Genomic DNA, 288,358 nt, shown 5'->3' on the forward strand with positions numbered 1-288,358 from the left:
ACTTCATTTCCATCTGCACTTTGCAAAATAAACAAAAAAAATCAAGCAAGCACAAGCATTAATGCACAGAAATAGTTCACCAATAAAGTGATATCTCATTGGAAAACGTGCATTGATTTTCATCAGGTTTCTCTGCATGTCATGTTCTGTTTTAGATCCAGCAATCTTATGTGTGATCTTCACTTCTGTCCTCAACCTTCTCTGGAGGAGAACCCTCACCTGGAGTTACAGCTGCTTCCCAAAGACGACTCCTCCATTTGGAGTGCCCTGCTGTTTGCATCCATCTGACCTCTGGGTGGGCTAGAGCATTGTAAGTACTGTGTGTACTCAACTGTGCCAGTTCACCAATAGAACAGTTGTTGTTTTTTCATTTTCTCTACAACATGATGATTGCCTAGGTGCTGAATTTGTACAGAGGGAGAGCTGGTACCTCTCCAGAATATATGCATTCATGTCTTTATGCATCTCTGCCATTTCCCCCCAGGGAGCTCAGAGCAACGTGTACAGTATCTCCCTTCTGTTTTGTCCTCACATCAACCTTGTGAGGTTAGTTTAGGCTGGGAGAGAAAGCAACTGGCTTATAGTCACTTGGTGAGCTTTAGTGGAGACTTGAATGTGCATCTCTGTGAGCTTTGTCTGATGCTTAAGCCCAGCCTTAGTCAACACGGTGCCCTCAGATGTTTTGGAGTATTAAGTCCCATCATCCCTGACCAGAGCCATGAGAGTGGCTGAGATGGTCTCCCCAGTGGTCTCCCTTTTAATTTATCCCTAAAATACTTTCCTTCTTACAGAAGGAGCCTGCCTCTCTTACCTTTTCTGGCTTAAGTCAGCAGCACTTGAAGAGCAAAAATAGCATGCCATTTTGAAACACTGATAACTTTAGCCACTGTACATGTAACAGCTTGCTAGCCTGTGCTGAATTTTGAATAAATATATATTTGATTTTGGGAGCCAGGTGTGGTGTGCCGTGCAGGAGGCCAATGCGGTGTAGAGCTCAGACACAGGCTAGGGCCAAATGAGTTCAAGTCCTCTACTGGCGATGAAGTCCTTTAGGTCCAGCCTGCCTCATAGGGTTGTTGTGAAGATAAATTTGGGAGGGGGAGAACCACAAACGCCACCCTGGTGCTCCCTAAAATAAGGGAGTATATGAAAATTAGTATTTTAGCCAGAGCTGCTCCTTATAGATGACTTTGCATTCTTTTCTGGACCCAGAGCATAGCAAAGACTGTTCCTAAAAGATTGTGGAATGTTTGTGCAAAATGCATAAGTTGACATATTCGGACTACCTATTTAGAATATTTTGTTTTGTGAACTTGAAGCTTTGCTTATGTTCAAAAGGACGGCTCAAATATCCTAAGGAAGTTTGACAAGCCTGCCATCTTGTGGATTGTAGCCATAACTGTTTTCCTCACTGCAAGACACAAGCCATATACTTGGCAGAATTGATCACCAGGTTGTTTTAAACTCTTGCTCTATTCTGCATTTTCCACCTTTGTCATACCTTTTGGTGCAAATGCTACCTGACTGCTACGACTATGGGAAAGGATGAGAGCTCAGTGTTGGGGCACTAGCTTCAGAAGCTGCATAGTGGCAGCTGGCATAGGCATATCTGGGCTAAATCAGTTTAACCTGGTGTAACACGGCTTCCCATTCCCTAATTCCAGTTACTGGTGGTTTCTTGCTTCCTGCAAAATAAAGTTCTGTAAGGTCTTTAAAAACAGAATATTGGGATAGTAACACAGGATAGTCATAATTATGATCGTTTGAGAACTAGGCTGAATGCCTCCTTTTTATTGGACCATTAGTCTCCCTGGAGAAGTGTGGGAGGAGGGGAATGCTGAGCAGCTTTCAGGGGTGTGGGGCTTCTGACATTATTGTTATTCTTTTGTTTATATCCCACCCTTCTGGCTGGGTTTCCCCATCCATTCTTCCAGCACATATAAAAACACCACAAAACATCAAACATTAAAATATAGGAAGTCAAACATTAAAAAAGACCTTTTAAATATGAAGTGCTTAAAGTCCCCCCCTTCCATCTCTTATTTCACCCCCATTTTACTTAGGAAGCTGGAATGCTGCCTGACTGCTCTGCACAGCTGAGTTAAAACTTGAAGCGACACCAAGACTTCCTGCCCCAGTTAAAGAAAAATCCACTTCATAGTTAAAAGGTAACTCCACCCTCCAGAGGAATAAGTCTTAGAATTTTCACCCTGTCCTCAAAGTGGAATAAATGTGGAGGTGGGGGTGGGGGGGCTGGCCTGCCCCCTACAAAATGCTGTAAGAAGCTGGACCCAGTTCTTCAGACAAGAATTAGATGATTTCCACCAGGAATGTGGAACCTCTCTCTCTCTCTCTCTCTCTCTCTCTCTCTCTCTCTCTCTCTCTCACACACACACACACACACACACACAGAAGTTGTTGGTCATTTGGTCTCCAGTTCATCAGTCCCAGACAGCATAAACCAATAGTCAGGGATGCTGGAAGCTGTTGCTGGCATCCATCTGTCTCGAGAGAGACCCGCTTTTGGTCTTGTCTGCTCAATCTGCTAGAGCCTGTCCTCACATGCAGGGAGAGCCCCCTACCTGACTGAGGGTTTAAGACCCATTGGCTACCCTCACCTGGTTTAGCCAGCCAGTCTAAGCTGTACTTGGGATGTGGCTGTTGTCACATCCCAACAGCTCCATGGAGCCACAGGTGAGCACTGAGTGCAGTGTGGGGACCAAAGGTGGACAAACTACCCCAGAAGGAGCACAATGTGTCCCCCACCAGAGGTACTACCCCTCCCCTAACATCCCAACGACAACCTTGGGGAAGGGGAAGATTCCCCACCCATTTGTTTGGTACTAGGTATGTGCTGTAGTTACAGTGTATTCACTTAAAGTGGTTAGTAGAAGAGGAAAATCACACTCCCGTCTCCCCTGATTCTAACCCAGAACTTAATTAATGCCAAAGACCCATGGAATTCTGTTGGAAGTGAGTGAGCCAGCTGTTACCCCAAATATGCTCTGTTCCCAGTTGCATATACACCAGCCTTCCCCATGTCCACTAGACATTTTAGACCGCAACTCCCACTAGCCACAGCCAGCATGACTATGCAGGTTGAGGCTGATGTGAGTTGCAGTTCAAAACATCTGGAGGGCACCAGGTTGGGAAAGGCTGATAGACATTGTGAATTGCTTTCTAAAGTGCATTCTGAGCACATCTTCTATACTTTCAGTGGAGGCAGGAAACACTTCAGTTATCTGCTACTTCTTCTTCAATCAGTCGGTAATTTACTTGTGCTGTTCCCATCAGAGTTGCTCCCCTGTAATAGTCCTATAGAGACCAAATAGGGTCTGTAGCAGACAACTGGAAGAGAACTCCCATGACACGTTTTTGATCTTGCAGTCAAATGCTGCTTACTTTCTTGTTCTTTGCAAGATAATCGACAATTTGTCCTTTTGCAAAGAAAGGGGCCTGTGGTTTTCCAGGATGCTCCCACAGGTATGTACTTGCTCCTTCTAGTTTTTAGCCCATAGTTTGAAAGCAGCCATGCTTGACCCTTAATCGTGAAATGCTAATACCTACAATTCTAAGAGAACAGAATCAGAGCCAGCCCCACTCACTCTGAACTCTCTGTTCCTTAGCTACACAGTTTCCTAGCTCAGTCCACCTAATGCATTGCACACTGTGAACATCTCCAGACAACCTGTTTGATGAGCATTCATCTAATTTGCATGCACAAAGCTACATGGAGATTAGATCACATTGGGTCTTTACTCAGCATTTGTACTGATTTGTTTACAGGGCAGTTATATGACGATGACAAGTCATCCTGCATTCATACTGATTTGCTTGTGAGATGTTTCACATGTCTTCCCATTAGCCATTAGTTTATCCCACTTTTCTTTTCAAAAATTATTTTGACAAAGTAATAATAAATAAATAAGAATAAAAATGTGCACCCACCACCGAGACCATTCCATTATAACTATCCAACCTCCCAAAATTTCAACACCTCTTGCGATGGTTTGACCCCTTTCTGTTTTAACAGTACAAATTCTACAAACATCTTCCATATCTCCTCAAAATCATTTCTCCTGCATATTCCCCATCTTACCCTAATGGCACATGTTAATTTGTCATTAATAGCTATATCCCACACGTCTTTATACCATTCTTCCATTTTATATTCTGCTTGCCCCTTCCACTTCCTAGCTATAATAATGTGTGCAGCTGTCAATAAATTTGTGAGCAAGTCCTTCATAGCCTGCGAACTTTCCACCTCATCGTAAATTGATAATCATGCTACCTCTGGACTTCTGGTCAGCTTTAACCCAGTGTATCCCACACTTTTCAATGAATTACCTAGTCAATATCCAACCTGAAAGAAGCCTGTGGTGTGTTTTTCTTCATTGGTTTTGTTCTGCTAGGGTGATTGAGTTACCTTAATCCACTTTACATGCGCAAACCTTAAGTTCAGGTATGCAATTTCACAAAATAGTGACAGTCAAGATATGCCCTAGATCGATATACAATATACGATATACAATATCTTTATTGTCATTGTCCCTTGCGGAACAATGAAACTGAAAACTACATAAAACTACATAAAAACTACATAAAACTACCACAAAACTACATAAAACTACATCCACAGACCCCAATACAAAGGCGAGCAATTCCAACTTGTATTTTATGGGATACCTCTGTGTGTTTGGCACATGTAACTGATAAATCACTAGTTTTGCCTCTTGTGAAGATTCTGTAGATGCCCTTTTTGGATTCCTTGCACACTTGTTTTTCTTTCAGCCTCTATTATTTATTCTGATAATAAATGCAAGGGCAGGGGCCAAAGCTAGTATCAGGCACCTTCCAAGGCCTTTACGTGTCTTATCTCTGCAACACTAACCTAAAGCAGAGGATGAGAAGTGAGCAATGGAGACAGTGGCACTGAGGTGGCCCCATGCAGGTCACAAGGACCGCCCATAATCTAAAGTCAACCCTTCATTAAGACTGCAGTGTGTGCTTCAGCTTGCAGCTATTCTGTAGGAAGTACAGATTATTTGTTGTGAGATTAGCCATTGTATAAAACATTACTAAATTACTAAGCCATTGTATGAAACATTACTAAATCCATACTTCATGCTTCAGAAATTTTTGCAGGACAACTGGTGGGGAGAGTAAATTAAAGTAGTGGACAGCTGACAGAATATAGAATTGAGGAATGTCTTAGATAGCATTCCTTGTTATGAGAATAGGGCAGGGGTCAGCAACCTTTTTCAGCTGTGGGCTGGTCTACTGTCCCTCAGACCATGTGGTGGGCCGGACTGTATTTTGAAAAAAAATAATTAACGAATTCCTATGCCCCACAAATAACCCAGAGATGCATTTTAAATAAAAGCACACATTCTACTCATGTAAAAACATGCTGATTTCTGGACCGTTTGTGGGCTGGAATTAGGAAGCGATTGGGCTGCATCCGGCCCCCAGGCCTTAGGTTGCCTACCCCTGGAATAGGGTATCTGTTTATGTATCCATTCACACACACACACACACACACACACACACACACACACACACGAATTGTGTTAGATATGCAATACCAGCAATTAGCTGCTTAGGAAGGGAAACAGCTGGATATAATTCCGCTTTCCTCTTTCTTAACCACCAAGCCACTAACCGGCACTGTCCCAAATATCTAACTGGGGTTACCTGCTAGGAGGTTTGGATCAGAGCCTATGGGAATACTTAATAAGCTCCAGTTTCTCATTTGCAAACTATTCTCTTTCTCTCTCCTCTCCCCCCCCCCCCCCCCGGAAGCCACAATTGAGAAACAAAAGTACTAGGAACAATATTGCTTTGTGTTTGGGATTTGAGTGCATGCTCATAGGAAGAACAAACCAGTGGCACTTGTGACTCTGGTGCACGAATGAATGTTCACAGCAGCTTGTGTACCTGGTTGTAGAGAAAGTAAAGTTTCTGATCAGAAAGTATCTGTGTGTCAGGGACCGTGCTGAGGGTGGCTGCACTGAGGAGGAATGGTGGGAGCCTCCCCCTCCCCCTGTGCCTGATCAGGATCCTGAATCTTCCCTGGAGCAGGGAAGTAGCATTGATTTGGAACAGTGGTTTGCAGAGGGATATAGTTCAGAAGGCAGAAGCTGGGAAGTACTGGGAGGGGAATAGCTAGGAGAAGAACTGGGAGAAAGAGAGTTAACAGACTCCCTTTCGCTGGTAAGTGTCCATCCGCTCAGTCCAAGGTCAAGGAGAACAGATAAGGTGGCAGCACAGAAAGCAAAGTGGTTGCGAAATCAGGTTGCAAGACGTGGAAGTGCTGGGGGAGACTAGGGAGGGAGTGGGTGGAAACCTTAATTGGGAGCACCTTCATTCCAAGGAATGGATTCTTTGTTCTCGCTGTGATCATTAAAATTTCTAACGAGACTCCTTTCGCTTTCTTCTGCTGATCTATGGCCAAAGGGCGGGGGGAGTAAGCTGAGTCCCTGAAGCCTGACACTATGTGTGCCAGTAAGAGCAGCTGGTAAGAGGTGTGAAGGTTACCCTGCATGCATGGCCTTGCAGCAAAAGGAGGAATGCACATGCCCCTTTGTAAATTGGGGAGGTGAAAATAAGGTGTGTTAATAGCTGAAAATTGTAAAGTACAAACACCCTGTCATATTGTTCAGCTTGGGGATCAGTTCCTATCTTTGACTTCATGGTATGAGAAAGCTGGTATGCTTTAGGTCTTATTCCAGTTATCTCTCCAACCCCAGAACGCAAATACAAAGAAGTGTCATCGGACAACTTTTCTCCAGTAAACTTGGGAGCTGACCTGGGCTTGGGAATTCAGTTCTCAGCATCATTATATTCTGTGTATATTTGAAAATTATTCCAAATCCTTTTCTTGGCACTCCTGAAACACTCCTAGGTTTTTTGTTTAATAGATGTTTTCAATACAATTTTCACACTAACACTCCACCCATCCTCTGTACTACACGAGCTTCATTAAAACCTGCTGGAGACGTGCTTTCATTTACACCTGGACTTCATTAATCTTTTCATTTAGTTTGCTTTGATGGCTTCTAGGTTGTTTTATCGGTCCACGTCTCTCACCTCCCCCCCATCACAGCTGAGGCCCTTTCTTCCTAATGGGACACTTTTGAATCTAAGCCCTGCTTTGATTCACATTGAACCTAGCTATAAATACCTGCTTTAGGGTTTTCCTAGTCAAAGTTTAGGAGTGACTTGTGATTCACTTTGTTCAGCAGTAGGTCTCTGTTTAACTAATTGGATTGCATCAAAAGCAACAAAAGCTGGTGGACCCTCTCCCCCCCCCTTTATGATGGGGAGAAGTTTGGTTCTTTACTTTCAGAACTCCCTCTTAGAGTGGTGTTAAGTTGAAGCTCACACGGTGTTCTTTATCATGTCATCTTCCGCTTCTGTCTTCTTTTAGGAGACACAAGAAAGAAATGAAAGGAAATGGTCCTTGAAATACACAATCATTAGTGACTTTTTAAAATGCCTTTGATGTCAGCATGTTCAGGGATATTTGAGAGACAGAATGGGAACGGAAATATTCCTCCAGAGACAGTAGGAAACCACTTTGGGAGAAGTGTTTAAAAGTCAACTCTGACTGGGGGAAGAGAAAGATCTTAATTTGGTATCGGATTGCATTACAGATTATGCTGCCCCTTACCGGAACCACAGGTTCGGATCCTATCTCAGCATAATAATCTGATCCACACTATGTTCTGCTTTAAACGGTGGTCAAAGGTTCATTCTGGTATTCAGCAGGCATGATGCCCAAAATGTTTGTGTTGCCTGCAGTCCCACAGGTCTCCTTAATGTGGGACTGTTTTTGTCAAGCTAAGTGACCTCCTGACTGAAGTCAAAGGATATTTCCATATGGCTTTGCCTCTCTGCATCTTATTTTTTAGCTGTACTGTAACCATTGTCTGGCACATAATGTGGGTTTGCCTCTGGAAAGCTAGACTGTGTGGCTTCGTTGTTGCGTTGTGGTGCCAATGTCAACTACACACAGTGCCCTTTTTGGTGTGTGGAAATCCCACTACATATTTGCATTCACCAGAAATGGCAGAATATAGCTTGCATAGGGAGGAACCTTGGTTACCTGAAGTCACCCTAAGGATGTATTTCAAGTGCATTATTTGCACTCAACGACCTTTTGGGCTTGATGCTTTTTAAAAGCTGTCATATGAACACCATTCTAATAACATTATAGCCAATTAAAGCAGAGGTTGCCCGCCTCCGAAGTGGATTAAAGCTGTCAGAGCGATCAATAAAAGCGAAGCAAATATCCAGCTGAGGGGGGAAAGGGCCATCTGTTCTTATCACTTTAGGAATGGAAGAAAAGTGGTGCGGCAGGGAGGGATACCAAAGAGGGGAGGGGAGCACACAATATGCCATGTGTCTTCCTGTCAAGAGTATTAACATTCTCTCCATACATGCTAAACTATGCCAATCATTTGTGAATTTTGTTATTCCAGAGCATGCAGAAATTTCTGGAGGCAGTTTGGAGCAAGAGGTTGGTGAACTTGAAGCCTTTGGCCCAGAACAGGAAAAAAGAAAGGTATGATAAAAGTGATTCCATATTTTATCTAAAGCCAGTCACCATCTTTTCTCTGGGAGGTGGAGGAAACGGACTTTTCTGCTTGTTTTTAAAAGACATTGTAAGGTTTTCTGCTAATGACAAGCTTGAGATATCCCTCCCTCCTGCTTCTATGCCACACATTCACACTGATCCCACAAAGGTGATGTCACCACAGAAGTAAGCTTCTATGCATATAGCAGACATCTCTATATTGTACTGAAATTCTCATCTGGGCCCCATTCAGCTGAGCATTCTTATTCCAGCTTCCATGATCCAAAAGGTCTTACTGGATTTGTTTTATTTTCTTGGTCTTAACAGGCACAGTGGTGTGCAGCACTCAGGTACCTCACACCTTTCAGTACTGAAAAGGTGATGTTTGTTGTTACTCCGTGACCAGATAACACTTCAGTTATGACGAAGACACACCAGTTTTCTGTTAATATTTATTGTCTGCATTACCGCAGTTATGAACAAATCTCCCATATGAAAATGTAAGGACTTTTTACATTTTCACATGTGATCTGCATTAACTGAATAATGTTTGGTGACAATATACACAAATTTGCAGTAGTACATAAACATTTTGTGCATTAAAAAAAGAAAGAAATATACATAATTTAAAAAATAAAAATGCATTACACCATTTACAAATTAACAAAAAGCAAATTTTCCCCAGACAGTCGCCTCCATACTCTAAAAAAAAAAAAATCTTTTCAAGTAAATTAAGTTAGGCAAAATAATTTTTTTAAACTTTGGGTGAGCACAATTTACAAAAGGTAAAAAGACAGATCTGTTTCCTTCCAGTGATTTTTTTTTTACAGTGATGATTACAGAATTGCTGAAATTGTTTTGTGTATGTAGTGCTGAATTTGAAAAAAAAGATGCTTAAAATTTCTGTGATAGGATGAGGATTTTAAGATCCAGAGACCGTAACAAATATAATCAGGCTTGTTCAGAACCAGCAAACATTGAAGAAGAATTGTTCTAGTTCTCAAAGCAGACGTAACAATCTTTTAAAACCCACCATTTTAAAACAGAAATTACAAACCTCCACAATAAGAAGAAAATGTCTAGTCAGCTATTTTTTGGAATGGATCAAAGAGAATTGGTCACTGAAAACATTATTTTCACAAACTAACAATCTACCGAAGTGGCTGCTTTAGGCACTGGATTTGTAGAAACACATCTTAAAAGCAACTTATTTTTATACAGATACTTCTTATATTCCTGTTTCAGTGCTACCGTTCTGATCTCTAGATTTAACAAAATCCAGACTGCAATTGTGGCCTTCCTACAGCCTTCCTCTCAATAATCTTTTAAAATAATTCTTTCTTTTTACAATTAAAGAACATCCTTTGTGCATCTTTTTTCCCTTTTTTTTTACACCCTGTACTGTAAATTGAAGATGCACATGTCTTGTGAAGCAATCCCTACCTGGGAGCATGTCCCACCAAACACCGTGGGACTTACTTCCAAGTAAGCATGCATAGGATTGCACAGATAATGTAGTAAAATTTCAACTAACCATTCATTCAATTTGCTAGTCAGTTTCTCAACGTTTAATATCAGTAAATTGGCTGTGTTTTATATCCACTTATTTTGAACCTTTCTCAAGGCTGCTTAGAATAACCCTTGTGTTCCTGTTATTTTACTGCTAATAACAGATTCACAAGTTATGATAAATCCTCATTTCAAAAAACAAACAAACGAAAAGCAGCATGAGATCAGACCCTCTGATGTTGTGTGTGTCAACACCAGAGACTTCATGGTGGAAGCTTACTCCCAACAAGTTCATAAATCTAATTGTGAACCAATGCTAAAAATAAATGCATATATTTCCTGTCTAGGTAGCCATATTTGCATGAAACAGCTGAGAGTATTGACTTTTATCAACGGGCAATATAGCCGGGTGCATTAGGAATGGTTTAGCTTATTGATACAAACCTGAGAAATTAGAACTAAAATCATTAATGTGTAATGGATGCCTGATAAAGTTGATTAATTTGTATTGCTCATTAACCTGCAACTAGACAGACATAGATGATGTCTTTAAATATTGACCTTACATTTTGCAAAGGTTGAGGATTTCTAGCGGCTAAAGGGGCTTCATATTGTAAGTTAATACACCAAAAACCCATTGGAATGGAAAAAGTTACTAGAGATTAAGCAGCTGTAATTGCCAGAAATATGATAAAGGAGTTGTACAGTTTTGAATATTCACGGAGTGGTGTAGGTTGGCTGTGTCTCATTCAAAGGAATTCTTGATCAGTTCTATCCATTGAAATCAATAGGCAAGGAAGCTCTGAGAGTGAAATAGAACCCCCACACTTCAACTAGGCAGTTGGACAATAATGTTTAAGAATTTAAAAAATATTTCTTGAGTCAGGATGGGGTGGGGTGGAATCAGTCAAGACTACACCAGGTTATTTCAAATGGAAAGAGTGCTTATTGATTCTTCAGCAGTGCATTAGCAGGAGAAAAATAAACAGATATTTTGCATCTTTCAGCTTGAAAATATTGGATTATTGTTTAGATAAGTATTTTCCCCAAGATTAGTGGGCAACCACTTTCTTTCTTTCTTTTTTTACAAAGTTAGCAATATAAAAATCTAGTTGTAAACAACCTTCAAAGTAATTAGAAATCAACTTGAAAATCTATTATCTGTAGAAGTTGGACAGAATCAGAAAGTAGACACTTAATGTTACTGCCATGGTATTGACTACAAAACAGCTGCTGTTACAAGAAATGGTATAAACAGTACTTGCATTAGCTGGTTTGATCCAGTCACAGTCCAGAAACTGATCTCTACTCTCAACAGGACTCAAGAACTTACTGATAAACGTCTGTGCGATGCGATTTGCCGCATCCTTTCCTTCATCCTTTTCTGAAAAGAGGCAGTTTCTATGGCAATACTAGGTAATAAGTGCATATCATGCTGCACTAATATAGTGCAAAAAATTGCCTTCCATGTAGCAAAAAAGTTGCAGGCAACAGTTTGAAAGTAAGAGAAAGTAAAAACTTATTACACACAGATATTAATTTCCAGACAACCTCTATAAAACATTGAACCTGAAAATGCTTCTCTCCTTGATAAGTGTGTCTAATATGGCGCTTTAGTACCTGGAACTGGTTGTATAGGACAGAGTCTTTTGCAAGCCTGCATCCTGGGAAAGAGGTTAAGAAAACCTACCCTCCCCTGCCAAAATGCCAGAACTTGCTCATTGGGTTGTTATTGTCAGTTAAAGTTAACATGTTGCTAAGCTCTAAAATGCCCCTTTAGCCAGTATATCATTTGACAAGTTAATACATATGGTGCAACGGAGTATATAAATTGTATATCAAGCATTATAGACATCTTGGTATGATCTCCTCATGCTTACTGACTACATTAGCTTAATGCAGAAGATAGTTCTGGCATCAAGACACTCAGATGTCAATATTAGGTCATATACAATGGGCTGGAGACACAAGCGGTTTTGCAGTTCATAAGTTTCAAAGAAGGCCACATTAAGATTCCCAGCTGCTGTGCTAACAAGATAAATTTGCCACCATAATTTGCTGTACTGACTGATGGTCTAGAACAAAGCATGTTTCTTGGAATATCCATGGCCATTGTGAAGTCTTTTTTTTTGTCTTGTGGTGTAGCATCTGCTCAGTAACGTACACACGTATGTGTTGTCTTTGAACACTACAGTTTCAAGAGACTAAAGTCAATGGGAAGTCATTATTTTACATATCTGCATCTCCATCGTAAGCCAGCGTTAAAGGTTTGAGACGGTTGTTCTGTCTTCTTTGAGGCTTCTTTGGCTTTTTGCTGCAACATGGGAGGGGAGGAAAAACCAACTTTAAAAATTCAGATCACAAAGTGGTCAAAACAACATTACTTATCTGGGCCCATGTGAGTTAAGATTTAACTATTAACAGCGAAAAATAGATAACCGTATTTTTCGCTCCATAAAACGCACCTAACCATAAGGCGCACCTAGTTTTTAGAGGGGGAATGCAAGAAAAAAAATTATTTAAAGGGAGTGCTGAGCAGAGCCTGTACATATCTCAGGCTCTGCTCAGCGCTCCCTTTCATGAGCCATGTGGAGCGTGTGTGCGGTGCTTGCAGGCTTTTCCCTGAGGAGGGAGAAGGGCAGCCCATCACTGATGGGCTGCCCTTCTCCTTCATTGGGAAAAAGCCCCCAAGAGCCGCATACACACCCCGTGTGGCTCTTTAAAGGGAGCGCGGCTCTTGGGGGCTTTTGTGGGAGGTGGGGGAAGTGAGAGAGCCACACTCTGTCCCTTCCCCCACCTCCTGCAAAAGCCAGGGATAAGAAGCCACTGCAGGGCAGCGGGATGAAGGCTCCCCACTGCCCTGCGGAGGCTTCGCATGGCTAAGCTAGAAGCCAGGACAGCCAGTGGGATCGCAGCACAGCAATCCCGCTGGCAGTCCAGGCTTCTTGCTTGGCCGCACGCAGCCTCTCCCGGGCAAGGGGAGCCTTCATCCCCTGCCCGGGAGAGGTTGTGCACGGCTAAGGCTCCCCCAAGAGCTGCGCTTCCTTTAAAGAGCGCGTGGAGTGAGTGTGCAGCTCTTGGGGGCTTTTCCCCGAGGATGGAGAAGGACAGCCCCACACGGCTCTTTAAAGGGAGCGCTGAGCAGAGCCTCCTGCCTGCATTCGCTCCATAAGACGCACACTTCCCCTTACTTTTTAGGAGGGGGAAAGTGTCTTATAGAGCGAAAAATACAGTACTTGGCTGTTGCATTTGCTAATTGTCTGATTCAAGTCAAACTTCTGATGAAAGCTAACATCCAACTCATATTTGTATCCAGTAATTTTGAATTGTCTTTTCTTGATTTGAGCAAAGATTTGATAGGAAAACCCAGCAACAAAAAGTTGTAGATTGTAGCTTCACTGTAATGTTGGGCCCAACACAAACTTAAATAGCTTTATAACCCACCTCCATTAATACAACAGGTTCAGTACAAATACAGATGGTGCTGTCATATCTTCTTAAGTGAATTTAAAAACAAGAACCATAGGCATTGTTACTGAAATCCAAGTACCTTTTCCCCTTTTCTTTTTGCTGAAAAAAATCCAGCAACAACAATGAAATGTAGAACAAACATAAAAATAGCCAAAAAAGCTGGTTGACATTGTGGCAAATGGAATAATACAGCAATAAAAGCTAGTTTTGCAATGATCACTTAATAGACATTACTAAGGTGGATGCAATAAACTGATTTGGGGCAAAACTGTAGGAATATACATGGATGGATCACATGCTCACTACTTTTATAGTCTAAAATAGCCTTCCTCAACCTGACGCCTTCCAAATGTTGTTAGGGCTCCAGTTCCCAGCCTGGTCAAAGGTTAGGCATGAATGGGGTTGCAGTCCACAATGTTGGAAGGTTATCAGCTTGGGGAACACTAGTCCCAAAAATAATAAATGGCTAAAGAACTCACCAGGCTAGATATACCATAGAAATAATAAAGATGAGCAAAACAAATGCACCAGCAGCTACACCATAAACCCAGGTCTTCAGCTTCCCATCTAAAAAGAATGAATGTTAGTCATCAGTCTGCAAGTTAGTACTCAACAAAAGAAGTTTTAAAGCTTGTTTTAATAAAAAGGCTTTCACACAGGTACAGTTAGTGATATCGTTCCATATTGCATCTTGGATGCTGCATGAAATTGCTTATCTGACATAGCACCTTTCCTTGCAACATCAGTGTGCAATGTGTCAATACAAAAAGGGCCAGAGAGTGAAGAGCAAAACCTGCCCTGTTCATTCTGTGAACTCAAGTGGTAATCAAGGACTGATAAGATTCAGAACAAATACAGTATGTGCCGAGAGCCCAGAGAGGTGATATTACAGAACTCCCCCCCCCCAACTAGATTCCCATTATCACTATTGATCAAGCTACACAACACCTTCCCAGTCAGTGAATGTGTTTAGGAGCTGGCAGTCAGAGGGGCAACTTCTACTTCAACCCTGTGCCTGCTTATTCAATTTGAGTTTCATTCTGAAATCTAACACTTTTAGTTAAAGAACTATCAGTACAAGTGTATGAGTACACAAAGAACTAAAAAAGAATAACCAAAGGTGATGCTGTGGTCTAAAGCACTGAGCCTAGGGCTTGCCGACTGGAAGGTTGGCAGTTCGAATCCCCGCGATGGGGTGAGCTCCCATTGCTCGGTTCCTGCTCCTGCCAACCTAGCAGTTCGAAAGCACATCAAAGTGCAAGTAGATAAATAGGTACCGCTCCAGTGGGAAGGTAAACGGTGTTTCTGTGCGCTGCTCTGGTTTCACCAGAAGCAGCTTAGTCATGCTGGCCACATGACCCAGAAAAACTGTCTGCGGACAAACGTCGGCTCCCTCAGCCACTAAAACGAGATGAGTGCCGCAACCCCAGAGTCGTTCGCGACTGGACTTAACTGTCAGGGATCCTTTACCTTTTTATGCCACTTCTTATTCATGCTGTTAACAGAGGGGATAAGGTGTTGGCTCTTCCTGCATTAAAATTGTGCAGAGGCCAGAAAAACCCACCGTGTTCTACAATAGCACTTAGCAGCACTAACTATGCATGCGAGACTTCACCTGGTCCAAAAGGCTGCAGGAACCAAGTCCTTCCTCGTCCTGATTGGGGATTGGATGGCTGCGTGGGGTTTACAGCTCGACTGGTTTTTACATCTCCCTTTCTGTCGTCCACTGTGGGGATGACTACCACCGGGATGAGAGTGCACTGCTCAAGCGTGCCGTCAGAAGACATTACTTCTGTGTACCCTTCTTCACACGCACACGTTCTGGTCTGCAGAGGAACAAGCGTTTTACATACAGTTGCAAATCCATGCATCGCTGAGCGCTACATGATGTGTCATGGAGCAATTTAAAAAGGGCCACTTTCTACCACGGAAAAGCTGTGGTGGTGGGAAGATTTGCCAGAGGCAGTGGGGAGAGGTTTAGCTATGTCCACCCAGCTTCCAAATATTGACCAACTAGCTCAAACATTATTTTTTATCTCCAAGAAGTATTGGGGTTCCCTTTTGAGATTTTGCTTGCAGCTAAGCATCTTAAGAACGCTGCAGTCCCCACAGTTCAATATCATGCACCAACATGTGATTGGAGCCACATGCTGGATGGGTGGCTTGTTATGACACAGTAGCACATACCTCACTACAGTAAGAATAGGGCTGGCTGCACGGTGGCTTACATGACCTGTCAACATCTGGCTGGCGCATCACTAAGCAGCCTCCTGCAGAACAAAACAAATCACATTTTGACACAACTGTGCCTCTGAACCGAGGAAGCTAATTGCTGCAGCTAAGAAAAGTGACATCCCATAATGGAAGAGGATGCTCTCCCACTCCTTCGCAGTTTCTCCGAGGAAGGACACCACAACGGATGGATTTACTGGCATCGCTCTATGTCTCATTAATATGTCGGTGTGCCAGATGCCATTTTCTTCTTTACGGCTCACACAGGTAATTGGCTGTGTATGTGAAAATGTGCAAGGGATAACGGATGTTGAACTTTGAGAGGTAATTGTGTTCTTGGCAGGATGGCTTTAATGCTGCTAACAGTACTATTGTCAAGCATGATACATGGGAGAAAACATATTCACTACATGATGAACGTCCTTTGTCTTGATCTTCCAAACACCGAGCAAATTTGCAGCCCCCCCAAGAAAGAAGGGGGTAGGTTACCATGCAACGTTTTGGAGAAACACCGTCTCCACTGTATAATTTGGCTTTGTTATACTAATTGCATAGACCCATGGGTGTAGCAAAGGGGTGCAGGGGGCAGCTTTTCCCCCTAAGTCCTCAAAAAGTATTGAAAAGCATTAAAAATAATTAACTGAGGCTCTGCACCTCCCTCCCCCCGGCAGAAGCCTCCTCCCTGGCCCCCCCATCGCAATGCCCTTGGGGGGGGGATTTTTACCTGTGATCTCCCAAAAAAGCTCAACAACTTTAACTCCTAAAAAAAGCTCAGACCCCATCATCATGTTTTGTTTTGTTTTACTTTCCATGCTTCTCTGAAATGTTCTTGTTTAGTGGAAGAGAGAATTATTATCTCTTAAGGCAGGCATAGGCAAACTCAGCCCTCCAGATGTTTTGAGACTACAATTCTCATCATCCCTGACCACTAGTCCTGTTAGCTAGGGATCATGGGAGTTGTAGCTGGAGGGCGGAGTTTGCCTATGCCTGTTTTAGGGCGAGACCTTTATACTTTATAGTGCTATGCAATCCTAAAGTAGGGGGGTGGGAGATCTGTTGTTGCTGTTGGACTCCAACTCAGGCCAGTCCCAGGCAGCAGGGCCGAGGATGAGAGATGGATGGAATTGTAGTCCAGCAGCATTTGGGGGCTCACCTGTTCCCCATCCCCTTCCTTAAAGGCTGTTGCATGCATGGCAAGACAACATGCTCAAGACTAGAGTGAAACAAGTAACTGAAAACAAATATTTTGGTTCTCAAGAGATGATCTTTCTTGGTGCTCTGCTCTTAATTCTCAGTAGCTAGAAGGTTATGAATGTGGCACAGTTATTGTTTTAAACCAAAGAAGCACACACAGGCTTTCATCATTGTTTTGAGCCAGGATCCTTGTTGCCATCGTTCAGTAGTACCCAGTTTGTCCTCAAACAACTTCAGTAAAATGTAGCTGCCCACTCAATATAAGTTTGCTGCTGCATCTTGAAACAACCAAGTCCATGTACTGGTGAGAAACAATGATGAAGTCCCGACAATAACAGATGCAATTAGATGCAGTTAGGTAGCTGTATGTTAACCAAGGGATTAACAGAGAACCAAATCAGTCTTGCTAGCTGGCGAGTGAAATGGAATAAAGTCTGAATGTCCTGGCAATAAGATGCACATGCCTGTAAATGCCCTTATTGCAAAATGTCAGCCATCTGGGGGGCTACAGGAGGAAAGAGCAGCTTCATCACCCGTTTCATTTTGAATTAACGTATCTGTAAAAATAATACTTGGATATAAGAAGGCCACTCGGAACCATTATGCTGCGATAGAAGTAGGACATGTGAGAAACACTGCTCTATAAGCAAATACAAATGTCAATGCAGTTGAACCGAGTGAGCTTCAAGATAGCACGTAGACATTCTGACACTGCTACAGAGAAGCATTACAGCATCAATGCAATGTTTTTAGGCCTAGCCCTCTTACTTTCAGAAGACTGTACTTACTGTCTGTTAAAAAAAAACAACCCACTGTAGAATGGCTATCCATGAGGTAATCCTAGCCTTGGAATGAGGAAATAAAGCTTATGTGAATAGTGCTGTAATCCCCACCCCCACTGCTTTCAATAGGAAATCCTACTGTTTACTGTTGAATCGGGGGAAACATCACTTGGGTTTTCTGCAGATCGTTCCAATTCAGCAGTGATCAGCAGGTTTTCCAGGGGAAAGCAGAGGGGCAAAAAAGAAACCTATTTAACCCGTGACTAGAAATCACAGGATAAACAAAAGTGTGGATGGGCCCTGAGTCTGGATATACACAGGCACACCCCTTATCCTAGATATATTTCTCCTCATTTTCTAAAAACCAGAGCCTTATGCAGATGTTAGAATCATTGGTGTTGAGGCAAGTAGTCTTTCTAGTGGTGGCCCCTTGAAAAATGAGACTTCTCCTGTCATAACAAGTGTGCTCTTTTGGCAGCCTCTTTTGTTGGGGGGGAGCTGCAAAAACATGTTATGTTCAGGTAGATCTCTGAGATGCAGCTGGTAAGTTGCTATTTCAAATGCTATTTCTTAGTTTGTGCCGATTGTTATGATTATATGCTTTTATATAAAAAAAGTTTTACATAGTAATTATAGGGTTATATCCAATGGCAACTTTCTCTTAGCAGAAAGCACTTCCACTCTCACAGGGTGGGATACCTGGTTTTTGCCAGTTTCCACTGCTCACTTACTTCCCTGAAAAGTTGCTCCTAAGAGTTGCTATGTTACATGGAGAGCTGCCGTAGGTGTGTGTGGTGGTGGGGAACGAGCAAAACTCACATTGTGTGAGTAGAAGTGCTTTTCTCCAAGGCAAACCTGACAGTGGGTACAATCCATCATTTTTATTGTTGGAAACTGCTTTGAGGATAGCAGCTGAGAAGCCGGTTCTAAACCTTTGAAGACACAACCCAGGCAAAATGTAATCCCACCGACTTGAATGGGAAGCAGTTTTAGATGTGCTAATCTCTTCGAAATCAACAAGACATAGAAGTGCTTTAGGCTTGGCTGAATTTTGACCTAACAAATATATAGAAGTGGTAGAAATCTGTTCCATGGATGTGCTCTACCGCTCCCAATCCATATTATATCTAAAGCTATGGTTTGGCTTACACCGTAACTAGCTATTCTCAGGAACCCAATGCAAAGCTAATAATCACAAGCTTTCATGAGTGCTCATTAACATTTCGTAAGAAACTTCAATGAGCTCTGAAGTACATATATCAGTGGAACTTTAATACCTGTAGTCTGATCGTAACAATCCTTTAACGACTCTTAAGTAACCTCTTGCAGCCTATCATGTCAATAATCCCTGGATTAATGTTGTGTAAGAATTCGCTAATTTCATAAGCAATCATAAACACTAATCACATGGTGTCTACCACTGACATTATTACTCCTCACAGAAGCAACCCAAAGCAACTTACAACACAATATAAACACTAAAAACCAATTACAACAAATCAACGCCCCTAAAGCCCCAACATAAATACAAATAAAAGTCAGGTGTTGCAGAACCCGCCCCATTAAAAGAGGCCTCAAGTACTTTAGACCCTTCAAATTAAGGGTCAAAATTCCAGGTTAAAAGGAAGGTTTTTGCCTGGTGTCAAGCAAGCCCTGCTGGGGGTCCCAACACAGCACCCCAATCTAGATCATAGCAAAGAGATGTTTCTACTTTTTCTGAAAAACGTTGAGTGTGTTCAAGATTGTGAAAGGGGAAGAACGCTTACCTGTAACATTCAATCCATCTGACCTTTGGCACCATACTGTTCGAGAAGATCCCTTCCATGGGCTGGCCATCCATTTGTATTCATAACACTGACCATCTGAATTGGAAACAGTAGCACTGTCAGAAATCCTCCATTTGGCTTGAGAGAAACATAGGGAACTGCTTTTTACAGAGTTGGACCATTGGTTCATCTAGCTCAGCATTATCCTCACCAGCAATGAGGAATCCTTGGCCTAGTTCAGCCTGACAGCACCTACAATTGGGCCAGGAGGCCATTTCTAGAGAATTCCACCAATCATGTGACATGATTTGACATAACCTGTCAGGCAAGCATAGGTAGAACACTGGAGAAGTCTGCCCCCCCCCAATAGCCTTTGCTAGCAAACCCCACCTTTTCCCCCCTTCTCAGTCAAGTGAAGGGGAAAGGAGAAAAACAGGCACGTTTTGCAAGCAAAGGCATCTCAGGGCACTTGGCGAAAGGAGGGTGTGAAGGCCGCTTCAAAGAGTGCTTTGCAAGTCTCCCCATGTTTCTTGTTCAAACTTCCAACTTTGGGTTTAAAGGAAGACTTGCAAAGCCATGGGGAGGGTTTTGACTGGTGGACAGCCTGTCAAATTTGGCTGGTGAGGCTGATCCTGATAAAAAGTTCCCCACCCCTGCTCTAAACCTAAGGAATCTCCCAAATCTGCTCCCTATGATTGTTAGCCTGAGCTGGAGATGTTCTGCATGCAGTGCATGCTCTACAGCTGAACATTGTTCCCTACCTCTCCATCTCAGGGCAGCAGAGTCAAAATCTCTATCCTGTGTTCTTGTTTCTGTAGAAGCACATTGGTTCCCTGTTCTGTTTTTTTCCCTGCTCAATGGTGAGTTAACAGAGAACATATACAGTCACACCTTGGGTTGAAGTCGCTTCAGGTTAAGCCTTTTTGGGTTGCGCTCCGCAGTGACCCGGAAGTAACGGAGCTCGTTACTTCCAGGTTTCGCTGCTTGCACATGTGCAGACGCTCAAAATGACATCACACGCATGTGCGGAAGCGGTGAATCGTGAGCCGCACACGAGCAAACGCGTGGATGCAGGTTGCGTTCACTTCAGGATGTGAACAGTGTTATGTACTGAAGTTCTCACCCTGGGCCAGCAGGGGGATACTGTAGATAGTTTTTACTCAGGTCCACATATGCAAATAAGGGATCGAAAGTGACGTTTAGTGATTGGATAGTTACAGAAAGTTGTTACAGTTACATTGTACTGGAGCTCTTTATAAGCAGGCTGACTGAACCCTTCAGTTCAGTTCTGCTCTGGCCTGTGAATAAACAAGAGCTGTTTGAAGAATTGCTGTGTCGTCTGATATGTTCACCCACAACTTAACAAACAGGGCTCCGGAACAGATCCCGTCCGCATCCAGAGGTACCACTGTACTTTAAAACTGGCACTCACTTGCCTATAGATTTTAACACTCACCGTTACACTGTCTTGTTTCCAAAACTTGCTCTGGGCAAAGGTGTTGATTATCTAGGTCCTGAATGATCACTGCTCGAGATCGAACTTGTATTCCCCCAAAGCCAAGATCTTCGCCATTTACACAGGTCAACTGACAGAGGCTCCATTCTGCCCACTCCTTTAAGTAACAGTCACCTGCCCAATAATGCAAAAAGTATTAATGAAGAAGTTAATTAACAAGAGGGATTTGCAACATTATGCCACAAGCTTAAGTCTTAAAGATTTGTATAGGATTATTTGGTTGCAAATAATGGATCTCCTGCCCCAGCATAGTTTTTAATAAACCTCACCCAAGCCCCAAAGTGATGGCACAAAAAGACTTGGTTGTTTGAACTGATAATCTGCTCATTTGTGTATCTGGTATTTCGGTATTCATGATCTGAAAGCGGCAAAGAATATATATCACACCCAAAGCTTTCTTACGGCTTTAGAGCCACAGAAAACACAGCATGTTAAGTGAATGTGGGTTTTCTGGAAAGTCAGCTTTGCCAATTGTGCCCTGTGTATGGAGGCCATAAAGTGAAAAAGGCATCTAGGCTTGCAAATGAGTTTGGAGCTTTAATTATTTTAGCAAAAGGACTATTAAAAATTCATGTTGCCTTACATTATGTTGACAACAAATAAAATCAACTTCATGTTTAACAGGATGCCTTAATGAAGGGGGATTTTATTTGCTAACATTAAGGACTCGCGTAAAGAAATGAATTATTGAATAAACGATGTATGTATAATAGGAGGGCATGTAGTGTTCTTTGGAAACATTAACTAGAGTGCATCATTAACCCATCCCCAGAGGGTAGTTAATCTTTTCTTGGGTGAATTGTGGGGCCATTCAAGCAAAGGTCACTTCCTCTACAAAATTATGAGTGAACAGCAACAATGCCCCTCCCTCTATATTTTTAAAGATTATCTGTTAAAGAGCAAAAAATTTGAGTTTGAAACATTGTAGCACTTGTTCTAATTTGCTGTTAGGATCCAGTACTGAGTTGACATTAGAGAGCAAGTTTTGTTAAAAACTTTATCTGAACCTACAGCCCTGCCCATAATCATTCTTTCAAATATTGTTATAAAAGCCCCAAGAAAGCATTTGATTCATAAGAGTGATCTTAGATTGGCTAATAGTGCCCATATGGGAGCATCACCCCCATTCTAATGGGATTCATTTGCCCTTAGTGATGTCAGCACATAGCAAAATCTTAGTTTATTTTTATATGTATACAAACATGTATACAAACATTGTATGCCTCTTTCCAGCCCTAACAAGAGTGCCAAAGGCAGTTTACATCATCATTATTATTTTTTTGTCATCATTAAGGACAATAATGAACACAAAACCAGTTTAAACATTGTGGTGTCATGTGTGACCCCAGATTGGCCTAAATCGCTTGGGGAGGAATGAAACAGAGGGACAAATAGCAGCAGCCAAAGGGCGAAACAGCAGTTGTGAACAGTAATGAACAGCCATCAATGTGTAAGATTAAGGGCTTTGGGATGGGGGAATTACCTTCACCCAAATCAGCACCTGGTGGAAACTGAAGGACAACTAGAGAACAATTGGCTCAGAGCTATTAGTACAGGCTGTAATTGCTTCTGAACATTTACTTTTAAAAGGTGGGTGGGAAATCACATTAAATTGGAATAATTACAGGCTAAATCCATCTCAGGTGTTCAAGGCCCTGTGCTAGCATCAGGACCAAAAGTAAAGCTTGCTCCTTCTCTCCTTTGGCTCCGAAGCCATCACAGAGTATTTTGCCAAGTTGAAAGTAGGAGGAACTACGGGAAGGGAGTTCACCCTTGAGCCTAACCCACAGCACCAGGTGGCTGAGAGCTCACATCAGCCTGCTGCTCTCTAACACTGTTTGCTGACACTTGGAGCATGAGTACTGCATCCATGTGCAGCCTTTGAGCCCTGCTGACTTTGGGGCTTGGGGTAAGCCAAGGGTTCTTCTTAAATGCAGGTTTTTCCTGCATACCTTTGGGTTCCCTCTCTTATAAGGATCCAATCCTGCCTACTCCCTCTTGTCTGGGTTTCCAGTGCAACCACACAAGGGACTACATAATTTACCAGTAAGTAAATAATTAGTGTTACAACAATAGATCACATTCTTATAAAACTCTTGAGTGGGCAGATAACTCCTCTGACTTGCTGTAGCATACAGCAATGCAATGTGGGAAAGAACATAACCTTCTAGGGTTCAACAGAGACTCATCATTCATGCAAACACAGCTGGTCACCTGGGCAAGGTAGGGTACAGGTTTCCTCAAGCACCATTTTCTTATTGCCATCAACAACCGGCTCAATTTCCCCACAAAATTCTTCATCCACTATTTTCCCAGCATCATCACTGGATCCATCATAGACCACACAGGAAATGTTTCTGACTCTTGTCCCTTCTCCACATTGAGCATTCTGGAAGAAGAGAACCATAAAAAGGATTAAGTTGCAGGTGGAGAAAGCCAATGCTCCTACTTCCTCTCAAGGGTGAAGAGAATTCCACAAATGTTCAATGGGACTTCTCAGCTGGCAGGCAGCCCAAGTTTATCAATCCCATTTAGCTTGCTTCATACGATTTGTGGTAGCCAAGGCTAGTGCTTCTGCCCTATCTTGTTTAGTTTCTGATCTCTTAGCATTCTGGCATCTCCTTAAGCTTAGCACAAAAGAGATCTGAGAGAATTCAAGCTGCGCGTATTTTCTAATTTTATGGATGACAACAGGCATAATTTCTTAGTGAACAGGCAAACAAAAGTCTTACCATAATGTACTTACTGAATGTAAAATAACAGAAAGTCATTTTACTCAATCAATGTTCAGTGGGTTTGTTAAGTTTACTTTTGAGTGTGGAATTTCCCTCTGGAATCATGTAGGCTTTCTGATTAAGCAAAACCCTAGATCTTTTAGATCTGTTGCCTTGAACCATGCTACCACAAATATTCAGAAAGAGGTTGCACCATGCCAGAATGTGCTTGTGACTGTAGCTTTTTGTAAACTGCTTTGTGTGTTTTTCTTACACTCTAGTAGTATATACATTTGAAGAAATAAATAGAATAAAAATAAGTTTGTGCTCCTGCATTAAACTTTCCTTACACAAAGAAAACCAGCATGTCAGAGGTAAGAATCAGGTAGAATCTTTCCTCCTGACACAACAGCTGTGTAATGATGGGCAGATAGTAACTTATTCAAACATGGATTCTGAAATGTTATAGTCCTCATGAGACGTTCCTCGCTAAACACTGGAAACTGAGTCAGTCACAAGAGTGAGACAGGATGGTTTCCATTTCACTTAAAAAATCTGAGGTAGTGCTCAGCTCACCTTTTGATACCTCATTAGAATGAAGTTTAGAGATACTTAATAAACAATATAATAAGCCATTTATTTGTGTGTGTATCTGAGGATGAGATGGAGGGAAAGGCTTCAAACTTTTGTTTTACCTCAACTTTGCATTCAGCCCACTTACTATACTGCCACCGATAACAGGGCTTTACTGGACATGGTTTGAACTGCTCCATTAGCGAAGGACAAGGTCTCCCGTCACCTTGGAAAGGTTGAATAATAGTTCTCCTACGTATCATCCTTCCTTCAAAACACAGAGAGAGGAAGAGAAGCAAGAATGTAACAATGACATTAGTCTCACGCATCAAGGAGTCTCAGCCTCTGGCTGTCATTATTCATTAATCCAGACCTGGGTCTGAAAGCAATAAGGAACAGGTTGTGAATATGTGTATAGTTTCAGCTCCCACCATGACTGACCATTGGCCTTGCCGGCTGGGGCTGATGGGAAATGGAGGTCAACAACACGTGGAAGAACCCTTGACATCAACAGAGACTAAGGAATGAGTGAAAGGAGATCTTGTGCCAAATCAATCTCCTGAGCAAATGAGAGAAATGCCAGTTCTTAGCTGGAGGCCAATATAGGTTCTTCATGTTGTTAGGCCATATTGGGCCATCCAAAGGGGCAATTTGAGCCATGGTCTAAGATTTTGAGGGGTGGGGAGGCGCCTGTCAGTATTTTGCTTACTATGCAACTCTGTGCTACGCTATGTATAGCGATGGTCATGAATAACAATAATAATCAGAAAAAAGAAGAAAATTATGAAGAAATTGGGTCCAGAGATTTGTCCACAGCATAGGCCAAAGTTGGCTTTGCCTTCCTATCCTCACCCCAACAACCCTAGAAGCCACCCATAAAATGCTCCTTATAAGTTGGGGTAGTCTGTGACACAAGGGGCTAAGCAGGAAGGAGGAAGGCACAGAAAAATGCATAGAATCATTTTCTATGTATGGGGTTGTCATGGCCCACTTCAGTCGGCAGGGTCTTCCAAGCCTTGGAGGTGCCTTTTCTAGGAGCTTGCAGGAGTGCCAGGGAGAAGATGGGACAGGAAATCAGCTGCTGCATGAGGGTGGATCTCATGATGATAATTAATATGCATATTAAATAGGAAGTAAATGTCATTGATTTCAGAAAAATTGTAAAAACTTATTTAGCATTGGGTTGTGAATTGCATGCACTGAATTGTCTAGCAGAAAAACTTGTTCTGGTACTATTATAATTATAGGAATTGCACCTCGTCCCAGTTCTTTCAGAACTGGATTTGGGGAAGTGGTGCCATGTCCAAAGAAAATAGCAAATAAGTTAAGGTTACCAGATTTTTTTCAATGAATCCGGGGACACTTTTCAACTTCAATGGATTTTGTATGGGGACTGATTTGTAAATTCTGGGACTGTCCCCAGGAAACGGGGATGTCTGGTAACCTTAAAATAAGTCCACTTGCTATGAGTTAAATCAAGTCCCATTTCATGATTGGATCTGATCCCTCTAGGGATTTTATTATGTACGCTCTTTTGTTAAGTTGTTTGTAGCTCTTATTCTAATAAAGTAAATAAATTTGGAGTAAGTATTAAGGGCTTAAACACTCTGTGCCTGAGGATGACAAACTTTGTTTACAGCCACAGACACACAGAATGTTTTAAGGGGGAATCAAAATATTGGTGTCTTGTATGCAGTGGCATCTTCCTTCCAAAGTCAAAAGTTCCAAACCTAGGAGCATTTAATAAAGGTGATTCATTCACATTATCTTTCTTTGGTTTAAATATTTGTTTAGTTTATAAATTCTTTGATACTCCCCACCCCCACAAATAAACATAGACATCTACTAGTCTCACCAGAGAAAAATACTTAGAAAGCAGAGGGAGGTTTGTTTATCCTCTTTGTCTTCCCAGACATTATTACGAACCGAGAATTTTCAAAGAAAACAGGATATTTCAACAAGACTTAAAAGAAAATTAAAGCAGTGTGGATTTAGCAGCCATTAATCTTCAGGCCAGCTAAGGCAGAGACGCTACCCAGGCGTGCTGGAGGACCCAGGCCCTATTTCCAAGGACTTGCGTTCCTTCATCCCTTTTGTGATCCTCTGGGTTGATTCTGTTCCTTTCTTCCTAAGGTATTACATTTCATTACGGAGACAGATGTCACTACAGCACTAGCACAAGGACGAGTGTGAGAGAGACAATGTGTGTGTGACTTGTAGTAGCACTAAAAGGTTCATTGACCAGTGATGGCAATAAAGCCTTATTTCAGCATCTTGTTTCATCTGAACCAAAATGCACTGTGGTATTTGTCACTACAAGTAGACACCATACTAGGACTTCCATTAACGCCGTACTTTCTAGGTACAGGTCTGCACCTTAAAGCTCCATGTCTGAACAGGGTTTTTGGGGGGTGGGTTTTGTTGTTGTTGTTTTTGTCATGGTGTTGTCCCCGGAAAAACCTGCATTTTACCTCTGAAATGGAGCAGAACGGCAGTCCATGGAAAACCTGACTGCCATTTGCTCCAATTCAGCAGTAAAACATGGGTTTCCCCAGGGAAAGCGTTGGGACAAACAAACAAACAAGCAAACCGCTCGGGCACAAAGCCCAGACCTTTGCCTAGAAACGCAACACAAAAGGAAGCCTGGATGAGCCCTTAGTTAAAAGGCATAATAGTGTTATAAAAAGAGAACGATTAGAATCATTATATTAAAATAATAATAATACCTGTTGCCTCTTGTGCAGCTGTAAGACTACTTGGGTTACATTCCGTCCCCAGAGGAATGGAATTTTATACAAGCTTCCCTTGAGAGTCCACTGAGTGGCAGCAGAGCTATATTAGAAGATAGCTACAATCCTCTGTCTCCTGCTGAGATGCTGAATAAGTCAAATGCCTCTAGCCATGAATGCAGTTAGTGCATGCCGTGTTGTGGTGTGATGCCCTTCTCAACACGGTAGCACAAAAGAAATGACTATCTTGTGCATGTGGTGAGGGATGAAAATGTCATATAAGTGGGGAAATTTTGGAACAAGAAGGTGACAGATTGAAACTGCAGAGTTTTGAAAAACTAAAAGACAAAGTGCGAGATTGGCTTCACTATTATCAAATAAGAGAGGCCTATAATTTGGACAGAAAAATTGGCTTCCAGGTGGAGAAATCAAAATTGGAAACAGAACTGTTAGAACCAAAAACTAAGATTTTGTCAAAGATGTATAACTTGCTGTTGAAATGGAACACGCAGGATGAAACGGTCAAATCAGCAATGATTAAATGGGCGCAGGATTTAGGTCATAACATTATGTTTGCTGACTGGGAGCAGTTGTGGACCACCGGTATGAAGTTTACGGCATGTATTGCCTTAAAGGAGAATATTATGAAAATGATTTACAGGTGGTACATGACCCCAGTCAAGCTTGCAAAAATTTATCACCTGCCTGATAACAAGTGTTGGAAATGTAAAGAAGCAGAGGGAACATTCTTTCACCTTTGGTGGACATGCCCAAGGGTCAAGGCTTACTGGGAAATGATATATAATGAACTCAAGAAGGTATTTAAAAGTACCTTTCCTAAGAAACCAGAGGCCTTTCTTTTGGGCATAGTTGGCCAATGGGTGCCAAAGAAAGAGAGAACATTTTTTATGTATGCAACAACAGCAGCAAGAATACTCCTTGCCAAGTACTGGAAGACACAAGATTTACCCACCGTGGAGGAATGGCAGACGCAAGTGATTGACTACATGGAGATGGCAGAAATGACTGGCAGAATCCGTGACCAGGGAGAAGATTTGATCGAACAGGACTGGAAAAAGTTTAAGGACTATTTACAGAAATATTGTAAAATCTTGGAGTGTTAATATGTTGTGGGAAGTGAAGGAAACAGGGTTTGTGTGACTTGGTTAAAGGGGAATTAAAAGAAGAATGTTAAAAAGGACAAGGGGTTATGAACAGAACATTATTATGTCATAGTATACAAGATGAGATATGGACTAAAATAATGGAAAATCGGGACATAATAATTAGAAGAATGTAAAATTAAGTATGGTTCAATAAGGTTTTGAATTTGCTGAATTGGATTAGAATAAGGAGGAACACAAAAAAGGGGGATGTGAGGAGGTCAAGACAGAGGGGTATGGAACTATATAAATTTAAGAAAAAGGGTTTTTCATTTTTCTTGTTTTTCCTTTTATCTTTTTTATTTTTTCTGTTATATATTTTTGTTTTTCTGTCGTATTTGTTTCTTTTATGTGAACTTTATGTATGGAAAGGATACACTTTGAAATGATGAATTTTTTGTGTTGTAAAACTTTAATAAATATTTATTAAAAAAAGAAAATGTCATATAAGTGATCCCAAATATATACTCGATGAACAACGGATAGCTTAGTGGGTAGAGCACGAGACACTTAATCTCAGCCATAGGTCGAGCCCCACGTTGGGCAAAAGATTCCTGCGTTGCAGGGAGCTGGACTGGATGACCCTCGTGGTCCCAACTCTACAATGCTATGATTCTGTGATTTAGACTATCATACCTTCACTTGGAAAGCAAAGATATGAACAAGCCTCATTCCCCTACATGGAGTGACTTCACACGAGTTGAGCGACAAGCCAGGAAAATACAGTCAACTATAGTTTCCTGTTATGCCTAGATTTGAAGACTATGGTTAATGGCTTCCAGGCAAGCCAGAACATTAAGCCAAATTTAAACCATGGCTTAACATCCTGGCTTGCAAGGAAGCCATTAACCATCATTTCCCAGTTTGGAGATAATACAGTGGTACCTTGGTTTACAACCATAATCAGTTCCGGAGGTCCAGTTGTAAACCAAAACAGGTTGTAACCCAAGGTGCGCTTTCGCTATTGGGGCCTCCCCCCAAAAATGGGTAGTAATCCAAAAAAAGGGACACACACTTCTGGGTTTGATGTGGTTGTAATCCAAAACAGTTGTAATCCAAAGCGGTTGCAAACCAAGGTACCACTGTAGTTTACTGCAGATTCCTGCTTGTTTCCCCTGCTTTCGTGAAGCGAGAAACAGAACAAAAGTATGCCGCGCAAGAGGCATGTTCAAATTAGGATGGACACGATATGATTGTCCACATGTGGCCAATGTCTACCACGGTGTGGTTGCCACTGGCTGTATGCTTTCATCGTTGCAGAGTTTCAACCATTTCGAACTAGTTTCAGATCCTGGTTAAATGTAACCATGGTTACTGTTAACCATGATTAAGGATGGTGCCAACCAACAGCTTAAATGGGGGGGGAGGAATTTGCTCTAGGGATGAAAATAGCTACATGGAAAGAGTACAGGCAGGCTTTTGGTTTGTTAAACCAGGTTCTACAGGAAACTCTGTAACATTTGAATCACCTACTAAGGTTTCTTGCCTTACACATATTTGTAATTGTTCAACACAATTTAATTCTAAGCACAAACAGAACTTTGTGTTTATGTCAATACATTCCATGATTTTCTGGAATCTACAACCTGAAAAGAGATGCATTTATAACAATATATTGATGCTAACCGAATTTATAGGAAAGCAGCCCAACACCTTTGGGTGCTTCTCAGGGGCTAAAATTGTTTTATGTTTACTCTGATCTGCCAGTCACAAATATGGTCCCCTGCAATAGTTTCATGCAGAGTTTTGCCATCTCTCATTTCCATTATCTAAGTCAGAAATGGATTTTGACAATCCTGATCCTCTTAGCACAAGCGTGGCATAAGGGAAGCTTGCAGGCAGGCAAAGCAAACCTCCCTAACCCTACAAATCTCTTTATCCAAGCAATTTCCCCTTCTGTTTCTCAGTGGCTGGTATGAGCTGGAGGCTCATGTTTTAAGACGTTTAAGCATCAAAGAGACTCTCCCAAACTTACCGGCTAGGCCACAAGCCTGAGAGCACTCAGACCACAGAGACCAGTCCGACAGCTGGCAGTTCACAGGGCATTCTACCACACAAGATGTATTCATGTGCCAGGTCTTTTCCAAGCCAAGCTAAGAAAAAAGGAAAAAAGAATGATTCTACTATCAGTAAGTCATCATGCAAGATAGTCATGCCACTGGATAACAGCTGAATTGAAGGTGACCACTCCTTTGAATAGAAGTTTATAATTATGAAGACAAAAGAGAGAAATCAACTATATAAATGTATTAGTCAGTAAATGCTTGTTCAGAATTGCAGCAATTCATATAAGAACCTAAACATGTTCCAAATCATTGAATGAGATATAGACAGACAAGTGGGTGGTCAGGGGGTCTTTTCCACTGGGCCCCTGATCTCCTGCCCTTTCCCTCCTTTTTTGACTAGTACATGATGGCTTCCCCTCTCCTGGGCCTACATTTTCAACTATACATAGAAGAAACTAGTACACACAGCTTTTATGCAAATTTGTGTCACTGAGCTGCGTCCAAAAGTCTCTTAAGGACCTAGAAACGTCACTGCAAACGACACCTTAAACATAATTTTGTTACTGTCTCAATATCCAGAATTGAGGATCAGTGAAGGAACGTCATTTTAAGTGGTATATTGTCTGAAATTTAGCACTGCTGTTAGAAGCTATCAGCTACATTGTGCAGCTATAATGTAGGCATTTAACATCTATCTACCCATCAGTATAAGACGTGCGCCTGCACATTCTGAGCTGAACAGTTGCAGCATCATTAACAACCACAAATGAGGCTGGAGACCTCTCTGCTGTTCTGCAAATGGCATCACTTGTTATTTCGCTTCTGAAATCTCTAAATAGGAAAGCTACAACAGTAGCTTCAAACTCTATACACACAGACAGCTCTACACACTGCAATTGCCCTAAGGAATATTTGTGCTATGCTAGTGTTTCCACAGCCAACCTGTATTGTGTGGACATCACGTGTAAATGTGCAGAAAGGCTTTTCCATCACCAACATACATGATTCTGGGAAATCTGACTGAGCCAGATTTTCAGATGAATGTGCTAATGCTAAACAAATTCCCAAACCTTACTCAGCTTAAACCCTGAACTTGCAGAAAGCCAGCATTCATTCCTAGCACTTGGCTATTAAGCAGAAGGTCTGAGGTGGCTGTAGACATAGCCCCCTAAACAGCAATAGAACAAAGTATAAGGAAGACAGAGAATAAACTGATGCGCATTCCCAAGTCTAAAATCAAGGCCCAGTTCTTACAGCCAGCAGTTGTTTCTTCCTCAATTGTGGGCGAGAGCTCACATGACTGAATGTTACTCCTTCCTCCCAAAGCCCACATGTTGAAAACCAGATGCTAGGTTGCAGGCTGTCTTCACGTGCAATGCTAAAATATGGGTTAGTGCTATGAGCTCTGTGAGCTTCAGGACTGCACACTCCCCTCCTCCTCTCTCTTCCGGAGTGGCCATGAGGGGATCAGAAGTTCCCACTTCTGTTTCTGATCAGCCTCGGTTTAGTGTTATATTCACACCCTAATCTTAACTATGATTTACTAAAGAAAGTCATCTTCATAAACCATGGTTTAATGCAAACACTTTAGTAAACCAGTTCAAACTAACCATAGGTTTGGATGCAACAATATGCTGTGGTTAGTAAAACAACAACAACCAGAAAACCAAAACAGAAGCAAAGATTTCTGAATTCCTAGGGTGAACTAGAGGAGGAGGGCAAAACACGTAAGTCCAACTCTCACAGAAGCTCACTAGACACAGATGCCTGAAATCCTCAATTTTATGTACACAGATTTGTTTGTTTGTATGGAGGACAACAATGTGTATTAGGTGATTTTGGTATATTAATTAACACCTGCAAACCATTGTCTCCATTTAAGCCCAAATGTATAGAAGCGAACTTCTTTTTAAGCTCCTATGCAGCAGGTTCATGCTAGTCTCCAGTATGGCAATCTCCTAGTCAACAGAAGAATGCCCTGGTAGACTGAATTTCTGAATGTTTTCAGTGTTAGTGCAATCATTCACAGGACGCAAAGGTTTCTACCTAAGGGAGGTTGCCAAAAAAAAGTCACTTCATAGTGTGAAAGATGATAGTCTACCCTAAGATCTGTGTAAATGTCTGGGATTTAACAAGATATCTCTGCCTAAGCTCAGCAGGAATTGCATCTCAGGTGGGTTACTTTTTTAAAAAGCGAAGCTTACCTGCTGATAGCCTGTTTGTAAGACAGGCACAGAATGGCAGAGAGAAGCTTAGTTTAAACTCTTCTGATGTAGGTAAATGAGCAACAATAAGCTTCTGGGTATTTGAACAGCATGGAGTCTGTCCTGAATTTAAATAATTTGAATTTCAAAAACCTCAAGGAACCGGCAAGGAAAGTTTCGTGATGTGTTAATTTTGGAACCCAGCAGAGATCTACTAGTGTTCTGGCTGTTCTTTGAGATTTTGTGATAAGCAACAATACACACCGAAAATATGCTGGGGGAGCGGTGGGAATTAATTAAGCCTGGCAGCAATAAGGATGTTGGAGTAGCTTACTTAGCAGATTGGTGGAGACTTTCTGAGATAATAAAGGATGCATTAAGACAATGACAGTTTATACACAAGAGTGTATATTACAGTGAACATGGGTACCTAGGCAGGATCTAGGGGGGTTTCTTATCCTTAAAAAATCTACAGAGGGTAGTAGTCAGGTTTTAGTCAGAGTAGACCTATTAACACCTGTAGTATTAACCTGTAAATTAATGTACCTAATTGTTCTCTTTAGATTTTATCAAGCTGATATATCAACTACATTTTAACTTGAGGTTTGTTCTGCTACAGGGATAGGGCACCTCTGGCCCACAGTCCAACCTTAGCCCACCAGGGGGCTCCAGTTTTGTCTGTGAGGCTACCTCCTCCTGTCAATCAAGCTGGTGCCACTGGATATCAGCTGATGAGTCAGGAGGTGGGGTTCAGTTCTTCTAGGCATTGGTGCGCTGGCTGGGGTCCTCGAGTAGCAGGCCATGGTGGAGATGGTGGGGCTCTCAGGCCTACTGCCAGTGGTAAGGTGGATGTTGTGGAAAGTCACACTCTGCCCAACCACCACCTGTAACTTATTCATTTATTATAGCCTTATATCCTGCTCTAAGGAAATCAGCCCTGAGTGCTCACTAGAAGGACAGATCGTGAAGCTGAGGCTCCAATACTTTGGCCACCTCATGAGAAGAGAAGACTCCCTGGAAAAGACCCTGATGTTAGGAAAGATGGAGGGCACAAGGAGAAGGGGGCGACAGAGGACGAGATGGTTGGATAGTGTTCTCGAAGCTACCAGCATGAATTTGACTAAACTGTGGGAGGCAGTGGAAGACAGAAGTGCCTGGCGTGCTCTGGTCCATGGGGTCACGAAGAGTCGGACACGACTAAACAACAACAACAACAATCCTGCTCTTACCTGAGGCCTTAAGGCAGCCAACACCAGTTATAAATGAAACAGATCGGTCTATGTCCCTTGCTTACATACAGTATAGGCAGGACAGAAAAATGGATCCAGCAAAGAAGGAATGTGGAGGCAGAGAAAGCAGGACGTTAAAATATTGGATCATATATGACAGTTTGAAGGGGGAGGCAGTTTAGAAGGGGAGATTCATCCCCACATGAACAGGTGTAAAGACTCTTCTGACGTCCTGCTGAATTAAATCCGCCATTGCTTATTGTTTCAGGAAAGGTATTCATGCTTCTCTAATGTCCATGTCAAGAGACACACTTCATATCATGTCTCATTAAGTAAGCAATATAAAATAATACAAGAGAGCCAGGTTTTGTCGTGAGACATATGTACAGGCACACACAAACACACAGCTCTCATTAACGTCAATAGGAAATACTGGCAAACATCCAAAGGAACTTTCCCCACTGCACCTAATACTTTAAAATGCAAATAGACCCAAACACGTTTGCAATGTGCATAAGAGTAAAGTGGTTTATGTGCAAGTATATCTTCCATAAAGAAGGAAGCATTTACTTTCCCCAAACTAGTATTCAAGAGATTTACAATATATCAGCACTGAATGAGTTGAGATAGTGAGTGCAAATCTCACTTTGTCCTTAACAAACTTTAGAGCTTTTGCTGTCCTATTTATAGTGACTGAAAGTCAGCCTAGTGCTATTTTGATAGACTTGGAGATGTATTATAATGTTGCTGCTGCGCTGCCACTGCCTGTTCATAAAACTACAGATTCTCAAGTCTTAAGGAAAAAAGACACCATCTGCCAAACGCTGCTTCACACAGGACCTAAATGGAGCTACCGTATTTTTCGCTCTATAAGACGCATCTGACCATAAGACACACCTAGTTTTTAGAGGAGGAAAACAAGGAACAAGAAAGCAACACAAAGCCTCTTGAGCGAAGAGGCAGGAGCACTCCGGCTGCGCTCAAGAGACTTTGCGTAACTAAGAGGGTCACACCGATTCCTCTTGCTCTTCTGGCTTCAGCAATAGCTGCGCAGCCTGTATTCGCTCCATAAGACGCACACACATTTCCCCTTACTTTTTAGGAGGGGGAAAGTGCGTCTTATAGAGCCAAAAATAAGGTAATTCACACTCTTTACTTGTGAGTAAGCACATTGTTCCTTTCTGGGGCCTGTCTTGACTTATTCCTGTGTCTTAGTGATCATAATGTCCATCCGTTCTGATTTGTTGTTCACCCACCTATATTGCTGTTTAGTTGTGCCTAACTGCAGGAACATTCTGGGATTACTAGATTTTCTTGTTATCTACTGACAAGCTAGTGGGATGCAAAACCAACCATGATTCAAAACTACAGTGTCATCTGTACAGAGAAGGCATTGAATAGCTGGCATGTGAAACTGTTACATTGAGGAGAGATGGAGAACTTGTGAAGCCTTGCAGATGTAGTTAGGTGCCAGCTCCCATCAGCCCCAGCCACCATGGACAATGATCAGGAATAATGGCAGCTGGAATCTAGCAACATCTGGGAGGTCACAAGTTCCCCACCCAAGTTTAACCATTTCCTAGCTGAGGGTTAATTTTTCAAGCAGCCTTATTTACAAGCCATGCTCGTTTGTTAATGCCGCAGGCTTCCCCAATATTATTGAAGAGGTTCCTTGACTTACAAACCTGACTCTGAAAAGCTGGCACTAACCCTAGATACAAGAAGAAACGAAGAAAAAGAAAGAACACCCTAAACGAAAATGATGTTGGCAGATGTCCAAAGCACTACAAAGGAACCACTTCAAATTAAAATGATGATTACCATCCTGATTAAGATTTATGATACTTATTCACCTTGATTGCTTATTGTTCCCAAACCATTACTTTCAGGAGCTAAAAAAAAAAGCAGCATACCTTTGTGGTCACACACTTATGCAAACAGGAAATTAAGCGACAAAACCACTGATTATGGCACAGGCTCATTTCAGGGGTACTTAACAGTCCTCAAATAACACTGAGAAGCATCTGCCAGAGTATAGATCCATGCAGCTCTGTGCCAATTGACTCCATGTCTGAATGAATGCACTTAGAGATGATGGGGATTATTTGCAGGACCAGAAAAAGGAAGAGGAAAAGAAAGACCCACCCACCTTTTCACAGTACTTCAGGTCAACCGACTTGCCATCGCTGCGAACACAATCAAGCATCCTTGTTTTGATCCCATTACCACAGACGGCTTTCTCACTTAGCTGGCAGGTGCTCCAGTCTAGAGGTAACAAGGGGATGGGGTGGGTTGAATAGAGGAGGAAGCCATTGAGAAAGAAAATGCATTTCTCACTACACCAGAGTGAACTAGGATACAGTAAAATGCAGTAGTGGCCTGTGCAGAAGAACAAAGAGGCAGAACCAGCCTCGCAACACTGGCATCGCTGCACAGCCTGTTACTGCTAAAATGTCACCTCCCACTAATGTTTCATTCAATTCCATTTTCCAAATTCCAATAACCAACAGCAGGTTATTGTACAGCCTACTAGGAAACTGCAGCCAACAACAGCCCAGTGGAATCCAGTGCATGCTTACTGGATGTCCCATTGAGTTCAGTGAGGCTTATTCCCAAGTAGGCGTGCAAAAGATTGCAGAGGAAAATTGCAATCCTCTAGATGTGGCGTTTACTGGTCTTGTGAGCATGCATAGGATTTCAGTGCAAATGATGTTTCTGGATCGAAAAAATCAGCAATTCAAAGAAAACAAAAAAGCTTGCATCATATACTAATAGCAAACACAGTTAGTGCCTGAAAACTGGAACTTGCGCCAACAAAATGGCACCATCCATGCACAACGGGAAGTAGTCGCAGAATGCTAGCTGAGTATTGGAGCAGGTGGGGGAGACAATGGAATGGAATGTAGCTGCTGGCTGGCTGGAACCCTGAAGAGGAACACTCCACACTGCAACATCTTGTTGCAGTTCCTACTTGTTATCTTAACTAAGACCAGTACCTGTCACATTGTAATCATAGTGGTAGCAGTTTTTGTTCAGGCTGCAGGGTTCTGTCTCCACAGCAGCAGGGCAGGGCTTTCCTCCTTGAGGTTGCCTCACGACTTCCGCTGTTCGTTCCCTCACACTGCTTCCATTACACGGCTGAGAAAGGAGAGGACACATCCTTTTACTTTGATACACGCAATATGCTGGTGGAACTTTATTTTATATGTTTGGTTTTTTTGAAAATAGGCCATCCTTCTGTTTCCCAAGCACCACTCCAGGTGGCTTACGGCGATTTCGAATCAGAATACAAATAAAAAACATATAGGCAGGGTGAAAACAATTAACAATCCTTGAAATGAACAACATGGAAAATACACAACATTAAAAATCCACTCAAAAGCAACCACGGATATAAAAAGAAGTGACCTCCAGAGAGCAAGCTTTGCAGGGTGAAACTTACGGGATAAAAACATATTTACCAGCTGACAAAAGACAGCCAGAGAGGCACTGAGTCAGGCTGAGCAAGAAAATTCCGAAATGCTTAAATGCTAGCTTTCTTTTCTCTCTCTCTCTTCAGTAGCATATGCCTTACCAAGGAACACCGAGACCATTGGCCCCACTCAGACATGACACAATCCTCCGGGCATGGCAATGTGCACTTTCTAGCACCAATGGGCATCTCTTCTTGGTCACACAGGTAGTCTTCAACTGTGTCTGAAGGACCATCCATGGTGTTCTGCATGCATCTGGAAAAACAAAGCCCATGCCTAAATATACATGTAGATTATTATTTTTTAATAGGCTGCCATTGTTATGCACAGTCGCATTGGTTTATATGTACACATTATAGAGCAAAGCCAGTAGACACAGGACTTTGCAGATTAAGGGAAACATGCAGGGGTCCTGCTCCAAGGAAAACACAGTCTAGAGCAGTGGTAGCCAACATAGTGCCCTCCAGATGGTTTGGGACTATAGCTCCAATAATCCCTGGCTACAGGCCTTGCTGGCTGGTGCTGATGGGAAATGTCACCCAGGAACCTCTGGAGGACATCAGATTGGCTAAGGGTAAAGTAAAGGTAAAGGGACCCCTGACCATTAGGTCCAGTCATGACCGACTCTGGGGTTGTGGCGCTCATCTCGCTTTATTGGCTGAGGGAGCAGCGTACAACTTCCGGGTCATGTGGCCAGCATGACTAAGCCGCTTCTGGCGAACCAGAGCAGCACACGGAAATGCCGCTTACCTTCCTACTGGAGCGGTACGTATTTATCTACTTGCACTTTGATGTGCTTTCAAACTGCTAGGTTGGCAGGAGCAGGGACCAAGCAACGGGAGCTCACCCCATCATGGGGATTCGAGGCTCTGTGGTTTAACCCACAGCGCTACCCATGTCCCGTGGCTAAGGGTAGGACTGGGTAAATGTGCACAAATGCAGCTGCCCATATTTAGGTTACTTGCTGGCAGGGATAAGCTATGGAGTGACCCTGGATCCTGCAGCATCGATGCAAAGGTAGCCTTGATTCTCTTCATCCACAGGTCTTCCTTCTTTAAAGCAATTTGAACCTTATTTGAACCAGCTTATCTGAGGGTTAAGATTGCTTTGCTATACTTCACTAGTTCCTTTATATGCTCACCAGTTATTAGCACTTCATATAGCCTATGGCTAAATAAACCCTGACACCAACAGCAGATTAGGTGGTTAAGGCCCTGTTTCAGATTTCACCCTGCATAGCCTGTTACTTATGTTTTCCTGCCACTGTGAATACTAGTAGCAGTGCTCCCCCCTCTAGGAGGTCCTCAAGGGTATCCAGTACCGGCACCTTTGTGTTTGTTTGTTTTTGTTTGTTTGTTTGTTTTGTTACTTACTGTAACAACTTTATGGTGAGTACCAGCACCTATTTTTTTGGGGGGGGGAGCACTGACCAGTAGTAATTATATTAATTATATCTAGGAGTTATTTCTACATCAAGGATCATCATCCAGTTTTCTTAAGTTCAGCTTGGTGAAATAAGCCAAAATTTCTGGGGTGGGGAAGGAGAAGTAATTGTAATGCAATGTGCAAATACACATCTGAATTATGAGTAAGTTTGAGTCTCACACCAGAAGGGGCAGTATATTGAACTGCCTTCAAATCCTGGCTGTACTCACATGCCAATATTGTCAACTCTTTCAACTGCTGTTTATCCCATCATTTCAAACTGTCAAGATTCAAATCAGAGCATCTTTACAATGAAGTGGTCATACTGTGAACACAGAGCTTGGAGACCCTCTGCCTGCACAAAATGACGTGATGAAATTTAGCATTTAACATTCAGGAAGCGAAGGTGTTTCTGGATTTTAATTCTAAAGGGCTGAGATTTCAATATTTGGAATGAGTAATAGACTTCCCCCTGCCCCACATTCGCCTTTGATGGTACAGACAAGATCTATTATCTTTCTAGGTTACTATACTCCCTGCTTTAACATGGTAGAGCAGGGCTACAGGGAGAACAAATTACCAGCAGAAAAAGGAGTATCTATCATAGTTACTATTGCCAATTTCTTCTAGCGGAAATTTGAAAGCTAGAAAGATGGCATTCCCCAAATAAATCTTTCGTAGCTTCAAAGTGAGCCTCTGTTTTGAACATAACCTTGTGAAACTTGACAGCAGAATAATATACCTGTGGCAGATGAAAATGAACATTTGGCACTTCACAGCAAATGTTCCCAACAATAAAGCGCTCATTAGGGCGCTTGTCATTGAGTCTCTTGTCATACCAGATCATAATTGGACACCTATCATACTGAGCCACCATGATTCCAAAGGCACGCTGCAAAGCTCTGAAATTGTGCATGAAACAGAAACAAAAACACAGCAACGCCCCCCCTCCCCAAACCACCTACGCTAAGCCAAGTGGAAGTAAACTCCACTGGAAACAGTGGTAACTTTTTGTGCCAAGAAAGAATGGGTAAAGGCAGAAGGAAAGCCAAGTAAGAGATATGCTTTCCTTCTGCACACTTCTTTTTATACTGTCTTTCATTAAATAAATTCCCAGGGTAGTTTACGTTAGGGTTGCCATACATGTGGAATTTTCCGGACATAGCCAGTATTCAGCTCCCTTAAACAGCTTCAAGGCAAAAATCGCTGAAATGTCTGGAACAATCCGGACATATAGCAACCTATATTGGTGGTGTAGTTTTTGGCATTTTGGTCATTAAAAATGGATCAAAAGCTTACTTTTTGAAATACTGTACCGTAGTACATAAAAAGAAAAACCATGATTCAAACAATCATAAAAATATGAGAACTAAAGAGCAGCAGCAATTTTTTAACACTCAGGTTTAAAAATTAGGACTAATTAAATTAAATTTGTATAAACTGGGTTTCAATTTGTCAGCAACATCGCTAGTGTCGTTCACTTGAGTGGTTGTACCTTGGCTTGCCAAGTTTCCAAAAAAACAAAACTTTCCCATGATTATACAATGGCATCTGAAAATCTAAAATAAATATTTTTGTTTTGAATAAAGGGAAAAAAGTAAGACTAACATTTTTATGACTTTTCTATACTGTACAGTGCAATTAAATATTAGGAAGTGTCAGAGGCTGGAACCCCAGAGAACAAAGGGGTTGTGTCAGTGGCATCTACAATGTCAATCTACAGAGAGATGGACATAGAATAGGGAAGGGGACACAGTTATTAGTATGGCACATACCAGAAAGGGTGTGTGGTGCAGGGGTGAAAATCATCATGAACTATTTGACACATACACAAAAATTGGGTGGAGCAAAAGGGCTTCAGGCTGTCAGCAAGCAACAGTCCATGGCTATCTATGGAGTTCTGACTTGTACAGTGGTACCTCGGGTTACATACGCTTCAGGTTACAGACTCCGCTAACCCAGAAATAGTACCTCGGGTTAAGAACTTTGCCTCAGGATGAGAACAGAAATCGTGCTCCGGCAGCACGGTGGCAGCAGGAGGCCCCATTAGCTAAAGTGGTGCTTCAGGTTAAGAACAGTTTCAGGTTAAGAACAGACCTCCGGAACGAATTAAGTACTTAACCTGAGGTACCACTGTATATTCAAAATCCTTTTATGACTTTCAGCACACTAAAGCCATGTGCACTGGAAATTAAATTAGGAATCACAATTTCAAAATCATTCCTGGGATGGATGGATTGTTCCAAGATTTGGTAGTAGAGACTTTTTCTGCTAGAAACTACTATTCCAAACAAAATTTGTCTTTAAGGATGAACGCTCCCCTGCTCCTCACTTGGAATTGACAGTTTTGCTCACCTTACTTTCCTGGTTTGCACACCTTCTCCACAATTCTCCTTTAAGTCCACGTTTGTCACTTTGCACACGCTCCAGGGCTCAGTGACCCCGATGTACTGGCTGCAGTCGCTGTGGCACGGGACTACCTCATATACCTGGAATGCACACACAAAACATGAACTTGCTTTATGTGCAAGTGTGCAACTTAACAACTGGAATCAGAAATATCTTAAGCTTTATTTATCGGAAAACAGTCCTTTCAATTAAAGTGTGGGGGGGGAATCATTTGCTGTGGAAGTTAGCAGGCATGCATTTGCAGTCAGCACTGACAAGCAAGAGTATATAAAATTAGCCTTTCAGCAAGGCCTGTCTTCATTCACTCTGCCCCCCTTGAGACACACAATTGTGAGGCTTTCGTCTCTCTTTTCGAGTAGCTGCTGCACAAGGTCAGGTGGGAGGAATTTCAGGGCAATTGCTCTTCAACTCCTCTTCCTGAAATTGCCTTCCTACCCTATTATCACATCAGTCTTTGATCCTCAGCAGCACCTGTCTCACTTTTTGTGCACCTTATCTGCCAAACATCTAGAGGAGCCTATCTTGCCGTGCACCCCCATGCAATTCTACTCGGGAGCCCCTTTGAGTAAAATGGGCCTTGCTCCCAGGTGTTTCTACAGGACAAAAATCACAGATTTTTTGCAAGGCCTTGCTATACTTCTAGCTCCTGTACTTCCTCTTGGTTGTTGTCAGCTCACAGTCCTGCCTGTTAGATGTTTACTTGTTCCTCTGTCCTGCATTTTGCCTCCCAGCCTCATTTGTGTTGGCCTCAGAGACTGACATCCCAAGGACTTACCTTGGGTCAATCCTTCTTAAACGAGATCTTAGTTCTTGACTGAGCCTGGCAGCTGTTGACACTGTTTCCAGACTCCAGAGACTCTGGCCCACCCCATTGCCAAATGTAGCTATGGGTGTCTGAAGAACCTAATATGCCTTAGGAGTGATAACCTTTTAGGCTTGCGTAGCATTTTGGCCCCTTATCTGAATATGTGTGAAATATGAGACACTCGATATTCCATTAGCATATGCTTCTCTATGCTTTATCATGTCAGAAAACACACGCCTGACCTAAAGTGACTGTGCTTGGCGTGGCAAGAAAGAAGGGGAGAGAATGAGATGGAAGCAGTGTGCTGGGACTGAAGAGGTCTACCAAGACAAGACTTCCACCTCCACTGGACTTCTTCATAGGATTCCTCACCATCATCACCCACCCCTTGGTTGGCCTTATGCCATGTCAGCACAGCCAACATCTGCAGGCTCCTTGCATGTTTTTAAACCCTAATTTCCCAGGGTTCTAGAACACACAAGAAGCCTATGTAGGCAGAACAGGTTTCCTACCAGAGACAGAGTCACTCTTCAACTCTTGGTTGGCTACAGAGGGTTGAGCATCTTGTCCCTGCTTCCTCTTCTCTCACACTATCCCCTGGGTTCTTTATCAGTCATTTCCGCCTATGTATCAGCCCTTGGAATGGCTGTTTGTAATACAGCTATAACCTGCTTTTCATTCAGCTTTCTGTGTCCATCGCCATTTTCTCCCCTCTTCCACTGTTGATGAAGCCAGTTGCAGTTGTATACATGAACACATGACAGGTAGCATATGTACAGTCTTAAGGAAAAGTTACACCCAGAGGAGGCAAACAAGGCACATATATGGGGATTTTATCCGGAAGCATGCTTGAAGGCAGTGCATCAGTTTCACAGACTCTTACCTGAGCCTGGGGCAGGTGTTGGCCATGAACGCAAGGGAACAAGCAAAGGTAAATAAAAACAATAGTTAGGAAGAAAAATGGATAATCGGAAATAGTAATGCTGCTTCAAAGCATGAAGCTCATCAACCTAAAAAGCGGCAACCCTTGCAAAACGCAAGGGTGAGCCCGTACTTAAAGCAGATCCATGGAAATCAATGAGACTTAAGTTAACCCCACCGTTTTCAACAGGTCTACTCTAAGCAGGTTTCTGCCTCTATTCTCTCACATTGCTGGAAAGCATTTCTTTGAAGCTGCTGCCTAGAGATGAGCTTCTGCAGAATGGCTGGGCTCTGACTGCAGTGGCGGACCTTGGGATCTTAAATTTCAATGTGGCGTCCCATGCAACACCCAAATTTGGCACCCTACCTTTTGCCTTCCAGTCAACACCCCCTGCAGCTCTACACCTAGTGTGACCAAACTGGTTGTAACCCCCCTAAATCCACCCCGTCTGTAGCACGTTATTAAATTATTATTCTCTGTCCATTGATGGCACTGATCATTTACAATCTGGTAAATACATGGCCTCCAGGACACATTGCTGAAAGGCCTTCTTTTGGTCTCAGCCACCTGGGGAATCCCACTGGAAGTGGAGGTTTCTTTCCACCAGCCCGCCAGGGAGCCCCTGATGACAGGCTTCCCTCTCTGCTAGCGGTCCAACCCTTTCGCCACATCCTAAGGCTTCTCAGTCACCCTCCCAGGAATGATAAGACTCTACCTTTAGTTGGTGTACTATTCATCCACTGTATGTTATCTGTGATGAATAAGCAATGCTTCTTTGAAACATTATTGGTGCCTCTTCAACATCTTATAGTCTATGGAGTTTATTTTATGTACTTCTTACTGGGGGGGGCGGGGTTATTTTTACTGGTGTCCACTGTATCGGCTATACAGGCCTCTGATTAAGAGCCTTGTGTGGCTAGATACACATTTGAGACGGAGACTTCTTTGGTCATTAAACAATTCTCCTGAAGCTGCGGAATTTCTTTGTTTTTGTTTCATTTACAGTACCTAAGAGAAAAACTAAGAAGTCATTCTTTTGCTGTTGTAATTTAGGAACCTACAGTTTTTACTTGATTTCAGTTACCTAAGTTACAGCGCAATTCTAACCATGTCTACTCAGAAGAAGAATATCTTATTGAATTCAATGGGGCTTCCTCCCAGGTAAATGGGGTTAGGATTGCAGTCTTAGTCCATTCTCTACCCCTTCATTGCCTGAGATGCCTAACAAACATTTAAGAAGAGGAAAAATCCAGCAACAATATAACAGAATGCCCAATGAATAAATTAATTTAAACTCTTCTCTGGGCCTACTCCATCTACTGAACCTTACCTTTATGTTTCAGTATTTTATGTTATAATGCTTTCCATGTGCTGCTTTCATTGCAAACACAGACTTGTATTTAGCTTCTTGATTTCCTTTAAGCTGGAGATAAGGTGCAGATTAATTACACAGCCTCAAGCAGCTGTCTGGCCACTGACACAGGCTGCATGTGTGGGATTTCCACACTTACAGATTTAGAGCGAAGTGTATTTAATATTAAAAGATGCATCCTCTAAGGCTAAGCTTTCGGCTCTTTAGAACATCCCATTCGGAATTGTGCTGTCCAGACTGTATGCAATTGCATTGCTTTTTACTGCTGCTGTGGCATCAATTGCATCCAGACCAGCAGTTCCTCACCCCCTGCCAGGGATCTACTGCAGAAAACTACACAAGGACACGATGCATTCAGGGCTCACTGCATCAGAACACTGCAGTTTGTGATCAGTTGTGAGCACCCCTTTCTGCACACACGTTTTTTCCTCTTCATGCAAAACCTCCTGTCTCATTAGAAGGACCAACATTTGTGTCATTGGTCCAGAGCTGCTTTGTATTTCAGCATTTGCCTGATAGCCACAAGCTATCACAGGTGTTTGCATGTAGGCAAGTATAGGTAAAGGTAAAAGTTAAAGGACCCCGGATGGTTAAGTGCAGTCAAAGGCAACTATGGGATGCAGCGCTCATCTCCACTTTCAGGCCAAGGGAGCCGGCATTTGTCTGCAGGCAGCTTTCTGGGTCCATGTGTTCCACATGACTAAACCGCTTCTGGTGCAACGGAACATGATGACAGAAGCCTGAGCGCATGGAAATGCCGTTTACCTTCCCACCGCAGCGGTCTTTCTTTAGGTTGGAGGGGACGGGGGGAAGCAACCCGTAACCGTTTCCCAATCCATGAACACCATCACGGGAAAAGCCTATTAAATTTCAGTAAACGGTACCAATAGATGTGTTTGTGTGTGCAACAGTGCAAATTCAGTTCAAAAATTAAAAAGGGCAAGACTTCAATTTTAGAAGGAGGAAGCACATAAAGAGAAACACTTGAAGATTAGCACTAGACATGGGCAGATCTGGGTGAAGCCTTCTAACAAAAAGCCAAGGACGTTATGACACTAGCCACCATTAGAGGGCAGCATCATTGTAGAAATAAACTTCTCACTATCTTTAGACCACAGATATCTAACCATTTACTATTTTTGTTATCTAGAGAAAGAAAGCATGTTTCTAAGTACTGTGAATTAGTCTGAAAGCAGAAGATTTGGTATCAGCCCCTCCTATTAAAATGTTTTCACCCCACTATGAATACCTCACCCGCACAACCTAGCCTTCATGCCTACTTTTGTTTGGTGTTAAATTGGATTACAAACTTGGTTTATTAGCTTTAGTTTAACACTTATTATGTTCTAAACTAGAACTAATTACATCCTCTTAAGTGGAAAATCAAATCAGCAGGCCATTTCCTTCTGTGCCTGCAAAATGTCAACACAATGGCATCCAGTAAATGCACATCTTATTTAGATGAAAACTGCCAACATCCCCACCCCCGACTTTTGCATCTTCTTCCCAGCTCCCCACTACAGGGGAATTTATGGAAATGAAAACTTGGGCTGTTTCATTTGCTGGGGGGAAATGCAGATTAAATCAAAACTCAAGGTGGACATTAATCAAGTCTGAGAAGATGCACAAAATCCTTCTCCTCCCCCCCCCTTCTGTTCAGTTTGTCGTGAAACCAAGAGCAGAGGTCATGCACATCTAGAGCTTATTAAACATCCATTGATGGTTCAGCATCAGCATTAAGATTCTCCTGCATATGACTATGATCTCCTTCACGCTTACACACAAAGCCCTCCCCATCGCTCCCCTCTTGGTCTGGTCAAACATATAAAAGAACATTCCCCTAGAATATCAATGAACCATTATGAATTAGGGCTGTCGCCAATTAAAGAAACGTAGGTTGGTAGTTGAGTTTTATTCCATTAAATAATTAAATCTGCATATTATTAAAACAATAATGTTGCTGGGAGTGGGAGAGGGGTGCTTTGTTTTTTACATGGCCCATATGTCGCAGGACAAAAACCCATCTTAAAATTCTTTTATTGTGAGAGTGAAAAAGTGATGCCTCTTTTAAGACGGTGCCGGCTATCTTCAGCTTTTATAACTATTTACACACACACACAGAGAGTGAGCTTTATTGTCACCCATAGACCCAAATACACAGTACAACAATAGAATATATTAACAGTTATTAGGGTGTAAGTTTGGCCATTCTATCCAACAGGAAAGCTTTTAGACTGTACATACTGATTTATGGTATTTTAAATATCATTATATGTCAGGGTGTCAGTTTTGTGGGTGCAAGGCACCCATAATTCTTGGATTTAGTAAGAGTTAGAATTAATCAAGTTTCGATTAAACTGTACCAAAGGCTGCTAGATGCAGCTTATGCTAATGAGTCAGGCCAGCCTGACAGGACTAGCTGAGTGTAAGGCACAGAGGAGACCAAGATGGGTGATGCCCATCAGGGAACCTATCAAGAGAGAGAAAAGACTGCCAGACAAAGAGGGGAGACCCTCCTCCAGCTGTGTGTTGGTGGGCAGAGACCAAAAGGGTTAGGATGACGTAAGCCAACAGGGGGGAAGTGTCAGTTCTGCAAGTGGTTTGGGAAGCAGAGAAGCAGGGGCAGAACATGATGTGGGCTGGCTGTGACAGGCTGGAACGTAAGAGACACAGAGCATGGCTTCTTGTGAAGGAAGCCAGGCCCTCTTGGGATGTGGATGCTCTGAAATTTCTTCATCTAGGTCCAGGTGGGATATACACTGCTATTTTTTAAGTTGTATTTTAATCAATTGTTTTTATACCTGATGTTAGCCGCCCTGAGCCCGGTCTTGGCTGGGGAGGGCGGGGGTATAAATAAAATTATTTTATTATTATTATTACTCTAGAAAAAGAGGTGCCACAACTCGCCATGAACACCTCTATTGTTGTCTTATAATGGCAATGGCACCCACCTGAGAGGTGCTGGAACTGAGTTCTGGCTGTAAAAAAAGGCCTGGTTGTATATACGTGTAAATAAACCATATATAATAAAGACACCACAGTCTCCGCTGTGCCTTATTCCCAGAAGGACACACAAGCCCTGGGCGAGTGCCAGGGTCCTTGAAGTCTCTCGCATCGCTCAGTGGAGATGGAGGTTGCGTGTAACAATATTAATTTGAGTGCTTTTGATTGTTTAGGGTCTCTTTTTAGTCCATTAAAAACACTGTTAATCAATTAATCTAAAACTGAATGATTAAAGGCTGCTGTCCTAGTATTAACCAACAAGGATCCCACATGCTAAGAAGGCAAGAAAAGAGTGAGCAGGCATTGAACTGACTCCAAATACGTAAAAAGAATCAAAGTGAGGGAAGACAACTTAGCCTAAGTGAATTTAAAAAACCATTGGAGGATGCTTTATGTATTTTGATAGCCTTCTCTTCAGTGATGTATTCAGGAGAGAGAACAACTCAGTTTTGAAATGTAAAAGAATGATGGATGGCAATGTGCTGAGAATTACCTGATTGACATGATCCAACTTGGGGCAAGGCCTTCCGCCATTGTAGGGCTTCTCCCGGAGCCATTTGGACCTGACTTTCACCCCACTGCCACAGGATTTACTGCAGCGAGACCAGTTGGACCACTCGCTGAGCTTGCAGTCCGAGGGGCAGGGGATGATGCAAGCTTCCTCGATGTACCCTGAGTGGAGACAAAACAACAGCACAACGCCAGGACGTAAGAGCCTTGCTGGAGCAGACCAAAAGCCAAATGAGGCCATCATTCTGCTTCCCACAGTGGCTAGCCAGATTCTTCCAAGAAGCCTCAGTCCAGTATACCTGAAGGAGCGTCTCCAACTCCATCGTTCTGCCCGGACACTGAGGTCCAGCGACGAGGGCCTTCTGGCGGTTCCCTCGCTGCGAGAAGCCAAGTTACAGGGAACCAGACAGAGAGCCTTCTCAGTAGTGGCACCCGCCCTGTGGAACACCCTCCCACCAGATGTCAAAAAGAAAAATAACTACCAAACTTTTAGAAGACATGTGAAGGCAGCCCTGTTTAGGAAAGCTTTTAATGTTTAATAGGTTATTGTATTTTAGTGTTCTGTTGGAAGCCGCCCAGAGTGGCTGGGGAAACCCAGCAAGATGGGCGGGGTATAAATGAAATATTATATTATTATTATTATTATTATTATTATTACTATTACTACTACTACTACTACTGTGAGCCTGCGATAGAGGCAATTACCTTCTCTTGCAGCTGCCTCCCAGCAGCTGGTAACCGGGGGCACATCACTGACGAACACAGAGGTTCAGTTTCGCTGGCTAATAGACACTGATTTGTCTAATCCCCATTAAAGCCCTCTGACCTAGTGGCCATCACTACATAAATGAAAAGAGGTACCGTGTTTTGTCCTCCCTGAATCGACTGCCCATAATTTCATTGGGTGACCCCCCAAGAGACAGGCATGTATATGAAGCCCTCCCTCCCATCAACCTAAAGTGTGTGCTTTCGGGATTCAAACTCTGACTTGGCAGGAGTCTGCAAGCGCAGAAATTTCTTCGTCATTAGGACGATATTAAAATTCAACTAAGAAGCAGATACACGCACCCAGAGACAGCGCTGGGGTAATATCTGAGCGCCTGCTGCGGTGTCTTATTAGGATTCATGCTCATCTGGTATCTGCCGTTCTCTGACTTTTTGACAGCTGGAACGTAACTGATGCTGCCCTGTCTCTCATTACATCACTGTCACACTCCACAGAGGTATATTGAATGAAAGGTGTCTCGTGAGTCAGTTTGTCAGCGCACCCCTTCCACAGCTGAAGCAAGGAATATTTTGCGGTGGCTGCAACATATGTTTGCATACCAGCCAGACCAAAGGCGCCTGATCCTCTTGAAACCAGTGAACTTAACATTTTATCTATCGGGTCTAAGAGGGGAGGAGAGAGTGTGATCTGCCACATCAATGATCTGCAGATTAACAGCCATCTGCCCTCACTTGTAAATGCTCCGAAGGAAACACAGATGCTTTCTCCAAGTGTTGATGGGTTTAAAGGTGATAGTAGTTCGATTAGGCTAAACAAGGGTCTATTGCCACAAGCCTTAGAACTCTCTCCTCACCTCCCATCCCACCCCCGCCGCCAGAAGACTTTGATGCAAAAGTACACTTTGCACTACGCGCGGTGTATAAAATATGCGACATCACTCCCGCTAATTGCGAACACAGGTGGTGGTGGCCGACAGAAATGGAGGTGAAGTGGTGCTACCGAGGAACCAGAGGGAGTGATCAGCATGCAAATGGGAAGCCTGAGGTTTCAAAAATACAAAAGGGGGGTGCATACACCCCTCTCCACAACAGCCCTATGAGGACTGAGAGTGCTCAGCAATCAGGGAATGCTAAGTATCAGCTTGAAAATAAAAAGGGGGAAATTGGGCGTAGGGTGGGAAAGATAGAGCACCTTGAACATCCTTGAACATCCTGGATTGTCTTAGGAAAGACTGGTTGGCTGAAACATCCCTTTCAATGAGAGATGATAGGCTGCAATATTTTACAGGTGCAACTTGTACTTTAAAGTGCTGGTGCTTATGGTCAAAGGCCTGTACAACTTCAGCCTGTCAATATGCTAAGACTTTCTTTGGCACCCCCCCCCCCTTCCAGGCGTCACAAACTAATGTGACGTAAGAATCCATTTAAGCTCCCAGTCTTCAACAGGCTCCCCACCCCACCTCAAATTAAGACAGGTCATTAGGAAATAGCTTGGCAGCTCACCCATTTTAGTTCTAGAGTATAAAACAACGGGACTGCAATAAAAAGAAATGCAACTGGCAAAAAACACACGCATGAGTATCTATTCTTAAACACAAGGAAAGGGTTTCAAAACTCATATGTGAGCATCTGGCTACAGAACTGAATTTCACTGTTTTTAAGAGACAATATATTCATTTATTTAGGGATTTCTCCCTGCTCTGGAAGCAGACGTTACATGCAAACCATTGACCTTGAAAACAAAGCGCTCAAGGTGGCTATAACACACATGCAATCATGTCTGGTTACTCCTTTTTTACCATTCAGTTATTTTTGTACTGTTATATCCACTTGCTTCTGTAGCAATACAATCCTATGCTCTGTTAATATTGGCATGGCTGGAGAGCTGTAGGATCCTGAACAAACTACACTGCTGTTAGCTGGCCACCAGTATAGCAAAATCCCATTATCATTCCCCCCATTTCTGTTTCTGAGGTTGGGTATGAGGGCTGATGCTTATGGAAGAAAAACCACAAAGGAGTGCAACAAACCCATAAGGGGGAAACATACTGCAAAAAAGGCCAAATTAGCACTAAGCTCAGGGGCTACAGAATGGGGACTTACTATTGGGGAATGGAATGGAATGAAATGGAGTGTCCTGGGAGAGGGCATGGCTAATTGACTGGAATACTAATATAGGAGCACTCCACACTGCAGCATTTTATAGCAGACCCCATTTGTTTCTTGTATTATTGTAGAGGTATGGCTACATGCAGGTATCCATTGTGTTAAACTGAAGAGCAGAGCAGGCCCATGGCCCTTGCAGAAAAATAATGGGGAGGGATAGAAACAACCCCTTGCATCAACCCCCTCCCCTTGCACACACACACACCAAATCTGGAATGTCCTTGGCAGTAAAGGATCGGTGCTCTCAAAGTAGGACTGGAAGTTTGAGGAGAAGAAGAAGAAGAAGAGTTTGGATTTGATATCCTGCTTTATCACTACCCAAAGGAGTCTCAAAGCAGCTAACATTCTCTTTTCCCTTCCTTCCCCACAACAAACACTCTGTGAGGTGAGTGAGGCTGAGAGACTGCAAAGAAGTATGACTAGCCCAAGGTCACCCAGCAGCTGCATGTGGAGAAGCGGAGATGCAAACCTGGTTCACCAGATTACGCTCATCCTGGGACCTTAAGATGGGGAAATAGCCCCCTGAACCCAGTTCTCCTCCTCCCCTGGCTACCTCTAGCCAATTCTCCAAGGATCTTTTGGGCAGCAAGCAGAGCTGCTCCTTCACCGCTGAAAGGATTGCGTGCTGAGGAAACTTGCCTCAGAGGAAATGCTTTCGCAGTTGGTGCACTTCACTCAGGGATTCATCACCCCGGGGATTATTTCAGCAACAAGAGGGACATGATTCTTCTCTCTCTCCTCTTCAGAATTTCTGACAGGTAACTGCTCATCTCCCTCATACAGAAACCTTCCAAGTTGCAGCCCCAAACAGCTGGAGGCCACCAGGTTGGGGGAGGCTGGTATATTTTTCAAGGGTTCAGTGCATTCTATTATCCTCACAACATCCTTGTAAGACGAGCCACTTCACTTAGTCATTTATTAAATGCATGGAAGAAGGTGTGGGTGTGTCACATTTGGTACCAAGCTTCTTGTGACTACCACTTGAATATTACTATAGGAAAGAATATGTGGATATACGATACATGCCAATGTGATAATGTTTGAACAGGCCCTGAGTTAACCAGACACTCCCCACATGGCTTAAATCTGATTGCTAACGTCTATGCCCTGTGTTCCCCTGCATGGATCACTGCCTTGTCGTGGCAAAGGGGCTTGAATAACTCCAAGAAGCTATGAGCTATGCTGTGCAGGGCCACCCAAGACGGACAGGTCATAGCCGAAAGTTTAGACTAAATGTGATCCACCTGGAGAAGGAACTGGCAATCCCCTCCAGTATTTTGCCAAGAAAACTCCAGGGACATAAAAAGGAGAAGCTTTGAGAAGAAAGTGAGAGTTTCCAAGGCATGCTCTGGTTCCTGGGGTCACGGAGCGTCGAATACGACTAAGATGACTAAACAACAACAACAAAATGCCCTGTGTTGATGGCTGATGCCAGGGTAGGGAATGCCTACCCATAATACGGTTGTACACCACCTCAATCTCTGAGCGATGCAAGATTCCAGGGGTTGCAAGGAGCTCACCCAGGGTTGAGCATCCTCAGAATGAGGGACAGCAGAGACTGTGCTGCCTTTATGAGATATGACTTATTTACACATATGCACATCCTGAGCCTACGGTGGAGGGGCTCACAGCATTAACAGCCCAAAAGGTCTTCCTTTTGCCATAGCCATACAACCTTGGATTCAAGCATGGCTCTAATTCTCCAGCAGCCTAATTCTAGCCCAGTTCTCACACCCAACTCTGACCACTGTCTTCTCACTACCACCCAATTTGCCCTCTGGCACAGAGCAGCTTCATTTCTTATACTAAGGACCCACACTTAGGGGCCGTTAACTCGCCAATAAACTTGCCTGGCTCTTTCAACAATGGAAACCCCCAAACTTGCAACAACACAAACATCCCTGTATCACTAGTGCCATGTGGGAGACAGAGATTGCAGCAGCAGACATGCTGTAATGGTAATAAACGAATCTCCTAATGCAAAATGAAATTTGAGAAGCAGTTAGGGAGGCAGTATAGGAAAACAAGATACATGCTTAGCCAGTGCTTTCAGAAGCATTTAGAACAGGCAAATATCCAATGCAAGAGAGTAAGTGAGCAAGGACTACAGCAAGCTGGTATCATATGAGCTGCATTTTAAAGATTTTTTTTTTAAAAAAAGAAGCACATGCTATTACATTCGTAATTTAAATGATTTAAAATCGCAGTCTAATGCATCCAATATTTAGTACTTGTGGTCTTTTATTCCAAACTATCTAACTGCAGTATGCCCATTACTATATTAACAGATTGCTTATGTAAGCTCAACTGAACAAGCTTCAGGGGTGCATTGCAACAAGTCTATGGGCATCCTGCCCATGGAAAAGTTAGATGGGAGTGAAGATAAAAGCCACATACTCTCTGGAAGCTGATTTTTTGGCATATGTCGGAGGCTTCCTGGGACTCATCTGCGTCGGCTGATTACGGCACCATTCAAAACTACTTTGATGCACGAGGGATTGGCACACACAATACACAGCCAAGAGTGGGGAACCTGCAGTCCACCAGATGCTATAAAACCTTAACTCCCATCCCATCAACATGGTCCGTGGTCAGGGTTATGAGAGCTGGAATACAACACCGTCTGGAAGGCTGCAGTTTCTCCACTCCATCTCCACAAAATGGCCTCAAATAGAAGAGCTGCAGGTCACTGCAAACATAACAAAGAGTCTTAGGTAAGAGTAACAGAAACATAGAATTGTAGATTTGGAAGGGACCTCAAGAGTCATCTACTCCAACCCCCTGCAACTCAGGAATCTCAACTAAAGCATCTGTGACAGATGACCATCCAACCTCTGCTTTAAAACCTCTTAAAGACCAAGAGACTTATTGAGGCATAAGCTTTTGTGGACTAGAGTCTGCTAGAGATGCTGGATTATTTCAGTTCACCGGTATGTATATTTGCAAAGACAAGCAGGTTGTGTAGTGTAGTGGTTAAGAGCGGTAGTCACGTAATCTGGGTAACCGGGTTCGCGTCTCCGCTCCTCCACATGCAGCTGCTGGGTGACCTTGGGTCGGTCACACTTCTCTGAAGTCTCTCAGCCCCACTCACCTCACAGAGTGTTTGTTGTGGGGGAGGAAGGGAAAGGAGATTGTTAGCCGCTTTGAGACTCCTGAAGGGGAGTGAAAGGCGGGATATCAAATCCAAACTCTTCTTCTTCTTCTTCTTCTTCTTATAGCTCACTTTGGTTAGGAACAGAAAGATCCAGCTGTCTCCTTTGCCCACCAACTGGACTGCTTCATTTTCACTTTTCTGGTTAGGTAATGACTGTCATTGGGTTTCTCTTTTCCATCAGCTTCTGTTTAGCTTGTTTATTGCTAAATCAACATATTTGCTGCTTTAGTCATACTATATTACTATTCTGTTATCAGGTTAGTGCACAAAGTTGTCTATCTTGGTAGACACGAGAAAAGCAAATATTGTCTACACAGCACTACGAGATAGTAAAAGCAACCCAGTATTTTTCCACACCAGCAGAAACACCACTCTTCCCATTGTGAGCAAACTCAGAAGAGAAGTCAGATGCTGCGTTTCTCTATGACCAATACTGAAGTCAGCCATGTATCTCTTTAAAAAGTAGGACTGGAATCCTAAACACACCTACCCGTGAGTAAGTACTACCGAACCAACTTCTAAGTAAACATGCACAGGACTATGTTAGACTGCCAATTTTCAAAAGAGGAAAACATGCACCCACCAAAATAATTAAAGTAATATTTTTGTGATTGTTAGTTAATCCTAGTCAAGGTATTTATTATGGTTATGTTGCAGTTCTAATGGAGCAACATGGCTTTGGGCAATTAAATATATGAATTGCAGGGGACTATATAATTTGCATTAAACATTAGCTTTTTATAGCACATTAAATATTACACCAAGCAGATTCATACATTTAAACTAAATAAATAAAAACCTGATACTGATAGCAAACATATGTTCTTTGCAGTCCTTGGGATTTATCTATAGCTGTGTACTTTCTCCCTATACAGGAAGTACTTTTTCCTATACTATTAGGAAGCAACAGGATAGCTCCTAAGTACTTATTTTGCATGCCTTCTTGCCTTCGTAGCAGAAATACCAGACTATCCCTTACCAATGTAGCACTTCCTGTTACACCTACATGGATTTTTAGATACGAGTCCTCTTATAATTCCAGACAATAGCAAACGCTCAGAAAGACTACTATGCCCATCCCAAAGCTGAGAATCATAAACTATGCTTTGTTAAATGTATTTACAATGTCATGTGATATGACTCATGATGAAACTGGACATCTGCAAAATTGGTTAAGTCTTAATTGTAATGGAAAAATACTTAATTCCAGCCTTTTGACCTGATGTTCCCAACAGTTGGCCAAGACATTTATCATCTTTCACATGCGTAGACCAAATGTTCTTCCACATTTCTGTTTTAATAAGACAGACAAAGAAAAATGGATGTAACCACTCATACAGAAGAAAACAAGAGGGACACAGAAGAGCAAATGGCAAAGAGAAATCAGAGGAATGGCAAGTATGTGTATGGGAGGAACAGATGCAGGATGATATGAGAAGAGATAAACATGCAGGCTGTGTCTAAATGTAAGACTAAACCATTATTGATTGAGCCTAACTTCTCTGAGTTTTCATGGGCTCCATTTCCTCTTTCTTCCTCTGACTGGTACAGTTGTAAGGAAGTGATCACAACCTTCAGCTTCCATTTTATATTAGCCTCAGTTCAGCATGTCATCCAACCACGGTTAATTTAAACAAGCCAAGTACAAAAACCAAGGTGTGAAGTCACCTTGTTTCTATTACCAGTAGCTAAGCTTAATTGCTGTTTGTTCAGGTGTGGATGAAATACGAGGCCTGTGGTTAATAAAAACAAAAGCAAAACAGAAGCAAAAACCTTTTCCTGGGAGAAAGGACAGGGGAGTGGGACTGGATTATTATTATTATTATTATTATTATTATTATTATTATTATTACTACTACTACTACTACCCCACCTTCCTGGGTTGGTAAACTCTAAACCATGGTTTCGTGTTACATCTGAACCAGCCCACAGAGTGACCCTATCATGAAAAAGTGATTATTAAATGAGGTACAGATGAGACGTTATGGGAAAAGGACTGACTATGAACACCTTGTTCAGCTACTGGAAGTTGATTCATGAGATCCTCTTGAACAGAGTTGGAAGGATCTTTCGGTTTCTCATTTTTCCAGTCTTTGGTTCTTCACATTTCTGCAGCAATTTGCAAATGTTTTGGGTTTTTTTAAAAATTCTCATGTAAATTTATCAGCATTTTAATGTGAATTTCTCCTAATAAACATATTTTGGTACAGTTCCGAATAATGCATATGTTCCAGGAAGCAATTTCCTCCAATATAGTGCATTTTTTGTATGTTATTTTTACTAACATTATTTTTTATGCACAATGTCCCCTAGTATATTATTATTATTATTATTATTATTATTAAGCATGGCTTGGTTGGATAACTGCATCACAAACTTTCGATAAGTGCAAATTTCAAAGGATGGCTGTTTCTTGTTCTGGAAAGTATGGATTTGATATATTTATCTATAATATGAACTGAACCAAATTCCTCCCTCATCCCTACTCATGAATCACCCACTTTATATAGGGTACCTAACTTCAACAACTTATCCTTGAAAACGGCACCATGCTAGTTAGCACCATTAAAGGATAAGTGAGTCAGGGAGCCACCGAGTAGATGTGAAGGGACAGCTGTTCGGATGGCAGCCCTATTAAAATATAAAGTGGGATGTGTGGTCTTTTGACATGAAAAGAAGAAGGGGGGGGGAATGCTGGAAGTGAGCCAAGCTGAGAAAATAAGTACTTAAAAAGAAATGTAATGTAATGAGGTAATGCAGGGGAGGAGGCCAAGTTGTTTTGATTCTTTGACCTATGGGTTTTTTCATGTAAAGCACGGCTGCCTTGAAGTTATTGGACTACAACTCCCATTGTTCCTGAACACTGGGTATGCTGGCTGAGGCTAGTGGGAATTAATTGCAGCCCAGCAACATTTGCAGGGTCACAGGTATATCTCCCCTGATGTAAATGATAAATTGATGTGCACCTGCTTTATATGTGAGAAGAGGGTAGGGATGAAGTATATTGCCTGCCTGTCAAGTCTTAATGTGGCCCTGAAAGCATTACACCGCAACAACAGAGTTTAGGAATTATACCTGAAAGTCTGGCAAATATAGCACCCCAAATGAATCTGCCACACAACTTAGTCTGCGATCATAAAGGTTTTTTAATATATATTTTTATTCTCTTCCACGGGTTGGATTAAAAGCCATAAAATATGGGTTGACTATCTCACCATCCCCAGTTTCTTGGGCAGTCTTCTATACAGATTAGTTACAAAGATGGATAACAATGATCCAAGCAGTATAAATGGGAAAACCTTCAAATAATAAAAGTAAAAAACGGAGGGAGAGCAGACATGAGCTTTTCTCCAGTAAAACAAAAACCCTCGTAATTCATAAATAACCCAACGTTTATCATGTCGGACACATTTTCAAAAGATACAGCTACCTCACAGAAAGTGGGTGAATCAACATTTGCAGCTACACATTTGTAGAAATATAAACTTGGAATTGTGCACCCATGTATTATATAGATACTGATATTCCAATATATTTTTACTTTGTGCAAGTACAGAACTGATCTTCTAGGTTTAGTGAAGGACACCACTTCTTGAATCTCCCTTGACTTTCAAAGGTATTTACAGTCTATCTGACAGTATTTGTATTCATGGCTATGTCACAAGAGCCCATGGAGTGATGAATTGAACAACGGCATGTCTTTTATCTTGTTTTCAGGATTAGCCTCCAAGGCTTCAGTGGCACACAGCAATTGATCTTCTGCATCAGCAGTTTGGTCCCTTCTTTACTGAAGAGAGGCTTCCCTAGTTTTTCATGCTAATGGACACCTCACAGGTCATGACTCACTGCGAGATTAGAAACGATGACACTAGTTAAAATGGCAAGAGAGTCTTCCTTGCGCATCAACGTGCTATGATGCAGCAACCAGACACAGACGAAAAAACACAGCACCTTTTGACTAAACTGTTATTGAATTCTCTCATCAACATTTATGATTATCATGCCATCATGACACATTCTAGCCTTTGCAAGAAGGCACTATATCATTTATTCTAATATCTTGATCCTAATCATGCAAGTCTCACCATTTAAGTGGAAAGTACACCAAAGCAAATGATTTCAGGTGAGTGACAGAACTATTTGCCCTCATCCTCCAATTTGCCATTAGGAAACATCTGGTTTCCCCTACACTGGTTTTCCATACACGAACATGATGTTGTTTTAGTTTCTCTCAGACATTATGTTATTTTGCTACAGTTTTATTATTAAACCTTGTTTACATTTACACGAGCCACTTAATTTTCCTCAAAGAACAAGAAACTCTGCTGAAGAATGGTGGAATATCCTAAACTTGGGTGAGGGAAGGGATATTCCCCATTTGCCAGGAGGATTGATTTTGTTCATCATCATCCCCACCACCACAACATTCACCAAGCCCCTTCCCCTCACAGCTTGCCCCAAATCATCATCTTCTCCTTTTCCCTGGCAGGCAGGCTGGAAAGGAGGTCAGATCTGCACAGGGTGAGTTTTCCAAGACTCCTTGCTCTCCCCCTGTCACCACTGCTGCAGAGAGCAAGAGAAGAAAGGCGCTATTTCATTCCTTCTCCCACAGCAACCATCAGCAGTAACCAGCGGGAATGTGGGAAGGCTTAGAAAGTGTGCCCTGTACTGACCCACCCACTCGCCTCCAGTTACATCCTGATCACCCCCAAGGACACTCGCCTGCTGGGGCAGCTCCCCAGCAACAGTTCTGTTTTGTTGTGCTTTCTTTCTCCTTGGCCTCCAACGTTGCAGAGGCCAAAGAGGCAGCATGTCAGGTGCACAGCAGCCACCGACTAGGACAGATGATGGGGAGTTGATGCTGGCAGTCAACAAAAGAAGTTCAAAGACTCTCTCAAGGCAAATCTTTAAAAAAAATGTAGTATAAACACCAACAGCTGGGAAACACTGGCCTGTGAGTGCTCCAATTGGAGAACAGCCTTTACCAAAGGTGCAATGAGCTTTGAAGACACTTGAACTCAGGACAAAAGGGAGAAACATGCTAAGAGGAAGGCATGTTCAGCAAACCCTCACCGTGATCAACTACCACCCGGAAATCTATGTCCCCACTGTGGAAGGATGTGTGGATTCAGAAATGGCCTCCACACAGTCACAGACTCACATTTAAAAACCATGTTTATGGAAGACAATCTTACTCGGCTATGAGTAATTGCAGAAGAAGAAGAAGAAGAAGAAGAAGAAGAAGAAGAAGAAGAAGAAGAAGAAGCCGCCACCGCCCTGCCATGGCTGCTCCTCTCTGGATTGTCTGGGCCGCAGGCTGCCACCCACCACCACTCACACTGCTTCCTCGCTCACCTCCTCGCCCGCCTGCAGTTCTGTGGTTATGCTGCCATTTGCATGACCGACAACAATCACAGACAATGATATATTAGAGAGATTGTTCCATCAAGCTCATTAGAGGCAATTTCTCAACAGCACTGTACAACATGGAGATGTGGAATTCAGTAGTACTGGAGGGAATGAGAATATATTCTAGTTCACTCTGACCTTGATTTGTTTGTTCATAGTGCACTTTTCTGAATACACGAAATGGCTAAAATAAATTTATAACCTCTGACACGTCAGTGGAAATAATATTGTATTTCATAAGGTACATTGCAAGACAAAGTGGAACTTTAAAAGTCTTTCTTCTGCATTTCTATTTCATTTTACTTTCCTTTCACATAGCTGCAGGGTAGAATTCGTAAAAAAAGACTTTTTAAAATGATGAAAGAGTACACATAAACAATAAAGCAATGTTTGCAACCACATGGACTCTTTTATAGCATCTGAGAGTTTACTATCAGACGCATAAGCAATTAAATAAGAAATTCAGCACTTCACATGGATACTCCCAACAGCTGTTCTAGAAACATTCACCGATGCACAGATATTCCCCTCTAATCCCCTGCCTAAGCCTTGCAACCACACAGAGCTTTGTAGAGTCAGCACAAATCAATGTATCTCATTTAATTAATGCTAAAGGGGGAAATAATCTCCCACTAATAAGGCAGCAGACAAGCCATCCTGGACTGGTTGACTGTGCCTGAGGTCTTAAAAAATAAACCGACATGAATTAAGAAGTGCATTATGACCTATATAAAAACGTTAAATCGCTCTGCTGCATCAGAGTGCTGACCAAGAGAAGAGTTACAAGAGAAGATGGTCATAATCCTCAATGGTCTGATTACCGTATTTTTTGCTCTATAAGACTCACTTTTTCCCTCCTAAAAAGTAAGGGGAAATGTATGTGCGTCTTATGGAGCGAATGCAAGCTGCACAGCTATCCCAGAAGCCAGAACAGCAAGAGGGATTGCTGTTTTCACTGCGCAGCGATCCCTCTTGCTATTCTGGCTTCTGAGATTCAGAATATTTTTTTTTCTTGTTTTCCTCCTCCAAAAACTAGGTGCGTCTTGTGGTCTGGTGCATCTTATAGAGCAAAAAATACGGTATATAGTAGCATTCTGAAATTACAATGGCAAAAGCTGTCTGCCATCAGTAGCATCCAGCAAACAGCAATCGCTGTGGTAATTTTCTCTGAACAGGGTTCACGTGTCATGCTGGTGCAATGGGCTGCAGAAGTTAGAACTCAGATTTATTTGAGTACCACTGGTACTGGGAATACAATTTGCTGTCCAAATTGCTACAGCCAGCACTGATAACCTGATTGTCCATTATCCATACATCAGTGTTGCTCAAACATTTCATAGAACCATATAACTGTAGAGATGAAAAGGACCCCAAGGATCATCTAGTCCGGCCCCCTACAATGCAGGAATCACACCAAGGAGTCTTCACCAGTGGTGCTTCCTCTCCACTAGACTCGGCCAACAGAGGTGAGTTTATGCTCCAATCAAACTCCTGCAGCTGCCACTGACATGCGGTGTGTGTGTGTGTGTGTGTGTGTGTGTGTTTAGCATTAAAATCTTAGTCTTATAGGATTAAATATGGGCACTAAGTTGATGTTGGTTCGTTCTATGATCAAGCAAAGCTTAAGGAAAGACTATATCTGTTAAGGCATGCATGTCCCCACATTTTAAAAGGTTTTTTTTAAAAAAATGGTTGGGATGGTCAAAATATATATTATATATTATTTGTATTATAAATGGCTTTTTATACAGTTATTTGAATTATGGTTTGTTGTCCTTTCTGTGCCCCAGAAAGTTTCCATGAAAACGCACCAGCGATTGAATAGTGCTTTAAAGTTCCCTACATTTTCCAGCACCATTCTGAGTTTTACCACCATTTTTGTTTCTGTGATCTTATACATTTTGCAAGGTACAATTCTGACACCTTTGTGTAGCGCTGTTTGGGCATAACTGATCCATGTCATTCACACACACACACACACACACACACACACACACACAGATATATATATATTCAGACGTCTTATAAAAACTTTTGTTCAGGCTTTCCTTTACCCAGTTCTGGACAGTTCTAAGCATATGAATCCCCAGAACATATTCTGTATGTTTTTATATTGTGTGTATGTATCTTCTGTATGTTGTTTTATCGGTTTCAAGTTGCGGTTTTGTATTAATGGATACTGTTTCTATATCATACATACGGTACACTGCTTAAGAGGTTTTTAAAATATTAAAATTGGCTGGAGGGACTAAAAAGAGGGATAGTTTTGGATCAGAGTGGTTTGATTTTGTAGCGCATGGGAATAAGAAAACTAATGATGTAATGCTGCCATCTCATAAGCTACTTTGCGGAACTCGTAGTTGTTTACACAGAAGGAACCATAAGAATAATCATTATTCTTTATACTGTAATTTGTAGGGAGTAATTTGTGTGTGATTTTTGCTGTGGGTATTATTCTCTGAAACTGAAGCTAGGTTATGTTTTAAAATATAAAATCAATACAGAAAATAAAGAAATGCTTGTAAATAACATTAAACAAGTTATGAACATGCTAGGATAGCTTAATTACCATGTACTATATACTGAAGACATTTAACATTTTCTGTGGTGTTTTCCATTCACAAATTTCGAAGATTTTATTGAGATGCACTGGCATTATGTTGGTTATACTGGTTGGACACCTTTGAGAAATGGAGGTGAAGTGAGTTACACAGTATCATCTGGGGAAAACATCAGTTCAAAACAATTTAAATATTTTCTGAATTCCAATAGCGCCTCCCCAAAAAAGTCAAATTATTAATGTTCTTTTAAAAAAATCCATGCCCACATTTGATTTAGATTAAAACTGAAATGCCAAATTGGGCAATGAAGTGACTTTGTTTTGACATTGCTACAAAAGAAATGGATCAAGAGAATGGTGATATACAGGAGACATATTGTCTCCAATCTCAACTTTTAAAAAAAATATAAATCTAACCACCACCACCCCCTCAAAAACCCAACACACCAGGCTTTGATAAGCAATCACAGATGGACAAATATATAATTTTTGCTGAAGACATATAAACAAAGATTTGTGAGAGGTTTGTGTGTTGTCTCTCTTGAGATGCCCAAGATGATTGACAGATTTCTTTTATTTGGTCTCTTTCTTTGTGCATTGAAAAAAGAGAGCGATTTTTAAAAAGCATCATTTTTGAAGCACATTGGAGATTACTTACCCCATGGGGCAAGTGGTGTTCAACCTGTTCTAAACAGGTTGCATCACCCCAGAGGTTCAAGTTTGTAGTCTGGAGGTGTCCATTGATTCACAAGTACCCTCTGTAGCTGAACAGCTTTTCACCAGCTAAGAATAGTACACTACCTACTTGCCTACCTGGAACGAGACAGCCTTGCTTCAGTAATCCATGCCCTAGTTACCTCCTGCTTAGACTACTGCAGCTCACTGTGTGGGGAGCTGCTTTTGAAAATGGTTTGGAAACTTAAATTAGTTAAGAATAAAGCTCTAGGGTTCTAACTGTGTTATATACATCACGCCAGTACTTTACAATCTCCACTGGCTTCCAGTCCAATTCAAGGTACAGTGGTACCTCGGGTTAAGTACTTAATTCGTTCTGGAGGTCTGTACTTAACCTGAAACTGTTCTTAACCTGAAGCACCACTTTAGCTAATGGGGGCCACCTGCTGCCGCCGGAGCACAATTTCTGTTCTCATCCTGAAGCAAAGTTCTTAACCTGAAGCAGTATTTCTGGGTTAGCGGAGTCTGTAACCTGAAGCGTATGTAACCTGAAGCATAGGTAACCTGAGGTACCACTGTACTGCTTTCCTTTACTTTCCTTCATAGCTTGGGACCAAGGTACTTGAAGAATCACCTCTCTCCACGTGTACTTATACCTGGATCTTGAGATCTTCTTTGGAGGCCCTTCTTAAAGTGCTCCCACCAAATGTGGGGGTATGGTGACTAGGTACAGAATACAGGGCTTTTTCAGTGATGGGGTCATTGCTGTGGGATGTCCTCCCCAGAGAAACCTGTCCGATAACCATCTTGGCGTCATTTTGACACCAGGAGAAAATATTTTATCGCTCCCGTCTTTCTAAACCATTTTTGCTCTCTCTTACTGTAAGTATCCTATATTCCTGGACTTCCGGGTTAGCGCCATCGGCTAATGGCAGATTCCCTCCGAGCTCCGGAGGGAATCAGCTCCGCAGGATTGGGTCTTGACCGCTGCGGCGACGCGGGGACCCTCAAAAATCACAGGTGGTGAAGCCTGTGAACCTGGTGACTCGGCGGGCACCATTTGCGCCCCCCCCCGACCTGTGAAGGCTTCAGAACGGGGGACGGGGTGAGCAGCGCGGTGCTGAGAGTCGACTGCTTCTCCTGCGGAGTGAAGCCGCATTGCCATGGTCGGAGAGCGCTGACGTCTTCTTGTGAGCAACTGGACTTTAAAGCAACAACCCATGAGTAGTACGGAAATTGGAAAGAAAAATTTTTCTTTTGAATTAGGCACGATCGGGGAAGGCGCAAACAGGAAGTCCGTCTCCCCGTCTTGTAAATAATCTAAAGCAAGGACCTGCTAACTAAGGTCGAGAGAACCCTTTCTTTTTTACTTGGTAAAAGACATTAATTTCACGATTTGGCAATATAAGAAATCTTACTGGAGGATAAAGAGCTAATTTTGGGAGCTGAAGTGCCACCCCCCCGGACCCGGGAGTGCTCCGCGAGAGAGCCTGCTGATGAGGTATTGAAGAGTTTGACAGCTGTCAAATTTAGCTGTCAAGACGGGAAAAGAGAACTTTGTTTTTGTTGCTTCTGCTGGCTATATTTGTTACAATTTGGTTACAATTTGTTGAAAACAAGGAAGAACTGTTACAAACTAACTTGATTTTTGGATTTGAACTGGAAAGAATACTAAGTTACCAAAATCCCTCTAGAGGGGGATTTGGGACATTACAAGAATGGCTGGAGGAGGGAAAATTCAGGCTGGGTTGGACAGAGTTTTTGTTCTCTTGGGAAAGCTACAAGGCCAAATTGATGTTTTGGCTACAAATGTTGCAACTCTGAACTTAACAGTAAATAACATCACTGAATTTGATAAGGATTTGACTCAGGAAGCCCATGCAGCTGGACAAAAAGAGAAACTTGAGAGTTTTGAGAGTGTGGAGAAGGAGATATAGGTTGTTCCTGAGGAAAAGGAAGGAGGAGCTGTAATTTTGCAGATGACAAAGGAGAGCCAGAGGCCTGACATGATGGCTACAAAGGAAAATAAGAAATTGATGTTGAAAATCTGGTCTGAATTGGAGATTAAAGAATGGAGAGATCTCCTTATGTGGAGATCTGAAGACCCAAGGATTACAAATTTGCTTAAGGTGGAAGTTGGAGCTTTGGGGACATTTGGACTTGAAAGGAGTAAGAAACATGATTCGGGCTCCACTTTTAAGTATGGAGGTCTGGCTGGAAGAAACATGGATCCCGTTGGGCCAGAGCTTCTCCGAGATCTGGTGTTTAATATTAAGGACTATCAAAAAAACCGGCAGAGAGGAATTGAGAGAGAATTAAGAGCCTCGGACGTGAGATCTCCAGGCTGATAGTAGACTAAGACTGATGGACATTTGTTGGGGATTGAAACCGGGACAGGGGGGGTGGAGTTTGGGAATCCAAAGGGTGCATAATTACAATCTGTTTTGTTTTTACTTTACTTTGTTATTTGTAAGAAAATTGGGGAATTCGTGGAAGGGAATTTGGGTCGACGTTAGAAAAATGATTTAAGAATGAGTATTGATGTATAAGTATTGATGTTTAAGTTTGGATAAGGCAAAATTGGTTTTTTAAAATGAACTGAATAGAAAAAGGTTAAAATTAGGGATAAGAACTTGCTGAATTAACATTTTGAATTGGAATATAAGAAGGGGAGGTGTGGGGAAGTCAGGGAAATATGTTATAGAAAAATAAGGATTGTGAACGTTATGTGTTTTTAAACCTTTTTGTTTTTTGTTTTTTGTTTTTTGTTTCTTTTTTAATGTATTAAAGTTGAAAATTTCAATAAATATCTTTTTAAAAAAAATAAGTATCCTATATTCCTAATTTTACTACTGTTTGTTATTGATGCTGGATTTTAAACTGTTCTATTTCTTGATTAAAGCTGCCCTTAGAATTATGTTACAGGGCGGCTTAGGAATACTGTTACGCAAGTAAGTGAGCCAACATGATGGAAAGCCGTGCATGACCTAACAAAATAATTAGTCATAAAAAGGACGCTGTCTAATTTGTCCAGGGAATGACAGGCCAAAATATTGCCACGTAAACTACCAATCCAGCATAGATATGCAACCGAAAATACAAAGACAAGTTATTGATTCCTTTCAGTTGCGAGAATGGGAGCATCTTCAGTGCTGTTGAGGCTGCTTTGTATGGCACAGCCCAAAGAGATGTAATAAAGAGCCCTGGTCAATCAGGAGCTCCCTCTAGGGCAAGGGTGGGGAACTTTTTTTCAGCCTGAGACACATTCCCTTCTGAGCAACTTTCTTCTGGCCACATCCCAGTGGTGGATGAGACCAGAGGCAAAAGCTGGCAGAGCAATGAATGTTATTTTTACCTATATACAATAGGGTAGTTTCTGCATGTGAGCGCACACGCGCGCACCCCCCCACACACCTCCATCCAAAGAAAAGGCACTATCAGAGTTCAAGGACACATTCTAGTCAAGCAGAAGGACACTTGGATTATGAAGCAAAACTAGTGAGGGGTGTGGCCTTGGGAGGGTCTCCTGGGCCTTAGGTTCCCCGCTCCTGTTTCAGGAAATACCCAGGTCCAGCACGTGCTTTGAAACACAGAAGTACAATGTATATGTTCAAGACAGGCATACACTAAAAACTAAACACATGAAGCAGCTCACTAAGTCTTACTGGAAAAGTGATGTTAGAACAAATGTCAACCCAATGGAAAGTCAATGGAAATTCAACCATCTTTGTCTATTAATGCTGCTATCCCTAATCCTGCTGCTACGTATCCTGACGGTATACAGGATTAACTCTGCTGCACTCTTGATTTATATTTATTATTGTTATAGGTCACATCAGACCCAAGGTCAGTGGTGTCTATGTAAGACCATGTCTCACCCAGTCATCTGTGTCTCAGGAGTTTCTAAACTTTGGAAGTGGCACCAAAAGAAAAGAAAATAGATTAATTTCTTTACTGGATAGTGTTGTGTTCTTGTGGCAAACAGTTTGTATTCCAGCCAACGTAACAAGATTTCCCTTCTGACACTGCAAGATAGCAATTCCATCAGCTCCATTGCCTGCACTCCAGCTACTCTGTGCTGTTGAATAGATGGTTCCTGATTTCCCAGTGTTTTTATAATTGCTCTTACAAATAATAATCCTTCAGTGCTACAGTGATTGGCACTAGGCCCCTCTTGCTTCTGTCGGACTGAAGGTCTTTCATTATTTTGCATTACCTATAGTCTAAGGTTTCTAGACTCACAGCTTTTTTTGTGTGCAATTGGAAGCCTTTATATCCAGCTCCCAATTTTCCAAGGTCTTATAGCTCTCATAAACAGATCGTTTTTTAAACAAAACACCTCACTCCAATCTGTGAAAATTGTTTGGAGGCTCACAGACAATGATTTGCTATGTATAACAGCAAAGAATAGCAAGCACAGTTAATTTGTTATGCAGAGAAGCCACAACTCTCTTAAAATGTGACTCAACACACCTCAGCAGTGTAGAAGAGCTAAATGTAAGCTTCTTTGTTTTGGTACAAATTAACATGATGTGGGGTTGACTGAGGTCATGCGCCTTGACTCTGTCCCGCAATCTGCTTGTGCTTAAATATATCACTTCCATGGAGACTATGAAAATGCATCTGCTATGCAAAACTTGTATAACCATGATCTGGGACTCTAGAAAACAGAAGGTGGTCCCAGGCTTTAACAGAGTTGTGGGGACGCTGCCACATCTGCTCCACCACACATAGCAGCTAGGTGGGAAGGTGGGGACAGCATGCAACCACAGATGGGCCAGCTCAAGAGCCAATGGACCCTGGGCTGGCTCAGCCCTACTCCATCCCCATAAAGCCTGCCCACACCTTTGCTCTACCCACTGAACTATCTCTCAGCCTCTTAAAAGGGAAGCTAGCGGGGTGATGCTGATGCCACTCTGCAGGTGGATGCTAGGAGAAGGCCAACAGAGACCAGCAGAACTGGCTTGAGGGACACCTTCATGCAATTCAACCCACCTCTCCCTGACCAACACGAAGGGGGGTTGGATTGCTCTGTTAGTCATGCTTAGAGAATCACTGCAGTTCAACTTCCTATCTTTAATCCCCCTAGATTAAAGTGGATCTATAACATGACTAAGTAAATGTAAAGGTATATAAAAAAGGAAAGATTTTACTTTTCATAAAACCATTGCTTATTTATCCAGCATTGCATTTATTGGTCAACTAAAAGAAGTTTAAAATAGTAAGATAAATGCACTATCTTTTTTTTAAAAAGACAAGATAAAGCCAGGCCTCAACATCTTAAAAAGGGCAACTGCTGCTACCTGCTGAATTTGAGGACAGGTGGCAGCTAGCCCGTATAGACATAAATGATAAAATGAATATGAATATGAATGCCCAGTTTTCTATGATTCACACCCGATTCGTGAACCATACCAATATACAAATGCAATAGGAATGCATTTCCAGAGGAGCAGCGTTGTTAGTCTTTTGCAGCAAAAACAATGAAACATAATGTAAATTGAAAATACAGTGAATTTGAAAGAAACCCATGGTGTTCCATGCTCTACAGCAACTGTTTTCACCACAAGGGATGAACAAGAGCTGGAGGTTTTTTTCAAGTCATCTCTGGATCTATTTTTTAACAGAAGGAAACACACACACACACACCCCTGGAAAAGCAACATATAAAGGTAAGGAATTTTCCTGGCTTGCAGAGAAAGGTTCCTTAACTATCTCAGTGATTTCCCCCCTCCAAATTCTGCTTATATGCTGTATCTCTGTGATATTCAAAGACTAACAGCAGCTTTAACCAACCAGAAAAAGGAGAGATTTTTAAATACCATGACTGTTGCATCGTGATGTTTCGACGAGTCTGCTGTTTTGATCATAGCAAGCCATGGCTTGGTAACGGTAGCCCTGCCCACACTCTTTGATGTCTCCTTGTACTTTCATTCCCAGCAGTACTTCTACTTTGCCCTCGGGTAAGATGCAGTCTGACCAGTTCCCCACAGGCTGGGCATTATACTTGTCACATGGACAGATCTGGGTCTCAATCAGTGGATGCAGCTGGGGATTTTTGCATTTCTCCTTCTTCTTGCTTTTTCCTGGAAGGGAGTAGAAAGAACTTCAGAAATTGCTTTCTTGGGATATCCTTTATCTGAATGTTTATTATGGTGCTTGTTATCTACAACATTGTGAAGTCTCTTATAAGTCAATGGGGTTCCCATATTGTGAATTGTCTTCGCAATTTGTGTTCCCTGTTTTGTTAGAACTGATTTCCACCACTGAAAATAATCTTAGCGCTCATCCAAACTTCCACTTGACCCACCACCTTGCCCTGGAAAAACCTGCTGTTTACCACTGAATCGAAGCAAATGTCAACTGAGTTTTCTCTGGATTGCTGGTTGCTCCGATTTAGCACTAAAGCACGGAGTGAAGGCAAAGCTTCTCAAGCCCATACCCAGAAAGTACGACACAAGAGGAAAACCACTCAGACCCGTGCATTCGAGACATCGGAGAAGCAGAAGTGGGGATGAGCCCGTAGTGGAAACTCTATTTAAAATACATCACTATGTGAAAGCTTTATTACTTAAATCCAAATCTGAAACCCGTATCTACCTTCTTGCCATTTCAATGGGCCTCAGTAGATGCTGCCATGTTTTCCTTTGCTCAGAAATAATACAATTTTTATGAGATGTGATAAGATGCGTCTCGGAAAGACAGTGGGGTCATTAAAATGTTTACCAGCATAGACAGAACAGAGACAGTCGATATAGCACCAGTAATTCTCTGTTCTGATTAAACTAGGCGCTCTTCCTATTGCTCATTAAATAATAACCAGGCCCTAAAGTGGAAGAGATCCAAATCAGATAATGTGCAGCTTTCATTGGACCAACGTTATTTTGGGTAGAAATAAGCAAGTTTTCGAGTTACACAGAATTCCTTGTCTTTCATTTCCTACATTTCTTTAGCCCTGCAAATTGGATTATAGGATCTAGATCATGCGTATCAATCCTGTGTCTAATGATGTTGCCACCATCTTCATGACACTCACATGGAGTGTCATGACACCCACTTGGGGGTGTCTGTCTAGCAAAAGATGAGTCTACTTACTGACTCAAAACCAAGACTTTCAGTTTTTTTATTTATTCAGCAATTCTGCACCCAGGATGCTAAAATCTCATTGACTTCAATTGAATTGAAGCAGTCAAAGTGTCTACAGGACTGCACCCCAGCTATTTAACCTTTTTTCTGACAGTCCTTCTCCTGTCAAGAGTATATACAATTTCTTACCTAGTAAATGTGGAGTGGCTGCAGCATTCTGAAGTTGAACCAAAACCATTATTATGAAAAATAGCCTGCAATCCATTGACACACATCTCTAAACTCCTGTCGCTAGTGCTAAGAAGACTGCTAGCATTATTTCAAACTGTATTTTACAACTTCATGGCAGATGGCACATAACTTCTTTTTGGGGTAGGTGGAAAATAAAGCATTATCAATAATGAATGGTAATGAAAGACCTCAATTCCTCCTAGAAAATTTTGGATTTTTTTCCTCCCAGGGATAATAGTGTTGGAAGGGACTCCAAAGGTCATCTAGTACAAGGTCCTGCAATGCAGGAATATCAACTAAAGCATCCATGACTGATTACTTTTACATAACAATAACTTGCATAATGATGTTATGTACAAAAAGAAGCAGAAGTCCATGGATGTCTATTGTCAAATGTACATATTCTTTTCATGATTTCTTGGGAAGGATATGCATGTGGGTGGGTGTTTTCCTTGATTGTCTGAAATCACAGTATAGATTTGGAATATATATCCACTTCTACTAGAATATGTGGAGGGACGCGGGTGGTGCTGTGGGTAAAAGCCTCAGTGCCTAGGACTTGCCGATCGAAAGGTCGGCAGTTCGAATCCCCGCGGCGGGGTGCGCTCCCGTCGCTCGGTCCCAGCGCCTACCAACCTAGCAGTTCAAAAGCACCCTCGGGTGCAAGTAAATAAATAGGGACCGCTTACTAGCGGGAAGGTAAACGGCGTTCCGTGTGCTGTGCTGGCTCGCCAGATGCAGCTTGTCATGCTGGCCACGTGATCTGGAAGTGTCTGCAGACAGCGCTGGCTCCCGGCCTCTAGAGTGAGATGAGTGCAAAACCCTAGAGTCTGTCAAGACTGGCCCATAGGGGCAGGGGTACCTTTACCTTTTACCTTTACTAGAATATGTATGTCTAACTTTACAGATGATTCTGTATGGATCAGTTAATGCACTACCTTGGGCAATACAAATGAATTCAATATTCATAAAAGGAAGGCTTTTCTGGTCAAGTGGTTTCCAGTGACACCTTACCCACCTAGTGTCAACAGTTTCTGCATTTCAGTCATTTTAGGGATTCTACCTGTTCCCTAAGTAAATTTCTCACTTCAGCACTAGTCCTACTACTACCAACAAAGTTTCTCTTGGTATTTTCCAACCCTTACCAATAAGAGAGCGCTTTCTTGTCCTAAATGCTCCACAATCCCCATTGCAAGAAGAGAACTTTGACCAGCTTGTGAACTGACAGTCATCTTGGCAAGGGATTTGGCAGGGTTGTGTTAAGGGTGGCAAAGAGCCCGCATGCTTAAGGCATTCGCTGATGTCAGCCTGTCCGCCATCTTGCTTACGACAAGTAATAGCTGGAAGGAGAGAAGCAGAAAGAATTATAATGAGTTGCTAGGCCTTTTGTAAGTAAGACAATGGAGCACCTAACCACCAGAGTCACCCACATTTGATTTAGCTCAACTGGCATTAGGTTCAAGAACAGTAACATTCTGCTTGGGATCTCTGGTACCACGGGATTGTTTTCAAATTTCAGAAAATGCAAAATGCTACACGTCTCTCATATAATTCAGATCAGCAAGTGACATTAAAAATGCAGCACAGAGATACAATACAAGCCATTCTACGAAGGAAGGAATAAATGCCATCTATTATTCTGCCCCATTTTGCTCTATAATTTAACTGCCCTATATTACTAACTTTCCCAAATAATGGGTATACTGAGATATGAATGGGGCTTTTTATAATTTTAAATATACTATAATTATATTCACAGTTGATACACACTTTGAAGAGAAATGTATTTCCTCCATAGGAAAGCAGGAAGGTATGTCTACCTGAAAATGCTTTGCAGCTTGAACATTATATTAAACCTCCATATAAAAACACAAAAGATCTTCTCTCTAGCAATAATGGCATAAGGAGCTTGTAATGGAGAAAACCAATGAATATATTTTAAACACAATTTAACAATATAATGTATCTAGGTTTAGGTTTTTAAACCCAGTATAAGTTGCTGGGGACATATGAGTAACAAGCAATAATTTAATAATAAAATAATAATAATAATAATAATAATAATAATAATAATAATAATGACAAAGTGTGTTCTCCCTCATGGAGAGCACAGGTTGCGGGTGGGGCTGACAAGACACCTCACTGTCACTAGGCAAATGGTTTGGCCATCCTTTAAGCAGGGGCGGGCTGTTACTGGGGAAATCTAGATGTTGCCATTTGTTGATTGACAGCCCTATTTGTTAAATACAATGCTCGCAGCGAGGAACTTCCTCTTTTCGCTGCTTACTTCGGATCACCCGCCCTCCCTTCCCTAATTTTAGGCTGTTTGCTTGACCTTGCTATGCCTGTCATGGGGTCGTCTGCTTTGGGGCAGGGGCCTGGTAGGAATTTTGTCTATTTGGCTGATTAGTGTGTGCCACTTGGTTTTTGCCTACTGCGTAGCAAATCGTCACAACTTGTAAGGTTTGCGGTTAGGCATTGGTCTTGGAATTGGTTGGTGGAGGGGTATGGATTCGGCTGTGCCTGCCCCTCCAAAATGCTGCTGCTGGTGGAGGGGTATGGATTCGGCTGTGCCTGCCCCTCCAAAATGCTGCTGCTGCTGCTTCAAGGGTTTTCCATTAAAGGAACCCAGGGGCTCCCCCATGCTTTTGTCCAAAACCCCCTGGCAAGGGGCTAGGGCCACGCAAGCCCCTGGGAGCATTCTGGGGAGAGGTGAGGCATGGTTCCCAGTCCCGTCTCTCTCCCCAGGTGACTTACCCTTGCTGACTTCGCGGGGGGTGCGAATGTCAGAGCTGTCCCCATGCGGGGTCAGTTAGTGCTACCAATGCCTAAGCAACCACTCACATTGCTGTAATTTGAATAAAGTTGTGGCCAAAATTATGCCAAAAACCTTAAACAAAAATTAAGTGTCAATTGTGTTTTTCTTTGGGGGGGTGTCTTGGGGACCTCGACACGCAACAACAATAGGCATACCAGTAGATTAGGGAGTGGTAACACGTGACCCTCCAGATGTTGCTGTACTACAACTCCCATCAGCCCCACCTAACATGGGCAACAGTTGGGTAGGATGGGAGTTGAAGTCCAACAACGTCTGGAGAACCATGGGTTCACCACTCCTGCCACAGTGCTGCAAATTAGGCTCCATTTTCTCTGAGATTTGCAGTCCTATACACACTTACCTGGAAGTCCCATTGAACTAACTGAGACTTACTTCTGAATAAAGATGCATAGGCTGTACCATTTATGCAGATTACACTGCATTACTGTTTCTGACCAGCAAGTTCTATTTTGCTTATAAGGCATGCGTGGTTGTGTGTGGTTGTGTGTGTGTGTGTGTGTGTGTGTGTGTGTGTGTGTGTGTGTGTGTAATACTATACCGATGTACCTATTGACTTCAATGGGACTTATTCCCAGTTAAGTGTAATGCAGTTATAATGAAATACCTCAAAAAGAATACTTGAATGCAGCCCTAAAATACACAGTGAACTTCTACACCTTGACTTTGCTCAACAGCTATGAAGCCTGATGTTATGTATTTTTTTAATTTTTTTTTAAATGATATTTATTAAGAATTTTGAAATTACAAAAAAGTAAAGAGAAAAAGAAGGGGAAAAAATAAAAACAATAGAAAGACAAACAGCAGTCAAACAATACAAATCAATAAAGGTGTAAATCAAAAAACAAAAACAAAACACATAACACATCAAAATCACAAAACAAGAATAAACCACAAAAATTGAAAAACAGATCCAATATTCCCAAATCCTTAACTGTCATGACCTTATTTCATCGACCTCCTCACACCTCCCTTTTTTGTAATCTAGTTGTTAATTATAACAGCAAATCCTTTCCATTTTTCATAATATCCTGTCATTAAATTACCTTGATTTTTACTCAGAAGTATGCCTCACAGAATTGAATAGGATTTACCATATTTTTCGCCCTATAGGACGCACCGGCCCATAGGACGCACCTAATTTTTTTTTGGGGGGGGGGATAAAGAAAAAAAATTATTTCCCCCCCCCAGCCGCAGGGGAAGCCCGAGCTTTTAAAAACGCACCTACCATAGTTTTTAGAGGAGAAAAGGATATCTTCCCGAAGCGCGGGGCGCTCTGCTTCAGAGCGCCCAGCGCTTCGGGCGGCAGGCTGCTATCCGCAGCCTAGGGAGCCCTGCGGGAACTCCCGCGGGCTCCCCAGGCTTGCTGATAGCTTCCTGAAGCCTGGAGAGCGAGAGGGGTCGGTGCGCACCAGCCCCTCTCGCTCTCCAAGCTTCAGCGAAAGCCTGCATGCGCCCCATAGGACGCACACAGATTTCCCCTTCATTTTTGGAGGGGAAAAAGTGCGTCCTATAGGGCGAAAAATACGGTAATCCCAAGCACGCATAGGATTGAATCAAAGGAAGAAGAAAAAATTAACTTTTTACGAGCTGTGTGTTCCTGAGTTTTCAACTGCAAGTTGCATGATGAATGCTCCATTATCAGACAACTGCTGCCTCCCTAGCAAATATTATGATTCCAACTCTTTGAAAATCTATCCTTTATTTGTAGCCCAGGATTCCAAAGGCAGGACCTATCTATGACCCTCACAGTTCCCAGAACTGTAAACACTATTTCACTGTCTCCAAACTCAGTTAATTGGCCAGAGATTAATTTTTCCTGTGTGGTTTAATAGACTCCCCATATCTGAAGAGACGAAATGTGAATTCTAAATGGTAAAATGGCAGTTATAAACTTTCTGACATACTAGCATAACCAAGGAAACAATATAATAAATGTGAACCCACAAATGTGCAAGGCTTTTTAGTGGCGCACAGAGGACTCTTTATGAACAAATATAAATGGAGGGTCATGTATAGTCTTTGCTCTTTCTACATTTATAACTGAAATATACAGTTTTGCCTCCAAGGCACAATCTATAACGGTATAGTATGGAAGGGGACCATGAGGAATTCGAAGGGCGACAACAAAATCTGTGTTGCAACCACCACATGATCCTTAGCTACAAATAGGTTCAGCCACCCAAAAAGCAGTTACAACCCCTAGTCAAGAAAGTCTTGAAACAATTGTTGTAGAGATAAAATAAGCAGATTGATTAAATTCATTTATTTAGGATTTATATTGTGGTCTGCATCAACCACAAGATTCAGCGATTCATAAAACAGCTTGCCTCATTGTAAAACACTTTGCGGTCTGCCGAACTCAACTCAGGTCCAGCTCAAATCAACTTCGTTTCTCCTCCCCGCGTGCACTAACCCAGAAATGACTATGGTTTTTCTCCTTTTGACAGAAGTGGATCAGATCTATAAACATGGTCTTACTGACCAATGGGTCCTGGCAGTGCTATTTTTCTAGAAAAAGAGGTGCCAAAATTCATCTTTGTTCTCTTAGAATGGCGATGGTGTCTACCTGAGAGGTACCAGAACTGAGTTCCATCAAGTTCTGGCAGAAAAAAAGCTCTTGGTCGAGGAGAGTTGTTGTTTTTCATGTGGGCACCTTTATAATTTGATTTACTAGTTTTTTTTTTTTTAAGGAAACATGTATTTCTTATTTATTTATTGATTGAATAACTGAATGAACTTTACAGGCAAGGTCATCCCTTCTGAGGACGTGAGTTCAGCCAAATATCATAAGGCAGCTGCAGTGCTCTTCCCCTGCAAACTCAGCTATTTTGAGTTGTGTAAAAAAAAAAAAACCACGAAAAACAACAACAAGGAACCACTTTATTTCCCTTAGCGTTCTGTGGGTAATTGGTCTGAAACTTGCAGATATGAGACAAGTATCCCTGGGTAAGTTCCATGCCAAATTGCAGTTAAATACATCCAGGGGAAACTGAGCTTGAACATGTTTAAAGTTTTTATATATATATAGGGATTCACTTTTCCCTGTGTGACCATTTGCAAGCTTGAATTGTCAGTCACAACAGAGCCTTCTCTCTCCTCTCCCTATCCTGACATTTTTCTGAAGTTTAGACAGACACCTCAGTCCTACAAAGCTGCTCCTTGCCCCAACACGCTGGGATTGGAGACTGCTGGAAAAACTATTCCCTTCCATTGCAAGCTACAGTCACAAAGGAGCTCCCTCTCCTGATTCTGGCATCTTTCTTAAATTAGAGATTGGCCTTTAGTTTCTGCTAAGCTGTTCCTTCTTCCTCATACCCCCACTCTGGCAAAGTTTAAAGACATAGTTTTGCTTTTCATGGACATGTGTTTACAGCTTTTTTTAATGTCTGTATTTCTGAAGTGCAAAAGCAGAGACATCACCTTGCCAACAAAGGTCCATATAGTTAAAGCTATGGTTTTCCCAGTAGTGATGTATGGAAGTGAGACCTGGACCATAAAGAAGGCTGATCGCTAAAGAATTGATGCTTTGAATTATGGTGCTGGAGGAGACTCTTGAGAGTCCCATGGACTGCAAGAAGATCAAACCTATCCATTCTTAAGGAAATCAGCCCTGAGTGCTCACTGGAAGGACAGATCCTGAAGCTGAGGCCCCAATACTTTGGCCACCTCATGAGAAGAGAAGACTCCCTGGAAAAGACCCTGATGTTGGGAAAGATGGAGGGCACAAGGAGAAGGGAACGACAGAGAATGAGATGGTTGGATAGTGTTCTCGAAGCTACCAGCACGAGTTTGATCAAACTGCGGGAAGCAGTGGAAGACAGGAGTGCCTGGTGTGCTCTGGTCCATGGGGTCACGAAGAGTTGGACATGACTCAACGACTAAACAACACCGAAGCACTACACGAGTTCTGCTTTGGCCCCTAACTGCCTTGTATAAATCCTTCACCTTGTTGAAGTCCCAAATCCCTCCAAGGCACCTTGTCTTGTCTTGCTGTTTAGGATTCATTCAATTCCAGTGCACACCTCAATAAATACTCTGATTTTTAAATTAAAAATGAATCAAGTTGCTTACTACTACTACTACTACTACTACTACTACTACTACTACAACAACAAAACAGTGTTTCCCAAACTTGGGTCTCCAACAGTTTTTGGACTACAACTCCCATCATCCCTAACTGGCAAAACCAGAGGTCAGGGATAGTGGGAATTATAGTCCAAAAACAGCTGGAGACCAGAGTTTGGGAAACACTGCAATAAAATCAGACATATACAATTCCATAGTCAATTAAAATACGTTTTTAAGCATAAAAAACACAACAAATGAGAGCAGTAAGACAGCAGAATAAACAGCAGAACTAATCTCAGTAAAACTGCAGACTGCATCTTAAAAGTCAGGCTAAAAGAAAAGTCTTTATATGTTGGTGAAAAATAGAGGGTAAGAGAGTCTGATGATGTTTAATGAGGAGGGAATTGCAAAACTGTGGTGCCACTGCTGAAAAGGCTATTCTCCTGTTCCTGCCTGCCTAGCACCACATTTCATTTCAGGGAATAATAGTAGTAGTAGTAGTAGTAGTAGTAGTAGTAGTAGTAATAATATCACCAGCTCACCCTGGATTAACTGAGAGCTGGTTCTTAGGTTCTCTTTCCCTGTTCATGTCTTTAACATGCATGTAGGAAAATGGGAAGGTGGGAGGAGGAAACTATCCATCTTTGTGATTTCAGAACAGTCAAATGTGTATGTGACACACAGAGCACAGGGGACCAGCTTTGAAAATCTCAGATCTTTTTCATATGCCATCTATAGCATCATGACTTACATGGCACCAGGCAGTTGGTATCTGGCCCATTTTCTACTCTGACAGCCAGCAGCTACCCAGAGTCTCGGGTAGAGATCTTTCCTACAGTGGCAGACTTTGTGCTTTCAAATCTCAGCGGCGCCCTGTGCAATGCCAAAACTCAGCACCCTCTGCCCTAGCTTTCTGTGGCTCGTCATAGCTGCAGTGCCCCCTCTTGGCACCCAGTTGTGCTCCCCTAAATCCACCTCTGTTTCTCATCATCCTGTTGTTACCTGATTCTTTTAACTGGAGATGCCATAGATTGAACCTGGAACCATCTGCATGCGGACCATCTGTTCTGCTACTGACGCACGTTCTCACACAACAAGTTTCACTGCCATCTGATTGTTTGGCAGGCAGAGAAGTGCATGAAATGCACCTTCTGAACAAGGCCACCATACAACCAGCCTGCCTGCTATACCTTGTGTCAGAAAATGTGCCAAGCATATCGTCCCATGGGAATCTGGCATAAAATGATCACAGAAACATGTATGCCCCTTAAGAAACCACCTTAGTGAAAAGAAAAGGCTTTGGATAAGATAGATGCATTTTAATGGGCTACAGAGCACAAATTATTAGAAGAGAAAAGGTGGTCTGGTTACGCAGCAGACCACATTCTCCCCTGAAATTCTATATTCACTGCACATCCTAATACAATTTAAGTTGCATGCTCCTTCAGCCAAGTCCACATGCTTTATTTACATGGTGAAAATGGCACCTGGGACCAGAAATCAGTCTCTTATCATGCTGTGGCAGACTAATAATTAATCACACCCACTCCCATCAAATTGATTACAGACATTAGCAGTGAGAACACCAAATGTGATTATTCTGAATTAAACACAAATAATTGTAAAATGTTTCCATAAAGAACAAGGATGCAGTTGCCAGCAAAATTTAATTTAACATGGGTTCACTTAACATACGTTTCCCTATTGAACATTTAGGGTCTCCCAGAAGAGTGGTATGAAATAAACTGTGCTTCAAATTTTGTAGACAAAAGACCTTGATATAATTAGGGCTGATAGCATAGCTTGAACTACACCACAAGGGGCCATAAGCTGATAAATTATTATTGTGGGGATAATTAAATACAAAGTCTGCTTTGTGTATGCAAATGAGGGCCATTTTGGTACTTTAAAAAAAATACTTTAAGTGCACAGGTCAAACACTGCCAAATCATACTGTGTCTCAAATAAAGATCTTTCCAGCTTACCATGAAATATTATATGCCTTTAACTCTTTGTGATGGGCCATGCTGTCTGATTTCAGCCATATATAAATAATTTCATTCATTACCTCTATCAATCTCTCTTATGTTCAACGGCAATACTTTATGAGTCCATTGTTCCTTTCACTGCACACATCTACTCTTGCAAAAACATGCCAGGCAAAAGTGGACAAAGCACTATGCAAAGTTTACATTTGTACAATAAGTACGTTCTACCCACGCTGACACATCCTTCTCTATCCTCCTTCCAAGCAGCCAAGAGACATTATCAGTGCTGTACCAACACAATTTGTTCATGTTTATCACCAGCAAACTAGAAATGCCGCAAGGGAGAGATCAAGAATGGGCCTTCACAACTCATGCACTCCCAAACTTTCAACTCTGGGTACAAGAGAGAGATGGGGACTTCACCCTTTCCTCAACAACCATTCCCCAACACTACTCCACCAACTGCATTGTCTCCAAGCCAGGCATAGACAAACTCGGCCCTCCAGATGTTTTGGGACTACAAATCCCATCATTCTGGACCACTGGTCCTGTTAGCTAGGGATGATGGGAGTTGTAGTCCCAAAACATCTGTAGGGGCCGAGTTTGCCTATGCTAGCTCCAAGCTTTATTCTGGACCCATGTTTCTGTTGCAAACACAGATCTAGCCTGGATTGGGCTGCAAGGAGAGAAAGCTGGTATGGTGGAGTTATGAAGGAAAGCCATCACACAAAACTGTATTCCTCCCCCAAAGTTGCCATTGCAAATCATGGTCCCCTGGGCTCAATTTTCATTGCAAAAGCAAGGGCCTGGCTTTAAAAACACAGGGCTGAGACAGAACATGTAGCTTTGCCCCTAAGGCTTCACACTTCCTTCGAACTGACAGTTTTCCCAACCAAATAATAGCTTCTCTTCTCTGTATGTAATACTCTCCCAAGAGCAAACAGGAAATACGGTGCAGAGACAGCTGCATAGGTTTTCAGAAATATATGTTAAAATTCTAAATGTTCAGGACGAGAGTGAGGCAGATTAGCACTAGCTTTTCACTGCTCCGAGAGAGTAAAAATATTTTAATTCAAGTGAAATGACCTTTTGCGCTCAAGCCTCTGTGTTGGGTCATTATGTAAGAAATGAAACAGGAGAGGCTCTGGCACAATTGTCATTCCTCCACCCTAGAGAGGTTCTTGACCAAAATAGCAAGGCTTTTGTAGGTCAGGCATGAAATGTTGTAGAGTCGCTGTGTCAAGGGAGAACTAAGCATGCTCTACACAGCATTGTACTTCATTTCCACTGTGATTTTTCCGACCGTCTCTTACAAGAAAACCAAACATCAGTCTATTTATTTCTTCTTCTTGAGATGATGTGTGGCTTTAGAGACGTAAGATTTAAAAGTTAGCTAAGCCTTTTGAAAAAGGTCAGAATCCGGGTAAGAGCTCTCGCTCACGCAATTTCATTTTTAGTCCAAATTTTCATGATGCGTTTCTTAACAGTGCTTCTTGAGCATCCATTATCAAGGCTTTTTTCTTTCTTTTTTTAGAAATTTCCCTCGCCTGATTGCAGATGCACAGTGCTTTCCCACAATATGGTGATCGTCTTTAAATAACAATCTTTGGCATGGGGTAAAATTTGTTTTATTTTGCTGTTTCTATCCTCAGCTATATAAATAGGAGAAGGGGGGGGGAGGAAACAGTTGATTAAAAAATAAAATAAAGACATGCTCTTGCTGACAAAAACCCAAAGAAAATTGGCCCCAGTCTAAAGTTGTGACATGTTCATTTTACACAGACGTGATTTGCAATAAAAGCTCAATTACACAGGACAGCTAGAATCAAAGCTGTCTTGGAGGAGGATTCCTTCTGCTAAATTTCTGATTCATGATGGCACTTTTGCAGCCACACAAGCTCAGTGTGTGTTAAAAAAGCTGAAAAAATGCTAATATATCAGGCATGGGTTTGTTCTAATAATGTCTGTGAGCTGACAAGTGCAGCCTCTTCCATATGTGTTTTACCCATTGCTGCTCTTCTGCATCTTTATTTCATTTCCAGTTTGTCCATGATAAACAGCGCCATAGCCAAATATACACGGCTGAGGTATGCTCATCCCATGGCACCATCAGCACTATAGTAGCTATGGTGCTAACCCAGCAAAGTGGGGCAAATGCCAAGGTTGACTGCTTGCCAGTGGCAGCAGCACAGGTCTGCATTCATACAATTCAAAACATTGCATTGTTTATTTTTCTTTCTTTGGAAAACCCAGAGCAAAGTGGTAAAAATATATACACATTTGTAAAACCGACATATATTGGACAGGGCACAGTATTCAAAATGTCCACTTTTTCTTTTCTTTTTTTAAGGTGTGTACACATAACCCTGATGATCTCTCTCAGATAATATGGATGAATCCCAGCTTCTTAGAAGAGCAAGGATGAAAAGAACTGCGGAATAAGAATCTGTGCATATCACATTTACACAATAGACAATACTTCACTTGCAGTGAAATTATGAGAATGGTGAATTTTATTTCAATTTATATCCTGCTCTTCCTCCTAAAGGAGTTCAGGCAGAGGACACAACAATGTCAAATGTTCTAAAAACTTTATCTCAGGTCAGTGATTTTAGATGTTAATTATTTGAGTAACTCCAATACCTTTCACACAATATCATGTTAATAACTCCAGTTCCAACAGTTCTGTGAAGACAAGACACCCTGGGGTACCTTTCCTGGTTTTCAACAACTTCATGCTAATGCCTGATTTGTTACTGCTGTTGATTTTACAAAGTCTAAAACTCTTAGCACTTGCAGCGGACAGGGGTGTCAGGAATCCACATGAGGTTGTGATAGAGCACAGTGATAATCTATTGTGATAATTAACTGTGTTAATGATTGATAGCATAAATTACAGTGACAATTATCTAACCTCTTGCTTGTAGACCAGGCCCACATGTCTCCTGAGCACCGGGGCTGCCTTGACGAACATTCCATGGTGCGAGTTGACACCTGCGCCATTTATGCGTCTTCCATCTATAGCAGAAAAATACCGTGTGAATGCAAGCCATTTGTCAGAGCTTTAGATGAGCAAATGTGCAAATAGCACAATATTAAGACCAATCTGTTCTCCTCCTTGCCACCTTCTGTCCCCTCAATTTTCTTCGCTCTAAAATTGCTGTTCCCTTAACTAAAAGTTGAGGGTAATCTACATATTTTTAGCTGCCGCTTGTACTCATATCTGAAGAAATATACTTCAAAGACCATTTTCTTGCAGGTGACACCTACAACAATATTTGCATTACCAATGTTTATAATTCTGCTTTATGTCCTAGCCTAGACAGTATTAAAGTGATGCAAACAAGGTTAAAAAGCATTCCTAGCCTCACATGTGGCTAAATAATCTTCCATATATATTTTTAAAAAATAATCCCTGCACAAAACAATGTGGGCAACTTCCATGCCCCCTGCCAATGTCACTGTGTCACAACACCATCAACCCCAGCAAGCGTGGCCAGTGGCTAGGGATTATGGGATTTGTAGTTCAGCCTACCATATAAGCTGCTTGGTTCTAGACCAAATTTTCTACTCTCTCATATAAGCTTAACAAAGCATATACTGATCAATTTTGGCTCCCAGCTGCATCTACCTGTGGGCATATGTTATGTTTAGGAAAGGGGCATAGCTCAGTAGTAGAGCATTTGCCTTTCTTACCAAAGGTGCTAGGTTCAATTCCTGGCACCTCCAGTTAAAGCTGGTAGCCAGTCCTACCTGAATCAGTATAAGACAACTTCCTACATTCCCATATCATGGATGCATGTAGAAATGTAACAAGTAAATCAAATCTGGGACACTAGTTCTCAGTGAGGTAATAAAGTTTACAAAGCAAACTTACATCTGGGTTGTGCCTCTTGAGACTGTGGTCGGAGACAATCACAGCCTTCTATGTGACATATCATTTTGTTCAGGGACCTTTTTTTAATCCAGAAGATTACTTTTTATAAGGAAGTAGGAGTATGACTTCCCACTTGCAGTCTGAAACGTTAAGCTCGGGTTTATCACCTCCCTCAGATTTTGGAAGAAACGAGCAACATTTTCGTCACTGATCATGCATTATCAGTGCTATTTAAGCCACAAATTCACGGAAACCTTTAGTAATTCTGTTGGCAGGATGAGTGCTGCATAACTCACTTTGGAATTTCAGTTGAGTTATGCAGAACTGCATCAAATAAAATATGTGCATCTAAGCTATTTTGACGCTCTAAATTTGCTTTAGTGAAAAAGCCTTTCTACTGTGCTTCTCTATGGAGGTCATTTTAATTATAGAGTTTTGCTTTTCTAAAAGTTTTTCCACATATTGCCTTGGAAAATGCAGGTCCAGCACAATATGAATTCACTGTCACTCTGAATAACAAAATGGAAGGGAAGCCACAGTTAAATAACCAAAATGAAGGCTTACAGAATTATTTAGGTACCTGTTTTACTCAATAATTTATTGCCTTCTGTATATTTATTCAAATACCTATGGGTACCTGACTCATAAATATACATTTCACACGAAAGGGCTACTCATAACTATATGCCTGGTGCTACTCAACAGCTTTAACAAAAAAAGACAGGTCATCATTCCAAGTTCCTGTATTTAAAACATGTCTGAAATTATCCAGAGTATCCACCATTTCCAACATATTTTCACATCAAATTTAGGAAATAATACATAGGGCTTTTCACAGTGCAGTATCTATACAGAGAGAACCACTGTATATAGATATTGCACCGTGAAAAATCCTTTGTATTATTTTCCATATTGGATATTCGCCGTCTTGTTCCATCAGTCATTCCAATAGACTTGAATTGTTTGGAGTGAAATGATTATGGGCATGGCTGCTATAATTTGGTTGCTTCAGTAACAAGCACTGATGGTCTAGCTAGATAGAAGTAGCTCAGCCTGCTCTGCAAAAAAATAAATGTGACTTGCTTTTTATATACTTGTTCTTGAACCAAAACAAGAGTCAAGTAATTCTCTTTCGTATAGTTTGCGCTGCTAACCAAATGGGAAATAAACTACTGTTCATGTTTGGTGTATCTGCACAAAACAAAATGAAGAACTTTACTGCTGAAGTTACTGCTAGAGTAAACTGCCATAAACTTAGAATAAACCTAGGAAACAATAATGGCAAGAGAAAATAAATTATCCCCAACATTTGGAGTGTATTTTTGGCTGCCTCAAGTCCTGCAATTACATTCTCAAAGAACCATCAAATAGATATTATACAATCTCCTAATTGATTTTAAGTGTATGTCTCTGATAGAGGATCAAGGTAACCCCTTGCTTTAATAACCTTTATTTATATTGCACTGTCAAGTAAAATCACAGGAAGGACATTTCAACAGGGACAGGTGGATAGAGGAATTGGATCAGAGTGAAGACCTCTCCACCCTGGTCTGCCACCCAGGCTCTACCCCTCAGCTTGCCCCTGATAGGCTAATTTCAAACTTTAAGGTGGTGGCCGGCTGGGGAGGCATTCCAAAGGCCAGCCACCATGGCAATGTCATTTCGCCCCCTTGATGTTTGAGGGGCTGCCATGCTGGGCCACAACATCACCTACCTCCAGACCAAATAAGTGGCCACTTTCTGAACAGGAGCTTCCATGTGCTGTGAGAGATGGGGAATGAATTGAGAGAAGAGCTGTAGGGAGGAGGATTACCACAAGAGGCTGCCATATAATGAGTGTAAGTTAACTGTTTTGAACCTTCGTGGAATGCCTTGTGAAATGGAGATGATTCTGTTTTGCACACTACTATTTTTTTATTTCTGTATTCATTTCTATTCTCTTGCCTGTTCAGCTTTAAGACTGGGTTAGTGCATTTGCACTGTTTTATATAGTGTCATATGGACTGATTTTTTAAAATGGTGTATTGACATATTTACTCCAACTAAGTCATATTAAAAGCACACCCACTGAAATTAATGTATCTGAATTCATCATATCCACTATTCTCAATGGGTCGACTCTAAGATGTTGGTTACAACCCATTATGATTATTTGCACTTGTTCTTATTATGGCTTGCACCCAATGCTAATCCTACTCAGAGCAGACCAACTGAAATAAATGGACATCACAAACGTGGCTCCATTAATTTCAGTGGATCTGCTTTGAGGAATACTTAGCTGCACAAAGCCCTAAATTTTCTGAATGGCTATTGCTGTCCATTCAATTTGTTGTGATCTACTTCAGACACAATGTTGTAAGAAAGTAGCATACAAATAAACTGATGGTGATAACTTGTTGTTAACTGCCTCCAAGTGACCTATGACACATTTACATCACAATATAAACACATTTACACAAGAAACTCGTAACAAAAAGTACACAATGCAATGATGATGGCAAATCCCATTTGGAGCTCAAAGCTGCAAGGAAATGGGCACTTGCTCAGCAAATTTGAATGGGACATGCTTCCACTTTCAGTATGGAACTCCCTCATAAAAGATAATGTGGTGTGAGGTAACATATTGCCTTCAGCTGTGTACTGGACCTGCATCGCCTATATATGTCATGAAGACGGATGGCTTGTGTGCATACGCCCAGCACAACAGAAAGACCAGAATTAGATGAACCATTCTTCATAAACAACTTCTCCTTATATTCTATCTGGGTGTCACTACCGCTGTGGGAAAGCCACAGGAAATAGCTACTACTATTTCAATGACAGTGGAAATCACTAATAACACCACCACCTGATTTGGCCATGGATTTTATTTCCAGCTCCCAAAGTGAAAACGTTCCTCTGGCTCCAAGATTGGCCATCACAATATTTACCCCACATTAAAAAGATGTCTGACCTATCATCCTTATTCTATGAGTGATAATATCAGACACAATGGGATGAATTCACCAACGCTTTGCAAATGAGGTAATCGTGGCATTTGAAAGCAGTCGGAGCATGTTACTGTCTGAACAAGCCATTTTTGTATTGCTAAATTAAGATGACAAATTGCCTGTGAAACTCAGGCAATATCCCATTATGGGGAGAAGGAATTAATGTCAGAGCTCAGAAAGCTCCTTTGTGGCTTGGCTGCTTTCTGCTAATGTTTTGCTACAAAGATAGCAACAGCCACCTCCACCTGTCAGTGACTCTGCCCACAAGAGACCTAGATGGCGTAGTGTTGTTATGGTTCCACACATTCTCCCAAAGAACCCGAATAGCATTGATAATGCTAATAATGCTTGCTAAATATTACTTACACAACACACATAGGAATCTTTACAATGCCTCTGTAAAAATAGGCCAATTTTTTTTTGCTGAAACATAATATACAAAAACTAGAAGTAGGAAGCACTGGAGTACAAAACATTTGAGGTAGATTCCTCATAGAAGAAGACAAATTCCCTCCCTTCCTGAATACATACAAATCTCACAAAAACAAGTTATTTTTTGGCAGAAACTCTACACTGATAAAAGTTAAGAGACTCTTCCGTTAAGAGCATCACCTGAAAAACAAGCAGACAGGAGGAGCTTCACAATCTTTTTCTTCATACAAAGTATCTGGGCAGTCTCGGCCACCATTCGCAGGGAGTTGCAAGATCACTCGATGCCGAGATTGCTTTGTCACTTTCATATCCCCTGCAAATGAACATACACTGCACTTTACTCTCCTCACACCACGCACACAAGTTGAACCATCATGTTGAGATCACAGTAAATAGCTGCATAAATACACTGTATAGAATAGATTAGGTAAAGGTACCCCTGACCATTAGGTCCAGTCGCGGACGACTCTGGGGTTGCGGCACTCATCTCGCTCTATAGGCTGAGGGAGCCAACGTTTGTCCGCAGACAGTTTCTGGGTCACGTGGCCAGCATGACTAAGCTGCTTCTGGCGAACCAGAGCAGCGCACGGAAACACCATTTGCCTTCCCACCAGAGCGGTACCTATTTATCTACTTGCACTTTGATGTGCTTTTGAACTGCTAGGTGGGCAGGAGCTGGGACCAAACAACAGGAGCTCACCCAGTCACCCTAGGCCCTAGGCTCTGTGGTTTAGACCACAGCGCCATCTGCGTAAATACACTGTATAGAATAGATTAGCACCTGGTTAAAACCTTCAAGCTTTCTGCCGTGTACATGAAGAGGAATATAGCGTCTTGAAACATATTTGTACATACATGAAAGTTTGGCGAATTAAGGCAATCCCAATATAGTGGTGGCATCAATGTATTTTCCTCAGAGCTCAAAAATTCTATATGCATCTTTCAAAAAATTCAGACATGCAAGCTTTTTCTAAGGGTTTGTAATATAAAAGCAACACAAACTGAAGTATCAGCCAACTACTGAATCAATAGTACAGTCCTATATAACAGCCAAAAATACATGGATGCCATAAGACTTTTCTTCTTCATCTCAATGTAGATGGACTTCCCCTTTTCTTCTACTTGATTGTATCTCAGTAAGCTCTTGATCTCACACCCAGTTCATTTGGTGTGTGTGTTATAGCTGTATTATTTCATTTGTTTGTTGTGTATATATATTCTCTTTATTACATAATTGAAAATCTAATTTTAAAAAAACTAATTACTGAATCAATACAATTCTGGCCTTGACAAACCATATAAGTAAGGAATTGAAAAACCCAAATTTGGAACTGGCATATGAATTAGGTACAATTACCGTATCTATTATCTGCTCAGAGTAGGAATTGGTTTATTGGATTTTAATATTGTATGATTATATGGTTCTAAATGACACTGGGACCTTGCAATGAAGGGCAGGTAAGAAAACTCTTAAATAAATAAATACGTTACATTTAGAACAGCAAAATTCATTGCAGCAGCATTGAAAACTTACTGATTCAAATTAAGGCTGCAATTGTCGCATGTTAGGTAGATTTATTTTCCCTCTCCGCTGCTATGTGATTGCAATCTTGAACAAATTGGACTGATTCATTATGTTTACTGGCATGCTATTTCCCCCTCCAGTTTACAAATTTTAGTATGTAGGGGTTTTTTAAAAAGAAAAAAGAAAGAAGGAAGGAAAGAGCCACACTGCTACTAGAGAACAACAGATGTGCCACACTGTATATTATATTGTATTTGTCCTGTTGAAAAGAGTGTGCTCAGTTTCTCTCCCTCCCATCATATTAAACCTCCCAGGCTCCACATGGTCTTTATTCCCTCAAAAGGTTACAAGTTTAATCTGTCTAATCCTTTATTAGTTGGGGAATACTCTAATCAGCAACTAGAACAACGGCAAAAGTGACTTTGTATTTGTCTCTGGCCCCCCAACCCCAACACAGAGCATTAGCTGTGAACTATAAAGAGTATCTTTTCAGGGCAACAATCCCATGCCTTTTGAAAGTAGGTGGCAATGAGTGAGCACCCTACGCCACAGGAGGATTAGCACACATGAACGAGGTATTAAATTATTGACTGCAGCTATGATCGTGCATATTAAGATGAATGCTTCCCGCTAAGCTCAAAAAGAGAAAAAGGGATAAGGCAGAAATATCTGGGCAACGTTAAGTCAGTAGGAGGGAAAAAATGTTCTGTAACTATAATTACAATGCAAGATGTGGAATTGCTACAGAATGCAGTGAGCATTAAACATCTGGCAGCATGTGCTAAAATAAGATACTTATAATTTGAATGTAGTTGTTGGTTCAAACCAAAACCTTAAAAGAAACCACTAGCACCAATCTCTTTTCTTATTCCCATCTTCCAAGAAAATAGGCAAAAGGAAAGCATAAAAGTAAGGAAAGCTTTGCTCAAGCATTTTTTTTAAAATGATTTATAGGGAGGGCAGAAGCCACCTGCACCTCTGGACCATGTCCCTAAAGTGCAATTCATCAAATACTGCTATATCACAAACTCTCCGTTCATTTAAATGTGGCCCTCCTAGAAGCTCAACTAATACCAAGACAAATCACAAATGCATGGTGAGCTCATAGGAAAGATATATAGACCCATTGTTTTAAACTTTTAGACCTACTAATGCAAGAGGCCCCTGTCTGTTGGATTTCTAATCAAAAGATCAAAAAAGTCTAAAGGGACCAACAAAGATATTGCCCAGAACACAGAGAATTAAAGAAAGGCAGAGAAGGGCAGTAAGAAAACAAATTGTGAAAGCATTGTTGCAATGATGGCTTTGCACCACACCTATGCACATCAAAACAGGATGGTTTTGATGGCCAGGTTTATGCCAGAAGGTGAGCAATATGTATGTTTTACATTAATTTTTCCATGTTGTTACTAAGTGCTGTTTTGTACTTCAAGCCCTCAGGCTGGGCAGGCTACAAACAAAGATGCTCTTCAACGTTTATATTGAGCTTCTGGGAGAGGTCATTGGAGGATTTGGGGTACAATATTATCAATATGCAGATGACACTCAATTCTATTTCTGTGTCATCAAAACAGGCTGTGCAAGTGCTAGACTGCTGTGATATTGACCAATAAAGTCATGCTGAATCCCAGCAAAATCCAGGAATCTAGGAATTGGCTGTGGATCCAGGAATTGGGGCTGCACTTAGCGGAAGGAGCAGGTACATCGTCTGGAGGGTAATCCACCTTTTTTACTGGAGCTCCAAGTGTCATCAGTGATGTGAAGCACCTATGAGTAGCTATGCCTGCTTTGCCAAAACAACCATTCATAGACTATGATAACCTACACTAATGCTACACTAATCCATGTTCTGGTACCTCCTGGCTAAATTACTGTAATGTGCTGTATATAGGACTACATCTGAAGGTAGTTCAGAAGCTTTATAAGTTAGCACTGGCTATTGCAGAATATAGCAGCAAGTATATTGACTGGCTTAGCTTTTTGGAGGCATGTTACATAGGTTGTCTAGAACCTGAACAGGTTGCTTATATGCTACTAAATCCAATTCAAAGCATTCATGCTAGCTTATAAAGCTCTAAACACCCAAATATATGAAGCAGCATTCCTCTCTGTACCAGTCCACTCATATATTGAGATCTACAGGGGAGCCCCTTCTTTTGGTGCCTGCATAAAGGGAAGTTCAGTGACATGAGACAGGGCCTTTCCTGTAGTGGCATTTCACTTGCACCTTGCTCCATCCCTGTATATCTTGTAGTGTGGTTTGAGGATGCACCTCCTTTCCCAACATTTTGTGGGGTTCTGAGATTAGGTAGCTAGCTCTAAAATTAGAAGCATGCACTTGCTGTATTGCTCAGACGTGATTGTACAAAGTAACCCACTCTGAGATCATATAAGGTAAAGGAAAGCAAAAGGAATGAATAAGATATTATTGAATAAAAAAAAGAAACCTAACTAAGCATAGCAACCGTTGCACAGAGCAACATACAACAGCTTGATCCAGGCGATCCTTAAATATGTGTGATCTCCTGCTCATTTATGGACTCAATTTGTGCAGAGACTTCTCTGAAGGCTTCATTGTCTGGGAAGTTATGAAGGCATGAATGTCGAATTAAGGGACAGGGGTATCCCACGCCTGCCAATGATATTTTGGGGCACAGTATTGCTCTATACGTTGCTCTCTCTCCTTCTGCCCACAGTTATACAGAAGTCATTAGGGTTCTCCTGCTATGTATGCTATCAGCACTATTTCTTTCCTCACAGTAAGCAAGAGCAGGGGTTTTTCCCAGCTGGAACTTGCTGGAACTCAGTTCTAGCATCTATCAGGTGGGTGCCATTGCCATTATGAGAGAACAAGGATTCATGGTGATTTTTCTTTTTCTAGAAAAATAGCACTGGGCAAGAGGGCTATTCCTCCCATATCATGTGATAAAGGAACTGTAAAGAGTCCAATGCAGCAAATAGGAGAAAGGTAGTCTTGGTAGAGGCCCCACCACAAGGTGGAGGCCTTAATTTGCCTTGGGCCCAAATCTATATTTAAATATTTGTAATCCAAATCTGATGAGCACCACACAGTAACCATGGTGGATCGAGCTTATTTTAAATAAACATTGGTGACTGAGTGGACACAATCCAGAGGGGATTGAAATTGTTTTGCGTCTCACTGAAATCTTCCAAAGTGGAAACTTTGTTACAGTATGGTGCAGGGACAAAAGCCATTTTTGAATATACACCCAAGTTTTTAAACAAGAGTTACATTCTGTGGATCACACCTAAAGCCAAAATTGTGTATAGTCAAAACACATTGGATTCAAGGGCGATTGGGTTTGCCAAAGTCCTTCTTCCCCAGACACCTGCCCCCTTCCCACCCTCTTTTTGGTTTTTACAATTACCTTCTTGACATGATGAAGGGCATGGTGTCCAATCGCTGTAAGGTGTCACAATGCAGTCTTTCCTACAGGGTAGCAAGCAAGGTCTAACGGTCTCAGGACGAAGGCTTTCAGGACACCTAAAAAGGATAGAATGAAAAGTAAGTGGTAGGCCACATTAAATGCAGGCATTAAAAACTATTATACTGGCATGAACATGTTGTCAGGGAGATATATGTGAACTTGGGGGGGCAGGGACCCAATCAAGAAGGAGTTCAGGAGAACCAGTATTGGGGGAATGGCCCATTTACACTGTCCATTTCCCCCACTTTGACCTTCCCTTACAGATTACTTTCTTTGCATCCCAATAGTACAGGGTGTCTCTCCATTGAAAGCCCAAGAAGGGCTGAATGATGACAAGAGAGCTATTCCACCTGATTTTCAGTTATCACAGGGAGGTACCAAAGGAATTCTGTTCCCTATGTATTTTTTAGCAATACTAAAGTTGTGTAATTTGTCATATCACCAAACCTATCACATAACTGAGTGTGGGTGATTCCTTGTTCTGTGATGACTTGGATGAAATTATATGTGTGCGTGCATGTACACACACACACACATGAACTAGCTATGTCATGGTAGAAATTTTTTATCTGAAATCAGAACTCTTCTTCTTCTTTTGTGCATGAATAGGAAGAGGAATCCACATCTAATCAGCTCCTGGGGAACACATGACACCCTAACCATCCATGAGGTGAGCTGCAATTTCACCATGTGTCACTGATTATCAAAAACTTTGAACAAAATTTACATCATATGGTGGATCTATTGTCTTGTCGCTACCACAGCTGGTCATCTGACCATGCTTTAATGACCCATATTATTTATTTAATATATTTATTAGCCACTTTTTTCCAGAAAGGTGAACTCAAAGCAAAAACAAAAACATTAAAAGCAAGTGTAAAAACATCCTAAAATGCTCACCAATAACATATAAATAAAAATGCTTGGTCATTCAATGTCGATGCCTGATTTCATCTAGTTTATACATTTGCATTTAGTTGCTATCTTGCCTTTAAAGCAAGCTACTGAGATTATAGCTCTATAGCTATATCCGTCCATTCTCTCCTCTCCTCTATTTATGGCTTTCCACCTTATTCAAGGTCAAATTGAACTGAAGTAATTTAAGCTGAAGTCTGTTACTTTGAAAGTTACGCCAATAATATTGATCTTGTCATATCACAATAATCCTTCCTATTAAAAAGAGTTTAAAACATGGTTCTCATTTACACTTTCACGTACATCTCCTCCTATTTAAAAACTTATTAAGTAGATTAACATGGTGGTTCAAGGGATCAAGCAACATATTTCTTTTTGCTTCACAAGATTGTACTCCTTATATACAGTCATTAACTTATTATTTGCATTACTCAAACAGCAAAATGTAAACATTATGATCTGTTATGCAAATTTGGAAACAAAGAACAATTCTGAGAGACGTTGTGATTGCATGAGCTGGAACTCAATTGTTACGTTCATTTTTATTATAAATTCAGACAAAACACATTTTAGTAGGCTATGTTATAATGGAGCTACACAGAGAAAAAGTGAAAAGGGCAAATAATTAGGAGGTTTGGCCAATCAAGGTTTTGAGTACCAGAATTTCTATTATATTTACTTTTTGGGTCCAACTTGTCCCACGTTGACCCTCAAACAGATGACTTTCCTTGTTTGCATCCCAACAGCACAGGTGGCCTCTCCATTCCAGCCTGCAGAAGAATTGAATGCCGACACAGAGACATCCTCTACACACTGGCCCCAAGGTCCTGTTTGCCAGTGATACACTGTGCAGGGATGTTCATTGCAGCTCCGTGTTTCCTGCAGCAAACTGCTGTTTGGGCACTGAAGTCCTCCTGGAAAAAGCAAGCGCACAGTGGCAGGGGAGGAAAATCATTGCGACGATAATTTTGGAAAAACAAGCTCAATAAACAAACTTGGTTTTCACTTCTTTGTTCTCAGGGTATGAAATTTAAATGAAGGCAATGTGTTGATATACACGGATGAGGATCACAAATTCCCATCATCTCAGGCCACAGTCTAGGCTGGCTGAGGCTGATGGAAGTATCTGGAGGGCAACAGGTTCCTTTCCCTGTACTATGTCATAGTTCTCGCTGTGTTAAGCCTACAATTCTTTGGACTGTGATACTTCAGACTGCAGGTTAGGGGCTCTCACATGTCTAAATGCTCCTCTATGTAGAAAATAAATCAGCCCTTGCACACAAAGAAAACTAAGGATGAAAGGTTCCAGCCTAGCCTTCTCCCTGAAATCTAGTTTTCTATGGGCAGGTGTTAGTTTTTAATAGAGAACATTCAATCATGTGGGCCCTCACCTACAGTCTGAATGACACAGCCCAAATAAAGGTTTACCCCTTCAAAATTAGTCTAGGCCTAAGACCCAGGTTTGGATGTAACGTATCTTGGCTTATTAATAGGAAATATGCATCATTGTGCTCTCATATTCCACTCCTTCTCTACTGCCCTTCTCACTCAGTGCACAATTGAAAATGCCAAGAGCAACGAGGAATGATTAAAAGAGCTGGACATGTTTAGCATGAAGAACAGAAGGTTAGGGTAAGGCATGGGCAGGATGGTCTTCAGACATCTGAAGGGCTGTCATAAAGAAGACTGAGAAGATGACAGGACCAAAACTAGACTGAAATTGCAGGGAAGGAGTTTTCAGGTTGACCTTAGGAGCAGCTTTCTAATGGCAAGAGCTGTTCAACAGTGGAACAGACTACCTCAGCAGGTGGTAGGTCATTCTTTGCAAAGACTGGGTGGCAATCTATTGGTGATCTATTAGGATGAACTTTGGCTATTTACAAGCAGTAAGTATATTTTGCAACTCAGCAAGTTGGGAAGATGAGAACATATTTACTATTCAGCACTGAACCACCACCCCCTTAAAGAATTTTATGTCAGCTGGCCAGAGGGCATGCTGGGTTCTTATCCAAAAGCTGCTTAATACTAACTGTTATTATATCTAGTGTATAATGTCAAAAGAAATAAAACAAAAATCCAATGCACTTTAGTGGTTGAGACCAGCAGTTCCAAAACACACACACACACACACACACACACACACACACACACACAGTGTGCACATGCAACTTTTTAAAAATTAAGAACCCAGAGAGAAACTAGCTGGAAGAGTCTTTGAGAAGCGGTTGAGGAGGCTTCTCGCCATTGGGGGCTCTGGATGTCTGCCCCCGAATCTAGCCCTAATAGGCCTGGAGGCAAATGAGTAGAACCGTGGGGACTTATTATGCAAGACTACAAGAAACCATGGGTTAAAACTGCACATACAATTGTCTACTTGGGCTAGACATAGTGGCTGTAGAGGCAATTGGTATTAAAACTTACACTGTGTGTGTATGTATTATAGCGTCAGCCTTCCAAAAAAGAGAAAAGGCCAAGAATGACAACATTCAGGAACCAGTGAGAAGGCCAACATTATTCAACCGAGTGCTTCAAAGGAGGTCCTACCATGCCATTGCCAAACTAGAATTGATCAGTAAGTTAGTTTAGTACTAAACAAATAAAAACAAAGAACGAGGCTTTGCCTTCAGTTAGCACAACAAAGTTAGAAGGCTGTGTTATCTCCAAAATCCACTGCCGTGAGTGGTCACTGGGCTTGTGTTGTATACATTTGATACAGAAACATCACAGGCATCTTGCAGTTTATAGCCTTTTGGCCACATTTCTTTATTCCCGCCCCCCCTCTGTACCTATCTTTCTCTCTGTGTATATAAATTCAGATATATCTGAACACTAATATACTCCATGCATCTGGCAAAGAAGTTGCTGGGCCATAAAAACCTATGTCAAAGAATAAAATAAAAATCTGTTTGTTTCTAAGGTGCCACAAAACTCACCGGGTGTTGTTATTAACTAAATTACCGTATTTTTCGCCCTATAGGACGCACTTTTTCCCCTCCAAAAATGAAGGGGAAATGTGTGTGCGTCCTATGGGGCGAATGCAGGCTTTCGCTGAAGCCTGGAGAGCGAGAGGCGTCGGTGCGCACTGATCCCTCTCGCTCTCCAGGCTTCAGGAAACTATCTGCAAGCCTTGGGAGCCCGCGGAAGTGCCCACCAGGCTCGCAAGGCTTGCCGTGGCAGCCTGCAGCCCGAAGCACGGGGCGCGCTGCGGAGCACGCCCCGTGCTTCGGGCAGATGTTTGCAAGCCTTGCGCGCCCGGCGGAAGGTCCCGCGGACTCGCAAGGCTTGCGGGCGGCAGCCTGTTCTGGGGGCTGGGGTCGGGGGAAGCTCAAGCTTCCCCCGCCCCAGCCCTGCGGCTGGTGGGGGGGAAATAATTTTTTTTTAAATTTCCCCCCCCCAAAAAAAACTAGGTGCGTCCTGCGGGCCGGTGCGCCTTGTAGGACGAAAAATACGGTATTGCTTTTCTCCCCAGATGTGGATCTCTGTGTCTATGTCCATTACTGCTCCCCTTTCCAAGTGCTACATTCAGCTAAATGTTTATTGGCAAACAGTCATGGTTCAGCCACACATGAGAACAGGTATATGTTAGAAGGCTTCCAGGACACGATTCTTCAAGGTAATAGATATTTTTGGTTGATTCTGAGGTCTGCTTACACTTTCTGAGTCCATGGATGCTAGGGTTGCCGTACATCCGGATTTTTTTGGACATAGCCGGCGTTTAGCCCCCTTAGGCAGCTTCCAGGCTGAAATATTTGGGAAAATCTGGACATATGACAGCCCATGTCACAATTTTCATTAAAAATAGCTCAAAAACTCAATTTTCTTGTTGGGATTTTGCAAAAACAAACAAACAAATACCTCAACAACTTTGGGCAAAACCAAAAAGCTCTGGATTTTCACTTTTTGAAATATGGCAACCCTAATGGATGTGGAAGTCATCAATGTAGTCCCTTACCCAGGAGCACTGTTATAAATCTCAGAACTGCTGCTACTTTATACAGCAATGAAGTTGTAAAAACACAGCATGTCTTTGATCTCAACAGGACATGGTTACAAGTAAATGTGTTTAGAACTGCATTCTATGTCACAAGTGACTGTAACAAGCAAGTAGAAAGGACTAGAGATATAACCAGGAGAACTTACATTCAACAGTCTTAGAGGATAGCACAATCTTTCTCTTACATATATGGGATGCTAACCAGTGACTTTTGTATTCAACTAATTAAAATTAATCGGTCTTAACACCCATTAGCAGCTGAAGGAGCACACCCATACAACCACACTGAATGTTAATTGGAACTATGTTGCTAATCTGCTATCAAAGCATTAATTGATTCATTAGAGTAGTTAATCGGCCAAATGCTTTCAGGCCTAAAATTACTTTGGTGATAAGACTTCAGAAAAAGCTTCCTTCAAAAAATATATAATCCAGGCAGGAATAGACAAGACTGTAAGGAGGTTCATGAACCAGCCATTTAGATTTCAGGCAAACAAGACTAAAATGGGAGCTTTGAATCAAATGCATACACACTATAGAGAGTGCTGAAGAACTCAATGCCTCTTTGATTTCTGGTCTGAAATACAGCTCATTCCCAACAGTAAACCTAAGCAGTGTCAGGAACTAAGAACCAAACCTAGAGTGGGAGATATAGGAACTTGCTTTAGACTGGAAAAGCAGTATGTGGAAAGGTGGAGGGGAGGGTTAAATTGCCATGAACTGGCAGAATGACGGGCAAGGAAGAAGAGGATCCCTGCGAGGGGTACAGCTGGGTCTGGGACACACCAGGGCAAGCAGGGGGCAGGGAAGGGAGTACTCACGGGGCAACAGAGGATGGCAAGAGGATGGGGGTCAGCGCACAGGAAGCAGAGCAGCAGAACCCATCACCAGAGGGCCCCCTGTCTTCATGAACATGGAAGGCTCCGAAGTGTAGGAAGCAGCAGGAAGGGTACTCTAGGAGGCTGAGTCAGGCAAGGGCCCACAGCTCAGCTCCCTAGATGGCCAGGTGGGGCTCGCTAGCTCTGGGAAGAGGTGTGTTATTCCTCAGCTGGAGGAGGCTTGGAACAGGTGAGGGTCATTTGCCTCATCAAGTCCAGGCTAAGCATTTGTAACAGATGACCACACACCAGGATATCTGCAAGTAGATATGGCCATGTATAAATGTGAAATTTGTTCAGTTCAGCATTTGTAGCATTATGCTGCTCACTGTCTTTCTAGATTTTCAGGCTACGTTTTTCATGATCTCTGGAATAAATTAGCTTGATGTCTGAGAGCAGATCAGCATATCTTTTTTTTATCAATTATTTAGTTGTTGTTTTTCCAAACAAGCAGAGAATGAGATGCAAGTACTTGACTGTATCAGGAAAAGTTTCCACACTGAGAATTTCTTCCAAGTTACAGATAAGCCTTTGCTTTGGGAATGATGACAATTTCCCTCCTCAGTTATCGGATTTACATAAACATATCCCCACTACTATTCTACATAGCCAAGCTACTTAAGCATCTACAACTGAAATGCTTCCAGCCCAAAGGGCTTTTCTGCTGACAATCGAGATTAGGCATGTGTTGGCAGTGCCCAAACCAGCGTCTGCATCCTGGCATAGTTCTCCCAAATCCAAAAATCTATTCCCCATTCTACCTTCCAAGAGCTGCACTAATTTAAATTTGGCTTCCACTATCTCCCAGAGAATCACTGCTGAAATTCAGCAGTATATTTGGATACATGAAGGGTTCCAAAGTGGGATACCAAAAGGATGCTTTTCATGCCCAGTGCTTTAACATAAAGGCATTTAAAGGCCTAAGTTTCCATTTTTAAATAGCCTCTGCATGTCCCTCATGCCCTTAACTTCATGAAAATTTAAGCACCAAGCATGGAACATTTCAGGAGCTGATTTGTGTCTCATAAATCATGGAGCCAAAGAACCCATGCCTGGAAAAGTCAAAGTCTGTTCAACAAGCTTTTGAAAAATTGATTTATAGCACGCCATATGCCAAGGACTTGGTAGGTGGAGAAGGTAACTGAAGTGTTGAATTATAGAGGTGGATTTGTGCCCCTCAATGGTCCCCTAGTAGAACAGGTCAGATAAGTGGCCCAAGCACAGCAGAAGAAGGAAAAGTGGAACTTAATATTGTGAGATATACTTTAAAGTACATATATAGGACTAGTATGCATGTTACGTCAATCCATAGTTAAACTAAACTATGGTTTAAATGTGAACATGCAGTAGTATCCTGCTACACATTGCTAAAACTGTAGGTACTTTGTTCCTCCTGTGCTCCTGCTCCTGCCATGCTGCCGGGAGCTAAGCCATGGTCCAGCTTTCCATAATGTCTGAACCCAGGCTTGCTTTTCTCCAAATAAACCAGAAATGGTAGTCAAGGTTTGCCCTTGGCTTGCCACTATCCCATAAAATATAAGTGATTGTGATCGTATGTACAACAAAATGGCTGCCCCCATGATGTACTAATGTGTTTTTACCTGACAATGCAGAGATGTTGCGCTTTGAAGCTTCTCCAAGCAGTGTAAGTGTTTAAGCCCCCAAAAAGGGGGGGGGAGGGAGAGAGCAAGCCCTGGATGGTCAAACCAGCCCTCAGAAAGGTTTGTAGAGCTGTGAACTAAACCACAGATCTAGGTTTTGTTTTGAGGACTGGTTTGACTGGATCAATGAAGTGGGGCTCACAGCAAATCCTAGACTGAATCAAAATTATTTGGCATCCCTAACGTTTACAGCTTTTAAGCTTCTTTAAAATTTGCTCTCCACCAAAGGGTTCATGTTGACCTCTCATCATTATCTTCTTTGCTAACTGAGTTGTGGACATAGAGAGAAAAAACCTGTTATGGGAATCCAAATCTGGTAATGCTCTCCAGGAGGTTGCTTCCCGCTGAAACATTGTATGTCCTGCTGGAATTGCTTAAACAATGCTGTGCGTTGCTGAAGGTGAGGAGACAGCCATTCTCTGTCAGGCAGTACATGGCAAAATTGCATAATGGATTTACTGGCATGGTGGTGACAAGAGATTTGATTGAAGTGAAACCTAAATATTATAATCTAAACTGATACAGTTTCAGTTCGGAATTTAATCTGAGAAGTGAAAGTGACATGTCAGCTACTTTGAAAGTGATATTACAGTTCTGGAGGATCTTTTATTCATAAATGTTATGCAGTCCCTACAGTCCAAGTAAATCCGTTTAATCACACATGCAACTATTTTTTTTTAATAAAACTTACTCTTCGTACATGTGTCATGCTTTTTACATGTTGTTCCCAGAAGGTTCCCATGCAGAATATTTGTTCATTATTTATGCACTGCATTTGTATCCTGTCCATCCAGCAAAGTTCTCTGGATAGTTTACATAAAGACACAAATCATATAAAAGACTGCTTAGCTTCAAGAGCCCCCAGATCATTCATTGGGACAAATCACACATGCACCTTTCACAGCCAAGAACTCAAGCATTTCCCATATGTACTCAAAAGTCTTTTGAAGTCTTTTCCGCTCTTACTCCTCTAAAAGGGGCCTGTATGCCAGAAGTAACACATCTTTCAATGATCATCACAATATAAAGCACAACAGTATAAATGTAGCCACCACGAAGGATGTAAGAAGTAAGCAAACTCAAAAGCCTAACTTTCAGCATGCTTTCTACCTTTCTCCATCAAAGTTTATTTTTTTGGCTTTGTTTTCTTTTTGCTTAACTTCTCTTTACTTGGGACCAGGCTTTGTGTTCACTTCCAGACACTGAGACTACACTCTAACAAAAAACGTTCAGTTTAACATATCGTATTAAGGACTTTCTATGTTCCCGTGCTCCAAAATGCTGAGAAATTATAGCTATTAATCACCATGCACTTGACAGGAGTGTTATTTTGGCAATATGAATATAGTATAGCTATACTAATATTATGAACCTATCCTGTCGTTCATTCCGGCTTTACCACTCCCTTGGACCTGGATGGCTATAATAAAACTCTTGTTTGTGTATGTGGCCCATGAAAAATTAAGTATATACAATGGAACTTCTGTTTTCCAAGTGGCACCGGCAAGGGGCACTCCACAAAATCAGGATGCAATTAACTAGGGATGCCCTCCACAAAGACTCCAGCAAAAAAGAAAGGGAACTGCACAAACCTTCACATGGCTATGTCTTGGCAATGTCCAGAAGCTATTTTCAAGGTTGTGGTGTCAGCAAAGTCCATTTAGAAGCAGGCCTTTCATGGCAAGATATTGATGTTGAATGGCTTGGAGGTACTGTTCTGATTTATATTAGAACTAGAATTTGCTTTCTTACAGTTGACTCAGCAATAGAGTAGCTGCTTGTGTATCTATTATATCAATTACAAGCAGAACCCACAAACGGCTTATGCATGTCGTTTAGCTCTGTGCAGAACACCTTAATTCATGGATGTCATTTGCATGCCAACCACCCAAACAACATAAAAGACTCTAATCTTATTTGTTTACAACACTCTGAGACCTTGCACATGTGCATATGTAGCATCAGAGTCCCTAGTCCAATTTAATTTGAAAATGGGAGCTTAAAGGAAATTTTAAAGGAAATCTATCTAAAACAAAACAAAACCCCACCTTATCTCAAAATGCACTAAAACAAATACTAACAATGTAAAACATAGTTAGAAAACGCAGAGCAGTATTTTTAAAATACCAACAGTAGTGCAGAATCGTATTAAAGACAATGTGTTAAAGCTGCACTTTCCTTCTAATCGTCCCCTGTTATTTCTGCAAATGTTTAAAAGGTAACATTAAGAATTCATAATAATATGCCAAGGCGGCTGAAAGGAGTGACCTTACCTTCACCTGCATATGCCAAAATGGAGCGAGCACGCATCTGTTTTCCTTCTGTGGTTTTGCCAGAGCAGGTGTGTGAGCAGGAGGACCATCCAGACCACGTGCTGAGTACACAATCCTTTGGGCATGGAACTTCGCAGACGATGGGGACTGGATAGATAGCATCTCTGCACAGCTGTCTATCAACCTCTTCTCCTGGGAAAGAAAAGGCCAGTAGCAGTCTATCATTGCTAATTTAACTTAAATTGAGCAGTCTTAGTCCAGATGGGCCTACAAATAAATTAGATTTCGTTGTTTTGTAAAAACAAAGTAATCTGATTAGTTATCAAAGTGATTGTGTCTCCGTGGCTTGATGCTATTAAGAATATGCTAAAATCTTAAAATGCCCTCATTAATTTGAGGTTGAGCTGAAGTGGTGATGAGAGAAAAGTCCATATTTGCACTGTGAAAGGATGAGACTCGGTGTTAGCAAAGAAACTGAATTAAAACAACAACAACAACAACAGAAGAAGAAGAAAAATACACCCTTCTTTAAAACAGAGTACCACATTTCAGGTTAGGAATTATTTTACTGTGAATAGTAACTATTGGGGTGGGCAACTGTCAATTTCAGTTTCTCTCAATTTCTCATTTTTCCAAACTTAAATCCAGCTCTCCACATTTCTAGGTCAAGTTTGTGATTTTTCTTATAGTCCTTATGAAAATTCACCAGCATTTTGTTGCAAATTTCTCCTAACACGCATATTATATTCAATTTTGCCCAAAATGCACATGTTTGCAAAGCAATATTCCTTAATATAATACATTTTTGTATGCTTTTTAAAATAATATATGCATTTTAGGCACATTGTACCTTAGTATATGCATTTTTGTACACCTTACTTGGCTGCAGAACTGCTTTGAAAAATTCAAAAAATCATGAATTTCAAAGGATGTATTTGTTTCACATCTTGTTTCAGAAAGTAAGAAATAGGTAAGTTCATTGGGGGGACAACTAAAATTAGTTTGCTCTGCCTCTCATTGACTCAGGCTCCACCTACTGTTTGTCTTCCTGCCTTCTGCCCCACCATTCCCAATAGTACCAGCCGCCACTAGAAATGAATCCAATTTCTCCCTCATCCTTAGTATCTATACAATTGAGACAGCAGTAACAGCAACTCCTTACAGTGCAATCCTATGCCCGGTACTTATTTCTGAGTGTGTATGCATAGGATTGTAATATAAATTATGATAAATTACATGAAAGTCACTGGGGCAACTCACAAGGCACTTAATTTGACAACTCCACATCTACCTCTAGCATCGCAAACATTACAGTTGGCAACATAAAGCATCATTTTCCTTTGCTTTAAGCCATTTAGACTTTCTTTTGTTTTACTGGCAGCCTTACTTTAGAGTGTACAGAAGGCTGAAACTACAAATTAAGCAAACTATGGACCAGTTAGCTAATCTGGCAAATCTGGTTATAAATTTCCCTAGTCCCACAAAGCAGGTATGGGGAAGCTCTTAACACTTTGGCTGTGACCCCATGGCTTTTATAAACTGTAGGTTTGGCCAAAGTTCTGCTGAAATCAATCGACCATGCTTTCAGGCAATTTGTCTAGGTGTGCGATATAAATATTCAGGGATCAGCAGGACAGTTTTCTGTGTACAATGCCCAAGATAAGCACATCTTGCAAGATGGGGATTAGGAACAGCGTTCTTTCCATTCTTCCTTAAATATTCAAAAAGTCTGTCAAAGAGCACTGGAAATATTTGAGGACAAGGAGCTATTCAGGTGTCTGTTAAGAAAAACTTGAAGAAGACGAGTAACTAGTTTTAGTTGGAGCCAGAAGAGGTTTCTAAATGCATCTGATTGAAGATACTGGCAAAAACCTCTTAAGAGAAACATGGGGTCCCAGGAGAATCACTGGCAAAGTGCTATTCCCACAAGTCTTTTAAGAGTCGACCTTTGGCTAGGACAGCAAAAGGCTTTCGGGGAGAACATTTGAAAACTCTTACATCAAAAAAAGATAAAATATTTGGTCCCACTTCATCATGAAGACCTAGAATCTCTGCACAAGCTGTCCTTATTTTCTGAGCAGCAGAATATCAGGTTATATAGGTGAAAAAATTCAAGGGCATTATGTATGGCTTATCCTTTGAGACTTCTCTGGAGTACGTGTAGTGTCAACAAAAACTGAAAGAGAGAGTTCATTATGTTGCGATCAGTTCATCAGGTCAATCACTCCACCGTAACAGCTAGTCTCAGCGATATAATTGAACATCATGATGTTCAGTAAAATATAAGGCCACGGGACAACAAAACACTAGATTTTTTTTGAAAAAAATACAATATTCAGCTATCACATTTAAGACAGCTGTCAATATTGATAAATAATTGCTTATTTATTTGTCAGAGGAATGTTCTGGGGCCCATAGAAGCTGATGAACAAATCTTGTTAACTGTCATATTTACTTTCTTCCAAACCTCTGGCCTTACTGTTATTACATCAAAAAATATAACCCCCCCCCCAAAAAAAACCCCACTTCTGAACAGACAAGTTGGAATATGGCAGGTATTTTCCTTTGGATGTGAGGAATATTAGTAGCTGGTATAGAAATAAAAAGTGAGAGATGTTTTAGGCACAGGGAATTCATGTCTATGCTTGCAAATTCCCCCATATCTTTCCGCAAAGGGCAAGAGTTTGACTGGTGTACTAAAAATATGATGGCACATAATCGAAGTCTCTTTTTAAAAAAATAAAAATAAATCAAAATTGCCTAAAGGCATAAAAATATAGTCACTAAATGCATATTGGAGTGATGTATTAAAACCCAGACTACTCAGATGCACGTCTTATTTGACTGGAGGCAACAATATGGAATGAGGCAATGCTTTATAACAGTTACTTCATCTCTTTGGGGGTTTATGCTGTTTAGATCAAATTGTTTCTAAGATTTCACTAATGATTTTATGAACAGCTTAACCTTTGTGGGCCCCACAATTTATCTCACAGCGTAGCATGCTACCAGGAACCAATCAGCCTTTTGCTGGGAAAGTAATTCCAATCACATCAACTGGCAGAAATTCCAACAGAAACTAGCTACTGTCGATAGAATCATATTTTATTTTTATCATAATATGGTAACACATAATGGGATGCAATGACTGTGTGTGTGTGTGTGTGAGAGAGAGAGAGAGAAAGAGAGAGAGAGAGAGAGAGAGAGAGAGAGAGAGAGAGAGAGAGAGAGAGATTATGTTTCTGTGTTTCTTTTGGATCCATGTTTTTCAGCCATAACACTGAACTGAACCCTTACATTCTTCCTTCTTTTGTCTCTAACAAGCCCTGCTATGTGCTCCCCAAGCAAGGGATTTGCCATTTATCCTTAACTTGGACATCAGGTAGCACAGGATAACCATGAAGGTGATGGGAAGAATTCACTGCCCAGGGATCAGACCAGTGGAAGGAAGCTTCAAAAATTATAAAAGAACAGCTGCTAATGGTATATCGTGTTGACTGCATTGCTGCCTCCGAGCACAGCTGGCTTAAATGGATTGGCAGCAGACCTGACTGGAGCGAGGCATTTCCAGGTCAATGTAATCCTAACCCCACTTTTCTGGGAGTAAGCCCTACTGTATTCAACCAAATTTACTTCTGAGCAGAATTGATTAGGATTGTGCAGTAAATTTCACTGTGTTCAAAAGGGCTTACACCCTAATAAGCGTGTTTAATGTTGCAGCTGAAATAATCTCAGAACCAGAAAATCATGACAAGGCAAAAGAAAAAGAAGCAACTGACGAGGTCACTAGGAAATACCTCTGTCCTTCTAAAAGAGGCAAATGCACTATCCATTTGAAGATCATCAGTTCCACTGCATAAAAGCCAATCAAGAAAACATTTTCCTTAAAAATATATGAAGGACAACAGCCCAACCCGTGACAAAGTTTGGGTTGCTGGTCAAAGAACTGACAATAATATTTGCCGAAGAAAATAACCGACCGGCTTCATTATAACATACTGAATCAAATTACTATAGAGCCTAAAACATCAATATATCATTTTTATGTAACACAAAATAAATAGAAATCCATTTAATCGAGGCAATAGTGAAGAGTGGAAAAATCAATCACATATAAGAATATATATATATATATATATATATATATATATATATATAATCACAGTACAGCTGCATTTAATACAACTGTCCTTTGAAATTGTAAAGGTAGAAATGGGTGAAGGGGCATAAGCTGTTGTCTTGAGCTCAGCATTTGGTGGTAGGTTTAGCAGCTACCTGTATACCAAAGCCCTGCTGTTTTATCAACATTCTGACACAGCTTAGAATTAGCTTTTGTAGAATAATACCATTCTACATTTATATTCAATGGGTACTTCCCCTCTGGCTTACAACATTTTTGCTGTTAAATAAACAAAAAGAAAGTAAGAAAGAAAATAAATGTTATAATGCTGTTCAGTGGGGCTTATTCCCAGATAAATGGGGTGAGGACTGCAGCCACAGTTAGACACACTATAGTCTCATAGAAACAATGGGACTTGAGATAGCCATGACTAGCTTGTCTCATAGATTTCAGTGGGACTACTGAATGACTAACATAGTCTGGAACCAGCCCACTATCTTTAAAAACCCATTATGTTTTCTACTTATGTTGATATAAAGGAGCTGAGCTACAACATAAAATCTCCGAACTGTAGATATGGCTGACACATGCAATTTGCAGGGTAAAAAAAGCACAGGTGGGAAAACTAAACTAGTTCATCACTGTCCTTTGCTTTCCAAGAAAACCGCAATGCTACTTCTGTTTACAGATGCCTTCAAGCCATGCTCTAGGGCCAATAAGTGATTGATGGAGTGTAGCAAACTCTGAGTACACTGACTCCCAGAAGGCCCCTTGGGTTGAGGGTTGTAGCTGCCAAGGTTTACACAGCTTCATGTAAAACATTATGTCAATTTCTATGAAATTACTGAAATATTTACATCTCATTTGTGTGAAGCAGTAATGACCATCTTTTTAATACAAAGCAGACCAATTCACTGCTGTTGAAAGCTGATAGCCTATGATATAGGTAACTCTTTTAATGGGTCAATAGCAAAGTGCTTAGATGGAAAGCGCTTCAATCTGAGCAGGTTGAAAGCAAAGAGTAAGGTTACCGTACCTACCGTCATAGAGCTTCAGTATGCTGATGACAACGTAGCGTGTACATGCTTAGAGGATGACCTCCAAACCATCCTAAATATCTTCGCAGAAGCTTACGAAAAGCTTGGCCTGCCGCTCAACATCCAAAAAACCAAAGTGCTGCACCAACAAGTACAAAATAACCCCTCTGCAGTGCCACAAATCCATCTCAGTGGTGTAACGTTGGAAAATGTCAATCACTTCTGCTACCTAGGCAGTTATCTTTCCACAAGGGTCAACACTGATGCCGAAATCCAGCATCGCCTGAGCTCTGCGAGTGCGCCTTTCTCCCGATTGAAGTGTAGAGTGTTTGAGGACCGGGACATTTGCAGGGATACCAAAATGCTTGTTTACAAAGCTATTGTACTACCAACCTTACTGTATACTTGTGAAACATGGACACTTACAAACGCCACCCCCAACTTCTCAAAAGATTCCATCAACAGTGTCTCCGAAAACTCTTACACATCACTTGGGAAGACAGGCAAACTATCAGTGTACTGGATGAAGCAAAGATCACCAGTGTTGAAGTAATGATTCCTCAACATCAACTTCGTTGGACTGGTCATGTTGTGCAGATGCCTGATTATCATCTTCCAAAGCAACTACTCTATTCCGAACTTAAAAATGGAAAGCGTAATGCTGGTGGTCAACAAAAGAGGTTTAAAGACTGTCTCAAGGCAAATCTTTAAAAATGTATTATAAACACCAACAACTGGGAAACACTGGCCTGTGAGCGCTCCAGTTGGAGAACAGCCTTTACCAAAGGTGTCATGGACTTTGAAGACACTCAAACACGCAAGGGAGAAATGTGCTAAGATGAAGGCACACTTGGCAACCACACCGTGATCAACTCCCACCCGGAAACCAATGTCCCCACTGTGGAAGGACGTGTGGGTCCAGAATTGGCCTCCACAGTCATTTACGGGCTCACTGTTAAAACCGTGTTTATGGAAGACAATCTTACTCGGCTACGAGTGATCACCAAAGAAGCAGCAGCAGTTTAGCTGTACCATCAAGACCAATGAATGATTTCTAGAAAGACTGACTTTTGTTGGGAATACCAAGAACTTTATAAATTTTGTAAAACACTTGGAAATGTTTTGTTGCAACTATAGGCAGAAATGATACTTTTTCATCGGAATGATGAGTATCTCAACTACAGAAGCATTTTGGAAATTGAGTATAATAGCATAACCATTCTGTTGTTGAATATTTTATAAGGTATTCTAAAAGTGGAAAGATAGCAGAGTTTAGGCAGTTCAGAATGGATGAACTAAAGCAAGCCAAAATATTTCAAAGTTCTGGAGAGTATGCTTTATAAAACCTCTTCAAACTATCATGTTTCCTTGACTATAAGTTGGGTTGTCACATTTGAACATGTTTGCATGTACGATACTTGAAATAGTTACCAAAAAATGTAATACACGAAGCAACTATTATTTGTTTTTAACAGATATATGGAATCATAACTTAATGGTGGTACTTTTTGCAATCAAGCCATGACAAGCTTACATGGCTCTGTTAGTTGTACTTGTATGCACTTAATGAGTTACTGATTTCCTATTCATATTCTCTAAGTCAATTACTTGTTAAGCAGCATCTGCATTTAATTAAGAGTCTTAATTAGTTGATACTTAATATTCTTAAGTCATTTCCTTTTAAGAAGCCTAAGTAAAAATAGCTCTGATTTCAATTAAGGCAAATGTTCAAGGGCTTCTTCTTACATCTGCTGGTGGGGTTGGGATATTTTTTCCCCTCCTAGTTGTTTAAATATAATAAATGTCTCTATGCTAAAATCAGTCACATGTGACATTTTGTTTGGACCTCCTCACACTGACTGATTTCAGAAAAGAAAACATTTTCAGGACACTGATGCATTAATTTTCCACAAACACTGCTGTTTTCAATAACATTAATTAAAAACAATGATTGTATTTATGTTCACTGCAGAGCATTAATTTTGAATATTTAACAGGGATTGTGATTCTCTTTGAATGACAAATTGTCTACATGCCGCAAGAAAAAAATAAAACAGTGTAACCAGGTTTTGTTTAAACTTCACTTCTTGTCACAATTACAGAACTGCAGACTTCATGACATCCTACCTGAGGAAGAGAGCAAACATTATGTGTTTGTTGCATGTATAATGGTACCTCGCAATGCGCACCATGAAGTATGAAGGGGCTGTGAGTGTCCCTAAAGGCCAGAAAGCTAAAATTAGCTAAGGATTTCTGATGCATGTCTGCCACATGTTGACAGACTTAACCAACATAGCAAATGCCACCAATCAGGCAATTTTAGGCTCAAAATATATTTGCAGAATCAGGATAATTCTGTATACAGAACCAAGCACGACTGTGATGATATGAGGAAATATCCCCTACTGCTTGAAATATTGTGCCCAGGATAATAGACTATAAGGAGGGAAAGATAATTATAAGCCGTAATATATTCCATCCCTAAGAGATCTATAAGCTTGAAGAAGCACTGTTCACAAGCAAGCGGAATAATTGCTTTCTACTCCTATGTCTCACTGCCACACACATGAATCATGGCCAGGAAGAAAAAATTGGAAGGAAAAGTATCCCCCCTCCACAACAATTGCTTAATAAGTGCTTGTTGAAATTCCACACAGTTCCTCCCACCGACATAGGTGGGGACTTAAAGGCTGTTCAGGAGTAGCATATTACCTTTACTGTAAGTATTCTTTTGTATACTGCTTCCTGCACTTCGTGAACGAACGGAAATGTGGGAAATCCATGTACAAGTCTGTCCACAGAGTGCTGGCGAGAGAGGATTAAATCGTCCATTACCACTGGGTAGAACAGGTGATAGGGAGGAAGCTCTGTTCTTACTGAAGGGTGACTACACTTGAATGGTGGTGAACAACGTCCAAGGTGGGTCAATGGCATTATTAGCTATTACTAGTCACTGGTGCCTTCACTATGCAGACTGGTCCAGTCTTAACTGGCCTCAGTACCTTGGTTGCCAATGATCCCCTTCAACAATGCCAGGGTTTGCTTCCTTTACCTAGGCTGCAACAAAAGCCATGCCCCCTCCCCATTCATTTTCAATTCAATTCATATAGTCATAAGGGTTTGAGTTCTGTTTCCTACTTGGATACATGGCTGGTATCCAAGAGAACTAAATAAACCTGCTCATTCATTGTCCAGCAGGTCTTGTTTGTTGTTTTGTTAAACAGATTTTAGTCATGTTAAATACATTTTTCATTCTATATGGTGTATTGATTCCAGAAATATTAATAATACTGTATATATTATGCATTGTTTTTGTGAATTTGATACAGCTTTGGTTTTCATTTACTTTTAAAAATGAGCAAAATTACACACACATGTGCGCACACACACACAAAACAGATCCATGTGGTTATGCTGTGACATACAGTATCATTCTAAGATAATGGGTATGCATTTGGGATGCAATATTAATATCTTCTCAAATCCACTCTCAGGTATCTTAATGGGAAATCATATGTGTCTCCATTTATATTACAACCATCAATCAGGCTTATGCTCATGTAGACACTGTCTAAATTTAACAAACAGGGATAAAAAATAAAGAGGCAATGGAATAGTATTTCCCAGTCTAAAAAATAAGTATTTTTAGTTGTAAAATACTGCACCATCTGCCAGCTATATACAGAAGATATATTAAGCAAGTGTGTGAAACAAACACTTTCCATAACCGCGTTACCTCAGAAAATATATTTTAAAATCTAATATCCTCAGGCATTCAAGCTGTGATAACTTGTTTTTTCCTCCCCTGATAATATGATCTCTTTCAACTTTGAATTTTCTGCTGGAGAAGTTCGAGGAAAGGGAACAATGGAGTAGAACTACTAACTTCTTCTTTGTGAAATGCTGCAATCAGAATCTAAATGGCCTAGAGCACTATATAACATGGCCAGGACATTTTCTTTGAGACCCCATTAGGTCTCAAAGCCTCTGGAAGAGGATGATGCAGGCCTGCACTTCCATGATTAGAGAGCAACATCAGTTAACAGGAAGGGTTGTAACCAGCCTTGCGCAAGAGGAAGGCAAGCTTGAGCAACTGGTCTTTGGAACAGGGTGAGAAGCGTTAACTTCCCTGCCTGATCAAAGATACATAAAAAATAAAAATGAGGACTAAACAGTGCTTAATACCATGCCAAACCAATTGTCAATTAAGCCCAACACCATTAACATGGTTATTAGATTTATTTTATTCATTTTTTTAAAAAAAATTAGCATCCTAAAATCACCGTATGTTATTTAGTAACATCTTTTCAGCAGCCAAAATCTAGCATTGTAAGAAGCAGAAACTGTTGGAGAGAAAGAAACTGCTGATTTGGCTGTTACCGGCATTGTTTAAGTTCTTAATTCACACAAATAGCATGGTGCCATGGTCAATGTTTTCTGACACAGGTGGTGTGCACTGAAACAGCACAGCACTTTGCGTCCAATATCAGTGGGCTTCTCCTGTGCAATTTGACAGCTACTTGAAACATTTTCAGGGTTCATTTGTTAATTCAGTCATACTGGGAATGATAAGGACCAGTGAACACCAGCGTATTGATCATAGTCAAGCATAGCAAGCTGCTCCCATGGCTTGAGTCAATCAAGTGTCATTTTGGTAAAAATGAAAAGTGGGAGGGGGGAACTAAGTTTGAAGACAGGCAGGGGAGTAAAATCAATCTGAGTCATGGAACCAAAACAGATCAATCTATCCGACTGATAGGCCAAATTTAAATAAAGCAGAGCAAGGGGAATATAAAATGCTGAAGGGGCAAATTTAGAATATTTTATTAACTGAGGATTTCTAGTGTGTTTCTAACTACTGTGTGTGATACTATATTGCATGGATAAAGAACCCAGGGCTCTCCAGATGTATTGGGCTACAAGTGCCACCATCTCTGCCCACTGACCATGCTGGCTGGGGCTGATGGGAGTTGGGGTCCAACAACAGCTGGTTCCCTATCTCTGCTACATTGGTTCATTTCTACCAATAAATACAATGTGGATGCAATCCAGCTCAGGCAGGAAAACCATCCAGCAAGCCATGAGCATGAATAATAGATCAAAATAATTCCATCATGTCCTGTCTCTATGCTGCCTTCTTTAATTGCATCAACTTTTAGGTTTTGGGACCTAAACTCTGTTTCACCATGAAACAAACTACTTATTAATGTTAAATAAAGAAACAAAAAAATAATAATCTAGGAGTTTCAACAAAGTTAGTCATTGTAATGAAACAAAATGGTTAGGGGGGCTATGTTTCATGAACAGCTCAGCTGAATACAGTTTGTACACATTATTGATCAGCTTTCCTATAACTCCTGTCTTGTTTGCATTAATTTATAAAATAGATAATCTCTTCCTGGTGCTTTGATTCTTTCTACAGTTAAGATGTTGAACTATGTCTTAGATTCTGCAGTCCTCGGATCGTGAGCTGCCCAACAGTTGGATGTTCATTATACTGAAATCACATATATCAGGTCTTTAAACTTGCTGCTGAGGAAGCTGATGTTCTCTTGAGGATTTAGATATTCCATAGCAGGTAAAAGAATTATTTCACACTAATAAGAACTCAACAAAAATTGTGGTCTAGATTAAAGAAAGGTCAATAAGCGAGCAAGAGCTGAGTGAAGGAAATGAACATGACAGGCTTACAGAGGAAATAATAGGCTAATAAGATGGATTTTTAAAATATCATTCATCCATCAGCACAGTATTTCCAAGGCTTAATACCATTTAAGAAAATCATTTACGTTAGCAAAAGGGCCATCAAAGAAGACAGGTCATGGGTATAGTCAAATCGCTTTTGACAGTCTTGCACTGCCTTCCTCCCACATCGTTGCTTTCCCATCCTTGGTTTCTGTCTGTCTTGTTTAAAATAGTGGTGGGTAAACTCCCACAGGGTTGATTATAAACCAGTTTGATATTCACAAGCTTTCTCCGTAAACATTCAAAAACAGGTCATCTGTTGTACAGTAGTTCTGTCCCAGCTTGTAATGTTGTAATGATGCACACTTGATGCATGTGCACCTTATCATATAGTCCACAGGAATCCGTTTCATCTGCAGCTATAGCAGAGTCACTTGGAAAACTAACTGCCCCATGGAGAAACAAGCAAACCATACAGAGGAACAAGGGAAGGGGATTTGGATCTGGAGAGGGGACAACAATCACAATTAGGGAAATGTATGCATACCTCTCCACATACTTAAACAGATATGTAATTTAAGTATTTTGTATTATTTTCTATGCTTATAAAAATATTTTAAGTAAGAGAATTGATCCCAGTAGAGGTGATGATAGCCAAATGAATGGCTGCTTGGTTATTCAATGCGGAGCAATCAGTGAGAGTTCTACAGAGAACCGGATCAAAACTTTCTGTGTACTTGTCTCTAAAGCAATTAGCTTTGGACACTTGGTCTGCTGAACACATGTGCAAAATCTCATTTAACCCTAGGTAGAGGTAGAGGTTTAAAAGCCATATAGAGAACACAAATGGGGAAAGGGGAGCAGGATCTCAGCAGCAAGGAACATGAAGTCCATTCTAGAGCAATATTGTCTACACTCATTTCACAGTAGCTTTCCAGGAATCTTTCCCATCCTACCTAGAGATTGCAGGGATTGTACCTGTGGCCTTCTACATACAAAGTCATGTGTTCCTACCACTGAGCTACTTTCCTTCCTCTATTCCCCCTAGCAGGCTGCATGAAGTGAAGGTTGAAGGGACAGAAGATGGATAAGAAGGTCCTCATTCACTGTAACATCTGCAAAGGCGCCACATAAAGGGTGGGGAACCTGTGGCCCTCCAGATACTGGAGTCCCACTCAACCTTGGCCATGATGGCTGGGGCTGATATGAGTTGGAATCCAACAACATCTGGAGGGCCACAAGTTGCCCGTCCCTGCTGCGAATGATACAACAAGTACACATGAATTGATAAAAGCAAGTTTTTTTGAGCAGGCAGCTCAGCATATGTGCCTACAGTTTGTGTGTTTAGGGGATCTGTGAAGGATGTTCATGGAATGTGCAAAGGCTGAGGGAGGAAATTTCTGTCTCTCACCTATATACACTGATTTCACATAGCTCAACATCTGCATAAAGCTAGTCTGACTCAGAGAATAACTTCTAGGGAGAATGGAGCTCGATTTATAATACTGCCAAACATTGTCAGCTGGAAAAGTGCCATCTCAATAATAATAATAATAATAATAATAATAATAATAATAATAATAATAATAATAATAATGTGGTGGGAGAAGTTGCGCTATGAATCCTGCAGCAATATAAACTGCCACTGTTGTACTATATGATGGTCCTGGTATCCCCATCTTGTGAGGTGGGGAATTAAGATAAGCAACTATTCTTTTCCTAGGTTACTACATTTATGTATTCCTCAGCAATGTTAATACAGAATCTTTCACTGCATTATTTCAGTCAGAGAAATGCTTATGGCAGGTGGGGAGAGGTTGCAGTTTCTGTACTGTTTCTGAGCAGAGTGGATACAGAAGCACTACACTTATCACAGCAGTCGAGATGGCCCCTTGCACTGCCACTAAGCCATCTCAAAATGAAATACCTAAAACATTTCAGGGCAAAAAGGAACCCCTACAATAATGCTGCTTAATCTCTGTATGCACATTTTACATTTGTTGTACCTTTGCCGTTCACAAAGGTTAATCTGCAGCATGGAAAAGTCTTTACCCATCACCTGAGACCTTTAGCCAACTAATCCATGCGATAGGAATTATGATCGGCGTTGATCTAATTTTGCAGCAGGGGGAATTGCTTTTTCTTCTTCTTTTTAACTGCAGCTGCTCTAAATTTAAAGGCTGAGCAGTCAAGTTAAAAAAGAAATCCCCAGCACTTCCTTGTCAGCAAAGAGGAGAGAAGTTCTGCTTTTTTTAAATAATAGCAACAATAATAAAATGCACAGGAGTATATTATATTCTAGACAATGACAACTTAGGGTACTAACTGTCAGGTCTCCCCCTCCAGCTTGAATTAAAATTCTGATTACTGCCATGCACTGTGGAAAGGCAATGACAATCACAAGCCTCTGGCAGAAACGCTGGAGGATAAATCTATTATCCCGGTATTGTCTGAATGGCTGTAATGGCTCCTCTCTTTACAACAAATTGAATAGACATGCTCATCCCTAATTATACACAACACCCCCACAGACACTGCTATTTGAGCCTAATTGTAAAATAAGAGACCTCAGGTTTAAACATAATATCCCAGCTAATTATATTTCAAACACATTAAATGATGCAGAGAGCAGGAAAAAGGAGATACTGATCTGCTTTATGGGCTTAGTTGATAGTAAAGCAATGAAGTTACCGTACAGCAGCACCCCATTCCCCCAAGATGTAAAACACACTGGTTTCTTGCAGTGTGTAGTAAAGAACCCTGGGGCAGGAAAGGAGGCTAAGAAATGCACGGACACTTCAAGTACTTATGAGTCTTTGATAATGTGTTGTTTCAGGTTTAGGTTTTAAACTCTGGCTGTTTAAATCGGAGTTAAGTTGTATGTGTAACTAGCTGTGGGAAGGGAGAGCTAAAGAGGAGCCACCTGAGACGAAGGAGTCTTAAGCCAAGATCCTTTCCTTCACACAAACTGAGAACTTATGCATCTTGTTGTACCTGCCTCCCTCTTCTCTTTCACAGCTGCTAGGTGCTGTGCAGCGCTGCACGGGACAATTATGCGAAGTATTTAATGAACGTCCAAGCAGACAGTCTGCACATAGCCTTCGCACTGGCTGTCATCTGAAACCACTAGAGATGTTTGTTAGAGAAGGGAAGTTACAAACCGTGCAAGGGCTTGGAGGCACAACTCCCTAACCTCCGCCATTGCTATACAGGAGCATACAGAGGCCATTGCTCAAAGCAACACAGACAGTGGCTCTCCAGGGTTTCAAAGAGGAGACTTCCTATTTGTACTTTGTCAATGAATGGTGCCATTTTCACTAAGAACATTCCCTTTAACTAAAGGCTGCTTCACTTGTGAGGCACTGCCCCCTACAGGAAGCACGTTCTCAGGTATGCAAGGATTTCCATCTATACAGTCAAGGCACTCCTAAAATTACCAGATAAAGCAAGCAAAACTTAGGAATGCATGAAGCTATCTCTCATGCCGCGTCAGACCCTTGGTCCTTCTGGAGAGCCAGAGTGGTGTAGTGGTTAAGAGCGGTAGACTCGTAATCTGGGGAACCGGGTTCGCTTCCCCGCTCCTCCACATGCAGCTGCTGGGTGACCTTGGGCCAGTCACACTTCTCTGAAGTCTCTCAGCCCCACTCACTTCACAGAGTGTTTGTTGTGGGGGAGGAAGGGAAAGGAGAATGTTAGCTGCTTTGAGACTCTTTAAAGGGAGTGAAAGGCGGGATATCAACTCCAAACTACTACTACTACTACTACTACTACTACTCTTCTTCTTCTTCTTCTTCTTCTTCTTCTTCTTCTTCTTCTTCTTCTTCTTCTAGCTCAGTTCTGTGCACATGGACTAGCAGTCACTCTGTAGCGTTTCAGAGGGGAGACATTCCTCATCCTACCTGGAGGCACCAGGGATTGAACCTGGGACCTTCTGCATACAGAGCAAGTGCTCTAACATTTGGCTACTGCCCTACTTTTCCTAAAAATGCCTCATGTCAGAAGCTGGCTGGGAGAGAACGAGGAGCCTACAGTCCTGAATGCTGTTGCCCTATCTGGTGACCTATCAGAACTATGGGGAGACCCTAATGCTGAACTCCTTCTTTTGGTCATCCTACAGTTTGTCAGAGAAGCAGGAAGGAGGTGCCAACCATGACACATCAACACAGCAGAATAAGCAATCGTGGCAGGTGGTTCTGCAATGTCTTTTCCATTCTCTCAGCTCCAGCTTCACCAAACTTCTCAAATGCCTGGGTTTGGTTTTTTTGCATTGAACCATGCACAGAAATGCAGGATTTCCTAAAGATGATACTGAAGACACTGTATGCAGCAGGATGAGAAGGAGAAAGGCAGTTAACTCACTTTCATGCGGAAAGGCAATGCCCTAATAGCCTCCTCGTCAGCTGCATCATCCTTCCCTTGGAAATCTCAAGGGCTAACAATGTCCTCTTTTATAATGAAAGCTCAGGACTGGGTAATTTGATTTGAGCTTTGCCATTAAGCAACCCCGAGAAATCACAAGACAAGCTATGACTTAAAGGGTTGGCGTGCCTGTGAGTGTTGTTTGAGACACACAGCATTTGACAGCTATAGCCATCACCTCGTTGTGTAGTAATGTGGCTGAACAATTAGGAAGATATCTCCATTCCTGCCCAATGTGGATGTTCATCAGAGAGCAGACTTATCGCCTACTCTTCACTAGTATTTGTGCAGACATTTTCCTATAAATGATGTACTACAACAAGCCTGGCGCTGCCAGAAAACCAAATGGTGTCTAACAAAAGTACTTCCCCAGGCATGTACAAAGACCATTGGGGGGGGCCCTAATCCAACCTGCCAGTTGGTTTATTCTGGCCCTTGTGGCAGTTCAATCCTTAAAAAAAACTCAACAACTTTGGGGTAAAAATCAACAACTTCAAACCTAAAAAAGGTCAACAACTTTGGTTGGCCCTTTGGTTGGCCCCCATGGCCCTTCATTTCATCAAATCTGGCCCTCTTTGGAAATAGTTTGGACACCACTGCATGACTAGTGCAAGGCTTTCACTTTGCGCAACAAAACCTCCCCTCCTTCTCCTCTCCCTGCTTGCCTCCCTGATCCCCCTGCCCTATCTGCTCCAGAGGGTTGGGGGAGCCCCCAGAAAAGATCTAGGGGGGTGTGTAGGGGAGAGAAGATGGTGACTTCCATTGCACAGCCCAAAGTCCTTGTGCTACAACATTGTTGAACACTGCCCAAAGAGTATATGCTGTATAGCAAGCTGCATGTTTATTATGTGTAGTCCCACACTGTGGAAGTGTTTTCTTGCTGTATTTGATGTTATTGCAGGTGCAAAGGTATGCCGCACTCTGATGTGCATGGCCATATGAGGAAGGGGCAAAAGTTAAAGATCAAAAACTTAAAAGGATTAGGTAGAAAGGCATGGGAAAGCCTTGCCTCTGCCAGAGACCCTGGAGAGCCCCAACTAGTCGCCTTGCATGCCTTTTTCCACCTGGCCGGGAGGGAGGGGCCCTGACTGACTCCAGCTACAATAGCTGAGGCTGCTGAACAGACTCTTGGCTAGGATGTTTGGGGACTGTTATTGGAGTGGGCAGTTACTGCTGGTGGGAGTGGGGGTTTGTATCTTTATTTTAGATCTTGTGATTTGTGTGAAAATTGTTCGGTTTGTTTTTGTATTTTTAAATATATTATTTATTGTTTATGAATACTTTCATTATGTTGTAGTTATGTATTTTTCCCCCACTTTGCAAGCTGCCTTGAGCATGGTTTGAACTGTGGAAATGCAGTATACAAATAAAACTCACCTTGGAGAATAAGGGTTGTTAGGCAAAGGACATATGATGCGCTCAGCTAGCTACATGAAAATAAAGCTTACACTCTAATTCTTGCTTTTCCCAGTTGAGCCCCAACTCAATTATAAAGCAAAATCTGGAGTCACAGTGCAAGACTAGATACAGCTCTGTGTGCACAAGTAATCAACTCCAATTCCCTCTGCCCAATTTAATTACAAAATAACATTTGGTGTAACGGCTAAACGCATACCAGGTGACCTCTCGCTTCAATCTGTCTGAAGCATTTACAAGACTCTGGCTCTGCCGCACAACTTGCACTGTCATTTTTAAAAACATTTTATTGACAGTTTGGAGCACGCTATAGTATTACTAACAAAACTACTCCCTACCTTTACACCTGGTTGATGCATATGCGAAAATAGCTGTGTAAATCTAAGTATATACAGTGCTTTTTTTTTCTAGAAAAAGAGGTGCAGGAACTCCTACTTTTTTTTTGGTGGACAACCCTAAGTTGTTGAGTTGTTTTCTGGCTGAAAAAAAGCCCTGAGTATATATGCTCCACCCATCCACTTTTTCTATTCCTTCAAATTAACTTTTTAATAGAAGAGATTCATGCATATTGCCATATAGCAATTATTATGTTATACATGCATGTTGCCATAGATAGCAATTATTGTGAAAAATCAATATGATGTAATTATTTCCCTTTCAAACCATGATACAATAGCATTTCCTTTGCCCATGGAAATGTTCCGCAACATGACCTGTCAAACCAACTTCAAAGGGCTGAACCACATGTTACAGCCAACCCAAGCCTATTCCTATGATAAAAGGAAGGAGGGTAGTGCAACCCAGCATCATCAATTTCAATGGCAGCCCCATGTAGATTTTTTAAAAAAATATGTACTCATGCCCTTACACTTTGTTTCTTAAGATATTATTAACCTGCCAAAGGAACAATAGCTCACAGATTAGTATTAATCTGCATTTGGACAGAGAGGGAAACATTACTTTCCAGTTCAATTCTATTCAACTAAAAAAAAAAAATGAAATGAAAATTTGAGTCAATCTACCAAGCAAATTCTTATCGTTTCCTTTTTTACCGATTCTATTTCCACCTCCATCTTCTAAAGAAATACTGAAAACACTGACACTTCACACTAGTGAAAATTAGCCTGTCAAAATGCATGATAAAAATGGCAACTCAGATAGTGAATGAGCATGGGAGTTCACATCACATTCCTGTCAACAATTACATCCACCCCTCATTCACACTGCCGTTCCATCAGCATAAATTTGGCACATGTAAAGGGATGTTGGCAACCCACCAACTGTTTGTGATTTGAACTAATCCGAGCCCAATCTTTACTTTCTGATAGTACAAGATCTGCATCCATTGCTGAAACATGTATAGTAAATTTTGCTTTGAATCTATAGCCACTTTTTAATCAGAACACTACAACCAAAATGCAGAATTCCACGCGTGCAGCTGGTTGTTTTTATCTCCCATTTTCTTCAAACAATTTCCTCTTCTTCCATTCAACACTATCTGCATTTTTTAAAAAAACAGCAGACAGTTCAAAACACAGCATTTGTCTATTCCAGGGATAGCTAACATGGTGACCTCTAGCTTTTGTTGTAGAACAACTTCTGGACAGTGCCACAGTGATGGGCCAGCGCTTGCAATTTGGAGGGAGAACAGTTGGCTTCTAGAGCCAAAATAAAAATAAAATTTCCATTGCTGTACACGCAGGATCCTAGTGCCCATCACAGGAACTCAAGAGGACTGGGGTTTTTCTTCCCCCTCCCTTCTTTTTCCCCCTGTGAAACACCAACTCCCCAGAATAAATGAATGAGAAACCCCAGAAAACGGGCGGATCAGCCTACCATCACTGTTGATGCAGACCACCTGTGGCACCTGAGTACCAGGCCCACACTCCTTCTCATTGTCTGGAATGCAGTCTTCCAGTCGTACTATCCTCCAATCAAAGCAAGAAGGTTCTTCACATGGGATGGCTTCAAGCAGATGAGGACAGTTGCCAGTGCCTCCTGTAGGTTCATTTGTAATGCGACGTTTCCTTAGTTTAAAACCTTGAGTATGAGAAATAAGGAGCAATTATCACAGCGATTTCAATGCCCGAGGTATAATCATCGTTTCCAATTCACGTTTTAAACTGTATGGTTTTTGCCAAGTGCTTCCTGAAGACAGCTGTGACATGTTTGTTCAATACAAGACTTTATGTAATTAACATCTCTGAAATAACAAAATATCCAAACCTTGAAAGTCTTGGAACTCTTGCCAATGAACTGCCGACTTCTGCATTGTGTGTTCAAGTGTGTGTGTTTGTGTGTGTATGTGTATTTGTGTGTGTGATAAATCTGAAAAACACATTTCAAGTGCAGCCGCTGGGTAAGTTGAATAATGTTGGCGATACCCCTTGACATTTGCCTGTTCTGTTTATATAGATACTTTTCATATACTTGAGGATGTGAAGAGAATCCATGTGTGAGGCTAGTCACCTGTGTGCTTGACCTTTGCCCTCCCTGTCTCATGAAAGCAGTCATAGGATGTTTGATTTTTAAAAATGTATGGGCGGGGAAAAGGCTCTTCCCACCTCATGCTTTTTTGCCATCTTTTTACATACTGGCATCGGAAATGTGATTTAGTATTTGACAGCATCAACCATAAAACAAATATATTCAGATTGCCTTTGTTTTCTAAACTTTAATCTTCTACCTCTGAGGAGAAAAGCTGCTCAAGTAAGTCTCTGATGACCCAAAAATCCAGAAAAGTACAATACTGACTGAAGAGCAGGCATGGCATAAAACCTTGATCTTCAGCGCTCAGTTCAAGGTGTAGCCAGGCTTCAGCTCTTAGTTCTTGGAATATATTTAGCTTTTTGTGAGGCAGCTCTGAGGCAAATGTGGGGCATTAAAAAAAGAATAACTGAATCTGAAGGAAAAGAAACAGAATGGAACAAAAGTGTAGGAGAAACAGAAACAGGAAATATAGGTAAGAGAAAGAGATGGATCACAATTATAAGTGTATGAGGGGTTTTTAAAAAGCTGACAAATAAACATATTTATCAATCAAAGAGAATGACGTACATTACAATCCCATATATGTCTACTCAAAAGTAAGCCCTACTGAGTCCAATAGAGCTTACTCCTGGGTAGGTGATAAAGGACTGCAGCCTAAAAAATATAAGATGAGAAAGAGGAAAGGGGAGGGTTTGTACTGATTAAGTAGCAAATAGGAACAAGCAAATAAAAAGGGGGGAAGTTTGTAATTCCTGCAGAACGTTTCTGAAAAGGTTTAAGTAAACTGCAGAGGTCAGTTTGCTTCCAAATCCAAGGGCCAGAGGAGCCCACTAAAACAGAGGAAGGCAAAGACAGAAAGAGAATAAGTAAAAGTAAAATGAATTATGTCTCTCTTCAACTATTTGCCTCAAGGTGGCAGAAAAAATAGATTTTAAAGTTACAGTACAACGGCTGTGTTCAAAATGAAGCTGAAATGTGAAGGCAGGGAAGGGTAAGATTGTATGTGGGTGTGTGATCAGTTATGCCTGGAAAGGGACTTTTCACTGTTGACTAGTCAGGAGATTAAAATATTTCTGGATCTGGCCTCCATTACTGTGATAAATTTTGGAATGGGCCATGCTAATAAGATCTACGCCAAGTTTTCAGGGGTCCTCATTGTGGCTCCTGCATCTTCCCCATTCCTAACAGAGGTAACTAGCCTAGAGCTTCTTTATTGCATACTCCAGCCCCTGCAACCTGTGCAAATCTGATTTCAGCAGACAGGTTGGTGGGGGTAGATCTCCCTGGAAACAACAGCATGAAAGGAAAGGAAAGGATGCAACAATAATGTGGGGTGCAGGTGCAGACTAAGAAGCAGAAATTGCAAAACTGGTAGGTCAGAGGAAGGGACAACAGCATGAAGGTGGTACAATTGGGGCCAGCATGTTAAACAGATGCTTGCCCCATTCACTTATAAAATAGGTAGGGTCTACTCTTTGGAGAAAAAGGAGAGCACAGGGAAGAATGAAGACCTTCTCTCTACTCTATGGTTTCCAGCAATCTCCATCACAGTTTGCTTCCAGTATCTCAGCCTTGGGGCTGCAGGACACTTAAAAGCTAGATGGGATGGGGAGGTAAGACAGGGGAGAGGCTGATTTTGTTCCACTCTTCATTAACTTTTTTGGTAGAAAGGAGGAGTGCGGAACCTGTAGCCCTTTGAATGTTGTTGGGCTCCAACTCCCATCAGCCCCAGGCAGAATGGCCCAATGGTCAGGGATGATGGGAGCTGTGGTCTGGCAACATCTTGAGGGTGGCAGATTACTTGCCTCTGGTGTAGAGTTTCCCACCCGTGCTTTGTAGGTGAACTTGACTAAGGTGTTTAAGATGCGTGTGACTGTTCTGCAAGGCTAGTTTGGCTCTTTGACATGTCTCAGGTGCAGCTCCAGTTAAAATGCTGCTGTAAATTCCTGGAGCAAACCATTGCAATGTGCCTGCAAATCGCTGAGAGGAATGGTTTTATTATGTACACATAAACGTTTTGAAGAGCAAAATATTTCTTTGGAAGCTGAATGCTTGGCTATTTTGTGAGCACAAATCATTCCAGATGGATGGTGTCAAGAATGCCATAACTAAGTCCATGGGGATTTCTGTTTGTGAGTGAAGGTGACTTTCTCTGCAGAAATATTTCCTTCTCTGAAATATTGGCAAGTCCACCCTGTTTTCTGACTTGCCTCTACTGATCTCCAAAGCACTGCAGCTGCTTCTTAACATTATTTCTATACCCTCTCACCAAAGATCACGGGGCAGTTTACCACATAAAAATACAAAATGAAAACACAAAGTACATAAAAAACCCAAACCAATAACCCTCCACCCTGCTCCCACAAGCACATTTAAAAAGTCATAAATTGTTTAATCAGCCAAAGGCCTGGATACAGAGAAATGTTTTCATATATATAATGAAGGCACCAGGCGAGACCGCCTGGGGAGAGCATTCCACAAACAGGGAGCCACCACAAAAAGGCCTGTCATCATGTTATCACCCACTGGACCTCTCATGGAGGAGGCACATGAAGAAGGGCCTCAGATGATGATCACAGGGTCTAGGGCCATTCATATGGGGAGAGGCGGTCCTTGAGGTATTGCAGTCCTGAGCCATTTATGGGGGCGCAGTGGCAGTGGCGTAGCGTGCGGGGTGCAGGGGGGCCGGCCGCACCGGGTGCAACATCTGGGGGGGGGGCGCACTCGCACTCACAGCTCTCTGCCCCTACCTCGCTCCACGGGTTAGGGGGCACAAATTACTTGCCTTGCCCCGGGTGCTGACAACCCACGCTACGCCACTGCGCAGTGGGGCAGTGGTCTGTGGGGACCTGTACCAGCCAGGAGAAAGGGGGATCTTCAGAGGCACAGGAAGCTTCAGAGCTGGAGGGAGAGGCAGGCCAGTGCAGTTAAGGGCCGGGTGCTTCCCCACTCTCCCCTGCACCACTGTCTCCCAGAACCAGCAGAGAACTGAAGTGGGAAGAGCAGAAGCAGCTTCCAAGCAGGCGTAGTCTCTAGTTATATGTGTGCAGCCCAGAGGAGGAATGTACATAAACTGCTGGAGGGAGAGTAGTCCCCAGTTGTTGCAATTTCTCGTTATGGCACGGACCTGGAAATTGCTGCCTAGACGCTAGATTGGTTTGGGTCAGTGTCCAGAGCTGTAAAAGCGACTGTGTTACCTGTGATAATAAAGAGTTAAATCTCGGACATATACATTCCTTTGGTTGGGAGACGTCCTCAACACATACCCCTTCTTCAGTGAAGTCCTTATTATCAACAATGACTACAATAAAAGAAGAATTCAGATAGACAGTACTGCTTTAAGGTTCTGAAACTAAGGCAGTAATGGCTGTTTGAATTCCTATTTAATATTTGTCAGCAAACATGGAAGTCTCTTTCTGATCAAATTTTGGTGGCACTGGCCACCTGTCTATATACAAGGCTTATGTCAAAATCAACCTAGAGCTCAAACATTATTCTAGTTTAGCTCAGTATGCAATAAAAGCAACTAATACCCATTTATTTAAAAAATGCACATACCCTTTTTGGCTTGTTGGTCATCACAGCTTTCAAAGGTACATGGCCCCCAAGCAGACCAGGCTGATACCTCACACTCTATGGGGCATGGAATATGGCACAATTGTGTTGTGCTAGGTGTCGGCCCTGTGCACAGTTTGTAGTCCACTGGCTTAGATGCTATAGGGAAGAAAAAGACAGCACAATGGGGTTCTTTGTTTTTATTTCACACATGAATGAAGCTTTGCTGCAAGTCAACACTGCTACCCATCAGAGAGTGCTTTCTCATCTCTTTAATTTGGCCTTCCTCAAGCTGGTGCCCTCTAGTTTTTGAAATGGGGGACGGGGGCGGTTAGAGCCCAGGAAGCTGTACTAGAAGCTATACTAGAGCTAGTTCATATCCAAGACATGATGTTTGGAAATCTCTGAAAATACTGCATAATTTCCAAGCATTCTGTTCTTCCATTCCATGAAACGAAAACACAGCTGCGCCATAAGCAATGACACCACTTTCAAAAGGCTATTTCAGACCACCTAAGGGATGCATGTGTGAAGTCCACACTGTTAAAGAAAAGGAAGTTTGAATAGGTATACATATGCTGTGTAGTTTCTCAAACCCCTCTTTCCTGCAAGAGGGGGAAATGACAGCAGTGTGCTTTCCATATGCTATATCCAGACAGAATTATTAATCGAGTGGCCTATGAGGATCCCTTACCCGGGTACATGCATGCAATGGCACAGGAAATAGAAGCAAAGTGTATCTCCTTAGGAAGCTTTCTATGACTCTTGAGATAGCAGGGAGCACATTACACAAACTAGTTAGAGACACTTAAGAAATAAGAATTGACTAGCTGGATTCTCCAATAATAGCCAGCCATAACCACCGGGGGCTCATAAACAGCACATAAGCTGTGAGATAACTCAATCACAAGTATATTGCCTCTGAACACCAAGGCTCCATTTTTAGCTTTAAAAAAAGAGAAGAAAAGCTGGTCCGTGCTGTTTCCAGCCCAGTTTTGTGAATGGTACATGCTATAGTGATATCTCCAGCCCAAACCATTGAGGATCATCTTGCACAATTTCACTGTATCAGATTTACAGAAGAGGATTGCATATATGGAGGAAGGTGTTTTTTTTATCTACCAACAAAGCTACTTCACTCTAGGAAATCCTTTACTCTAGTAACTGAGGCTGCGATGAAATTGCACAATTTATTGCTCCACAAAGTGGCTCACAACCAAATAAAACCATTTAAAATATTAATTTAGAACACTAAAACCTAATCCCAGCACAGAAATTAACAACACAGCCATGAAATAGGAATTGCAGTAGACTTAAACATCACCTCCATTCTATACTCCTGGCATAGAAAACATTTGACGGCCTTTAAAAAAAATATGGTCTTTGTGGCCAACTGAGAAGAGGCCTGCCTAGAATCCAAAGGGATCAAATTTCACTGCATGGCCACTGCCAAGAAGGTCCTTGTGATAACAACCAAAGGCTCTCCAAACCAGGAGCAGTCAGTTTGGTGCCCTACAGAGGTGGTTGGGTTACAAATCCCACTATTACTGACTATATTGGCCATGCTAACTAAGGTCCAACAACATCTGTAAGGCACCCCAGCTTTGCACATGCAGGTGAAAGCAACCCCTTACTTTCTGAATTAAGGTTTGTAAGCAATAGAACATGTAAGTCACAGTGTTTTGTACAGCACAGGAAGTAAAGGAGCCGCTAAATGCATTAAAAGGAATATGAGAAATAAATTTCTAGTTTATCTGTATTGTTCCATGCATGCCGAAGTGTAATCAGTTATGCTCTTTTATCATTCTTTTTAATATCTTCAACGTTTTAATGTAAAAGCCCACAGCTTCAGAAACAGAGAAACTGGTTTGTTTGTTTTTAATAGAGCGGTGTGTCCTCTATACAGCCAACACACTTTTCTCAAACTGAAGAGCGAGTCCTTAGACGTGTTTCATTGAAACGTCAGACTGAAGGCCTCAATTACATACCTGTTATTTCAAAAGTGATTGATAGAAGTGGTGCAGCACTAGCCCTCGATGTGCTCTGTGACTGACTTTCTGAAATAGCAGGGACAAAGACCGCCATGAATACAAGAGAACGGAGGGTTTTTAATACAGCCTAAGACAGAACGAGCTGCTTAGAATTACACAGCTTACACTGCAAGTATGGAGCATCTAACAGATATAGTGGTTGAGTTTCCTTTGTTTGTTTGCCATTCCCTAGTTCAAACTGTGCTGATCGGCACAGACTGGCAGAGAAGTGGGAGGTAGGTGTGTGTGTGTGTTTGTTTGTTTGTGTGTGTGTGTCCCTATGTGTATATGCAGGCCTGCCTGCCTGTATGTGTGTGAGAGAGAGCAGGTGTGGGACGGTCACATCACCTTTGAATAATACATAGAAATCTCAATATAGTTTACCCCTGTGATGTCCTCCTGCCTCCTACAGCTTTATAAACATAAGCTCAACTTTCTCTCTTTACTAGCTGAACCTCTAGGGAAGGTTACTGAGACAGAGCAGTTCAATAGTCTCCAGTTCTCCTAACACATTCTAACAAGAATAGCTTTGATGTCAGCCTATACTAAGAAAAGATGTTATGGACTATTGAACTCCTGATCCCCTTTGGAAATTTGTTGCTGGCTTTATTAACGTCTTTCTTTGTGCAAGACTTACTGTCACCATCTAAATGGTACAAACATTTTGATTCTTCCTCACTGACTGGTTGATTGCCCTGTCCTCTCAGATGGTCTGCATTATAAAAATTATGCACTTCCATCATTATTGGGTTGAAATATGTGCCACATGCAGAGCAAGAATGGTTTGATCCAAGTATCTGGATCAAAATCAGCACTTGGCTATCTAGCCTTCTCAAGTAACACCTCCGTGTGCACAGACCGTGTTCTGGGTCTCTAAAACATCATTCTTATTTGAAACAAGCTAAGGACACCTCTGTGGCTGTATTTCTTTGAAAATCAATGTGTACAGCCTAATGCCAGAATATGTTGTGGGTGTTTCAGGTCGTTCGAAACTGTGGGCTAGGATGCATTTTATTCAAGTTTATTTGGGTTTTATGAATTGTTTTATACCATTAAAGAAGGAGTGGGAACTATATTGTTAAATTCTACCATACAATTGCTTCACTTATTTAGACCATGTCACTTCCTTAAAGATACAATCCACTGGTTAAGTTCTCAAGAGTTTTGTGAACTTGTAAAATTCCCATTTCAATGTCGGTATACACAGAGAAGGGAAAGTCTCTTTGTTTTTTTCAAGTTGTTAGAGAGAGATTAACCTGATAGAATGCTGATTCCATGACAGGGTGGTCTACGGAGCCTTTTTCTTTTGCAATCTCCATACCCATGGAACATTTCTTAGATTTCATAAATATACTGTAACCTTAAGGCTGCCTTTATCAACCTGATGTATTCCAGATGTTTTGGACAAGGATTCTCATCAGTACCAGCCAGCACATCAATGTGGGCTGGGGCTCTAGTCCAAAACTCTATGTGGAGCTACCTTGAAGATGGTCCAGAGGCTGCAGAATGCAGCTGCTAGGTTGGGAAGCGGGCAGCTCTGATGGGACCATGTGACACCAGTCCTGAAAGCTCTGTACTGGCTGCCAGTGACCTACTAGGCCCAATTCAAGGTGTTAGTACTAGCACATGAAATCTTGGAGGTGAGGCTGTGGTGGTGCTGCCACTGGGGGCCACCCAATTAGTGCTGACCTGCGGCAGGACCTTTTCAGTGGTGATTCCCCAGTTGTAGAAGGCCCTCCCCTAGTGTGGTGTGCCTGTCTGTAACATGATTAATTTTCAGGAGGAATATGAAAACATTCCTATTTACCAAGCATTTGGCTGAAGAACGCTGTTCCTGGCAACCTTAAGATCATTGGACGGGATAATGTTTTTAACTGCTTTTAGAAAGTGCTGACCTGTAACTGCTTTCGGATACTTTTAACTGTAATTGATTTTAGAATGTTTTAACTGTTTTAGAAAGTTTTTTGCTGTGTTTCTGATGAAGGGGCGGCATATAAATTCATTCATTCGATAAATAAAACATCTGGAGAGGACAAGATTGGCATGGGCAGCCTTAAGTTGTGGGAGGCATGCAAAAAAGAGGGAGATTATAGCAAAACACTGTTAAATGCAACCTTGCCCACTATAAATGAGAAGAGGGGTTGTGAGACTCAAGAGATTTTTCAGGTAATATAAGAAGGGAATGTAAAGATAAACTTTTCATTTAAATGAGAAATTGAGCTACTGAAGAACTACAAATGGATTCTGAAATAGAAATAGTTTTCTTCCTGATGACAGTTATCACTTGGCTGCTCTCATATATTTCACAATGCTAGCATTGTCCTGGTCTCCCAATGCATATGGCTGCGGTAAACATCAGATACCACTGACCCTAAACAGTGTCTGGGTCACCAACCTGGAGCTGCATTGCATGACAGAATTAACTGTTTTTGCTGGCAAGATCCTTTATGCATGGTGAAGGAACTTGAGGGTAATCAAGTAAGTAGAGTGGGTGGAATTCAGTGATAAAGCACATACGTTGTATGTGTCCTATGCCAGCCCCAGTTCTCTGTTTAAAGGGTCTCAGGTAACAGGTGTATGAAGCACTGAGTTACAAGATATGCATCTTTGCTCACTGGATACTTGAAGCAGGTGGGTATTTGGTGCTGAACTAGCAATTCCTAACATTCAGTTGAGAAACAATGGCCAATTAAAGATAATAATAATAATAAAACTTCACATTTGTATACACTTCCAATTGATTCATGCACATTATGTGGTTTTCATCCTGACAATAACCCAGTAAAGTAAGTTACTGCCACCTGTGTTGCAGGTGAGGGGACATAAGGCTGAGAATGGGTTGCCTAAGGCCACCTAATGCATTAACAGCAACGATGAGAATCAAACCGGAGAGACTCCCTGATTTGTGGCCCAGTCTTGTAGTCATTATGCTCCACATTTCCACGAATGCCATAACTCAGAAAGCATTTATACCTTATAACTGTGATTTTAAGAGAACTGAAAACGGTAACGTTGGAAGGTTTAACATTTATGCTAATTCATTCGTTATTGTTTCAAACATACCTTCTTTTTCCTTAAGGGTATTTAAATAGGAGAGGAGATTTTCATTAGCTTGCACACAATATACCTCCCGAACCTGAATCCCACCTCCACACAGAGCTGTTTGATTTCCTCGACGTTTATCCTGTTGGCTTAGTAAAGGGTCAATGCGACATTCTGTCCATTCTGTGGTTCTCCATCCATACCTGAATCAAATAAATTGCCAATTGATAAAACTAGCAACTGAAACGCACGATAAAGCAATCAGAGTTAACGTCATAAGCAAAGTGTCTTAACATTCTGGCTTTCGTTATCAGCAGGGAAGCAATCCAAAGGTTTATTTTTTTAATTAGCTAAAATGGTTCAGATACAGACTACATTCGTTGAATTTAGGTCCCTTTAAAATCAGCAGTACAAGCTTGCCATGGCTTAGGTCCCACTGGTTTCAATGGGAATGATGTTCATCTAAGTAAGGCTACAATCCTATACCGCTTACCTAGAGATCAAGGGGCATTAAGCCTATAGCGCTATTAGTCTATATACAATCCAGCATTCCAGGTTAGAGAGGAGTGCTTTATTTACACTAAATGACAGATAATTATTGAAAGAATGAATAGATTTATTTATGTATTACAAGCGACGGGCAGATTGCTGCCTGAATGGAGGCAAAACGGAGTGCCTGGGTAAGCTGCCGCAACAATCTGAAGCTAAAACAATGCAATGAAAACACAAGGAAATCCAAGATAAACACGTATACATTGAAAATGTTGCATGCAGGGAAGGGAATTAGAAACTTTCAGTTTCCCTTTGATAAGAAACAGAAAAGTTTATCATGCATAGCTATAGCTTTTGCTCCCTATTCACTTCTGCTTCTCATATATATATATATATATATATATATATATATATATTCATTCCTTCATTGTCAAGATGATGGCGGTTTCTCTGGAATGCTCAGGCCTCCCTGCTGAGCAATGATGAATGATCAGAAGCTGTGAGCTTTCCAATCAGCCCAGTGCACAGAGAAAAAAGATCTGATACAGAGTTAAAAATCTCAATCAGCCTTATGAAGCGAAAGAAATGTCACAAGACGCTCCACTCAACCAGCGCTTTAAGCAGATATCAAGGGAACCATTTCTACAGGCCACGGGAGATGGAGAATGATATTTCTTTTCTTCCGAGAAGAATGACAATGCCCCACAATCAAAGACAGGAAAGCAAAATAACACAACATCAAAAATAGCTTTGCTAAGGCCGCAATCCTGTACTATACACACTAACCAGGGAGTTTAAAGGGGCTTACTTCTGAGTAGGTATACATACTATTGCACTCCGCGACTCCTTCCCAGAAAATGAAAGAGAAGATTAAACGTGGGAGGAGGGGAGGGAACCCAGACAGTTCCCTATGTTCATGTGCTAATATTAATCTCAATTAGAAGCTGCACATTAAAGAAATCGTTTGAATCTAAACTGCTTACTGCCACGTCTTCTGGGCTCTAAGCAGGACTAATTTATTTACTGCTACTTTTAGATCTTTCCCCTACTGACCAGTTGCTGAAGACATCAGGATGCTCAAGGAATATTTATCAGCCTTGCACACAGAACGGGTCTTTTATCCCTCTGTGTGTAGAATACTTCAGAGACTGAGAATTTGCTGCAAAAAATATTCTGTGGAAAATACTGCTCTTGTCCAGCAATTACGTTGATTTACTCCCAAAATGAAACTCTGGTGCCAGCTTGCTGAGACGGATACCAGTTGGCAATACATTGAAGATAAGGCAACTAATGCCCCTCTCCTATATAAAAACTGGAATTTCTTTCTAAATTATGGGCATACTCATTTCCTGGAGCCAGTGGATATCCCTATATATATCTAATACACAATAAAGTATGTGTGTGTGCGTGCATAAAAACATGGCTGTTGATTATCACTTGTGAGCCCGCTCTTGCCATTGGCTGAACTGCAGTGATGTTCCACTTGTGAAATTCTGTGTTACACACCATTGGAAACATGATCTTGAGTACTTTTGGTTCACTGGCTTCATCCATTACACAGGGTAGTATATTTTTTAGATATCTCCATAACAATATCATGGTGTTTGTGCTTAAGTTTTAATTAACTGCAGCTTTCAAAACTCTTCCTGCCCCACTACAGTAAACACGTTATGAACCAGAATTACATTTGAAAGCAAACTCTTGCAAGGACTATTCAAAAATTTTGAAAGAAAGAACTAGAGCCCACAAGAAGGGTGATCACAATATTGCGAAATTTCCAAGAATGACAAAGAACGCTTTTAAGGTGGCAGGCCCAAGGCAACCTCTTTTTTGTCTATTTACCAGGACCCCAAATGGTTTTATTGTACATAATTCAAGATGCATTTGGAGGTGGCCAAAAAAAGCTCTTCTCCAAGTGCTGCTATCACCACAACCGCTGGCAACAGCAATTCCTTGAAAAACCAGAATCTCCTTCCCAGGGTTAAAAAAATATATATAACTGGTCATTTTACCTGTTCCTTGTAAAATGTTGGAATCCTTGTAAATTCTTGTAAATACCCCACATGTGAATGTGGTAGCTCTATTTTGGATAACTGTGAATATTTGCTTCCTTTCACCCTAAAGGAATGAGCTTGACTGACCAACTAAGGTACGGGGCCTTCTAATCTGTACTGAACACTTAAGCACACCCCAGTAGAAAACCAGAAACTGTTTCCATATTAGTTGAAGCAAGCTTGATACATGTTAGTCTGGTGGCATAGAAGCTTCAGTAGTATTGTTCCTTCCCGCACCAATGGGTAATGGGAGAAGGCAAGGGCTATGTGACTGGAGCTCACACTGGAGCTCTGACCCATGCCATGGTAACCTTATAGAAAGAATGGGCTCCTTCCATTACTATTTATTTATCTGAAATATAACCCTGGGCTTCACACATCACCCCACTAATGCAAAATAGAGGGCCTCTGCAGCAGCTCCCAGGCTGCAAGAATAACGGGAGTCCCAGGCATACCCATTGCTGAAGGTCTAGAGACATGTCAATACTTACGTGATACACGGAGCCACCCCATCTCCTTGAGACGTGCACTGTTCCATTTCTTCTAGCTCTGGACACTCGTTTTCACTGCCAATAGGAAACTGCTTAATGGTCCGTGTTCTTGTACGATTTCCTTTGGGGGATGTTAAATCAAAGCATGTTTTGGAACATGGACTCCATTCAGACCATTCTGACACCTGGCATTCCTTAGTGATCACACAGGACTGGAAGGTAATTGGTAGCGTCTCTTGTTGGCAAAAGCTGTAAAAGAGCATTAAGGTACTCAGAAAAATGTATGCATTTATTAATTTTTATGACTGCATGATACACACTGCACAATAAAATGTGCCTTCTTATACTCATATCTTCTGGGAAGTGATTTCTACTTCATGAAACAGACATTTCTGCACCTTGTTCTAGAAATTTAGATGGCCAAGAATTAGAGGAGAGGCTTCTTTAATCTGTTTGTAATAAGATAACTAACTTGTTAATACTTTAGATTATTTATGCTGGATCCAATAAGAAAGATTGTATTAAGAGCCATATTAAATTATAGTAATGAGCAAGTCAGAATGTAGTTATTTCTAAAATTATAATTGCCAAGCTGATAATTAAAAGTGTGTGTATGTATAGTAACGTGCCTTTAACTATGTATCTGTGGCAATTCATTTCCAATTAAGAAACGTCATCTTAGTACACTGCCTAATTGATGTCAACAAATGGTTTACAATTCTATTAGCCTTTTATATGGGGCAGAGCTGATTAATATTCTCATTTGAAATCCAGTTAATTTTTACATCCATGGCATAAAATACTTGCAAGCAGTTTCATCCCTCATAGTTGACCTACTGCCAATATTCAGAGACATTAGGTCCCATCCCTTGTAGAAGTGGATGGGTAGGCAAAACTTCTCCACCTTCTAGAAGAGGCACATTTCATGTTCAGCATGGGAGGAAGAAGGCCCCTGGTCAACAACTGTCTGCAGCTGGGTGGAATCACAAGGGCAGGGCAGATCAGAAGCCATGTCACTTCCTGTATGCAGTCTGAAAGGAAGCCGAATTCAGGAAAGAGCCAACATTTAATTAATTAATTCATTAATTAGTTTTTGCTTATCCACTAGCCACTATGGAGGACATTTCTACTTTCCTTTCCTCAGGAAACTGGGTAGCTGCCAGTTGATGGAAAGGAATTGTACTAAATCTCTTGGCTGCCAAATGCAGCAGCCTAAGTCCTTTTTTTTCTTCTTCTTCTTTTGCTTTCCTCTTAGCAAAAGTGTTCTTTCTTTATCTGCACATGGACCAGCTGATTAGATGATGGCTGTTGTCCTTTTCTTAACCCAATTATTGACTCCTGGGCACTTGGCAGAAATGACAGTGCAGAGGGGAAGCTAAGCAGAGAAAGGGCCTCCGATACCACTTCCCAAACTAGAGGGTGCTTAATGGGCTTGTGGGTCGGGGGAGCGGGGAGGAAGTGCCACCAAACGTAAGACCTGGGAAAGCTTCCCTTTGACAACACAGGGAAAGGGTATTGTGATAGGGCACAGAGGACAGTATCCAACGGGAATTGCTTCTAGCCCCACCCCGGGTTGTTAGTTATTAGGTAGTGCAAGCAGTTCATGCTGTCCTTTGCCTTTAAATTGCTTTTCCACTCACTATTGCGCAACATATGGGCTAGGTCTCCTGTGTCATCCTTTCTCTCTCTCTCTTTCTTATTGGCTCTCCATTGCGGATGGTATTACACTTCAGTGTGATATGCTTAACTGACATTAAGGCCTATCACTAGAACTGCACAAAATGCTAACTGTCAATCACTAGTCAAATGAGATTAATTTTTTAAGGGGGAGAAAGCACCCGTTATTGTTCCCTGCAGAAAAAAGTGGTGGTAATAGATACGCACAAATAGAGGCAACGATTTCTGACATATGAATAGTGCCAAATGAGCCTGCGTTCATCACACAAATGTATTCCACAGTTCAGATAACCAACAGCTGCTATGACAGCTTCCTCATGCAGCAAGGACTGCAGAAATCACTGTGAATACACATACAGCCTCACCCTTATAGCTATATGTGAAGTCAATCGATAATTCAGAGGCAAACGAAAAATTATTGTGGCGTCTTAGACCACATCCACCCCATACATTTAAAGCACTATGATACCACTTTAAATGGACATGGCTTCCCTCAAAAGAATTCTGTGAGCAGTAGTCAAGGGTTCTGAGAATTGTTAGGAGACCCCTAGTCATCTCCCAGAATTACAATTCCCAGAGCTACCTGGGAAGGAGGACTGACTGAACCACTCTGGAAATTGTAGCTCTGGGAAGGGAATAGGGGTCTCCCAACAACTCTTAGCACGATTAACAAACTATCATACCCAGAATTCCTTTGGGTATCATAGTACAGTGGTACCTCGGTTTAAGAACAGCCCTGTTTACAAACTATTTGGTTTATGAACTCTGCAAAACCAGAAGTAGTGTCCCGGTTTGCGTACTTTACCTCGGTCTAAGAACAGAAGCCGAATGGTGGAAGGGCACCGGCGGTGGGAGGCCTCATTAGGGAAGGCACCCCTCGGTTTAAGAATGGCCTCGGTTTAAGCATGGACTTCCGGAACAGATTAAGTTTGTAAACTGAGGTACCACTGTACTTTAAATGTATGTTTTAAATGTGGTCTTTGAGGTTCAGCCTTCCACAACCTGGTGACCTCCAGATTTTTTAGGGTACAATTTTCATCACTGCTGACCATTGGCCATGCTTGATGGGGGCTGACGGGAAATGTAGTCCAATAACATCTGGAGGGCACTAAGTTGAGGAACACTGATCTGGATTATGGGTCATTTGTCAGCTTTCATTGCCAGCAGATGCATCAGCCAGCCTGGGACAAGTGTGTGTGTGTGTGTGTGTGTGTGTGTGTGTGTGTGTGTACACATATACATACAGAGAGAGAGATGAACTGATGAACAAGGGGTTAACAAAGTGAAAATGGAAAATGATGTGACACCTGAATCCAAGCACAGATGAAGCTGAAATGCTGTTGATTTTGAAGGAAGAAAGAGATGAAAGAAATTGCAGAGTTCCTGGGATTAATTTCCTAAAGAATAGTTAAGCGGAATCCAGGAAGAATGCATTACAATCACTAGGGAACCCATTCCTATTTTATTACAAGCAGTGCTTTTTTTTATGGGGGTACGCAGGGGTACGCATACCCCTAAACATTTTGTGAATCTAAGTTTGGTCTCATTGACGGGCAGTATTTCAATATGAGTAGGGAAATGAGAGTACCCCTAAACATTTTTTTTAGGAAAAAAGGACTGATTACAAGCAACAGTATATACTGATGAAGAACACATATTGTCACATTTGTCAAAACTGCTGTTATTTAATGGGGGGGGGGCAAACTTATTTACTACTATTTATTTACATAACAGCATTTCACACTGCTTATATGTTGATAAATATGTGTAAGAATAATGAATTGACACTCAAAAACTTTTCTTAGAGCTGCAGTCCTTGACTAGGAAGTAAGCCCAATGGAAAAGTATGAGACTTATCCTGCGTAAACATTCACAGGGCTACATTTTACCCTTTTGTTTTTGAAGGTACTCAGACATGTAGCAATTAGAGCAAGGAGGTGAAAAATGCTTTATATGTATTGCCATGTTGACTGGCTGCAAAACTGGGGAGCATCTTGGTGGTAAGGAGGGAGAATGAACAGGTGCAAACTGTTTGCCCCACATATGTCATTTTTTACAATCTCCACTGCTGCCTAGACCATATCCTCAGTATTTCCTGCCTAAAAAATTCCAGAATGAGGGCAGCTACTGTAAAAAGGCAGAGGATGTAGTTTCATGGGAACTTTTGCCATGCTATTCTCAAAGTTTGGGTATGGTAAATGTCATTTCACCTTTTTAAAAATCCAGATTCTGCACTATTCTAGCAATGAACTGAAGAACCAGAATGACCTATAGATCAGTGCTTGCTGGGGGAAGGGAGACATTATGCGCAGGAATGCATAGCACAAGGCATAGCTGTACTTCATGCGGCGCTCACTTTAGAAAGTGTAAGCTTCCTAAATTGGCTCTAGATTCCCTACCAAGAAGTAAAATGCAAACATTAACTTCCAGCCTGCTTTTAGTGGTGGATGCAGCTTTTCACTTAACGTGAATACCATGGGGTGAATTGAGACAACGATAATTGCCTAGGGAGAAATTGGAGCTGATGGCAAGTGTCAAGTATCACCATCAGGTAAAAGGCTGCAAGAATTGTAGCATGCTGTAGACAGATAACCCAAGTCTGACTCTCAAAAACCAAAGTGAAACTTACAGTGCTGAGTTAGCGCAAAAGGTTCCCATTAACCAAACCATGTGCTTCAATAATATATTAATGGAAATAATGTATGAATAATACATTATTCCCATTAACCAAACCATGTGCTTCAAACCAATAAAGATACTAACATATATAATGGGAAAACTTGTACGGCAAGTCCAAACCATTTCATCCTGAGTTGTGATGGATTACCATATATGCAAAGGTGTCTGCATGGTGGTGAACACAGATACATATGCAAAAGGGTTAAAATGCTAATTTGAAAAGAAAAGTCTGTCCTAACAGAATTTTCCATTACTTGGTCTGTTTTCGGATGGCTAAATAGAAACTATACTGAGTGTTGTTCTGGAAATCCAACGTAAGGTCAAAGGAAGGGTAAGGGGTTTGCATCAACAAGTAGCAGAAACTGGATAGAGGATGACCTAAAAAACAGACTAAGAAAAGGTTTATCAAAATATGTCTTCAGGGCAACTGTCATTGAATTGTGGTCTCTTCTGTTCTGTGCTCTCCTGAAACCTATTAGGCTTCAGCTGCTTGTTTCAAAATACTGGTTTTTAGCCACGGTCAGACTGCTCTCTACAGCAAATACTCCTGTGTCAGGGCTGATATTTAGAAGGAAAATATCATTTGCCACATCCACATGCAATGCCTCTCCTTCCCTCTTCTGCTGAGCACCAAGAGAAGCCAGGGAATATGTGGAAGGAGACCACTAAGCCAGTTTCTCTAAGCCAGTGTTTATCCAGTTTCCTGGGGGCTGTTACAGCTGTATGGAGCTCTTTCTGGGTGGAATGGTGCTCCAAGGTGCTCCCATATAAGTGGTAACAAAAGGCCCAGGCTTTTTTTAAAAAACAAACAAAACAAAAAAAACCTTCACCCTGTAGAGTACAGTGGTACCTCAGGTTACATACGCTTCAGGTTACAGACTCCGCTAACCCAGAAATAGTGCTTCAGGTTAAGAACTTTGCTTCAGGATGAGAACAGAAATCGTGCTCCGGCGGCGCAGCAGCAGCAGGAGACCCCTATTAGCTAAAGTGGTGCTTCAGGTTAAGAACAGTTTCAAGTTAAGTACGGACCTCCGGAACGAATTAAGTACTTAACCTGAGGTACCACTGTACTCCCCTGGCTTAACTTCCCCTCACTCTCAACTGTATTGCCTTTTTATGCTGGAGCTTCTTGTCATTTTACCCTTTTTTGGCATTTCCCCCCATTACTTTTTATTCCCAGCACACTAGAACTGTTAACATTTATTTTCCCCTACTTGATTTCCCTTTTGATTACATACTGACTCCTCCATTGTTCTGGAATGAATAACGTAACTAAATTCAGCAGGGAGAATGCTGCCAACATAATCTCTGGGTACATGACAGAAATGAAACAATTGAATGCTGAGTTGTTATTTCCAGCTTTAAAATGAGAGGGGGTGGGGAACCCACCTCCTACATACAATGAGCACAATAATTCCAGGTTAAATAAGTAACAGCAGCTTTCACACTAGTAATGCAAGACTGTTTGGCTGTAGACCATTAACTCTACATGATGAGGGGGTTCCACATTCCTGAGGGCTTGGGGGTTTCATATTCTGCAGCTGTCTAGGGAACTACTCTACGCTGTTTATTCCTTTATTGTGGGCAGCATTTCTCTGCTTTAATTCTCCTCCTTTTAGTGTCCTATATAACCTGAGCATTCATAAACATGATTTTCATTTTCCATCGGAAATTATTTTGTTTCAAAAGAAAAAGGAAATAAAACGAATTACTTTTTTTCCCACTGAGTGCAGTCCACACTGCATATGTTTGGTCATTCAAGAGTATCTGTATGCTTTAAAGAAAAAGAAAAAGAAAAAAATAACACAAAGTTCCATCTCTTTTGGCAGTAACCTGGTAATTTTAGTACAGGGTCCAGCACAGGGTCCAGCACTACCAAGCAGGGGTCATGAAGCACAGCTGTATTCCCCAGCCTGTGCTCCTTTCACAGCTCATAACTGGAATCCTGTACTGAAAGGTGTCCCATCTTAGAAGAAGCAAGATGGGGCCGGACAACACGGCTAGTTGTGGCGTAGTGCCGAAAACCATGAGTGGAAGCCCACAAATTCCAAATTTCAGCTCTTCTCTCTGCCATAAACCTATTAGGCAAATATGAAATATGGAGATACTATTGGCCACCTTATGGGGTGGTTGTAAGATTTACACAGATAAAAAGTCCATAAAATGCTATGAACCTTCTAAGGCATTATATAAATGCTACGTATTAAGAAATACAAGGGAGGCTCATGAAATTGTGGAGAGGGTGGTTAGGAGTTTTGCCCCCATGTAGGCCTCCAGGATGTCTCTATACACATCTGGTGTGCAGGCTGAAACACTATCTGCCCGCAGACTGTCTCACCAGAGTGGTGCATGCTCTAGTTATCTCCCGCTTGGATTACTGCAATGAGCTCTATGTGGGGCTACTTTTGAAGGTGACCCGGAAACTACAACTAATCCAGAATGCGGCAGCCAGACTGGTGTCTGAGAGTGGCTGCCAAGACCATATTACACCAGTCCTGAAAGACCTACATTGGCTCCCAGTACGTTTCTGAGCACAATTCAAAGTGTTGGTGCTAACTTTAAAGCCCTAAATGGCCTTGGCCCAGTATACCTGAAGGAGCATCTCCACCCCCATCGTTCAGCCCGGACACTGAGGTCCAGGTCCGAGGGCCTTCTGGCAGTTCCCTCCCTGCGAGAAGTGAGGTTACAGGGAACCAGGCAGAGGGCCTTCTTTGTAGGACTGCCCGCCCTGTGAAACGCCCTCCCATCAGATGTCAAGGAAACAAACAACTAATTTTTAGAAGACAGCTGAAGGCAGCCTTGTTTAGTGAAGTTTTTAATGTTTGAAGTTTTATTCTGATTTTAGTGTTCTGTTGGGAGCCACCCAGAGTGGCTGGGGTATTATTATTATTTGTTACAACTGCCAGATTCAGGAGACTTCATTTTCTTTCAATCCGTTTCTCAAAACTGGGATAAGAAAATCCACACCTGTGGCCAATTTTTGCCTTCACTCTCTGTTTAAATGGATCGCTGCAAGGTCTGTAATGAAAACAGACCGTGCCTTCAGATACTCGCCTTGTAATATTGATCAGGCTGAAATATCCCTCAAACCAATCTGGAAAAAAGACTGGGCACCTTAATTACCACAGGCAAGGGATGAAATACGTTCCAGTGCCACTTTCCGGGTATCAGCAAATGGATATATCGCAGCAGGTCAAAGGGAATGGTTTTACAAATACAGACATAACTGCTTCTGAGACTGGGCATTGCCATTCTTTGTTTTGCATTCCGACATTTGTATATGAAAGCTGCTTTACACTGAGCCCCTATCTCTGGTCCACCTAGCTGAATACCGGCAACAACTCTCCAGCTTCTCTTTCCCAGTTCACCACCATCCCTGGAGAGAGAGGGCAGCTAACTATCTATGCTACAGGATGTCCCTTTGTGCTCCAGCTAACACCTAGGACCGGCCCTGCCTCCCTCTGCACTGCTCCAGAGTGTGACTTAGGCTGCAACATCCACACCATCTATTTAAAACGCTACGATACCATTTTAAACAGCCATGACTTTGCATAAATCAAACCCCTGCGTCCAGTCACACTTCCCTGCGTCGCTCTGCTGGAAGTTGACCTGGCAGGAGAGCAGAGCTGCAGCGGTCCCGTCCGTGTGAGATGAGGGATAAATCAAGTCCAGAGACAGTTCAGTTCTTATCTCTAAAAGCGTTTATTTACAAGGCAATAAATCCGTCCGAAACTTCCGACATTCTCATCCGTGCTCCAAGAGCACACTCGCAGCTTCTGTTCCAAGCTGCTGCTCGGCGAGAAGAGAAAGTGAGTCTGGAAACAGAGAGACGCGCTGCGTCACTGCTCTGCGACAGCAGACTCCTCCTTTTTCTCCCCCTCCTTTTCTTCCCAGACGCAGGACACCTCGGAGATCTGACCCTGTCAGTTCCAAACTCCACAATGACTTCCACCAAAGAACTCTTGGGAGCTGCAGTTTGTCAAGGGTGCTGTAAGTCATTAAGATACTCCTATTCTCAGGGAGCCGAGGGCTGTTAGAGGAAAGCATTTTGAGGCTTGTTTGCTTGTTTGTTTTGCAATAAAGCAGCATATAATTTTTACGAAATAATAAATAAAATATTCCCATGCCAGAGCTACATTACCCATATTTCTCTGAAACAAGAGATTGGTTGTTAAACTACTCTGAAAACTGTAGTTCTGGGAGGGGAATAGGAGTCTCCTAACAACTCTCAGCACCTTAAGAAACTACAGCTCCCAGAACTCTCTGGGGGAAGCCATGACTGTTTAAAGTGGTTTCATGGTGCTTTAAATGTATGGTGCAAATGTGGCCTAAGTCACATTCTTCAGCAGTGCAAAGGGAGGCAGGGAACAACCATTGATGAAAAGTATTTGATTTACCAATCAACTATAAACTGTCCCGTAACCAATGAGAAAACTGGCACATTTACTTATGTACTATTTAAAAATACCCTTAAGAGAACTATGTTTGAGACACAAGCACATTATTGCCATCAGTCATTCAGTGGGAGTAGAATCATAGAACTGTAGAGTTGGATGGGACCCCAAGGGCAATCTCGCTTAACCCTGTGAAATGCAGGAATCTCAGTATCTGACATATAAGGCCGAAACAAGAACAATTATGGGGAAAAGCTGGCCCTTTTAAATCTGCTGGATTTGCACTGGCGTTCATAGAACCATATGAATGCTGCTTCAAAAGAAAACTTTGTCAGATGTGTCTATGAACGAACTAATTCTTTGTTCCTATGCATTAGTTTGCAGAGTCTTCTTGTGACCCGTTATCTTTCAGGTAATGTGGGTTGGTATGCCCTGAAAGCTACAGCTTCACTAGATTTTAAGAAACGGTCTCAGTGGTAGAACATCTCCTTTGCATGCAGAAGGTCCCTGGTTCAATTGCCACCATCTCCAGTAGGATTAGGAATGCCCCGTTTGAGAGAGCTGTTGCCACTCAACGTCAACAGTACGGAGGTAGATGGACCAATGGTGTGACTTGGAAGCATAAGGCAGCATCCTATGTTCCTACACTACTGTTCTGTGTCTCTGGCCACACTCTTACACACAATCTAGGTAAACATAACTCATGATGCAACTTCATTCCTCCTGTGCCATGTCCTATGTCCACTGCAGACGGCCAGTGATATGAGGCTGGGGGAAAGCACTACACAGAACAATTGTGCCACATCACACATAGTGTTTATCTAAAGAGGAGGGAAAGAAACAAAGAGCAACAGCAACCCTCTGTCTCTCAAAACATCTGGTTGAGTCCTCTGTGGCTGGGTGATTCTGGTTCAGAGCAGTGACAGCATAAAGACATGGATGTTCCTTGAGCCCTGCAAACCTTGTATCAAGGGAGGCTTGTGAAATAAAGCCCATTTGTACTTCCTCCGTGACAAGTGTCACAACATTTGCAAGGAGATGAGCATGAGTAATTTATTTTGACCGTTTCATAATGTATATTGTTGCCAAGCCTCTCTTGGAACATTAGAGCATAGTGGATTGTTGTAAGGGAACAGCAAAACCTCTGTTATGCATTTCCAGTTCGAGAACTGACTGAATGGCCACTTTAAAAATGTTTTCCAATGGTGCTCAATGCAAGTTAAATCAGTACAAAAGAATACCAAGTAGAGCAAAATTTAAAAAAGGGCAAGGATGCAATCTTTCAACATGCTGAGCGCAAGAGTGCAGACTAAAATTTAAGGCTGTGGTTTTAAACCCTACTAATCAGATGTTCAATTGAACACTATGTTATCTCCAATCAACTGTGGGTAAGATTGATGGGTAAGCATTACAGTAAAGAGGAAAATGGGGCATGTAAATATATAAATCTCCACATCAAGCTCATGGGGCATTCATTTGAACATGAACGCTTATTCAAACTAAGCATGTAAAATCTTATCCAGATAACTGAAATTCTGATCTCACAGGAACGCTGGGTTTTTTCCATTTATAATTGAGGGTTTCGCATATCCCTATTTGAAAATATTTCTTCGCGAGAAGAAATGGCTAAGGAGTAAACCCTACACAAATCCAGAGGGGAGCCACTAAGACAATTGGATGGTGCATTATATGCCTCCTTTTGGCAACTCCTGCAGCCAAGCTGGTGCGAAATATATTGCTCTGCTTTCCTTTGGACCACATCAGTGAGGCCGAGAGGAGGGTCTTGTCATCTGGGCAGCCCAGGACCTCCATACTGACTGCCCAGGTTTGCACCCTGGAGAGGTCATTTCGGTGCTGCTAACACACTAAGCGCAACACAGGCAACAGCAGTTATGAGTTATCGGTATCTGCAGCCACAGCAGGCGCTGTGATTCTCCAGCGGTTTGACTTCATGCCCGGAGGGACACTCCATTATCTCTCAAGACAGATGGATGCTACCAACAATAACAACAACAATTTCCTTGCTCAAATTAGTAATGAAAAACAAAACTCTACCTCATTCACAAAAGTTAACTGAATGTATACCCAAACACGCTATAAGGAAAAGGGTGTGCAAAATTGGAAAAGATGATACCTGCACTTTCAAGAAGTGCACCTGCACTTTCAAGAATTCTAAGTGCAGCTTATTTTTCCACTCCCAAACATAAGAGCAAAACAAAGGGAACGGGGGAGGGGGGTGATATGTATATCTCAAAGTGCAACTTGTATGCTTTATTGCATAGTGAACATGATTGCTGGGTCCAACATTTCAACTCTCACAGGGGCCTCTATTCATTCTGCAATAAAGGCATGAAGGACACTTTGATTTACGTAGTTCACCATCTCTCTGCCTTGCTGTGCAGATTTGTCTAGGGAATTTGGTCATGTTGAGTTTGGATGATGGCCTTCCAAAATTAAGATCTGTAATTTATATATCCATTCTTAATTGACATTTCAAAACACTACTGAAGTGATTAGTCCGTTGTTCTATATGCTACAATGATTTATGGGTTTTGACTCTGCAGTTTGCATAGCATTCCACTGGCATTGTGCATCCTGGTCACTATCATTCTCATCTAAACCCTGGACACCAAATAAAATGTGAAACAAGAGCCATACTTTAAATTGAGTAAAGGTTGAAGGGACAGCAACGCTGGTTTACCCACTAGCGTTCTCCCACAGGTACTCCCCCACCCACCCACAATGTCCCCTTTATCCACTCCCACTGGCCTTGAGTCATGTATGGGAGGTTGCCACCAAGCTTTAAAAGGGGAGAACTTTAAAAAGAGATACATCCAACCCCCAATTTGCACAGGAGCTGCGTCCGTGGTCCCTGTGCACATCAGCAGAGTCCACATAAGCCTGCGTTCACCCTGTTACGCCCCGCCCCCATCCTGCCCTCTCCCAGGTCCAAAATGACCCGCATGTTGATAGAACACACTCAAAATCCTTGTTGCCTGTAGAGGATTAAGTTGAGGAAAAACAGGATTACCTCAAGGCAACAGTCTTCCCATTCCTGTGAGTGCACATCACCAGCCTCGTCTGGTATCCAATCTGTATGTCCCAATATTTGTTCTCCTGTCTGTTCTGTCTGTTACGGTTCCTTTTCTTCTTCAGAAGCTCACGGGCTTCCGGATCCCTTATCGCTTTCTCCTTGTTCTTTTCCTTTTCTTTGTTCTTCCCTCGTTTCCTCGCTTGCCTTATGTGACGTGTGTGGGGCACCGAACAGGAACTCCAGGGCCCCACGTTCAGGCTGTACATGCTTTCCTCAGTGCTGCATGGAGACGAGTTGCAAACCTGGAACTCAGTCAGGTTAGCACAGGCAGAGCCTCCGTACTGGGGCGGGGCAACAATGTGGCGGACGCGATGCATCAGCCCTTTGCCGCAGGTCTTGGAGCACTCTGACCAAGCCGAGAATTCGGACACGATGCAGTCCTGCCGGCAAGGGATGAGGCATCCCTGTTCTAGCTGAGGCTTTGGCTCAAAGTACTCACATATAGTGTCCTCAGCAACAACACCATTCGATTTCTGGACACAGGTGATGTGTCTCCTCTGAATCCCTTCTTCCCCTCGGACGCACTCCGCAAGTTTTTCAACGCTCCTTGAAAGAACTGGCTGGCACGGATTCCAGTCGCCCAGCTGCCAGTCGTATAGCTCCTTGTGCCGGTCACAAACCCGGAAGCAGTTCTGCTGGTTGTCCGGCCTCTCTGCCTGCCTGCAGTTCGTGACCAGCGTGGTCCATCCTTCCACATGGGCACACCAGACCGCTCGAGTTTGGATGCCTCCTGGGCCACATTCATCTCCCATGCACCTGCCCCATGGACCTGGGAAAACAAAGAGAGGAGTGGAGATTGAAATATATGGCATTCCAATTGCTGTTTCCTCATTAAGACACAAGTAGGAAGATGACCAAGTTAAGGTTCAATATATGCCAGACTCTCTACATCGTTAAAATTAATGAGGGATAGCTGTTGGTGTCACTTCGCACAACATGCAGACTATGGAAAAGCGCACAACTATAGTTCTGTGCCACATTTTTCTCATCTTTCCACAGATTGGGAAAGCATTTGGATTTTGTTTCATGCAGTATAAATATCTGAACTCCTGGCATTCATCTGAGAGACGTCATGTTATCAAAATTAAAAAAATTAATGTGGCCTTAGTGATTTCTGCTCTCATGTTACATGTGGAATTTTGCATACATTTCCTATTAAGTTCTCCTTCCTTTAGTGATCTACCCAGTGCTAGAAAATGGTATAAAGCAGTAGCATGAACTAAGAAGTGAACCATATGATACACATATTTTGGGTGGGATGGGAGGCAACTGCCCAGGTCTTACACACAGAGAAGTCCACATCAACGATGACCAACAATGACCATAAAGCATTGCCACATTGCTGATAACTCCCCATCCCAGAACCCCACTAACAGGAGTTGCATAAACAAACCTAATGTGGAAAATCACAAAACAAACATGATGCGGGGAGGGGGGGCACAATGTAACTTTGCCACAGATTGCCTAAATTAAACACACCATTGTCATTGTTGGATAATGCATCAACAATTAGACTTGTTTTTGTTTTTTTTTAAGTAGGATACTTTCGCACCTCAACAAAAACAGTCGCTGGCCCCTTTCTTCCTTTGCTGGGGAAGAATCAAATGATGGGGCCAGTAACCTTGCTTGAGAGAGGTTAATTCCAAATCAACTCTAGCATCAGTTGCTTCTGACATGATTCAGATCCTCCCTAGGTTCCTCTCAGCCAGCAGCAAGCAGCTGCTGCCCCTGTCTATGTACTGGTATTTAGCTTCAGAGTGGCTGAAGACAAGTAACAGAGTAGGCCTGCTTATCAGTCTGCAACCACTTAGGACTTGGGCAGCAGAAGTGGGAGCTTGAGTTGATCTTTTTGTACTAGTCCTGCCCCATTTTGTAGCTACTACATTACATCTCCATGGAGTCTTTAAGATACTGTCAAAAGAAAAGAAATTTAGTTTCATAGCATCCGGAAAGGATGCAGAAGCTTTAGTGAGGGGCTTACCCAAATGTTTCTTCCAGTTTCTCTGTCCCCTGTGAACTTAAGCATTCCATTAACTTGTGAAGCTTTAGTTTGCAGCAGGGAGATGGTTGAAGCTTTTCCAAATGTTGTCATAGCTTTCTTTTTATCTCAATCTGGCCTTTTTCAACTTGTGAAGGCAAAAGAGCAACCTCCAAATTATTTATTTTTAAAAATAAATTACCATCAACAATCCTGCAGTCAAGACTGTCATCTGTTCTCTCCCCAGAGAGATAGCACGTGAGAAATTCCTATTCATAATCTCACATCTGAATTAGCTGCCAATAAAAGTTGGGGAGCATAAGACGAGATAGCATTTACCACAATCCTGATACAGTTTTTCAATTGTGTGTAAATGTTTTCTTTAAACTTGTTATTTGGTGTTTACATTAATTGACATTAAAAAAAGATTCCCATATGCAGAAGCCAGAAGGACTGAAGGAAAGCTATACAACACAAGCGGAGCCTATATACCGTAATTTTTTTTGGTCTTTCAATTTTACAAACATAAATTCTTCACATACTGCTTCTGATGCCAAATATAGATAGGCCTTTAAAGGATTGTGAGCATATGGTTTTGGAGTAAGTTTTGTTTTTAACACCGGGGGGGGGGGTGACATTGACGCATGGTAAAGTGAAAAGGAAGGTGAAACTCAAGCAAGATTTCAGCCCATTGGTCCCCCAAAGCCTTAAAATGGGCAGAGTCAGTAACATGGAGTCTAAAATATTGCATACCCTGCCTTAATTAGATGCTGGGGGCAGGAGGAGGAGCGAGATGTAAACCCATGGCTGCAGTTGACTGCTTTAATTTATTCTGTTTTTAAGGGGGAGGATCAGTATTTAGCAGAGTAGAAAACATTGCGAAGTTAACTTGAGTCCAAAAAGCTTATGGCATACAGAATGTGTTAAGTCTTTAAGGCAGGGGTCAGCAAACTTTTCAGCAGGGGGCTGGTCCACTATCCCTCAGACCTTTTGGGGGGCTGGACTATATTTTGGGGGGGAAATGTACAAATTCCTATGCCCCACAAATAACCCAGAGATGCATTTTAAATAAAGACACATTCTACTCATGTAAAAACACACTGATTCCCAAACCGTCTGTGGGTCAGATTTAGAAAGCGATTGGGCTGGATCCAGCCCCCAGGCCTTAGTTTGCCTACCCATGCTTTAAGGTGACACAAGACGTTTCCCTTGTTTTTGCAGCAAGTGACTTAAAGCGGCTGGCTCTGGACACGTCTACAAGATGATCGTTCTTAATTTCCCTAGCTTTTAAGGAGGTGTACTGTAGGTGTGGAAGAGGTGTGACTGCACATGCTTAAGTGTAAAAGGACAAAGCTGTGCTTCACTAAAACTCATGAAAGAAAAGGAGAATTTGTGGTTGAGAATTTGGCTGAGAATGGAGAAGGGGATACACTGAAAGGGGAGAGATGGGAAAGTAGAAGGTCTCAAGGTGGGCAAGGGAATGTTAGCACATTGTGCAGAGGTATGAAAGCTTTTTCAGTCTGTGAGCCCCATTGTGGGTTACCTTCCAGCAGCTACCTGTCAGTGGTAGTAAAAGGTAAAGGTAAAGGGACCCCTGACCATTAGGTCCAGTCGTGGCCGACTCTGGGGTTGCAGCGCTCATCTCACTTTATTGGCTGAGGGAGCCGGCGTACAGCTTCTGGGTCATGTGGCCAGCATGACTAAGCCGCTTCTGGCGAACCAGAGCAGCGCATGGAAACGCCGTTTACCTTCCCGCCGGAGCGGTACCTATTTACCTACTTGCACTTTGACATGCTTTCAAACTGCTAAGTTGGCAGGAGTAGGGACCGAGCAACGGGAGCTCACCCGTTCGAACCACTGAACTTTTGATTGGCAAGTCCTAGGCTCTGTGGTTTAACCCACAGCGCCACCTGCATCCCGTCAGTGGTAGTAGGTGGGGTCAAAGACAAAAGTGGTCAGAACAATGGGTGTCACTCTTACACTTCCACAGTAGGCTGTATCCTACTTTCTACACACATGAGCAAGAGACATTACCAATCACACATTCCAGCAGGAAAAAGCACGCAAGGAGAGTGCAAAGAAGGACTGGGAGACAGCACGGCTACTGGAAAATAAGCCCTGGAAGGGCACATTTGGCCACTGGCACTGAGGTTCCCCAACCATGCTGTAGTGGAATGGGATGGAGGGGAACAAATGATTGGACATGAATGCATGGTCACAGTGGGAAAATGGGAGCTGGACAACAAGAGGCAAAGGGAAATATAAAGAAAGAGGTAGCGGGACAGAGGATGTGGGGCAGCAGGAGGGGAATGAAAAGCACATGCAACCCACTGTTCTGTGTTACAAGTGGCCCATTGTCCTGAGAGTTTATATTTGCAATGTAAACTACTCCATTGCCATGCCTTGAACTGGCTGTCCATCACTTCAGAGGGGCTTACAGAAGCATAGAAGCGCCCCTCTTTACATGCAAAAGGGATTACCCCCCAAGTTTGTGTTTTTGTACGTACCAGCAACAATTCTCAGACTCTGCAGTCTGGTGGCCTAGTGAAACTTGGGGCAATGATTAATTAAACCAAATTAATCCATGGATCTCTAATTAATTAAATCAAACAGAATGGTAGGAAGTTTTGTTTTGTTTTTGCTCTGGCGCTCAAGGGTAAAGGCACGACTTTGAGTTTACTGCTATCAGTTCAACAAAGCATTCAGGCAACAATTAAGTTTGCAACATCAAAACTAGGCAATGAGGGGAAGAAAATGACCTGCAGAATGTGCCGGGCACATGTTCTTGTTGTCAAAACACTAGAATTTGCTGTGCATCCTAAATTGGTAAAAAAACAATCATCACACAGATTTTAAATAGGACTACTTGGATGAATAACGAAGCAGGATTTGCAAGGGCCTTGAAGTGTTTCCAAATAACATTTTGACTGACTGTTAGTCATTGAAGCAATGCCATCTCAGATCCAGCTTCTGGCTACGTGTAAAGGAGATAGTATTACTGTTACATATTCATAACATTCAGCCTAGTTGGGAAGTTTCTAGCAGAATTATTTTAGATGAAAACGACAGTATTCATTGGCAGAAACAGTTTTCACCACCCAAAGACTTCATTGCTTGTGCCTGAAGTACGTTCTCAGGTTTGCATGGATTTCTATCTACACCATCAAGACGCTCCTGAAACAACCAGATAGAGCTTTCCAATATTTCAGATAGCAGTCTTTCTCAAGCCTACCTGGATTTGTCAGGGATTAAACCTAGGATCTTCTGCATGTGACACAGATGTTCTACCATCCATAAAGTTGCACCTCCCTTTCCCACCTCTTTGTTCAAGGATAGATTTGGTATTTCGGACTAGAAGGAAACCCACAATAGCCTACAATAAACTCCACTTACCCAGTCAGACAATATTCTTATCCCCTCCTTCTCTTTGGCCCTTGCCATATTTCACTGTGCTTCAGAAAGGTCTGCAGTTTATGAGAAGGTTCCAAAGCTATAGCAGCTGTGAATGGACCCATTTTTCCCAAGATGCACACATAAATGTTCTGCTGCCTCTAGGGTGCCAGCCTACCCTGAAAAACTCTAGTTTAACCATCTGTTCTCAAGCCAGCGTATCTGAAATACTATTGCAACAATCTTTCAAAGCTTGAACAATAATTGCAAGGACTTTTAACTCATTCACAGAATGTGTGGGCTGGGGGTAGGGAGGTGCATCATGGTGACTGTTCCTGAAACTGTGAACAAAATATGCACAAAGTTGCAGAGATGGACAAATCTGTCAATTTCATTGTCTCTTAGCTTCTCATTTTTCCAGTCTTAAAGTCAATTTGCCCAATCACCATATACATTTACGTTTCTGAGAAACAAAGTTTACATGGAAATGTACATGCATTTTCATTTAATATTTTTCCTAATATACACATTTGCATATAATCTTGCCTAGCATATATGCTTTTCTGCATTCACTTACTATGATGCATTCTTGCACATTATTTTAGTGTGTGTATCTGTGTGTGCACTTTTCACTAACAAAAGCGTTTTGCACACATTATTTGGAGGCAGAACTGCATCACAAAATGTGGGAAAGTACGGATTTCAAAGGAAAGCTGTGTTCCAGCTTGTATACTGGTTTGGGGGGGTGCAATTTGGTAGTTTTGAGTTCAGATGAATTGCATGCATACAGATTATTGATGTACAGCTGAGAATCCTGAATCTGGCCAAGTTCCTCCTCATGCAAAGGCTCTTTTCAGAACTTAGGCTAAACACATGGAGGAGGGGATGGGGGAAAGAGAACAGAGACTGCAATCCTGCTGCCCACTCCTTCCATTCATTCTACCCATTGCTGTCACTCAATTGAGGCTATAGAAGGACACAAATTACAATCACAAGCTTCTTTAGTGAGATGTGCACTGAAGGACATGTCCCCAAACTGATTTAAAAACAACAACCGCAGCGCTACTTTCATATTGCTGGAGAACAGATGTGCCATTTTCCCAGCCAAGCCTACACAGCACATGCATCGCACGTTGTGATACAGGCAGCCTTTATTCTGCCACCAGCTCCTGCATTATATAAAAAAAAGCATTCACTGGTCTTCAATAGCTGTGTGGGATGTGGACTGACACAGATTTTATAACACAATCTCCAAGTGCAGATTATTAATAGAATATGGCACTTTTAGTCTCTGCGCTCTGTGTTGCAGAAGATTTGAAGCAAAAAACAACAACACTTCAACTCCGCAGAATGCACTACAGAAGAAAAAGACCCTGGGTAGTCAAACATTTTGCTCGCAGACTTTAAAACCTTGAGCATTACATCCTTGATAGCAATGCCAGCTGGCAGAGACAGATTCAGCACATGAAAAACCCCTGTGTGTTTTTGGCAGATTAAAGTTTGAATTAGGGTTTCCAAGGTTTAGCTAGATAGCCAGCAAAATAAATGTATGTTTTAAGCGCAAATACATTTCAGCAAGATTACCCTAGTTTATCTCTAAACAACCTCCCACAAATGACATGACTGTTGCTGTATGCGTTTTGCTCCAACTGTATTTACATCGCAGGCGAGCGTAGGGTGGCAAGGTGTGGAGTTTTACCGAGGAACACTGGCCGCATTTGGAGAGAAGGAGACAGAAATGCATAAAATCACCACGCAATGCAACGTTATCTCAGCCAAACGCAAAGCAAGCTCTTCTACCTGCCACACTGCAAGTCTCTGTCTTATCACATTACCACACCTTGCATATACTGTGTGTGTCCAATTAAGCAGACCTCCTTTTTACAGACCAGGCTGCTGCTGGCCTACTCTAGATGAAGCATTACTTGCTTTTGTGTGACAAGAGTCTTGAAGCAATCCCACATTCAAAAGAGACTGCAGCATATCGAACGGTTCTTGATAGCCTAAAACATGTCAGCCCCTGCCTTCCCCCCCACCCCCACCTCCCCACAAACCAATCTATTCCTGCAACTGCAAACGGTAAGCAAATAGAATTACATTATTGCGGCATGACACAGGACCCGAAGCAATGTAAATGAGAAAAAGTGCTTTCAAGTGTAGAACTGGAAAAGGTGATAAATGACAGCATAAATTTAGCCGTATCTTATAGCTCTGATGGCACTTTAGGCTTAAGCAAGGGGTTTAAACATGTCCATAAAACATGCTACAAACAGAGCACGTAAGAACCTGGAAGGTTTTTATAAAGTATTTTACTGTCCAATCTGATGAGTTGCTGAGCTGAGGCACGAGCTTGTTAAGTGCAGGAGAGAGGAAACTCTTAACACAGCAGGGGGAGAGAAGGAAACTTCAAGGGAAGAAGGGCCAGAGCGATGGAAAGTTGCAGAAGTATAAGAATGGAATTCTGCAGCTTTGAAAATGAAGCATTGCATTTCCACACACATTTATTTCCCTATGGTGACACTGCAGAGGCAGCCACAACTAACTTCAAACGATTTTCTTTTTTCTCCTCCTCCTGGGAAAATTAGCAATCTGCCACATTTGAATAAGAAAAGCAGGCAAGGAAGAAGAGAACCAACAACATGGGACCCTATGGTGTCAATGGGACATAGTCGGACGGTACATGATAACAACAACTTTGCTGAAGGCAAGCAGATCTGAGTCTGGTCAGAGCCAGGATGAGCCTGCAAGCATGGCCTCCTGAGTTCCATCAGAAAGGCAAAGTATACATGCACTGAGGATGTGGTGAGGACCATCAGCTTAGATGGCTTTAAAAGCAGATTAGATGGATTCGCAGGAGATAAGGCAATCAATGACTACCAGTCACGATGGCTGTGTATTACCTCCACAGTATAAGAGAAGGCAACATAAAAGAGGCACCTGCCTCTGGGGGAAGAAGAGAGTCCTGTTGCCCTCATGTCCCGCTTTTGAGCTTCCCTTGGGCATCTGGTTGGCCACTGCTGGAAAACAGAGATAAAGCTTTGGCCTGATCTAGCAGGGATCTAGAGGGGGGAAGAGGGGGGTGTATATAGTTGGGAACTGTAATAACTCACTCTGTATGAACCTGCTGCCTTGAATGTGTGTGCAAATCATCTTCTGAAGTGAAGCTGCTGTAGCTGCTTATGGGAATAACATAGAGATCTAACCTTCTCTAGCTTATTGCACAATAAACGGTTCCTCAGAGAGCACTGCTTCAGACTGCAGGCTGAAGGCTGCATAACAGAATGCTTTCCTGCTACTATTGAATAATTCCTCTACACGCAGGTCAGGAACAAAGTGAGGCTAAAACCTTTCTCCCTGTCACCCAGTCTTATACCTCTAGGGAACTTATAATACAGAAAAGCATTAAAAAATGAAAACTTCCATCTACTTAAGTAGTACATTCCATGAAAGGTTTTCTATATGATGAGTTGATGGTGGGTGGTTGTTCCTGTCTTTATTTTTAAAAAGAGCCTCTTAAAACGGGATAATTTATCATTTCTATAGGCAACCTTCTGTTGGCATGGACAACCAAATGAGTACACACTGAGGGGTGCAAAGAACATAACAGAATAAATGTAATTAAGTCTGATCTATTCGTTCCAAAAGAACAGTAACAGGAAAATGTGTTAGTTTTGAAACATCTTTGTGCTTTATATTTTACTATCCTGTCTGATTCTGAGGATAAGCAAACTAATGTGGAAGTGATAGTATTTTGCTGCACGATGGGTCTGCAAGCTTGGTAGATGTATAAAGCTCTTTACATGCGAGGAGGAGATAAAAAGGATTTGGCAGATTATGAATTAACCTCAGATGTAGAATAACTCAAAAATATTACTTATGAAAAGCTTTTTATTTTAATCACAAGCAAAGACAATGCTGATGCATACTGTATGCAACTGATTTAAAGCTTAAAGCCCTGAAGTATTAATGTGGAGTAAAGCAGGGGTGGTCCTTCCAGATGTGCCTATACCAGATGGGCTACAATTCCCATTGGCCCCACCAAGCATGGCCGGTAATCAGGAATGATGGGAATTGTAGTCCAGCAATGTCCGGAGGTGGCCACACATTGCCACCCTGGAGAAAAGGAAGTAACGCAAACTGCCTTCCATTGCTTACTTACCTAGTAATACATCCCATTGAAATCCGTGCTTCTGAACAGACATACATAGAACTGGGCTGCATGCAATTCAGAGTCAGAAATAGGAAACTAACATTGACACAAGTCCTATGTAGATATAACTGACATTTATAGAAGAAGAAGAGGAAGAAGAGGAAGATTTTTTTCTTCACGCCTTGCCGACGTGGGGATCCAGATTTTCTTCTTCACGCCTTGCCGACGTGGGGATCCAGGGCAGGGTCCTTCAATGGCTGTGCTCGTTTCTCTCTGGTTGGGGACAGAGGGTGGCGCTTGGGGGGGAATTGTCATCGCGCCACTCCTTGGTGTGTGGAGTGCCTCAGGGTGTGATACTCTCCCCGATGCTTTTTAACATCTTTATGCGCCCCCTCGCCCAGCTTGTCCAGAGTTTTGGGCTGGGTTGCCATCAGTATGCCGATGACACCCAACTCTATCTGCTTGTGGATGGCCATCCTGACTCGGCCCCAGACACACTGACCAGATGTCTGGAAGCTGTGGCTGGATGGTTACGTGGGAGCCAGTTGAAGTTAAATCCTTCGAAGACAGAGGTCCTCTGGCTGGGACGGGACGATATGGGATTGAGGGGGCAACTCCCATCTCTTGCGGGGGTGCAATTAGTGCCAGCACCATCCGTTAAGAGTTTGGGTGTAATCTTTGATACCTCCCTCTCTATGGAGGCGCAGATTACAGCTATAACAAAGGCGGCATTTTTCCATCTCCGCCAAGCTAAGCAGTTGGCTCCTTACCTCTCTCGCCCTGACCTAGCCACTGTGATCCATGCGACGGTCACCTCCAGACTGGATTATTGTAACTCGCTCTACGTGGGGCTGCCCTTGAGACTGACCCAGAAACTCCAGCGGGTGCAGAATGCCACGGCGAGACTCCTTATGGGGTCTTCGCTGCGAGATCACATTCATCCGGTACTATACCAGCTGCACTGGCTCCCGGTGGAGTACAGGATCAGGTTTAAGGTGCTGGTTTTAACCTTTAAAGCCCTATACGGCCTAGGACCCTCGTACCTATGGGACCGCCTCTCCTGGTATGCCCCACAGAGGAACCTACGGTCTGCAAATAAAAACATCCTGAAGGTCCCAGGCCACAGAGAGGTTAGGCTGGCCTCAACTAGAGCCAGGGCTTTCTCGGCTGCAGCTCCAATCTGGTGGAATGCTCTGTCACAAGAGACTAGGGCCCTGCGGGACCTGACATCTTTCCGCAGGGCCTGCAAGACAGAGCTGTTCCACCAGGCCTTTGGTCAGGGCGCAGCCTGACTCCCTCCTCTGGCAATTTTGCTTAACGGTTGCCATCAATTTGATTTTAATTAATTTTTATAATGAAATGTTTTTAGAATGTTGGATTATTTGATTGTTTGATTATTTGATTGTTGTTAGCCACCCTGAGCCCAGCTTCGGCTGGGGAGGGTGGAATATAAATAAAATTTATTATTATTATTATTATTATTATTATTATTATTATTATTATTATTTTATTATTATTTATACCCTGCCCATCTGGCTGGGTTTCTCCAGCTACTCTGGGAGGCTTCCAGCATATATAAAAACATAACAAAACATCAGACATTAAAAACTTCCCAATACAGGGCTGCCTTCAGATGTCTTCTAAAAGTTGTGCAGTTCTTCATCTCCTTGACATCTGATGGGAGGGTATTCCACAAGAAGGGCGCCACTGCTGAGAAGACCCTCTGCCTGATTCCCTGTGACCTCCTGTCTTGCAGTGAGGGAACTGCTTCTCACACCAGTCTTGAGTTCTCACACACTCACAGTATCTCTGTGCCATGAGAAGCAGCTGAGCTACAGCAATCTCAACATCTTGATAGTAATGATGTTCTGATGTAGAGAGAGCAGCATATAGGCACCGTCATACAGTTAGCTTGATAAAAAAGGCATTCCCTTGCTATTTAACATTTGACCAACAAAGTGTGGTGTGTTGCTGAGCAATTTCCTACCTGCTGTTTTTACCAATTAATTTGTCACTAAAACACTTCTCTGGATACATGGGATTTGGATATCATTCATTACTCTGGTGTTACCTAGGGATTTAATCAACAAGTAAGTGTTTGACCCACCCCTTCTCTCCAGGGAAATGGCAGAAAAACACAAAAGGGCACAATACTGTATCAGGATTCTTTAATAGGCACAGTTGACTCCTGCCCAGGCAACCAGAGGGCTGGGATATGTGGTAGGGTTAATGACTCAGCTACAGAAGCATGTCAGGGAGCCTGGTTTGATAAGGGGGAACCCCTGTCTCAAAAATCCACTCCAGTTTTCCCCCACAAGTCTATTTTGGTTCCTGTAATTCAAGCTCCCTTCAGACTACAAGGGACCATTCCTGTAATCCTACTTGCCAAGAATGTCTTAACCCCTGGCGTGTTGACAACAGCTTTTGTGGCAGGCTGCTCCTAACCATAATAGACCAGAGAATGTCAGGTGATACTCTCACACTGACATATATAGAAGCATTCAGGTCAGGCACCCTGGCAATTTCTGTGAGATGAGTTGGCCTGACTGCTCCTGCCTGTGTTTTTTGTTTTTTGTTTTTGTCAATGAGTGAAGTCAAGAGCTGTAATGAATGAGTTGTTTGGATACCAGAGGAAATGAATCCCCGAGGTCCTAAAGAGCTCAAGTTTGCCCCTCCTTTTTAGTACACCTTTCCTGCTTCCATCTCATTTTCTAGTTCTTGGAATATTCACACACTGTCCTTCCTGTTCCCACCCCCCCCCTAGCAATCAGGTTGCATCTTTCCTGTGGTGGGCTTGGCTGAGATCTGGTACTTCCTAGAAGTTCCTAGAAGTTCTCTTCTGCAAATACTACTGCATAATAAGTGTGGGTGGACATTAAAGAGTAGCGTACATACCCTGTCACATAGCAAATGCAAAATGTGGAAACTGTGTGAAGGGGCTTAGGCATATGTTCTAAAGTGCTGGAACTAAAGCCCAGGCATTCAAATGGCTTATTTAATTTACAATATAGTGGTACCTCACGTTACATACGCTTCAGGTTACAGACTCCGCTAACCCAGAAATAGTACCTCGGGTTAAGAACTTTGCTTCAGGATGATAACAGAAATTGTGCTCCAGCGGCGCAGCGGCAGCGGGAGGCCCCATTAGCTAAAGTGGTGCTTCAGGTTAAGAACGGACCTCCAGAACGAATTAAGTACTTAACCCGAGGTACCACTGTACAATGGTTTACATATCTACTCAAAAGTAAGTCTTTGCATTTAATGGGGCTCACTCCCAGGTTAAGTGGGTACAGGATTGCAGCCTAGGCTTTGGTTTAGGATTGGAATTGGAGCAAAGCAGGATTCTTAAACCTTTAACAGCTGTCTGAGAAGCAGAAATTCAACACGTTTAGGCTGCTCTAGTACAGAAATGCACATTGTCTATTAGACCATTTATTTACATGTGTGACCACTGATTTATTGGCAGGCCCTCCACTCCACCTGCAAAAGAGGATGCAAATTTGCATGACACAAAACAAATGCAAACTTTATGCAAATCTGTGCCCTCTTTTGCAAGTGAGACAAAAGGTCCAATCCACATATAGTGTACTGGGCCAAAAAATTCTTTTGGCACACCTGCCCTGGACAACCACTAATCCAGTCACATCACTTGTTCCCTGCAAAATATAATATTATCCTGGCTGCTTCTGTCATACACTGAAATTACACAGACCCAGTGAAGGCACTGATTTATAAACAGAGATGATCAATGTAACATGCACAATACATTAAAGAATGCAGATATTGTATTGTGGAAAAACAAGTCATTGTAAACAGAACACGGTTGGACTTGTTGAGAAAATCATATATTGTCTAGGGTGTAAACCCCCCCCCCACAACTTCTAGCACTAAAGAGCCCTCCTAATTTATTCAGCAAATAATCCTAGACTGTAAAAACTAGCCAAGTGAGTCAGGAGGGATGATAGAAATGTGTTTTCTTGAGAGTTGAGGTTGCTATAGAGATTACACCAATTATAGAAATTAACAGCGCTATTTCACTATAAGAAAATGAAAAAGAAAAAATAAAGGAAATTAAATCAGTATTTAGGCTTTGCCTTCCACTGCAGAAACAGAAAGGGATATTGGGCCAATTAGGGTGCAATTAACAGCCTATTCAGCACTAATCCCCCAGCCACAAACAAAAGGAAGCAACAGAATGGAAGACATGAAAACAGGAACCTTTTAATCAAGACACAGGAACCCTGAAAAGCCTCAATAGCACTTTGCCTGTTCATGCTTAACAAGCCTGGTGCTGCAGTTGTGGCTTACTGCAATAAAATCACAACAAATCAGGTGGGGGGGGGCATGGCAGGGCACCACAGAAAACACTAGACCACCACAATCTGATAACGATTGAGTTGTCAAAGGACGGTGATTTCAGAGACTGGGACAGAAGCACAATTAGACCGAGCAACACCAGCAGAAGTTTAGATATTCATGAATTTTACCATTCAGAGAGAATTGTATTTCGTATACTCACTGGGAGATGGATTGTGAAACTGTACTGTAGTGTCCTAAGACTGAAAAAGAATATGGACAGAGCTTGTTGTAGAGGTCAAAGCATGTAGGATTAAAAATATGCTGGAAGATACGCTGCTTTTTTGTGCACAGAAAAAATGTCTTCAGGAGATACAAGAAAAAGCCGTAAAGGCTGCAGGATCTGCGTGTTTCTTTCCTTTTTCGAAGTGTGGAAGAAGCCAGATCAAAGAATACACTGCAGTCTCTGGTCATAGAACAAGTCATGTAACAGAATGAAGTGCTGGCATTGGCACTGAAAATATCCATGAAGCACGGGGCAATATGCAAAGCACATAAATAGTGAAGAATATATCTCACCTCACAATATACTCTTATGACACATGCCAACTACGTCCCAAATACTAAATTTAAGCCAATAAATTTTTAGCTTAGGAATCCAGTTTTTTCCTTCTTCTGTGAGTCCACAGGCAGGGACTATGAACACACACACACACACACACACACACACACCCCTAAAGATATTCCAGCAAGGGAAAGGCATCATTGTACAAAGGGGAACAGATTTACATTAATGACATGAGTTCGCTGCCAGAACACAACAAAATACAGTTGGCCCGCAGCTTACACAGGTATTCATTTCCAAGGCTAATACGGCATGTATAAGCGAAATCTGAGTATAGCCAACATCACATTACCCTTGGAACTTCCCCATTGCTAGCCAATTTGTCTTCTATAAGGTGGCCAGTGAGGGGGGAGAGAGAGAGAGAACATTCCTACCAGTCCCAGAACTGGCATGTCAAGCCGGCCTTGCCCCAGAAGCAAAAACAGCTCTTTTCACACAGGGTCTACTTGGGGTTAACTGCTGTGACAAGAGCTTTTCAGCTCTCAGTCTTGTTTCTTGGGCAAGGCCTGCCCGGTCCTCTGGCCCTGGGAGTGTTAAGGATGCTCTCACAAGATTTCACAAGCCAACTTCCTGAGAGATCTCACAAGAGCACTCCCACCTTCCCATGTGTAATACAAATTGTGCAAGTTAAATGCTCGTAAAATGAGGGCAATGCCATATTTCACTTTGTATGCATGGGGGGAAAATAATGCAGCGATTCTAAGAGCCTTGTGTAAGTTTGGCTTTATTCTAATCCACAAATAACTAGATAAAGAATTAGTTCAATAGCATTTGAGAGCACATTGCTTTTCTCTTCTGATGAGCCGAGATGATAGTAATATTCATAATCAGACTCAACAAGAATAAGGGTCGCTTTGACTAACCTTTGAAAGCAAGCGTGAAAATTCTTTTCAATCCATTGTAAGAATATTACATAGGAGATTATTTGTTCACTTCACAATCTATAAGGAATATTAACACAGCCAGGAGCACTCTGCCCTGACATACAAGTTTTGTATGTGTTGGCACTATTTTATGCACTGGAGCATTCCAACAATTGATCCCCTGCTTGCAGTTTGAAATGTTACAGACCAGCAACCTATGGAATGCATGGATACTTAAGCCTGGTCTAAACAACCTGAAAACACACACCATAAAAATGGGGCATGTAATTTATGGGGATGGAGTTTCTCATGACTGAATGCTCCCTACACTGAAATTCTACACAGAGAGAAGCAGATATCAATAAGAAAGAATGCAGCCTAGACATATTCCTAACAAAATGCTAATTATGTTCAGTGACTCTGGACTCAGCTATATAGCTGCAAATAAAACGTTTTAAGTGTGTTTTAAGTGCAATACAAATGTGACACTGGATGGATATGGTGAGCCTTATGGAAAAGTCAATGTATTTTTTAAAATGCTTTTTAAAAAAGCATTTTCAGAGCGGTTTTTATATTTGTCTAGAGTCCACCTGTCTGTAAGAAACTATTTAAAGAAACATGGGGGTGGTAAACAACTATGTTATACTCAGAGTAGACCCAGTGAAATTAATGCACCTAAATTAGTCACATTCATTCATTTAAATGGATCTACTCTGAGCAGGATTGGATACAACCAATGACATGCTCTACTTGACAAGCAAGACTAGGTCTTTTATTTTTGGTTCTGCAGAGGAGATTCTTCAGCAAAGTTCCATTTTTGGATATCTCAGGCATTCTTTTCTTAATTTCAGTTTCCTTACGTGGACTCTAATTGAAACTGGCATCTCCTAATCTAGAAACGACCTCATCAAACTACCTTCAAAACAGAAATGCAGTCCCTCATCTGCTATGTATCTTTCTAGAGAAATGTAAAAGCCAGTTGCAAAATGTTGTCCCAGCATTCTGTTACACCTAGGAGTGACAAAGGAAGACTGCTTGTCGTCTAAACCTGGAAAATCATGGGTGTGAAGTTTGGGGCTGTATGCCAGCGTACAGTTCTTTCCTGCTCCTTTAAATGGGCAAATTATGGAGGAACAGAAGCAGGCATTTGCAGAAAGCAATGTTGTCCATTAAGGTTCATTGTTGCGTCACAACATGCTTACTGGTGTGAATGAAATTTAGTGCAACATGCTGGTATATTGATCAGAGAGTCACCGTTCCGTAACACAACAGGTACTGCGGTGTGAAAGGAACATTAGAAAATAGGATAGAAGCACTAGCATTATAACCCGGAAAAGCTAGCATAATATTCCCCATATCTGAATGTACCCCAGGACTGTTTAAAGTGGTGTAATACTCCTCTGAATGTAAAGTGCATCATAGATGAGGTTGCTAAATCCATTCAGCACGGTTATGCATTCTTAATTTCGAAGTGAGAAATATCTGCTAGAGAAGATATATAGCCATTCAATAGGAAACATAATCATTGATTGCCATTGACACAGAAGGGAAATGCATACGGCATGGTGCTGTGATTAATAAGCCCTGTCCACACTCAATTAGGATCAAGAGGTGAATGTGACAAATGTGAAACCAAGTCGAACTGCTCTTATTGGCTAAAGCAGCTTCTCATACAGTGCAGCACAATGGATACTTTATGGGCACTAATTTATCAATTTTGATTGGATACAGATGGTTGGGTTTTTTTTAACTCCACAGAAAAACTGAATCAAGGAAAAACAAATCCGACAGTGTCATTTTGGCAATTGTACCCTTTCGTCTGAGGGAAGAACTTAAGAAGTCAGCTACAAAATGAGCGAAGACCCCTTTGCTTGCCAGTCAGTTAGCATTTTGCTAACCAAAGACAAAACAAGAAGGCTGTTCCTTTAAGAAAAGAAGGCAAAAGCTAGTGTGGTGGTCATTTAGAGGACGTTTCTTTGGCTACTTCTCAAGGTATTAGAAATGTAACTCTGTGTTTCAGTTCTCCTTCAGGCTAGAAGGTTAACTCATTACCAGGAAAAACCATAAGAGGTCAAGTCCTCCAAAATCAATATTGAATTGGGTTAAAGATAAGTTTCAGGAGAAACAAGTTCAATTAAAACAGTCCTCAACATGGATAATGAGTACAGAGGTAAGGATAGCCTGGGACAAAGAAACACAGGACCTCTTGCCAAAGAGATGAACTGAAGATCCCTATCAGCTTGAATTGCAGTGAAAAACCTGCATCTAAACAAAATGCACCTACAAAAAAAGAAAGAAAAAGAAAGGTCACCTTGCTGCAGAAGTGTTCTTTGGTAGGAAGGAGCAAAAGCCATGAATATATTCCCAGACATTTAAAAATAAACCTGGGAACAGTCTGATATCAGCAAGGAGGAAACGTGTAATAATAATGTTACACTTGTTCTTCTATAGATGCAATGACATTTATATTTAGAGAAGGGACATAGCAGCAGGGATATTGCTCAGAAGCTAGTCTATTAGAGGTATTCAGCTTTTGACTGAGAGACAGGGTCAGCTTTTGACTGAGAGACAGGGTCAGCAACAAGAAGCTCCAAGGCTGAATCTGCACCTGAGGGATGCAGATAGGCCCCTCCACTGCCAGTGCAGATGCAGAAGGGGCATTGAAGAAGTAAGGTATTTGCACTGGGTAGTGCTCAGACATTGTGAGAGTCAGCAACTAGAAGTCAGGAGCTAAGGAGCTGGGCACAGTGATTACTACTGATGACCAGGAAAAGTCCAACCTGTTTCTGAAGCCTTCAGAGTCCTTCTGAATCAGCAGGAAGCCAATGACCAGTATAATTCCAAAACCTATGCACCCTTTAGTTGAGTGCTCTGGGGCTCAACACAAAAGGCAACACATTGCTGTGGTTTCAGAGTTTTCACCTCAGGAGCTCCTGATAGCGACAAAAAGCTTGTTGGCAGATCGTTTGGGCTAGGGGAGGTGCCGCTGCCCCACAACTCCTCAACTTTAGAAAATCTAGCTACTATCCAGGTAAATAAAACATCACATCCATGGACCACGATTTGCAACTAAATTGGTCAGAAAGCAAAGTCTGGCAGCGAGGAACTGCCCTAGTGAAAATAACCAGAACTCTCCTAAGAATCTTACAGAATCTTCTTCCCAGCTGGTGGAACAAAGAGACAGAGAAACCAGAGAAGGAAGAGTCTGGCTAAGGTAAATGGGTGGGAGATGGAGGAGCAGGAGAAAGCTGCTGAGGAGGGAGGGATGAGAGGAGGAAGGAGGAGGAAAAGTAGGGGTGTGTGTGAGAGAAGAGGCTCTGCTTTCCCGGTTCTTGAGCCACCCACTAGTTGTGAAATTTCACAGACGCAGCTTGCACGATATTAAAGTACAACAGCCTGACTCGGCATACTTACGGAGTTCCTCTTCCCATCCAAGGCCACCCATTCTGTAGAGCCTTAGGGTTTGTGAGATGACAGGGACAGAGAGAAACAATAGCTTCTCCATTATGGAGTCTACTTCCGTATGAGACCCACCACAGCCCATTTCTGAAAGTATCTCATAAATGCTGGTAGGTTTTTTGTTGTTTTTCCCCCTTTCAGCTGATATATAAGAGTTGAGCTCTAACAATGTACTGCTTCGCAGATTTACGGGCCTTTCAGTTTAGCATATGTTGTATTTTATTGCATTTAATTGTAATTAGCATTTCAATGTGAACTGCCTAGGTGGTGGTGGCGTTTTTTGAAGAAGAAAAAACAGAGAAGAGGATTTTAGGAAATAAATCAATAATGTATACTCCACAAGTTCATTTTATACCCCCTCCCCCGCTGTTTCGCTGTTGTTTTTGTTGGTGTTGCTGTATCGGAGGGCAGGAACTAAATAATAAATCTCAGAATTCACCCCATCAAGTCAACTTTTAAAAGCTTGTGCCAACGCAGATATAAAAGTGACTTAATGCCAGCTGCCAGATTTTTCGAGTGCTTTGCGAGATGCCGCTGCTCTCAGCAACAGAAAAAAATGTTTCAAAATATTAGCAAATTCTCCATACCAGTATCTGTTAAGAAAACAATTACCGGTACGTGTCACATCACAAAATGAGCTGCGAAAAGCGCTAGATGTAACAAAGCTGCATTTGGATCTTAAGATTCAAAAATAGTCAAATCAAAGAATAAACAGACTGGAATCTGAGTCATGGTATTATGCACACGTTCTTATAAGCAAGTGTTATGTACCTATATATGCTCAGCTGTTTTCAGCATGTTAGCAAGACTTCTGAGCAGTAGATCGTTCCGAATCTGTGTCTAATCAAGCACTTGATTTTCTTCTTTGTCTTCCAATATACCATGCTTATTCATGGGATATGGCAGCTTCATGTTGCTATCGAGATTAAGTATTTTTAGCCTAGATTCCAAGAAGTAGAATGGTGGTGCAGACTGATCTTCCTCCAAAAGAGAGCGATAGAAATAGTGCAAAATACTGTATTTTTTCATCTATAAGACGCCCCCATGTATAAGATGCCCCCTATTTTGGGGGACTCCAATTTAAGAAAAAACCGTGTATTTTACTATCCGTGTATAAGAGACACGCCCAAATTTTTGACATTATTTTTTAGGGGGGAAACTAGTCTTATACACGGAAAAATGCAGTAGCTTTCTCTCTCCTGTATTGGGTTCATAAGCAAAGTTCTCTCACAATAAATCATTATCAATGATAAAGAGTGTTTTAACTAAACTAAAAACATGGTCTCTGGATATGATAGATAGCACTGGATGCATCTATTCTTCCTAGCATAAAACATTAACCAAAGAGATTGCCTTAGTGAAAGCAGAATAATTTACGCAAATTAGTGTTCGATTTCAAAACAGATGAGAGTGTTACTTGCCTTTCATTTTCACCATAATGAAAGGGGCAATATAACTAGACCTTATGGGAGGACAGCTCGGGCAATGATTCCATTATTCCCCTGATGGCCTTTAAGACCTTGGTTTCAGTTGCCAACCCAGCTGCACTAAAAGACTCTTTTATTGGGAATGATGTCAGAAAATGTACATAATTTCTCTGGTGGAAAAAACAAAGCAAAACACAAAGCATTTGGTATTATTTGAATGGTTTGCTACAGGCTCCCTCCAAGACCAGCTACACCTCTACTATTAGGTGCCACTTCCAAATATAGAAACTTGTGCAAAGTTCAGGCTTATGCAAAAAGAAAAAATACAAATACAAATACAAATGGATATGAATAGAAAGTTGGCAGCTCCATTAAGGAATGAATTAAATAATGCAAAGAAGAGCCTTTACATATATTGTGTCTGCCAGGAAATGAACATTCTTTTCCTCTTTATTGCTTTTCTTCCTATCCCATTTTCCTTTTGAAGTGTCTCTTCTCATTATGTTTCCTGATTGCAACCTCTTATTACTGTAGTTCTATTTATGGCTTATAAATAAAGGAATGCTTCCAGTGAAGCACTTTTGAAGGATAATGACCCAAGTAAGGAGCTTGAATGACTCATATTCCTCAGACATGCTCCTCCAGACAAGGTATGGGCAGAGATTGGTGTGATTTGTAGAATGGACGTAATTTATATATAAGCAAACAAACAAAAAAGCCAATGCAATATCTGAAGCTGGAGTCCTGCTCTCTCCACAAAAAGAAGAGCTTGACTGCCACAACTGCATGCATTTAAGTAAGTCCCACTGGAACCAACAGGGCTTTGGCACCTCACGTTGTGCCATGGCTCATAAAGATATCTTTATCATTCCAAGCACAATGAGAAATAAAAGATGTAGCATGTGAAAATAATTATATCATTCAGTTGCCACATATCCAAACAGCACACAGTAAGGACTAATTACACGTTGCTTACAAATGGGTGTAACAAGAACCCTAACCCCACTTATTTAAGAATTAAAGCATGTACAGGAGATGGAAATTTAGAATGGAGAAGCAACTGGGCACAGTGGATGCTTAATCCTTTCCCATCCATCATTCCATTCCATTCCAAATCCTTCCCAATGGCATTCTTCCCAAGAGGGATAAAGCAGCACTCAGCAGTTTTGGCCAGGTGTGTAAACAGAGTCCAAATGTTGTTTGGTGGAACCAGCAGGAGGGCCCAGTGTAAAATATGTCTATTTGCCTATGGTGTACAGCAGGCCTGGGGGTCTCATAGCCATATGTTTTTGGACACCCAATTCCCATCCGACCCAGCATAGTCAAGAGTCAGGGATGATGGAAGTGTAGTCCAATAAGATTTGGCAGTCCACAGGTTCCCCATACAACAAAGAAAGAAAAAATAGGTGAAGAAATGACCGCCTAACTACAACAAAAGCTAACCAAACTTTCCCACATCTCATTTGTAGTAAAGATCAGGTCAAGGTTTGGCCTGATTCCAAATAATTCATGGACATCCTGGGAATCAAATAAAGTCTTCTAGTCCAACCCCTGCCAAAATAGAAAATCTGCTTCTACAGCATCCCTGATCAGTGACGATCCAAAAGTGTTACATTGAAAGAGTTACACTGAGTCTGCTGATATCTTCCTTTTGTTGGTGTGGTTTTGGCTACATTATCAAAGGCACTTGGAACAGGTATTTGTAAACAGATGGGCTGATAGAACCCCCATATGTTCAGAGGCAGTGGGTCACAAAACACCAGTTTCTGGGCAATAAAAATAGGAGAGGACTATTGCTTTCAAGCTGGATTACCCAGAACTAGAAATGCCTTCAGCATGTGCTTCCAGAAAGCAGTGATGAACACAGAGTATCATTAAGCACAGTCAGAGTTATTTTAATTGTTTATCTATTTTATTATATATATATATATATATATATATATATATACACATACACATACACAGATACTGTTGCAATCTGCTTTGTTACTGTTATTTTTTATGATATAGCAGTATCATTTTTTTATTTTGTAAATAAATAAAACAAGGCTAAGAAGAGAGAACAGGAGACCAAATATTGGCAAATGGTTGACTGGCCAGACAGAGAAGGCAAGAAGCCTGAAGCCCTAAAGTCAGAGTCACCTCTAAATCCTCTGAGCTCTCCCCATGCATGTGAGCTGGACTTCTGCAATGGACTTCTGCCTGCTCTACTCACCCTGGCTCCTTATGGGATTTAGAATCCATCATGATCAGGGTTCTAAATTGTGCAGGAAGCCAACACGAGAAGAATAAATTCCCCATTGGGCAAGTCCATACCAAACACAAAGAGAATTGACTGGGTAAGTCACTGGGAACAGGACAGAGGGGAGCAAGGCCACCAACACACACCCTTGCTCTCCCCCTTGCACAGTTGGAAACAAGCAATGGGGGAATAACTGAGTAGTGCTCATGTCTACTTTTAATTTTCTCTTCTCTAGGCTAAACATAAGGGGATGCGGGTGGCGTTGTGGGTTAAACCACAGAGCCTAAGACTTGCCGATCAGAAGGTCGGCAGTTCAAATCCCCGTGACGGGGTGAGCTCCCGTTGCTCGGTCCCAGCTCCTGCCCACCTAGCAGTTCGAAAGCACATCAAAGTGCAAGTAGATAAATAGCTACCGCTCCAATGGGAAGGTAAACGGCATTTCCGTGTGCTGCTCTGGTTCGCCAGAAGTGGCTTTGTCATGCTGGCCACATAACCCGGAAGCTGTCCGCAGACAAACGCCGGCTCCCTCGGCCTATCGAGTGAGATGAGCGCACAACCCCAGAGTCAGTCACGACTGGACCTAATGGTGAGGGGTACCTTTACCTTTAGGCTAAACATACTCACAGCTATTTCAACTATTCTACGTAAGATTTGGTTTCCAAACTCCTGATGGGAGTTGTAGTCCAAAACCTCTGAAGAGCACCACACTGGCTAGCTCCAGTAACGGCATTGTCAACAGGAGCATCAGTCCTCCAGGCTCCAATATCACTTAGAATGGTGAAGCCAGATATTGAACGAGACAAAATATGGGCTGCACCATGTCACATTGACATGAAAGGTGGCTATCTGGCCCGATGTTTACTTTGATTTTAGTTTATGCTTACAAGCACAATAAAACCGCAGGAAATCCTTTAAATGTTTTTCTTTTTGTTTTTTAATATAACTGTATCTTTGGATTGTGGCAAAGCAAGTACAGGCATACCTTGGAGATATTGCGGGTTCGGTTCCAGACCACCGCAATGTATATGCAGTGATGCCAGAAATAAGAGTAGTGACAGATTTAATGCTGAAGTGATATTTGTCTCCTCAGGTCAGAGAGTGGCAAGCACTGTCTTTAGAAATCTCTTAGAGCATAGCTTCCGTACTTAGATTATAATGTCATGCTAGATGCAACTGTCAAAATGGCTTTATTTTATTGAGCCCTCTGGAATTCTGCTCAGCGCTCCCTATGAAGGAATATGCAATGATCATTTCGATATCTGTGTTGCTTAGCTGCACAGAACTTCTGTTGTTCTCTGGGATTCCCTAGAACAGAGCTTTCCAAACTATGTTTCATGACACGTTAGTGTGTCAGCTGCAGAGTGTAGGTATGTCATGCAAATGCTCTTCCCAGGGCTGGAAAGGGGTTAGTTTAACCTCCAGTTTGCTAGTAAAACTGAATTACTGCATCATGAAATGATGCATGTCTTAAAAACGTATCAGCAGCAATGTGGACACCCACTCAAAATTGTTTCTCAGGTTTCATGTACACACTGCTGCTGATTATAAAGAGAATAGAACATGTGGGGTTTTTAATCAACACCATTACGTACAAAATTTAATCTCCCACCTGCATGATGAAACAGATTTTAACTGATCCTGTACTGCTGCATGTTAAATATTGAATCAAATAGAGAGAAATATAAAGCATTATTGCTTTGCTGTTTTTCAAGAAGTTTCCTGACATTAAGTGCATAACTGGTGACACAAAACTATCAAGAAGTACCCTATGATCAATTTAGAAACAAGTTCTAAAATTCATGAAATATTTCAAAGCTTACAAACATCTTTTACTAGTTCTCCATTAGGAAACAAAAAGAAAGGTATGCTATTTTAAAATCTGGGTGTCTGATGCATCTGGTAATGTTGGCTAAGCAGTCCTTATAACAACTTAATGTCTGTAGAAGATTTTTTTGACCTGTACTGCCTCTTTTATAACAATGGCCCCATTCACATGTAATGCTAAGCCAAGTTATGACTTTTAGAGTGAACAAGCAAATATATGAGTTCCCTGGGGTGGGGAAGAGATCATGACTGCTTTGCTCTTCTCACAGTCCTGCTGCTGTAAACTAAGCTATTGTTTGGCTTAGTGTTGCATCTCAAACTGGCTTCCCGCTCTATCTCCCCCAGAGCAGAACAACAAGCAGAACAATGAGCAGCAAGCCATAGAACAAACCTTGGCTACAGCTTGTGCTTTGTGAGGAACAAAATAAACTGCAAGCCTATATTCAGTCATAACACCAACCAAACCATGGCTTAGCTCACAACAGCAGGACTCTCATTCATACCACTGGGAGTACAGGATGCTGGAATAGATGGGCCTCTTATATCTAATCCACTTCTTAAAGTAATCTAAGCCACTGGCCATAACCACATTTTGCCTGTTAAACCGTCTATTAATAGTGTACACCACAGTATTAAGGAATATAAGCATTCCTTTGCTTTTGCCTCTTGGCTCTGCAGGTCTAAGGCCTGTTCTAACAGCCTTGCAGGGACTGTGTAGATAAAGGCAAGCAACAATGGTTCAGTGAAGTGCAAGAGATAAGCACACATTGGCTTTGTCGGTAGAATGTTAGAAACAATTCCTTCGAATATGTCATTTCTGGCCTTTCCAAAGGGTTGGGGGTGGGGAAACACTGTGAAGGAACCTACAATGGCTTTTGACCAAAAAAACAAGAGCTAATTGGCAACAGTCACACAGAGGAAAAGAAAAGCAGAAACAAAGCATGTTACTTATAATATAATTAGAGATAGCTCTGAACTATGAAATGCTCTTTTTAAATGTTATCTGAGGGTAGAAATTGTGTAACATGAAGGCTTCACAGAAGCTCCTCTTCCCTATAAACTCCTTAAGTCCGCTTATACAAAACAACAGCAACCCAGACCTTTGGTCCACAAAACCTTTCAATAGATTGGTGGCGATTAAAATAACAAAACAGCAATGCAATTTGTGCACAGAAAATGTAGTATTATTGTCACGTGGGTTTTGTTTGCAACACAGTTATGCAACTTGATTTAAAAAGCACTGAACTGGTTACTGCAATAATTGAAATGAAATGCTACTGATCTGAAGGATGGCCGCATAGCAAAATGTCATTAAAGTAAATGTCATAAAAAGTTGCTTTTGATAACACTCCTGTTAAAGGGTAAGGGATAGGTAATAAACGGCTTGTCATTCTTTAACCATCTACCTGGTCTTTATTTCATACTGAGAACCAAATTTCTTCAAAGAGTAATGGTTCCCTAGTTGCCTTCAGTACGTTTGCCTGACCATGTCTATTAAACATATTGAGCATTCATTTCTTAATTAAGTGTCAACAGTCCTTTTCACATATCAAGTTGTTCTTTAGACGTGTGTGTGTGTGCGTGTGTGTGCGCGCGCGCATGTGCATGTTGTGGCTTCAGAAAAATGAGTGTAGTGACAGGCATTACAGTGGACTGCTGTGATATCATATGCTTATTTATTCAGCCCAGGGCAGATAGAAAATGTGCCCCATTTACACACAGCTTGCAATATCAAGGAGCTATTTAGGGGATTTGGTGGATGCGAAAGGGGTTGAAACAGGCGATAAACACACTGTTTCTGCAGTGACACTCCCAAGTCTTCTGGTGGCTACCAGTTTTTTCTCCCATTATTTCATCTAGAATGAGAGGCTGAAATATTGACCTCTTTGGTCTAAACCACTGAGCCTCATGGACTTGCCAATCAGAAGGTCAGTGGTTCAAATCCCCATGACGGAGTGAGCTCCCATTGCTCTGTCCCAGCTCCTGTGGACAGTGATTCCCAGCAGATGAATACCAGTTGCTAGCAATCACAGGTGGGAAGGATGCTGTTATGCTCAGGTTCTGCCTGCAGCCTTCCCATAGGCATCTGGTTGGCCACTGCGATAACAGGATGCTTGACTAGGTGGGTCCCTTGGCCTGATCCAACAAGGCTCTTTTGATGTTCTGACTGGCTTCAGAACAACACTTTGACCCAGTTTGCACACAATGCCAAGCCAAACCCATGGCTAAGCATGAACGCATGAGTGTGTGAGTACTCGCAGCAAAGACTGTGGCTGCTTCACATCGCCTCCGGCTGTTGTCCTCCCATGCTAGCTGGAGCTAAGTCATGGTTTGGCTTAGTGTTACATGCCAAACCAAGGCTCATGATTTGTCTCCATCAGACAGACCACAAGTGGTAAGCCAAGAGCAAACCGAGAATGTATGGCACAGCTCCAGATATGGTGGTTGCTCTGCTGTTCTGTTAAGACCTACAGCTGCCTGCACCCTAAAAGCTGCAATTTGACAGGTTGATCCTGGTCTTCACTCCCGGTTTGAGGGTTTGCACAATCTACAGTTTGAGATGGCTTGATTAATCAAACTATGGCTTGATTAAATCAGGCAGGAATCTGCACATGAGGGAAGCGGGAGCATGCAAGCAGAGGGCTAGCTCCTGATCCACAACACATGATTTCAAGGATCAAAAATGTTATGCCTGAACCATTCCAGTGTTGCATCTCCACCAGATTCTACTGGAGATAATTCTTAGTCTTGTGTACATACTTTGAAACTGTGGGCTATCGGCCTATTTGCTCTCAAGAAGTCACCAGCTTTCAGAAAACGCTTCTATCCAAGCAAATCCAGCCTCTGCTGGGGTGATTTCCCCCCCTCCAGAGTTTGGCATTAGTTTTCTCTTTACTCTCTGGAGAGTATTATACTCCAGGCTCCAATATTTCTCTCCTTTTAACTGCATATCTAACAGTGCCTGAACCATATGCAGAATTAAATGCTCTCCTCAGCCATGAGATTTTAAAAACTAATTTAAACCTAAGTATACTGAAGGCTATTGCAGCCTTATGATTCTAGCCTTCTAGTATTCAGCAGCTTGCAGAACAGCAGCGCTTTCATTTAAAGTGCAGTTCAGGGTGCCATTTAGTATGTCTTAGGAATTTATTTCCTCCCGCAAGTGTGATCAGTGTTGGAAAATGCTGTTCACTAGCTACACTTTTTACTTGGTGGGTGGGAATTTGTAGTACCACCCAAACTTCACTGAAGAGCAGATTCCCTGCACTTCAGAGGCTATGGGAGAAATAAATCTTCCATATCAAGATATGAAATAGTGTGACTGATTTTTTTTATTGTCATGCAAAACAATAGAATATGACCTATCGGCAGAAGAGCTGGGAGCAGCTTTAATGGTATGTGAAAGTAAAGGGCTGTAAAATCAGTGTTAGAGCACATGCTTTGCATTCAGAAGGGCTCAATCCAGGGTTCAATCCATAGCATCCTCAGAGAGGGCCTGACTGAAGTCTTGGAGATCTGCTATCCATCAGTGTAAATAACGTTGAGCTAGATGGACCAATGTATAAGGAAACTTTCTATATTCTGCTCTCTCCCTCTGCCTGAATGTACAGAGGGCTAGCTCCCTTGAATCTTGCAATGGGCCTGTCTTCCTCAAACCCGCAAAAGCGAATGCCCTTAGATTACAAAGGATTGTATGGTGCAGCCATATATTTCCCTAAACCAGTGTTTCCCAAACTTGGCTCTCCAGTTGTTTTGGACTACAATTCCCATCATCCCTAGCTGGCAGGACCCGTGAGCTAGGGATGATGGGAATTGTAGTCCAAAAACAACCAGAGAGCCAAGTTTGGGAAATACTGGGCTAAATTCTACTCTTAACCTGGGGAGGCTGCATCTTTATAACTGTAATGGAAGGTTGCAGGCCTTCAGCACCAAACTCAACAGCCTGAAATAGGATATTTAGGCTCTGAAGCTGTAGCGTATCCTGTTGAGAGTATACCTGGGATGATGGGTGCCAAAGCCTCAGGGCCTTCTTCAGATACAGAAGAGAATAACATTTTATAACATCACCCTTTGCAATAGACAAGTAGCATGAAGCATTTGGAATGGCCCAGCCTAGTATAGACATTAGGAACATGGCCTACTACTTTTACCTAGTCAATACTTTCTGTTTGCTGCACGTCGGACTACAGCTTCTCCAAAGTATCCAGCTCAAGGCATTAATCCTAAGGACTCTGAGTTAGAAGGTATGGGTGAGGAGTGCAAAACCTGGGGCATTCCAGACACCGTAGGACCCAACTCCTGCCAAACCTAGGCAGCATGGCCAATGGGCAGGGATGATGGTTCTTTGAGTCTAACAACTTCTAGAGGGCCACTGGTACCTTATTCCTGGTCTAGGTTCAGGTGAAAGCCAGTCTTTGCCCTGAGCTAGTCCCTAACATCCATCAGAATGGCACCCGCTGGCTGGGATGGTTCATATTGTCCAGTGAATGTGCCTGAGCACTCCTGGATTCTAGGTAATTTCAGGAGGGGAAGCCCTTTCTTCTTTAACCAGTGCTGGATGACTACTCTATTCATATTGCTCCTCAGGGCTTTCCAAAGCTGCTGTTCTTCCATCATCCCAATCTTTCCCCCATATACCAAGCTGTTTGCTCATTCTTGCAGGAGATTATCTGGAATAAATGTGGCAGGAAATGTATCATTTATAGCACATCATGAAGTCTGTTTCAGCAGAGCTTGCACACGCCAGCTTCATAGAAACGTAATTTTAAAACATTCCTGTCATACCAGCCGTTTGAAGGCTTCAGATCTTGCTTTAAAGTACATTAGAAATCAGCAAAGTTTTGAGTGATGGACAGAGGAAAGTATCACCCAATGAAGTAATATATCTCCTAAAGTGATATGATAGGAGGTGCTCCCTTTTGTTATTGTAGGAAAAACAACTCCTATCAAAGACCCCCAAAAAAGTACTTGCAGCTGATCCATTATAAGCAGTGTCATCAAAGTCAACCTTTCTAGCCAGTGGGATTAATTCAACATGCCAAAAGTCTCAAACAGAAAACCCAAAAATTCTAGTTATTCAGGCCTTGAGCAGCAGCAGCAGGTCTCGAATATATTATATAATATTCAATAATTCATTTTGCATCAAGGAATCTGCTTGAAAGAACTTTGCACATGTATACACTCAGCTCCAGGGAGGTTCAGTGTTAAATTATTCCCTAACAATTGGAAGGAGCGAATACCCAGCTTGAGCTCTAAAGCAAATTCACAACCAATAGAGAGAGACAGACAAAAGGGTACGGGTGGGGAAGAGTTATGGCAGAACAGTATATCAGTGATATCACTCAATCGAAACCCATGCAGTGTTTTAAAAAAGCACGGGAAACTAAACTAAGAAACCAAATTCTCTTTTTTTTAAAAAATGGGTTGGTAGTAAATATCAGGTCACTGAGCAAAAATGCCTCAAGATCCTTACTACAGGACATACAATGTTGGCAATCAAGGTCTAGCCATCAATATCCTCTGCCCATACCTAGGAGAAGCTCTTATGGCAAAACTAGGCTCTAAGAATGCATTGCCAAAGTGGGGAGTGATGTTCAATCACCAGCAGCTTGTCCTCCATCCTAAGTGCTGTTAGAGCATCCCCAAACTCCTAAAGGTCCAGGTGGACTGGCGGAAGAGGAGTAGAGCAATCCATCCATCTCCTCCAGCCTGCTCACTCAACTGCATGGCATTGTCCCCTATGGCAACCAGGTGAGTTTTCTAAATACACTTCTGTGCCAATGACAAACAAATATAAGACTACAGGGCGTGCTGGCAGGTCACTTCAGAAAGGCGGTCTATTCCTTAAATAGTGAGCAGCCATGGATGTCAAACTATGCATATTGGATTTTTGACATTTTTATTTATTCAGTATGCAATCACTGAACCAGTTCTGCTTCCTTCTATATAAGTTTTGGAACAGAACAAGAGCATTTATGGTTTTATACCTCCAGCAGTAAGGAAAACTGTTCCCATTGCAGTTTTACAATTAAATCAAGAATGATTTAACAAGTTTCCTTGAACTGACATATGAGTTTAACAAAAAAGGTATATTCAGCTTGTCCCTTACCGGTTAACTGTAAAAGAAAGAAGTGATGGTGCAAATGCGGCACCACATCTCATTTTGTACTGAGCCAAATATGTTAGCCATCAATAAATGTTTATTATTTAGGCAGCAATACTATACTCCTTTCAGAGGATGCTCCCTTGAATTTGAGGCTGACTTCTGAGTGGACATATATAGGATATTATTACTATTACTATTGCCATAATTATTAATTATTATTAACATTTATTGAGCCCTTACTCTCTGGAGATCTCAAAGCAGTTTACGGTAGATAAAGATACATAAATATATAAATATATATAAGCACAATAAATACAGTAAAAGTGATGACAAGTGATTTGCACTGAGAAACAGAAAAGCAAGTAAACAAACAAACAGTATCCATATCCATAAACTCAATATCAATATAAAGTTAGAGGCCATTACAAGACAACATAATTTAAAATCCCAACCAACATAAAACACATTGTTCATCCAATGTCTCCCCCAGTCTCACTCTTGCCATTCATTCCAGCCAACCACTCCAATCATTCCACCACTTTGCAGCCATTATTTCTGTCAATGAACCACTCATACACAAACAAGCCTCATACAAAGAATTCCTGCCAGGCACACACATGTAAGATACACTCCCCATCTTTGAAGTATTAATGGGGTCATGCCCCCAGCCACTGGACCATCCCATACACCTATCTTGCACCACTTCTATACCAGAGCAGCCTATCACCTTTTAAGGGTATAAAACTACTGCCATCCAATTACCTAATCATGACAAATGTGGATTGCCCTGCAAATGTATGGAAGTGTAATGCGTCCAATGTCTGTGGCCAGTGGACAAATAACCCTGTTTTACTATACTGAGTGTGGGAATTGTACCACATCACAAGCAAGAGAAAATCTCCACGGTTCTCTAAGGACAACTGTTGTCAGTTTAGTATTACAGGCTAATGAACACAACAGAGATGCCAAAAGCTATTATTCAGCACAAGTGGGGAAGGGAAAAGTTGTGTGACGGCAAAGAGAAAAAGAAAAAAACACTAACAAGAAAAACGAACGCTTCTGAAGTGACTTGGCCTCTTCGATTTAAAGGTTTTATTCTAAGGAAGAATGGTTTAACCAGTCAGAAGTGTTAACGGCATATAGAGCAAAATGCCAAATTGAATTCAACACAGTGCTTGCCAAGAGGCTTTCATCCTGCTCTGCTCTGTGCAGAGAAGCCCTAGAACTGTTACCCTTTCAAAAAGGAGCAGTAAAAGGCAGACACAGGGAAATGTTTAAAGCTACTTTAAGATCAGACATAAAGAAGAATAAGGGTGGGTTCTATTGTATCATCTCCACAGAGGTGATCCAGAATAATATGTATTGGAGGGGTGGGGGAGCTGCAGTTGGATAGAGATACTGTCAGATATAATGCACTTTACAGGACAATGTCCTCTCTAGGCAGTTTACAAACATGTTAACGTACAACCCAAAATTCCAGACCCTCAAAGTGTCTCTATTTTCCAGGGACAGTCCCAGATTTACACAAGTCATCTCAGTTTCTGATTTGATCCTGGAATGTTCCACTTTTCCTTAGGACATCCCTATTTTATTGGATAAATGTTGGGAGGGCATGGAGCTATCTGATCCCTGAATCAACTGAAAGCAGCCCTGTATAGGGATTTTTTAAAAAGTTTAATCTTTTTACATATGTTGGAAGCTGTTCAGAGTGGCTGGGGCAACTCAGTCTGATGTGTGGGGTATAAGTAGTAAAATTATCATTATGGAATAGGACACCCCTATTTTCATCAGAGAAATGTTGGAGGATATGAAGTTCACCATGCCTCTGGGGTTCAGTTAGCCTTTAATAGGCCTGAAATGTAAGACACAGAGGCGAAGGAAGCAAGTAAAACGGTGCAGAAAGAAGTGCCTGAGGTCATCATACATAAGGCATAACCTCTCTTAAGCACTTGCACACAAAAAACTAAGGACCTCCCTATTCTCCATTCATTTGAAAAGCTGTAATCCCTTGCTATCTGCTGTACCTATCAAGTCACTACCACTTTTACAGAGAATGAAGATATACATGGAATTAAACCAGGAGGCGTGGAATATAAAATATCTCTATATGCCTGAGGCATGGCATTAATGATGAACCTTAAAAGAACTAGCACTTTCACAGCTTGTAGGCTACTGAGACACCCTGTCCCGACATCCTTGAACATTCGGCAATCAAGTGACCTCTCTGCCTGCCTTGGCCATCCTTGTCCAGGTGCTGGACCTGCTCTAACATCACAAGTGGCCGGGGAGGGCAGAGGTGCCACGTCCTCCCTGGCTGTCATTGGCTTAGTTGCTCTGACATCACAAGGCTGCTGGGTGGTCTGGGACTGGACAGCGGAACATTGTAGAGGACTTGAGAGACCTTCACATTTGGAAGCCTTTCACACTTACAAACCATGGGCAGCATTAGTCATTTCATTCTGAAGTATTTATTGGGGAGGGGCAGTCCTGTTTAAATTAAGGAGGTTTGATTTATGGATTCAATAGTTAGAAGTGGTATTCCAATGAACCTAAAGCCAGGCTGTTTTGCATAATTACATGTATTTACATTTTTAATACTAACAGGTGTCAACAACAAAAGACACATATCTTGCATTCTGTAGATGGTAATACATATAGATCTCACACCTCAACACATACTATAGGCCACAGAATATTTTATTTTTTTGCAGATAAAGGTAGTACCTCAGCACCTTTGAAATCAAGACACCTAGCTATTTAAAATAAGCCATTTGGAGGGACAAATTAGATATGTGCTGCAATTGCTTTTGAGACTCCCACGACATGTTTAAGCATACTAGCTGGGATTTGGAATAATTTATTTCCAAAGCAGAAACCTGCTTGTATTTCAACAGCACCTTTGAAGCTCAGAAATTCTCTCCTATGGTTCCAATAAATCATCAAAATACCTTCCACAAATTGCCAATGTATTGCCAGCTTCCCATGCAGCTCCCTGACTAACCCTGTACTCCCTAAAAGCATTGCAAAATTGAAAATCTAAGAATAAAACTTTGAAGATTAACCAAAACTTCGTCTTTCAGAAGAGGAATCCCAGATTTGGATCCCTCCACAATAGGCATTAACATCTCCCTTCACCCTGAAAAAATAGTGCTTGAGCAAAGCCATTGACGAGTCCAGATCAAGAGGGGGACCATCTCCAAATCCCTACCTTATAGACAAAACTGCAAAATTAACCTAAAAAAGTTCTTTGACATTACTTCAGCTCATAGATGCTGCAGCAATGTCCCTTATTAACATAGAGTTGGATAAAACCAACCATTTTACTAGTCAGCTGCACAGCTCTAATCCATTACAATCTCTGGATCTCCTGACTGTTGAGAAACCTAATTTCTAGCAAGCACTGTTTAAGTTTACTTCAACATTTTTATTCTTTCTCTCCCATGCTGTGCACTCCTTTGGGTAGCTGATTCTCCTCTTCTCCTTCCTCAGGTCCTCTCCCACAGTTTTTCCAGGTTAAGTTCAGTCAACAGCACATCAATTAAACACTTCAGTGCAGCTGACAGGACCTGCCCTCTGTGTGCAAGAGACAGCCCAAACAATATGCAACTTTTGCATACAGAGCATGCCAAGACACAGATTAAAAGTTTTTTCCCCCTCTGCAAGGTCTCTAGGCTCAGGTCTTGAAAAATATATAACACCTTGCCCTTATGCTCCAAATCTTTAATGCCATCCAGGGCCCTGAAAACTTCTTCTCTTGTTGGGAATCTTACAAAATGCGAATTATTATGTCCCCGGACAGGACAGACCCTTGAGGCGCAAGACCCATAAGCCTGCTCCATATCTGTTGAAATTTGGACCTCCAGGCATTTCTCATTGATCCAAGTCATAAAGTAAGTCTCTTTCCCCATTGGCTTCCTCAAGACACCACAGCCAAATGTTCAAACAATCATCTCTGTTCCCTGGGTTTTTGACCTTCATTGGAAAATTTCTGGCCACTACAGTTATGAGATCTAACTTGATTTGGTCTTTTGAGCTGAGCTTCTTTAGTGCATTTGCTGTAAATGTCATGTTTGTCCATTTAAAGACCAAGACACCCAAACCTTCCTTCAAAAGGTTGAAGCATTACTGCCCAGTCACTTACTAAATCCTACGGTAAGGTCCTTGCTGGATGACATGGCTTTGGCAGTCTTTGCATTCCATAATGCAGTGGGGAGGAACCTCGGGCCTGTGTGCCTAATTAGGCCTGCAAGTCTATTTGAGATGAACCATACTCACCTTTCCTGCACCTGATGCTACCACACTGCACTGTTTAAGACTCCAGAGTCACTGCTCAGCACAGGTATGACAAAGGAGGTTTGGTGCACGTTAGCAAGTCCTACCAGTACAATCCTTTCAACTACAGTAAGATCATTGCAACTAGTGCAATAATAGCAAGCAGAGTTAGCTCCAGTTTTGAGAGGACCCAGAGAAAAGTGTCCCCTCTTCCAATTATTGGACTCTGGTAGGCATACCTAGTAGCATGCAGCAGCAGTGTTCCATGTAGTGTTCATTGGCTGGGTTTAGCCACCCTCTAAATTTCCCCTAATTTTCCTGACATAGCATCACTCTGGATATTATGAGAAATATAAATGGTGGCAAGACCCAGTTACTAGGCGCAGCCTGGAGTCCCAGGCACATTTTGTTTTGTTTTAAAAAAATGGAGGATCCCAAAGCAGGCATTGGTGCCCAATGGGGCCCTGGGAGGCGCCCAAGGATGCTGGGTGATGTTACCAGCCCTGGTTGCTAGGAGTGTGGGTGGCTCAAAGTGATGAGGTGGGTTAGGAGGATGAAACAAACTAGCACTGCACAATGAATCAGGTTTCAGTGGCCACACCAGAAATGGTAACATCTGCCCAATTAATACAGAAATAGCAAAACACGAAGAAAGTTCTTACAAGATAAGAATTTCCTTGCAGTAGAAGTGCAAGACCAGGGTATTATTTTCTCTTGTGAAGACATTGGGTTAGATCCTTAGTCTAAGCAAGGGTGCTGGAAAGGAACCCTCTTCATGATTAAATTATCAGCGTACCCCAGTAAAGGGGTCAGGGGGAATGTTTCTGTCCAAATGTCCAGACGGGGGCTAACTGGCCATAGAACTCCACAAATGGCATCCAGGAGGGATCACCCTATATGATATGCCTCATGGGGGGAATTCTTAACCAAGGACCAACCCTTGGTTAATCAGCCAGCAGTAATGAATCCTGGCTGATTCAGTAATGAATCCTGGTTGATTCGGGATACATAGCCAATGCCTATACCAAAGCCTACCGACTTCTGTAATCAATAAAGTTCTGGCCAAATTGATCCCAAGATGTGATGACGTCATGTTTTACTGCTTCCGACACCTCAGGCTCACTGTGCATCCAGTTATCTGGCAAGCGCTGCTTCTGGAGCTGACAACACTATCAAGGAGAACATGGGACGGGACCCCAAACTTAAAATTCTAAAGAAGGTTAAATCTGAAAAGAAGGAAATCCATATCACTATCCATGAATATGAGGAACGCGGGTGGCACTGCAGTCTAAACCACAGAGCCTAGGGCTTGCTGATCAGAAGGTCGGTGGTTTGAATCCCCGCGACGGGGTGAGCTCCCATTGTTCAGTCCCAGCTCCTGCCCACCTAGCAATTCAAAAGCATGTCAAAGTGCAAGTAGATAAATAGCTACCACTCTGGTGGAAAGGTAAATGGCCTTCCGTGCACTGCTCTGGTTCGCCAGAAGCGGTTTAGTCATGCTGGCCACATGACCTATTTATCTACTTGCACTTTGACGTGCTTTTGAACTGCTAGGTTGGCAGGAGCTGGGACCAAACAATGGGGCTCACCCCATCGCGGGGATTCGAACCACCAACCTTCTGATCGACAAGCCCTAGGCTCTGTGGTTTAGACCACAGCGCCTTTATCCATGAATATAAAAAGGGTTATCCATTGTAGGCAAGTTATGTAGAAAATTGCTAGAGTTGCAGACACAAAAGCAATATGTGAGAGCCACGAAAATGCCTTCCAAGACTGACTTCTAAGGTCTTTCTCAGAATAAACCTTTTCACAAGCTCTTCCTATGTTATCTCTTTATAGGGTGACTCGCAGGTGCATCTCTGCAATATATTAATCACACACACACATAAATGGGCGGGAAGGCTAAAGAAACATTATGCAAGATAAGTATTTTATTGATCGTGCACACATGAAATGTTTCTCTGAAATATTATTCTTGGCTTTGTTTTATGTGAAATGTCAGATGAGCACGTCTGATTGTGGGTTACGTTTGTGGTGATTTGTTGAGATTGCAGTAGCCTGGGTCCCTAGTCAATAAACTCAGCCAAACAAAAATGTTCCATGGAATACTGTTGTGCAGTGTACATTGCAGGAAGCAGGCACACCAGCAGAGCCAATCCACTGGTCCTGCCAGTGACCTCACACAGCAAGTAACCTTGCTGACACCCTGTCCCACCCCCCACCCCCCCTTGCTAAGCGGCAGGTCAAGAGGATGGCTCTGTAGCACAGCCCCACTATAATCTTTCTGGTTTGTTTTTTAATGCTGGTTTTAATGTATGTATGTATGTATGTATGTATGTATGTATGTATGTTTGTTTAAAATATTGTAAGTCACTTTATGTTGCCATGGCAAAAAGCAACTAATAAATCTTATTATTATTATTATTATTATTATTATTATTATTATTAACCAGCCATTCTTGTTTTGTATATATCTATGGACAAAACGTCAGGATAGGTCGTACAAATACGTACCTAATGTTTACTAAGCATTCATGAATAAATTCTCCCTGCTTAGTCACATAGGCTACAATCCTGCACAATGAAATAGTGAGTTTTCAGCCACCAAGCTGAGTACAGGATTACAGTCCAAAGCTGTCAACTGGCTCCTGCTTCCAATATCACAATTCAGCTACATTAGCCTAGCCCTCTTAGTACAAAACAACAAGGGGGAAATCTCTGAGGTGGGAGATAAATGAGGTTTCAAACACAGGTTTATAAAATTCCACATCTGAAATTGTCAAGAACTACCAGCAGAAAATCCTCATCATTTCCATGGAGAGAAGGAGGGATATAAAATATGTCTGTATTGTCATTTGCACTTGGAGTGACTGCCGGGAGAATTGAAGGTTGTTATTAATAAGGATCCCTGCTGCTGCTTCAGTCGATGATTTATCACTTCCCCATCTAAATGGGAGGAGGTCAGATTGGAGAGGAGAAATTATTCATTCAAGATGGCATTTCTCCTTCCACAGCCGACACCTTGGAAAAAAAAATTGTAATTCATACCTAATTAGTGATCGACCATAGTTGTGTTTATGATACTGTTCATTCAGGTGCACAATAAAACTGCTGCTTTCAAACACAGTTCCTACAGTGCTGTGACTATTAGGCACAAAATGTATCTGTGTAATTAGCAATCATGATCCTCCTTGCTTCGCATTGCTGACCCCACTGGGGCAGCATTCAATACTCATACCTAGCCTTACACCATTGTAAAGGATTGTGAGGTTTCTCTTTTTAAAATAAAATGCAAGAGATAAGCATATTTTTAGTCTTGATTTAAAGTAGAGCTATGGCAGCATCTCTTTCCCCTTTCTGCTCAGCTAACGAGTATGAAGCCTTCGTAAAATTTTACAAATTCCACCTATTATTATGTGGCGCCATCCAGATTTTGAATGAAGTGGCTGCAACAACATGTATAACTGAGGAATGCAAAAAGCAATTCCCAGAGATCATTTTTAGAAGTGGCAGATTGTCAAATGCAAAAGTGAATGCATACTGAATTTTTGTGAATTCCCACCCACCACCACACTTGCATGTATAGAAAGAGCTCCAGGGTGCTCATTGCAGGTTCCTAGAGATCAGAGTGCATCTGTTTTGATACTCCCCAGTTGTTTTGCTGCTGCATCATACTGGGCTACGCCATGGTTTGACTTAGTGTGTCGTCTGAACCTGAGCTCATTGTTTTGCTCTCCCCAAGCTAACCACAAGCTATAGCCAAGGTGTGGCTTATTGTTTGTTATTCATCTAAGACAGCTAAATCACATAGCACTTTTGGATTACACACTAAGCCAAGCCATAGTTTAGTTCAGTTCAGCAGCAAAATAACCAGGGAGGAGCGAGACACATACGATCTCACCTCCCAGAGCCCATACTCATGCATGTTTTCTATAAGCCATGGCTTGGCTCAGCATGGTGTATAAACCAGGCCACTGGGTACATACAAAGTTTCAGCCTTAGCTGATACAAAACCATGTGGTATTTTAAAAGATAAAGTTGAGGAAAGAAATCAATGAAGACTAACTGCTTAGGGATCTAAGAGGCCAATATCCATTGTTTAATTTGAGGTGGGAAATGTATTTGAGTTCAAGTAATACTGCTTAGGAAAGTAGCTCCAGGTTTTACCTATGAAGAGGATCGGAAGGGAGATTAGGAAGGCACACTGAGGAATAAAAGAAAGAAATTTCATTGCTCTTGCCTCCATACGCAAACACGTTATGCTTGTATATTTAAGCTTGTATTATCTATCTGCTCTGCAAAACTCACATCCAATCCAGGTTTTTTTGTAAACCAGTCTTCAGATGGATTGATAACTCCATCTGAAAACAAGTAGCGACAGAGGATCAAATATTTAGTTTTAGAATAAGGTAAAATGAATCAGATGGTTAAAGAGATGGTACAGACAATGTGACAACGCAAGACAATGCAAGCCCTCTGGGCTGAGGCTCAGAGAGGAAGACAGCAAGGTTTTCTCTTTGCTAAGGAAAGAAATATTATATGGTGGGGAAATGGGTACACACAATATTTTGGTTAATTCAGCAACTTTTACAAATTTGAGTCTGTAATGAAATCTTTATCTAGTCCACATATTTGCATAAACCATAGGAGCTTGTATTTATCAGAAAATTATTTAGCTCTACGGTACAGGCAATGAGATAAGCTGTAAAGCTCAGGCTGCCAGACTATTTTATAAAATGGAATTCCTGTACTCAATTTGTGTATTACATTTTTTTTATCCTCATCTTTCTTCCAATGAGCTCAGGACAATGTACATGGTTCCCAACAACAACCCTGTGAGGTAAGTGAGAACGAGACAAAGTGAATGGCCCAAGGCCCAAGGCTTAAGCAGGGATTTCAGCTGGAAACTCTACCATTTAATGCTTTTTAGCCTTCCCAGGGCACAGAAGGCAAAAGTGATGAAATGGGCTGTGAGCTCAAATGCTCCTTTTCCCCAATTGCCATTAGGTAGTGCACACTCTTAGCAGAACTTTAAGTATAGGCACCCCTCTCCTTGCATGGGAATTATGTTCTGGGATCCCGTGCACATAAGCAAAAATCACGTAAGTGGGGGAACACCCTCTAAAAAGCCTCTAATTGTCCATTTCCCCCTGCTCTTCAGCTCTCTCTCCACAGTCCAGACCAAAATAGGCAGAAAAATCAATAAGCAGTCTGCCAAGACCCTCAGAAATTTTTATATTGTCCATGGGGGGAAAGTTAGGGAACTGCTGGTCTATTGCCAATTAAATGAACTCTGTGTACAGCTGAAAGAGTAGAGTTTTCAGCAATGAATAAAGGGGAGGGGAGGGTTAGGCAGGAGTCCTTTGTATGAAAACCAGCTTACCTGCTAGTGAAATGATGGAGGACATGAAAATATGTCTGGTATGATTTAAAAGTAGTTATTCAAAGTTATGAATTATATGCATTGTATGTTTCATATATTGATAAGTTGTATGTTTAAATGCTGATGGCATATTTAAATGTTGATTGAATATTTCAAAATAAAGTTTCATAGTAAGGAAGATTGCAGGGTTATTAACACTGCAATCTGGAGAAGTTGCAGAGGCTTTTGACAAATAGGCTTCACTGTATTTGCACTGCTTAATATTCCACTTTACTGTGCTGAAAATATTGGTGCAGGGATAAGAGTTAGAGATGCAAAGCCTACTTTTGCAAACTTTTAAAAATAAGTTTTTTATTAAGCTAGACTGGAAAGTCATTATGGGACTGAATTACTTACATGTGACCCATTTTCTGTTCTATTCCCCTTTTTGAATTTCCCTTTTCATACTGACAACATTTCCATAAAGAATGAAATAGCACGCACTGGGGAGTTACTAATCAAATAGTCCTTAGACCACGGAATGCAAACATCATGCTGTCAAAACTGTCACTGAAAATAAAGCTAATTATCCCCATTATAAGAAAGAACATGGGCATGTCAGTGTTTCCTATCAAGCATCAGGAGAAAAAAAAAACTTCCTCTGTTGTTGCTTATGGTGGAAACAATGCCTTATTTCACAAATCAGCCTCATTAAGTCTCTATCCATCAGTTTCTGTAAGATAACAATTGCTGACAGTTTTTGATATTTCGAACATATGTTTATTTTTTTAAAAAAAATGATGATAGCCTGTTGCCTGTTCTCTTGGACCACTGTCTGTGCCACAGAGTTAATTGTCGACATTTCATCCTCAAATATGTGTGGGAGGAGGCGTATTTTGAAAGATGGAGCAATAACAATTAGTTCAAAGTCATTAGACCCAATAGATATAATTCATCTAATGGAGCTACTGATCCAAAGCAGTTTTCCTCATTAACCCTATGCCAATTACCTCCCACAGAAACAGACGTAGCTGGGTGCATGGATCATGGCCCTCATCCCTCAATTATTTCCACCTTTCTATGCATTTGTTGGATTCATGCACTTTTTGTTTTGATGTACTGGAATAATGCATGATTATGCAAAACAACAATATGCTTGAAACTTCTTTTTTTTAAAAAAGCTAGATTTGCATACAGCCACCAAATTGAAAGAAAATAATGTTATTTTACTCTTTGGCACTCAGGCCTCTAACTCTGGTTCAGCATTATCATTACAGCGTGAAGAGGGACTATGAATAATTCAGGAGCTCCCTTCTTTACCCACACACCCAGCGCCACAAATAAGCAATTAAATTCAAAATCTGCTCTAATGAAATGTTTAGGTTGCAAATATCATAAGAAAGTCGGGGAAAGCAAGAGAGAAAAAAGTCGGGACACCACATTAATTGGAAAGACTGCGCAGAGGAACAGAGTTTTAGAATATATAACAACGATGCTACACCATGCACAGTTCTATTGCTACAAATACGCATTTATAATTGTAGCCCCCAAACAGAAATATTATGCAGGCCCTAATAAAGTGGTGGCAGCAAGAGAAGCTTTCTCAGAGAGCAGAGCAGCAAAAACAGGCTTAGTGTTTCCATTTCTAATGCAAGGCATATATAAAACACCTAAGCTACCCAAGCTTGTGCAACTCAAACACTACTCAACGTCGCTCATCGTCTCTTTCATGGACTTCAGGATTAGATCATTAAAGGAGGAAGATGTGGGTGCACATGGGAGAGAGGCAAAGATAAGGGTTTCAAAGCCCAAAGGTGGATCCGATGGGCAAGAGGCCAACTTTGCAAACTACACATTGCTAAGGCTATGATTTCGTAAGCTACAAGAGCCTGTTTTCTCAATGAAAATTCCGTTTTCCCAGAGAGTGGTAATGATGAAAAGAGTAGGGTGATTAAGTTTCAGCAAGATGCATTTTCAGCATACATTCATTTCAGACAAGAATTCTAGGGTGTGTAGAAATGGGATACATGCAAGGTGATTTGCCCACAGTGTATATAGATTCTGTGCAGAAGACCCAAAGATTGCATGGAGGCCCCTAAAGGCTCTGCTGCTGTGATCCTCCTCCTCTGATTCCCAGGTGCTCAGCCTTGAGCCTGGTCACATGAAAACGGCTAGGATCATTGAGGAGAATAGCAGAAGGCCTGTAAGCCCAGAATGATAACTAGTTTCAGCTGTTTTGTGCGTCAAACAAGAGGTAGGGCCCAGCTGATGCACTCAATAGAGAGACCTTTGATAAAAGTAGACTCCTCCATAAATGGAAGGGGAGGGGAGGGGATTGTGGCAATTCGTCCTTCCTTCTGCAGTCCTCAATGTCACATTCTACCCTGTTCTGGAGGGTCTTCTAACTCTTTGGAACAGATTTTCAGGCATGCTTGGGAGCAGGTGGGAGGTGGCAAAAACTGACAAGAGTTCCGTGTGAAGAAGGATTGAAGAGGGAAGTGCCAGTGATTGAAGCATGTACATATGATTCACAGGTCATATCTTCTGAACAGAAAACCTCTCTCTCTCTCTCTCTCCTTTTACAATTCAAAGAGAATTCTGCAGATGTTGAATTGTCCTGGGTCACTTAGGGGTACTGGTTGACGTGCAAAATAAATAAATAAATCAGAATTCCAGTTTCAATGTTTTAGCAAGTATTCGGGAACTCTTAGAAACCCCCAGCTCCATGGCGAGCCCGGCACCCTCCAGGCTCACATAATCTGCCTGCTCTTCTATTTGACCTACATACAGTACTGATTATTACAGCTTTCATTTTGCAGGAGTAATTCTGGCCTACTGCGCTAATAATTTTGCTGATGGGACCTAATTAACAACCAGACAATCTACCCTACCCCTTCCACTTGACAGTGTTAACAAACCCATAATGAAATTTCAATCAAACTACAATGTGTGCAACAGAACATAATCATTCAGTGGTTTTTTGCTTTAGCTTTCACAATGTAGAATTATAACCTGATGCTGAAACACAGTAAAGTTTTTGTGTGTTTGGAATGAGATGCAAATTAATTTGCGTCAAAGAGATGCCTATTAAAATCTGCACAAAATAAAAGTGACCTTGATGCTTCTAGTCTAATCCCATGATTTCGACTCAGAAATAAGTCCCACAGAGCACAGTGGAACTTACTCTTAGGTAAGAGGGCATAGCATTGTAGCCTTAACCTGATTTTCATGGGACTAATTAAATAAAGTTTCGATCAGAGAGGCAGGGCACCACTGAAAAGAAGCATGTTTCTGCGTACTAGTAAATAGTCATATATTCATGTATATTTCATTTGAAATGTATATCAACATTTCAGTGTTGTTTTGAAGTTAATGGTAGCACAGAGCAGAGATGAAGAACCTATGGCACTCCAAAGGTTGGACTGCAACTCCAATCAGCCCAAGTCAGCATGGCCAATTATCTGGGAATTATTTCCAGGTCAAAGTGTTTAAGGTTGAAGCCTTCTCCTTATGCACTTAAAGTTAGATTATGGACACACATGATGCAGATGCACTTTTAAACATGCAGACAATGGGAGGGGTGGGCCTGCTTCCACCATCAGCATGTTGACTGCCTATGCATTCATCACCTGAAGACAGCTAGAGTTCATCATCAGTCTTACCTACTACAGATACATAGAGCTTCATTACTTAAGGGCAATCCAGTCCCCAGCTATACGCTTCCTTTCCACTTCCATCTACACTAGTTTGCAAGTGGAAGTCTCTTGCTTCCAACCCTGTCTACCATCACCAACCCCCTCCCAACCGAGGCCCCCTCCCAGCTCCCAAGTTAAAGCATCCTTGTGCCCACCAGTGCCTACTGCTGAGCCCACCAATATCCCCTCAAAAATACACAACACAGGAGAGGCTGTTTGCTCATCCTATTCAGTTCCTGTTTTCCCCAGCTTGGCCTCTCCTATACTGAACATGCCCTCTTTAACACGCCCACATTTCATTGCATTCCAAGACTAGATGACCATCTCCCCTTCCATTCTGAATGAGAAGTGCAAAGAGCTTCTCTCAGTGAGTGCTCAAGTAAAGCAGTGGCCAATGTAGATGCTTGGGATCCCTAAAGTAAGGTTTTGAGTATTTTTTGCTTATTTTGACAAGAGTCAACAAAACAGAGAAGGTAAATCATTGATTTCAACGTAGGATGGTCAGAAAGGTGTCACTGAGTGCTCAAGTTATCTCTGAGGCCCAGTAAGAAGTGACAGAAGATTCTCTTTCAGACATACATGATGAAAAATGTTTTTTGTATGATTGAATGCATTCTCTACCAAAACCACAATACCAGAGAACTTTTAATCATAAAATCATTCTACTGTACTTTAAGCACCCTAGCCCATTATTTATAGATCACTAATGCATATTGAATGCCAAAAAGTCCCATTTGTCTGCAATGAAACTGAAAACACAATGAAAGTGTTTTAAAACTTAGACTTTATTATCTAGCACTTATCTAGCCATGCATGATAAAAACAAATAAAAACCAACTTGATAAATCACTAACCACTTAGATGAATTAAGTACCTCCCAAAAAAATCTGTATATGACTATTCTTCCTGCATATAACCATTTAAAGCAGTGGTGGCCAAACCTGGCCCTCTAGCTGTTTTGGGACTACAATTCCCATCATCCCTGACCACTAGTCCTGTTAGCTAGGGATGATGGGATTTGTAGTCCCAAAACAGCTAGAGGGCCAAGTTTGGCCATCACTGATTTAAAGAAGGTGTAGAAAAGCATTGGGCCTCCAGATGTTGCTGAACTGTAACTCCCATCATTCCTTGTAACTGGCCGTGCTTGCTAGGGCTGATGGGAGTTGAAGTTCAGCAACACTGAGGGCCAAAAATCGGCCACTCCTGATGTAGACTCCTAGTCTACAATTGAGGGTTCACATGAATGCTCCTTCATATTAAAAATCATCCCACATAGAAGATTAGATATTAGGGAGAAGGTTTCTAATCTAGCATCTTTTGTTCTAATTTCTAGTTTTCCATGTGAAAGGGTTTTGTTTGTTTATACAGAGTATTTGCTACAGTCTTGAGAGTGGTCAAGAGAGTCCTGTTGAATTAGACCTCAGCCTCATTTAGTCTAGCATTCGATTTCCATAGTGGCCAGCCAGATTTCTATAGAAAGCACACAAGTATAACAAGAGCACTAAAGTATTCACCCACTAGTGATCCCCACCAACTGGTGTTCAGAGACATATTGCCTCTGCTTGGTACCAGAAGATGTTGCCAGGGAACTTCTGGTCAGGTGTATCTCATCATCTGTTCTCTGTGAGATACACATCTTGGTCTTTGATGATAGGCCAGTGTAGGATATTGTGAAACTGGTACATCTTACATAGCTAATGTATACAGTTTTTCCTAGAGAATGCTATATTTAATTTTGCATAGGAATGGCAAAAACATTCTATAAAGCACACAATCCTGTGTTTGTGTAGGATTTTGTGGTGTTAAGTTTATTTGTGGTCCATGTTTAGCATGGAACCCAACACGTTTATATTTATTTAATCTGAAAACTGGAAAAAGAAATGAGCAGAGGAAATTAATTCAAGAAAAATAAAACTTCTATTAGGAGTTCTTAGTGCTTTATGAACATTTTCTCCATTCTTATATACCAAACTGCCAATAAAACACCGTTTCAATCGCAGCTTCATTGTCCCACTTTTATTTTTGAAAATGCACTAGGTTTGGTTTTTAAAAAATAATAATCCACAAAGTCATGCTCTTCGACCTTTCTTTATTACTGGTGTCCACTGAACCTTTTCAAGATGAATGGTAGATATCTTTACCTTGGTCAGTTCAATTAGCAATCACAATATTTCCTATAAGTTAGATAAATTGAGTGGTCACTTAACACTGAGAGAGGCCAACATCAATTGTCGCAAAGGTCATCCAGTCCAGTTACCATGTACTGTATTAAATTGTCATCAAATCTGAACAGCAGTTTCATCAATAATCCATCCAACTAGAATGACTGCAAATTTCAAAAACTAACTATACTACAGATGCACAGAAGCAGTAATGGGATTCATGCAACTCTGAGGCGTGTCATAGGATACTGTAATTCTTTCGGTGGGGGGGGGGACAAACTTCTGATGTTCTTGGCATTTTCCAATCGTATGTCTCAGAATAAGGCAGTGCCTAGATCATAGACAGGCAACATGGTGCCCTCCAGATGTTGTTGAACTACAACTCCCATCATACCTGACCACTGGATGTACTGGCAGAGGCTAATGGGAGCGAGAGTCCAAAAACAACTGGAGGGCAGCACATTGGCTACTCTGGCCCTAGATCAGCCACCTGTACCCTTCAGATAATCTGTGGAGACCCTTCTCAGAAGGTTGGTCTTTTTAGCAGTGCTCCCCACAAGCTATAGAATGCTTCCCCTAGGAAAGTTCACCTGGCATCCATATAATTGTCTTTTGGCACCAGGTTAAGAATTTTTTGTTCTCACAGGCCTTTTAAGAGCTGGTTTTAAGTCTCCATTAGCCAGTTGGTGGCTTATTTGATTAGTGTTTTAGTTCTGTATTAGTTCAGGCACATTTTATTGTGTTGTTTTTTATGCTGGTTATCTCTTGCACTTATGGTGGCTTTTATTGCAATACAGTTTTGGGGTTATTTCTTTATTCTTATTTCTCCTCCCTACAATGCCTAGATAATGTATTTTATGAGGTGCCTCATAAATCTATCTATCTATGGCCTAGGTGATCATACAATATGCACCAGCATATTATGCAAGGTCAAAGGCAGGGGCAGCCAACACAGTGCTCTCCAGATGTTGCTGGACTCCCAGCTCCCATCAGCCAGCATGGTTTATGGTCAGGTACGCTGGGAGTTGTACTCCAACAGCATTACCTCTAGTATTTGAGCTAGATGTTTTGCCTTTAATCTTTCTTTTTTTTTTTTTAGTTGTTAAGACCTCTTCTTTAGATTTAATACCACTATCCTTCTGCTATTTGGCTAGAAGGTTACAAGTCCCAACCCTTACGTTCAGTAGAAAATGTCTCCCAAACTGACAGCTGTATGGGCTTGGATCCAAATAACTGTGAACAGAAGGAGAAAGTATATTAGTGCTGATCTATGAACAGCAAGCACTAGCCTAAGACTTCTTACAGTGCAGCATTACAATACCCAGGGGGTTGGCTTAACAGCAGAGGAAGTTGCAGAGGGCCAGGAAAAGGTTGTGAAAGTAACTTGTACAAGTCCTTGCACGAAAATAAAAACTCTGGATCTAGGATTACTTTTCCCATACCGTGCTCCTCCACTGTTGGAAACAGACCTTCCATCAGCAGAAGATGTGTTTTCATTAGTGGGACAGCATCTTTAGATTTACGCTATATAATATCAGTGCTGTTTCTAGTTGATTTTAGTGATATGTGTTGCTTGCTTGGAGTGTACACATGTACTGTTTTTAGCCACTCTGAATCTTTGGTAATCAAGTGCACAATAAATCTAGAACAGTGGTTTCCAATTGGTGGTCTGTGGACCTCAAGAGGGTCTGCATAACCCATTCAGGAGGTCCACAGCACCATTCACATAACAAAAACTACCGCATTTTCAAAAGTAAGGGGTCCATGGTTTGGCTTCTGAAAAACAGGGAGTACGCAGTATTAGGTAATTAGGAACCACTGATCTAGAAAATAAATGAATAGGTAAATTATACCTCTCATCGGGAGTCAACCTCAGTGAGAAATAGTGAAAGAACTCTGAAGAATGGAGCTCTATTGTTTCTTAGGTTTACTAGGATGGCTGAGCTGGAGATGGATCTCTTCCTGTCCTGAACACAAAGGACATGGATTCTGGTTTCATGACTGAGAGTACCTGCAAATGTTCTTGTTTATGCATGGTTTATTGATTGAGAACACTTGCTGCAATATGTATACGGTCACAAAGTCAAAGCCTTTCAGTCCGCATTTGCACATTAGCCATGTTAGATTTATTTGTACATACATTTCAGAACCACTGGCAGTCCTTTGATGGTTTAACAACTATCAGGTGACATGCTTTTGGCTTCCTGTGCACATGCATCAGATGATACTAACCCCTAAGCCCCTTCCTTTCAGTTCCATCTGTGTTAGACTATCTGGAGCAGCCTTCGACCAATAAAATAAAATGAGTATTGTCAATATTATTCCTGTTACAGATGGAACAAACATATTCAGAGATTATGTAGTCCATTCGTTGGTTTATGGCCCAGAGTGTTTTATAGTCTTATACACATAAATGTCAACTATGAGCTATGTTTGCGTCTGAAGCTTTCTGCTTTAAATGAAACATATGCAAAACTTTACAAAGCCAGACAAGTCCCGTTGGCTGCATGTGGAAAGAGCAGGAGGGCATCATTTTCCTCAAGACTGATATTCTGCTGCAATAGCATCACAATCTATTTGCCTTGGCAAGTAACATTTTTTTACATTTCGGTATTGCACCTCTGCTTGGAAACTGACAAACTAACGTGCAAATACATCAGTGAGAATGCAAAGGCCTTTTTCACAACAACATCACAGATTTCAGGTTGAAAAGTGTTGCCAATCTGAAATGACAGGAGGCTGTCAAAAAATGAATTTAAACATTAGTAGGGGAATGGTTAGCACAACCTTGGGTGGAAATATAGCTACCATGTCATGAAACCATTTTTTGTTTCCTTTAACATAGTGGCTTGGTTTTCAAGCATAAAAATTGACTGTTTTGTCAAACCACAAGCCTGAAACAACCACAGATGTTAATCTTTGTAGCCAGATGTCAGCTGCTGTTTTTTCTTCTGCATTTGTGGAATCTTATCACATCAGCACTGACCCAGCTACTTTTAGATATACCCATTTTTGCTTGTTAGTGCTTATGTTTAAATATCATTAGCCCAATCCAGGTGCTGTTCTTCGTTCACAGAATATTCCTGCTCAAGCAAAGATGTGCCAGTCTACTTCAGTGTCATAGGTACACTTGCACTCACGAGTCCTAGCACGAAACTCTGACCCTGGGGAAACCTGCTTTTAAGAAGGAGCTCCATATGCATGTTAGAACAAAACCAAACCTTGGATTACAGCATCTTTCTGTTACAGAACTGGCTAAAAAAAAACCCCACAGTTGTTCACCGCATTCCATTCTCTGGAGAGAGGGAGAAACACTTCAGATAAAGCTTTCCATGAGCTGATTACTTTGTTGGTATGGACATTTAGATATAGGGTGCATCCAAACATCATGTGCTCCAGTCTTCTAAAGCATAACTTACTCTCTAAAGTTTAGAGGATTAGGGATAAACCATATTCACATGCACTTCATTTCCCCCCATTTACCCTTCCTGATATCCTAACCAGGAAAGTGTGATTTAAGCAATCCAGACTAGTATTGCAAACCAGGAAGAAACTATGGTTTGGAGGGATCACTGCAACAGTTTGGTAGGTACAAAACATCATGGTAAACTTAAATCAAACCAAGAAGTGTTCTATTAAGCCAAGTATGTTAGAGAAGGAAAGATGCAAAAACCATGGTGGGGGTGGGAGAATCAATTTCAAGCACAATTCTAGCTCCTGCTCCAACCCAAAAGCCTCTCTCTTCATTTCAGAGGAAGGACACAATTCATATATGCATCCTTTTTTCTTATTAAAGAATCAGGCTGAAGAGATCGATATGCAAATGTGAATGTGCATGAACCTCCATTCTGAAATGAGAATATGCATGTGGCGTTTTAATTTCACCTTTGTGATTGGTGTACTTAGTACCAGAAAATACATTTGTCCTCTCATTTATCAGTGACCGTAGACTGGTTTTACATAAAACCAGGAGACTGAATGCACATGGGGGGGGGGGCAAATTGGTTCTCCGTGGAGCTTTCTTTTCCAAAAGGCTGTTTTAAAGGAACAGAAGGATGAAGCCCAAGGGGTAAGTTTCAGTTTCTTCCTCCAGGCCGTTTGACATATTGTTAAGAGAAACTGAAACAGACCTCCCAAATGAAATGTGACCCATGAGAATGAACCTGCGCAGGAGCAATCACGCTCAATAATTGCACATATTGTGTTTCTGTGATTGAAATGCCCAAAAGAAAGAAAAAAGTTGGTTGTTCTTTTAGTGCCCTGGAACGGGTGAGGAGGGAAACTGTTCTTACTTTGGCAACTAAACACATCTGTCACTTCTTAATATATCAGAGCTGGAATGTTGCCCACAGTTTACTAGTAGAACATTTTATTTCATGTTTGAATGTGGGAAGAACTGATATCTAAGAGGTGTGTGTGTGTGTGTGTGTGTGTGTGTGTGTGTGTGTGTGTGTTAAGAGCAGTCCATTTTCGTAGAAAATAAATGTTATAAATTTTACCGCCTTTCTTAAAAATGAGCCAAAAGACAAAGGCAAGCATATCAAGCTTGATTTTCCAGTTAGACCAGATTATTTTAGGTTTGACAGTGTTGTGAAAGCTATCACCTTCTTTTTCCTTAACCACTGACTTGCAAACATTTTAATTTGATTCTTAAAAAACCCCAAAAACACTTGTCTACACTCTTTCCTTCATATTTTAAATTTAACATTTTGCACCTCTCAATTAGTGCCTCCTTTTTCAAAGCCAAAGTTTCAGCCGTTGGTTTCAATTTGCACTTACTCTTTTTAGTACACACTGTCACACCTTTTTCATTCTAAACACGTTTGTTTATGTTACATAGTCTTGTATTACACACTGCTGTTTGTACCCCATTACTGCTCACCACTTCTTGGGGCGCTGCCCCCACGCCCCACTTTACTCTGAGATGCTCTGGCACTCCCCAAACTTCCCTGTACCCCCTTTCCACTTTACTAAAGATGTACAGCTATGAGCTGGGACTTCTATGCAACACCCCCTTTGTTCCTGCTGCCACCACAGATCACTTTGACCTGAACACTTCACTCCTCATGTAGCCAAGAGTGAAACACGCTTTGTAATACAATTTGTGTATTACAAATAAAGGGTTTCAAGATTGATTTGTGTACATAAGCATCATGGTTTCTAACATTCCTGTCTCAAATTTGTTACTTCCTTTCAACAATAACAATGGCCATATTACTGTTGTTCCTATAGCAATCCAACCAATCCTGTTTCACATCCACCCTCTCACTAGACAAACCAACCAACTACAACTATCCATTCTGATTTCCCAACATTTAACTGGCTCTCAGCAGTCTACTCACTCACATTCAAACTGCCTCCCAAATTCTCATCCAAGAATCACCCACCACCAGTATCCCAAACTTGCCCTCTCAGCCTCCCTTTGCCACATCGCCTTAAATCTTCTATTACACTCCTCATTTTATGCCATATTACCTAAATCATGTTCATGCAATATTATATACAAACACCAGAGCATCACAGCTCCACGCCTGGTCTCCTTACTGAGGCGCGTCACTGTTTTCCACATAGAATTGCAGAGTTGGAAGGGACTGTGAGGGTCTTTTAAGTCCACCCTCCTGCAATGCAGAAATCATTTGCTCAACATGGGGCTCGAACCCACAAACCTGAGATAATGTGACTCGTGCTCTACTGACTGTGAAAATACACCTCTTCTACCAGGCTCTTTCTTGAAGGTTTCAGTGACTGAAACAATGTATGAATTAGTTGACATTGCTGCTTATTGTGAATTGTTTAGTATGTTTCATTGTGTTTAGAAAACTGTTGTATTTTATGGATATTTATGTATGTATGCTATGTTGTTTGTTACATTAGGAAGTTGTAAACTGTCCTGTGGAGTTTTGGTGAAGGGCAGTATATGAATTTCTTAAAGGAATGCATGGTTCTAGTTTTCCTCTATACTCACCAAGAAACTTTCAAAGAGCAGCTGTTGGAATAGCCACAGCAGCAACCTCCAAGACCTGAAGTAGACATCTTCCCAAGATTTCATACGTCACTACTGCCTTTAAAAATAATCTGACTGTTAATTTTCATTTATTGCCTGCTGCCCTGGATGCTTGTTGTTAAGCAGGAAGACAGGATATAAATATTTCAAATAAATACCTAAAATACTGCCTGCCCCTATACAGACCTATCAAATCACTTAGATCATCTGGGACAACATCCTACAGAATTATCATAGGCTGGCAACCTGAAATCGGGCCTTTTATGCCATTGCCCCTGTTATGTGGAATATTCTTCCCCATGCCACACATTTTAGACTACAAAGAAATTTTGAAACATTAAGCAGTTCATGAATGTTTTTAAATAATAATAATAAAAACCAATCCAATAAAGTGAAACAAATGGATGGGAAAGAGGGAGATTTTCTCAGGTCTGTAGCACTACAACAGACAGATAGTTACTTGGATGGCACAATGGGTTATATATCTAACTAAATTGACTCCGCTATGCCAATTCAAATAAACCTAACTCTGCATTATTTTAGACATGCCCTGTGTAACTATTGCGGGTGGTTGCTATTCTAGTTTCATTGTCTGTTTCCAGATAAGCGAGCCTGACCATAGTCTGAGATCTAGTAGGTTCAGTAAGTTATATAAGATGCCTCCCCTTCTGCTAGTGTTTATTCCCTGACTGTTCTTCTGCACTATATCGCTAAGCATCCATATGCATAGCAGCTTTGATGGGCAGCAAAGGATGAGGATGGAACAATAAACACCATTTTGTCAGTAGGAGTGGATCCATCTGTTCTGCTGCAGTTTGGTACCTAAAGATGAAAAGAGACCAGAAACAAAACAAAACAAAAACCCGAAGCATTTCTTTTTCTTTTTCTGACAGTCTGTCCATCTGCTAAGTAACTGATAATCTGCCAGGTTGCTACATATAATGAGTGTGCCCACGAGAGAAATGGACAGCAGAGATCTTTCTGTTATTAAAACTCTACAAAACAAATTATTTACCGACATTATAGCTTGAATCGACCAGTTCCAAAACACACTTTATCACGTCACTGTCATACAATGGGACATATCATCACTTCTCCAGCCTGCAAAATGTATAATTTCATTTAGACTGTGGAAGAAAATGAAGAAACAGCTGCAAGGTTTTAAAACCAGAATGTTCTCATTAAACTAACCACTGGCCTTTATATCATAAATGACTTATACATGCATTGGCTCTGCTTTGACTCATTTGTCTGGAAGGAAATTTCTAAGCAATTAGCTAAGTGGTGTTGTATTAGCTATCTGTGTAGCTTTCCAGGTTTCAAAATGCAAGCAGTATATATAATATTGAAAGGTCAAGCATTTGTCTATAAATTGATATGGCTCTCCATCTCCGTAGTCAGTGAAAATAGCTGTGAAGTTCCTTTCATGCACAAAATGCCAATCAAGAGTACAAAATTGATACTTCAATATTATCAGCTAAAAGCCGACAATTGGCAAGAAAGAAGCATAAGCAAAATGGGTAGAAATGAATCATTTCCTTAGTCTTTTAAATTAGAATGAGTAGTGCTTTTGCTGCTGAGAGCAATAGCATATCAGCACTCAACGCACAGCTGAATCCTATGCATAGTATTCAATAGGACTTACTTCTGGGTAGTCGTGCATTGACTCCAACTGAATTCAGCAGGACTTACTGACAGCCAGATTTGACATTTTAATGTCTAAGATCCAGTGTGGTTTGGTGGTTAGCGTGTGGGACTAGGACCTGGGAGACCAGGTTACAAATCCCTACTTGGCCATGAAGCTTGAGCCATTCACCAACTCTCAACTTAAACTACCATACAAGGTTGTTACAAGCCTAGCAGGGAGAAGAGACAGCCATGTATGACACCTTGGGCTCCTTGGAAGAAAAGTGGGATACAAATGTAATAACAAATAAATAACTACCACTACAACAGGTCACCAAGCATGGAATACTTGATATTCAGAAATAGGTATTTAAGGTGGAATTCAATGTCATGCTAATACAATTGTTTTGTCATGGCAAATATTTATTCTTGCAAGGCAGAACAATCTCCCCTCTTCCTGCGCCCCCATGCTCTGTTCTCCTGACACACACACACACACACCCCAAGCTGATTTGGGGGGCATCCAGGGGGAGGAAAGGAGGGAAAGCCCTGTTGCATTGGTTCGACTCATTGCACTAACTTCAACTAGCTGAATCCAGACCTTAATATCTTCATTTCAATATGTTTTAGGGAAAGGTATAGCACAATCCAACCCATTTCACAGCCATTCTGCCAAGTTTTCTGTCATCTATAGAATAATAAAAAAGGTATTTATTGCCATGGAGGGGGGGAGATACCTACTTGAATCTCATTAGAAAGAAAACCTACTTCTTAAAATCCGGAGGCAAATAAGGATTAATTTCTTGAGTTGAATGAAATTACTCCTCTCTAATTCGATACACTATTAACAGAAATATTGGACAAAGTTTCAGATGATCTAACTAAGCATATGCTGTATGCTTCGATATCCTTTCATTCTTACCCCTTTGGGTCATATTAACTTTAGTAGTATATACTGTTCTGAATAAGTAATAGATGAAACTTCTGTAAAATGTGTCCCACATTCAACTGAGCGAGAATCACTACATATCTAGAAGCAATGTAGAAAATCATATCTATTCAAAGTTAACTTGTGGCCGCGAAGATGTCTGCATATTTTGCAGGTGATGCGATGGATAACCAAGCAGTTCACTTACAGAAACCCAGATGTGATTAGGATAAAGAATGTATCTGCACTCATTTGAACCCTAGAGCCAGAGAATGATACCAAGTAGGCCTCTTAAAGTGTCCATCAATGGCCAGCAACAGAGAACAGCACGACCTCATTTCATTAACCTCATCATATTCTCCTCAGCGTCTGTGGGTTAAAGAGATTAGAAGTAATTCTTCAACTTAGCTGATCTATTAGCTATGAAATGACATTATACAGAAGAAGCTCATGCCAAGATTAAGGGTTGCGTTTTTTAAGACAATAGGTACCAAAGTAATCCTTATTAGAGAACCTAAGAAAAAGCAAAGTTAAGCTGAAACTCATCGTTAAGTCAAAAGACTTCCGCATTTCCCAGGTCTCTGCAATCCTACTTGGTACCTGGCAGATTATTAAAAAGTGGCCTTTAAGTTTCCAACACAGAAATTCAGCATGAGCATCACAGACTTTGCTTCCATAACATAATATGCAATTTATATTTTTTTAAATCCTTAACCTTCATCTGTGTTCTGGAAATGTGTTTGTCTGTCAGACTGTTCTCTATGCACTGCCTTGGAAAAGGCCCTCTCCCTACTCCTAAGCAAACATGTTTTAAAGGATGTGGGGAGACACAGGACAGCCTCTGAAGGTGACCCCAATAGGTAAGCAGGCTCGGATGGTTTGTGTATGGACTCTGTAAGCCCTTCCCCAGCCCACATGAATATAGGCAGGACTATCTTATCAGCTAGAGAAAAAGGAATATAGAAAGACTGTACTGTATAAGCTTTCGCATGTTCAAGCTGCAGAGCTTCCTTGAACTTGATGGGACAAGCTTGAGGGGATTGCACAGTTTCCAAGGCTCAGGAACTTCTCTGGGCTACATGTAGTGTCTAGAACTCGTGACAAAAAGCTGAGAATCACTTAAAAGTTTCCATGCCACTTGCATAGCTGTTCAACAAACAAAACACTCTCCTTCAACTCAGCCCTAATGATGTGCGAGTTAAAAAAAGTAATCGCCAACCACCTTTTTAAAAAATGAGTTATTTATAGCTCTGTTCCTCAACATGTTGATGCAAATGCAAATCCATGTGTGCCAGAAGTTGGATCACAATGCAGTTAATAAGCAGAAAATCTGGGTGAACTCCACAAAGAAACCTCGGTAGCCATTTCCATGGATCCATCAAAAAGGAAAGCCTACAAAATTAGATACGAGCTCAAATTCAGTTCTTTTTTAAAAAACAAAAAAAGTTTGGACCAATAATACCCATGAAATTGGAGTGATACAACGCAGGCCAGAATTTAATTACATACGTTGTTATTTCATGAGTTGCAAGTGAGTGGCCACCCTATCAACATTCAAATTATACTTTAAAATGATAAGGAGGCTGGATTTCTTTATGATGAAGTCTTTTTGTTAATGAGCTGCACACCAAGTCACTTGCCTTAAGAGTCTTGTGTTCCAAACCTAATTTTTGCTGCTAAAGGCAACAATTTCACCGTGACACCATCAGAAGAAGAAGTGCCACAAGAAACAAGTCAGTGTAATCAAAAAGAATGGAAAGGGAGAACTGTAAAGAGCCAATTTCCTAACTGCAGAAGGGTCTAGTCCACCAAACTATTCTAATTTGGTGGGCTCTTTGTACTGTCAAAGCTCTCCCGCCCCAGGAGAGAACAGAAGAAAAAGGCATGGATAGAAAGAATCTCCCTGGAGAGGAAAGAAAGGGTTGTGTTGGCAGTGTTTTCAAATGAACCAAGGAATAAGAGCAAGCTGTCATATAAGGAGGGGGAGACCAATGCAATGGGCCAGAAAACCCCACTGGCTGCAGCATGCTTAGTCTCTGGAAAGTAAACCAGAAATACCGAGAACAGGTTCTGTTGATTCAGCGACTGTTTGGGAGGCAGGGTCATAAAAGCAGATATTTAAATGTGGATCCAAGAATCCTAATTGGGAAAATTCTCCTCACCTTTTTCCGCCTGCAAATTTTCATAACAACTGAAATTTACTTAATTTAAACAAAATAAAGAAAAGTGAGTCAAGAATAATCACAGAGGCATCAGAACAGAAAGCTGATGCCTAAGTTCCTTTATGCTTCCTCACTGTTAAAATCATGTACAGTCATACCTTGTGTTACGTTTGCTTCATGTTGCGGCTTTTCAGGTTACGAACGCGGCAAACCCATAAGTGTTTACCTCCGGGTTCGCCGAGCAGAAGCAATCTGCATGCTTCGCGCACGCACAGTAGCAGCACTCTATTTATGGACTTTTCGGGGTGCAAATGGCAACCCAAAATGGATTGTGTTCATAAGTAGAGGTACCACTTACAGTTATTCTGCATTGTTTGAATTTTTTTGCTTTGTTTGTATTTTCTGATGTTTGGCACTGACTCTGGACACTGTGCTTAATGGACTCTAACAAAGCCATTGGAGAATTAGTTAGCACATCAGCAAATGGAAAATACAGCTGAAAGTTGTGAAGAAGTATTAGACCATCATGGGAGAAAATAAGCGTGTGCATGTATGTGAGAGAAACTAGGGGATGCAAATGAATGCAAACCTTACCTTAGCACTGTGAATGGTACTAAAATCTTTATCAGAAAAATGGCAGGCTATCCACTTTATGGAAATACTGGAATACTGAATCTAAATACTATAGGAAGAGCTTGTATGCAGAACAGAAGGCAAGACAGAAAGTAAATTATGCAGCTTTATTAAACTGTATATCATGAAAATGGAAGTATCATGGTTTGAATATTTCTTTTTTCATTAGTGTGCATTTTATTACTGACATCCAACCAATTATGTTCAAACTAATTCCCAGAATACTGTGGGAGACCTTGCTACTTCCAGAAGTTCTTTCAGATTAACGAACTGCATTATTATTTCATTAGAAGCAGCAGTTGCTTTTCATGGCATACAAAATGAAAAAAAAAAGGTCTTAACAGAGCGCACCCTCCAAAAAAGCTTCCTTAATGAACTCATTTTCTTATCTTCAGACAGCCTTGTCTATCTTGTTCTTAAAAATTCATAGTACAAGGCCTGTCCAATCGCTATATTCAAAGCACATCAGCAAGTGTAATAAAATGAACCATAATTTAAAGTAGTGTTGGATACACAAGGTGACCCATTTAACAGAGAAATTCTCATTAATTTCTGGGAGTCTTCCTGAGTTCCACACACTTGTGTAAAATGGTGTGCCGTACTCTTTTTGGGCAAAGTACTTTGAATAAATAAACTTATCTATGTAGGTCAAACTACTTCAGAAGGTCTACTGAGATTTGAAAAATCTTAGCTGGTAACTTATTCCTTTTTTAAATGCTCATATCCCAATCAAAAGATTTCCTACCACCACAATTCACAGTGATGCTCATTATTGCGCGCTCTCTCTCTCTCTCTTTTCATTGTGTATGTGTAAATTGTCAATGTTACTTTCAGCAAGAGGTTTCTACAGAATAATTTTATCTTAGTATAAGATGCTAATAAATATGAAAATATGCTGAAGCATTTGAGGATGGAGAGATTGTACACTACCATTGAGGGCAAGGGCAGGCTATCAATCTGAATAAATATGTTTAATACAGTTGATTAGCTGTTTAAATGAGCACTGTAACAACTAGTTACCAACAATGTCAACAGCTCTTCCATGGAATAATAAGTGGAAAGACTGTCACTCACAGCAATGAATACGGATACCGCAATAGAGGCAAGGAGAAGGAAGGATTTACTAATTGCTCAGAATTTCGTTTTAAATATTTTGGCCCTAAGGTGGCCTAACTCCCCCTTTTCAACTTCATACTTTGAAAGCTTCTAATACAAACACACAAATGTATTTATAAAAGGATAGAGCAGCGGATCAAAATGTGAAGTTCATATGCTTTCCTCCTGGCTCAAAACAACTTAGTAATCAATTATTCTGTCTGGAGTGGTTGCTAATGAATCTCCATGAATAACCATACGCAGGATCCAGCTGACCATAATTTCTTCTCTTCAACCTTTGGGATATTATGAAAGGCTACAGGAAAAAAAATAAGTGGCAGTCTGTCTACAAGATTATTTTGCAAAGTAGCAAATGTGGCATGTTGAAAACTGCCATTGCTTTCCAAAACACAATTATATTTATCATATCACAGACTCATATGAATGTTCTTAAAATGTTTAAAACATGGGTTGATTAAGCAAGGTGAGAAAAATATGTAATTCAGGAGCTTAATGATGGCATCTCATGCACTTACATTCCCCCTGACACCATCTAGGAAAGAATTACATTGAGCATGCAATTCTTAGGCCTAGTTCAGAGGCAATGTTAAGCCACACTTTAGAATAAACTATGATTTAACATGCACTAGTGCTGTGCTCTTCCTCTACACATTGTGCCACACATTGGACGAAGCAAGCCCATGGTTTATTTCTCTCAAAATGAAGACATGAACAAGAACTACATTTTCTTACCGGCTTGCCACTCATGGTTTTGTTTGGAGCCTGTGTCTGGACATTACAAAAGGCAAAAAACTGAAACAACGGCAAAAGAATTTGGAAAGAGCCCTGTAGTTCCTCTGACTATATCCAGCTTTGTCTCTGTTGAATAGACACTCAGCTGAGGCAGGATAATAAACTTGACTTGCTCAGAACCTGTTTCTTATTGGCTCCTCCATACATGACTATACCAAGCACAAGGGTTTTGGCCCTGATCTCAGTTGTAGGGAGGGCAGCCAAAGCCGGCAGACGTCTCCCTTGATTCTTCATGATGAATCATCAAGACGTCAAGCAACTTTCCTTTGTGGACTCTCTGAGGAGCGCTGGGTTAAGTGCCATGGTCCATGTGCCACAGCATGGTTCAGCAACCTGATACCAGTACTAGGTCTCCTGCAACAGGTGGCTATGAATTGTCTACAATTCCCTGAAACAACACTAAGGACTCAGCTGCACATAAAACGTCTTAAATGTGTTGTAAAGTGCAATATACAAACGTGACACTAGATGGTGAAAGTGAGCTATGCAAAATTCAATGTATTTTTCAAAACTTTTTTTTTTAAAAAAAGAAAACATTTTCACAGCGGGTTTTTTTATATGTGTGGAAATTCAACCTAAGTTGGATGCTCCAAGACATTTCAAACAACATTCATCTTATGCTGGTTAGAGCCATGTCCAACCAAAAGTGCTATTGCTCAATGGATTTGCACTGCTACAGGCTAAGACTGCCAGAGTGGCATTGTTTATGGGGCACCAGCGGGAACTATGCAGAGAAACCCCTCTAAGCCTGGAGCTGTCCTTGTCTTATTCATGAGTTTCTTTCCTGCTGCTCAAACTGAAACAAACAAGAGAATTCATTCATGCAATGCATATGGATAATTAATTCAAATTAAGTTAATGTAATTAAACTCATTGTGAAAAGTCCTGTTGTTGTTATTTTCAGTGGAGTAGAAACTTCCCCTGATCCTGATCCACACCTATACTCTTCTCTTATGTGAGCTATTCCACCCTTGGTCAGTGCCAGAAATGGAACCTGGTCCATATAATTACATTCTATTTTTGAAACCTGCTTATATTCGTTTCAGTTTCTTTTCTTTAAAAACTCTGGAACAGTTCCTAAGTCATTTTGCAACACTTTTTTTTTAAGGGAAAGAAAAAATCCTGTTTAAGTTCACATACTAAAGACAAAGCTTTGCTTTGCACAACAGAACAAATATTAAAAGAAATTATTGTTGAACTATTAGAACTCTTTTCTAATGCATCAATAAGTCATGTTACACATAAGTCCATGTATGAAAAAGTGTTGGGGTTTTTTTCATTGAACACGATGGGGTGAGCTCCCGTTGCTCGGTCCCAGCTCCTGCCAACCTAGCAGTTCAAAAGCACGTCAAAGTGCAAGTAGATAACTAGGTACCGCTCCAGCGGGAAGGTAAATGGCGTTTCTGTGCATTGCTCTGGTTTCTCCAGAAGCAGCTTAGTCATGCTGGCCACATGACCCAGAAGCTGTACGCCGGCTCCCTCAGCCAATAAAGCAAGATGAGCGCTACAACCCCAGAGTCGTCCACGACCAGACCTAATGGTCAGGGGTCCCTCTACCTTTACAATAGATTAAAGTGAATAAGAAAGAAGGGAAAAGGAAAAATAGAAGTAGAGAAAGCTGACTTGCACATGATGCCTTTCAAACCACCTTACCCAAAGAAACCAAGTATATCTGTTTGCTTTTATTCCTTTCTTGCAATGCATTCACACACACAAAGGTTCATGCTGATGCTTAATTGCTAACATGATACGTTTCAAGACTCACACCTGCTTGCCCCGTTTCACAGCCCTCTCCACCCAATCCCACATCAGTGAGAGATGGTCCCGTTATGCTATCCACAGCTGTGATGTGCTGAACAGAAGTAACAAGGGTTTGATGCACAACTCTCTCAAAGTGCATTAGATGAACAAGACAGAAACAGGAGTCACTTACTGACAATACATAAGTAAGCATATCCTGGGGGAGGGGGTAGAGTCATATAGCAGCAATAAAGATGGAAAGTGAGATCCGAGCGATCTGGGAAAAGGTCCGTTAAAGAAATGGTGATAAAGAACTCAAAGAAAGACAAGGGCTGCTTCCAAGCCCATTTTGTGGATGGGATTCAACAGCATACTGGCAAATTTGGGGAGTGCAATTAAAATGGATTTGGCACTCTTGGGACTTTTTTTGCAGTATGGAAAATGGCAGGGAAATGCTCTGCGAAGTTTGCTTTACACAACGCCAGGCAACACCCCCTCCCTCCAAATGAATCAGAATGAATGAATGTTCAACAAACATCATATAACTTTCCTGCAAAGTTTGTGTATGCCTATCAGGATGAATGCTCATAAACAGGTCATCTGGGAGCAACCATGGAAGTAAGAGCCTTGACGAAGAAAGAAGAGAATGTTAAAGGGCTTCCATTTTTAAATCCCTACACAGACACAAAGCTTCTTGAGAAGTGGGTTGTTGTTTTTAGTAAACCCTGCTTTATCTTTAGAAAATAAGGTCAGGGAAACCAGCATATAAAATAATGAAACTACTAGAACAATAAAATGCAAACATTGCAACAAGATAGAAGCTAAATCCACAAAATATACAGCGGCATGAGAAAAGCCAAAAAGTAATAACTCTTTTAAAAACTTGGGCCAACACAGGGTTGTTGCTAATATTTAAATCGGGAGACACTGAATGTTCCCCGAGACCTCTGGAGGAAAATGTAATGAATAAATTTTACCAACAGAAGGTCAGAAAGAAGCATAATATCTCAGTACGGGTTATCCCTGGGTCAGTTGAAGTCCTGATGTACCATTGCATTATCTGATCCCAAAACTAGCATAACACTGAAGAAACTTTCCCTGAGAGCTAAGCCTCCTTCTTTACCTTGGATAGAGGTATCTGGTGTCCTCCAAGTGTTTTTAGACTCCAACTTCCATCAACCCTAGCCCAACATGGCCAATGATGAGGGACTGTAATCTGACATTTGCAGGGCCACTTATTCTCCAACCTTGGTGTAAACAGTTACTGTGTGGTGGTGGTACCGGCGGAGGAGGGTTTTTTAACTATTGAGGACAGTGTGTCTTGCTTTTTAAATTCTTTAATCCTGGTTGGGGGGGCACTGTTAAATTGATCAGAGTTGTACCTGGACATCAGAGGAGATTAGATAACCCCAGGAGGGGAGTTATATTACTTGTTACAATCTTTGGCTGGTATACCAGCAGTCAGGTGCAGACTTCAGGTATTATTATTATTATTATTATTATTATTATTATTATTACCCTGCCTTTTCTCCCTAACAAGAACTCAAGGCAGCTTACAGATAAAATAAGAACAGCTAAAAACATGGAGGGGGCAATAATTTAGCAACATTTAAACACTAATAGGCTTTAAACAATATAGATGCATGAAATATCTATTAAAAACATACAAATGATTACAATAAAAAAAAGCATGGCACCAGACCTTTCATTCAAAAGCACCCAGTTCCCAAAGGCCTATTGGAATAGGAAAGTCTTCACCAGCTGGTGGAAGGACAATAAGGAGGAAGCCAGTCTAGCTTCTCTAGGGAAGGAGTTCTGAAGTCTGGGAGCAGCCATGGAGAAGGGCATTGTTGTATCCTTTGATTGCCGGTTAATTAGGTATAGTCCAGAAATGCATTGTGGAATAAGGGATATGGTCTGTTGTCTGGGAGGACACAGATTCTACTGAGCAATGAACGTTGTAGAGCAAAAACAAAAACAAAAAACAACCTTAGGTGCCTAAGAAGCTCTTTGGATTCCCAGCTAACTGCTCCATCTTGGTTGGCAGCATAGTTCCAGGTCTGCTATTGTGGCTCTGCTTTTTGAACTTCATTAACAGCCTTGGGAGCTGCAAAATGAAAAAGCTTTCAAGAGCTTCACAATAAATTGCTGCAAATATAGGGCACAAACATATGCTCCTAATAATTATTTACCTCCTCCAATTATCTACCATATGCAAATTCCAGTCATCATATTTCCTCTAAGCTTTGCATTTAATTATCACAGCACTGTTTTCAAAACACATGTCCTCAAGCAGAAGTGCTGAAGCAAACAGGTATATATGTAATAAATAAAAATAATACTTTAATGAGTTTCATATACAGTAACTGAAAAATAGGCCTGCTGGGACACAGTGAATCAGTTAATGCATGTTTAATTACTCATACTGTAAATTTTCTCTACTATTATGTATACGGGGCCCATCCTACAGTGTATGGAATTACGTCACACCTGTTTCTTGCTTCGCATTCATGATTGAAGTTTAGAGGCACTCATTCATCCTAGTACAAAGGTACTGCAAAAAGGATCTCAGGTAAGTCTGACATTTCTGTTACAAGCATTGGGGAGGGAAGCATAGAAATTGCCTGTGGTACAGAGGAAGATCAAATGTTGATTTGTCAAGTGCATAACGTTGGAAGTTCATTCATTTCGGTTACGGTTCAGCTGCTTTAATCAGTTCAGCAAAGTCAGCTCAGTTGTTCCTTTGCACTTCCTAGCTTGAAGCCTGGATTGTGGTATCATTGCACTGATGGGTGTCAGGCTATATACATTCGCTGAAAAAATTATTATTTTTTTGGCCAGTGGATGGTGTCAGCAGCCGCTAACTGCTGTATCAATTTGGCATTGTAGCTGGCAAGGCTGCACTCACTGGCTCGCCTCTTACCGTAGCTCAGGGAACACCAAATGATGCATTCTTTGTTCCTGGACCAAATAGCCTGAGTGCGTAAGCAAATCTCCTTTATTTCTGATGTGGCAATCTATGCCAGAAGAGGAAAAGCTGGCTTGATGAGAGAGGAAGCCACATAAAGTGGCTTTTTGTTGCTTCTCACTGGCTCTGTGTTTATAGCATAATGCGGTGAAGTCCAACCAGCCACTTAATACTACTACTACTACTACTATTTAACAATAAAAAATGAGAGTCAGTATCACCCAGTGGTTAGAGTGTTGGACGCTAGGATACAGGAGAAAAATGGTTTAAATCCCTACTCAGCTAACAAGCTCACTAGGTAGACTTTGGGCCAGTCACATACTCTCAGGATTGTTGCATGAATAAAATGGGGAAGGGGGAGAACTGCGTGTGCCAAGTTGAGCTCCTTGAGAAAAACAAGTGTGGAATAAATGTAATAATAAATATACATAAACAAATTTATAGACCACTTCGGAGTATAAAGTCACTGAAGTGTTTAAAAGACAAGCCTTGAGGAAACTCCCACCATGAATGGAGTAGTTTCAACAAATATGGACAAAGCACAAAGACAGGTAGTCACAAAAGACGGAAGACTACCAAAAACTTTTTTTGAAATGACTGACAATATGGACTTGATTGACATTTGGAGAACAAAACACCCATTAGAAAGAGAGGGAACCTTCTTTTCTGAAGCCAAAATGACATGGACACGGATTGACCAAATTTGGGTGACTAGCAGTATGGCGTCGAACATAAAGAAAGTGGAAATCTGCCCAAAAACCTTCTCCGACCATAACGCAGTTAAGATGGTGATGAAGCAAACAACAACTGGTTCCTTCAGATGGAGAATGAATGACACCTTATTTAGAGACGAGGAGATTTGTAAGAAGGCCCAAAAAATTTTGAAAGATTATTTTGAAATCAACTTAAGGACTAAAGTAGAAAAAAGAATAGTATGGGACGCAAGTAAAGCCGTGATGAGAGGGTTTTTGATACAACAAAATTCATTAAAGAAAAGAAAGCAAAATGAGAGGAAAGAGAAAATCTTGGAAAAGATAAAAGAAGGGGAAAGGAAATTAAGACTGAAGCCAAAATCACAAGAGATTTTAAGAGAAATTAAATTGTATCAAACACAATATATGGAACTGATGAATCAAGAAATAGAATGGAAAATTAAACAAATGAGGCAAAAGACCTTTGAATCTGCAGATAAATGTGGCAAGTTACTGGCTTGGCAAATAAAGAAGAGACAAAAACTCAACACGGTAACAAATTTAGAAGTGGATGGAAAGAACATATGCAACCCAGTGGAAATTAGGAACTGTTTCCAGAGCTACTTTAGACAATTGTATACACAAGGGCCGCAGAAAGATAAAGACATACAACAATTCCTCGAGAAAAATGGGCTGAAAAAGATTTCCCAGGAAAGTAAGACAATTTTGAACCAGGAGATATCAGCACAGGAAATAGAAGATGCCATTCAAAACATGACGTTGGGCAAATCACCTGGACCGGATGGATTGACTTCCAAATACTACAAAGTTTTGAAGGAAGGGCTTATACAACCTTTGAAGGAAGTCTGCAACGAGATCATGGAGGGGAGAAGGGCACCCGATACGTGGAGAGAGGCCTACATTACACTTATACCAAAGACAGAGACTGAAAAGACCCAACTTAAGAACTACCGACCCATCTCCTTACTAAATGTGGATTACAAAATCTTTGCTGATGTTTTAGCAAAGAGACTGAAAAGAGTTTTGATGGAGGAGATTCATGGAGACCAGGCGGGCTTTCTCCCGAAAAGGCATTTGTCGGACAATGTAAGGAATATAATTGACATTTTGGAGAAGCTGGAAGTGAACATAAACACTAAGGCTGTTTTGATATTTGTGGACGCCGAGAAAGCCTTTGACAATATTTCTTGGAGCTTCATGTTGAAGAACCTCCGGGGGATGGGGGTAGGCCAAGGGTTTGAAAATGGTATAGGTGCAATATATTCTGAACAGAAAGCAAAATTAATTGTAAATAATGTGGTAACAGAAGAGTTTAAGATTGAAAAAGGGACACGGCAGGGGTGCCCTATCTCCCCATTACTTTTTATATCGGTCCTGGAGGTTTTGCTTAATATGATCAGGAGGGACCAGTTGGTTAAAGGGATTCAAGTCGGAGCTAAACAATACAAACTGAGAGCATTTGCAGATGACCTAGTACTTACATTGCAAGAGCCAGAAGCTAGCACGAAAAGAGTTTTGGAAATAATTCAAGAGTTTGGTCAATTGGCAGGATTTAAATTGAATAAGTTAAAGACTAAGGTATTGGAGAAAAATTTAACACAGATTGAAAAAGAAAGGTTTCAGAATGAGACGGGGTTGACTGTGGTTAAAAAAGTGAAATATCTGGGTGTGAACATGACAGCTAAGAATGTGAACTTATTTAAAGATAATTATGAAAAAACTTGGACAGAAGTGAAAAAAGATCTGGAGATTTGGTCAAATCTGAAGCTTTCCTTGTTAGGTCGAATTGCAGTTATAAAAATGAATGTATTGCCAAGAATGTTGTTTCTGTTTCAAGCATTACAAATTATGGACAAAATGGACTGTTTCAAGAAGTGGCAGAAAGATATATCTAAATTTGTCTGGCAGGGCAAGAAGCCCAGAATAAAATTCAAGATATTAACGGATTCAAAGGAAAGAGGGGGGTTTGCCCTGCCAGACTTTAAATTGTACTATGAAGCGGCAGCTTTCTGCTGGCTAAAAGAATGGCTGCTTCTTGAAAACACAGACATTTTGGATTTGGAAGGATTTAACAATATTTTTGGGTGGCATGCATATTTGTGGTATGACAAGGTTAAAGCGCATAAAAGTTTCAAAAATCATATTGTCAGAAAAGCACTATTAAATGTCTGGGTCAGATATAAGGACTTGCTGGAAAATAAGACTCCAAGATGGCTATCACCAATGGAAGCTAAGGCAGTTAAAAAGTTAAATATGGAGTCGAAATGGCCAAGATATTGGGAAATCTTGGAAAAGGAAGGGGACAAATTGAGATTGCAGAGTTTTGAAAAACTAAAAGGGAAGGTGAGAGATTGGCTACATTATCATCAAATAAATGAAGTGTTTAAATTAGACAGTAAAATAGGCTTCCAGGTGGAAAAATCAAAATTAGAGACTGAACTGTTAGAATCCAGTACTAAGAATTTGTCAAAAATGTATGATCTGCTGCTGAAATGGAATATACAAGATGAAATGGTAAAATCAAGTATGATTAAATGGGCTCAGGACATTGGTCATAACATCATGTTTGCTGATTGGGAAAAGTTGTGGACCACCGGGTTGAAGTTTACGGCGTGTAACGCCTTAAGAGAAAATATAATGAAAATGATTTATAGGTGGTACATAACCCCAGTCAAGCTTGCAAAGATCTACCATTTGCCTGATAATAAATGTTGGAAATGTAAAGAAAAGGAAGGTACATTCTTTCACCTCTGGTGGACGTGCCCGAAGATTAAGGCATTCTGGGAAATGATTTATAATGAACTGAAAAAGGTATTTAAATATACTTTCCCCAAGAAACCAGAGGCCTTTCTCTTGGGTATTGTCGGCCAGGGGGTGTTAAAGACAGATACAATTTTTTTTATGTATGCTACAACAGCAGCTAGAATACTTATTGCAAAGTACTGGAAGACACAGGATCTACCCACACTGGAAGAATGGCAGATGAAGGTGATGGACTACATGGGTTTGGCAGAAATGACGAGCAGAATCCGAGACCAGGGAAGAGAAGCGGCGGAAGAGGAATGGAAGAAGTTTAAGGATTACTTAAAGAAATACTATAAAATTAATGACAGTTAGAATGATGTTGGGCTTAAAATAAATGGTTACTATTAGTAATGGTTAAGACAGAGAGAATAAGGATGATTAACATAAATTTATAATAAAATAAGGGAAGATTCGCTGAATAATTGTAAGAACTTGGAATACAGAAACGGGAAGCAAGAGGAAGTCGAGGAAGTAAGGTTTAAGAAATTAGGACATGAAATGGTACTTGTTTTTTGTTCTGTTAATGTTTGTTGTTTGTTTTTGTATGTTCTGTTTGTGTTAATATAAAAATTGTTTAATAAAAAATATTATAAAAAAAAAAATAAAGTCACTGAAGTGGTGTTACAGGATAGAAACTCAGAAACACAAAAAAACAAGAAGACTTTGGCAATTCCAACCCGTCATTGTACCAAATGTGTTTTGACTATACTGTATGTGATTTTGGCTTTAAGTGTGCTCCCCAGAATGTAACCCCTGTATAAATTGCTGTCTTACTGGTGCAGCAGAGTACAGCTCCATGGATTCACACCACCACACAAGCCACTATGTATAGAGCCACAGAGAAGTAGTCAAGGATTTTCCAGCAGAAATGACCTTAAAGTGAGAGAGACAATCTCCTGCTGCTAACATGACACAATGAATGCACCTTCAAAAAGGGGGTATACGCAACCAAATATGGAATTGAGGGTTTATTTCCAGGATCTAAAAATCATCAATCAAGGTCCATCCCACATTGACAGGCACAAATTTCAATTAAACTTATTCACATTAACATGTTACAGAAATAAAATTCAGTCTTTTGTTACACAACCGGGATAATGTTCAGACTTATGCTAAAAAAACCTCTGAAACCTCCTAGCATTGTTAACATGGAAAGGCAACTGTTGAAGAATAACAATAGGACTAGGCATGCAAACTAGCCTGCACATCCGTGTGTTTATTATTATTTATAATATATATATAACCTCTCCCTTCAAAGAACAGCTCAGATGTAGCCCTATAGAAGGAATCAGGAATAATTCCTCCTCTTATGCTCTAGCAATGACCTACAAGCCATAATGCTACGGCTACAATAGCACATCAGTAGAAAGTCGCATGCTGATGATCATTACATATGCCATGCTCATCATCATCAAATATACTCCAAAAAAGCTTGTGACCTTACAATTTAAAGCTTTAATATGGAAAATGCACCCTGAGGGACTTTACATCCTACTGTATTTCATCATGATCTGAAGGACTCTCAAGAACTGGCATATTCTTGCATGGTGAAGAAATGCACAGATCTGAATATCTTCATAGCCTATATATGGTCATGTCTGACCTTATTCATCCCCTGCCAGTGTTGCTTTTGTTCAGATGGTGAAAACTTAACCCACGTTCAAAATCTGTTGAGTTGCGGAACAGCTTTTGTCACTTTTTTTTACTTTTTAATTCTTGAAACTAACACTTCAAAACTGTGATTGAGAATGCTGTAGACCAGATATGAGGAAGCCTGCGGTCCTTCCAGATGGTGCCTAACTGCAATTCCCATCATCCCCTAACCATTGTTCATGATGGCTGATGGAAGTTGGGAGTCAAACAACAGCTAGAGGGCCATAGCTTCCCCATTCCTGGTATAGACATTACATTCACTACATGGAATAAATTCTGTGCGATAAATTTGCCACCTGTCAACCCCCTCAGCTGCGGCATCCAAGAGAACTTTATGTATGTACCAGGTCCTTCATATGCATAATTGCAGTGCACTACAAGACAGCCCCATCTCAAACAGTAGATAATATACCTGCATATGAATGGGAAATTCAGACACAGGGGTGTCAATCTCTGTAGAAAATGTAAAGCAAAAGCAGCTTTAAGAGAGGAGAATTTAACTTCCACCATGCCCAAAAGTGATGGAATCAAGAGAACTGTCACACTTCTGCCAAGAGCACTAGGTGCTAATCGGACTAAGCTATATTAAAAGTAGACCTAATGAAATAAATATATCTAAGTTACTCATTACCAAGTCCATTGATTTCAATGGGTCTACTGTCACTCTCCCTGGACAGTGGTAGAATTGACCTGTTTGTGTTCCAGCAACAGCTACCCTTCAATCAAACAAATTTGAGTGGAATAAAATTCTTGCCCCACACCAGCCCACCTTCTCCATCCATTGAGTGACCAAGAATTTCTACCCAGCCAGACAATCAGAAGTGAACATTTTCAATCCTCTAATACAGTACAGTATAAAAAGAACCCAACTTCCAGGTTAAGTGTTTTCTGCGACTAAGCAACTGCCCACCTGCCAGGCACCAAAAGATACTTAGTAGGTCAAACTAAACCCTTCAAATAACCTTGCATATACCAGAAACTCTGATACATTATACATAAAACAAGTCCTGTCTCAGTAAACACATTTTAAACACAGCCATAAACTCCATGAATCTCTCTAAACGCCTTTTAAAGCTGTCTGAGTTTGTGATCATCACTTCATATTGTGACAATAAAATCCAAAGTTTAACTACGCACTAAAGAATTGTTCATTTTATCTGTCCGTATTGGTCCAATATTCAGTTTCATTAAGTGACCCCAAGTTCTAGTAATATCACAAAGGGAGAAGAACTTCTACCTATTTCTCCACAACCTGTATAGTTTTATGCACATCTCTATCATGCCTGCCCTTACTGACCTTTGGCTAAACTAAAAAGTACCAAATGTTGTAACCTTTACAGATAGGGGAGTTGCTTATGGCTGCCCTTTCTTGAATCATCTCCAAACCTAAAACATCAGTATTTTAGGTGCAGATTAGGTGTGTACAGTATTCCAAGTGCACCATAAATAATGTGAAACAACATTATGATATTAGCATTTTATTTTCAATACCTTCCCTAACGATACCCAACACGGAATTTGCCTTTTCTCAGCTGCCACACACTGGGGCAGTGTTTTCACTGAGCTATCTATCATGACCCAAATGTCCCTTTCCAGGTCATTGACCACCAGTTCAGCCCCCGTTACTGCATATGTGAACTTAGGATTTTTGTCCCAAGGTGCATCTCTTACACTGAACTGCCTTAGCCTTTTTTATTGCCCATTTACCCAGTTTGGAGAGATCCTTCAGAACTCCTTGCAATCATGTTTTGGTCTTAAGCACCTTGAAAAACTTGATGTCATAAGCAAACGTGGTCACCTCACTGCTCATTCCTATTTCCAGGTAGTTAATTAGCAAGTTAAAAAGTACTGGTTCCAATACAGATATTTGTGTGATCCCACTTCTTACAACCTACCATTGTGAGGACTGTCCATTTATTCCTACTCTCTGTAGCTGCTTCTCTACCCAGTTATTGATCCATAAAAGAACCTGTCCACTTTTCCCAGGACTGCTAAGCCAAGTACACAATGACTACTGCATCATCCTGATCCACATGATTTATAAGCAATCTCAAAGAACTCCAAAAGTTTTGTTAGCCAATGTCCACATAAGCTATCCCAGCTATAAGCTGAACATTTCAGCTGAGGCTGTGCTAAGGTAGAATCCATGTGCAAATGGATTCTTAGCTATGGAAGGCAAAGCCCCATGCATAATTTTCAAAAATCGTTTGCCGGGTTGCACTCCCTCAGCTGTTCGAGTGAACCATCACTGTTAAACCTATCCACGCTTAATGGGGTATGTGGTGCATAATTTAGCTATGGCTATCTCCACAAATTTAAAAGGAGGGGGAAAGATTGGTAGTGAGGCTACCTTCCTTCTCATTTGTTAATAATAATAATAATACCATCTTTGTTATACAGAAACACATATTTGTCATAGTTAAAATACAGCATTTGGAATGTGCATTCCGCTTGTAAGGTACATTATCTTGGTAATATTTCAGGAATGAATTAGCAAATTAAAAGGATAAAATCCAATTCATTATTGATTCAATCAATGAAGCAAGAAGGAGAGAGAAACATCACTTCCAGAAATAGCTGTTCTGGCTCCTTTTCTTACAGAGCAGATGAGTGCGAATGAAGACTTAACCATTCTAGTGTTCTTATTATTACCAGCATCATTACACCATCAAGTAGACACAGTGGCGTAGCGTGGGTTGTCAGCACCTGGGGCAAGGCAAGTAATTTGCGCCCCCTAACCCGTGGATTTGCGCCCCCTAACCCTAACCCCCAGATGTTGCGCCCGGTGCGGCCGGCCCCCCCCTGCACCCCCACGCTACGCCACTGAGTAGACATGTCCCTGCCCTAGAAATTTTAAACTAAATACTAGGGAGGTAACAGAAGAAAGGGAGGAAGTATGGGAGCCAGCACGGGAGGAAATAACATCTGAATTCTTACTCAGCATCTCTTAAAGGTATTTAGGTTTGTCAATGAGCCCTTTGGATCCCATGATCTCATAACTGTTCAAGGAGAATTCTTCCATCTCTATAGTTCAGCCTTCACCAGCCTAGTGCCTTCCAGGTATTTCAAACTACAACTCCCATCAGCCCCAGCCAGCATATGCTGGTTAGAACTGATGGGAGCTGTAGTCCAAAAAAAACTACACCAAGTTGACAAAGGCTGCCCCAGCTAAGCTTATAAGTGTCCAATTTGTAGCCATCAGTTCTTAAACCCACAGCCTAAATTACTCCACTATGATATATCTGTAGAATGTTAGCACATATGTATTTGGGGCTATGAGCAGACAAGGAGACTTCACACACTGTATTATTGGCTGTATTTATAACCTGTGAACACAACAGAATTAACCAGAAGGAGCTATTTATATTCATTTCTAATCGTTTCGTCCAGCATCCAAGACTAGTTCTCTGTCTCCCCCATTCCCAAGTACCCAATTGCCCTCTCAAAGTATGCCTGGATGTCATTGCTCTTGGAGCTTTCCTTCCATAATTATACCAGCAGCTCACAAGCAGCCGTCAGACCCATTACTGACAGCTCATCCCAGTTTATAGTGTCAGCTGACTAACAAAAACTAATGAAGCAAAAGGTGAGGAGGAGAAAGGGGAAGGGGTAGAAGGAGGCAGGATTCTGCTCCTGGCAGGGAGCGCCTCTGGCTTAATCAGCTGCGCATGAATGCAGGAGTGCATTGTTATGAAATGACAGCTGTGAGCAAGAGAAAACATCGACACATCCAGACAATTTTCTATTCTGCACTGAAATTGGTGATAACTATGTAGTGCTTCTTCCTTCCTTGGAAGCCAACGATTTTCACATTTAGAGCATTCAACAGCGTACAAGAAAAACAAACAGATGGGGGTGTTTTTACGATGGATGACTTTATGCTCTACAGAATCGTTTTATCTTTACATACTTCACACTTAGACAGTGCATGTTTTTGTCTATCCCACTTAACCTTAAACAGGGTGCTAGGCATAGCCCAAAGGTACTGAGAGTATAAGAAACGGATTAACTACAAAATGCAAGTCTTCCATGAGCTTGTCGTGCCTAGCCAAAAGAGGAGGTTATTATCTCTGTACTCCAAACACTAGCAAGTTCTCTTCCCGCTAGGCCAGAGTGCCACAACAAACCGTTCAGGAATTTAAGGCAATAATTAAGGCAAGCATTTGACTCAACATCTGTCTTTAGTTACAGGTGAGCAACCCAGAACGGACTTTAATGGAAGAAAAATAAAGGGCTCACATCTACCACTGCTGCCAATGAGGACAACAGACCACTGGATGATCAGAAACAAGCTCTGGGTTTACACACTCCCTCCTCCCTTCCTTCACTTTCAGTTTTGTGCTAACCACTGTTTATCCAAACTGGCAAACTATGTTTTGCCTTTGCCCTCCAAACCAGCACTGGAAACCCATTTCAAAACTTTAACTTCCAGTTCTGGTTTGTGATAAGTCTGTGATAAACAGGAAACTGACACAATAAAGCTACAAGAGGACTAGTAGGCAAGAAAGAGTGTTGGGGATGGCTGACACTATGCAATTTTAGTGTGTGTCATTTACATGCTTCTCCCATAATCCTGTCCCATGTCCACATTCAGCTGCAATTTTTTAAAACAAACAACAACACAAAATCCTCTCAAAATACATATTTAAACACATACTTTAATACAGGTTAATATGCTCTCAAAATACATATTTAAACACCTTTTTTATACATTTCAGCTGTCAGATGAGGCATTTCAACATTTGGACAACTGTGAAATCTGGTGGATGGCACATTACTTCCCATCTGCGCATTACTGTGAAAAGTTCAAATCAGTGATTTCACTGAGGAATTTCCAAAGGGATCAAGTCCCTCAAGAGACCACAGCTCATTTCCAGTTCTCCAAAACATGGTTTGGAGCATATTCTGCAAGCCACTGATACAAGGATCTACTACTATATTGGTTGAAGTTGTTCAGAAGATCCATTTCTTAAACACTTTACTGGTAATGATCATTAAAAAAAAAAGCTCCCAAGTAATAAATTAAATTCAATGCTAGTGGATTAAAAGGGCAGGTTTAGGTTTCATAAAGCAATATTTCAAATGATGATGTTCCCTCATAGGACTCCCCCTGCAGCAAAGAAAGGAATTTCATCCACTTATTGTGGGCTGCAGCTAGGTGATGGATAAATTCATTTCTGGTCTGTATCTCTTTTGCATCTCTTAATTCTGATATTAATCTGTGACTTTTTAAATAACATTTTTTACAAACATGCATGCAAATTAATCTTCAAATATGTGTTTTTAATGTGATTTCTCTCCAAGTGCACATTTCTAAATGCATTTTATACTGAAACAGGCTTTTCAAAAGCATTTTGTTGGGAGTTCTCTGCATCCAGGAGAGCTGAATCAGGCCAGCACGTATCACAATTTACCACATACACAATTCTCAAGCATCAGTTCCTACATCTTACTAGGTCCACTAGTAAGGGATTACCCGATTGTGGGAGAAAGATACTCCCTCAGAAGCTGCCATTTCATCAACTGATTACCTCTCAAGTCTGATGCTGCAGCTTCAGAAGTAACATGCACACCCTTCTCACCAAATATTCCTTGATTGCCTGTGGTAACCTGGCAACAGAGATGTTGCCACTTTCCCTAAGAATAAACTGTGTTTAGCCAGAGTTCATCTGCAACATAACCACACCAAATAGCAAAAGCTTTACGAAAGGTCATCTGCATGGAAATTCAACTCAATCTACAGACACAGGGGACAAATGTAATGAAAGCTACAAGGAGCAACAAGGAGGGGATACTTTACAGTCACCTCCAGATTATCAAACTACCATATTTTTCGCTCCATAAGGCGCACCTGACCATAAGGCGCACCTACTTTTTGGGGGGGTAATTAAAAAAAAATACCCCCCAAAATACCTGTTTTTGGGGCTGGGGGTGGGGGATGCTCGGGCTTCCCCCCGCCCCCAGCCCCAAAAACAGGTCGGGTCCCAGAGCTTGCGGGGCTGGGGGAGCCCGAGTTTCCCCTGCCTCCAGCCCCCAAAATAGGTTGGGGGGAAGTGGCGTTGCTGCGCGCAGCTTCGTCGCTTCTCCCGGAGCTTGTAGGGCTGGCGGGGGAAGCCCTGGTTATGGATCCCGCTCGCTGTTTTGGCTTCCCCTTTAGCCCCGTGCAGCCTCTCCTTGCCGGGAGATGCTGCGCAGGGCTTTCCTGGCTTTACTGGGAGGTGGGGGGATTCCCTCACCTCTCCCAAAAGCCCGCAGAAGCCACGCAACCCCTTTAAAGAGATCGCGGCTTCTCCTGGCTTTTCTGGTAGGTGGGAGAAGGGACTGATGCGGCCAGTCAGTCCCTTCTCCCTCCTGTGGAAAAGCCCGCAAGAGCGCACGGAGCTTTTCCCGCCTGCCTCCCCCCTGCATTCGCTCCATAGGACGCACACACCTTTTCCCTTGCTTTTTAGGAGGGAAAAAGTGCGTCCTATGGTGCAAAAAATACAGTACGTAAGAGGCAATTGGTACTGTACTAGTTGAGGCAGTTGTACTAATACTAGCTGCCAACAATAAGTGGCCAGTAAGATTATGTATATTGTCTCCCTGCTTATTTAACTTATATGCAGAATTCATCATGCGAAAGGCTGGGCTGGATGAATCCCTAGCCGGAATTAAGATTGCTGGAAGAAATATCAACAACCTCAGATATGCAGATGACACAACCTTGATGGCAGAAAGTGAGGAGGAATTAAAGAACCTTTTATTGAGGGTGGGGAAAAAACGAAGATCGTGCCCACTGGTCCCATCACCTCCTGGCAAATAGAAGGGGAAGAAATGGAGGCAGTGAGAGATTTTACTTTCTTGGGCTCCATGATCACTGCAGATGGTGACAGCAGCCACAAAATTAAAAGACACCTGCTTCTTGGGAGAAAAGCAATGACAAACCTAGACAGCATCTTAAAAAGTAGAGACATCATCTTGCCAACAAAGGTCCGTATAGTAAAAGCTATTGTTTTCCCAGTAGTGACGTATGGAAGTGAGAGCTGGACCATAAAGAAGGCTGATCGCCGAAGAATTGATGCTTTTGAATTATGGTGCTGGAGGAGAATCTTGAGAGTCCCATGGACTACAAGAAGACCAAACCGATCCATTCTTAAGAAAATCAGCCCTGAGTGCTCACTGGAAGGACAGATCCTGAAGCTGAGGCTCCAATACTTTGGCCACCTCATGAGAAGAGAAGACTCCCTGGAAAAGACCCTGATGTTGGGAAAGAGAAGGGGATGACAGAGGACGAGATGGTTGGATAATGTTCTCGAAGCTACCAGCATGAGTTTGACCAAACTGCGGGAGGCAGTGAAGACAGGAGTGCCTGGCGTGCTCTGGTCCATGGGGTCACAAAGAGTCGGACACGACTAAATGACTAAACAACAAAAGATGATGCTTGGGTTTTTAAAATGTTAGGTTCGCCATGTACAGAAAAACAATGTTTTCTGCATAAAATGCTACAGCCACCCCTGCAGTAAAAGGCAGTAGCTATTTGGCAACAGGACTATTCTGCAATACAGCATCTTGTTCTGTTTATAAATGGCAGCTTTAGATTTTGTAAACTAATCACATAGATACTGGCCAGTTTCCCAGTGTCAACAATAATTTCCATTCCAAAAATGCTAAGCCATTTTGAAACATTAGTTTTCGATGTTATTTGATTTTACATGAGTGCATCCAGTTCTTCAGACACCCCTGATTTCCCCATATGGCTAACACCTAATTCTGCTATTTGCCTGCTAAGGCCCAACACCATTTAGCTGCTGTGCTATGGAAATATCACTGCAATAATACCATTCATGAGGGATAATGAAGGGGCAACTATTTTGATTTGTCATTTCACTGTAACAATGACATCCAGGGACATGCCTAGAGGAAGAACGAAATTGCATCCATTAAAAACATTTCTTGAGCATCATGAAAGGATAATATGTACCCCCAGTGCAAGAAAAGGCAAGCAGCATAGTCAATAAAGCTGCCATTTAGTCCAATTTAACACTTGGTGAAAAGGGGTGGGGAAATCACCACGTGTTCACCAAGGCTATATCTCTCTCCAGACACACCACCAATGACGTTCGTTTCTAATAAGAGTGCAAATGACCAACAGCAACCAAACTGGGAACTCCAAAAAGGAACTGGAAGAATAAACAAAAAGCAACGAGGTAGACAAATAAATAAAGTCAATAGTCCTACATGTTCTAGATGCCTGAGTGACATGACCTTCTCTGCCTTTCCTATAGAGTTTGCATCCAGACATCCGCTCCCCATGTCCATGCACATACAGCTGTGTGTTTATCACTTCCCTGGGATACAATCCTACACCTTTGTATGTGAACATTGCAACCACCATCCCAACCCATCAGCAACTTCCTTTCTGTCAGCATCCTAAGCAGCTGAGAATGACCCACATGGTTTTGTTACTCTCGCACACCCCACAGTGACACAGCATGATGGAGTTGTTCCTAAACCACTGTGCGCATGCAGAGGACCTTAGCAAGCTGCAATGTCAGGTGTTTGTCTAAAGATGTAACACAGAGGGCAACATAATATGGCCCACCAGCACAACAGTTTCTGCTGTCATGTGCCCTGTGGATAGGTCTTGGCAAGGTCGGACAGAAGTGGAGGTGGAATGGGACAAAGGTGCAAAATTGGATCTTGGGCAGGGTTTTTGCAGTCTGGGAGGTTCTAACCTAGGCACTGGGGAGAAGACAAGTGGTTGTCAGGAGAGACGGCAAATGGCCCAGCTGCCAAAGTAGAGCAGCCTGACCTGACTCCAGTGGCACCTCGTCAGTGAAGAGTCCCACATTCCCAAGGGAGGCGCCTAAGACTAGACTGGACAGTGAGCCAGCCACATTGACTCCAGCTCCATCATCAAGGACACTGCAGTGACAGCACAAACAGACACAACCTACACAGAGGAATGCCCGCTTGCTTCCTTGCTCCCATGGCTCAGGAAGAAAACTTCAAATGACTGTGCCAACCCCACTCTTCAAATGGAGAGATCAGGGGGCATGTCAAGTGCTGGGACAAGACCTTAGCTTATGCCTAACCATGCATCCTAGGGCTCTGCTGAGACTTCTTAACTGTGTAACCTGATTTGTGCTTGAGCACTGTACTGAATTCTGGAATAAAGCCATTAATAAAAATCTAGCTGAGAGTCCACCTACCAAGTCTGCAAGTGCAGTCATGGCATCTGCTTTCAGGAAACTCACAACCGAACCCTTTCCCCCCCTCTCTAAAAAAAACAACATGTTCCCAGTGCCGCACACACAATTCAGTTGTTCTTTGTTCTGGCTGCCCTCTGTTCCTGCAGCCAAACCCTCTCCTTCACTTATTTACACCCAAAGCCCCCAGCTTGCCTGACATCCTCCCTAGCTTCCTCTCTTTGTTGCTTAGGGAACAGCTGATACAAATGCTAGTTCTGTAATTACCAACAATCCCAAGGGACTTGTTTCTACAAATTTTATTGCAATTCAATTTTGGAATTCAGACTCCTGGCATCTGGTTCCTTGCTTATTGCACCCAGAATCATACATATAGTCCAGAACACCCCTCAGAGCTTGAAGAAATTATGTGAGTTTATGTCTGCAATCTTTTAACGTTTGTTCTCAAGATCTCCCTAATTGTATTCGGTCACTGGCTCCAAACAGATTTTTCAGGTAAATCCAATACTGGGTGAATCGATGCCGATAGCCTACTTCTAGGATTACAGATGACCTCAGAACACCATTTAACCCGACCTGAAGATTCCATTTGCAAGTGGAGAAGGAAATACCCAACTCTGCTATATCTTTGCAATATCTGAAGGGTCTAAACACGCATATCCTGCCAACCTCCCACATAGAAGGGGCAAAATATAAAAGGCTCTGAAATTATGAGAACATAAGAAGAGCCTGCTGGATCAGGCCAATGGCCCATCTAATCCTGCTCAACCAGATGCCTGTGGGAAACCCGCAAACAGGGCCCAAACACAAGAGCCCTCTCAGCCTCCTACAGTTTCCAGCAAGTGATATTCAGAAGCATCACTGCCTCCAACCATCATGGCTAATAGCCAATGATAGCATTATCCTCCATGAATTTGTGTAGGCCTCTTTTAAAGCCATTTAAGTGGGTGACCATCATTGTCTCCCACGGGAGCGACAGCCATAGTTTATACACTGAATTTGTTTTCTATGTCCCGAATCTTCCAATAATCACTGTTGTTAGATGCCCATGAGTTCTAGTGCTATGAAAGAGGGAGAGAAAAACTTTTATCTATCCGCTTTCTCCATGCCATGCTTAATTCTATAAACTTCTATCATGTCCTCCTTGACTTGCCTTTTCTTTAAACTATAAGATTGTATGCACTGCAAGCTTTCCTCACTCCCCAAAGCTCAATGGGCTCAACCTCAAATAACTTAATTTGGTCTCATTGTGGTTTAAGCCCAAATTAAACTTCTTTATGTTTGGGTGCATTGTGAGTTAAAGCCACCTCCCCACCTTGAGCCTCCCCGCTATTCACTTTTCCCAGGATGCCCCGTATAGCAGCACAGAAGGTCTAGTGGAGTCCCAGTTTCCTCTCAGAGCCCCCCACTTCAAAACTGGAGAGGAAACAAAAGGCAGTGACAACCACCTTGAAAGCTAGCACTGGACCAACTCTGCGAGGAACCTGAGCTTCAAAGATGGGTTTGTGGTTTACTCAAAAGCAGGCTTAGGATGTCTGAACTAAGGAAGCTTAGTTCCACCTGGCTAGCCACCGTATATTAGATCAGCAGTCTGTCCCAAAGGATGCTAGTGAGCCATCAACTTCATGTTTTTACAGCACTGAACCAGGCCCTTTCTCCACCACTGACTCCAAAAAGTAACAGTTTGAAAGTCTCTTATCCCACAAGGTGAGCTATCAGTTCCTCAACAACTTCACCAGCTTTCACTGGCTATTAATTCATGAAATGCACATTTGGATTTGGATACAAATCAAAGCAAAAACTTCCATGCCTATTTCAGCATTTCTTTTTGGCCACACAAACCATTCCCTTGCTGGTAGATTAAATCAGTGAAACTCCCAGTGTGTAGAAGGTTTCTTCTACATTCTTTTGAGTTGCTGAGTCATGGCCTTTGTTTAGGGCACTCAAAATGTTTTTCCCCTCCTCCAGTGCACCCCTTCTCAATACTACAAAGATTAACATTTTTATTAGAAAGTAAAAGTGGCCCAGACACATAGAGCAGTGACTCTTAACATGTAAAAGTATGGGTAAATTTGCTATGGCTGCATAACAACATGTATTTAATGCTTCTTTCCTGCTCTTTATAACAAAGCATTCTATATTATATACTAGCTTGCATAAACTGTAATTTTATATATTTTCCACATTGGTATAATGACTTTTTAAAAACACCCAAATATTAATGTAGACATTCGTAGCAGATTATTGCTCTAGCAACTTTTGGGTATAGAAGGAAACAATATATCCCATGGGGGTATTAATACAGAAGACCAATATATTGGGGGGGGGGGAGTCAACCAAGGCATCTGACCTTTGCCCTACACCAGAAGATGTCCTTCACCCAATGAGGAACATGAATAGCCATCTTACATCTCCCAGAATATACAACATTATCAAGCATACAGAGTATTTTTTTATTATTACATTTATTCAAAAATGAAAGTGTACATACAATCAACAAATCATTCTTTATAAGAACATAAAATTAAAATAAAATAAAAATTTCACCATTGTGACTTCCCTCGACCTCAAGTCGACATCTTTTAGTAAGAATACAGAGTGTTTTAACTCCTTTCCTATGTCCCTCGCTGATACTTTTTGCAGAGGGTTGTATTTTGGGCAAAATTTGTACAATGTTTTGGAAGTCTGCTAGCAATGTCAGCCATATACTGTGGAGGGTGTGTGATGCACAAGGACCGACCAACCTCAGAAATCTCCATGATAATTTTCTCATGTGCAGCAGTTCTACAATAACTCCCTTTAGTTTTAGTTTTTTTTGCTTCTGGCAGGAACACTCTGTGCCAACTGTCCATTAATATTACATATAAAGATGCATCTATCATCTATAAATGCATTGTGATTTTTGTGAAGATATGTGCTTCCTAGAGCCACAGAGTTGGAAGGCACCCTAAGCCTCTTCTAATCCAACCTCCTCCTGCCCACAGCCACCCCTGCATGGGCTCAAACCACCAAACTTCTGGTTAGCAGCCAGGCACACTGACCCATTTCACCACCGGAGCTGCCCTACACTTCTTCTCTGTATAATTATGCTTTATCTCTGATCAGATGGCATGCCATTGGATGCTGATCTGTGATCAAAGTAAATCAGGAGAAGAGGGGTCCAGAACACATTTCGCACAAGGGCCCACAACCAAGCATGGCCATCCCTGCCTGGTCGCACTGATATATTTTATAGAAGTGTGCTTGGCTGACTGGCTAAAGGATGGTTGCTAAGTTCTGAAGCACACGTGGCTCTCAAATGTTGAAAAGCACCTGCACCACAAAGGATAGTTTCTCAGCAAGGATTATCGCCTGGAGGTCATGCAACTGGAGGAGTCTGGAAATTGCATAAAAGCATTATATGTCCTTGTTACAAAATTAGCTGAAAGGGGCAAATGAGTAAAGTGTGAGCACACAGTTCAGCACAGGGTATGGATAGCTATCAGCCAGGGCAGAATTTATTTTCCTCCAGAAAACAAGCTCTAGATGTCAACTTCGGAGCTTCCTTTCCACCTGCCCCAACAGTTCAATGCAGAAGATAATACAGACTGAGTTATTTAGAAACCAGAAAAAGTGTAAAAGAGAAGGTATATGGAGGACCACTATTTGGGGTGGGGGGTGGGGGTGGGGAGACAAGCGTATATGACATGTAAATCAAAAAGTGGCACAGAACAAACATAATTTATAGCCATGTTCTGAATGCTAATCCTTTTCTAGCCCAAAATTATTCCCTGCTGTGTAAATGAGGCAGCATTATAATATTGATACATATACAGAATACAAATTGCATTGGGCTGCCCTCTGCACCTACAAAGTCTCAGCACTGAGATTTAAAATATAATTATTGCCTTCTATATATAGGCATAGATCTTTAGCATTAAGTACCAGCCATTAAATTAAAGGAATTATGCAGTAAATGGTAGGGTGGATCAGTTATTTTCTATAGACTGCTGCATTTTATCGGCTGCATTTTCTATACAATGCTTCTGAATTAGTTTTGGCAAAGAATCACTACTCTGTTAAAACACACACGTTTATCAAGCAAGTAACCCCAGAGCTGCATGCCTAGGGCTATGGCTTAAAAAATAATAATATTACACTGACCCATAGCTTTAATTGGGTGACACACAGTCTCCTAAATTTCCCAACAGTTCAATTAAAGGAAATAGCACAGGGTTACCATTAGGTTTGTACCGTTGTCATTGTCATTGATCTTTCAGAATCAGGGCAAAGAAGTGGAGGTGGAGGGCTTTCCTCCCCTTTCAAATGTCTCCTTCTAGTATTATGGGAAAAGCCTGCCTTCTAGTTGAATTGAATTCCCCTTTAATCTCATCCTTGAGCTGGTGGATAGATGCAGTCTTTAAAAAATGCAGGATATCGGTGTAATTGTAAATTGATCTGTCTCTTTGGAAAACAGCCAAGAGTGTTCAACCAGCAAAAAGACCCAGTCCCTGAAACTGTCCCTCACCCCCACCCTAACTGCATAAGCCTATATACATGGTCTACTCAGAAGTAAGTCCCATTGAGTTCAATGGAGCTTACTCTCAGGTAAGGAGGAATAGGATTCCAACCACAATAAGACTTTTGGGTTGCTAAATCTTCTGAAATAACAATACCTGATGATGTATTCCTCACACTACTAGCAGTTCCTCACACTACTAGAGAGCTGACTGCGAGTCAGAAGGTGTTTTAAATTTTAAGATCTGCTCTCAGAAAGCTTGGGAGTGTCTTTGAAGCAAGAAGTAGGTTATAGGACTGTTTTAAGAAACACAGAAATGCCAGTAACCTACCACTAAAGGGCTAGAGATCAATGCAGCAGATTCACCTATAAAAACATTTATTTCTGTTGGAAAGTTGATAAAGAGACACAGTCATGACTGCAGAGTCTTTGAAATCAGACACATTATTCCTTAGTGCCACACTCAAGGAAATTCATCTGTCTATGGTGATGTTGAACCTATGTAGCCTATTTGCCATGGGCTCTTTGGTGATGAGATCTGGCAAGCCACGGGTTATTTCACCTAATCCATCATTAGCGTTCACGTGCCCTTTATGACATACAACAAACCTGGATTTAACAATCCTGCTCCTCCCGTGTGATGAATCTAAACGCATTTCACAATAGGGTAGACAGAAAGGCATGCAGGTTCTCTCACCTTTTCTTTGTGCATTATTTTTTTTTTAACATTCTTGGGGCACTATGGGGAACCGCCGTTACTATTATTGTTATCGTTTTTTGCTCTCCCTTCCTAATCACTTAACGTACACTCTGTTAGCACAGGGCACAGAGCGATTAGAAAACAACAGTGAGGTTAAATCACCATGGTACAGCCTGGACAGCCATCTGTCATTAAATGTGTGCAAACTGATACTCTCCAAATAAAACAATCCGGGGTGGGAGTGAGGGGGGGGGGAGAACACATTCGACAAGAGCATCGATAACCACCGGTGCAACATTCAGCCAAAGGCAATGCAGCAATATATCCCTCTCCTCCACTTACCAGTCTTCCACAAATACACGGATGAAGTTTCAAATTCACTTTGCGCCTTAGCTCCCCGGATTCCAAACAGGAGAAGCACGAGAACTCCAATGCACTTGCTTGAAAGAGATGAAGCCCCTGGACCACCGATTAAAGCTGCGCTCTTCTCTCTCAGCCCCATGCCTTCCAGAAGCCTGCTTCAGTGTCAAAATCTGCCGCACAATGGGTAACCCTTGCGTGAGTAATTTCTTCCCCCCCTTTCAGAATGTCTTCACAGGGAGGGCAGAAGGGAAATGGCTTTCCAGCTATTCTGCATGCCAGTTGAAAAGGGGGGGGGACTGTTTAACACCAAGGAACAATAGAGCTCTTGCTTGCTGCTGCTGCTGCTGCTGTTTCGGCTGCTGCTGCTACGATGGCAGCGGCTGCTGCTGGTACTGTGGATGTTACTTCACTCTTCCCCATTCAGTGGGTAGTAGCAGTTTCCATCAGCTGAGAGAGAGACAGCTGTCCACAGGGGGCTCCAGCTGACTGAGCAGGTTATCTTGGTCTGGGAGGCAGCAGCAGTCATTTACACCAGCTGGAGGGAGAGGGGAGAGAGAAAGAGAGTGAAACAGTGGAGGGGAGGGGAGAGAAGATCAAGGGAGGGAGGGAGAAGGCAAGAGGGGGAAGGAACACAAATAGCAAATAACCGAATGCTGTAATCACATGCATGCAACCAACTGCAAGATACTGTTGTTTCTTTTTGCACGTCTATTGGAAGAATATCTATATTCAAGACTATCCAATAAAAATAATATCATTAAACAAAAAACCATTCCGGAGCATGTTTGAGACAAGCAGGTAGCAACTGTTCAGCACCAATTATTTTCCTGCTCCTTTAAAGCAAGTTGCCAGCATGCAATTCCCACTTAGTAGAAGAGCTGACAGGATGGATGATGTTGTTGAAGAGAATCATGACTTTGAGAACAGCAAATGTGGTGAATTAAGCATACTTATCGACAATCAGGATGCTGATGCACAAACTGAAAACACGGTAAAGACTGGTGGGGATACTTAGACATGCAACTGATTAAATTGTCCCTTAATATTCATGTAAGAAGGGTCATACAGCTGCAATATTATACTGTCCGGTGGTGTTTTTCTGTCTCAAGTTACATACCCATTCCACTTATATCTGGGTGCAAGGAAGGAATTAAAGGAATAAAGCATCTCATTAAAAATCAGAATGAATTTCATTAATCCTTTAACTGTGCATCTAAGAAAAGCAGCCATTCTAAAATTTTCGTTTATCAAAATGTTTTTATGACAGTAATTTCTTTTTATGAAAAGTAATTCTGAGTTGCAATTACCTCAAAGTGTGTTTTTAAGCATGAATGTGTTAGTAGGCTGTACCATGCGGGGGGCAGGGGGCGTAATAGGACAAAAAGTGTCTTAACACTTTGCTTGCTGTAAAGTCATACTCAGAGTAGGCCTATGCACTTAAGTGAATCATGATGACTAATATAAATGCATTGATTTCAGTAGGTCTACTCCTGTGTTTGACTTGATCGGGTACCGAGAGAGCATTGTTTTAAATTCACCCCAATGAGCTAGAACAAAAGACAATGCTGTCTTATGTTCCTGCATACATCCAGAAATGCAAAGGCCTAGAAGCAGTGTTCTGAGAAGAGGTATTGTAAAGACTAAAACCAAAAAGCATTCTAGCAGCAGAGCAACCAGGGAGTTTTAAATGATGACGCTACTGCAGTTGAAAGAGAAAGCCTTAACCAAGCCTCTCTGGGGAACTCTGTCATTTGCCAGAATCCTTCCCTGCCCAGCCTCTTCCACAGGCACTGGGTTTGAAAAGCAGCCTTGATCAAATAATTCCCAGGTCCTCATCCATTTAAATATTCTGACATCAGAGCAAATTAGCAATGTTGAAGGTTGCAAATTTGTCTTTGTTTACTTTCCACTCTGTTTCGCCTCTAAGAGGGAATTAAAGGCTCAGGAAGCCCTGGCGCTGTGTGAGGCTGTGATTAAGAGAGATAAGCAAGTGTGGATTACCGTTCCTCAGCTGTTGAAAAAGCGGCAACAATCAGGAGATTATGGGTTGATAAGGGATACATAGAAAGCTGTGAGCCTAACAAATTTATAGCATCCATTTCTGACGGGGGGGGGGGGGGGCTAGGGCTCACAACACCAGGTAAGGTATATAGTCAAAAATGGGACGCACTTGGTAGTCTCACTTATATGTCTCGTGTTCATTTCACAGCCAAGAAGCTAAGCACCCACCATCATCAACAAAGCATTTATAATCCAGTAACTGGTTGCAAAACCTCTGTGGGTGCATTTATGTGTGCCTGCATGTCAACATTTGTACCTGAATTAATAAAACCTGCAAAGTTTTAAAAGGGGTGTCCTTTCCTTTGAAAGCATTTTCTCTTAAGTAAAAACTGCCATTTGACTTCACAAATCAAATTCGGCTGCAGCCCAGTTTCTTTGATAAATACGTGAATACCTGAACTCACGAATACGTGAAGCTGAGGCTTGTGGCAGCTATGAATAGTGCTTTTCTCTACTTTGAATCAGAGCTTTTGAATGTAAGAGGGAAAATGTATCTTAGCAGGGAACGCTGAAGTAGGAGCAAGTTACTAGGGTTCACAAGGTTGCATGAGATGAGGGGTGACGAGGCAGAATTAAAATAAAATTTGGTTATTTGAAGCAATGCATGGATTGACACCTCTGTTAGTAACCTCTGTTATTAACATACTTTTCATGGCATTAATCCAAAGCATTTTCAGGCCATGGGCTCTGCATCTCCTAGTGGGTTCTGCATCTCTTACTTTAAAAAGTAGCCATTCGTACAACAAGCCAATTGCAAAAGCTGAGTCACCTTCAGAAAAACTTCCATATCAGGGTGGAGAAATCTATGGCCTTTGAAATGTTACTGGACTCCAACTCCCATCAGCCCCAGACAGGAAGCTCAATGATCAAAGAGGGTGGGAGTTGTAATCTAGCAACATCTGGGTAGGGCCACACGTTCCTGAATGTGTCTAACTGGCTGTTTAGATCACAGCCTATTTAGTCATTTCAGAGGGGGGAAATCTGTCTGTATTATAAAAATTGAATTCATATGCACAGCTCTATCATTCAAACTTCCCCCAACCTGGTGCCTTGCAGATATTTTGGACTACAACTCTCATCAAACTCGGTAAATACGGTCAATGATCAGGGATGGTGGGAGCTATCATCCAAAAACATCTGGAGGGCACCAGGTTGGAGAAAGCTATTCTGTATTTTTCAAAAAATGAAAAGGAGAAACCATGACAAGGATTATGGACAACAATAGCTAAGAGTTCTTTCCAGAGCACCTTATTTACCCATCCTCATCTTTGATTAATCTTTTAATATATATCTGGATTTGCACATGGAACACATGGCATACTTCCCAAACTTGAAAGATGACACCAACATAGCTGCTTGGCTAGCCAGACAGATCTGATGCAGGGGAAGAAGCTGAAAAAAAATCCCTTTACAAAGGCCACACAATGCCCATGACATTCACTGAAACAACAGAAGTAATTAGACACCCAACACTTAAATACAGCCGCTGGTTATGTAGCTGCTAATGTCACAAACCATTCTTCTCACCAAGTCAATTTTCATAACAGAGGTGCTATTGGTCAAAATGCATATCTAGAACAGAAAATGCATCCCAAAGAACCTTCCTAATAACGAAATGTAGCCCATAGGGACAACATAATAGCCCATAGCACAACAGAATCTGTCTACGTTAGTTCTGAGCTGAAATGGGAGGTGCACATTGCATGAACGTTTTGTTTCTGTGAAATATACCTCCCTTCTCAGCCATTTTTCACACAGCTTTGCAAAAGGGAAGAATACCATTTCCAATGAGGCAGAGGCTGGACGAGCAAGGAATGCATCTTATTGCTGGGCACATTCCTACCTAGAGATACCAGGGACTGAATCTTGGACTTCATGCATGCAAAGGCAATGTTCTGCCATGGAGATATGGCCCTTCCCCAAAGGATGACCCACTCTCCAGTAGCTGGAGTTCTTCTTCCTGTTGCAACTATAGAATGATGTTGTCTCCACAGACAGCTCAAGTCTTATGCAGGCTGATAAGACCCAAAGGAACTGACTGTGTTTTTAAAGAATCCAAGCATCCACTGGTTTTTGCAAGTTCAGGGAGACTGAAGTGGTATTGGGGACCTGCCTTCTGAGACTAATCCAACCACAAAAATTATTGTATCCATTCCTGAATCTAATGTGCTTTCAACAAATTTACATTTTAAAAATCCCAAATAAAACAAAGTTGCACACAAGTCAGGCTTTGACAACCATACTTTATGGAAGTTTACATGAGCTGAAGCTAGTCTAAACCTATAAACCTATGGTGCAGCATAAGCTAACATTTTCATATATATTAGATGCCTTCACTTAAGGAACTGATTGTGTTGTTGAATGAATTGCCATGAAATTTGAACATGGCAGCATTCAAACTGGTAGCCACACAAACCCACTGCTCAAGATCAGAATGCAGGACTGCAAAAATGAATGTCCAGTTTTTACATCATTAAAAATAAAATGCTTACAATCATTCTTAAGTCATATAGGTACAAATCCATGTCTCATTGTTGCTTCCAGTTTGACTGACGAGCCAAATTCTTTCTTTAGAAACCGTCCACAAAATGAAAAGATTACAGGCTAGGACAACTCCTATTTTTGAAAGTAAATCATGACCTGTTCTCTTTCATACTAGGAGTGACTATGAATGCAACCTTGTGCTGGCCTGCCCCAGCATCCCATTGTGACATCATACTGTGTTTTTAACCTCACTGTCCAATGAGCAGCAGCTCAACTCCATAATTTGCTTTGTTTCATAACAACAATTCCTTGTGGTTGAACAGCCAACTGCCTTTGAAGTAAGGTATATTTTAGACACATTCGAGATGTTGCAGGAAACCATGATTGCTGCCACCATTTTGGATGCTTCTACGGTATTCTGGCGATTTGTAAATCCTCATTCCAGGTGTTTTAAGATGCACTGCATGCCTAGGTATCATATGTCCTATGCTTAAAACAGCCAAGATTTAAGTATCCAGTTAACACACAACTTAAAGCTCCAAAGCAACAGTGCTGGTTACAGACAAACAAGAAGACAGTGTGGTGTAGTGGCTAGAGTATCAGACTACTACCAGGGTTCAAGTCCTGACTCAGTCATGAAGGTTATTGGGTGACCCTTGGGCTAGTCACCATTTCCTTGCCCTACCTTGCAGCGTAACTGTAAAGATAACATGGGATGAAGGAGAACCACATATGCCACCCTGAGTGCCTTGGGTGGAAAGGCAGGGCAGAAACGTAATAATAAACATATAAATAAAATATGGTTGCTACTAAGACCAAGCTTAAATGGTTCCTGTATTTCAGTAACATTTTTTGCTGTTCTAAACAAATACAACCATTTCAACCATATTTCAGCAAATCCCTCTCTTACACACTCAACTTGTTTCATATGGCTCCAGTGACATCATGACACAGCCATATCTGATTGGCTACATTGTGTTCTGATGTCCTCACATCTACTATGTGGTCATTCATGGACCCTGCTCTTAACTGATCTAATTTACCCTTACGGGTGTCACCATGCGGCTGTAGCCAAATGTTGATATGTCATCCCAACTCAGTACTGCTGCCGGCACTGAGGGGGCAGTTGGCAATGTGCCCTTGGGGTAGGGTGGGGGAAGGCACACACCACTGTGACCACTGCCCCCCACCTTGGCTGCTCTACTTTCTCTCCCCCCAGCTGCCTCCACCTCATTTTCTTCTCTTCCTTTCCATGTTGCTCTAGGCACTCTGCTCCCCCATCTCAACCCACCCAATATGACCATGGCCTCTCCATGTTCTCCTCCACACCACCACCACCACTGCAAGCATGTTGCAAAGAATTTGACTGCTTGCACCTACGCACTCTACAAGGTGGCCCTTTCCAGTTATGCGGGCAGAATTTTAAAAGGCAGGCTCAAAATGAAGCAAGCAAGAGCTCTCACTTCAAGTTGCTGAAGACTGGAAATAAAGGGGGTGCACTTCTTAAGAGAGAGTGGAACAGAGCTCCACCAGCGCCTCACTTCCACCAGCCTTCCTCCTATGTGCCCAGAGGCATTCTAGGAATTTCCCTCTCACTGAATGGTTCAGGTGACCACCCTATGTGTTATTTGGAATAAGTCCTGTTGAACTCAGTGGGGCTAGAGAGGCTCGTCCACATTCCCACTTGCCCCCAGGAAAACTTGCTGTTTACTGCCAAATCGGAGCAAACACCAATTGGGTTTTATTCAGATAGATGTCTACTCTGATTTAGCTCTAAAGAGCAGTTTTTTGGGGGAGGGTGCAGTGGCACAAAGGCAAAAATCGCTCAGACCCATGCCTCAAAAGCATCATAGAAATGGAAAACTGCTTGGATCCATGCTTTTGTGAGATGGAGCAAGCGGAATTCGGGAAGAGCCCTTAGTTCCAGGTGAATACGGCATAGGATCAGATTGTGATGCACTTAACAAGAATCACATTTATTCATGTTTATCCTAAACATGTTTACTCAAATGTAAGTCCCACTGAGTCCATTACTTCCAAGTATATCCAGGATGGCAGCCTTAATTGAACACCCAGTGAAAATACTGAGCATGGCTTTCTTCGTATTTCAGGCATTATGTATTTCCAAGTAATTCTAGTCTATTAATGCCACATAGTTTGTATAGATGTTACCAAATTATGCAGAAAAGTAAAAAGTGGGGGTGAATTTTTAATAACACTACTACTTTGCTAATGTATTTTAAGCCTGAAAACACTTCATTGTTATTGTGAGTTTTCAGAACATAGTAAATTCTCCAGTAAATTCCCAAACTAAGAGATGTAAACTGAAAATAACAAATGCCAGTCTTTCAAGAGGTGCAGTGCATGTGGCCTCTAGGTGTCATTCTTCACCATGTTTAGTCCATATCCTTCAATGGGCTCCTCATTACTTTATGTATCAAGTGAAGATTATTGTTTGAGGAGGTGAAGCATTTTGTTCTAATTTCCCACCCATTGTTTACTAAAGAAGATAAATTTGCCCTGCATTGTTAGAATATTCATAACAAGAGCTCTGGCAACATTAATAAATTAAAAGTAGATGGTAGATTTTTCTTCTTCTTCCAGTCTTCAGATTCCCTTGAGCAGAGATCAGCCCAAGCCAAAGATAATAAAGTATTCATACGAAAAATTAACTATTCATGTGTGGTCCACACAAACTGGACACCTTGGTTCTCCCATAAGGTGGCAGTTCTGGAAAACTGCAAATTCTAACAGGTACATTATACAGTTGTACCTTGCATCCCGAATGCCTTGCAAGTCGAACGTTTTGGCTCCCGAACACCGCAAACACAGAAGTGAGTGTTCCGGTTTGCAAACGTTCTTTGGAACCCGAATGTCTGCCGTGGCTTCCAAGTGGCTGCAGGAGCTTCCTGCACCTTGGTTTCCAAACGTTTTGGAAGTCAAACGGACTTCCGGAATGGATTCTGTTCGACTTCCGAGGTACCACTGTAAAGGAGGTCATGTTGTCCTCTTTGCTTTGGTTCAAATATGGTTCTGGACTCTATGATGCTTGCTAGCAGGTAGTATCTGGTTTATTACTGAGAAATATGGAGTCCCTGAACTCTGATGCCTTCTTGCTTGCCTGGATGAAGGGTACGGCGGGGGGGGTGTATAGAAAATATGCTATTGTACAAAGATAAAATTTACATTCATTGCTGCATCCACTTTTGCCTCTGGCCACACCCACCAGTGGCATGTGCCCTGCAGAAGGTTACCCACAAGGGGATGCAGTCTTTGGGCTAAAAAGAAGATAGGAATCCATGATCTAATTATAGGACTTTCTTTTATACTGTATTGGATTGCATCCAGACTAACAGTGCAATCTTATGCATGTCTACTCAGATTTCAACATGGCTTACCCCCAAGTAAGTGAATGCAAAATTGCAGTATATGTTTCCGAAACTATGCACCATTGAACACAAAGGGACAAAAGAATCAATGGAAACAAAGTGGAACCAACTGGATCTGGATCCAACCCACTGCCACTATTATATACTGATCATTTGTTTGCTGAGTTTGCATCCTGCCTTTCCACCAAACAATGCTCATTGTTTGCGTCCTTAGCAGAGCACAGGGACGTTATACTGTCCCATGATAGATCAAATGAACCTTAAGAAGGCAAAAGGGATGCAAATTAGTACTACTGCAGATCCCTGTAATGACAGCAGACATCATTACTGGTTTAAATATAGCACTATTATGCTTCTCTTGCTGGCACATAGTCAGAGAAGCTTTCTAATGAATTGGTAGCAGGAGCCCTGGCAATTTGGGGAGTTCATCCCTTGAGATACAGAAGATAACCTTGGTCATAACATGTCACCGTTGCTTCTGAACATTTTCTGGAGAGCGTAAATTTATTCTTTGTGGTGCCACTCAGTGAAGCAAGGTAGCTTTCTCCATTACACAGAGATGATATGAGTAAAAGGGTGATGAATGTTCATTATGATCGCTGCGCTGCTCAAGTAATGCTTGAATTTGCTGAGTAGCACCAGCCGCAGAATTCGCCGGTCACAAACCTATCATCACTATCTAGCTGCGAAAATGAATGGCAAAGGAAAGCGACATAAATATGAAAGGGCAAGTTGACAATTTGTCATCAGCACTGATGTATGAATGTAAAGCATAAAATACTAGAGAAAACTTCATATTTATATCAAAGGATACATATCCATCAAGGTAAATGCTAACTTCATTCTGGAACTCAGATAGGAAGGACCACCCCTGCCCTTTCTCCAACTCTTCCTGATAAATATTGGAAGGGGGGGATGAGAAATAAGATGTGCGTGTTTCTGCTGCACTCTGTTTATGCAATAGGATAATGTGGAAATCCAAACATACAGGTTTCCTATACTACACCCAACATTCTCCTCTTCAGCCTTTCCACATATTCTACTTCAGACACAAGCACTTCCATTATTTTGAACACTAGGGATGATTCCTTCTTAGAAAGCTCAAAGTTTCCCATAATGGGTTAGTCAACTAAAGAGAATGGACATAAGATGAAAAAAATAGACAGCAATGCTAAAGAGAAGCAAAAACAGCTGGATGAGGCAGTTGTAGCCCAAAACATCTCAGGATACCAGGTTGGAGAGTGAGGGAAAGAGACAGGTAGACCAGTAAGACTCCCTAAGAGATGGTTCTAGTATGGGTTGAGAATCATGTTCAAAAAAGGCTATCAATAAAGCAAATGGAGAATGTCTCTAAACATATACAGTGGTAGCTCGGGTTAAGTACTTAATTCGTTCTGGAGGTCCATTCTTAACCTGAAACTGTTCTTAACCTGAAGCACCACTTTAGCTAATGGGGCCTCCTGCTGCTGCCACACCGCCGGAGCACAATTTCTGTTCTCATCCTGAAGCAAAGTTCTTAACCCGAGGTACTATTTCTGGGTTAGCGGAGTCTGTAATCTGAAGCGTATGTAACCCGAGGTACCACTGTATGTGGATACATTTACTTATTGTAATATTGGATTTGTTGTAAATCTTCAACAGTATAACAATAAACATTCACAACGGTTTGTGTCATCAAGTGCAACTAGGATAAGCAGAAATGAAGCTCCCCTCCATCTTATTAGCTCAACACAACCCTTCAAAATGACCTCTGAGATTCAGGTGGCCTCCCCTTCTCACCATTATGTGAAAAATGGGGACCACATCTCCAGAAATTTATCCTCTCTCTCTCTGCATACTTTTGTCCTCAATCTGTTTTCCTCCAACTCTCCAGAGCAGATTTGGGGGTTGTGGGGCACAGAGGAGAGGGAGAGGTAGTCCTGTTGTACAGGCAGAAGCTAACTGTGCTGACAAGACGACTTTGTTGAATACAACCCCATTAATTACTTGAGAACAATTGCTAGCCATGTATTCCTAAATTATTTTTTAAAGAAGAGAAGCTGAATGCAAATGCTTAATCATCTTAACTGTATAATTCATGAATTAACATAAATACGAAGGGTTCAGTGATTCCCACCTCACAAACCAGTATATTTGTAAGACTCCTTTTAGGGGTTTTTTTTGCCTTAACAATGGTCAAATATAGGGCTGTGTCCCCCCTGCCCAGTTGATTGTATTTAAATTCTTGAAACATGCAGCTATTCATGTTGTGCTTTTTCCAGTTTTACAGAGTCAGTGCATGCTAAGAATAACTGGCACTGGAATAGTGCAAAAAATGATTTTTCTATTCATACATATGCACATTGCTTTTCCACATATAAAAGTATACAACTTTCAAAAAGCAGCAATGATTTCCAGGAAAACAGCCATTTTCACTTCAATTAAGTTTTTATGTTCTGATTTCCCTGATGACCCATGTTCTATCTGAGTGTGAAACGCTCTCAGGCAGATAAAGAAGAAAACATTTTGTGTCGGGAAAGGCATATCTTATCTGTTATAATATTAAGGAAATTCAGATAGGCTTTTTTATAAATAGTTTTTTGTTTTGTTTTTACAGATATTTACCTGGCTATTGCTAGGATCAGGACACCAGACAGTTGACTGAATAAATATTAGCAGTAAACCATCTAAGAAGCAAGGCTTTCTATGGACATGCCTAGATATGGGAACTTCTAAAAATCTCTATGTCAAGCTTCTGCATATGTGGTTCCCCTCCCCATTCTTGTTCTACACTTTTATCTCAATGAGAAGTGTTTTTTTTAATGGCTCTGCTAAAAAATGAGCAATTCTCACATATTATATGCCTTATTGTACATATAATATTGTGTGCACATTATATCCATGCACATTCAAGGATTCCTAAACCAGTCAGAACATAAACAGATACATACAACAATGCATTTAAATGCATACAAAATTATGCTACAGAAATATAGTACCACATGGGGCTTGACTCTTTTATATGTATTACATGTATATTACATGCGTCTTTGCATGTAACTTTGCATATAATTAAGTCGGTCTTTTTAAAAACGAACAAACAATGCATGAGCAGCTAAGACAGAAGCAGGTGCTTGATGTAATAGATAGTCTGATGTGAGCAAGGCTCAATCAGTTCAAAACTGCCAAATCCTGCATATAAATACATTTAAAATGGATCCTTCCTTCATCCCTAGACATGCCCTCTTATCTTTCCGCTCTTACATCACAATATAACAAGGGTGGAGAACCGTTTTGGCCAAGCAGGTTAGATGTTTATCTCCCCCGACAGCCTCCCACCCAATTTCTACAGGTTGGAAGGACCACCTACCTGTCAATCATCTGACATCACAACCAGTCAACAGCGGTGGGAAATCCTGTTTACTTATAAAAGTTGACGTGTGGTGCTGGTGGTGCGATAACAACCAGAGAAGAAGCACTGAGGAGGGTTAAACTCTCTACTCATCGGAAAGGGTTAAATCCTGCTCCTTTTGTCCATGTGCCAAGTTCCCTTCTGGGAACTGGTGGGTGCAGTCAACACACAAGTGGGTGCAGTCAACACCCTTGCTCATCAGCTGATGTCACCCACTCATCGGAATAATCTCAGCTGACTGGCAGGCATGTGTGGTTTTTTTGGGGGGGGATGACTTTGTGGGCTAAATTGGATCCCTAATACCTCACAATCCAGCAAGGGCCTTTTTTAGGATGTGAAGTACCAGCACTTCTTTAAGTGTTGGTGGGTGTCACCTTCTGTAGGAAGGCATTAACCACTCCCTGGACCCACCCAGTCGATCCCTACTATTTGAAGCTTTCTGTGAATGCTGGAGTCCTCTGCATGCCTTGGAGCTTTTGAACCAGACTTGGAAACAACAATTTTCTGTTAGTACAAGTACGTACACTCAAGCCGATTTTCAAGGTAGGCCTAAATATTATAATCTCCCAAAATATCACTGTAATGATTTGTTCCTACTCCCAGACAACAGTTTCTCAGGCTGGAATGCAAGCATTCAGGAAGTCTCATTCTTATCACTGAGTATGTTCTGTGCAATGTGGTTCTGCAAAATCTCATACTTTTTATCACACACATACACACACTTCACAGAACCCTTCAACTCTTGGTGCCTTGCCCTGTGTGTCTTTGGTTTGCTTCAACTATGATAACACAAACTTTTTTATTTGGGCTAGGCAGTCTTATTCAGTAGGTAACAATATTTGAAAATTACTACCCTGGAGAAATAGAAAGGTCTAGTATTTGTGAGCATTCCAGTATCAGCACCATGGACAGTTATATTTTCTGTCTTCCCCTCATGTGGGTTTTGCAACATGTAGTTCCTGGTGCATTTGGAATATTTAAGCAGGACAGGCACTTAAGCTACACTAGTGTACACCAATGAAAGTGGCTAAACCAAGATAATATGGTTCTGATATCCCATCACTATTTAAAGCCTTATATGTTTCAGAATAACATCTAGAACACTTTGCTAAGTGGGGACCATTTAAACCTCCAAACGCTTCAGATAAGTTCACATCGAAAATCCTGTGGTCTACTCTGAAACTGAGATCTCTGTTATCCTAGTCTAAGCACTAAACCACATTTGACATACTTCTATTTTACTGCTGGAGGGGAATGGCCTGAGAATGCATAAATACATTTTTACTTGGGATCAAATATTTTGCAACCACATTAAGAACAGCAAAACACTTTTAAATATATTAAAAACAAAGCATGTATTAGTTGAAATAGTTTCCCCAAGAACAAAATCAGTGAAAACTATTTAAATTTCCAATTATCATTCAAATTAGTTTTGGATGTAACATATGGGGATTTTTTATTTATTTTTTGCTGACGTTCACACCAAGAAATCAATACAAAGCTAGTATAATTATTTATTGGAGTAAGACTCTTGAAAATGGACTTGAAATCACTATTTGGATCCACCTGCAGGCCTTTTCAGCCTGACTGCAGCTGAGAGGATGAGACAGCAGGGAAACCCATTCAGGCTGATCCAATTTAGATATGCAAATTTTATCTTGTGTGCTTGAAAGAAACATTATGGCGCAGCATAATTTGCACCTTGAGTTCTAAGGAATAATATTTCTAATCTAATGAAAACATGCCTCCATTGTTCGTTTTCACACTCACCAGGTTTGTTCCAAAACTATTGTTCACTTGCAAACTTCATACCTCTTTTCTTGCTCTGTTTCATGTAAAACCATTAATTGAATATTTTAATATAAAAAAACCTATAAAGAAATTTTTAAAAGAACTGTGGCTGACTACTAAAAAGGCAAACTAACTTTATGGCACTTGTAACTGGTAAACTAATACATGACCACCTTCAGTGGATCAGTAGATGGGAAACATCCCTGCTTTCTTTGAAAGAAACTGCCTGTGAAATGTCATAAGTGTATCTATGTATATTAAACTAAGCAGCAGAATTAGGGCAGCAGACCCCAGAGTCAGAACCCCAGAGTGACACAAAGGAAAGCACAGGCTGAGGGATCAGGTACCAGGAAGTGGCTCAGCAAACAGCACAGGAAGGACACAGTGTGGAGTTCGAATAGACACGTTTAATAAAGGACTTTGTGTTATATAACGCCTGTCTGGTTCTTTTCTGCAGTTGCAAATACAGTGGTACCTCAGGTTACAAACACTTCGGGTTACAGACTCCGCTAACCCAGAAATAGTACCTCGGGTTAAGAACTTTACCTCGGGATGAGAACAGAAATTGTGCAGCGGCAGCAGCGGGAGGCCCAATTAGCTAAAGTGGTACCTCAGGTTAAGAACGGACTTCCAGAATGAACTAAGTTTGTAACCAGAGGTACCACTGTAACAATGGTGAAAGAAAAAACTCAGCGACAACTCTACCCTCAGTCAACTCTATCCTCACTCACTTCAGATATGGCTAACTATATCCAAAAATGAGCAAACTGCACCTGAGCAACAATAACTAAATAGGTTCAGGAAGCCAACTCTGCCTGGTTTCCTTTTGCAGGTTCAGGGCCGAGGGCATGAGACTTGTAAATCAGGCCATTTCTCATCATGCTTTAATTTTTGTTTTTGTTTTTATTCATTGCACATTTAGCATGCCCTTCATCCAGAGAGGGGAAGGCCATAGCTTAGTGGCCGAGCACGTACGTTGCACACAGAAGGCTCTGGGTTCAACTCCCAGCAGTTCCAGGTACGCATGGGAAAGACCTTCTGCCTGAAATCCTGGAGGGCAATTACCAGCCAATGTAGACAGTACCAAAAAAGTCTAATCTTTTTTGGACCAGGGGCCACATTAACCCTTCGCCCACCCTCTAGCAGCTACATGCTACTGGTGCGTGCACCAAGAAGCGTTTGAAGCCACCCTCCCCACACTCCCTTGTACAGGCATAGGCAAACTCGGCCCTCCAGATGTTTTGGGACTACCAACTCCCATCATCCCTGACCACTGGTCCTGTTAGCTAGGGATCATGGGAGTTGTAGTCCCAAAACATCTGGAGGGCCGGGTTTTCCTATGCCTGCCCTTGTACAACCCTTTCATACATATATGGTGTTACAGACTGGGGCAGCGGGGGGCACCCCCCCAAAAAAAAGAAACCCTAAAAATTAGAAAATGGCAGGATTTTGATTCTTTGGAGTATTGAAGCGAAGATTGCAAGCCAGTGGGAAAATGGAGGCTAAGCTTTCTTTCCAAGCCAGTGACTCACCTGCGACAGAGTTGTTAACATGACAAAAGGGGGTTGATGGCCCATAGTGATCCATTCTAAATATCTGCATGTCTTCAAATCTAAGACCTAACATAGTGTACACATCTTATAACAACTGGATCTGCTCCTTTACTTATAATGCATTGGTCCCATGAGATTATGTGAAGATTCCTTTTCTACAATAGACAGATTTTAATTATCACCTTGCCACAGTAAATATTTCTGCTGAGTCTCTAGCTTCCGTCTCATTTTTTATGAGCCTTCCCTTGAGAATAGATGCTTATATTTCCAAGTTGCCAAGCATAACAATTCCCTCCCCCCACAAAAAAAAAGAATTCCCTCTGTAATTTAAAAACAGATTATAGATTTCTTGAATTTTATTGACACCAAGTTTTTTTATTACATTTTTTTAAAAAAAGACTAATAAAATCTATTTTCTTTCTGAAGACTACAAGCAGAACAAGAAGGGTTGTGGAGACAGCTGCATATGTAAATAGCTGCATTTATGTTAATGCATCCCAAATCAAATTGTATGTGTATTTTAAAAGCATGTTCTGTACATTAATAAAAGACAATATTGTCAACTACAATATGAAACCTCGAGGTGAGGGTTTCATTCACTTCATTTAAAAATTGTCACACTAATGTTGCCCCATGGGAATCCCTCAATGAACATTCATACAGAGACAGATAATATTGTACCTCATCCCTTCAAAATAAATGCTTTTAGGTTTCTGAAATGCAGAAGAAGCTGCCAAAAACATGAGATCCATATTCTGGCAAGATTCAAGATAAGGGGATATATTAAATAAATGCTGAAGAAAATATTATTCAAATTCTTGCTGTTATTTTTTTTTAATCTTATTTTGATGCAGCAAAGCTCTGCTCAAGAAATTGCCTTTCAAATCTTGATCAGATTATCCAGTCACAGCTGCACAAAAGGAAACTCTTCTCCAGTAAATATTTGCAATACATTATAATCTCTGGCTTTGGTGATTAACAATCCATAAAGAGATTTTAAGCAAAGCTATCAGTTTAATCTAGCAAAGCTTTACATCCAGAATGTCAGACAGAATCAGATGGTTCTAGTAGTGAGGCAATGATGCGGCCACATTTTCTGAACCAAGACATTGAATTTTTAAAACCCCTGAGAGTTAAGGCCCCATTTGCTCCATCTGTGATGCATCATGGGGGGAAAAGAGAAGCTGGGGTTTTGTGTGGAATCATCTATGGAATAGCATGTTGTCTGCAAGCTCCAATAATTCACCCGCAGAGCACAATGGCAACTACACATTTTGGGAATCTACATTGCTTTCAGAATAAATCATCATGAAAACCTGTTTCTCAATAGCTACAGAGAAAATAACTGTGTTAATTTAAATAAAGTCTATGTGTTGTTTCCAAATGCAGTCAACATTTGCCACTGCCTTTTTGAAAATACATGTTTTTAGGGTGAAGTGTGTTTGTTTTCACAAACTGTTTATGGTGTGCATTTTATTTATTCTCGTCTAAAGCCACAGTATACTTTTAAAATGTACCGTATTGGCACGAATATAAGCCTCACCCAAATATAAGCCTCACCTTTAAAATTCAAGGGGGGGACAATACCCGAATATAAGCTGCTCCCTTAAAATTCTGCAGGCACTCACACCCGTTCCGTTTTACCGTATGTTTCAGCAGTGATATCGTAAAAGCCCATTTTTGTAAGGTCACGAATTTAAGCTGCACTTTAACTTTTCACAGTCGGAATTAAAAATAATTTTTTTTAAATAAAATAAAAATAAAATGAGGCTTACATTCAGGCCAATACGGTAATCAACTAGGGTGATTCAAGGTGCACCAAGGCAAATTCACACAGATGTCTTCATTAGAAGAAGAAAATATTTACTGCTTCTCCCCCCTCCAAAAAAACCCCAGTAACATAAAACACTAACAAGCAAAGTGTTTCCAACTGATGATAATATATACAGCATGCAAAGCATGACAATGTCCACCAGATAGTACAAACATGACTGGAGCACATGCGCACATGATACTGTCCCCTGGATAGTTATGGAAGCAAATATCTCCAAAACATCTTTCAGCACTCAGGGAGAGCCAACATCCATGGTTCACATGGAGGATGAAAGGAAGAAGCCAGATATCACTAATGCACTCATGTTACATGACATCCCTCTTACTGCTGTACTCAGCTGTGTTAACCACTCAGATAATACTAGTTACCACATTTTGTGGAGTCAGACCCATTTCAATACATTTTCTTGTGTATATGTACTGAATTTGAAGACCCCGCAGGGTCTACATGCAAAAAGCTCCATCAATATTTTGATGCTAGTTCACTTATGAGCGTCAAGACACAGACTGCAAGCATTAGTTAATCGGGAAGTAAAAAAAGACACTGGACATATTGGGAGATAATAAGAGAAACACTATTAAATAGAGATCCTGTTCCACATGATTCTTGCAGGCACATATTATATAGTATAGTAAGACAGGTGTTTGCTGGGAGAGCCTGAATGGGGAAGATGCGCCAATAGATAGCATTTTCTGGCTTGTGCTTATGATTTTACAAACCCAATTCCCCTCCAATCTCCAGAGCAATTTTTCAGCATTTTTAAGATTTGTTTTAAATAAAGTGAAAGATGAATATATAAATGGAAAACATATATCACTTCCAAAAAGAGAGAGAAAAGATGGGAAGATTGCCTGTTTTAGGGGAAGAAGAGCAAGACTATCATTGAATTCACTGGTGTGTCTCTCATGCAAATTTCAAAACTGGGAGGAAGCCGGGCCCATACTGTGAGTGAAGAGCCCAACATCTGTCTTAATCCTAATACTTTCTTTGCAAGAAGCCACAGCCATAGAGAAATGTTATTTTCTATGGTAGACAGAGGCTGGATTACACGTGGAGCATTTGGACCAGCTTACAATGCTGGGAGAGTTTTGGGATAGAACACCACATGGTTTCACAAGACAGAGAAAATATAGACGGCTGAGTGCCAACAGGACCACAGCCACCATGGAGCCACAGAGAAAGAAGAGAGGTATTGGTATGCTCAGGGGGCAGCAGGTAGATTTTCAGCAAAAGATTCAGGGCGCAGAATGCACCTCTACCCAAACATGAGTTCAATGTGGACTGAGTGTATTCAGTAGTCATGGAATGTAGTGGCAGAAAAGAAAATTGGAACACCTGACAGGTAGAGTTGAATGTCCTGATTGGATATAATGCTTGACTGAAATCTTGGACAACAGATAAAACTGCAACATTTTGTTGCCAGTCCCAGTTGTATGACTTTACTGCATAAAGTGTGGAAAAGCAAAGAGATAGGTGCTCACTTCGGCAGCACATATACTAAAATTAGAACAATACAGAGAAGGAAAAGCAAAGAGATAGGATACTAAGCTCCTCTTCTCTTCTGAAAAACCATTGAAGCCATTTATTTGCTTTTCATTTATTAAAGAATAGCTTTTCATGAAAAATTGTGTTTTGTATGCAGGGGCCTGTCTGAAATCCATCTGTCAAAAGACCTCTTAATTAATTTGTAGTATTCTGTCATGGTTAGTAACTGTCAGCTGAACTCACAAAATCAATAGTAAACCTTGTAATACACCTTCAAGTCAAAGTTCTGGTATATTTATATTTACTCTTGACCATACCAGTATGACAAAATGTCCTTTGGAAGCTTAGAAAAGAGCAATTCGTTCAGAATGGCTTTATAACACTGTAATTTAATTGTCATAATTTAACACAATCTCCTGTGTCCCTGATGCTCTGGTTGTGCAATTTAAGGCTCCTTAATGTCTGGTCAACCAAAAATCGGTCACATCCCCTTAGTGGAAACCAAGCAGCGCACGATACATATAAAGTAGCTCATTTTGCCTCTCTAGCTGCCAAAATAAAAGCAGAGTTTGTAAAAACTAATGTGATTGATTGCTCCACTGACAAACCGGATCAATGATATTTGATTTTACCTGTGGTGTTTTATATTTGTCTGAGCCTTTTGTTATGGCCTTTGGCTACAGCATACGAAGAGCGGTGTTTATGGACCCTCATACGGATTTTAGCATGTATAATACCTGCACTGTAGTATTCTGTATTTTGCATAGCTTGTGGCCTAGATCCTATGAAACTCTTTCTTCTGTGGTTTAAGGTTTGTTTGGGGGGTTTTTTGTCAAAAAGACAAATCTACCATGCTGCATTTTTAGAGGAGTTCCAAAAGCGGGTTGTAAATATGGCATGGAGGTTAGGTGTTCAATGTTGGCGGTGCAGAGTCAAAACATTTCACCGCTCTATTGCAAGTTCCTTCAGGGTAATGTAAAAAGCCCTTTGGATCCAAGGCAATATAATCCAGATATCACTGGTTTGGCTGGGTGGGAGTCAGAAGACTCTGCATTTGCCCTCCACCATGAGCACAACGAACCAAACTGAGCACCTATTTGGTAGAGTGCTATGCCCAGGAGTCCAAAACAAGTAAATATTTAATTTATCTTGGGGGCTTACATGTGTGTCAGTGAAGAAACGTCCTTATAAGGCATTTCAAAATTAGGAACACTTTTTATACCTATGCACTTAAATCAGTTGTTGTAATAAATGGGTTACATTTTGTTAACAAAACACAGCCTTGAGATAAGCAAAAACCATTCTTGTATTCAAATATAATATGAATCCAATTTGTATCAAGCATAAATTAAACTAATGAGCATCAGAAAGAGATTGCCCTGAGTTTTAAAGCAAAGCTCCCCACTGAACTCCACAGGGACTGCTTGTGCAAAATTCATAGCACAACGGGGCACTGTAAAAATACTTACTTCCAACCAATATAACGCTGCATTTCCAACCTCAAGCCAATTATTACAATTACTTGCACACAACAAAACTGTTTTATACTCAAAGAGTACTTCAAAAGTAAACTAATTAAATTAGTACCAAATCACTTGGGATTAAAATTGTTTTAGTGGGGTCTGAAAATGAGAGAAGAACATGATGACTAGTATCTTATTATTTATTCATTTATTTTTATGCAGCATTAATGAAAATAGTTTTGTATCTACAGGTTGCCAGGGTCTTTGTATGTACGTTCATTTGTTTTTCAAACAGAAGTCAGGGGAAGAGAATGACCCACTATGGTAAGCGAATGAATAGGGAAATATAAGGGAGAAAGAGATAGGTATATATTAATTGTCATGGGGACAGATATAATCCAAGGAACGCACATTACAAAAGGTGACAGAAACAAAAGCCTGGTTATTATTATTATTTTTTAAAAGAAAAACTATTCCTTGAATTTCTACCCATGTGCAAGTTGGGTTGGGAAGGGGGGACTCTTTGTAATTGTGTTTATACACTGAAAATCAATAATACATCTTATAAAAGATCCAGAGAGAGAGAGAGGCAGCAGGAACAGCATCAAGAGGATTCATCCATATTTCGGTAAGAACTAGACACAGAGAGAATGAAGACCAGTGAGGTTGTGAAGAACCACATTTTTTGCAACCAAAGTGCATGACTGGGGGAAAAGCAGCAGCAGCAGCCAAATAAAGGAAGCAGAGCATGAAATAGAAATGGGACACAGGTGAAAAAGAAAGGATGTGGGCCAGGATGAAGAGAAAATATCACAGCAGAAAGTAGCATCAATAAATGAATGAAAGGGGGAATCTTCAGAAAACAAATGAAAAGAAAATTCACCAGCATCGGTGCCTGCCTGGAATGAGTTTAGAAAGAGTTCCCGTAGGTGGAATCCTAGTTTGCTTAAGCAAACGCAGCATTCCAGAACAGCTTGCACCGGTGCTGGATCTTTTCATGTAATGAATAAACCATCACGTTCTTTCAGGTCCATTCCCCGCACCCCAGCCCACCCAGCCAAGGTCTCCTGCTTCTGGTAGGGAGAGCTGGACTCGATGACCCATTAAGTGCCTTCCAATTCAATATGTCTCTTATTCTAATTACATTTTTGCTTAGTTGCACTATTAAAGGCCAAAATACAGGCCACTGTATACTGTTATATGTATTGACATTTATTTCCTTGTAAGGCAAATGTCTTCGTAAGAACCTCAGTGTTATTATTTTCAACTTTTGTGGGATAGAGTTTAACACAGCACATTGAAGTGTTAGCAGCATTAACACTATGGAATTCAGCTTGTGAACGGTGGGGTAGGGGGGACATGTCAGGCCCTATAAAACTCTCTATCTAGCCTTGGTACTCCCCCTGCAGGCTACACCTCTCAGTAGCCCTCCATTGCACTCCAAGTGGTTTTTTTCCTGGTTGGAATGTTTCCCTGAACTCTTAGTCATGCCTTCTGCTTGGCTGAATGGAAGGTAGAGAGGGGCATGAGTGTGCATAGAAACTAACCTGCTGTAGACCGGTAAAATTTACATATGTTGCTCCACCCATTTCCCACCCCCACTGAGATATGGGAGGAGGAGCTTCCCCACCCCGCGATTTACAATAGCAACTTTAAGTAATGGCTTTAAGTACACTTCTAAACCAGTTCTGAGGTATGCCTGATCATGGAAAAAGCCTTAAGCATCAATCTTTGCTACCCGTTCCTCAAACACTGACAGAATTACCAACATGATAAAAGAAATGACAATGGGAAAACTGCCTGTTTTAGTGAGCATAAATTGGACATGCTGAGAAGAATTTATACTCCCCCAAAAGGATCTAGCAGTCAGGGTTGCGTCACTGATTATTAAAGACCAGGATTAATACACTACACTACAAATACGTAGAGAATGTGTGAAAATCCTATGCAAATTACTCTGCGTGCATGTGCTAGGAACTCATGACAATCTTGGGATACAGAATAGATTTTATAAAAGTCAACCTGAGGGGTGTGTGAGTGTGTGTCCCCGCATAAGTAATGTCATTTAGGGGGGTCATTTTCTAAGATAGTACAAAGGACACCATGAAAGAATATTGATTTATTATACATTTTTCTAATATGCAGTTTACATTTCACTATTGCTTACCGTACAACCTGAAATCAGGTAGCCCTATGTTCTCCCTAAACCATTGCTTCATCTGCTCACTCCCTAAATACCACAAATGTCTCTTATTTTATTTAAAACTTAAGGTTCTTTCAATCACATGATCACAACCATTATGCACTCTATCGCCTCCCTACAAAACAAACCCATAAAGAGAGCCTAGTTAAAAACTTCCTTTCCCAATTTGTCTGTTTTTTCCCTCCACTGTGCTGCGAGATTTTTGAGTCTCTGCATGGTAGGAATCCAGTAAAATTATGTTGTAAAAGGGATCCAAAGCACAATGGATCCAAAGCACAAGGAACTGAAAAGCACAAAGTCCAATGGACTCAACAATTACTGGACTTTGGAGAAACTACAGCTATCTAGGTTGCGGAAGGCATGCCTACAGAGGAATGCACAATGCAGTTCTTTTGACCACAGGATACGATAAAAACTGTCACTCTGGATGAGAGAAATCTCTGCAGGTTTCACAGAAACCTTGAATGTTGGAAGGCAGATTCATAACCTTCCTCCTCATAATTGCTCAGCAGTGCATAGCATGTCAAAAAAATACCCTTCCAAACAAAAGAATCCTTCACTAGGCTGGAGCAGGGTTGGGAAATACATTGTGTGGACCCCAAGCAGGCTGATGGCTAATTAGCTATTTTGCTACCCACAGTGAGAGCTGCGGCATCATTATGTCACCTGGGAGATATGTCTTGTGGCAGGAAACCTGGAATTAGCAGAAGCGTCCCAACAGCATGGGGAAAGAAGGAATTCAGGACTCTGCAAGAAAAGGAATTTCCCTCTCTTAATTTAGTGCCAAAGTACATGCCCTTGATAGAAAATCTGGAGGCGCAGAGAGAGGACAATACTAGCCACGATGCAATAGCTGATTGTTAACACAACACAGTACTGAGAACTGGTTCCTAAATACAAGCATATACAGTGGTACCTCGGGTTACATACGCTTCAGATTACATATGCTTCAGGTTACAGACTCCGCTAACCCAGAAATAGTGCTTCAGGTTAAGAACTTTGCTTCAGGATGAGAACAGAAATTGTGCTCCGGCGGCGCAGCAGCAGCAGGAGGCCCTATTAGCTAAAGTGGTGCTTCAGGTTAAGAACAGTTTCAGGTTAAGTACGGACCTCCGGAATGAATTAAGTACTTAACCTGAGGTACCACTGTAGTCACATTTTCATTTGTTCTCCAGTGATACTTGACAGAGATCATTTCCCCAGCTTAACTGTTCAGATAATTGGGATTTCTCCAGTTACTGGCAAACACACTTTTTCGGATAGAGTTCATTGTGACTGTGAAGTTGTGCAAAAATTAACTGCTACCCTTTACAATAACTAGAGGATTCTAACTGATAAGAGAAGGCAAAGCAGAAGCCTTCCTGGGTTATTCCGCATTACAAGAAATAAACTAGGGACACAATCCTGCTATTAATGAAGGTTAGAGTGTATATAGATGCACACAGACTCCCATCATTCAGTTGTGGCCTAGGAGGGCCAGGGAGGATACAATCACATTTCTGAGAATGTAGGACAGTGGTTCTCAAAGGTTGTGGTGCACCACATTGGTGTGGCAGGGGAGGATGGCAAGTGTGGCAGGGAAATTCAAGGACAATCAATGTTATATTCTGGGAACGGTTCATGTTCTTATGTAGCTTCATTGTGGGTGTCCCGTGATCATATTATAAAGTAGTTGTGTTCTATGTTCTAAAGCAAGCACAGCTAGGTGTAGTTTCTTATTCTCATCAGTAAAAAGTTCGGTGCAGCACAAGCAAATTATTTATTCCGATAACGTAGCCAGGAGAAAAAAGTTTGCAAATCACTAATGTAGGGTGAAGCTGGGGAGAAGAAACTAGCCCACAGCAGCCCATGCAGCCACAATCAAATTATATCATCAGACTACAGTGGTTGCTACACTCTCTCCCAGCTTCTATGCTTCATGACATCAATGTGGCTGGACACACAGACAGACAGACACCCATGTGGGCCTCAGTACAAAGAACTGCAAAAATTGCTCTTGGCGATTATGCAGGCTGGCCTAAATATTCCTGGAGACTTTAATTATTACAAATCTCACAGCTCATAAATGTCAGTTGTCTCTTTGATCTGCCATTTACATCATCAGAATTCAGAAGATTAAGAATTTTAATTGCCAAACCGATTATCTCTGACAGTTTCTTGAAACTCTCAGAGCAAATCACATCAGTGCTGACAGTGAACAAAAAAGAAAGAAAAAGAAAACAATAAGGTACAAGAAATATATTTTCTGGCCATTATTTGTTGAGCCTAATTGACTAGATACAAGGACAACTTGCTATCAAGAAGCAAGTGTGTCTTTCCTTAACTGCACTCACTGTTTCATGAAAGCAATCCTTTGATTGTTCACATGGGTGGGCAACATCCTAAAAACGTCTCCCACTAACTTCCTCAGTGAATAATAAAGGTTTGTATCATCATTGTGCCCAGGATTATGCCTGAACAGTTGCTGTAGGTTAAATTTATTTGAAGAGTAAGTTGTACCAGTATTTTTTTGTAAAAAAAACAAACCCTGCTTAGACATGAAGCTTACAGAGTGTTCTTGAGCAGCTTGCTACTGCTCTATCTTTTTTTAAAAAAAACATATTTTTATTAAAGATTTCTTGGTTTACAAAAGTACGTGCAATGTCTCTTTTTTCAAGTTACATTTTCTACAGAGCAGTTTTGTCAGGGGACTGCCATCGGACCAGGGGAGGGGGGCAGGTGAATACAGAGAGCCTCTGATGCTGCTGTGGAGCAGCTCCTCGTCCAGCGGTGAGGAAAGCCACACCTCCAGTGGAGCAGAGGGGAAAGGGGGTAGCCAAGTGAGGGGAGGGCTCGAAAATGCTACTGAGAGCCCAAGCGCCTCAACTAGCCCGGCTAGCCAGGAAACAGACATGCCGCTTCCATCGCCCAGCTTGCGCAGAGGGATGAAACATAAGGAGGGGAGGCGGAGATTTGGGGTGTCTAAGTTCTTATGTTGGGGGAGAAACCGGAAGGGGCCACTCCTGGAATCTGCAAGCGACTAAGACGGACATGAACTTTGGGGTTCTGCACTGTAAATAGTTTGCACCAATAAAACCTGTAAAAGACAGGTCAGAGTCCTGCCTGGTTACTCACGAGCAAACCACCACCGGCACCTGACAAGTTTCATTTGTTACCTTAGAAAAAAAGGGGGGGAAGAGACCTCTGAAGTGTGAACCATACCACTGTTGCAAGCTAGGAGAAATGGGCAGGAGAGGGTTAAAGAGGCAAGGAGGTTTCCTTAAGGTTCTTTAATGATCAGCCATGCAAGTTGCCAGGCACATCATTGGCTAAGAAAATTACCAGTAAATGGCCACCCATCCGAAACTAGGAAAAAGCTGAAAACACCTCTGGGAGGTGTTTTGGCAGAGGTATGCTTTTCTCTCCCTACTTTGTCCAGCTAAGAATAATATAAGCAAGATGCATGCAGGGCAGGGAGCATGGATAGCAGCAACTGCCCTGCACCCCACACTTGGGAGAGCCACACCCAGGCACCAGTGACCACACTCCACAGCTCTACTGGCTGCTTGGCAACTCCACCTCCTGCCCACCCACCCAGAGTGGTTCTCCAACTCCTCCCTTCCTAGAGCAAGACAGTGGTGGTGGAGGAGATGGCAGAGAGCCTGGCTGCCATTGCCACTGCTTGAAGTGGCAGCAAAATAAAAACGTAAGCTGGAGGCAAGGAAAGTCAAAGCAGCAAAACGTAAGCTGCCATGAGGAGGATTGATCACCACACAGCCATCATGATGTACAACAGGAGGGCTCTCAGGGAGGCATGAGGGCACATACTATGAGTTGCCAGGGCATGGCCCTAAGAAGTGTGTGTATTTAAGAGAGAGAAACAATGGAAGCTGCAGAATAATGCGCCTCTCCCCTTTGTACTGTTCTTAACTATTAAAACAAACAATACAGTATCTGTGAAGCTGCATAAAACAAGGAGTGGTTTTACAACAGCCACTGGTCACTTTATTGAATTAGAAGGAATATGTGCCCACGTCTCATTCAGTGTCACATACAACCCAATGTGGTGCTTTACTTTGGCTCATTTTTATTAAAAAAAAATAAAAAATTAAAGATCCACCTCTCTCGCAGATTCATCTCGGCCCGTCCTAACCCCATCAATCAATACTGATTCCCTAAGGTTGGAAACAAGTTGCTGGAAATTTGAGACTGACGGTTCATAAAGCAATGATTATTCATAATACCGATCAAAAATTTTTATCAAGAAGAAAGAACCTGAGAGGAAGGAAATAAAGAACCCATTGTTCCAATTCAACTCAGTTACCCATTGGCGGCACTCCTCTGCAAATGTAATGTCAGGTCTCATATTCAAGCATTATCTATAGCTCACATTTTCCTGTGTCCTTAGGCAGCCCTCAATGCTTAAATACTACTGACAGTTAAAACAAAAACAAACAGCAGGCCATCTGACATAAAGTCCTCACATGCATTCAACAGTGTAGATTCTTTGAACATTAATGTACAGCTGTACGAGATAGCACTATAATTTTGCCTCCTGAAATTTGCATGCTGAAACCTTTTTTTGACAGTTGTACTTGTGCTTTTATAAAATCCACATTGTGTTACATTTTTCCATCAACATTAAAATATTTTGGCTTTTCAGGTTGCTATTTGTAATGCAATATTCTGGAGTCACAGAAAGCCAGTGTAATAACCATAATATTTAACATCTGTGCTCTCAAATGTTCAAAGTGCTTCACAATGCATTATTGATATGTAATCCTTACAACAACTCTGTAAAGATAGCCAGTATTATTAACCTCCATGTAGCAAATGGAAGGATTGAGAAATGTTGACACAACAATTCTCTTAAAGCCATTATTGAAGCAAATGTGTATCTGGTAGGGTCAAAGCAAATGTTAAAAGTTAGTTCAATAGGCAATTGTTTCTTAAATTACTTCCCTTTATTCCAAAAGTGTATGTTAAAAATTTGAAAGGCACATGTCCTTATAGTATGTGTGCAATCCTACAAAAATATAAGGTATGTCCCTTAAAAATATCCCCAAGTTCACCATTTTTATTGAAGTGACCATTTTGTGTGTGTTGTGTCCAAATGACCCATAACTGCTGATGTGCAGGGCCTTTTGGACCTGGAAGAGGCCAGAACAGGGCAAGGTGGAACTGGGTGGAGTGGGCTTATGCATGGGGGCCAGGAACAGAACCCACGTGTGAAATGGTCACCACCTGTAATGATAAGTTATAGTTTGACTCATGTGCTTCCTTCTCTGCTCATGTACTTCCTTCTGTGCTTCAATCTCATGCACAGCAAGTCCCTTCCTCCTTCTCTGGTGTGAGACAAACCATAGTTTGCCATTTCATCTGAACTGGAAGACCGCTTGCACTTGTATTGCAAATAGGAATTGGAAATCAGACTCTGACCAGGCTGAAAGAAATGGCAAATGGAGGAAAGCAATTGTGTGCACTAGCGGGGAGGAGGCCTGTGTGTCCAAAACTTGACAATGTACTGACAGTTCAAGATCTCAGGTTCCTCTTGACTCACATTACAAAGATGAACAACTGTAGCCATTTTCGAGCCACTGCCTTAAACACGTGAAGAAATAAGGAAGATTATCTGCAGAATAATACCCACTTCTAGGCGATAATTCCACAGCTTAAGGAAGCTTTCTGGCAGATCCTCAAGTTATATTACAGTTGGTAATAAACAGAAAGCACACATTTCTCAGTTTGTTCCCCACTTTCTTGAATTGGCCTATTAAGTGAGTTGAGATTATTAAATGGGTTGGGATTTAACATTTATGCTTAAAGCAGCTGCTTCAAAACTGCTTAGGAAAGTTGATGGGAGAGCAAAATAGCAATAATGCAAAACGTCCATTTAACCTGCTTCTTTCCCTTTTGAAATGAAATGCTACCCAGATATATTACTTTGACATCCAATGATAATAAAAGGCATAACATATTGTATTAATTCCAGACTGCACACTGCAGCTGCCACATGCAAGCCAAAATCAGTGAAAAGTGTTCCCTTGTGTAGTGGGTTTACTGAGCTGGCAAAATTTCCTCCAACGACATCAAATATCCAACAGTAAATGTATGTCATGTACACCATCCCTTGTTGAAATGTAGAGGGAAATGGCATACATTACTACAAGTGACTTGGCAGGATACAATCATAGGTTCTATGAATGAAAACAAGGAAACATCCTTACCTTTATGGTAATTGCTTCAGTACTGCAGTACAGTGGTACTTTGGTTCTCGAACGGCTTGGCTCCCAAACTAATCAGCTCAACGTTAGCGATCGTTTTTTGGAAGCCGAACGTCCAACGCAGCTTCCAATTGAGTGCAGGAAGCTCCTGCAGCCAACTGAAAGCCACGACTTGGTTTTCGAACTGTTCCAGGAGTTGAAGAGACTCCCAGAATGGATTACGTTCGACAACCAATGTACCACTGTACAGGAATGTTAAATAGTTAAACTGTAGTGCCGCTTAGTGCTGGAGGATAGCAGTGAGAACAATTTAGCATTTTTTCCAAACTTTAACTTTTCAAAAAGTAAGACTACCACAGTGCAGGAGGAGCGTGTTTTGTTTTACTCTGGTTTATAAAACACACTCAAACATTTTTAAAAGACAGTTAATAGAAAAGTGACAAGGACTCACGGACTACGGGAAAGTGGACAAGCTCACTTTCTACTTTTCTGAAGCAATCTGACATCTGAAATTAACATTTTTCTCACTTCTTGAACAGAGATGCCCATAAATTAGCATGCACCATACCTCCTCAATTAATAATACTTCACTGGTGCAAGAAGTATCTTCCGCAAACACACACAGCTGCTACCTAATTCGCAACTACTAGAATTTATTGTCATGTTGTGGGCTAATATTGATAAGCTTGACATGACAAGTTGCCATTTTAAAAAGGACAAAATCCTTTCTGGGAGAGTCGGCAATGTTTGCAAATGTGCAAAGATTTAATTTCCTTTGTGTACTCTGTCTGTCACATATAGCCAGGGGCCTGTCACACCTTATTCTCTGACCAGACCTCCCATGAAGTGTTTGTGTATTGTCTGCCAACCTGCTTGCCCTCATGTTTTCTTCAGATAAATGCTTTTCTTTTTTCTACGTTGTATCAGCTGCTCAAGATTCATGTTAAATTATGCCCAGTCCTAAAACCTTCTGTCTTTCTGTAATTTAAACTAGCTCATTAGGAATATTTACTTTAGATAATGCTTGCCTTTTGATGAATGTTTTAAGAGAGTCCTTTGCATATTTCTACTTCAGTGTAAATTTAAATTAGCAAGAGTAAATCAGAAGTCACATAAGCCAGTGCTGATATGAATCTAATGCAAGAGGACTGTGCAAAAGGGCTTACCATAACCCACTATTAACATGTTCCAGAATAGTAATCTGACACTGCATTGTACGGCCTCTACCACTATAATGCAGGCCTCCCTCATGGCCACCTGTCACTTTAAGACTGCTGAGTCTTTTACCCCATGCCATCTTAGAAGAGAAGTCACATCTCCTTCAATATACAGTGGTACCTTGGGTTAAGTACTTAATTCGTTCCGGTGGTCTGTTCTTAACCTGAAACTGTTCTTAACCTGAAGCACCACTTTAGCTAATGGGGCCTCCTGTTGCCACTGCATTGCCGGAGCACGATTTCTGTTCTCATCCAGAAGCAAAGTTCTTAACCCGAGGTACTATTTCTGGGTTAGCAGAGTCTGTAACCTGAAGCGTCTGTAATCTGAAGCATCTGTAACCTGAGGTTCCACTGTACAAAGTGAGGAATGAGTCCTATCTGAAGATCTTTGACAGGAATAGGGGTCTCCTAACAATTCTCAGTACCCTTAAAAAACTACAGTTCCCATAATTCTCTGAGGAAAGCCATGACTCTTTAAAGTGGTATCATAGTACTTTAAATGTATGGTGTGAATGTGGCCCAGGTTTTCCAGTCAAACAGAGAAGGGAGAGCGATGATGCCACTTCAGAACAAAAGTGTTAAGTACCATCCTCTCCTTTCACTACTCCTTCCCTGTTTCTCCAAGGCACTTCTGAGTGCAGTTTTCTTGATTATGGCCCTGCTCCTTTAAGTGTCTTTTCCTTTTCTCGCGACAGCTGACAGTGCTAGCTTGACAGAACATTACAATGTCAAAACAATCCCTAAATATTATTGAGCTTAGTGAAGGCATGCAATAGCTATCCTGAAATTATGCCAGATAACTTTTTTAGTGTATTGAATAAAAACAAAATAAAAACCTCCAAAAGAAAATGTATGATATATAATGAATTAAAACATTTTTTTCCCTTCTCCCAGAAGACTCTCACAGCTCCCACACTACAGGCTTTTAAATAAGCCATAAATCCTACATTATTTTAGGTCTTGGTTGGTATTTTCTTTTTTTACAATTGCAGGTTGTTATCTTTTTCTTTGGGTCTCCTATTTTTTTCCAGCATTCCCTACTTTTATTTAATTGTTCTATTATTGCAATACTGTGTTATATTGCATTTTTACATGGTAAGTCACATCAAAGGTCATTGGGTGGAAAAGTGGCTTAGAAATATTACTATAATGAGCATCAACAATAAATATCAGAGACACTTCTCACTGCTCCATTTACTATGTGAAAATTGGTATTAAAAAGTTGTTTTTTAAAAAATAAAAAAATACTATTTTCATTAGCATAGAGAGACAGGCCCTAAAATGATACATCCTATTGTTTGCCTTAAACTTACAAAAATATTGTTCATGTCAGACACCTTGCATGTAAAACTGCATCCTGATCCACAGGGCATGTATACCATGAAGAGTTTGTTGCAAAATTCAGTCACTTCAGAATATTAGGAACAAGACTCCTCGTAGAGTCAGTCTGTCATTGCGTGGACAGGTCCCAACCCCAGGAGACCCCTGAGGAGAATAATAATAACAATGTGCTATGGGATTAAAATTGGTCACAACTTTATTAAGTTTCCGATGTAGGGAGACTTTGGCTCAGGCATTGGGCGTTTATCCTTCCCAGTTCACAGCTGGGGATCTGGGAAACATCAGGGTTATCCAGAATGTGTGGGGATTGGGCTGGCTCTGGAGAACATATGTTCAAGCAGAGAGCCCACCCCCCTTTTTGCTGCCGTTGGAGGGGAGAGCAATGGCAACCTATCGGCGTATGGCCAATGCCTCCCCTAAAGACCCCTTTAACGGGGAACCCTGAGATCACTGCCGCAAGGGGGGGTCACCACTTCACACACACACATACACCCTATTTAGGAAGATAGACGAAAGGATTCTGCCCAAGGCCTGAAACCGCCAAAGTTGTGACATTTTGCTATGGGAAAGGCAAAACCTGCCAATGCAGGCCCTTCAACAGCGTCCCTGACGTAGCAGCACCTGCGTACCTGTGGAAAAGAAGTTAACCTGCAAAAGAAGACTTAACTTGAGGGAGGGCAGGGTGGGAGAAGCTCTAGAGCCAACCGACACTTCACAGGTAAGATTTACCTTCTGTTGTGTGGGCAGGGTGGTCCCTCCCCTTACCTGGCCGATCCCCTGGCAATGCCTCCCCAGGCGGAATTGGGCGATTGGCTGAGGTAGGCGAAGATCTCCAGGTATCCAGCCTGGGGAGGATGAAGCCAGCCCCAACTACCAGGAGCCGCCCTGGGATCCAGGGGGCTGCGCGCGACCTCTCAAAAGGCGCCCCCCATTTGATGTGGGGAGCAGTCATTGTATGGAAAATGCAGATTCACAAACATATGAATACAGAGTGAAGAACTTCCAAGCCCACCTTATTAGGTCCACAAGCCTTCCCATGTGGCTAAGCCACACCCACCTGCCTTAAACTGATGTCATGCTGCATCAGATGTGGGTAAGTTAAAGTCACAGCTGAGCCAAATAGGGGGTTAGAGGCACCAGAGATCAGTTGCACTTGCAAAACCTGCATAAAGTGCAACACACTCTTTGCAAGCACTGGTAATTAGCTGCTTGCTGGTGGTGGCTGTAGAGCAGTGGTTCCCAACCTTTTTGTGGCCATGCCCCAGCCAACCATCTCTAAAATCCTGACACCCCCCGTGACAACATATAATTCTTATTATTTAAAAAGTGGACTCCTATTCAAGTGGAGGAAGCCTAAAAGGCCATTCACAGTTAATAACTTTTTCTCAAATTGCCCCTCTTAAAAAATCTAATTGCCCCCCTGTGGGGCGTGTGCCCACATGGGGAACCATGGCTGCAGAGAGTGGCATGTAGTGCTCTGAAGCCCTGAAAACCAGCTAATCATTGAGGATTAAAAGCATCACACAGGGTTCTCGGAGAACACTGATGATCAGCCAATTCTAAACAACAGACACAGCCTTAATGAAAATAATAATAAAATATTCCAGTACAGTGGTACCTCGGGTTACATACGCTTCAGGTTACATATGCTTCAGGTTACAGACCCCACTAACCCAGAAATATTACCTTGGATTAAAAACTTTGCTTCAGGATGAGAACAGAAATCGTGCTCCGGCGGCACGGCGGCAGCAGGAGGCCCCATTAGCTAAAGTGGTGCTTCAGGTTAAGAACAATTTCAGGTTAAGAACGGACCTCCAGAACGAATTAAGTACTTAACCCGAGGTACCACTGTACAGGGCATTCTACAATTAAGGCAGAGTTCCAAACCTCCTACGAACAGCATTGTCTTGAATAAGCTTTTACCACCTCTGATCATATTGTTTGATGTAATTGATTTGTAACAAACAATGTTTTGTAGTAAATGAAGGTACCTTATATAATTTTCCCTTGCTATTGAATTTTCCATTATATGAATTCTTATGACAAGATGAATCTGCAAGCCACTGTAAATTCTAGCTCATCAACAACTTGAAAAAATGATATATATATTTGTATAAATATGGTAAACAGATTCTACTGTCATTATAAATAATCTGCTATTAGACTAGTGAATCATGATTTCATGAAGGTACATTCTTTCACCTTTGGTGGACGTACCCAAGGATTAAGGCCTTCTGGGAGATGATCTATAATGAAATGAAAAAGGTACTTAAATATACATTCCTGAAGAAACCAGAGGCCTTTCTCCTGGGCATGGTCGGCCAATTGGTGCCAAAGAAGGATAGAACTTTCTTTATGTATGCTACAACAGCAGCAAGAATACTCATCGCAAAGTATTGGAAGACACAAGATCTACCCACCCGGGAAGAATGGCAGATGAAAGTGATGGACTACATGGAACTGGCGGAAATGACTGGCAGAATTCGAGACCAGGGAGAAGAGTCGGTAGAAGAAGATTGGAAGAAATTTAAAGACTATTTACAGACACACTGCAAAATTAAGGAATGTTAGAGGGATGCTGGAATGAAGTTATGTGGTTTTAGCAATAATGTCATAAAGGAGTATGTAAAAATGGATTGATAATAGGTGAAAATGTAAGGTTATAATATATTAAGATAAAATATTAAGATAAAAGTAAAAAGGGTAAGGACTTGCTGAAACAACTATTGAACTAGAATACAAAAAAAGGGAGGTACGAGGAGGTCAAGGAAATAAGCAAATGAAAGATAAGACATGGAAAGACTGATCTGTTTTTAATTGTTTTTTATTGTTCTGTATTTTGTATTTTTTTGTTGTTTCTTTTTATTTTTTATTTTCCTTTTTTCTATTTTTGTAATCTCTTTGAAACTTTAATAAAGATTATTTAAAAAAAAAAGAATCATGATTTCAAACATGTTTTCTTAGAATTGCCATGGGCTCCAATGAAACTTACTCCTTGGTATACATACCCAGGATTCCTTGAACACCATTAAAGGTCTAGACTAGAACTTCCTTAGCCTTTGTGTAATTTACTGAAATTTACACTGCACTCTAAAATATTTGAAAGGAAAGTCCATTGAAGTCAATGGCACTGCTTTATGGCCAGTATGCAGCAGTTTGGAAAATTTATCTGTAGAATGTGATGGTTAATGAAGAAAGCAATCTTAATCCATCTGAACTAATACAAAAGAACAATTTAATATGTGAAGATATTTCTAATGAGCTTCAAAAATGTAATTCTTAATGGGATTAAACTGAATTCCGAGCAGAAAGTCAAATCATGGAGTCATCCCTTAATTCCTGGCACTTAATCCTATTTTGTGCTGGACCTACTTGAATATATTGCTTGGTGATATGCATGGATTGGTTTTATACTCTCTTTGTATCTGTAGCTTTGCACTTTGAATGATCCCAGATGGTATGTCTGCATTTTAATCAAGGCACCACCTTACTAAGATTCAGATGTGAAAAACCATAGAATTGAAAAGCCCCAAATGCTCAGATTAATTAAAATACAACTGGTTTAAGAATTCCGTCTAATCCCAATGTTATATTTAGAATGAGAAGGGTAACCTACCCAGTTGATAGTCATGTAGCAAACTGATTATGTCATATTACAGCCGAATAGCATCCAGGTCACAACTGTTACATTATAAAAGCTATAGAATGGCTTCAACCGTTAGTGGAAAACTACCAATTATGCTAAATGTTGTTGTATAACATAGCAGAATAGCTGAAGGACTGAGCTAAAAATCAGGAAGTCAGTGGTTTAAAACTTGCCTCTGCCGTGAACTAACAATGACCTGGGTCACACATACTGTTAAGCCATAGTTAATTAAGCTATAGTTTATTAAGCCATGGCTTGCTGTAATATACATACACTGTCCATTGACTTAAACTGTGGATGGTTTCTTGCTAATGAACTACAATCTGAAGCCAGGAATTTTTATTCGCTTTGTTTAAATTAGGTCCTGGTGTTACGTGCAAAGCCACCGGCCTACCTTAATCATAGATTGTTTGGCCACCCCATTTAAGCATTCATCAAACTACAAATGTAAGAGCAGCTGGAAAACAAAACAAACTTTGGAGAAACAAGTCGTGGTGTGTTTGACAGTCTGTGTGACAACTCATGATTAACTCATGGTTTGTTAAACCAGTCTTCCTCAACCTCGGCCCTCCAGATGTTTTGAACTACAGTTCCCATCATCACTGACCACTGCTCCTGCTAGCTAGGGATCATGGGAGTTGTAGGCCGAAAACATATGGAGGGCCGAGGTTGAGGAAGCCTGTGTTAAACAAATCACAGCTTAGTGTTACGTGTGAACAAGGCCTAGACAACCAAGGCCACTTCAATCCCCTCCATCTGCAATTTGGGAGATACAAATGCTAACTTACCTACAGGACTATTGTAAGGATTGCAACTAGACAGCATTTGTATAGTGGCTTTCTCATTTATAACATATATATTATACAGCAGAGGTAAAACTACATATTTTGGTAGACAGTGGGATCTTCCTGAAACATCCTGTGTTCCCTTTGTTTGGTTCTCTGCCTTGCCCCACAAATGTTCTATACCCCATGCTATTAAAAAAAAACCCTGGATTTTGAGTTTTTCCACCCACATGATCATCAACCACTGAAGATGGGGAAAAGGGACAAGGAAACACACAACAGCCTGGTTTGCATGAAACTAAGCCAAATTATTGCTTAGCATGATCAAGCATGTAGGTAGTTAAAGCACAAAATGTGGCCACTTTGCTTCTCCCCCAGTCTTGCGGTTTACCCAAGGTTGGCTTAATATTATATCTGAAGCTTGTGGGTTTGTATCGCTCCAAACAAATCAAGAACCATAGCAAAGGTTTGTTCTTGGCTTACTGTTTGTAGTTTGTTTCAGGGAAGACAAATCATGAATCTGGGTTCACACTTAGCAGAAAGCCAAACCATGGCTTAGCACAGCAGGAAGTGCAAATCAGCAGATATTTTTGCTGAGTGTGCTATCACTTGCGCTTTCACATTTATAGCCATGGTTTGGCTTAGGGCTACATGCAAACTGGGCCAGGGTGACAATATATTTTGGGTTGTTGAATCAAATTTCTGCTTCTTTGAAAAACAAAATACCGTATTTTTTGCGCTATAAGATGCACCAGACCATAAGATGCACCTAGTTTTTGGAGGAGGAAAACAAGAAAAAAAATATTCTGAATCTCAGAAGCCAGAACAACAAGAGGGATCGCTGTGCAGCGAAAGCAGCGATCCCTCTTGCTGTTCTGGCTTTTGGGATAACTGCGCAGCCTGCATTCGCTCCATAAGACGCACACACATTTCCCCTTACTTTTTAGGAGGGAAAAAATGAGTCTTATAGAGCAAAAAATACGGTAAATTCGATTGAAGCTTGATCTGTTTACAGCAGGGAAACAATATTGCCATGAGTTACGTTAAGTGTTAACATTTACAATCAGAGATGGTGAAGAGAGTCCAATTATTGGCTCGACCTCTCCATGGAACCATATATTTTATTCTCCTTAGCTCTGGGTATATTTGATGATCATCAAAAAGTCAAATATTTAATTCTGACACCTTTTCATTTCCTCACACCAGTGCAGCTCACAGATTGTCATCCAGACTGTTTTGTGTCTCATTTTGATGCCATTTAATGAATAGCTCCAGGAAAGAGCAATAAAAACTCCGGAGGGAATTCATCTACTAGCTCTATTCCACCATGTCCTGGGGGGAATCTGAACAAATCAGGGGGAAAGATACCCCTGGATTTGTCTTTGACAAAATGCCAGTCATTACACTGCTATTTTAAATTCACCGAGGAACCTGACTACAGTGTATTTTTTTTTACCAAATATATGATAATTAATTCTAATGACATTTAAAAACCCTTCCCCCTCTGTTTTTAGAACCACAATTCAACACAAATAAGCTAATAAAGCTCACTAGGAATGTCATGACTCATTTCATAACATTTTCAAAAGAAAATGAGGGATTTATAACTCTTTATTAAGGTTCTAAAGCAAAAGGTCAAGATTAGCGCTTTCAATGGCACTAAAGACAACAGCGGTGACATACTTCCAAACCAAGTTAATCTAAAAACACATTTGTCATAGAATACTGTTACTTGCTGCCTACAATATTAAGCAACCATATCGGCAGTGCAAAGACCAACACTGGGCAACTCCAATCTTTTCACACGTTTTCCCAACAGGGTGGGTACGTAAAAAACTGAAATGTGGTCAGAATCACCCTGAAAACAGAAAAGATTTTTCTTCCCCTTAAGCTTTATTTATTCATATATGTACATTGGGGAATAAATGAGATGGATGCTGAACAAATGTCCTAATAAACCATCTAGTGCAGGGTGGTCTAACACGTGCCTCAAGGCCCTTTTGGGTGGCCCCAGGCAGGGCAGAAAACAGTTCCTGGGGCAGTGGAAGTGGCATTGGGAGGGAGGCATGAGGGATCTGGTGGGGTCCTAAAGTCCACCTTCCTCCTTCCCAAAGCCTAGTTAGTGTTTCCTAAGCTTTGGGAAGAAAGTGTGTGGACTCTCGGACCCCACCAGATCCCTCATGCCTTCTTCCCAAAGCTTTCCCCTCAGCTCACTACTGCTATCACAAGCCCCTTCCTGGGGTTTGCTTTTTGGTTTCATTGCCAGGAGCTGGCTGGAAGACAGTGGAGAACTCTGGCCATGGAACTGTTGGGATACTGCCAGGGAGGCAAAGTCCATCATAGCCCTCAAGCCGGCTGCCGGACGATCCATCGATCTCCCGTAGACACGCAGTATCAGCAATCAGCGACACGAAGCCTCAAGAATAGATTGCCACATTCTTAGGCTGGTGCACACTCTATCAGCAGAATTCACACAGCAAAAGATGCACAGCAGGAGAGCATATTTACAGTTTATTCAGCGTTGGTCAGAACAAAGAAACCATGACCGCCTGCATCGGCGTTCAGGCAAGAAGAAAAATCGAAAGCAACTGAAAACATAAACATCCTGTGAACAGGAAATACGCAGACTCTGTGACTCACAAAGCCTGCTCCCTTTTAAGGTGGAACGGAAATATCCCAACAGGAACATCTGGCCTACAGGAAGGAAGGGCGGTCGCCCAGTTATGCCTGAGTGTCTCATTGCCTCCTTCAATGCCTTCGCCAGCATGAGCGAGCATGGTAAACTGCTAGTGGATGTCTCGGTGCGCTTGTATCTTTACAAGGTTTATCTCGAAGGCTAGAGGACCATATCACAGTAGAACAGTTTGTGGTGTACCAGCATCTCTTAAAGTTAATGCAGATAGTGTGCTTATGCTTCACAAACCCTTTATACTTTGAGTTGAACTGAGTGGGAAAGGAGTTTTCTTAACCAGGAATTCTGGAAATCACCACTGGAAAGCAGGAAAATTCTGGTGGAGCTGTGCATACTCTGGTCAAAGCGTGCTGTAGTATAAACAACAGATGGTGGGCCCATGTCTAACAGATTATAGGCTTCTATAACGTCCCACCCATCCTACAGAAAGCCTTGCTCAACTTCTTCTGCCTCCACACCTTTGAATTTTAGCTCATCAGATCATAAACAAGTACAACCTAGAAGCCTCATGATCACCTCTTTCATTCACCAAACATTATAACACAATGTTTTCATACCATTAGACCCCTTCCTTCCCACAATGCAGGGTTTAGGAACTTACTACCTTCAATATGTTGTTGGACATCAACTCCCATCAGCCCAACCAGCATGGCCAATAGTCAGCCATGATGGGAGGCATAATCCAGCAATACTTGGAAGACACCAGGTTCCCCATTCTAGCCATAAATTGGCAGCAGTCAAAAGGAAAAGTATTCTGGGGCAGGCAGACTTATCTTGCATTATTCTAACAGGGTTTTTTTTTTTTGGGGGGGGGGAGATCTGTTGTTTTAAAACTTAGCTATAAATAAATAAATAAATAAATAGGTGTGCGGGTGGAAAACTGATTGTTTCCACCACTGCTAGCTTTCAAGAGCAGCTGAAGCAACTTAATACATATCTAACTATGTTGTTTTCATGTGGCACTGTACTGAGCATTTGTTAGCCTCTTTTCTTTAAAGCTTAATCATGTGCAGAGCAAACTGAAAAAAGTCAGTAGTGAAGGTCATTATGATGAAAACATTTTACATTGTTGTTCCCCCCCCCCCATCCCCTGCTGAGTTAAGATCCATAAGGGAAAAAACAAACATGACATCAATCATGTCTTTATTGGGAGTTCGGGGGTTGGGGTGAACACATCTTACCATCGACAAGCACTTTAATCTAATCTAATCCTTTTCCTTTTTAAAGGTTTATCAGAATTCTACCAGATTATCACACTATTATTCTACAAGGAACTTTTATGTGATTTTTGCTATAAAGTACTTTTATGTGATTCTACATTACATGGCCCCTGGAATTCCTATTTCCTGTTTCTATGTGCCTTTCAATCTCTTTGTTGTTCTTATTCTTCACTGCCGTTAAATACAGGATTTATTTCAAAGATCACTGTACGATGCCATGATTAACAATGCATTCACAGCGCAACAGAAAAAAAGGTGACCACTGTTGTCGAAAATTTTCACGTGATTAAATCCCAAATTATTCAGCAAAGTATGGCACAGTCACAGTGACAAGACTTAGTATGACCTTCTGAGTCATTTCAAAACCCAACAAGGATACTGGTAGCACCTTAAAGGCTAAGAAGTTTATTGTGGCAAAAGCTTTCATGGACCACAGTGGTTCACAAAAGCATAATGAATTAGTAAAGTTGATGCCACAAGAGTGTAGATTTTGCTGCCATACACTACCAAGACTACCTTTCTGAACCTGAATGGTTTTAGAACCGAAAATCCATATTCTAATACAAGCTCTTTGCCATGACTCGCTTTCCTAATTGCTTCGTTTCTGTACTGTATTTTTATATCATTGTATGTTAGCAACTTTTAGCATCAATGTATTCATGGATAGCCTATGCAGCTTTCCATCAAAGGGATAAACATCATTTTTCTTCATAAAATTCTGAAATACAGGCAGTGACCATTTTAGGCCCGTCTGATATGTGCATGACTGCATACACGTGCATCACACCGAACGCGGAAGTGACCCAAAAATGTTGCAAAAAGGGGCAGAAAACAGTGGGGCGGCCTTACGTGGGCCCCATCGACACATGCTGGGGTCTGGAATGTAACCCTATGCAAATCGGTCACTGCCTGTACAACTGCAAGGACAGCAGATGGCACCAGCTATTTATTGAAGGGCATCTGGAGATGAAGGAGCCTCATATGTTGGGGAGGGTCCTAGCAAAAGACACAGCTGAGGCTTCTGTAGCCCTACACACAATGCAGTCTGCTATGACATTCTCCTGTCCTATTTGTAGGGTGGACATTTTGCTGAAAACTGGGTGAGGCTACACATAGTGCAATATTCATACTGTATAGGCAAGGCTGTGTTTATATGAGGGTTCAGGGCCATATATACGCATGCAATTCAGCTCCCAGAAAGAGCAGGTGGACCACGAAAGTATAGAAAGCTGGCTTTGATAATGTCAGACTATTGTTCCACCCAGCCCATCTAGTCTTGTGCTGTGCATTTTGACCAGCAGCTGCTCTTTGGGATCTCAGGACCTGTTATCCAGGAAAGGCGCCTTCACTGTACTCTGTACTCTTTTTCACGCCTGCTGAAAACATTTGTGTTTAGACAAGCCAACCCAGATGCTCAGTAAGTTGAAGTAATGTTACAATGGTACCTCAGGTTACATACGCTTCAGGTTACAGATGACTCCGCTAACCCAGAAATAGTACCTCGGGTTAAGAACTTTGCTTCAGGATGCGAACAGAAATTGTGCTCTGGTGGTGCGGCGGTAGCAGGAGGCCCCATTAGCTAAAGTGGTGCTTCAGGTTAAGAACAGTTTCAGGTTAAGAATGGACCTCTGGGGGGGCCACCAGGTGGTGCATTGGAAGATGGCCGACAATAACATCTCTCCGACCCACACAGGGTAATTAAGAGGCTGCTATGGGAAGTATGCAGCATTCCCGACCCCCCAAGGAGATGGGGGGACTGCCTTGCCAGCGGTGTTCATAATGCACCCCCGGAATCGAAAGAAGGGGGTGCCCGGTCACTTGGCACAAGCCCTCGGTGAAGTCGGCTCTTCCGGACGCTTTCTCCAATTGCGCTCTGGTTCGCTTCAGCTCGAAAATATAATTGGAAATATATAATTGGAAAGAAGCTGAAGCACATACATCAAGCAAAGTACGGGAGATAAGACTGCTGATTAATTCATCTCTGTGACCGGAGCGACGGGAGGAACAAATAAATCAAGTGATGAACCATCATTAAGAGACTGGTATGTTTGGAATGAAAAGGAAGGGGGGTGGAGGAAAAAACTTTTCTTTTCTTTGCCTTATGTGAGTATTAATAACCCTCCACCCCAGAAAGACGAATCGTTGCATTTTATTAATCACAAGCAGGAACTCAAGAGCTGTGTGGAGTGAATTATTGATTGAAGAGAGGACTGGTAAATATCGGAGAACGGAGGAAAATTTTATGACGCAGTTTTAAATGGCGTCTTGCTAAGATAGGCTTGTCTAAGAAAGACGGGGGGAGGAGGACCAGGATCATCGGAATGTGAATGATGAATGGAATGTGATCTAAACCTGGCAGAACCCTCAGATATACTTGGCAAGCCTGGGAAAATTAATGGACAGACCGAGGATAAATTCTTTACGGAGGTGTGGAATGGTGTCTGTCCCTATGAGATATGATTTTTGGAGAGTGTAAAACCCACACAGAGGATGTTTGTTTCCAACCCGCTTGTGAAGATTATCAGAGATCGCAAAGAAAGGAATATATGATAACAACAAGAAGATGAAGAAAGTAATAGAGAGACTATCTGGACAGAACTGGATAGAACTGTCTAATTAAAGCAGCAATATAAGTGATGTTTGGACCCCCTGTCCGAGTATGGGCACCCCCAACAAAATTTTAAAATCTGGCTGTATAATTTGGAATTAATGTGATTTGGAAATAATGTGATTTGATTGGCCTGTTAATAAAAATTATATTTTTTAAAAAATGGACCTCTGGAACGAATTAAGTACTTAACCCGAGGTACCACTGTAATCTCTTTCAGTATTTTAACTTTTGTATGTTTTAAGCCATGGTTTTGATTTCCCCACCCCCTTGATTTTCTTGCTTTATCTTTTTGTAAACCATTTTGAGGGTGGGTGTGTTTTTTACAATCAGGCGGTGTATAAATCTTACAAAATACATAAAAAACAAAGAAACACCAGGGATTGAACCTGGGACCTTTGGAACGCTGAGCATGTGCTTTACCACTGAACTGTGGTACCTTCCGATTAAGCTATTACTAAGCATCCCTATGCCAGAGCTGGCACGACCCTGCTGACTCATGCCAGACAGCCTCTTTTGGTCTGTTGCTCGTGCCCGAGCTCTGGACCAAAAAAACCCCCAAAACATTCTGGGATCCAAAAGGAAGCTGGGATTGACTTCTGTGATCAAGAATATCTCACTTAGAACGGGATGCTTGCGAGATATGGTGAGGAACATTCACAGATTCACAGCCCACTCCTATGAATCATTTCTTTTCCTAATGATTTTGTATCAAAACATACCTCCCTATTCAGGTGTACCAAGTTATTTTGGGTTGCTAATAAAGCTCAAAGATCACATCATTTTCATATCGTTTATCCTTCTCGCTGTATCTGCAATGCACTGGGGAAATGAAATACAGAAAATAAAAATTTTGTGCTAACCACCAATGTGTTCAAAGATTAATGAGCATATAATCAGCTACATGTGGAGTCACTCCCCCTTCTCCCCCTTCAGGCTGCTGTTCAGCAGGTGAAGCTGACTCCTGACACGCACAACAACATAAATCCTGGCAATGCCCATGGATGGCAGCCCCTAGTAAGCACAATACTTTCCTCTTGGTGTCCAGCCATACTTTAAGTGCATTATGTGTCTTCCCAATCAAAAACCCTTCCTTATCCAAGAGTGAAGCGAACCGAGCACAAGTGTAAATTTTAGACCTAGTTATATTTTAAAAGCTTTCTAATCAAGAAAAAATAGAATCATACATTTGCATTATCTTCCTTTTCTAAGCTATACTTACTTTGTACTATAATGATAATAAATTATGTTGGTCTATTTTCTTAAAGGGAAAAAAGTCAAGTCAGCATGTTTAAGTTTTCCTTGGAGAGGGGAATGAAAAGATTTGATAAATCTCCATGCTGGCGATGCCATGTTGGAAACACTATTTTATGCCAAAACATTTTGGGACCATCCATTCCGCCTCCCCTGCCACACACTCCTCCACTTACAATGCTGACTAAACACTTCCCTTTTAAAAGCTACCGTATATAGAATCATTCTAGAATGGTTGGTGCCATAAACTGGCCTTTAATTAAGTGAATGTCAACAGAAACACTCTTTGGCAAGCCTCAATTCTGCAGTACTTTAAGGACTATTGACATTTTTTGAGTTCCTTTCTGCATGCAGATTTTTGCTCAGTTATTTGTTCCATGGGAATCCTGGCTTTGCCACTCCTTGGGCAACAGAAGACTTGTGCAATTTGGATTCCAATTCAGAAAGTGAAGAAGCTGTAACCAACTTTTGACTGCAGCTCACAATTTGTCCGGAGAAAGGTAAACTACAACCCTATGTTCAGATTAAGCAAGAAACCAAACCATGGCTTAGCTTTAGCTCAACGCCGCTGCAAAACAATAAGAGAGGAAACAAAGCAGCCACAGTTTCTTCTCCAGAAGCATCTTTACTTACTCACACTAAACCATGGTTTGGCTTTGTGTTACGTGCGAACCAGGCCACTGGCTTTAATGTCTTGAATTCACACAACTGCGCATGTCTCATATAGAACAGCTCAACCAACCTGCACAGCAAACCACTGTTGAAAACAAGAAACAAGTCAAACACTGTTCAAAGGTCAAATATGGGCATGCACAAAATACCCTTTACACACTTAACATTATTGTATATTTAGAACCAAGATCTCAGAATGAAGCTTCTACTTTAAGAATAACTGTTTTAGATTGTAATCCCCATCACACTTTCTAGTAAGTAAACCTCACTGAACGCGCTGGGGTTTACTTCGAAGTGAACATGCACAGGATTGATATGCTAATCTAAGCAACTCCATTCTGAATATTTTTTTTATATTTTTTTTACAAGTCAGTGGGACTGGCTATCATGAGAACTTGATCAAGTCGGAGTTGGGTGTTAAATGTATCTATATCTGGTTTCTAAATAAAAGAACGGGAGAACCAGTCTTTCTTACCATTTTAAATATGACGAGAATGTGAAATATTCCTGCAATGGATATTCATGCTTTGCGTATCAGCATCAGCATGCGCGGCTGTGATGCTGCTGTCTTGGCACATTTTCTTATACAGCACCATAACCATTTATTTGTTTATGGAACAAATTTTACAAACTGGCATTGAAATGCAAAGACAGTTCTACCACTTCCATCTTACTCTCATGCATGTCTAATTAGAAGCATCTCCAACTGAACTCAAAAGGAATTACAGCAGAATCCTGCACATGTCTACTCAGAAGTAGGTCCACAGAAAACAGTTGCACTCTAAGAGTGCATAGGACCAGAGTCTTTAATTCGTAAGGGATTTTAAAAGATGAATTACCATGCAGATAACTTTTTTTAAAAAAAGCTAACAGAATAATTTATCACCTACTGAAGAGGAAGGAAGGAGTGAGTTTTTTAAAAAGATGAACTATCGCAGCTCAAGCATAAGTCTTTCGATCATAAAAAATCTGATGGTATCTTGTTAATTACTTAACTAATGATGTAATATTTCAGTGGAATATTTGTGAAAGGAAAGTAAGCAGGATTTAAGCCTAAGGGCAGAATCTAATAGACTTATAACAGAGATAGCAATAAAAGAAAGACTTATTGCAAGAATTGATTGAGTACCGAAGCATATATAATATGTTCCAGCAGAACAACATTCACATTTTAATAATTTATAGTATATATAACTTACTAGTCCAGATAATGGGAACAGCCATAAAAGAGCAGGACTGAAGACAGCATGTTGCACAGCAAAGGAACGTAATTATCCAATAAATTGTACTTCTTGTATTTTTGCATGCTCTGTTTGAATGTGTACATAAAAACAGAACAACAATATTCTAATTTTAATTTCCACAGACCTCTCCTTTCTTATGAAAAGAGATTTGTGTATGTTTCAGTATCATTTCTGAAACCAAGGAACACAAGACTGATTTAAAATTTTCATAGTTTTTGTGTTCTCCTCTTCTAATTGCCAGTGGTAACCTTAAAGGGGCGCTAATCCCTTTCCTAAAGGGAACATTTGCATTGTAGTGATGTTCCTTGGCAACGCATCCTCCTCGGAATAATCTTCATGTCTGCTTCATCCATCAACTTAAAGTGAGTTCTCAGAGCACTTTCTGTATCAATTCAGAATACAAGGATGTCTCAGACTCCCACTTCTATTCCAAACATAATTTACCAGCAGGAACGCCTTCCTGTATGAATGAAAATTAAATTATAGATCTGTTCATGATACAAAAATCTGTTAGAGGCAAGGCTAAAATGTATAGAACTTGTTACCTACTTAGATTTAATGCTAAACATTATTTTAAAGGAGTATTTAAGATGTGGGGCTTTCTATCAAAAAACATTCCAAAAATCAAAAGCATTCACAACACAAAAATACAGGATCATTTTTATGGCAGACATTAGGAGACAATCTGACATCACAACAGTTAAATTTGTCAAAGTAACAGTTGGCATCTGTCTGTCTCGGGAGACAATGGAAGAGTATGTCTTCAGGAGTGAAGTCAAACCTGCTGGGGTGTTGCAGCCCCTGCTGTGGCTGTAGGGACAGATACAGGAGAGACATGTTTTGTTGCAGCTGGGGCAAATGAAGGCATCCGATTATGCTGATGCACGTGTACCAAAGATGTGCAAATTGTCCAGCTTTGATGGCAACCCTAGAAACATATGCTTGAGGACTAGGTCTGATTTGCTTGTTGAATTATCAGTTTGAATAAAGTTTGCATGAACATGGACACTGAAAAGCCATAAATTAGTGCATTGTGGTACAAATATTATGTGATTTTCATATTCTGCAATTATCCAAGTCATATATGGAAAACCATTTAAAAATAATACTAATAAATGGATTTAGAAACCATAGCCAGGATCCAAAGGACTGTGAAACTTGAGGACAAACTAAATGTGAACTGTGTGAATACAACTGATCTGTATATGTTTGTTCTTTTACTGGCAGCCATGGGGGTGTTTGTGCAGCTTTGGGATAGTGATGGGAGGGTGGAAAATTAACTCTTCCTGCCATGGCTTTTGAATTTGCTATTTGCATTTTAAAGGAAGCTCCCTTGCCATCAATATTCCCACTTAAGTGAAACTGCATCTTCCAAGACACAATTTTTGCCAAGATGAAGGCAGGGTGAGAAAAAGCTACATATCCCCTCCCCACCACTCCACAGGCACCCCTGGAGCTGCCATTTATACAATGGCAGAAACAACAATAAAAAGCATATTAACTGTATTCACTTAATTCAACCCTAGTTCTGCAAGCTCTGTTTTTCCACAAACAGCAGCATACCACATTGCAAACTGCTTTAGAAACAAAACAGAGAGGAGTTTCAAAAGTACTTTGTGCTAATGGTGTTGAGTGAGCTATTCAAGGGGAAAGCCACAAATTCCAAAGGGTCAGCACGTGGCCCAGCCTTCCATAAATGATTCATATAGTAAACAAGATGCTTGGCCCTTAAGAAATCCTTTCCATTCACTCAAGCAGGCTCTATGACTCCTACTCAATTCATCTTAGCCCATGGCTTATCTAGTCTGACTGATCTTCTGCTTTGTTATTCATAAAATGAGTTAAAGAACAGAAAGGTGCTTGAAGAGTTGCCTAATAACGATGTATACGCAGTGGCAGATAGTAGGGTTGCTAAAAGGCTGATTTAAAATAGTCTTGATTTGGCTTCTCTACAGTCTGGCTGGGATATTTTCATCTAGGGCACCCCCCAATATCAGCGGCCCATGGGCAAAGTTTCATTTGTATGCATGTGCTTAATTTAAATGCAAATGTGATGTGACTCTTTCTCTCCCCTAAGGAAATGGTGGCAGCCTTAAGCAGTAAGCCTGACAAAACAGGCGTTGTTTTGCAAACAAGATGGAGTTATGCAGCCAAATAATATTGTTGCAGTTTCAGAGGTTTGTCCCACCAAGTTTAATAGGGCTTACTTTTAGGTAAGCATGTACAGGATTCCAATCTTAGTTTCTTATTTCCAATTGATGTTCACTGTAGGACAACCACCAACTCAGATCCATTTCGTTTCCTTTGTTCTCACAAAAAGCTCCCGACAAAGAAAAAACTGACCTATTTCAAAAGAAATCAGGTCTTATCTAAAAAAAGGAGAGTGTTCTAATTTGCAGTTGAAGCCCAACAAGAAGGAACTATACAATAACCTTTTAATGTCATTGCTTGCTCCAAGTTCTCTTTAATCACATGGCTGCAGAGCAGAAGATGAAGGCCTAGTGTTTGCAGGTCACATTGCCACTCTCTTCCATTGCATCTTCTTTGCTAAGCTAGCTCAGGGGCTTAGTGGGAAAATATTTCACTGCCAGCAACCAGCAAAATTGGATGCAAGAAGAAGTTTGTGAAGACACCCAGGAGAAAATCTCTCACACAGCCCGACTGGGAATGTGTGGGAGACTTTTTCACCCATTAATTCTGACAAAGCAGTATAGCAGTTGTGTCTAGCTTCACTGAGCTATTTAAATGTTCAGCTATTTACTTAATTATGCTTTAATTAATAGCATCACTAACACATCTTTAAACCTTCCCCCCCCCCACTCTCAATGTTTTAAGAACTAGACCAGATGGATACATTGTGTTCCATATTTCATCCTATTTACAAATTTACTGACCCTCAAAATCCAGTATTGATCTTAGGTTTACTTTGATCAATACTAATCTGTGTGATAAATTAGTCTTTACATTGACCTCAGCAAAAGTCACTGCATACATATGAGTAAAACACCACAAAGTATATTTAATTAGAGTCAACTAAATGTTTGGGGTTTTCCTCCAAACAATTACATGTAAAATGGCCATTCATTATCACTAAAGCTAACACGTAAATCTAATCTCAATAATAGCACAATCTCTATAATGACACACACACCCCATTAATATGACCCGCATCTCTATTATTTTAAGACATATATGTTTTCTGCCACATATCTAGTTGGTTGGAGAAACAGCACATTATATTTTGATCAAGCTATTAAGGTTCAGTATTGTCCCCTTTGAGGTCATTTTTTAAACATGTCATTTTTTTTAGCAGAGGAACAATTTAAAGATTAGAAATTGGGATGATTCAAATCTGCAAATGCCAATATATTTCCTAAAGGAGCTATCTCATGGACACGCCTGCCATACAGTATCTGTTTTAAGGATGCACACATGACATCAGGTAGAGAAGCCTGAAAGTCACTTTTGGTCTTGAAACTATTGCAAAATATGTTTGGAAGTGTCATTGTGCTCTGCTTTCTGCTGTTTTCCATCAGCTATTTTTGCTGAAAATGCCATCTGCATCCTGCCCAGTCCCCCTGAGAATAGTTATCAAGAACGTGCTCAGCTTTCAAAATGGCTACTGGAATAGGTTGTTTATCAGTTTCAGCCATTACACAAACTGTACATGTGTACTCAGGCATCAAAAAATCCAACACTCAACCGCGTTCTCTTTTGATTCCCGGCGTAGGTGTGCTCCTAGAACATTCTCCATCTATGACCCCTTGATCTCTCAGCCATCTTCACTTGGACTGAACAGAATTACGACCCGCAAGCCTCCTTGGTTGATAACGTGTTTCACACAACACATGTTCTAGAGGTTTCATGAATTAGGATCTTCAGATATAGGCAACAGTGGCTCTTGGCAGATTTACCCAGTTAACGTACACTCACACAGGTGTTAAGACGCAGAGAAAAGAATACACTCCACCAAGTGGTGATAACCGAAAGTGCAGAGAAAGCATCGTGCCCAAACCCAGCATTTGCACGATGGACAGTATTGCATTCTTGGTCTTACTGTAACTGAAACTGATGGAATGTTAATAAACAGACGTAGTGGAACTGGGTTGCATTGAAATTCCGGCGCCAGGTGGGGAAAACAGTGAAGACAGTAAGCAGGCTTTTAAAAAGATATTTTGGATTTCTGCTTCAGCTAGCAAAGATAGGGGTGGGGTGGGAATATGAAAAGGAGCTGCTGCAGGAAAGAGGCTGCAAGTAACATCATGAGAGGAGTGTTTCTGGGACTAAGGTGAACCTGTGACACTCTCTTGTTATTTTTGCTATTGAATGTTGCATTACTGTACTATGGGTAAGTATGAGCCAGGGTCAAACCATTTCCAGCCTGATATGAGGACAACATCCAGTGACCTGATTCTGTATCTTCAGCCAATAGCCTTCTCTTCTTCTTCCCCTTCTTCTTCCCCCCACAGTGGGGGACTTTGTTTGAAGTAAGCATGCATAGACTGGGCAAAACAGCTGGAGTCCTATACAGTCATACCTCATGTTGTGTTTGCTTCAGGTTACGTCTTTTCAAGTTGTGTCCCACAGCCACCCAGAAGTACCAGAATGGGTTACTTCCAGGTTCGCTGCTCACGCATGTGCAGAAGCGCTAAATCACATTCATGAGCAAACACGGTGCTTCTGGATGTGAACGCTTTGAGTTGCGGGCATGCCTCCAGGACGGATTACATCCACAACACGAGGTACCACTGTATATATTTTACCTGTGAGTAAACACCACAAACATAGGGATTTAGGCTAGACATCAGATTGCCAGAGACCTTTTTCCACCCCTAGGAGCTCAAAAGAATCCCTTGTTTTCTTGGCCTACTCAAATTTACTACTGTTGCCCGGCTTGAAAATATCATGCCAGTGCCTACTTTCATTAAGCAATTACAACAATTTGTGAAAAATAATCTGAACATCATTAAGAGATGAATGCTTTATTGAATAAAAGAAGAAAGAGAAACTATCACATCTTCTTGAAGTGATGAAATCTCATTCTGTATATTTCGAAGCGGTAGAGAGGCAGGAAAAAATGTGATTATGGCCTCTATTAAATTATCACCTGCAGCATAATCCATAAGAACCAATTATTTCTTTCATGGCAATTATGCTCCTCTGAATTAGACACCAATAAAACTCATTCAGTCATCCTAACATATAAGCAAACAATATCCACCAAAAGCTAAGTGCATTACACACCCATTCCAGTTATGCAGAGGAATACATTTGATTAGGAGACGCTCAGAAACCTATTATTCAATAGAGCAAATAAAGGAACCAAGGAGGGGGAAAAACTCTTTTCAAGACAGTGTGTCTAAAAGATTAAACATGGTTGCTGAGACATTGGATCATTAACCTTTAAGATTTGTCCTGGGCAACCTAGTAAGGTAAGAACTCATGACGACAAAAACAAAAAAAACCAGCTTATGGTCAATTGCATTAAATGCTACTGACAGCAGAAGTAATGTAACACCTTGTATGACTAAGCACAGATTTTCAGGACCCTCCTTGTCTTCTGTTGACAAATGAACCATAAGCAGAGAGCAGGTGGACTGACAAGAGATGCTTATACATACAGCATTCGCTGCAAGATGACTCATGCAAGCAAATCAAGCATTAATTTCAGGCTGACACACATTCTCAGAGAACAAGAACACACATTTGAAAAAGTTTTAAATGATATTTAGAATTACTTATGACATACTTCTGTTTTGTTTTCTTTTTACACATACAAATCTGCCCATCTATATTTTGGAAAGGTCACCACGCTTCAACTAATATTTTTAAGTTGACAATTGTAAGAACACTAAAAAGCATTCATGGTGATGGTAATGCGCATTCCAGCACTTCAACAGAGCTGTCATATTTATTCTTCCTGGCAGAGCCCAAAGGCAGAAGTTCAACAGACAATGGCTCCTCCTCATTGCATCTATGAAAAAAAGTTTGCACCTAGTGTGTATCTGTTTGCCAAACAACAATCCAAGTTAAGAGGCAACTGCCAGGAAAAGGGGACAAATTTCTTGTCCCTAACCGCTACATTTTAGCTTCTGTGCTACAGTTTTTCATTAGCACCTATCATTAAGCTTCAAAAAAAAGGCTAGAAAGTAGAATACAATTGTGAATGAAAAGGATGGTGTACGCCAAGTATACACCAAGGACATAAGCTTTAAAAAAATATCAAAAGAACTTTTACAAGTGGAATTCACAGTAGTGGAAATCCCATCTCAAAGCAAGATCTGCAGCATATCTGCCTTCTTCCTCTACAATTAATTTACTGTACATAATCCGGCCTCCTATTCGAGGATTGGTCAAATTGTGTCTCAAGAGCCACATGTGTTCAGGTCTGGCTCCTGAGCCAATGAAGGTGTTCACTCCAGCTGCAGGCACTGCCTCAGGCAAAGGGAAGCATCTGGTATGCAGGAAAGCTCAAGTAACTGAAGAAACAAGGGTTGTGCACATACTATAGCTTTAAAGCACATTCAAATTACATTCTTTCCCTCAAAGAATTCTGGGTACTGTAGTTTACTCCTCACAGAGCTTCAGCTCCCAGCAACCCTTTAATGAACTACAGTGCCCAGAATTCTCTGAGGGAATGTGCTTTAAAGGTATAGTCTATATAATGCCAAGTGCACATCATGTAGGAGAGAGAAGAGGGAAAGAGCTGCTGAAGGAACATGAAGCAGGGAGGGGACAGAAGTCACTGTCATAAGATGTGTGGATTAATGGTGTGGAAAGGAAGAGTGAGTTACTGGCTGCTAAATAGTGTGGATTGCAAGCAGAGGAGAAAGCAAGAGCACCACCTCGATCAAAAAGAACAAACAAACCTAGGGAGGAGAGAAAAGGAGAAAAGGAGGCTACATCAAGGCTGAAATAGAGCAAAAGGTGTTGCCCACATTGGGGTATCCATGACCACCTTGCAGGAGTTATGGGGTACGGGAAATTTAGTGGAGACTGATCCATTTGGGCAAACACAGGGCTGCCCTACCAACCCCAGCTTTTTCCTTGGCCTCACCAATGCCCTAACAGAACACAGCAGGGGAGACACTAGAATTGTAAAATGGCAGCCACTCGTTTCACCTGTGGCAGCCTTCCCTCCCAGGTTTCACCTGGGTCTCCCACCTGTTTTATAATTAAGAAAAAGAAAACGCTCACTTCATTTAAATCCACAACAGCTGCCACCAGTTTATATTAATATTATATTACCGCACGGTATTATTTGTCCACAAAGGTTATATGGAGCCTCTCTAAAGGAATGTGTTTGAAAGCGTGTGTGAAAGGTCATGTGGGTAGCCAAGCACAGGCAGATCTACAAATTCATGCGTATGTTTGTGTGTGCCTGTGTGACAAATCACACACAAAAGGACCATAGCTCGGTGGGTAGAGCACGAGACCCTTAAATTTCAAGGTCGTGGGTTCGAGCCCCACTATGCTGGCATAAAGATTCCTGCATTGATCAAGATGCCAACTCTATTCTCCCGTGATGGCTCTCATTGAATATATGGGCAATAATTGTACACAGCTGAAAACTCTGGCAGCATTAAGATAAATTCCACAGTGTAAACAAGTTTTGATAAACGCTATAATGGGATACCGAACGGTATAGTTTTTGTAAAATATCCAGGATTTTGTAAAATGAACCATGGAAAGAGAAGAACGGAGGTCATTGATATCTTAAGGATGTAAAATGAGTGCAGTGGTACCTCGGGTTAAGTACTTAATTTGTTCCAGAGGTCCGTTCTTAACCTGAAACTGTTCTTAACCTGAAGCACCACTTCAGCTAATGGGGCCTCCTGCCGCCGCCGCCACACCGCCAGAGCACGATTTCTGTACTCATCCTGAAGCAAAGTTCTTAACCCGAGGTACCACTTCTGGGTTAGCGGAGTCTGTAACCTGAAGCACCTGTAACCTGAAACGTCTGTAACCTGAGGTACCACTGTATCTTAAGTTGTGAAACAGATAATCTAATAAAAATTATATACAGTGGTACCTCAGGTTACATACGCTTCAGGTTAGAGACACTGCTAACCCAGAAATAGTGCTTCAGGTTAAGAACTTTGCTTCAGGATGAGAACAGAAATCGTGCTCCGGCGGTGTGGCGGCAGCAGGAGGCCCCATTAGCTAAAATGGTGCTTCAGGTTAAGAACAGTTTCAGGTTAAGAACGGACCAACAGAACGAATAAAGTACTTAACCCGAGGTATCCCTGTACATATGGGACCGGCCCAGGGACGCAAGGCAAGCCCCGCCCCCGCCCCCTCCTCTCTCGTGCCGCCCTGGCGAGCAGCTGCAATCAAGGCCGTCTCGCGCCCGCGCACGGCTGCCACTCACCGCCTCTCGGCAGCCTGCCTGGCGCTGCCTCCTCAGCTGCGGGGACCCGTGGCTCCCTCGCCCCTCGCCTCCCTCAGCCGCCAGCCTGGCTCCGCTTCACCCGCCGCTCCCGCTCGCCCTTCTTCCTCCGCTGCGGAGCCGCGCGCTGCTCTCGCGCTCTCGTCCTCTTTTCGCAGCCGCAATGCAGCAGCTCCATTCCCCGCCAGGTCCTGGGCGCCGGGCGGCTCGCGGGGCGACGCTGCCTGCCTGCCTGCCTGCCTCCCCCGGCGCCTCCGCCGACAGCTAGCGCAGGTGGGCGCCGTGGGAGGTGGGCACAGCCGCGCCCTAGACCGACGTGGGCGCCGTTAGAGGCTACCGGCGCTGGAGAAGAAGAAACGCCGCTTTCCTTTTATGCTCCTCGCGAGAGGGGGGCTGGGGACTTAAATGCCTCCGAGGAGCTGCAGGTGGGCGCGTAGCATAGCGCCCCCTGCCGGCAGAACATTCTCGGCTCCGGGGGTAGTTTCTCCGGGCGCCGGGCGCCTGCGCAAACGACCTCAGGACCAGGAATGAGCGCGCTGCGCTGCGTGGGAATGGCTGGAATTCCCAGGCTAGGAACCGAAGTGGATTTGGGGGGACGCCAAGGCAAGCCTGAATTCCAGGAAGTGAGGCTCCACTTCCCGTCAGGAACTCAGCTGATTGCCTCCCAGGGCTTAATTTCTCACCAACAACAAAAGGTTGCTTGGCCTGGGATAGGCAAGCTTTCTGGTAATGCTACAAACCACCCACAGCCCCTAATCCTAGATGTGATGGCGTGGGGTGTGTGATGCAGTTTTTAAGCATGAGACTGTTAAAGGTAAAGGGACCCCTGACCATTAGCTCCAGTCGTGGCCGACTCTGGGGTTGCGGCGCTCATCTCGCTTTACTGGCCGAGGGAGCCGGCATACAGCTTCCGGGTCATGTGGCCAGCATAACTAAGCCGCTTCTGGCGAACCAGAGCAGCGCACGGAAACGCAGTTTACCTTCCCACTGGAGCGGTACCTATTTATCTGCTTTCACTTTGACATGCTTTCGAACTGCTAGGTTGGCAGGAGCTGGGACCAAGCAACCCCAACGCTGGGATTTGAACCGCCGACCTTCTGATCGTCAAGTCCTAGGCTCTGTGGTTTAACCCACAGCGCCACCCGCATCCCATTATGAGACTGTTATGCGCATATTAAGTGAGCTTTGGACGGCTCAGGAGAGCCTGAGACTCTTAAAACCAGGGTTACTGGTTTGAGCCCTGTGCGGGGCAAAAGATTTCTGCCTTGCAGGGGGTCAGGCTAGATGACCCTCATGGACACTTCCAATTTGATGATTCTTCAGAAGCTCAAAGGCCCTGCCTTCAAACGCTTTGTCAATGAAACTTCCTCAGCCATCCCACCCAATGATGTGGTCTTCTCAAGCCAGAGAGAACTGACAATGCCCTCTGTCGCCCTCACTGATGTCAATAAATGAAATACCAAATTCTCTCCTGCTAAGCTGATTGTCTTGGCCTCCCCACATCGATGTTGTCCCAGGGACCCTTGCTGATAGAATACCCCCCCCAAAAGCTATTAAAATTACTCTTTGGCCCCTAAAGTCTTCTCTCCTTGGGTAGAGCTGAAAACTCAGCATTTGTCATCCCACCCCACCTCCCATTTGTAAGAAATTACATGTAATATATCTGTTCAGCTTTCCTAGAAAACAGGTTGACTTGGGTTACTGGGAAATAAGAGGGAAGTGGCAGCATTCTCAGAGGAAGCCCAAGGTTTGCTGCAGAAAAATAATTTAGGGGATAATGGTGGGGTGAACCCAACCAAAACAGCCTAACAAGGACTGAGCATGCTCAATGGCCACAGAATGCTGGGAGTCTATTGGGAGACAAAACAGTATCCTGAAATAGGGCATGGGCGCTCCACACTGCAAAAATTTGTTTCAGCTCCCATTTCTGTATATGTAAATGCCATCATCCTGATTCTTAATCCTGCTTTGTTCACCACTTTTGTAACCCAAGGCTTTCCAGAAGCCTTTTAAATATTTAACGTTTCACCGCTGCCAATTTTTGTACTATGTTTCAAATTGCTGTTTTCCCCCCGTTTGTTTATGGTAGTGTTTTTTAGATGTGTGTTTCTGTTTATACCTTTCTTGCATTGCGAAGCTGCTCTGCGTACCCCATGGGTAGAAGAACAGAGTATAAATAAATCACCACCATACGTTCGTGTTTCTTTATATGTAAGTCTGCACAAGGTATGAGCTGGTTTGTTTATTGAAAGTTTGATTATCCTTAAAAAGAAATTATGTTAGTTGTTTACAAAAAGCCTTATAAATAGGAGGACAAAGTTAATGTAAACAAGTCTGTATTTATTAAATGTATCAGCGTAACTTAGACTATGTCATTGACACACATTTTGTTTTATTGAAGTAGGAGAGATAAAACATTGAGTTGCTGGGAGAGCTACCAACATTAGCAAGGTTTTTTGTTTGTTTTTTTGTTCATAACAAACATCAATTGAGTTTTCCTCAGATTGATGTTTGCCCTGATTCAGCAGTAAACAGCAGGTTTTCCAACAGAAAGTGGCAAGACAACAATTCCCGCTTGGACCTACAAATCACAGTACAAATGAAAATCTGGGTGATTCTAACTCCAGTTACCTGAGTGTAGGCCCTGTTGAGCTTAATGTGACTTACTTTTGAGTACACATGGTTAGATTTGTGCTGTGAGTCATTAGCAGAGAAATGCTATGCACAAATTGACCTCTAGTGTGGCTTCCACTCAGCCTTTCTCAACCTGTGGGTCCCCAGATGTTGTTGAACTACAATTCCCATCACCCCTAGCTAGCAAGGCCAGAGCTCAGGGATGATGGGAGTTGTAGTCCAACAACATCTGGAGACCCACAGGTTGAGAACCACTGTGAGATCCTAGGTCCATAGTGGGGAACTTTTTGCAGCTTCTTTTTAATTAATTTGCTTTGAACCAGAAGAGCAACAAACAAAAAGTACAACCAGAAGTTCTAGCAGACTATTTCCAAACCCTGCTGCCATTATATTTACCAAATTTCAACAGGGACAATAAGCTTAGCAGAACTAGATATTCTGGTAACCGATATCCTTGAGCGTGAGGAGGGCATTGTCAGTTATATAAACCTTGAGAAACTACAGCAGTAGGTAGGATGGCTGAGGAAGAGAGTCACTTGGAAGTCCTTAGTCACAATCTTAAATATACAGGGTGATAAGAAGAAGAAGAGTAGAAGGAGAGTTTGGATTTGATATCCCACTTTATCACTACCCGAAGGAGTCTCAAAGTGGCTAACACTCTCCTTTCCCTTCCTCTCCCACAACAAACACTCTGTGAGGTGAGTGGGGCTGAGAGACTTCAAAGAAGTGTGACTAGCCCATGGTCACCCAGCAGCTGCATGTGAAGGAGCGGAGAAGCGAACCCGGTTCACCAGATTACGAGTCTACCGCTCTTAACCACTACACCACACTGGCTCTCAACTAAATTTACTCAAGAGTAGATTAGCTATAATTAATAGACCTAACTTAGTCACATTCATTAGTGTCCATGGGTCTAGTCTGAGCAAGATTTCATTGAGTACTACCCATGGTCTTAAAAAGTTTTTAAAAAACTTTTCACCTTGAAACTTGGTTCTCTATAAAGAGTCTGCCTTATTTAAAATGAAACAAAGAACACAAATACACCATAATTCCCATTTCCCAGAACAATGCATAGGGTATACGATTGTAGGCTTTAAAAAGCTACCACTTAGAAAGAAATTGTCACAGGCATGGCTTGGTAAAATGGAATACTTTACTCCCATACATTTATAATAAGCTCCCATTTCTTAATTATAGATAATAACTCCATCGATGATTTTCTTTTCAAAGAGGTTAGCATAACCTATTTTAATTCAGCAGGATTAAGACATCCAAATGTCTTTTAATAAAGCCTTTTTTGACTAGAATTTTCTGATGGCAGAATATTAATTTTAGATCAAATCTCATTTGAGGTCTTGTTTACACTACAAATTGGAAGAAGGTTCACAAACCAGAGGTCCATCTATGTAAGACCGTGATGTTGTTGATAAATGACTCTAGCCAAGAATAAGGTGTTGAAGCACTCTGGGAAGGATTAAACTCTCATTTTAACTATCAAGTCCACTATATGGGTTGTCAAAAAGTAAAATGTAAAGGTACCCCTGACCGTTAGGTCCAGTCGCGGACGACTCTGGGGTTGCAGCATTCATCTCGCTCTATAGGCCGAGGGAGCTGGCGTTTGTCCACAAACAGCTTCTGGGTCATGTGGCCAACATGACTAAGCTGCTTCTGGTGAACCAGAGCAGCGCACGGAAACACTGTTTAGCTTCCCGCTGGAGCAGTACCTATTTATCTGCTTGCACTTTGACTTGCTTTTGAACTGCTAGGTGGGCAGGAGCTGGGACCGAACAACAGGAGCTCACCCCGTCGCAGGGATTCAAACCACCAACCTTCTGATCAGCAAGCCCTAGGCTCTGTGGTTTAGACCACAGCGCCACCTGTGTCCCTCTTGTGTCAAAAAGTACACAACCAAATTAAACAATTTCCACGTAAATCATAATAAGATCTAAAATAAAAATACAAAAAATATTAATCCCATCAACAACCCCAACAAAAACCACCTAAAACTTAGACCACCCTAAGAGTTCATATCACTTTTACAGTCACTGTTTCTTCCAAAAAAATTTGAAAATTGGTGAAATGCTAAAGATCCTGGACCTCCCTAATAAAAGAGGTAAGAGCTATGTTTAGCAGAATTAGGGTATACTAACAGAACAATTTTGTGCATGTTTACTCAGTGTTCCAGCTGTGTTCACTAGCAAACTTCCTAGTAACGTATTGATTTCAGCCTTAGGCACAGTTTACTTGGTTATCTGCTTGCAAAGAAACAATTGGGAAGCTCCTGACTCTTTTTTTGTAACCATGTATTTACAGATGTCACACAAAACGTCAGGCATAGGGCAGCTAGGTGGGTATGGTTTGGGAAAAATGGACTTGCGGGTCAAATTAGGAACCAGAGACAGACCTAATTAGGGCCCTATCCCTACAATAAAGAATTGTGGGCATTTGCCTTTGAAAAAGTTTCAGTGTTTCTTTATACCTGATAAAGAACAACTAGAAATACAGTTTTATACATTTTGCTCATCAAATACGCATCAGTTTTGTAACTGTAGAGCTTGAATACCTTGGAAGTCTTTCTTTAAAGCAGCATCAAAACATCAAAACTCTGTTCAGTTATCCTTTCTCAAAGCACTGTGTTGTTTTCACTTGAATTAACAATTTTTGGTAACTAGATCCCTTATCTCATTATTATGGATTTACATTCTACCTAAAAATATAAGCATGAAACATCTGCTTCGTCGATGTGTATGTGTATTTGTGTGTACAAACCTATAGACAGAAACGTGTGGAGTACCACTGCATTGAAACAGGTAAGAACACAGATGCTCTGTTAATTAGTAAGACTGTTTCCCACATCTTCAGGCAATAATTACAGCTTTCTTGCTTTATGAAAATCATGCATTCTCATTCTAGATCGATTCTAATCTTGTTTTTCCTCAAGCAGATGGCGAAATAAGTCTATTTTCTACGGCACTACTGAGACTGCTTTAGTGAATGTGCCTTTCTCATATTACTAGATCTGCATTGCAACAGGGAATATAGTTCTCAATCCCAACAAAGAAACAGGGCCTATCTTTCCTTTTACGGGATGAATGGAGGTGTATAATCTTCTAGAAGAATCCACACATTTGCTAGCATATGAGCTAGTGTGCGTTTGTTCACTTTCCTCTCCTGAAATGCTTTGCTTTCAGGAATAGAAGGGGTGGTTGTTGTTGTTTTGAAACTGTGAGACTGGTAAGATAACAAGTTGTCTTTGTAAGTTCTGTAATCATTCATGCAAGGGAAAGCACAGAGAATTTCTCTTCCCTCTAGGACAGAGTGGCTAACCGTTATTTGACCCTTCAAGGTCCACGTGCCTGTGGCTGTGGCAACTGAACATGCATTCACTTGTGTGCATGCATGTACAGACCACACATGTACCACACATGCTCATGTAGTGAGGGGCAAAGGTAGTGGGAAGGAAAGATAGAAAAAAAGTTTATTTCAAGCTTAAGCGAGAAAGGGGCACAGAGTTAACACTCCAAGATTCTGCACACCATGCAAAGGCATGGAGGTCATTTTGATCTACAAAGTTTCATGTGAACACTACATGTTGCGAATATGCATCAGCTACCTGAGGCATGATCAGCACATATGCACATTTCCATTGGTCACAGAAGCATGCCCCTATCTGCATATACAACACCATGGCAATGGGGAAAATTCAGCAAAGTTGCAGTTTTAACTTGGCCTGCTGTCCATATCAGCTAGCTGTGAACTTCCATTCTTAATTTACCACTGTCTTCGAGTTCCTTTGAAGTTCCCTTGGGAAGGTCAGCTCATTCTCGCTGCAATGCGCCAAATGATCAGGAAGTGAGGGGCCCAAAGATGGGTGCTATACTAGCAAAACCTAGAAAATACCATTTCTATACCCAGATTAGAGGGTGCAGGGAGAAATGAAAAACTGCAGTTTGAGCAACTAGGGGAGAAGGCAACTTATTTAACTTGCTCACCAGACATACCGTACATAACACATGCTCACCAGACATACATAACGCATGAGAGGAAGACAGAACTTCCTCTCCCTCCCTCCCTTGCACACACACAGGCATGCACATGAATGCACACAGGAAGATATTCAGGCCACTTCCTCTTCTGCCTACCCATGCCACTGATCAACAGAAGAGTGGTGCAGGTCTCCTCAATGCAGTGAAGAAGGGGTGCTCTTTCTTGTTTCCAGAGCACGCTGACCTCTCAGATGTAAGAGATGAGGTGGCATTAGAGGCTGAGCAGAGGAAGGTCTGTCTGGGGGACCACTGAAAATGGCATCGTGGGCCTGACCATTTGTCACTTTTTGTAAAGCAAAAGGTCTACAATTTTGCTTTGAACTGTTACGAGGACTTTATTCTCTTTCTACCCAGCCACGTCTAAATATTTTGAAGGCTATCCTTAACTTTGAAGGTGGACAGATTTTACTCTCAGTTCTTTGCACATGTAGTAACATTTCTAACACAAGGAGCTAGAATTACAAGTCGCATAGTTGCGTTATTGTTTGTCAGGCATGTATGGATGTTGTTTTGCTAGTATTGCACTATATGTGTACTTTTGGCCTTTAAAATTAAAATTAACTTATATTTGTGTATGAATGGTTTGTGGTCCATGACCACTTCCTTATGGCATGGATGAGTTTGTGCGGCATCTGTCCCGCGTTGGAAAACCACTCAATTTCGAGCAAAAGGCAAAAGGCAGGGCAAGTCAACTCGATTTCACCCCTCCTAAGAGAAGCTTTATTTTCTCTCCCTTTTCATGTGGGAAGTCCATTCTCTTTTGTCCCACACTCTTTTCTCCTTTGGACGAGGCCACAATATGCATAGCATCTTTTACTGATGGGCGTATCCTATTGATTTACTGCTGTGCAGCAGTTGCAAAGATTAGAACAGATGGTCACCACTCCTTGCTTATCTGTCCACTTCACTACATCGAGCACCATTTATTCCAAGTGAGAAATACTTTATGTGCTCTCCCACCCCAGCTCCTGTCATTTAATGTGATGTACAATGAAGAGGGGAATGAATAAAGACAAGCTGGGCCTTGGGTGATTTATTACTAAAGACTTCACTGCTAAGATTACTCTACTTAAGAGACTTTTCAGGCTCTAACAGTTAGTTAGGCCAGCCTTGCTGAAAGGTGCACAGCTTTTACAAGCCACAAACCATTTCACCCATCTATCTTCCAATAAAAACAAGCATAAGAAGAACACAGTTGGGTCAGACCACACCACAACTTCATCTGGTCCAGCACCTTCCCAGTGTCGCGAATTCCTCGCGGCGCTTTTAGCAGAAACGCTCAGAGTCCCAGGTTTTTCCCAGTGCAGTCTTTTTAATGTGAGCTATATACAGGTATTTACAAAAACAGTCCACACAGAGTACCTGCTCCTTAAGGCAAACGAATACTCTCCACCACAGCATCACCACACCACAGCACAACCACCACACAACCATCACAGTTACTGTTGAACAGGCTTTCCTTTTTAGAACAGGTGATAGCCAATCACATTAATCACACTCCTGCTGAGTCACTCTGACCCAGCACTTCACAGAGTATTGCAAAAGGAAGGCATACCCTCCAAGTGTCCCTATTTTCCAGAGACAGTCCTGGATTTCCAGAAGCCGTTCCAGTTTCTGACCTGAACTTGGAATGTCCCATTTTTCCTTAGGATATCTCTATTTTCATTGGAGAAATGTTCCGAGGATGTGGTAGGATGTTCCTATTTTTGTTAGAGAAATACTGGAGGGTATGGAGTTATGCAACCTCCAAGCCAAGGAGGTAAATAACTATACAACCTTTAGAACACATCTGAAGGCAGCCCTGTACAGGGAAGTTTTCTTTAATGTTTAATGTTTTTTTATATGTTGGAAGCCATC

The 288,358-nt window shown here is 41.5% G+C and overlaps 1 protein-coding gene across 3 annotated transcripts; it reads right to left on the reverse strand.

Annotated features, from left to right (window-relative positions):
- Nucleotides 1-12,046: 12,046 nt before the first annotated feature.
- THSD7A (thrombospondin type 1 domain containing 7A) lies at nucleotides 12,047-231,622 on the reverse strand. 3 transcript variants are annotated; one of them, XM_053409569.1, is made up of 29 exons: nucleotides 231,450-231,622; nucleotides 226,876-227,431; nucleotides 143,094-143,925; nucleotides 131,313-131,561; nucleotides 128,297-128,478; nucleotides 125,192-125,260; nucleotides 123,207-123,362; nucleotides 118,995-119,198; nucleotides 100,482-100,673; nucleotides 92,355-92,589; nucleotides 90,701-90,816; nucleotides 85,967-86,099; nucleotides 81,402-81,505; nucleotides 70,738-70,932; nucleotides 68,098-68,361; nucleotides 47,569-47,747; nucleotides 40,920-41,053; nucleotides 37,241-37,394; nucleotides 36,663-36,804; nucleotides 35,816-35,931; nucleotides 30,203-30,320; nucleotides 24,458-24,603; nucleotides 23,263-23,437; nucleotides 20,989-21,162; nucleotides 19,533-19,628; nucleotides 15,746-15,828; nucleotides 15,174-15,384; nucleotides 14,038-14,125; nucleotides 12,047-12,401 (listed from the first exon to the last, which is right to left on the reverse strand). In XM_053409569.1, the coding sequence occupies exons 2-29, from the start codon at nucleotides 227,033-227,035 to the stop codon at nucleotides 12,317-12,319; spliced, it is 4,992 nt and encodes a 1,663-aa protein (XP_053265544.1). In that variant the 5' UTR covers nucleotides 227,036-227,431; nucleotides 231,450-231,622; the 3' UTR covers nucleotides 12,047-12,316. The 3 variants fall into 3 exon arrangements, with proteins under 3 accessions (XP_053265544.1, XP_053265545.1, XP_053265546.1); XM_053409570.1 differs by lacking the exon at nucleotides 125,192-125,260; XM_053409571.1 differs by lacking the exons at nucleotides 14,038-14,125; nucleotides 15,174-15,384; nucleotides 15,746-15,828.
- Between the last annotated feature and the right edge of the window lie 56,736 nt (nucleotides 231,623-288,358).

The sequence above is a fragment of the Podarcis raffonei genome, chromosome 12 (assembly GCF_027172205.1).
Source record: "Podarcis raffonei isolate rPodRaf1 chromosome 12, rPodRaf1.pri, whole genome shotgun sequence".
In the NCBI taxonomy this organism is placed as follows: Eukaryota; Metazoa; Chordata; class Lepidosauria; order Squamata; family Lacertidae; genus Podarcis; species Podarcis raffonei.

Coding starts and splice junctions, on each gene's coding strand:
- THSD7A (XM_053409569.1), bottom strand. CDS start 227,035: ATGGGGCTGAGAGAGAAGAGCGCAGCTTTAATCGGTGGTCCAGGGGCT. Junction 21,163..23,262: donor CTGTACCCTACCTTGCCCAG/GTGACCAGCTGT, acceptor ATTATTGGGCAG/GTGACTGTTACTTAAAGGAG. Junction 15,385..15,745: donor CCTATTCTTACTGTAGTGAG/GTATGTGCTACT, acceptor GTTCCTCTGCAG/ACCAGAACGTGTGCGTGTGA.